The sequence below is a fragment of the Sinohyriopsis cumingii genome, chromosome 15 (assembly GCF_028554795.1).
Source record: "Sinohyriopsis cumingii isolate HCF-2022 chromosome 15, ASM2855479v2, whole genome shotgun sequence".
NCBI lineage: Eukaryota > Metazoa > Mollusca > Bivalvia > Unionida > Unionidae > Sinohyriopsis > Sinohyriopsis cumingii.
This window is the reverse complement of record NC_142975.1, coordinates 115,594,587-115,882,944: the sequence shown is the minus strand read 5'-3', so window position 1 is coordinate 115,882,944 and position 288,358 is coordinate 115,594,587. Positions and strand designations below refer to the sequence as shown.

At 36.5% G+C, this 288,358-nt stretch overlaps 1 protein-coding gene across 1 annotated transcript; it reads left to right on the top strand.

Moving 5' to 3' along the window:
• Positions 1-15,420: 15,420 nt before the first annotated feature.
• On the top strand, positions 15,421-17,113 carry LOC149782538 (zinc finger MYM-type protein 1-like). The gene is made up of 2 exons (XM_089935154.1): positions 15,421-16,216; positions 16,299-17,113. The coding sequence occupies exons 1-2, from the start codon at positions 15,421-15,423 to the stop codon at positions 17,111-17,113; spliced, it is 1,611 nt and encodes a 536-aa protein (XP_089791280.1).
• The last annotated feature ends 271,245 nt before the right edge of the window (positions 17,114-288,358 follow it).

The following is a 288,358-nucleotide window of genomic DNA, read 5'->3' as shown; positions in this document are numbered from 1 at the left end:
CCAACCTGGGATGATACGCTAACCACTGCATCAAAGCTTCTCCGCGTTAGAATGTGAAAATGTGCACTACTATTGGAAGATATTCTAAACTAATTTGGATGATACCACGGCCAAAGAAAGGCTCTGACTAGTTCATTTTTAACAAGTAGTTAACTTCAATCTTGCTTCAACAAAGGAAGTGATTTTGTAAGCGGTATTTTGTTCATATATCGGCTTATTGTCTTTTTGAGTCTCTTCTTCCTGGTTATATAAGTAAGCGTGGCAGAGACCGTTGGATTGGATCGAGTTAGGTCCAACACAGAGCCTTGTTTGAGTCCATTGATAACTGATAATGGTTCAGGTGACTCACCGTTGTCCACGAGCCAGCATGCCATCATGGCACTGCCGAACCATCACTATGAATTTCTCTAGGTAAAACAATATGCCATCAACTTCCAACTGCCCACACGACTGACCGTCGAAGGCTTCACGTACACACAGAAACCTAATCAGTTGTGGTAATCTTCGGACTCGAAGGACGACAACACACACGCACACACACGCACTAGCATATATATAATCAGCGAGGACATGTCCATAAATTTTAAATGAAATTGTATATGTTAATGTGATGTTGAAGAAAGAAGACACAGTCACTCCGATCCTATCAAAGCATCATTAATATCAACGCGTGGAACAAAATTGACAATTTACAGACTTAACTGCTATTCACGAATATGGCTCACTCATACGAATACAACTGCAATAGAGCGTTACACGAGGCTTAGGTAAAAGTTTCATTAATAAATTTAGGAACATATGCGGGGTTTGTTGTTGGTACAATCGACAATCTCTTTTATTGAAAGAATAAGTTTATGATGAATAACACTACCGAAGCGGTTAATATATTTAATTTAGTAGGTCTGATCTATTCAAACCGTTTCAACGGTCGTTACAAAGAAGGTATCTTATCACGATGGATAAGGTTAAATCAAGTGTACGTCAAAAATAATGTTATCCATTTACTTCATGGTCTTGAAGATGTCTCTTGGATAAGCTATCAAATCCAACACGAATAAAGAAAATCACAAAATAAAACGACCATTTATTGCCTTCAGTAGTTTAGGGGTTATAAACATGACGGATCACATGATCGAGTCTCAGAGAAACTAAGGTTTGTCTATTGATAGTTGGTAATGAGATAAACTACGGTTTGCCTGTTAATATTTGGTAATTGGCGATACCAGATGTTTTTCTTAATTGTTCACATTGGTTGAACACGCGAATTCTGTGGGTCAGACTAAATGTGCGGCAATCGGAGTGCCATTAACGAGGAGTGAGTACTAATAAAGAGAACTTTGAATGAATATAGCTATTCACTTTTCCTCGTCTGGTAGCCTACGCTGTAATATTTTAAAGTAGGTCTTTGAATGAATATACAGCTATTCACCTTTCCTCGTCTGGTAGACTACGCTGTAATATTTTAAAGTAGGTCTTTGCTAATTATTTTTCTGATAATTCAATCTCATCGTTAACTGGGACCTTTTTTAGATAAATGTTATTTTCTTATAACAATTTGTATACTATGGTTAACATTGCAAAATTTGGAGAAGAATGAATAATACAAACTATTATGAGCTACTCTTTGTACAGTAAGGATTATTTCGCCGTATATGGATGAGTTTCGTTGCTTATGCCATGTAGGTCTAACAAATTTAATTGAATGATTGAATTGTTATTGTTTACTAGAAAACAAGTGTAAATAAAATCGTTTTTCTTGTCTGCCTCTTGGATATTTCGACTTAGTTTCCTAGTAATTACATGTCATCATACCTACTGTGTTAAAGGAGAACGTTGATGACACGTGGAAAGCTTTTTGTTTCGGAGATTTGTTATGAAAACTTTTAACTAGATACATTCATATCATAAGATGCTCTCCAAAAGTCATCTACATTTTCGTCCAAACACAGGACGTACCTTTCAGCGTGTATTCTTTTCGAACACTCCTACACTGTTGTTTTCAATATTTAAATGGTATATAAAAGCATCCCTTTGGATGCAAAAGAAGTGGTGGGAAAAGTTGGATTAGGGAAACTAATAATAGCATAAATTAAATAAAAAATAAATGCTACTTCATCAGCACTTTGTACTTGAACGCACTAAACAACGTTGTCCAATTATTATTTTAGTATGTGTTTATGTTGGAAATTCTCTTATTTAAGCAAGCAGGCATTCATTTTCCGCACAACAAAATTTAAGACAAGATTTAACAATATCTATAATATCCAAACAGTCGCTGCTTAAGTTGGTTACAGCCTGAATAAGATCTAACAGTTTGTTGAAAAGATACAATTTATGTTCGTTAAACACGTGGCTGGGAAGTCGAAATGAAATTATGTGACAAAATAATGATCTCATGAGTGTTTAGTCATAAACCTAAATACAGGCTAAACAATATGAATTGATTTACTTTCGTCGGAGTAATCAAACAGGCATAGTGTCTTCTTGAATACTCAATCAGACCTCCTGGAGAGGAACATAGAAATTGATCTTTATTACAAACCTACAGACACTGACTAATATCAGCTCCAAACCAACTAGCACCGTAAGCACGTAATAAGAAATCTTTCATACGCTCGGATAAGATGCAAAAGCTCCATTTATATTCCCCTTTGAAAAGAGACTCAAAAGAGCTAGATGATCCTTAGAAAGAGATGATGCAAATACACTGACGTGTTTATGAATAAAACTAGATTCTTTCATGGAATCACCCTTTTGAAACATTAACTCCCTCAAAAATAAAACAGCAATAAGCGCATCACGTTCATGATTACGTTCCATTCCAATGCCTCAGACCTACAACAAATCATTCAATAGCATTGCCATCAAAATAAATCGTCTGACGGGCATATTTCAGGCAGTTCATGCGTACTGAGGACTTAATAATGCCACATATTTTTGAATACACAGTTGGAAAGAGTATCACACTGGCTAAATTGCTAACAGATGTCAACGACCAACTCGTTCCGGTGTTCGGTGACGGGATCTAGCTTTACTATAAGTCAGACATTAGGAGGTCAAACCAACAATGTGGTCAATCGTCTGACATACAGAATCTGTGCCACTCGACAAGTTGACGAAACAGCGTCTCCATTAGCCCAAGGTTCCGATAAATGAACCTAGTGACATCTTGGCGGATTGATCAAATATTTCAGTGATTCGTGATACATCATTTCCCTCGAATACACATGTAATCACTTCTCTCTGGTACGTAGTCATATTTTCAATGTTAAATTTACCAAGTATCCTTTTGAAGGCAATTGCCTCTACCGTTTTTGGCGAATGTACAATGCACCGCTGTTACATTCTAACGGTTAGTTGGCAGCACATACTAAGGGAGGTAACATATGAACTTCGATTGATGTCGCTAGGACAAAACACTGAAATATATGACAATCTGCCAAGGTGTAGATAGGTTAACATATGAGAACCTAACCAGGGGTGAAATGCGCACCTAAGGAACGAAATAGGCTACTGCAACTTAAAACATATGTGGATTGTGGCCTAAATGAAAATATGTAACCTTGCGAGGACAGTATTATAAAAATTCCATTTGGGTGTCACCCATATGAAGTTCTTGCCACAATAATTTCCTAAGTAAATATTCCAAAACCCTTTATATAAATTACTTTTATGATGTTTATTATTGTCATCATTATTATTATCACTGTATTATTATTCGTATTATTCTTCTTGTTCATCTTCTTCTTCTTCTTCTTCTTCTTCTTCTTCTTCTTATTATTATTATTATTAGTAGTAGTAGTAGTAGTAGTGGTAGTGGTAGTAGTAGTAGTAGTAGTGGTAGTGGTAGCAGTAGTTGTAGTTCCCCGCAACATCATTCTGATGACAAATTTTCTTTACTAATTCCTATATGCATAACTTCACCGGAATATACTAATATTTGGCACTTATTGCAGTGTCTGAAAACGTTTACCGCCCATTTGTCTTGTCAGTAGGTCATAGTTACATGATTCTCCGTACGGTTAACATGTAATTACACAAATCACTGAATCTTTGATTATTGATATAAAAGTTTGCTGATCTGGCAAAAAGGCATTTAGATTACCCATTTAAGACCATTTTCAACTGTTTCTTGTTTTCTTCATTATTTAACTACTGTTTGTAGATTCCATCTGTCGTTAAAAATGTAATAATGCAGGTTTTCCTTCGGATTCGGTATTCAGTGCTCGTTTTGATTCCCTCGGAAAGTTGGGGTTTTCTTGTATAATTAGACCAGTGCAATGGCACAGGTTAAAGAGTTATAATTAGTTCAAAACAAGAATCGACTCTATGTCGGGAGTAATGGCAAATATCGCGTAACTCTCATACACCAGCGGCCAAACACGTAGGCCACGATGAGCGCATCCCAAAAAACAGGATGGAACAGGGTCGAGGTTAATGATTTGAGATACAGGACAACTCACTCGCTAGTCAAACGGAATTTAACACTCAGCTATATATACATACCCACTTGATTTCAACTGAAAAATGCAAACCATACACATTTAATTATTAATTGACATATATATATATATATATATATATATATATATATATATATATATCTGTGTGTGTGTGTGTGTGTGTGTGTGTGTGTGTGTGAAATGTATCACAAATACAGAATAACGACTTGCTTTGCTATCTGCACCAAGACACTAAAAATGAAAATGTAACCATAGTGGATGCAGATTATATTCGTACTTGGCGATCGATTTGGACTTAGGAGTTCCGGAAATGTGACTTTCAAAGTTGGCAGATGTCTGTGTCAAATTTTCAGTCCCGCTATCCGTGGGTGTATTTATTTTCTCCCCTCCTCTAAAACATTGCGGCAGAGTAATCTTTTTCCCTTGGGAAAATTTTCCTATGTGAAATTTTCTTTCCACTGCTAGCTATTTTTCTCCACGGGTAAAAGAAAAAAAATAGCTTTTTTTTTTCTTTGGGGATGGGGATAAATATGAAATATAACGACAATTCTCCATTATTTGTTTAGTTGCAAACCTGTCTTGCATGGCATTTTTTCAACAAAACGAATTTTTCCTCCTGAAAAATGACCTAAGAGTAATTTGCATGCACCCTCTGTCCCCCACATCTCACTCCCAAGCTCCGCATCCTCCCTAAATACGCTTTCAATGTTCTGTGACTATATATGTCCTTCCAGGAACTTGCATCATCCATAAGCGGCCAAATTTGAGATTAAAAGTGTCCCAGATTTATTATAAATGGTTTCTTTAAGACTGAATGGGTTTAATACACTTCATATTTTGGGGTGAACCAGATTAAAGGTTTCAAAAGTGCAAGAAAATAAACATTAGACTCTGCATTGGAACATAAATTTATTATGTAAAAATAAATGATATTTTACTATTATTTAGTTATGCCAAAGGAGCAAATTATGTGAAGTGCAGGTTTGTTGGATTTTGTCCATCATTACAACATTGGATACGTGGATCATCACGGACAAATGTAAATGAGTTATCTTCAGTTGCCGTGGATTCTGTGACAACTGGGACATGTGTTTAAAGGGGAAAAAAAATGGTGCGGGATGGGGTGGGGTAAGGGGTGGGTGGGTAAACTGATGCTACAAGCCATTAGTACTGGCCGGTCACAAGAAAATGTCATCTCTGCAACCGTTCAACTGAATTTCAGATAAAACTATGAAACCGATTTGATTAGCACGTTTTCGGTGTGTCTGAATATTCATTTTCATTTAAAGTTTAGAAACAATTTAAAAGTTTTGCAAATTTTTATTTTTATTAAAAAAATTTGGTAAGTTTTCAGAACTCTCTAAAATGAACATTTTACCAAAGGAGATAGCTGAAAAGGTGAGTTGAATTATGGATATTATGTATAGAAAAATATGATAAGGAGTTTAGTTTTCTAGAATCCGGTGTGATTAGTTTTTTTATGTTGATACATTCATTATGAACACATCTATCATTTAATTCCATATATAGTCGTTCTTAATGTAGAAAAATTTTAATTTTAACCTGGCCTTTCCTTCTTTACGCACACATAAAATGTCTTGTGATATTTGTCTCAAAAGCATTTGTCCTTTCAGGCTTCACCTGGGTATAATTGCAGCTGATTTCAGCAAATAATGCTTGTATCCGGTGTTATTGGTCCAGTTTAGCGTGAGTGGCTCAGCGTATGATGCTCCAGCCTGAGTCTACGCAAATGTGTTGTTCCGGCGGGCTTTTCGGCAGACGGGAATATATATATATATATATATATATATATATATATATATATATATATATATATATATATATATATATATATATATATATATATATATATATATATATGTGTGTGTGTGTGTGTGTGTGTGTGTGTGTGTGTGTGTGTGTGTGTGTGAACATTCCTTGTGTTACGCCCTATTACAGTTCAATAGAACGACTTTAAATTCTCTGCATGAACAACATAGCCTTTTTACAGTGCAACAGGACGACTTTATATTCGCTGTATGAGCAACATAGCATCATAAATTCCAGGTCGTTTACGACATGGAATCATATCTTCATATATGTATATATGTTTTTGTGTTTGTGCGTGTGTGTGTATGCTATTTGAATACATACATACAGCAATATATATATATATATATATAATATGAGCTTTTTAACCTACACATTCCTAATACACGAATATGATTTTCACTAAAGAGAAAAAAAAGCATGGCGAATTTGCTAATTATCTTTATTAAAAGCAAATCCTGGATAAATTTCAAATATATATTTAAGGAAGTGAGAGTTGCATATTGAGTCTAATTCGTTTCATCTGGATCTGAGGAGTATGGGCCGAAAATGACTCTTATATGTACCTACTCCTTTGTTTCTTTTATCAGAAATTTATGGTATACGAAACTTTACATTAATTTGAATTTATGTTAATTCAAAAATGTCTTCGCATTCAATCCTAAGTGGAAGAAATCCAAACTATTTACGCGATATTTAGATGGATATTAATTGAATGATATGCTGGGAATGATGCAAAGTTCCTTTTGTAAATAGATTATCCGATAACATGTTGTTACGTTTGCTTTTTTGTCTAATATGTACTTAATTCCCTGTCATTTGATATGCACAATGAGTAGCAAACAGAATATATCATGATTAAAGAAAACAATCAATCATGCCCCTAATCTAATATAAACTCATTTATAAACGGCATGGTGTCTTTCTAGTTGGATAATAAAAACGACTCCCAATTGATAAGACTACGTATCTCACACAGACAATGTAAGTATAGTGTAAGCCAAGTACAGTTTTGTCTAATAAGTGACGTTTTATAGAAAAAAATGGACGTTTAATTGTCAAGACTCCATTTGACTTATACCACACTTGCATTGCTGGCGAGATAATGAGTACAGTATTGAACACAAACTAGTAGTCAATATTAATGTCATATCCTTTTTAATCAGTGGTCTCAAAAAGTAAAGCGCTTCTCTCAGATTTATTTTATTGCATTCTCTTTTATGTGTGTGGCTTTTTGTTGTCTGGTTTGTTTTTACGGCACGGGAACGCAAGTCGGCCATTTAGTGCTAAGACAGTTTAAAGCGACTTGCCGAAAAGCACACCGCAAGAGCCGATCTGAACGGATCCTATGATAGAGTTGGAATCCGCGCCGCTTTTGTTACATATCCAGGAAGCTATCCACAGACACTAAAACAACATTATTGTTAGTACACGTGCACTAACATTGCAAGGTATTCTAAATTTATTTTGGCGTCTCTCTTAGGCAAGGAAAGTGTATGTGCAATCCGTTCTAAAAACATTACTGATCTAATTACACTGGACAACAAATTTTTACAAAAGTCATGTTACTGAAATAAAATTAGTCAATTCTTATCAATTTTTATGTGCTGAACACGAATATGACAGTCAAATTGCAAAATTGGCTCTAGTTTTTTTGTAATCTGCAAGAAATTAATGTTTACATAACGAAATGCATTCCAATAGTAAAAGGTCAACTGTAATAGCCTACCTATAAAAAATCAAGTCATTGACTACATCTTAGATTTCTTCGCCTGTCTCTTGTACAGCTGTTCGGGAGCATCTCTGAGGAGTGTCCAGCAGTAGTCAGCCAGCATTGTAGTGGACCATTTTCCCTGGTATCTTTGTTCCATTGTTGCGATATCTTGATGAAAACGTTCGCCGTGTTCATCACTAACAATACCACAGTTGCTAGGAAAGAAATCCAAATGGGAATGAAGGAAGTGAATCTTTAGAGACATATTGCAGCCAAGTTTCTTATACTTCATCAACATGTCTTCTATTAGTTCCTTATAGTTTTCTGCCCTAACATTTCCGAGGAAGTTTGTAGAAACTAGGCGAAAAGCATTCCATGCTTGTTTCGCGTCACCTTCCAGCAAGTTGTTGAACCGGTCATCTTTGAAAAGCTCTCGAATCTGAGGACCCACAAAAACTCCCTCTTTAATCTTTGCTTCGCTGAGTCGAGGGAATTTTTCATGCAGGTATCGGAATGCTGGCAAAGTCCGGTCAATGGCTTTCACGAAGTTCTTCATCAAACCTAGTTTGATGTGAAGGGGTGGTAGCAAGATTTTCTGAGCCTCAACCAGAGCTGGGTGTTGGATATTCTTCTCTCCAATGGCTACATTCTGCCTGTGAGTCCATTCCTTCCTCATGTAGTGCATTTCCCTTGCTCGGCTATCCCACTCGCATAAGAAACACATGTATTTTGTATATCCTTGCTGCAGTCCCATTAAAAGGGCAACTACCTTCAAATCACCACAGAGGTGCCAGCTGTACTTGTTATACTCAATGGAATTCAGTAGCTGCCTTAAGTTATCGTATGTCTCTTTCATGTGGACAGCATACGCTACTGGAATAGGTGGAAGAATGTTTCCATTGTGCAAAAGCACAGCCTTGAGACTCAGTTTCGAAGAGTCCACAAATAGTCTCCATTCTTGTGGGTCATGAGTGATTTTTAAAGCATTCATGAGGCCCTCAATATCGGAACAGAATATCAGATTACTTTCCTTTCTGAAGAAAGGCTCCAATTGCTGGTGGCGCTTTCGATATGCAGTAATTGTGACATCTTCTAGAAGATTCCATTGTTGGAGTCTTGATCCTAGCAATTCTGCCTTGTTCTTTGATAAGTCCAAATCACGAATCAGGTCATTTAGTTCTTCCTGTGCTATTCTGTGTGGGGTTGATGATGCACCACAGTGAAAATCTGGATCACTGCATGCTGATGGACCAGGAGAAGAACAGGTCGACTCACCTTTGTCTTCGTCAGATGAATCAAGAGAATATTCTGCTGGAGGTTCTGGAATAGGAAGTCCCTCACCATGTGGAACTGATCTCAATGCAGACGGAATGTTTGGGTAGACTATTCTCGACTTCTTTCGCTTCGTTATTCCGCCGGAAAGAGGAGGAACCAAGCAGAAGTAACAGTCATTTAGGTGGTTGCTTGGCTCTCTCCACACCATTGGGACTGCAAACGGCATTGATGACCTTTTGCAATTCAACCACTGTGAAAGCTGTGTTGTACATGTAGCACAGCATATATGCGGAGCCCAAGGCTTGTCTTGGTCACCAACCTTGCATCCGAAGTAAAGATGATATGCCTTCTTCACTTGAAAATTGATACTTTTCTTCTGGTTGGCAAATGTCACTTCCCCACAAATATAGCAAAAATTGTCCGCGGTATTAACACACTCTCGAGGCATTACTGTTCTTTATTGTACGTAAATGGATAAAATAATAAGTTTTATGTAACAGTAGCTTGAACTGTCTCGCACAACGTCTAAAATATTTTAAATGCTGAACCTATCTGATTGGGCTTTATATAGTACACTGCTTACGTCAGCTTCAGCAGCCTCCTGGCATTAGTATAATAGGCCTACACATGTATAGTACACTGCTGACGTCAACTTACTTCAGCAGCCGCATGGCATTAGTATTGCATTGCATCAGAAAATGATGCAATCAACTGTGGATGATGTGAGCATGATGGTATTATGCAATGTTACATCATTATTCCGGATGTTGCTGCAGTCCTACTGGATAAATTTACACAGTGAAACATAGAAAATGAGGTATATGAATATCTTCAAAACGAGAGCCAATACAAATTTTTCACGGTTATATTCATGTTCGGCACACCAAAATACTACAGATTAGGGCCTTTTCAAGTCAGTAATGATTTCACTGTTGACCAGTGTTATATAATTAGAACTTAACAAAAACATTTTTTTTTTCTGGAAAAGATATTTTTTCTTTAGGCAGTATTTTGTCCTTACGTTGCCTTATATATAAAATATTACAGATATAATCAAAACTGATAAGTCAGTTATAGTTTTTTTTTTCAAGAAACAATTAAAACTGCGCCGTGAATGAAGAGACCCATCGCACCAACGCTCTGATCAACTCGAGATTGCAATCATCCCCCCAAAATATGGAATAAGGTTAAAGAAACGCCTATAGGTGTATGGGAACTTAACGAGATCAGCAAGTGGAAATTAACATTCAGCTAAGAACACAAATCCACAGGATTTCTATTTAGAAATGCAAGAAATAAACATGACACTTTAATTAAAAATTGACAACTATATGATAACTAGATAGGAAAGCGCCTATCCACTAATCTCGTATTTTACGTATGGATACATACACATATGAAAGCTCATCGTTCCGGTTCACTGCCATCTCACCTCTGTTTTGCGTGGGTTCGAGTCACAGGCTCGGCTAACGTGGGTATGTGAGAAAGCTTGGCAGTAGCTTCTCGTGGGTCGGTGGTTCTTCCCGGTGTTTCCCATGGTTCTTCCTCCATCAGTTATACTGGCCGCCATGCACAGCCTGTCATGTGCTGAAAAATGGCGTTAAACCCAACAACAACAAAAACAACAACATCGACCTGTAAACTTTTATTGTTTGTAGATGATAACTCCGGTTGGTGTTACCCTGAACAATCTGTCGAAAATATGCATCCAGAGCAAAATTCATTTTTTAAAAAAAGTCAAATGGAATTTTCATGGGTAAATGGAAAAGTTGCAGTGACCATCTCTGGTATATCATAGATTTACAGTCAGCATATAATAGACTTTATGTTAGGAAATTGTTTGGCAGACGATGATCACTCGAATACAAATCTCACAAAGCTTTAAAATACCCTATTCTCACGGATCGAAATCTCTAACATTTGATGCACTGCAGCTGTGATAGACTAGCCTAAAGGGTACACCACTTTCTTAATTATCCATTGTTTAGACTGAATTCAAATTTTGAACCTCTTGCAAGAGGTCTGCACTTTTAAAGATAGTGGTCTTCATATTACTAATATAGAGTGTAAAATAAGAGCATTCAGAATTCAGCATATTCAAACATTACTTAATGACTATTATTTAGCAAGCGGGAAATTATTCGCAAATTATTGGACCGATTTGCCCATATAATTTTTTAACTCAAGCTCTGGTTTAAACAAATAAATATACGCATACAATCAAATTATTTTACATCAAATTGTTTTATTAAGTCAACAAAAATGACCCAGGTATTTCACTTGGCAGAGTCAGCACCAATCCGTCAGACCTGAAAAAGTTCCCTTTAGAACCCAAAATTACAAAAGTATATGACATTGATCTTGGAAGTCTGTGGAAAAATTGTGCACATAAGATTTATTGAACCTCTTACACGAGATATAAGATTTAAGCTATAGACGATATTTTACCTATTATTTATAATATATTCCTTAAGAGAATTTCTAAAACTAAATCATGCACCTTTTGTAATGGTACCGAAACATTCGATCAACTATTAAATTAATACTTCTATTAAAACCCCTTGCGATAATATGGATTACGAAATTATCTAGAAGCTCTTTAGTGAGATTATCTGTTTTATTACATGGTCTTATCCCAAGAGAAGTTTATTTTTCAGAAACTGATTTACGAAAAACTCATGTCTTTTATTAAAAGCAGAATACAGCACAAATGTGCTATAGTTTAAACACATTCGCTCCTATTGTCACAAATAAATTGTTGCTTACAAAGTTTAGTTATTTGTCTTTCGATCCCGATTAAAATGCAGAATTAGAGATGACTTGTTCGCATTAACTGGGTTGATTTTATCGACAAATGATGTTTGGCTGTTATGTTTTGTTCTCTGCGCAATTTCAAATTACAAAATACTTTTAGCATGCAATAAATATTAATTCACTTCTATCAGCGTGCTTTCAATCTCAATGTAATCTATACCCTGTCTAACTTTAGTAGTGAACTGGAATCATTTGATTGCAGAAACTGTCAACATATACATTTTCTATTATTTATCGTCTCATGACTGGTTGAGCCTGGGTCACGCCATCTCCAGTGGGTAATCCACGCCTGTTAAATTAATTAAAACTCAGTCATCTTTATCCCGTTTTAAAACGAAATTAAAATGGTAAATCAGTCTTGTGGATGACATGGTCTCCCGTGTGTACTTATAACCATGTGTATAATACATAACAAAATCATTTTCTTGTACTAACTTTCGTGTTTGAAATATGTTACCCTTTATAACATATACATTTCTGTTTAAACAGTCAGTTTGGTTATCAGTATTTTCTCTAGTGATTATCTACTCCCTCGCACGAAAGTGTATTCTTATCTTGTGAATATATATTGTACAAGCGTGTATATGTGACAACGTAAAAACTGAACATAACTCAATGATGAAAGAACAAAAACAAAATATTAGGATTATATATATATATATATATATATATATATATATATATATATATATATATATATATATATATATATATATATATATATATATATATATATATATATATATATAATAAAGGGAACTGAATGATACAATCTGTTATACAAAACATGATCATAGTCTTTCTGAGGAATTAAAACTGAAGACTGCATTAAAGAGATAGAAATATAAATGAATGATAAAATATTTTGTATAAAACTTCCCGATAATCTTTCTGCTGAAATCAGAGCAAATTAAGTCACTGTATGCTTTTATTATTCAGAAACAACAATTCCATACAAAACGTATTTACCATTTTTCAAGTAATAGAACGCACACTCAAACGTTTTACATTCTAATGAAAAAACTTAAGACACAAGATAAATCACTACGTTAAGTATACCCTGGTAGCCCATTGATGTCAGCAGGTAATCCATTTATTGATAATATATCAAAATCTATTGATCATAGTTTGTAACCCTTGATGAAATCTTTTCCTTCATACGTCAAAGACGCTTCATATTTGTTTGGTGAATTATAATATCTACCAGAAATATCGGACATATTTTTTTGCTTGCGCCTGATATTAATTCTCTCTACACAAATATACCCTACACAATTCTCTCTACACAAATATAGCCCATCTTACGCTACTGAAGACTGCAAACATTACCTTAATAAAGATGAAAATATGAGTACACTCTTCCTCTTGGGTTTAGCTACAAAATGTCTGATAAATTTCTCTCAGGTACTTACGCTCTCCTAATTTCTTGTAACGCACATAACGTTTTGTTTTCACTCTTTTCCTTCTGTCCTTCGCAATTCAGATTTTTCATCTTCTCCTCTTCTTCTCGTTTTCGTTTTCCTGTTTTTGCTGTTCTTGAATAAAGACTTTTTATTCTTTTTGTCATTGCAAACTATTCTCCAATTTTTATTTCTGTCTCTTTCTGAAAGCATCACCTGAAGGTAATGATTGAGGGGATGAAGGTAATACTACCGTCGCTGGCAAACAGTCTTAAGGGCAGTACCGGATTTACCATTGTGATTAGGTGTGCTTAAGCACAGGGCCCCATTGGCCAGGGGGCTCCATCTTCCTGGTGAAAAATTCTACGACGAATTTTTCAAATGTTTTTCAAAAGTCAAAACGTCCAAATGTTTTTCCTAAAAATTATAAAAGTGAAATTGGTCTGTAGTGTTTGGGTGCAGTACCACCTGTGGCGGGGTTTCTGAGTGGTCTGATTAATTCCGGCTGAACCTGGCGTGATGTCTTTGTGATTTTGTATTGCTTCTTGTATATCAGATGTAGTGATTGGGTCTGTTAGTATTGTGTCTGTGTTGTGTGCTGAGGATAGTTGATTTATATGTTTGGTTATGCTGTTATGTTGTTCTTGTGTGAAGTATAGCCGGAGTAGATAGTTGTTTATAGAAATCTGCTAGTAAGTTGGCTTTTTGCTGCGAAGTATATGCGGTATTATTTATGAATCTATGATTGTTATGTTGTATAGGAGTGTTTGTGTGTGTCATTGTTTTTCACTGATTGATGATATTAAAGTGGTGCCAAAATTTTCTGGTGTATTTTTTGTAAGTTCGATCTAGTTTGTTGCATGTTTTTATCAAACCGTCTGTTTTTATTTTTGATATTATATTGTTAATTTCTTTTGTTAATTTATTACATATTGATTTTAAATTTGTATTTTTCAGTTCCCAGAATCGAATCCAAACAACTGATATTACTGCTCCAGCTCTTTAATCCTAACAATGAATAGACGATATGAAAGTGGTGCAAGTAAAAGAAAACGCCAAAAAGAGCAAAAAGATATAGTCAAACATTTAAAGCCAATCGCATCATTTGGCTTTGCATACCATTCAAACATTTAAAGCCAATCACATCATTTTGCTTTGCATACCCGGGACAAACAAGTTCAACAGCAGATACAGAAGATTCAGATGCGTTACTTGGCACCCAGGAACATTTTTTAGTAACTCCAAGTACCAGTGGCACCCAAAAACATTTTTTAGTAACTCCAAGTACCAGTGGCACTCAAGAACCTTCGTCAGTAACTCCAAGTATCAGTGGCACCAGGAACATTTGTCAGTAACTCCAAGTACAAGTAGATCCACAGACACGGAAGCTTCAGTTTCCCCCACCAAATGTACAGAAGCGAGTGTTGGTTCTTCTACTGATTTCATTGTCAAGAATGATATAGGTTTATGGACCACATTGAGCAATGAAGACATTTCATACTGGATTGAGAAAGGCCCTTTGGAATGTCAACACTGGGATAGACCTTTCACAACTTCGAAGCGAACCTACAAAACCCAAAGTTGTTCATGCTCAAGAAGTTTATTCTTCTCCACTAAAATAAATGGAGAAACCTACCCCCGGGAATGGCTAGTATATTCTCCAACAGAAGGAAAAGTCTACTGGTTTGTGTGCCAACGTTTCTCAAACTTCTCTAAGAATGTTTCTTCAACTACAGCTCTAGCTTCTTAAGGATTTGATAACTGGTCTCATCCTCAAATTATTAAGACCCATGAAAATTAAAAAAGTCATATGGACTCTATGTTGATCTTCTTAACAAGAAAACGTGATCAGACGCTTACAACAAAACATGATGAGCAAGTTAAAGCAGAACAATAATACTGGAGGCATGTACTTCAATGAGTGATGGCAGTAATTTGTTTGTTGGCAGAACGTGGATTGGCTTTTAGAGGAGATGATGAATCCTTCGGCTTACCAAACAAAGGAAACTTTCTCGGTTTTCTGGAATTGATTGCCAAATTTGATCCTTTCTTATGTACCCATATAAACCAGTATGGAAATAAAGGATCTGGCCATCCATCATACCTATCCAAAACCATATGTGAAGAAGTTATCCAGCTAATGGCTAAAAATGTTTTTGACGAAATAGTAAAAGAAATCAAAGAAGCAGGGTATTTTAGTGTATCGGTCGATTCAACACCTGATGTTTCCAATGTTGATCAACTCACTGTAATTGTTAGATATTTTTCTCCCCTTGATGGAATACCAGTTGAACGATTTTTGACATTTATTGAACTGAAGAATCACACAGGTGAAGGAATGGCTGAATTGATACTGAACTTCTTTGAAGAACTTGAAATTGATTTCAGTAAATGCAGGGGTCAGTCATATGACAATGCATCTAACATGGCTGGGAAGTATAATGGCGTTCAACAGAAAATTCTGGAAAAGAATAAGTTTGCAAAATGTATTCCCTGTGCTGGACATTCCTTAAATCTGGTTGGAAGAGCTGCAGTTGACTCTTGCCTGGATGCAGTGAATTTCCTTAACGTGGTCAATGAACTTTATTGCTTTTTCTCAGCCTCTACAAGACGGTGGGCAGTGCTGAAAAACTTCTTGCCACCACAGTCAAATGTTCTGCAACATTTATCTGACACAAGATGGGAGGTCCATGCCAGAGCTACGACAGCCATCAGTGAAAGTTATGCTCACATTCTTGAAGCACTCAGTCACATCCATGATGGAAGAATTTGAATTTGTGTTCATGCTTCATCTATGGACAGGTTTGCTTGAGCAGTTTCACAAAGTAAGTAATGCCCTTCAAAGTACACAGATTTCATTGACCACGTGTGTAAACCTATACAGTTCACTTCTGCAATTTGTTTCCAACACACGGGACAACTTTGATGAGATTGAGGAGCAAGCAAAAACTACTCTGCCTGATTTAGAGTACAGAACTCTCCAAAGAAGGCGTAGAGTACGAAAACGACAACAAAATGATGGCAGTGCAACTGAAGCCTTGTATGAAATTGAAATTCCTCCAAGAGATACGTTTAGGATACATTCATTTATCCCTGTAACTGATGCTCTTCACTCAAACTTAGAAAGAAGAGCTATTGTGTATAGGAGTGTTGCTGACAATTTCTCGTTTTTAATTGATCTGCAAGCAACGAGGGAACAAATTCTCCATTGTGTCAAGAGACTAGAACAAGAATATCCAAAGGATGTTGATCTCAGTCTTGCTGATGAACTCTTGACTTTCCACTTGTATGTCAAACAGGCTCATGCAAAAAAAGAAAGTTTCAGCCACCAAGACATGTACCAGATTATAAAACGGGAGAATATTCAGGCTGCTTTCCCAAATGTGGAAACAATTTTTAGATTCTTCCTGTGTTTGATGGTCACTAACTGTTCTGGAGAGAGATCATTTTCATGGCTGAAAAGGATCAAAAGTGACCTTCGTTCAACAATGTCACAAGAGCGGCTGTCTGGTCTGAGTATTCTCTGTATAGAGAATGATAAACTGCGACTTATTGATTTTGATGAAATCATTGATGAGTCAGGAAAGCTCGAAGGAAGATGTTCTGACATTAAATAGCCTACTGTAAAAATGTAAACAGGCCTTAACAGGGTAATACAGAAACATGGCAATTTGATAATTTGACTGTTTTGTGTAAACACTAAACTTCTTCATCAATCATCATTGTAAAAATAATGATTGATCAGGTAACACGTAATATTTTAACTACTCCTAAACTTCTTGAGTATGTATGCCTGACTACCTGTGTAGGCCTACCAGGCCTACCTCTTTCAGGGCCCAAGTAAGGGGCCTCATAACTTAACTAGCACAGGGCCTCATTTGTCCTAAATCCGGCACTGCTTAAGGGGAAAACCATCCAAAGCTAAAGTGAGGTCATCCTCTTCTGGAAGAAGGATACTGGATACAGATGCATTGACAGTCATAGCACTATCACTCCAAGTATACTAGGTATCCGCTGCAGGCGCACGCCTATGCCGTCTTCATTGTTTCAGCCATAGGTATGGTACTCAAACTGCCAGAACTATAAACCGTATGAACGTTGTTGCACCTATATATTGACAGTGACGTCACTTGTTAGCTCACTTGTGGATGGAAGAGAAACCACGCGCTCTGACTGAACGTGTAACCTACGTTTCGATTCGTGAAACATCTAAATCCGTTTCAATCCGCTCGTAGACTATGTCGTCAAGAGCTAGTTTTGTTTATGTATGTATTTGTATGTGTATATGTATGTTGTTAACAACTAAAATTTAAAACCCACTTTTACCACTTTTGTCTTCTGTGTGATAGCATGCTGTATTTATAGGTTACTGCATTTGTATGGGAAAATATTAACGAGTTTTTCGTATGGAATACTGCACGACCTTGAGAGTGAAGTATATCCATCCGACAAAACGAGTTCATATTTTCCCATACAAATGCAGTAACCTTTTTATTATATACTCATTTTCTTATTCTACCTAAGGCTTAATTATATTAACAAAATACACTACAAGAAGCAAAGTAACTGAATGTATGCCGTATTCCAAAATAAAAACACAAGCGCAGATTCATCATTACACAACAACAACATTATTACTGCGCACATAACTCCGCCCAGACAAATTTGAACTTACTAGACATAACTTTCGATACAAAATGGCGTGTCTAGTTAAAATTGAAATTTTGGGTCATACCGTGAATGACTGTGCATTGCAACAACTTTTCCATTTTATCTGGAATGAATAGAATTTGGTATTTCCATCGATTCTACGAAATTTTGTCATTATGGACTGGATTTATATGTGAAAATTCCACACGAAATACATCGGATTGAAGAAGCGAGAGAGAAGGGTATTGACATCTGCAAATGTGTTTCTGTTTCCGTCATTGAATGTTTGAAATAACAATGTGGGAAAAATATGAAGTCTTTCAATTGCAATTATCAAAAAGACGCTATGGAATGTAATGGTTATTTCATTTTGAGTGCAGTAAGGATGATGTAATTAATTGCACTTATATTCGAAATTACAGTACAATTTCGAAATGTGTAATCAAGATTGAGAATCTATGACATGTTATGGCTCATGTAATTCGGATTCACAGAACTAAGAAAGTACATTTTGAGGAAATTCAGGATGTAAAACTGTAAGCATATTTTTTTTGGCCATTCTTATTACCAGCTAAATTAGACAGTTTATGCCTTGTCACTTGTATGTTATTTGCAAGGACCCTTTCTGGCGTCTACTGTATAGCCAGCCTAAATCCGAAATATAGTATCAAAAAAGTGAACGCGGAATGTGCCAATGCAGATGGTGTATGGCAGTCCACGAAATATCTGCTTTTCTTCATTCAGAAACAAATTTAAGCAACCAAAACGTAAAGCGCATACTACGCGAGTGTACACGATTTGGTTACAAATCAAAAACGTGCTAGCGTCTGCGTCCATTCTTTGTTTACAATAGAAAGTATTTCCTTTATGAGTGCAATATGAAGTTGCACGCAAGTTCAGTATCATTCAATATTGAATGATTCTGACAATGAAAAGTTAACGGAGAAAAAAAGAGCAAATAATAAAAAGTGGTATATTTCGCTGGATAGAAGGGATGTGTTTTTGGATAGTAATCAAAACGCGATTGCTTGGTTGTGTGCGTGTGTGTATTTGGATAGTGGGATGTGTGTTTGGATAGTATCTATGGTGTTCTGGATTGTAACCAATACATGTGTGCTGGTTAGTGGGATGTGTGTTTGGATTGTAGATACAAGTTTTGACATTATCATTCCACTTTGTTACAATAAAATCTTTGATCCTTAAATACTTCTGACCGTGTGGACATTTTTGATCATATTAACACTTTTGACTTGCCATTTCCATGTAAGTTTATTACTATTTTTAACACAGGATTTGTCATTGACCCTCAAGTGGAATCTCCATGATATATTTATCATTTTACCCCGAAGTGACACATACACCTACTACTGGTGATATTTTAAGCAAAGTGCAAGAGCAACGGCACAAGAACGAATGCAACATGTACAGTAGCGTTCTAACTAATTTGTACGTGATGAGTTTTACTATATTAGATTCGGGCGGAAAGTTTACCAATAAGTGGATGTGTCTATTGGGGTTTATGGTTTTATATTTCATGAGGGCGCTTCTGGTTAGGAGTTTAGATTTGTTTATCGCCTCGACGATGTATTTCCTTCAATTTTCTCTCCTTTCAACGCGTACATTGAGTTTCCCTTTTATCTTTCTATAGGTAGCAAGATAGGAGCATATCCGTATGGAACAAACGCACAAGTTGCAAGGATGACTTTTTAAGCTCTAAGACTGAGCTGTATATATATATATATATATATATATATATATATATATATATATATATATATATATATATATATATATATATATATATATATATATATCTGTGTGTTAGTGGGTGTGGTGTGTTATGAATTTTTAAAGTAACTTTAATAATTGTTCAATCATATTGCTACGATGTCTGCAGTGTGGCATTTTAAAGTCTAGCACTGGGTCATCATGCCGCAGACATGTCGTATCATGTCTCACCAAGTCACATTATCCTGACACCAGGCCCATTAGTTCTAACGCTAATGCTGAGCGGTTAGCTAGGCAGCTGTTAGTACCATTTTTATGTCTTTTGTATGACTTGGCCGTGGTTCTAACCCGCGATCTCCCGCATTTAAGGCGGACGCATTAACCACTAGACCACCGGAGCGGTCGACTGAGATCTGTTTGGTAGCAAAGACTAGTAAGAATCGGTTGGTTTGCAATACAGGTCAGTTTCTATGTTCCATACAAGGAAGCCAATCTGAGTATCCCAAAAGACATCGGACCTGTTTGATGGCCTTGGCGTAAATTATTCATATGTTAGCAGTCATTCATGAATTAACACATTCCCCGCCTAAAATAATTTCTATTCAAGTTAACATTTACACACGATAAAAAGCGTGCAGAATGCTACCCAAGGTCGAGAAAACAGTCTCATTCATAAATACGGTGACATAAGTGGATGTTATTGTTAGTACAATCGACAGTGTCTTTCATTGAGAAATTCCATGTAAGAATAATTGCTTTATTGAAATAGCTAATATAATTCATTGAGCATGTTTTTTTCTATTCAAACACTTTCAGCGGGAAAGCTTGCATGATACCCCTATCGATAAGTGTAAATTAAGAACAATATTATCCGTAAATTTCATGGCCTTGAAAATATCTCATGAATTAATTTCCATACCAGAAAGCAAAGACAAACAAGGCAAAACATAAAATGCAACCAGGCATGCTTTCAACAGTATGGGGACTGTAAACATGTTCAATCATGTCAAAATAAACCATACTGCGGAAATATAGTAATTGTCGAAACCATACGTTTATCTTAATTATTCACAATGTTTGAAAATATGAGAACTCAGTGTGGGTCAAAGTAAATGTAATGTGAAAGCAGCATTGTGTACGAAAAAGAATACATATAAATCTAACAAAGAATAAATGTAGAAATGTTAATCTCTCATCGTCTTGCTAAAATCCCACACACTACATAGCGCTGAAAACTCAGCAAAGAAGAGGGAAATAAAATCCCACGCAATGTGTAGCACTGCAAACTCGACAAAGAAGAGGGAAGTAAAATACCGCTAATATTGTTTATCCTTCTAAGGAAATTTTGCGTTCGCATATTATTTTTTTTTATTATTTTTGATTTTTAGTTCTAAAACTTTACATTAAAATTATTACTTTGTTATTTAAAAAGAAAGACAAAATAAATTTTTTACTTGCCGAATCGAGGTAGTTTATAGTAAGTTTCTTAAGCATGCTATGCCATTTTAGTAAGAATTGTTATCGATTAAAAGAGAACATACTAATACGTAAGATACTTTCCGATTATTCGGCTTATTACGAAGCTTTTTAGTCAACATGTTCTTGTCTTAAAAAATTACAAAATATTCGTACACTGTGGCAAACACTTTTTGGAACGAACATACCTATATAGTTAGTTCCGTATAAGAAATGTTCGGGAGACAAAAATATAGAATTAGATGGATCAGGGAAACAAAATAACGATGACAATTTGCCTAATTGATAAGCAAATGCATTTTGGTACTTTGAATTACTGCAAACCGAATCTTGTAAAGGCCTGATTTCGAAAGAATATTTTATTGTGTGCATACTAGGAAAAGATGCAATAAATTGAATGATGTCGAGAGAGAGAGAGAGAGAGAGAGAGAGAGAGTCTTTGTAGCATAATAATATTGTTAGTGCAACTTTACTATTAAAAATTAATGTACATGTAGGGTTTTTAGAATATTTGCTAGTGGTGAAGAAGGATTCTGAGACGACCATACAAGATATTTTGCTAAGCCAAGGAGTAGCAAAATTATTGTTAGACCATATGCGTCGTTAAGGTGAGTACAGGCAGGCCTTATTGGTTATGGTAACATAGCAGCAGGTGGTGTCTATCCTCGACACACAAATTAGTGACGTGATGTGTCTATATAATACAGTCATAGATAACCCGAAGTGAAATCGGGAAGACAGCGTTGGGGAAGAGTCCTCGAGCGATGAAAGCGTTACCTTTGATTGTGAAGAGTCAAATGGCTATGCTGAAGAGGAGGTTGAGGACTACATAAAACCAACAGAAACCTTGGTGACCTTATTTCGAATGGCTGTCAACTTTTAACCAGAAACTACTGGACCCTAGACCTTCACACTGTACGCTGGGGATATTTCATTCCTCCTTCCAGAGCTACTATGTCCTCGGAGAACGTACTTAAGGAAAAATGTAAATGAGCTAGAGGACCAGTACTAAACGGGCAAACTCAGAACGAGCCGTCAACATGGTCACTAAGGATCTTATGCATGCGGAGCGCTCAGAATGACCCTATAGGCCTGGCAAGCTAAAGGAATATTAGGCTGCGAATTCGCCTAACCTTTACTTTCTGCATGTACGTCTATCACCGACCACACCCCATGCTGATGGAAGTTATGCGTGTCTTTTTGGTCGACTTCTGCTTTGGTTATTGCTTCCTAGGGATTAGTAGGCTCTCTCGTACCATTGATTTTATTCGCAATTGTGTTTAGAGTACATAGCACGGTGGCAGATAAATCAACTCCGCCTTGATTGCTGATGCAATGGTCAGAGCAGGATTTGTTCGTAGCATATTAGCGAGCCACCGGGTCTGCTATGGACGAAATTTTATTTTTACCATATCACAGTCCTTGGAGATCCTTCTTGTCTTGGCGATTTATTGTCTTATAAGTAGTGGTAACTCTACGAACGGCCTAGCCCGTGATTTCATTTATCGCAATGTTCACCTCGCCGATCATGGTGTTACCAACCTTGGCCACATGGAGAGCGATTTCCTCATCAAGATATCTTATCGCGGCCGTTTTGCGTAAACAATGAGATCGTGACATCGAGGTGTTATTTTAGAGCCATATAAATGTTATCGTCAGTACCATGTACGTCTACGTACATTTACAAATTTTGCGTCTTTATCGGCGGCGAACTGTTTTGCGTCGTTGTCTCGGCAGTCAGCGAATCTCTGTGCTGAAATTTCATGTAAAGAAGTGTCTGCCACGTTAACCTCTTCGGCATTCGGTCTATCAAATGGCCTGCCGCCATTGCGCAGCATTCCATCGGCTTGGAAGACGACGAGGTTACATTAGGCATGGACGCAATGAGGTCCACGTCGGAGACCTTTATGTTCTCGACGTTATCGGTGAATAAAACCACGTCATTCGGATGTCAGTACTGTTGACTACCGACAGCTCGGCCTTGCTGACATACTGGGCAGAGTCCGTGGACCTTGTAGTAGTAGCAATCTTCAGTCGCGTAGCACCTGCTTCCCCATGTCGGTGGCAGGGCCCTGCCTATCCTGTATTGAAGCAGATTCGTATGCTTCCCCAAATAAAGAGCGCGGCGCTCATGCATGACAGCAGTCACTTTTCCCACAAGCATTTTACCACCCTATGCAGTAGGAGCCGGAAGCCCTTCCTTGAGAGCGGCTGTAGTGATTGCTAGCGCTGCCACCACCTTCGAACAGTGCTGATGATGGTTCTAAATATGTCACTAGATCCATGACTATAATACACTTATTAGGTCGGTCGTCTAGAACCAACCACCCCATCTTGATGGAGACCGTTGGTGTCATTATGATTAATGTACTAACACCGCTACTTATCATACATTAGCCGAGTTAGGGGCAATTGCGGCTGTAGCCGGTAACCGGTTATGTCGGTAAGAGTCATATTCATACTGTTATTGTGGTCGCTTTGTTAGTATAATTAAACCGGAAAAAAAACTGGAGAAACTCGCAGCATATTATATTAGCGATGCCCCACGTGGCATAGACGTTGCGCAGACCGTTTGCGTCGGTCCTGCAGATAAAGACGAGCATATTGGTACTGGTGGGTCATAGGCGAGTACAATAGACTGTAGCGATCGAGACCCGTCGATCATCCATCTACTATAGCGTCAGGGATACTGGAAGTGAAGTCGGCGGCTAAAATGCTCCCAGTGACCGCCAGGGCCCTTATAGACACTGCCAGGGAGTGGCAGTGAAACAAATAACGTGTATCAGATCTACCTACCTTCGCAAGGTCGTCCGAAGAGTGTTAGCGTGTCGATCCCAATGAAATGTACCAGACCAACGTCTTGTTCCTGTCACATGACAAGGTTGAACGAAGCATGACTAGTAAAGGAGACTGCGGTTGTTTCTGCTACGCTGATCAGTCATGTACCACCTCTATATGTCCTCCTATGGGATGAGTGATCGACCGTCTCGTCGTAGGTTCGTGGGAAAAGAGCTACAGGATGATACTCAACTACCTCCCGATGGTCTTCTCACCGCCGAGAAGCTCGTTGAGGCTAATTGGAGGTCGCTATCTATACTCCATGTCCTTGAGCAGAGAGCGGAGACTCGGTCCAAGTGTGATATTTAAATCCCAAATCAATGTATAAAACGAGCATGGCCTGCTTTCTGCAGATATGATGCTTTCCCCACCCCCCATAGTAGGAACAATAAAAAGAAGTTTCCGTTAGTAAAGACGTTGATAGCGATGGCATGATTAAGAGCCAAAAACCTTGTGATGTCAAAGACCAACATCGGAAATTTACGATTATCAAATAGAGTGTTCCTTGACGTTGACTCTAATTGGTGGGACGGTTGGTGTGCGCATCCGCAAGGTAATGGCGGGAAAAATAGCCGATGGAAAAAATTCGAGTTCGTAGATTTTGACGTTCTCGACTGCTATCTTGGTGATTCACTTGGTCGTGAATATATGTCCCTTGCCTCGAAACGGCCGGAACAACGAACTGAGAGCTTTACTTACTCGCGTCTATCAAGCATCCAGCCCCAGCCCTTATTCTTAAACTTTTTCTGCCACTCCTCGATTTTATTTATTACATTGGCTACTGGGTTATCAAAGATATTGGCCAGCAGCGCTTCTTCTGAACGGCTGGATGATAATCAGGCCGGCATGGAGATAGCTCACCCTTCTGCTGTACACTTTTGTTAGCTAATCCTGAACGCTAAGGTTAAACTTGACTACCTCATTTCCTATGTCAGGATATTGATCAGCCGAGGGTGCTGTGACTGAGTAGTGTGGAGGGGTCTAGTGGTATTACAGCTTAATAGTCGACGACGAGTTTGTCATTTCCAGAACTACTTTCTTTTTATGAGAGTAAGCAAAGGGAATTGTCTAACAGGAACTGGGGAAGAGACCTTTGATTACTTGGCCGTCTTCCGTCTTTCCAATTGTCAGGAGTCGGATCGCGCCTCTTTATCTGTACGCATGAGCAGCTTAGTAAGTGTTAAAGCACTTTTGTCCGCAGGAGGTTGTTCGGCCTTAGGGCATCCAAGAGCATAACTGGGTTCCTTTGCGACCCGTGGTTAATGGTGGTATCCATCAAGACTCCTCGCGTCTCTAATGTGTGTTGGCAACAGTTACCCGCCTGTTGATATGCTACAATAACCACATATACCCACCCCTCAAAGACACCCAGGGTCTAATAAATATGTTGCTTCTTCGTTTCTTAGCCGAATTTCACGTATTGTGGTGTCAAGGTCCATACTCTATTACTTCTGCTGTAATGGAAAATAAAATTTCTCCTTTAGGATCAAATACGTCTAAAGATCTTTTGGTATTGCACGGTGGAAAGAGTACAAAACACCAAACAGTGCTGTGTACAATGGCTATCTCGTATTTGAAACAGCATTAAGGATCGATCATATCAACGTTGTATGCTCCCTTTACAACAGACGATTTGCTGAAAAGAGTCCAAAAATTATAATTAATAAATATATAGATAATTGTATAATTGGGGGGTGCGAAGCCTGGGCCTGACGTCCCGCTTGCCAAAGGAAAGTGAAGCGTCCCTCATAGCCTCTCCTTCCCAGGTGTAGTGATCGCCGCAGGACCACTGTCTCGCTCTGCGGGGCAGGAGGTTACTTGCATATGGCCTCTCCTACACTATTGTGTCCACAGCAGCACCTTCACGCGGTGCCCCCTGTTTTAACAGAGTCTGCTGTGTGGCGCGACCGAGTACCCGGCGGTATAACTGGGTGGGCAGACTGGGCTCATTAGCCTTGGCAGGCAACCAGTCTAAGAGAAGGGAAACTCTAACCCCAAACCCGGGCAGATGAAGCTCGTTAGCCTTGTCAGGCAGTTCATCTAGGAGAAGGAAACTCTGATTCAAAACCAACCAAGTCTCATCCATTGGATTATGGCTCCACTGCTTTGTGGATATCTTCGGGAGAAGGAAAGGCTACGGGAGTAAACCCAGACAGAAAATCAGGAGTGGAGCCCCTAAGGCGGCTGGGGGTCGACTACGACCTCCTTCCGGCAGCTCCTGCATCCAAACTGGTGCCAAATGTCATGCTCACCATTCCGTTGGACCCACCAGCAAGGACGAGAGGGGGATCCTGACGTCTGGGCAGCCCAGGATCTCCATACTCCACGCCCAGGCTTGCGCCCTGGAGAGGACACTCCAGTCTCGCTACTGAGTGAGGAAACAACACGGAAGCTGACAGTTTACGGGTTATAAGTCCCACCCGATTGGCGTAGGGAAGGGGCACCACGGGTCAGCTTAGACGGTGGGAGTGATCATCGTGTCCCACTGGCTAACTCTCGCCCGCCTCAAGCCGGGCAGCCCCCGGTCAATAAGGTGTTGACCCACCATCGTCTGCCTGCTCCAGTGGGTGTCTGGAGCTCAGTGTGTTGTTCAGCATGACAAGCAGACGGTAATTCCACACCAGACAAAAGAAGCAAGAAACCAATAAAGAAGACTCCAGCTCTTCGATTTGCAAGCTAGAATGTGCGCACCATGTGTACAGGCATCTCCGACGACCTCAGAGAAGTGGACGACACCAGAAAGACGGCCATCATCGATAGAGAACTCACCAGACTAAATATCAGCATAGCTGCCCTCCAGGAAACCAGGCTCGCCTCTAGTGGCTCCCTCATAGAGGAAAATTACACCTTCTTCTGGAAGGGTCGAGAACCTGAGGAGCCCCGTCAGCGCGGAGTGGGCTTTGCCATCAAAAACAATCTCCTGGCCTCGGTTGAACCTCCCACAGGGGGCACTGAGCGTCTCTTGTCCATCCGCCTCACCACTGCTTCAGGTCTTGTCAACATCATCAGTGTCTACGCCCCAACCCTCACGTCATCAGAAGACGTGAAGGATCAGTTCTATGGGCAGCTGGACGAACAGATCAAAGGATGCCCCAAAAATGAACCACTATTCCTCCTCGGCGACTTTAATGCCAGAGTAGGTGCGGACCACGAGTCATGGCCTACCTGCCTCGGATATCATGGCACTGGAAAGACCAACGAAAACGGCCAGAGACTGCTGGAGCTGTGTACCTACTATGGCCTGTGCATCACAAACACCTTCTTCAAGTGTAAGCCACAACACAAAGTGTCATGGAAACACCCCAGATCTCATCACTGGCACCAACTCGACTTGGTCATCACCAGGCGCTCTGCCCTTAACAGCGTCCTCTCCACCAGAACCTACCACAGTGCAGACTGTGACTCCGACCATGCCCTTGTGAGCAGCAGAGTGCGACTATAGCCACACACGCTACACCGCTCAAACCAAAAGGACGTTCTCGCATAAACACTGCGCAGATGTCAGTCCCTGCCAAGGTGGAGGAGTATGTGTCTGCCCTGAACAAGGCTCTCCAGGACCTGCCTGAGTACGACGCTACAGCCAAGTGGAACGCCATGAAGGGTGCCATCTACAGTACAGCTATGTCAACCTTTGGCAAGAAGGAACGACCCAGCCAGGACTGGTTCAATGCACACCTATCAAGGATGGAACCACAAATCGAGGAGAAACGAAAAGCCTTCATAGCTTACAAAAAATGCCCTAATGAACGGACGCTTGCTGCTCTCAGAAGTGCCCGAAGTAACACCCAACGCATTGTTAGACAGTGTGCGAACGAGTACTGGCAACAACTGTGTGAAGGGATCCAGCGCAGTGCCGAGTCCGGACACATCCAAGGTATGTACAGTGGCATCAAGAAGGCTCTAGGCCCTACAGTGAAAGGGGTCGCTCCCCTGAAATCCCTGACGGGAGAGAAGATCACAGACCGTGGGCAACAGATGGCCAGATGGGTGGAGCACTACTCAGAACTATACTCCCGAGAAACGTTAGTCACTGATGCAGCCGTCAGCAGCATAAAGAATCTGCCCACCATGGAAGAGCTCGACAAAGTGCCAACCTTAGAGGAGCTCAGCAAAGCAATCGACTGCCTTCCAAACGACAAAGCACCAGGTAGTGACAGCATCCCGCTCGAAGCTATCAAACGTGGAAAACCAGCATTGATTAAACCACTGCACGAGCTACTTTTCCGCTGCTGGGAGGAAGGAGTAGTCCCCCAAGACATGCGTGATGCCACAATTGTGACCCTTTACAAACACAAGGGCGACCGCAGTGACTGTAATAATTACAGAGGGATCTCGCTCTTGAGTATTGTTGGTAAAGTGTACGCCCGCATCATACTCAACAGGCTGCAGTTGCTGGCAGACTGTGTGTACCCGGAATCCCAGTGCGGCTTCAGAGCAGGCAGGTCGACGACAGACATGATCTTCTCCCTACATCAACTCCAAGAGAAGAGCAGAGAGCAAGGTCAACCACTCTACATGATGTTCATCGACCTCACCAAGGCCTTTGACTTGGTCAGCAGTAAGGGCCTTTTTGAACTTCTGAGTAAGATCGGTTGCCCCCCCTCCCCAAAAAAACCTCCTCAGCATGATAATCTCTTTCCATGCAGATATGAAGGGAACAGTCCTGTATGATGGATCCTCCTCAACCTCCTTCCCAATTAACAGTGGTGTGAAGCAGAGCTGCGTGCTGGCACCAACACTTTTTGGGATCTTCTTCTCCCTGCTCCTGTCCTACGCCTTCGACACGTCCACGGATGGCATATATCTACACACCAGGTCCGACGGGAGGCTGTTCAACCTGGGCACGACTGCGCTCAAAGACCAAAGTGAGAGCTGTGCTCATCAGGGAGATGATTTTTGCAGATGACGCAGCTCTTGTGGCCCACACCGAGGAAGCCCTCCAGAGACTGGGAGACCGTTTTGCTGTTGCCTGCACGCAGTTTGGTCTCACCATCAGCTTGGAAAAAACAAATGTCAGCGTGCAAGATACCACCATTGCCCCTTCAATCAAAATCAACAACTTTACCTACCTAGGGTCAACCATCAGCAACACTCTCTCGATTGATATGGAGCTGGACAGAAGGCTTGGAAAGGCAAACACCATCATGGCTCGATTAACGAAGAGGGTGTGGGAAAATAACGCGCTGACAGAGCACACCAAGGTCCGAGTCTACCAGGCCTGCGTTCTCAGCACCCTTCTATATGGAAGTGAGACCTGGAGTACCTACATGAGGCAAGAACGCCGGCTCAACTCCTTCCATATACGGTGCCTAAAACGCATCCTGAAAATCAGCTGGCAAGACCGTGTTCCACACAGCGAGATCCTGCAGCGTGCAAGTACCCCCAGCATGTACTCCCTGCAAATTAAACGCCGCCTTCGATGGCTGGGTCACGTCCGACGCATGGAGGATGGAAGGCTGCCAAAGGACATCTTATATGGACAACTGGCCACTGGCATGAGAAGAGTCAGACGCCCCTCACTCCGTTTCAAAGATGTGTGCAAGAGGGACATGAAGGCATGCAACATTTCACCCAAAGGCTGGGAAGAGCTGGCCGAGGACCGAGGCATCTGGAGACTGATGGTAAACAATGGCATATCAGTCGCTGATGCGAGGAGAGGCCAGTTGGCGGCAGAGAAACGTAAGAGAAAGAAGAACGCAGCAGCAACCACAGTAACGCAGACTTCCCAGTATGTCTGCACCAACTGCAGTAAGGACTGTCACTCACGTATAGGCCTGCACAGCCACAGCAGACGATGCCAACGGAGACAGACAACACCCCAAGGGCGCTATTCGCATGGTCTTTCGAGACCGACTCGCCAATGATGAATATTTTAATGATCTGCACTATTATTGAAGTATGTCGCTTACAGTATGAGGATTAAGAAGGCTTACAGTTACTTTAAAATATAAATATGAAAGTTAATGAAACAAAAGTGCTCAATGATGGAATACGTAAATTTTAATCTGTACCATGAATAGAGTTGAATACCAGTTAGATTCTGATTTTAGGAGAAATACTTTATGAAAATGAGCCCAATGTTAAAAAGAAATATTAAGGAACACTATATTAGAATAAAATCGCTAAACGAACTCATATTATCAGTTGAATTATTTATTTTCCCTACCTGCTTTTGCTGCTCGATATTATTTCAATACCATGACATCAGCTTTCTAGTGAAAGTTTGATGGTAATTTAATAAGTCAGTAGCGGAAGCACAACGATGCTGCAACAAAGCTCCACGAAAAAAGACAATATCTTAACGCCTTATAAGTATGCAAGGCTCAGGAATATTTTTCCAAGCACTGGTTTCTGGGACGAATGAGTTGCTATAGTTACCCGTCCATTTCCTCATTATACTCATCACAGTACACGGACGAAACTTTTGCTAATGAACCACGTGCACCTGACGTATACTTGACGCAAAAAGTGGTGAAAAATAGTGTGTTCTAATGCACAACCCTTTATATTAATAAATAATAAGACACAAGGTTTGAACTCATGAAACTGCATTTGCATACAAATTCATTGATTTCTCAGCGGCATTCACATTTACAGCGATACCTCTCAGTTTTATAGAAGTCATTTTAATGTGGATGACATTTTCTTTCATCGAGCTATGACACATAGTAATGAACAGCGAACAAGCAAAATGAAAAAGTCAAAATTTACCAGGTCGGATATCGTTATTTTACCGGTATTTTCACGACTATACAAATTGTTTTTAATAAAATGTGACATCAAAGCACACATGCATAGATGTTTATATAAGTATGAAATTACCTTTCACAAAAAATGCTGACTCGCATGTAAAAGAATTTCAAACGTCTCAATTTACACAAAACTTCGTACTAAATTACCAATCTCGGTCAAACCGCCATTTTTGAGAGCTACTCACGGACGACATTAATGGAAAAATTGCTGATTGGCCAAAAGAATTAGAACATTTTTAGGTCAATTAAATTTCGGTTAATCAATTGCTGTTTCGACATAATGTGCATTATAAATAGATTTCAAAAGCGTGCATTATGTGAAAGTTGGTTAGAACTGGATAAGATACTTAAAATATTTTTGATGCAAGTTGGCAACATTTTATCTTTCAAAATGTAACTGCACAGTTATACAAATATTTGCCTGCGTCACCCCGATGTATCGAACTTGCTTTAGTGTTGTAAATACCGGCGACTTGGGCAAATGTAGTATTGTCTAAGCAGAAGTAAAATCACAAAACAATTGACATTCTCTGTCCCTTAAATACTCAGAGGTCTGACTCATAAAAGTGTGTGATAACTCGTTGAAAGAAAGGCTTTCTAAACATCAGAATAATGCCTAGATTACTGAAACGTTTCACAGAAAATGCAAACACCATTATGAAATCGAGGGTTAGGTGCGAAACCGCAACAAACTATGTTCTTGAGTTGAACTCATTTTAGTATCAAACTAACATCAAGTGCCTCTTTAAAAAAAAGATCAAACAAAACCCCACGATATTCTACTCACTTTTGTGGATGGAAATTTGCCAATAATTTTTAAAGGTTTGTAACATCTGATTATATGATCCGTTGCGAGATGGGACTCTCTCTCTCTCTCTCTCTCTCACACACACACACACACACAAACACACACACACACACACACACAGACACACACAGACAGACACACACACAAAAACATCCCACCACCACCACCAACACCTCCACCACCACCAAACCATATGCAAATTACAACATTATTGCCATTCGAAATGGCAAAATTGTAACATTAACCATATCTCAAGCAGCAATTGGAAAGACCTTTTCCAAATTTCATCACAAATAATCAAACAATTAGATTGTATGATGCACAAAGAGAATACACACATGGATGTTTTGAGTGGTTTTGCAGATTTAGGTTAACTTTAGAATTCACCTCTAAGCTGTTACACAAAGGGTTCCCAAAAGTATATACAGAGGGTCCCCAAAGATCGCATAGAGCAAAATCGCTGCTCTGCAACAAAGGTACCCAAAGATCGCATAGAGCAAGAATGCTGCTCTTCGCAAGGGTTGCCAAGAGATCGCATAGAGCACCAATGCTGCTCTAGGCAAACAGATGCCAAGAGATCGCATAGAGCACCGAAGCTGCTCTTTACAAATGGTTGCCAAGAGATTGCATAGAGCACCAATGCTGCTGTAACACCTCATGAGATCCTACAGAGCACAAATGCTGCTCTACACATAGGGTCCTCAAGAGATCGCATATAGCACAAATGCTACTCTACACAAAGGGTCCTCAAGAAGAGATCGTACAGAGCACCAATGCTGCTTTTCACAAAGGGTCCTCAAGAGATCGCATACAGTACCAATGTTTAGAAACATTTTCATTCCTGAAATAAAATATAAATACATTTTATTCAAATAACATCCGGTATTGAAATGAAAGGACATTTTGTTTAATGAGAGATACAAATGCAGAACTTGGTATGTATCCATATCACATTAATAAGACTATATGCTGTGAAATGCGTTGTCATTTGAAAGGACAAGTGTTATGTTCCTTATTAATTTTTGGACACGTTATGCCATCGAATATTTCTTGGATTCTAATGTGATAAAAAAAACAACACAAACACCGAAAAATTCTGTGCAACTAGTTTCGCATTTAATTTATACTTCTTCATTCACGAAATGTTTTGAAAGCAACTTTATTTTAAAACAACAATTACGTCATTACGTAACGCCATAAATGATATGCATCATCATAACAATTACACTGGACAACAAATTTTTACAAAAGTCATGTTACTGAAATAAAATTAGTCAATTCTTATCAATTTTTATGTGCTGAACACGAATATGACAGTCAAATTGCAAAATTGGCTCTAGTTTTTTTGTAATCTGCAAGAAATTAATGTTTACATAACGAAATGCATTCCAATAGTAAAAGGTCAACTGTAATAGCCTACCTATAAAAAATCAAGTCATTGACTACATCTTAGATTTCTTCGCCTGTCTCTTGTACAGCTGTTTGGGAGCATCTCTGAGGAGTGTCCAGCAGTAGTCAGCCAGCATTGTAGTGGACCATTTTCCCTGGTATCTTTGTTCCATTGTTGCGATATCTTGACGAAAACGTTCGCCGTGTTCATCACTAACAATACCACAGTTGCTAGGAAAGAAATCCAAATGGGAATGAAGGAAGTGAATCTTTAGAGACATATTGCAGCCAAGTTTCTTATACTTCATCAACATGTCTTCTACTAGTTCCTTATAGTTTTCTGCCCTAACATTTCCGAGGAAGTTTGTAGAAACTAGGCGAAAAGCATTCCATGCTTGTTTCGCGTCACCTTCCAGCAAGTTGTTGAACCGGTCATCTTTGAAAAGCTCTCGAATCTGAGGACCCACAAAAACTCCCTCTTTAATCTTTGCTTCGCTGAGTCGAGGGAATTTTTCATGCAGGTATCGGAATGCTGGCAAAGTCCGGTCAATGGCTTTCACGAAGTTCTTCATCAAACCTAGTTTGATGTGAAGGGGTGGTAGCAAGATTTTCTGAGCCTCAACCAGAGCTGGGTGTTGGATATTCTTCTCTCCAATGGCTACATTCTGCCTGTGAGTCCATTCCTTCCTCATGTAGTGCATTTCCCTTGCTCGGCTATCCCACTCGCATAAGAAACACATGTATTTTGTATATCCTTGCTGCAGTCCCATTAAAAGGGCAACTACCTTCAAATCACCACAGAGGTGCCAGCTGTACTTGTTATACTCAATGGAATTCAGTAGCTGCCTTAAGTTATCGTATGTCTCTTTCATGTGGACAGCATACGCTACTGGAATAGGTGGAAGAATGTTTCCATTGTGCAAAAGCACAGCCTTGAGACTCAGTTTCGAAGAGTCCACAAATAGTCTCCATTCTTGTGGGTCATGAGTGATTTTTAAAGCATTCATGAGGCCCTCAATATCGGAACAGAATATCAGATTACTTTCCTTTCTGAAGAAAGGCTCCAATTGCTGGTGGCGCTTTCGATATGCAGTAATTGTGACATCTTCTTCTAGAAGATTCCATTGTTGGAGTCTTGATCCTAGCAATTCTGCCTTGTTCTTTGATAAGTCCAAATCACGAATCAGGTCATTTAGTTCTTCCTGTGTTATTCTGTGTGGGGTTGATGATGCACCACAGTGAAAATCTGGATCACTGCATGCTGATGGACCAGGAGAAGAACAGGTCGACTCACCTTTGTCTTCGTCAGATGAATCAAGAGAATATTCTGCTGGAGGTTCTGGAATAGGAAGTCCCTCACCATGTGGAACTGGTCTCAATGCAGACGGAATGTTTGGGTAGACTATTCTCGACTTCTTTCGCTTCGTTATTCCGCCGGAAAGAGGAGGAACCAAGCAGAAGTAACAGTCATTTAGGTGGTTGCTTGGCTCTCTCCACACCATTGGGACTGCAAACGGCATTGATGACCTTTTGCAATTCAACCACTGTGAAAGCTGTGTTGTACATGTAGCACAGCATATATGCGGAGCCCAAGGCTTGTCTTGGTCACCAACCTTGCATCCGAAGTAAAGATGATATGCCTTCTTCACTTGAGAATTGATACTTTTCTTCTGGTTGGCAAATGTCACTTCCCCACAAATATAGCAAAAATTGTCCGCGGTATTAACACACTTTCGAGGCATTACTGTTCTTTATTGTACGTAAATGGATAAAATAATAAGTTTTATGTAACAGTAGCTTGAACTGTCTCGCACAACGTCTAAAATATTTTAAATGCTGAACCTATCTGATTGGGCTTTATATAGTACACTGCTTACGTCAGCTTCAGCAGCCGCCTGGCATTAGTATAATAGGCCTACACATGTATAGTACACTGCTGACGTCAACTTACTTCAGCAGCCGCATGGCATTAGTATTGCATTGCATCAGAAAATGATGCAATCAACTGTGGATGATGTGAGCATGATGGTATTATGCAATGTTACATCATTATTCCGGATGTTGCTGCAGTCCTACTGGAGAAATTTACACAGTGAAACATAGAAAATGAGGTATATGAATATCTTCAAAACGAGAGCCAATACAAATTTTTCACGGTTATATTCGTGTTCGGCACACCAAAATACTACAGATTAGGGCCTTTTCAAGTCAGTAATGATTTCACTGTTGACCAGTGTTATATATGACAGGATCTAAAAAATACACGAGTCTCTAATGAAACTTGAATTAGTAAAATAATAAAATAAAATAGAGACAAACAGTCATACATATAATTATATTGTTATAAAGGATATATAATATATCAATTTAAATTATACAATTTTATATGGTGCATTAGCATTAAGTCTGTTAGGATACAGAGTATCTAACTTATGAATCCAATAAGTTTCTTTTATGAGCCTATTCATGTCACCTTTTCAGTTTCGAAAAATGATATACTTCTGAAGCAAAAAGAAAAACTGAACAATTTACGATTTCATTAAAAAGTTGAATTCTATTCCACAGCTATCTGATAACTCAATCCTTGTATCATTAGATGTAACATCACTATATACCAACATTCCGCATGCAGATGGTATTGAAGCGTGTAAATATTTTATTGATAACAATCCTAACAATAGCACACTATCTATTGAAGATATTTGTAAAATAATAAAACTTATCTTGGAAAACAATTATTTTCAATTTAATAATATGAATTACATACAAATAATGAGTACAGCAATGGGTAGTCCTATGGCTCCTTCATACGCTTCCCTTTTCATGGGTAAATTAGAAAAAGACTTTCTTCAAAACGAAAAGTTTAATCCATCTCTTTGGTTCAGATTTTTAGATGACATATTTGTGATCTGGAACCATTCAAATGAAGAACTGAAAAAATGTATTGATCTCCTAAATCATTTTCATCCAACGATTAAATTTACTTATACTGCATCAAGTACGCATGTTTCATTTTTAGATGTAAATGTAATAAAAAATATTGATAAGACTATCTCTACAAATATTCATATCAAGGAAACTAATATCCACCAATATGTAGAATATTCTTTATGTCATCCCATGTCATGTAAAAACGGTATACCATATAGCCAGGCCAAAAGATACCGACGCATTATTTCAGATGATTGTCAATTACAAAATTCTTTGAATAAATTACGAACTTATTTCCAAAATAGAAATTATCCTACATATATAATTGATTCTGCGCTGAACAAAGCCCGTAATCTTACTCAACATGAGGCTTTAAACACAGCAGAATGTAAAATAGAGAGAGATGTAATTCCTTTCACAATACAATATAATCCTTCATTACCTAATATAGGTCGAATAATTAATAAATATGATAGTCTTCTAAATGTATCCAATAAAACCAGCGTCAAATCACTTTTCAAAATTAAACCAATTCTCGCTTATAGAAGACAAAATAATTTGCAAGATTTTTTAATTAGAACTAAACAGACAGAAAATAAAAAAGTACACTTTTCGTCATCTAAATGTAACAGACACCAGTGCTCTCAATGTGCAAACATAAGAGAAAGTACTTCTTTCAGTAGTGCTAATACAAAAGAGGTATTTTCTCCACGTGATAACACTAACTGCATATCAACTGATGTGATTTATTTAATAACCTGTAAAAAATGCAGCATGTAATATGTTGGACAAACACTACAACAAGTTTCTAAGAGAATGAATAATCATCGCTTTCATATAAAAAATGATAGAGATCCTCAGTTTTCCTCTAATATTTCAACACACTTTAACACCAGTAATCACTCTCTACTCGATTTTTCTTTCATGCCAATAGATATTGTGCATGGTGACATAAAGAGACTCATAAAAGAAACTTATTGGATTCATAAGTTAGATACTCTGTATCCTAACAGACTTAATGCTAATGCACTCTATAAAATTGTATAATTTAAATTGATATATTGTATATCCTTTATAATAATATAATTATATATATGACTGTTTGTCTCTATTTTATTTTATTATTTTGGATTCAATGGTAATTACAGCATTTTAAATGCAAACATACAGTCGACTCTTTTAGTGATGGAGTTTATATGATTCAAATGAAAATATACCAAATTGTGTTATACACAACAAAAAAATAAAACGTTTTGAAACTCTTCTGTGATCATAGAAAGAGACTGGAATATCATGCAAAGTTACACACTGAATACTTCTACAATATTATACATTTGATATATAGTCCGGTTTGCTGTGTATGACTGTCAATATCAGATAGTATATTACGATATTGACCGTGGGTAAGGATACATACTGACCGCTCCATTCTGATATTAAACAGTGCTAGAATACCAAGAAGACGACGGTTCAAGTATATGGATTTTATTTTTCAGAATGCTCCAAAGAGTTTCTCAAATTGAAAAAGAAGCACACAACCATCATTTCTGGTGTCCCACTCCAGAAGAAAAACTCCAACTTAAGCACTGGTACCTATCCACAGTCCACAGCATATTTAGACTTCAGAACGAAGAAAGAAGAGAGTTGCACAAATTATGCTCACTTGTTTGTGGGGAAAATTTGCTTAGCGTCCGATGACACCCAATACTGAATATTTCGTGAAGCCAAGTCAACACTTTCAGATCACAGATGATTTCAAAACAACTCATCAAACATGTCGGAAACGTAAGTAAATATTTGATACTAATGAAATACCATCGTGAACATTACTCCTTATATTGATGACCAATGTCGGTTTAAAATTGTAATCGCCGTTTGAACCTTGATGGGACTGTGTCCTTCACCAATGTTTATATTTTCATCGATTGGCCTGGAAGTTATCACCCTTACATGAAAGACAAACGTTCAAGCGCGCTAACTAACGACTATCCTGAAGATATCAGTGGCAGAACTAAATATTACAGATACAGTTAAAAGTAAGACAGGACAATTTCATATCAAATGCAAAGTCAAAATATTTACACTGAACAAGCATTGCAGGAACGCAGAAGTGATCAATTACGTGTTGTAAAAAACAACTTAACGTCACGTGAGGATAAGGACTTGAAAAAACCCTCCGAACCCTGAATCAGATCGTGTATACAGATGCTGCTTTCCTGGAAAAGGAGAGGGTTATAAGGAAAACAGAACAAACTGAGCAGAAAGGTCCACCCAAAACAAAGGAATTGCACACAGTAACAATACAATGTACCCTAAAAAAAAAAAAAAAAAACCGAATCAAGACGGATGTGATGCTGTATATTGCGACAAGAGTTATGATTGTTCTCTGCAACTAGATCAATGTAGAACTGTCTCGTTACACTATCGAAAGCAATCCCGTCCGTGTGCCATTCTATGGACCTCATCAACAATGATAAGCCACGTTTTTCACCACAAGCTCAAGTGAAAACCGATCGTTTTAGAACCAACGATTCTGGTATTAGGGATGTTGCAGAGAATTATGGGTGAGAAAAAATACATGTTTCCGTGGCTTAACGTAGCTATTTTCAATTATACAATAAAGTGAACACGCTCAAAGCAAAATGTTCCAAGTATCTGGAAAGATCCATTTCAAGCGTTTTAGCTAGAACAGAATTGGTTGACTTGGGTCAAGGATACCAGGTACAGTGTTTCAGCTGTGGAGTTAATCTCTGCGAATTGGAACACGAAGATAAAGCTAACCATGAACATGCCAGCAGATGGTCTCCAAATTTTCACCACCTTCCCTTGGCGAGCCCAGATGACGGTAACTAACTACTTATGAGAGCCTTCGGAATCTACTTTTGAATCGAGAGAAGGCATTTATAGTTACTTTGTACAAATTCAAGTGAAACACAAAGAACATATGCATCGTCAGCGTTATAGACGATTTAATCATTGGTATGTGAACGCCATAAGAAAGTTGACTACCTTGAAAATGTATAAATGATCAGACATTGTTCAACTGTCAACACAGTATAAGATTTTCGATGCCACGGCTTCTACATATAGTGTTCCAGGGGTGCACCGAACCTAGTGGGAGAAGATGATAACATAAACGATTAAAGGTTTAAAGGATAATCAAGTAATTTATAAAATTAATTGTTTTAAGGAGATACTCTTTTACTACATGTAGACAGTGCGTTAGTGACTCAGTTTCTTGCATATGGTTTGCATGTGGACTCCCTTTGACACATGCATATCTATTTATTGAAAATACATTAACTTGTTTGGACACTTTAGTAGTGCACATTCAGAATCTACCTTTCAAGGAGAAAGCATTTACTTTGTGACGTTGCGTTTCATAGGTTGTTAACTCTTTTAGTAATCCTTAAACACATCATTTCTTTACAAAATATATTATGTCTTCTACGTTATTCCCAGAATTTATAAAACAGCTCTAGATTTAAGGCTACCTTCTCAGTTATTCATGTGATTGACGAATGATAACTTCGTCGAAGACGGGAGATAATTTATCTTGCTCAAAACTGACAGGATCGTGTCTTACTCATGTCTAACGTATCACGTCATCTTTCATGAAATGTTAAAAGAAGATTAAAGTTCACTTTAGATTGCACTAAAAGGACATAATATGTGATATAGAATTGTTTAGATTAATAAATATTTGTGTTAGTAAAGTAAAGAGTCTCGAACGACCAGCCTAAATGCCCTTATGTGGTGTTGTTCAAAAGCAATAGAGAAAAATCTCAAGTCTAACCATTGGCTAACCCCCCTCCCCCCGAGTTTTGCTAATATTGAAGCCACCAATCTGCTACAGGATCATATACTTTCTGATCGAGCAGCTAAAACCTATTACCCCGATTATTGGAGATTTCTTATTTCCTTAATGGTTTTAAGAAGAGGTTCCAGTGATTTCGTCGTCACCGTACAGGTGGGACACAGAATCTGAGCGACGACCATTGGCAGCATTTGAACCTCTCTCTATGGATTTCGTACGTAAAATCCTGATGAAGAGTGCACCAAAGTCATGTGAACTTGATCCAATTCCAACATCACTGCTGCTTCAGTGCTTAGATCCAGTATTGCCTTCACTAACTGCTGTTATTAATACCCCTTTCTCATCCGGGGAATTCCCATCATTTTTCAAAACTGCCATTGTAAAGCCGCTGCTGAAGAAACCAACACTAGACCATAACGATTTAAAGAACTACCGCCCAGTTTCTAATCTCCCATTCATATCAAAAATCTTAGAAAAGGTTGTTCTATCCCAGCTTGTATCTCATTTGAATTCAAACAGACCTTTTAGCAATGTACACTCTGCATATCGCCCTTGCCACAGTACTGAAACTACTCTTCCAAGAGTAGTTAATGACATTCTGCATTGGTTAGCGGAAAGATTACAGTCCTCACCCTCCTTGAGTTGTCTGCAGCATTTGACACAATAGACCATGATATATTATGTATTTGGCATTCATGATGCAGCCTTACTGTGGTTCAAGTCCTACTTGGTCAACAGGACACATTGCATCTACAAATGGAATACACTCCAGTGCAGTTGATCTATGTTGTGGTGTTTCACAGGGGTCTGTTCTTGGACCTGTTCTCTTCATCCTGTACACTCAGTCGCTCTCAAGTGTCATAGATCATCATCCAGTGTCTCACCAATTGTACGCTGATGACACCGAAATATACAAATCTAGCCACTCAACTGAAGTTGATGCTACCATCCAAGGTGTAGAGAGGTGCATTTCTGATGTGAAATCATGGATGACATGTAACAAGTTGCAGATGAATGATGATAAAACTGAGGCCATTCTGATCACAACACAAAGACTTTCTCATTCACATCCTTTATCTCAAACAATAAATATCAGCAACACCAACATTAAATTCACACAATCAGTACGAAACCTAGGTGTTACTCTGGACAGTATTCTCACCTTGCACCAACATGTCATGAACATATGCAAGGCTGCATATCTTGAGCTGAGACGCATCAGCTCAATTCGTAAATATCTTTCAGTTGATGCCACTAAAACACTTGTGTGTTCATTAGTACTTTCAAGACTGGACTACTGTAACTCAATTCTGTCTGGTTCATCTCAATATCTGCTCCAGAAACTTCAAAAAATTCAAAATACAGATGCTCGGATCATACTTAGAGTACCCCGATCAGAGTACACCTCCCCGCTGCTCTGTACCCTACACTGGCCATCCATTCGATCCAGAATCAAACATAAATTTGTTCTTTGTGCTACGTTTCACTGTCGGACTCTAGTCCAACATACCATCCGACCTCACCCATGTGTACATACCAGCAAGATACTTACGCTCCTCTTCTGACAATCGTATACTCATTATTCCAAGTATGAAAACAAAGTCATATGGACAGCGTTCTTTTGCTTACCAGGGCCCAGCAACGTGGACTGAATTTCCCACTGATCGTAGACACAAAGACACAGTGATCCTATTCAAGAGTGCTCTCAAAACTTACCGATTTCGACTGCAAGAACAAACTTAAAAACCTAATAATGTTTCCTACCTTAAATATTCTCAAAATGTTTTTTAATGTTTTCTAATTTCATGGTGTTTTTTTTTTTGTAATCATATCATTATGTTTTTTTACCTTATAGGTGTTGTCTAATGTTGTAAAGCGCTTAGAGCTTCTAAAGATTAGACGCTATACAAAGTCCTCATTATTATTATTATTATTATTATTATTATTATTATTATTATTATTATTATTATTATTATCATTATTATTATTATTATTATTATTATTATTATTATTATTATGCAGACAAAGGCACTGAATTTCTCCATCAACATTTTCAAGCATGATATTTTTATAGACGACATTGGTAAATGTGTTACTGTCCTGTTTGCTCAGCACATTTAGTAAGTCGTGTATAAACAAAGGTATTATTACAAGCCATTTTTTATTTCTGAACATAGCCGCAGGCTAGAGTTAATCTCGTACGCAAGGTTACCATGACTAATGAGAAGATCCGGCATCTTGAATCGGCACAGGCATTAGATCAAGCGACTTCCCACATATGTGTTACAAATTTGTCCAAAGACAAGTGGAACTCGCGAGGAATGGTGTGTGTTTTAAATCTGTGCCCATGTGGACAGTCAGCGAGAAGGACATTGTCCGCTAAGTTTGATTGTATCGGGTCAAACCGACAGTCAATCGGAATTGAGACGGTGGGTGATTAAAATTTCGATTCGAATTATGACTTCTAACAGCAAGCGAAAATTTAGTCTCGCCTAGGAAGCTTGCTGTGCAATATAGGGTTACTCCGAGAGAGCCACTCGTAATTTGGCGGTTAAACTTAGAGAGGAGATTCTAAGGAAAGATAAAGCTTCGTAAAGGTCAGTAAGTTATTTACTCGATTTTTGCGGAATATTATGGCATTGTAATTCTATGTATGCGTAGTATTTATATTTAATTACTAGGATCGTTAAGTAGGTATAATTACCTTTGTAATGTTTAATTTACCTGGGTATTTGAGAAATTAGTTTGAGTATTATGTAGAGAATTATGTAGATTTTTAACTTGTGGTCAGAATTAATTTGTCATTAGCTAATAGGTTACTTCGTAGTAAACTAGTGCACTTATTCATGTGATGCGTTAGAATTTACACATGCTTGAATCGTGAATCTCGAAATAGTTGAAGTGTGTAAGATTAGTTACTATGGATGTATGGATATATCAGAACATGGTAATTTGAATATTTGTGTACTTTTTGTGAGTTGTAATGTAAAGAAATGCGTCTGATCGTTGTGATATTGTTTAGTATAATGGGATTAGGAATATGTACTGAGGTGACGCAATTTATTGATGTATGTATGAGAGGTAATTGATAACGTGCTTTTATTACGATGTTGTTTTACCTGACAAGAACGTATGGGTGTTTCGATGTGAATAATGCGTGACCGAAGTAATTTAATAGCCGTTATCTGATGATAGGCTGAGTGTAGTGTGAGATGAGTGGGCTAAGGAATGTATTGTACCGTCCTTGTGTTTTCACAAGAAGCTTTTGGGTGACAGAACGTCCGGTTCAGTGAAGCCCGAGTTTCCAAGAGGGGAGATTGAAGTAACACTAGTAGAGCAGTCGGAGTCCACAAGTCTAGTTGGTATAGAGCAAAGGAGGAGGAGGAGGAAAAGGAGTCGAGGAGGAGAAAATGGAAAAGAGGAGTATAGAGAAGTCAGGGAGTAGAAGGAATTTGGAGAACGTCGGGAGGAAGAGACGAATTCGAGGAATAGGAGAGAAGAATACACAGATGAATAGAATACAAAGCTATCATACACTACAAATCAAATAATGAAATAGGCTATCGCAGTGTCGAGCGGAAGAAGAGTACTTGGGAAATTTTAATCATTTGACTATTGAATTTCCATTTTTTATATATACAGTCATTTAACCGTGGACATTGCTGACTGGCATCTCGGAGCTCTAATCTATCTTTCACTAATTTAACTTTCAACGAAAATCGAGCCTGGGTGGGACTTCTATAATAATTTAAATATAATATTGGAAGCACCCCACCCCACCCCTACCACAGTGACGGCATAACAACCCGTTACGCCACAGTTACGTATCAGCATACTCTCAAATACAAAGACGTGTTACCATGAATGCTGAAAGTCTATTTTCTATCGTACCATTACAGTATAAAACGTGCTACAGAAGATGCTACTCTGTGAAACGAACTGACAGTGTTTGATCGATTGTGAGAGGAACAACTGAGCGGAAGTTTTCTTTCACAATAACCACAACAATAAATATTCTGATTCCAATAGATTACTTCTCACCCAAGACGATATCACAAAATCAATAGCAAGAAATGTTGAAACCACTCAGTTCATTGATTATATGGATCATATTCGTTGATGTGATGGTAATATTGAATGTTTTAACTTCTATAACGATGTCTTTTATACCCATTAGAAGCTTTGCATACTTGTTATAAATCTGAAATCTCTAAAAGCTATGAAATAAATAAAAATTTAATTTACTGATCATTAGGGCTATCTACTTTTCATAGCTTAAAATAGGAACGTTGAGGGAGCCAAGCCTTTGTACATGACGAGTAGAGGGGACTGCTCGCCATCACCACAGATTTAATCAGTGAAGTGCAGCTGACCAAGTCCTCCACATGGACAATGCGAGAAGATATAGCAAGGCAAGTGGCTAAAATGATGACTTTATTTCATGACTTCTACTCCAAAAACGTATGAGTGAAAGGGGTTTTTCAATTTGGTTTCCCAAGCCCTTTTTTGATCACAACTGTATACAATTGCAGATTTTACCTTTTCGACCTATCATCAAAACCATAACTATATTTGCAGCATAAACCTTAAAAATAAAAGCAATTACTAAAATATTGAAGGATAACCAATACCCAGTATTAATTTAATAATTTGGACTCAGTATGTTCACTCTGTACACTAAATTCTAAATTTTAATCAAATAAGTTAATTGTAACTAGACACAATTATTTAGAATTAAAACACATGACTAAATCATACGTAGTCTAGCGGGGCACATTAGCGTCAATGGAAATCCCAGTCAAAAAGGTCATTGGCACGGTTAACGTCTAGACTGTTGCTGACCACCTGGGCACGTTTAGCGTCAAGGGAAATTGAACATGGGAAATATTAGGTCTGTAGAGCGTCAAGGGAAAGTTGGTGTATGTATATATTAGAGGCAATGGAGTGGCCATGAAAATAACAATAGGTTTCTTCTTCCTTTTTTCTTCAAGTTTCTTCTTTTCCACAACCATCTTTTCCTCAACCATCTATTTTGTATTGTTATTGCCGTTGTCTTCTTCTTTTTCCATAGTTTTGCCTCCTCATGTTTTTCCTTCTCCTCGTCCTCTTTCTTCCTATTCTCGATCTCCTGTTCCTTTTCTATTTTTTTTATTTCATTCCATTATTCTTATTCTATCATCTTCATCTCCTTCTCCTCTGTTTCTTCTTTATTCATTTCCTGTGACATATCCTTTAATTTTCTTACATTATTGATTTCCATCTTAACTCGATGGGGACTGTAAGAATAACGATCGTCATCCAGTTTAACTAATATTTTTTCCATCATTTCCAAATTATTCAGAACGTCTTGCAGCTTCTTCATTTTACCAAGGTGGTTACTTGCCGTCTTGGTTTATTCAACGTTGAATGGCGCGAATGACAATAGCTCGATTTAATGTGTCAAGCACGGCATGAAGGAAAACATTCCTTACACTCACTTCAAATGTTATCTACTATCCACACAGAAGGGGGAAATAAACACTATGATATATTATCTACACACTCCAAATATACTATCCACACACGGGAATGAGAAAAAATAAACACTATCCACACAAACGTACGCGAAAGCATACAAACACAATATCTACTATCCAGACAAACGCATAAAACACATACGCTACTATCCACACAGAAGTGAAGGGGAAAACAAACCCAAAATATACTATCCACATACATGCATGCTAACGTACACACACACACACACACACACACACACACACACCAGGAAAGGAGTGAGTATTTATAATCGCACTACTCTACACTCATACCAATTGACAACTTGAATAGTCTCTTTTCTAGAGATTTGGTTAGCCCTGAGAAGGTATGTTTTTTATTTTAGCTCCAACCACTTACTACAGACAAAAACACACATACTCTATGAAAAGCTGCTTAAAGGCACACTTCTATTTTTTGACATAAAACAAAGAAACGAAGTGCTTCAGACGACCACAAATACACAAATTTTTGGCAATTGAACTAGTATGTATGTTCTCTAGAGTATTGGGGTAGCCCTGAAAAGGGCTGTTGTTTTGAAGGGAGTTATTGCAGTCTTTTATGGTCTAAGATTGCGTCCCCGTCTAGCGTCAGGCATTCCCACAGGATAGGATGTGCTTCTTCCGAAAGAGAAGGACAACTCTTTCTTGTCACACGGCAGGCAACGAAACCTCTGCCTGGCTCCTGCTGTTGTTGCTGTTCACTCTGCTGCTTCGGAAGTCTGCAATTCTCCGTTCACTCTTCTTTCTCCTTGATTTCTTCTCTGAAGAGCTCTTCTATTAGGTCTTCTGTCATTTTTAACATTCTGACATTCTCTATCTCTTCAGGCTTGGGTATCAGGCTTTGCCTGACACGATATAAATTCACGTAAGGTTCGTTCAGCTTGGCTGGTCTTGAACACATCTTCATAGAAGGATGAGTCAACAACAATGGTTGGTCAGACTTACTTACTTACTTTAGATTAAAGTGGTTTTCGCACAGCCGTGCATGTACCACTGTTTTATGCAAGCACAACAGGCTGTTTAATTACTCCTGCGGAAAGGAATTCAAGCCACTTCCCCCAGACTTGTATGTGCTCAAGGAGCACTGTTTGATTGAAGCTGTCAGGCAGTGGGACTAAGATTAGTCCCTAACTGTCTGAATGTAGGGCTTTGAAGAGAGCGGGAATAGACCCAACACACACTCAATGTTTCAGTCCGCATCTATTGAATTGCTAAGGTGTGTATGAGTGGGAATGGACCCCTCACGCACTCATATTTATGAAGGGAGCACAATGGGCGTGCACTGCACGCTGATAGATTTTGCTGTCCGGCCGTAGGAACAGACGAGAGGGCGGGAAGGTCAGGTCCAATATCACTGGTCGGCGCTTTCTAGATTCCATGGTATTTTTATTCTAAATATACCGTCTCACACAATTTGGAAAACATTCTGTGCTGTTTTTGTTTGAGAGTTAAGACGAAGAGAGGTACCTAGGGTGAAAGCTTTATTGAGATGATTGCCGCCTTATGCATCTGGTCCTGAAGGTCGTTGGATTTTTAGACCACCTTTACTGTTGGATTAAATTTGGGGTCATATTATTTGGTATTATTTATTTTGATTGCAGCCTTATGCTGCCGGTCTTGGTAGTCCTTTGTGTTTAGACCACCTTATAAGCGATAATTTATGGCCTACTATTCTAGTGATGAAACTGGAGTGCCACTTTGTGTGGCGGGGCCTGATGGTCTTGGGTGTTGAACCACCTTATATGATCTAGATTTCCGGTCTTATTCGATGTTTCTAGGTGTTCGAGTACCCTTAATAGTTTTATAGCTGTCACCTTTAGTTAGAGTGTTACTGAGTCCTCATATGTATTGAGTTATTAGTACGCTTTCTGTTGGTGGTTGTTAGAGAAGAATGGGTTGTTCGGAGTAAAGAAATGAACAGATAAGGCTTAAAAAAGTAATGAAAATACAAAAGAATTTGATTTTTAAATTTTCTTTTTAAAACGTTTAGTGAGTTAGGAAGAGCAGCCTATTACACACACACACAGGTGGTTGGTCCGTGCTATAGGCGATAACCACGTCTGAGGGTCTTGCCTGTCCTCGCCTCCCACCAGTGGGTTTACACTCTTCTCCCGCCACAAGTCCTTCGGTGTTTTTTCCCTCTTCTAGTTGCACATATTTACATAAGGTATTAGGTCTTGTTTATCCCTTATTATTTGCTGGTCTATATTTATGTTTGGTTCATTTTCCTAGCTTATGGATGGAGCTATTAATATGGTGTTATTATATTTTCATGCTAAGTCTATTTTGTTAAAACAGATATCTTTGCCGAATGTTCGGGTCGCTAAGACGTGTCAAAGACATCTGATCTTACTGTTCCTTAGATTTGGTTTGCAAGCCTGTCTCCTAGTTGTAAATAATTGGATAGTATTTATGAAACGGGTGATACATCCGGACACCCCAGGGTGCTGCAGTGGGTGATAGGTGCAGGCAAAACTGAAGGAAAAAAAAAAGAAAGAGTGAACTGAAGAAGTCTATGAGATTTTTAAAGTGCTGTGTTGTGAATGTAATTGTAAAGTTTGTACCAGATCAAACCAGACAGCATTCACTCACATACGTACATCATGGGCAAGAAAGGAATTTGAAGTTTTAATTGATATTGGAAAAAATGAATACACTTTTCGAGAGAGGCGAGTGGCCATGAAAAGGACCGTTTGGAAGCAATAAGTTTTAAATGCCTTAAGCCTTTGCCACGGCCAAGGCCTACGTACTGTGAGTGAATATTGTAACGCGTATTGGGATTGGTGAAAAAATTCAATCCGTTTCGATCCGCTCTTTCATATCGGTAAAAGCGGTTGACTTCATTCCCTTCGCCTGTTCTCGTCACAAGATGTGGACTAACGTTGAATCATCTACCATCGTATTGTCCATGCTGTTCCGTACAGATACACCCATGTATGTCAGACCATCATGGACAATCATCCAGATCACCGATGCGAACGTTTGCGAGTGTGCGTATCTTTCTTTGTAGATGTCTCTGTCTATGTCTATCCAGTTATATGTCCCGCCAAGCGTTCTAGCTGTTTTGCCCACTGTTTGGTCCGATTGAAGTCTTCCCCTTGCAACATTGTTACCAATGTCCAGTACCGTGATGTCACCTCACCTGTTCCATTCCTATTATCCCTATACTACACCCCAACTTTCCTTGACGCTCTACAGACCCAATGTTCCCCATGTTCAATTTCCCTTGACGCTAAACGTGCCCAGCGGGTCTGTAAAAGTCTTGAGGCTAATCGTGCCCACAACCTTTCTGTTTCGGATTTCCATTGACGCTAATGTGCCCCACTATACTACTCACATAACTGGCCTAAAGAGAAAGCCCAATTTAGATAAATGGGCAAACTTTATCTATGAGCGTATAACTGGCGTTTCAATTCATGATTCAGTTGCGCTTGGTTCTGCTGGACATGCCATTTTCTAACTTGGTCTCAAATTAATTAAATAATAAGGCGCTTAGCCCACATTAATTAAGTCGAAGGGCTAAAACGAATATAATCCAAGCTCATCATAAGTCGTGTCATTCATTGCCGTTACGTCAACAAAGAATGATTAGCCAGCACGTCAGAGTAGGGAAGCCGAGCGATGTATTTGTGCTTTTGGACAGAGTGGAATACGCCTTAGACCCAGCAAAATAATTTTACCCCAATATCAGGCACTATAAATGTAAGATGGTGTCCTTTCGAATTGCAAACGGACTAATAAGACAGGCGATACAGGAAGATACACAAACAGTTAAAAGGACGTGGACGGAAGACAAACAGATCAAGCAAGTGAAAGAGATGCAAATGAGCTTTGAACGCTGAGAGAAGGAACAGCAAAGAATGCAAAAAGTGGACAAAGAAGAAGTAGAAAGGAGGCAGCAGCAACATCAACAGCAGCTGCAGCAGGAACAGACGCCCCTGATTTCAAAAGTAGACAATTGGGAATTTGAAGCAGATGTACCTCATATTAGTCTTTGTGCTTCTATAATTCATTGGGGTAGATGACAACAATATATCGAAATGTACAGCTTGGAAATCCTGGCTTGAAAGGTGTAGTAACTAAGGGGAGTATGCATACAACTAGCAGTTCTCAAATGATAAACCTGTCGGATCGCTCAGATATAAGGAAACAGAGATAGTACTTCACTGTTACCAAAACATCTGTCTTTCATGCTTGTTGTTTTTGTATGTAATATGTTAAACCTGAGCTGAGCTGACACTCTTTGGTAATTGTCTGATACCTAATACTTGGTCCATATAAAGGCTCACTTCCTAAAGCATTAAGTGGCTCTGGAACTGAAGCTTCCTAGCAACCAGTTCAGAAAAGTCCTTGGAATTTAGATTCCATGCAAAGCATGTCTTCTCTAATAAATTCTAATGATCAAGACATTCACGACACTTATTGTTCGTCATCTATCTCGTATATCTTTCAAAGCGCGAGGCAAATATTTTGATCGGCGACAAGAAGCCTGCCTCGAGCTTGTCCTTGGAATCGTAGCTATGTTTCATAAAATAATATCCTTTCTTTTCGATCTTTGCTATGGACACAGCCACATGCCTCAATGCCCAGTTGATGCATCCTGTCAGAAGTTTCAATAGCTCAGACATTTTCAAACTTGGTGCAACATCAAATTCTGACTCTGCTTCCTGGATGTATGGCATGTGCTTTTCAAGAGCAATCTCATGGGAAGTTCTGTCTATATTCGTCAATGCTTACCTACACCTCTCTAACCTTTTGTATTATCTGGCTAGACATTTATGGCATTTTGCCTCAAGAGCTACAGTATTGCCTGTATTTATTTTATGTATAAGAGATAAATATTTTGATGTTTTTTGGCACATTCCCGTACATATTCATCAATTTGGAAAATTGATCCTATCCTCGGATCATCAAGAGTGGGATTTCAGGATAAGCATTTAGCCTACTTTGTTTGAATTCTGCAACTGGGACTTTGATGAACAACTTTGTACATTTGGTAAATGAGCTCTCTGAATCGGTTGCAGTCCTATTTCCTGAATATTTCAGCTCATCAGATTTTAATTTCATAATTTTCTAGCTATGAACCAGATCTAATGCATGCACCATAAACCTCACAATTCTTTCAAATATTTGGCATATCCATTTATTAATCTTTATCCAGTCAAAATTGTTGCCTGGATCGCTAAGCATTTCCAGCATATGAATTGATGACGCTTTGACGTTAGTCCGTCCGATCGTCTGGCACAAACACTCCGTTCGAGGTTGGTGTTTAAGTCATCTTCTCATACGCTATTGCATTTAAAGTGCCAGCAGTAAGAATTAAGTCACTGTGACCCTTATCTTATGTGGCTTCTCATTACTTATGTGTTAAACTCAACTTCTCTACGTGCGGGTTTGCGTTTAGCTCAGTTTTTCTGACACTACTGGTTGCAGAGTCAATTACTTTGGGATAAGAGCGCATCAAGAGAAGAGCTACACTCTTCAGTCAAAACTATGTGACTTTGATTAATATTGTTATTGACAGTGATCTTTATAAATGTTTTCTTTAGCTTTATTTCTCAGTTAATATTTCCTGCAGTAAAATAACTTGATACATATATGCGTCATGATGACTCATACACCATTATTGTCAAGTGTAGGTCATTGTAACTTACATTTTACGCTCAAGTGTCGTGCATTAACCTTAGTATTTAGCATAATTTCTCAGACACCTTTGCTTGCACATTCATGCAACTTGTTGTGAAGTTGATTCATCTAAAGATCTATATTTTGACTCACATCTAAGTCAGTACGTACTATATTTCATGGTCCAGTGAGTTGTGTTAGTCTGTTTAGAATAGTTTCGTAGTCACGTTCATTGAAGAGTGATGTGACATCATGAAAAGTATTACACCATTCAGAGAAAACAACATATTCAGGGCCGGATCAGGTCAAGTGTTGGGGGCGGTTTCCAACATTTCTAAAGGGCCCTTATACCTCGAAAGGACACCAAAGTAAAAGTCTATATGTATGTTTACTCAAAGTGCGCATAGTACCCAATAAACGTGCGCAAAAAGAACACGGTGGTCAAATTTCAAGTTAAAAGTGACTATACGTATGTGAGTGTACGTTTTGTTTTAAGGGGAGAGGGCTGAAACTCCTGACCCCTCCCCCATCCAGCCTTGATATTGTTTATTGTTCGTAAGCTGTGCCATAATGCCCCCAACCCCGATCCGGCTCTGATGGTATTTATTACACTGGACAACAAATTTTTACAAAAGTCATGTTACTGAAATAAAATTAGTCTATTCTTATCAATTTTTATGTGCTGAACACGAATATGACAGTCAAATTGCAAAATTGGCTCTAGTTTTTTTGTAATCTGCAAGAAATTAATGTTTACATAACGAAATGCATTCCAATAGTAAAAGGTCAACTGTAATAGCCTACCTATAAAAAATCAAGTCATTGACTACATCTTAGATTTCTTCGCCTGTCTCTTGTACAGCTGTTCGGGAGCATCTCTGAGGAGTGTCCAGCAGTAGTCAGCCAGCATTGTAGTGGACCATTTTCCCTGGTATCTTTGTTCCATTGTTGCGATATCTTGATGAAAACGTTCGCCGTGTTCATCACTAACAATACCACAGTTGCTAGGAAAGAAATCCGAATGGGAATGAAGGAAGTGAATCTTTAGAGACATATTGCAGCCAAGTTTCTTATACTTCATCAACATGTCTTCTACTAGTTCCTTATAGTTTTCTGCCCTAACATTTCCGAGGAAGTTTGTAGAAACTAGGCGAAAAGCATTCCATGCTTGTTTCGCGTCACCTTCCAGCAAGTTGTTGAACCGATCATCTTTGAAAAGCTCTCGAATCTGAGGACCCACAAAAACTCCCTCTTTAATCTTTGCTTCGCTGAGTCGAGGGAATTTTTCATGCAGGTATCGGAATGCTGGCAAAGTCCGGTCAATGGCTTTCACGAAGTTCTTCATCAAACCTAGTTTGATGTGAAGGGGTGGTAGCAAGATTTTCTGAGCCTCAACCAGAGCTGGGTGTTGGATATTCTTCTCTCCAATGGCTACATTCTGCCTGTGAGTCCATTCCTTCCTCATGTAGTGCATTTCCCTTGCTCGGCTATCCCACTCGCATAAGAAACACATGTATTTTGTATATCCTTGCTGCAGTCCCATTAAAAGGGCAACTACCTTCAAATCACCACAGAGGTGCCAGCTGTACTTGTTATACTCAATGGAATTCAGTAGCTGCCTTAAGTTATCGTATGTCTCTTTCATGTGGACAGCATACGCTACTGGAATAGATGGAAGAATGTTTCCATTGTGCAAAAGCACAGCCTTGAGACTCAGTTTCGAAGAGTCCACAAATAGTCTCCATTCTTGTGGGTCATGAGTGATTTTTAAAGCATTCATGAGGCCCTCAATATCGGAACAGAATATCAGATTACTTTCTTTTCTGAAGAAAGGCTCCAATTGCTGGTGGCGCTTTCGATATGCAGTAATTGTGACATCTTCTTCTAGAAGATTCCATTGTTGGAGTCTTGATCCTAGCAATTCTGCCTTGTTCTTTGATAAGTCCAAATCACGAATCAGGTCATTTAGTTCTTCCTGTGTTATTCTGTGTGGGGTTGATGATGCACCACAGTGAAAATCTGGATCACTGCATGCTGATGGACCAGGAGAAGAACAGGTCGACTCACCTTTGTCTTCGTCAGATGAATCAAGAGAATATTCTGCTGGAGGTTCTGGAATAGGAAGTCCCTCACCATGTGGAACTGGTCTCAATGCAGACGGAATGTTTGGGTAGACTATTCTCGACTTCTTTCGCTTCGTTATTCCGCCGGAAAGAGGAGGAACCAAGCAGAAGTAACAGTCATTTAGGTGGTTGCTTGGCTCTCTCCACACCATTGGGACTGCAAACGGCATTGATGACCTTTTGCAATTAAAACCACTATGAAAGCTGTGTTGTACATGTAGCACAGCATATATGCGGAGCCCAAGGCTTGTCTTGGTCACCAACCTTGCATCCGAAGTAAAGATGATATGCCTTCTTCACTTGAGAATTGATACTTTTCTTCTGGTTGGCAAATGTCACTTCCCCACAAATATAGCAAAAATTGTCCGCGGTATTAACACACTTTCGAGGCATTACTGTTCTTTATTGTACGTAAATGGATAAAATAATAAGTTTTATGTAACAGTAGCTTGAACTGTCTCGCACAACGTCTAAAATATTTTAAATGCTGAACCTATCTGATTGGGCTTTATATAGTACACTGCTTACGTCAGCTTCAGCAGCCGCCTGGCATTAGTATAATAGGCCTACACATGTATAGTACACTGCTGACATCAACTTACTTCAGCAGCCGCATGGCATTAGTATTGCATTGCATCAGAAAATGATGCAATCAACTGTGGATGATGTGAGCATGATGGTATTATGCAATGTTACATCATTATTCCAGATGTTGCTGCAGTCCTACTGGAGAAATTTACACAGTGAAACATAGAAAATGAGGTATATGAATATCTTCAAAACGAGAGCCAATACAAATTTTTCATGGTTATATTCGTGTTCGGCACACCAAAATACTACAGATTAGGGCCTTTTCAAGTCAGTAATGATTTCACTGTTGACCAGTGTTATTCCTAGGTTGTGTCGGAATGATTATTTTAAACATGAGTTGAATTTGTAGTAACATATACAATTCAGACTGATTTAGGTAGAATTATTTAAATTATTTGCATGGCTTCGTACAATATAATTATTGTGGATACGTCAGATCCCACATTGTTTATCTTTACAACCATCTACAAACACGTAGCAGAGAACTACTGTTCTGGTAGCAGATATACGCCAACAAAACTTCCCGCCTTTGCCATATCGGTTTGGTTAGATCGAACGAGCCAGTATCTGGAAATAACTTACTGAATCCAGGTATCGTCATATCACTGATCTATTTTAATGCTAAATAGGGATACAACCCATTCAGTAAGAAGAGGTATTACAATGTTGCAATGCTCAATAGTCACAGTTTTTGCTCAGACGGTTCAATATCAAATACTGTTCTTTGTTCGTGATACTAATCAAACTGTCAAGATATATCATAACCAGAAATATTTTGGTGTTTTGGTAACCTTGATCCAAGCAAGATCAGATCCACGGAGGAGAGCTAGGGTGTGGAGTACGGCGGATAAGGCGCCCCTACCCCAGGGACATCATTTCAAATTTTTCAGTGGAAGGGGGCAAAACGTGATTCGGGACGGAGGGAAAAACTTGATGGGCTTGTTAATTTTCGTATAGAGGCTACAGCAATTTTACAGCACATGCAAATTTTTTTGGGGATCCCCCATGACGTTCCTGTCCTACCCCCCCCCCCCCATAGTACACAAACAAGAGCGAAACAGACGGAAAGTTTCGTAGAGTAAATTTTCGTTACAGTTTGACGGAAACACTTCAAAATTCATTGGCTCTTTGTGGGTTTCTATCACAGGGACCCCCACCAGAGTTGATCCATTGAGACACCATATTTGCTTGTTTCCCTCACACACTCCTTCCCCTCCCCTCCACTCGTCAGGTATATTTCATGATATATCTCGATCAGTCACTTGAAGTTTAACATGAATCCTTTTATTTACGTTACAACTGAAATTATCAACGAACCTGAACAATAATTAAAGGTGAACCAAATGTGTGGTCACTCCGCCAAAACACGCTCCAGTATGTATTTGTACTCAATTACCTCACTAACCTCTTAAAACGTCCGCCAGATTAACAAACAAAGGCTGTGTTTAAAAACTCATAACAAAAAACTGCCATTGTTGTAATACTTTTTATCGAGAGTAAACAAATTTATACAGATTATTGCAAGTCATCCACTCTCTTAAGAAATTCAATTCATTTCAGCATGAAGACAAATAAAAATTCAGTTCTCGAGTGAACTCAGCCATGAGCTTCATGATAGCCATGTGCACGTCTTTAATGTTAGGAAACAACAGAGGCATATTTTGGTCTGTCTGAGTAATTAATTTCTGGAGATATAAAATCTTCCTGTTCAGTTCGGTAGAATTGAAATCAAGCTTCGTCTTACGGGTGAGTCTCGCTTAATTGTCCAATTATTCTGGATTTGTTGAAATGCAGAGCTCTGGATAAGCCTTTGTTTTCTTACGGTGAGTCTTTTATCGGGTTAGCGGTCCTGCACACACACACACACACAAACACACACACACTCTCTCTCTCTGTTAGGAAGAAATTGATAGCACATGCATTGGCCTAAACTTGAATGAACGGTAGCCGCTCAATCGTTAATATATCACGATAGTATGCATTCCCAAAGGAGTTACCAACTGCAGATAGATTTGGGAATAAAAGGTTCTACAGCGTGACAAATTAGTCATGTAAACGATGGTCAAGTGATACGAGTGCATATCACATGACCTCTCTGTGTTGTATATACATACTCTCGCCTGCATCTCGGGTTAGATAAAAACTAACGCAAGTGACACGTTCTAGTATCGCCGTGAGGCAGTGAGAGAGACGATTTGAGATGGACTTTCAACCACTTAGAATTTACCAGCATTTACCAATAACATGCTCAAAGTGTGAACGATGATGCTGATCCAAATCGAGGGAAACGGTCATTTTGGAGAGTTGCAGATTTGGCAAACGCCTTTTTAATCATTTTTTTGTATACATACATACTGGCCCGTAAATGAATAGTGCAAAACCCTTACGACCGGGGCCGGCGCTACCATATAAGCAAACTAGGCAGCCGCCTAGGGTGCTGATTTCAGCGAGCGAGTTTTAAAAAAAATTATTGTTTATAAATTTTGAAATTGATATTTTCCGGGGGGGGGGGAGGGGCGCCAGATTCTAACCTTGCCTAGGGCGCCAGATAGTCTGGCCGGGTCTGGCGCCGGCCCTGCTTACGACAATCTTGTTTCACAAACCAGTTAAACACCCCAAAATCTAGATGACAAATCCGATTCATAAAAGGAAACACAACGCAAAACTCGCGAATACGTGATTGATGTAAGGAAACAAATTGCAAAACTATCTAACACGTGAGTCATATAAAGAGAAACGATGCAGTAGTAGACAAACGTGATAAAAAGTATGAAATTATCAGGCATATTTACGGGCAATAACTTAATAATTTATAGGCATGTTATTATGATAAAAAGTATGAAATTATCAGGCATATTTACGGGCAATAACTTAATAATTTATAGGCATGTTATTGAATGTGAAACAGAAAGTGTTATATATACAGCCGCAGTTATGTAGGCTACTGGTAACGAACTGCACGTACTAGATCTTAGTATTTCTAAGAAAAGAGTTACAGCTAATACAAGTAATATATCATGCTGTTTCTAAATATTGAGTTAAAACTGGGAGTGCAGGATATGTACTAAATAGGGAGTTATAACTGAGACTACAGTATATGCACGTACTAAATCTATGTCTAAATAGCGGGTCAAAACTGCGAGTTCAGTAGATGCACGTACTAGATCTTACAATTTCTAAATACCGAGTTCAAACTGACAGTACAATATATGCACGTACTAGATCAGGGGTCTTAAATTCAATTACCCTGAGGGCCGCATGAGGGCATTTTATAGGGCCCAAAGGCCGCACTGCCTTTTTTTATATCTCTTATGACACTTTGTGACACCAATCATTTTGCGGGCAACATGATATGATTTGGTGGACCACGTGTTTGAAACCCCAGTACTAGACCTTACTATTTCTAAGCAGGGAGTTAAAACTGAGAGTACAGTATATGCACGTACTAGAGCTTACTGTTTCTAAGCAGGGAGTTAAAAATCAGAGTACAATATTGATAGGTTACTGTATTTGTATGGGCAAATATTAACTAGTTTTTCGGATGGATATACTGCACGACATTGGGAGTGCAGTATATCCATCCGACAATTGCAGCAACCTTTTTATTATATATTCATTGTCTTATTCTACCTAAGGCTTAATTATATAAACAAAAATACACTACAAGAAACAAAGTAACTGAAATTATGTTGTATTCAAAACTAAATACACAAGTGCAGATTCTGTAGTACACAACAACAACATTATTAATGCGCACATGACTCCGCCCAGATAAATTTGAAAATAGTTGCGCGCTAGACATCACTTCTGTAAGAAAATGGCGTTTTAGTCTACTTAAAACTGAAATTTAGTCATATTGCGAAAGAATGCGCATTACATCAACTTTTCCATTTAATCTGGAATGAATAGATTTGTTTATTTTTGTCGATTCTGCTAAATTTCGTGATAATGACAGGAATTATCCGTGTAAATTTTACATGAAGTACATTTAATTTCAGCAGCGAGGGAGCTGCATGTTGACATCTGCAAGTGTGTTTCTGTTCTGTCATTGAATGTTTGTAATCATAATGTGGGGAAAAAATGAAGCCTGTAATTATCAAAAAGAAGCTAGGGAATTTAATGTTTATTTCATTTTGAGTGCAGTTAGGAGGATGTAATTGCACTTGGAATAACTCGAAATTACAGTACAATTTCAAAATGTTTAATCAAGCTTTAGAACCCATGACTTGGTTCATGTAATTCGGATTTGCAGAATTAAGAAAGGAAATTCAGGATGTACAACTGTAAGTATATTTTTCTCCATTCTTATTACCATCGAAAGAAGACATGTTTATTCCTTGTCACTTGCATATTTTTTGTAGGGACCCATCAATTGTATGACCTGTCTGGCGTCTATCGCCAGCCAAAATCCGAAACATTGAATCGAAAATGTTAACGCGGAATATTGCAAAGCAGCTGGTATGTGGCAGTCTAAGAAACATCTGCTTTAGTTCATTCAAAAACAAATTTAATCAACCAAACCGTAAAGTGTCTATTCTATGAGTGTTCATGATTTGCTTACAAAATAGTTCCTAATACACTATTTGGCACAGGTGCCGTGCACGTGTGTGCAATATGAAGGTGTGCAATATCGAAAACTATTTCACGATTCTGACAATGTAAAGTTAACGGAAACAAAAATGAGCATATAATAAATGCATGTACTAGATCATACTGTTTCTAAGCAGGTAGTTACGGCATATACACGTACTAGATCTTACTATTACTAAATAGGGAGTTAAAACTGATACAGTAGTATAGCATGTGCAAAATATTGTGGATTTTATGTGTACGCTAGTTACTCCTGTAAGCTTAACAACTGTGGGGGATGTTTACAAATGAGACGTTTTAAAAGGTCTTGTGGACCATTCTGAGTTCTTTATGAGCGTACCTAAACTCCACTATATTTCGTTATTCAATTTTACCTCCTAATGTTCACCTCCCCGGATAGCTACGCCAAGCATGTTTACCGCCTGACCTACTCCTTGTAATTAGTGTGTAACACACACAATACCTATTATGACTGGAAATGATAATAGGACTAAGGTCATTATGTTGATAACTAACGTTAGACAATTATCAGCATTAACATACAAATAAAAAGTAAACAGAATAACCGGGAACAAACATTTACAAATAAAACATGCAATGTATAACATGCACCAGGCATGATTTCACGTAACTTCATTGTTAGAGACAGTTTGTGTACTTAATTGGCGATATTGTCAAGAGACGACGAAAGTCGAGGCCTTTTTGTCAGCTCTTATGAGCCAATTGTACGATAAAGAAGAACAAGAATATGAAAGCAGAATTAGCACCCTGTATGCATACATTTTGTTTTCCTTCTTTGCTTAGATTGTTCATTGCAGAGAATAACTTTTCAGCAACCCTGGTTGACTGTTTTAGTTTTCAATCTAAGTTTAAAGGAAGAAATGCATTTGTTTAATTAAAATAAATCAGAAAATGGAAACACAAATAAATACTGTGAATAATGTTTGTTCTCTTTGTTTATCATCCAGTAGATCAAAACTGCTGACTATAATGTTTGCAGACACCACAGAGTGATAATAGTTTACACATGGGATATGCACACATTAATAAAGTGAGGCTGGAAATCTGAAAACATTCATACAATTTTTTCCCCAGTCATATTCTTCATCCATGATTGTTTCGTCAGCTATAAGATGAAGCATCCGCGTTTGTTTAAATTTTTTGGAATACTTGTCAACTTTTCTCCGTATTCACCCAAAGTAGGAAAAATATATATAACTTATATGGCACGTTCAGTGTGTTTTTAAGTGAATGCATGTCATGTAAATTAAAAGAAATAAAGGTCAACGAATGAAGAGGTGTGAAATAAATACATTTGTTCAATGAAGTCACACGAGGAATAGTTCTGTACGATTCTATCATTCCGAATGTTAGGGGTTCGAACAGCTTCATTTTTCGTGACAGAGTTAAACATTCAAACCATTAAGAACTTTTGTCGAACGACGAAGACGAATTAAAAATGAACGATTGTGTGAACGTTCTCTCTCTTTCTCTCTCATTATTACAGCGATTTTATTTAGCCACATTATTTTCTCTTGTTATCTCAACGGAAGGCTGAATACAAATATATTTTGTTCCTGAAGTTATGATAACATTGTAACTAAATACAAAAAATCAAGAACACTGATAGCTCATTTGGTTGCACGTAAGACTCGTAATTCAAAGGATGCGGGTACGATACCCACCATGGTCAGTCGCCTCTGTATTTCTGAGGGAAAGAAACGAAGGCCTCGTTTCCTCGACATGATATGACCAAAAATGTGTTTAAAGCCCCAATGCCACCGTTTATCGTAAATTTCACCATTCTTCCAATCTAACTGATGCTTGTAAGGAAGGAAATGATCTGTTAAAAAAGCTATCCGACATAAACCGTCCAGTGAAATAATAAAGCTATTAGGTTTAAACTACGTTCAAATATTTAGTTTAGAATAACGAGGTGCCTTCCTTTAATTCGGTCAACGAAGTCGCTCATAATTCCGTTCTTTTTCTGTAGTGATGTGATGCATTCGAAAAATTCCGTTAGTTACTAATCTAATAACAACAGTAACATTCGGACGTGGCGGATAACATTATTAGTGGGAATGAAGAAGAGAAGCAAGCCCGCTTTAAAAAAAAAAGCGGATCTGAGAGGAAAAAGGCGTGTATTAGATAAAAATAAGATCTGGAAAAAAGCGTGCATTAGATAAAAATAAGACCTGGCGAATATTTTTAATCAGCTGGTACGCTGGAATACTTTAAAGAGCGAAACTGGGCAGAAGATGACCCGACATAGTGTGGTATTGATTTCTTAGTTTACAAGGATAACATCATCAAATCTTGTGTTCCAGCTTTCGACTGAAATCGGTTGGCCCACGGATGTCGCCAATCAACATCTGGTTAATTCGTTTTTTAGTTCGAGAGAGAAATTGCATGGCTCTTAACGTGATGAACGTCGATATTATCAGGTTTTGATGGAACCCAACAATGTTAAGGCCAATATCTTTCAAGATTCAGTATTATTCAGATGATGTGGCATTTACGACATTTTGCACATAACGAGAATATTGGGGCTTTAAGGTACGCTTAAAACCAACCATATGTGTAACTAAATACAATCCTCGATTTGTAGACAGTTTTAGGCAACTAACGACGACGATTTCACACGATGTTGTATCAGGTAGCACGCATGTACGTGTGCTCATAAGATAAAACAAAATTATAATTAAATTTTGCAAGTTGCACAGCTGTTAAAACAAAGGTTTGTTTGATTTGGTTGTGTGTGGTCTAACATAAATTTTGAATTAAAGAGAGACTAAACGTGACGGTCAGTATAGTTGGTGGAGGGAGAACAAGAGAAGACCCAGGGAAGAACAAATGACCAACGGGAAGGTACTGGCAAGCTTTCTCACATGCCCACGTTGTTCGAGCCGAGCCTCTAACCCACGCGGACAGAAGGGAGATTTGTGCGATCCGAAAAGACAAGCGTCTGAGACCATTCGGCCCCCGGAGACCCTTGTTAAAATCAAAAAGATATGCACGCAATGAATTATGACTGCAGTTTATACACAGGTACATCAAATTTACATGTAAAGTTATAACACAGGTCGTAGACAATTTACCTTCATACATACAAGTCAATGTCAATAAGCAATTATTTGAAGACAAAACACTACCTAATAATTAAATATTTGTGGACATCAGGGGCTTCAGCAGAATTTGTTTCGGGAGGTGGGGGCGAACATGTAGTGGTCAACTTTTAAGTTTTATGGATGTAGGCCAAAATATGTTTAGACGCGAAATCCGTGAGTGGGACAAGTGCACCCCCCCACCCTTGCCCCTATGTGCGTGTGCCCATGGTGGAGGTCGTTAAACTTCGTGATTGAGACAGCAATAATAAACAGTCCTTTACATCAAGTCAGTTGCCGTACCACAAGCTGACCATGTCTGAAACTCTCTGCGAAATTAATTTGCATTAAAATGTCGCATAGAGAGAGAGAGAGAGAGAGAGAGAGAGAGAGAGAGAGAGAGAGAGAGAGAGATTTGTTTCTTAGCCTATTCTTATTCTTTTTTATTCGCTAACTAGAAATATTTCATTGTTTGAAATTAACACAAATGACCCGCATCAGAGAGCTATCTGGTTTCTCGGTCAAGGTGCAATTGCATGTTAAGTGTCCACACACCTTTTAGATGTTAAGAGTTTTTTCTTCAGTGCTTCATTTGTTATGCGCGAAATCTTCCATTTTGTTAAAAATCATAGGCGTTCACCTCTTCAGAAAATTATAGCCAAACGGCTCCCCAGTGGTGTAGGTATACAACACCTCTTTCCCACCCCTCACAGATAACTTCACCATGGAATTAGCACCCTTTTCATTTAAAAAACTGCTTTGAATTTCTTCAAAAGAATATGATAAGTAAACGGTGGCAATGATAGATCGGCTGGCTCGGACCTTCAGATTTCTATCATTTTCGTTACATTCTGCCAGTTTCTTTGAACAAAGTAGATAAAAACAAGAGCGGGAACACTGAAAGTCAGAGAAATCAACCTGTAGTGGCAGAGGCGATTCGCGAGACGCGCGAGCGCCACCTGAGGAGAAGTTTGAATTAAATCGTGAAATGCAATACCAGTCAACAAGAAATGGAAAAAGTCCTTTATTCTGGTTTTTAACATTTGTTTTACTTGTTGCAAAACATTTTTCTTGGTTGAAAACTTCAGGTGACACATTTTCTGAGCAAAGGATATAAATATTCTAAGAAAGTAGGAAAGAAATATGGCACAAACCGGACATGTTTAACTGCATGAATCCATGAATAGCTGGATGCGTGCAATATATACTTATTCGGGTACAGTGTTAATAAGCAGAGCTTTATTGGCGTTTATGTGCTTGTATGAGGCCAAATTTTATCTCCTCTGAGGAACCAGTTTGGTTTGGTTTGGTGGGTTTAACGCCATTTTTCAGCACATATCATAGTGGTTTAACGTATTGTTTGCCCAAAGAAGTTTTTCTATCAGTATTTTATTATTCAGCTAGAATTCATCAACTAGAGTGAAAAAACGAAGATATAACAAAAGAATTGAAAGGAAAATTATTGCCTTAAGAAAACACGACAAGTACAGAGCGAGCTCGGAACAACAAATACAAATCAGATACCATACAATGACCTGCTGGGAGGTGGATGTGTGGTGGGAGCTAAACGGTTGAAATATATAACAGTTTGTCGAGAAATACATTTGTGCAAAAAAGAAAAGAAAATCAGGAACTATACAAATTCGACCCAATAAACTAGATGGACGATAACTTTAAGTTGAATACATTTAAATAAACGACAGCAACCAATAATGTTTCACCGTACATGTTGCGCCATATTGCTGTAATACAGAGGCTTTGGTTCCGCTCGAAAGTTTTTGACTTTGCATGAGGTGCGAATTTTAAAGAACAATTATTTGTCAGGTCCCACTCATGATTATTTTGCTTATTAAAAATTAATATGTATATCTTTGGTATGGGTAAAATAAATTATAATTTCTTTTATTTTGTTTTTATGATTGATGGGTGTAATTTGGGTGATACCGTTTACAGCGTGGCCTAAATTCAAATGTGTATCTCTCCAAAGTCTGCTAGCTCCGCTTGGTCATTTTCTCTTCATGGAGTTTGGAACTATTTGGGAAGAAAAATAGCCTATAACATTTTTTCTGTCAAAAATATACTTTCTGAAGTTAATATTGTTTAATCTGGAAAAATTCATTTTCCCTATTTTAATAAATGCTAAAGTAAGTGTACTTTGAACTATTTTCAAAATCATTTCCCGAGAACAAGGTGGTTGCCATTTCGAACAGCTGCCTTCTTTAGGCAGTGCGTTATTTTCCTAGTACCACATATTAAGAATCTTTAGTCAAAATACATGACAGTGGCATGGAGGTAACCCAACCTTCTTTCCACTGTTATTGTTGCAAACACTGTCACTTTATACATGTCTCTCGTTCATACTTAGGGGCCCCGAGTGTCCGAGTGGTCTAAAGTGCTCTCCGTTATGGATCACTACAATCTCACCTCTGTCTGCGTGGGTTCGAATCTCGGATTCGGCTAATGTGGGTATGTGAGAAAGCTTGCCAGTAGCTTCTCGTGGGTCATTGGTTCTTTCTGGGGTTTTGCTGGGTTATTCCTCCACCATTAATACTGGCCGCCATGTATAGCCTATCGTGTGTTGAAAAATGGCGTTAAACCCTACAACAACAACAACTTTCATAATTACGTAAAGACTGTAGAGCGGAACCTTCACACGCTTAACTGCGTTCTTTCTAATATATTAGCGCGAAAGACATCTCGTATTGTTGCTGTTGTTGTTGTTTTGGGGTTTAACGCCGGGAAGAACCACCGACCCACGAGAAGCTACTTAAATTTGTTTCATTTAATATCATCAGATTAATGATATTAAATGAAACAAAGGCTTGCAAATCTGATAAATCAGATTTATGTCCAATGTTATATTTGTCCAAGGGGCCCCGAATGACCGAGTGGTCTAAAGCGCTCACCGTTCCGGATCACTGCCATCTCACCACTGCGTGGGTTCGAGTCCAAGGCTCGGCTAGCGTGGGTACGTGGGAAAGCTGCCAGTAGCTTCTCGTGGGTCAATGGTTCTTCCCTGGGTTTTCCAGGGTTCTTCCTCCACCAGTTATACTAGCCGCCTTGTATAGCCTATCTTGTGCTGAAAAATGGCGTTAAAACCCTAGAAAAACAGCAACAACAACAATTTGTCCAATAAGACAACTTGCAACTTTACTTGACATGTTTATAAAAATATGCCCATTTAGCCAAGAGTTTTCTTATTAAAGGCTCAGCGGAGTATAATCCATTATCGCTCGACAAATGAGTTTCGCTTGAAGTTGATTATAAGTGCGAAGAATAACGAACTACTTGAAAGGACACATCACACGAATGGAGAAAGCGTGATTATGTAAAAAAAGAAAAGGTATATATATATATATATATATATATATATATATATATATATATATATATATATATATAAACAGGGAAATTTCTGCTATTTGTAGCCCTTTCCGTGTCTTGTATTAAATACCGTGATTTATATTGTCAACGCTCTTGCGTAAAATAACATTTTTAAAGCTGCACATTCACACCCATGAATAGAAGATGTATGAAAGAGTTATTGAGAATGGATGGATGGATGGATCTAGGGATAGATGGGTGGATGGATGGATAGGCTTATACTTTAGTGAATCACGGTAGAAATTAAAGTGTTTTTATTATCGTAAAATTATAATTTCATAAATGACATATCGATGTTCAAGGGACAGACCGGGCCCTAGTATGTGTGGGGCCCAAGACAGCAAGCGATGAGCGCGGGACCCAAAGCAAAAACAGTGCATGGCTTGAAAGCGTGTGGCCAATGGAGGTTGCCTCGTTCGCCTTGCCCTATGGCCGGGCCTGTCAAGGGATGATGTGCATAGAAAATGACATCAACAACGTTTTCTTCAATTTTAGTACGGCTAATATTGAATTATTGATACAGAAAAAAAATGTTGCATGCATCTTAATAAAATTTTATTCATTTATATATTAACGACAAACATTTATCTGGAACAGTTATCTCCTTATCCATTACTGTCTCGAATATTCAGTGTCTTCACTGTCAATTTGCAAATTCTAGCATTTGATCCGCTGGTCTTTCAAAAACCCAAGCCAAGTGAAAGGTTGGTTGACGTTGCTTCGTACAGAATAGGAGCAACTAATCCTCTCTCTCTCTCTTCTTCTCTGTCTGTCTGTCTCAAATCATTTTCTTTATACAGACGCGGCATAAATAATAAATCATGTATATTTATGTACCTATTTATTTATCGTCTGCATGTTTGTCACATTTCTTAACCTGCTTGCCAACCTGCCACATAATCTGTATAGTAAATACTAACTGATGTGGGTTGATAGACAAGTTTTGAATGAAAATACGAGTTACGCTTCATGTCAACATCAATACCCAGTGGACCACTTCAATGTTCAATGCGCCTCATTAGGAATCACAGTTAACCTTTCACACCGAAGGCCATCTCTGATAAATACATGGTTATTTATAAGAAACAAGAAACAATTTTCTACCCCAGAGAAACTATGCTATCTTCAGTTAAGACATTTGGTGACAGAAGTGGGATATGACCAACACATTCTGTCTGAAAGCCGTGTGTCTGATGACACATTGAGTGAAGTGGTGATTATCTTTCTAGATATTGTCCCTTCAGTAACTATTAATAATCTTCCTAAATCCACCTTCTTACGGTAAACGCTGGTTACAAGAAAGTATAATTGAGAGACATTATTCGGAGATATCATGGTCCTATGCTTTACCATGGCTTGATCATTGGAGCAGCACAATCAGATCGGTTCTCACTGACTGAAGGTTGAAAAGTCCAAATGAAACTCGATAACTCAACCGTCTTTGTTAAGATCTCCCGGTGATAGTGATGACTAATGTATATTAGCTACAAACATATATTTCCTCATTAGTGAGGCACTGAATACAAACTGTGGTAGTTATTAGGTTTCAAAGCGGTTGTGTAATTTTTTACCATTGGATTAAATGATTACGTTTTGTTATTTTGTTGATGTGTAAATTTAACCTATTGAATCACAAAACAAGTAAAGCCAGAACGATGTTATGCTGACCTTGTGAACGATTAGGTAACAGTTTACACTTTGATAAATATAAAACCATGATAAATTAATCCTTATAATTTAAATTTTCATCCTTGTTGCAATCAAATGAGAGGATTTCATCTACAAAAGATTCGATTTAAGGCAGCTCGTAGTTTTCATTCATTAGTTAATCCGCTAAAGCAGAATGCATATCATAGAGTTGCCTGCTCATAGTTTACGGATCATAACAGTTATCTAAGGAACTTTTGTTCTTCGGTATGATTCTTTTATTTTAACCAGGTTATTGCTTTTTTTTTCTTCAAACTTAATATGCCTATGACATGTACTGTTTAGTATTCGTAGTTCCTGTTTTCTAACCATTTCGATTTTTCAGAACCATAACAGTGTAAATTGTTACACGTAATACGACACTGATATTTAATTAGAGCTGGTGGGACAAATGTCGACGAGAATGCAATAATTTATGAGTGTAGAATGGCTTATAAAGTCTGCTTGGGGCTTTGTTTGGCTAAAGAGGTGAGTGTTAGGAGTGCAGGAAAGACTGCGATTATGTCATTTTAAATTGTAATGGCGATTTTAATCAAATGGTTGCAAATTTTGATTGAAAATTACGTGGGGTGGAGGGAGAGGCTTGCTATTGTTATTATGAAAGTGTAAGGCATATGTAGAAGTAAAGCTTCATACAAAATGACCTGGAAGTTGGGAATCGAAAGTAGCCCCCAGAGTTTACTGGCGTGTACAAATTCTAGATCACTATCATATTACCATTTATATCGAACCACATTGCAAAAAATGCAGTAAATTTATGACAGTAGGATGTATTGTTTCTTAATATAATCCGCTGAGGTTCATTACTTAAGGCATTGCACTTGTGACTAAGAGATTCTGAGTTTATCACCTACATTGATTCAGCCGGAATCGACTATTTTGGATTATTTTGCTATGTCAGGTGTCTGATTGTCTCACTAAATAGCTCCCCCACCCCACCCCCAAAAAATTGCCATATGAAAGATGACCGATTCTCTCCCCCGCCTATTGTAGACTAAAAACCTGCTGCCCTTCCCCAAATGTAATACCATTATGAAGTTGATATTAGCTGGGTGCACGGAATTACAGGAATGTATTCCTTTCGTGTGTGTCAGAGATAATAATATGGCTTGAAGTTTTACATAATTTAAAATGAAGTCTATTTACAGGTATGTTGTGTACTCTGTTAATAGGACACCTGGAAATATATTAGCTCACGAGTCACTACACTACACAATCAGCATGATGTAATTTGTCTTGTGCTGTGCACGTATGTAGTGTAAGTTCATTGTGTGAGTGTAAGGCAATAGCAATAAATAACCTAACACCATATCTCCTTCCCTCCCTCCCTCTCTGTCTCTTTCTGAATTGCAGGCAGAACTTAGCCATTCTCACAAAGAAAAAAGAATTTAAAATTCTTCGGGGAGAGAGAGAGAGAGAGAAGGGATGTAGAGACTATGTTCACCCATTGCGACATAGAAATCTAGCTGTTTTGCTACCCTTACACCTATTAACTCAGTCTGTTTGTCTCGGTCCCTTCGTGTCATTCATGGTGTCCAAACCGCTGTTGTCTTCGGCCGTGTCTGACGGAGTTGTTATAAAATCAAACAACAACAACAACAACGAAGACATCATATAGATAACAAAACTAAATTCACTTATAAAGCAACTTAAGGTCTCCCAATAACACATCATACTAAACATTTTAAGAGAGATAGACACACGCACACGAAGTTGCGCTGTTTGGTATTATGCTAGAAACTACACACATCATGGCGAATTGTATCCTATCTGTAACTTAGGAAATTGTCAGGTCAGCGTCATTAAAAGTAGCTAAACGGATCTAATTAGTTGTAAATAATTCGTGTGAAACGAATTATGTCATTTTAGGTAAATTTAATGAAGCTGACCTGAAAATTTACAGAGCTACATATATGAATAAATTCGCAATGTTGCGTGGAACAAACTATAACAGAAAACACTGTTCCAGACATATGCAATACACATCACTGGCAACAAAAATCCAAACTCTCAAGAGAATCCGCAAAGCCGGCAACAACCAGAAATGTATTGTCAGACCTGCGTTTTCCAATTCTTTGTCAACCTTCCTCCCCCCACCCCCCACCCCAACTAGCCCCAGCTGAATCAGTGTAAGTATGGAAAATTACTGCACCTACCAATCACAGTGGTTTGTACATCAGTCGACACACTATTCCACAAGATTTTAATGTAGCATATCATTGTAACAGTAATAGCAACACTTGCCATATTTAGAGAACAGAAAATAAACATTTCCAACAATACCATCAATTAGAAATCTCCTCACAGTCATTACATACTTTGCTAAAGATGTGTACTTTATCGTACCATTGCCTATCATAAGACATTTTCAAAATTAGAACTGATGAATGCTGAAAGTGACTGATAAAACATATATTAATTATTGTTATTTTCATATGATATCAGTCTATTAAATGTGATAATAAAAAACTATTAGCAAATGATTTTATGTTTCTATTTTCTCATGCGTATAACGTGTGTACTTAGTGACGACAATTCACCCCATTGCTCTCATTAACATGTTCGTCTTACTCCGCAGTACATGTATTTGGAAAAAGCAAATGCACGTGGCTCAAGGCGCCCATGTGTAATACTTACAACTTTTTTCTCGATTTTTCTTTCTTTTCTAAGAGCCCCATATATAGCCCTATTCTGCTTAAATAATTATTCAAATTTTCATAAAAGAGTGCATAGGATTTGTGTACTTAGAATCGACTGGGCAGCCGATTGCCCCTCATTAACAGATTCGTATTAATGCGCGTTTACAAAAATAAAAGCACGTTGCTCGAGAAGCTCATGATTCAATACTTTCAAAACTAACAATTATAGCTTTTCTTGGGTTTTTGGGGTTACTGTTCTAAAAGCACCAGTTATAGTTAGATACTTATTCAGATTTTCATAAAAGATTACAAAACCTTATCACCTTTATACCGAGTGACATGCAATAAATAGTACATGATGAATACCGTCTTTCGAATCTGCTAACTACAACGCAAAACTGCAGGGTTATTTTAATTTAAATGGGGTAAAAATGGCTAGAAAAATGATCTATGCAAGTTTTTGTACAAAAGACAAGGAAATCACAGTCAAGGGATTACATTTTGTTTCTCCGAGCGAGGCAGAGTGGGGAGACACAAAATGTAACTCCTTGTGTGTGATTTTTTTTTGTCTTGATGCAAACACCAGCATATATTACCTTTTTCTTACCGCACGTTTTACAGTTCTGCTGCTGTCACCTGACAGATGTCATTTTATTTGAATTTTTTATGCATTGTTTCATTTTTCAATTAATTTTTACATAGTTTAATATGTAATTTACAGTGTACATAAAAATTGCATATTATTTCATTTGTTCATGGCGTTCTATTTTTAAATGTAGATTGATTTAAATATATAATAACTCATTGAAGTATCTTGTGATTTGAACAGGACCTACCTTTTTAAGTCACATCTTTTTTCTCAACAAACACTTCCTGTGTAATGTGAACTGTGTGTTGTGCATTTGGAATATGTTTTCTCATATTTAATTGATATTGATCAACCTATGTTGTAAGCCAATAGCAATGTTAGAGCTAGACATGTTTTATTAGTCTCCCTTTTCTTTGTGCTATTGAACCGAATAAAAGTATGTCATAAACCCACGAAATAAACTTGATATGTAACTTTGTTCATCAAACCCTGTGACAAATGGCGCCCTATGTGATATTTTGGAAAGACAGACTATTGTAGCAGGCCAGGTACATGTTATCGGGATTGGTTGAGTGCATTCTACCTTTCAACCCACAGACTATTGTAGCAAGCCCAATACATGTTATCGGGATTGGTGGAGTGCAGTCTACTTTTCAACCCACAGACTATTGTAGCAAGCCCAGTACATGTTATCGGGACTGGTGGAGTGCAGTCTACTTTTCAACCCACAGACTATTGTAGCAAGCCCAGTACATGTTATCGGAATTGGTGGAGTCCAGTCTACCTTTCAACCCAGCAGAGATGCCGTGTCTAGTGGTTTTGTCACCCAGTTTTGTTTCTTCTGATGATTAGAACCATCCTTCGAGCTATTCTTATCCGGCGTGTGTGTGTGTGTGTGTGTGTGTGTGTGTGTGTGTTTTCCATGGACTAACATATACGACTTTGGGATTCACCCTAGCAGAGAAGACTTTGGAAATCCCTTCGTTGTAACATACATGAGGAAATTATACCGGCAAGGAACAAGGAACTTTATTTAGTCAGGTTCATTTAGATACATTACAATAATACATTAAACAACTCAGGTAGGCGTTTATGAATAGTTATTTGACATAAATATCACCAGGTAATTTCTTACTTTAAAATTCATGTGTGCACAGGTTTTTCGACATGTTTGCTGAATTCCCAAAGCTGGATTCCTTCATTGTTGAAAGTAATAGCTTGTGGTGTGATGATTAAAAGTGAGTGTTCCTAATGTCTTTGTTATCTGAAATTAATTACGCTGCAAATACTTTCAGACCCCCCCCCCCCAGTATTGTAAAATTGTTTAGATCCTGGAGAATCTTTTAATGTTTCATTTAGTTGAATACCTACTGGTACCGTGGGTATGCACACGTTTAACAAAGAGTAGATTATATGTATTATCTGGGACGGAACTGTGTGTATAACTTTTTGTCTGACCAGTGATCTCATTGAGTGCTTATTATCTGGGACAGAACTGTGTGTATAACGTTTATGTCTGACCAGTGATCTCACTGAGTACTTATTATCTGGGACAAAACTGTGTGTATAACGTTTTTGTCTGACCAGTGATCTCATTGAGAGCTTATTATCTGGGACAGAACTGTGTGTATAACTTTTTGTCTGACCAGTGATCTCATTGAGTGCTTATTATCTGGGACAGAACCGTGTGTCTAACTTTCTGTCTGACCAGTGATCTCATTGCGTACTTATTATCTGGGACAGAACTGTGTGTATAACTTTTTGTCTGACCAGTGATCTCGTTGAGTGCTTATTATCTGGAACAGAATTATGTATAATGTTTTGTCTGATAGGTGATCTCGCTGAGTATTATCTGGGATAGAATTTTGTGTAGAACGTTTTGCCTGACCAGTGATCTCGTTGAGTGTTATCTGGGAGAGAATTATAGCGTATTGTCTGACCAGTGAGCTCACTGTATATTACCTGGAACAGAATTTAGTATAACATTTTGTTTGACCAGTGATTTAATTGGGTATTAAATGGGACATAATTGTGTATAACTTTTTGTCTGACCAGTGGTCTTGTTGAGTATTATCTGGGAAAGAATTGTGTATAACTTTTTGTCTGACCAGTGGTCTCGTAGAGTATTATCTGGGAAAGAATTGTGTATAACTTTTTGTCTGACCAGTGGTCTCGTTGAGTATTATCTGGGAAAGAATTGTGTATAACATTTTGTTTGACCAGTGGTCTCGTTGAGTATTATCTGGGAAAGAATTGCGTATAACTTTTTGTCTGACCAGTGGTCTCGTAGAGTATTATCTGGGAAAGAATTGTGTATAACTTTTTGTCTGACCAGTGGTTTCGTAGAGTATTATCTGGGAAAGAATTGTGTATAACTTTTTGTCTGACCAGTGCTCTCGTTGAGTATTATCTGGGAAAGAATTGTGTATAACTTTTTGTCTGACCAGTGGTTTCGTAGAGTATTATCTGGGAAAGAATTGTGTATAACTTTTTGTCTGACCAGTGGTCTCGTAGAGTATTATCTGGGAAAGAATTGTGTATAACTTTTTGTCTGACCAGTGCTCTCGTTGAGTATTATCTGGGAAAGAATTGTGTATAACTTTTTGTCTGACCAGCGCTCTCGTTAAGTATTATCTGGAAAAGAATTGTGTATAACTTTTTGTCTGACCAGTGATCTCGCTGAGTATTATCTGGGACAAAGTTTTGTATAACGTTTTGTCTGACCAGTGGTCTCGTTGAATAATATCTAGGAAAGAATCGTGTATAACGTTTTGTCTGACCAGTGATCTCGTACAGTATTATCTGGACAAAGTTTTGTATAACGTTTTGTCTGAACAGTTATCTAGCGTATTAAGGCTATTCACTTTTCGTCGTCCTGTTTACCTCACATATAAATTGTAACATGCGAGTTCGATGTTTAGAGTTATCATTTATCTTTATGCCGTTTTTTTTGTTGAGATTTTTTTCTCTCTAGTTGTCTAGAGTGCCTTTCGTTTGATATTACGTGCCTCTTTGTTAGTTTTTGAAAAGAAAAATGTGCATTGCGTTTTGCTTATTTCATAAATGTGCAATTGATTTTCATTTGTTTCACTGACCAAAGTCGGTTTACATCCGAATTTATTAAAATTAAGCGTTACGATTACATTTTATTTCTCCCCAACAAATGTTACCAAATGTCAGTGGGAAGATATTAGAGGCCAGACCCTGGCTAGATGATCGGGTCTTTCAGGCATTAGACGAGTGCTCTACTGCGACATAATAAATATGGAGTGACCGTAGCTCACGAAACCTTAACCTTACGTATCATACATTGTGACATTTACTAACACAGCCTTATGAGTTCCAGAGAGTAATCGAAGTAATTCTAAAAAAGATATACATACATACAAATACAAAGGAGAGAAGGCCCGCCATACAGATGATATCAATCTTCTTCTGAATTCTGTATTATTTTGGAGAATTCAACCTGGATTTATGAAATAACCGAAATATTTATTTCCACTAACACAAGAATTTCTGGAAATACGCACGGTGGCGTTCAAACATAAACGATGTGTAATTGATATATAATATGGTTGATACATCAGGTATTATGACACACATGGCTGATACATAAGGTATTATGACACACATGGTTGACACATAAGACTGTATGACACACATGGATGATACATAATGTATTATGACACACATGGCTGCTACATAAGGAATTATGACACACATGGCTGATACATAAGGCATTATGACACACGTGGCTGATACATAAGGTATTGTGACACACATGGCTGATACATAAGGTATTATGACACACATGGCTGATACATAAGGTATTATGGACACACATGGCAGATACATAGGGTATTGTGACACACATGGCTGATGTATAAGGTATTATGACGCACATAGCTGATACATAATGTTTTATGGACACACATGGATGATACATAAGCTTTTATGATCCACATGGCTGATACATATACTTTTATGATACACACGGCTGATGCAGAAGCATAGTATGGACGGCTGAGACATATACTGTTATGGCACAAATGGCTGCATTCAGAGGGTTTGTATATCAACAACGTTCTAATAAAATAAAACATGTAAGTCATTGTGTGGATGTGTTTCTTTTCCTTTTTTGTGCATGAGAATGAAAGTAAACTACATGTCTTATTTGATGTCCGGCCAATAGTCCCAATTTGGAGCCATGACATAAGTTGTATGAAGTTTCATGGTAAGAATTTGATACAACCCCTCCCACGATTCATACTTTTTAAACAAGAACCAGGTGCATTAATCCATTGAAACCTTATCATTGATTGTTTTGTTATTAAACACATACAAAGAGATATGTTCAATGATTTTGAAATATTGATTCTTCAAAAAAATTAAAGAAAACATTAAATGCAAAATAGAACCAAATGTGCCACATTCCATGCATGCGTGTGAAACATTGTCGATAACATAGCTATTAATTGTTCTACAATCCCGTCATCAGTCATTCTTCAGATTACCATTCATATTCATACATTACGAACATATTTCTCATACCTGAGCTCAAAGTTCCAATCAAACTAGGTTTCCAGAGGGTAGGAATGCCATTGTAGTCCATTACAGACATCAATACATGACATTACTTGTTCCACATATTTACATTTAACATACGACCACAAGCTGCCGGGGACAATGGTCTGATTCCGGATCAATCAAGACATATGTTCTTATTATATCCAGCAAAGATACCTAGTGAATGTCGTAGATTTTAGATCATGGAATTGGTTATTCAATTTTAGTTTTTAAATTTTGTCGGTTTTACAAAAATAATAAATTTACATTCCATTATTCCAGGTTGCAGGCCATATGTTTTACATCGTATATGATTTGCATGTTTTGACACAATGAGACAACATGTCACATCGATATAAATGTGTAGCTTTTCTTTTGAAATCCAACGATTATCTGCAGTCAATAATCTGTCTAGAAAATAAGAATTAGGTTAGACACTGTCAGTACATCAATCATACGTTTCTAATTTCTCTTCCTTGTATATTTTGTAATTGTCAGCGGTACTGTCAATTCAAGTAGTTCAGCGTGTTTCTTACCATTCATTCATACAGAAATTGCCACCGTAGTTGTTGTATAAATGTTACCTATCATTACTTATCGTAAAGTAATGATATTTTCAATTCCCAAACAGTGCAATCGACAAGCTATGAGGGGCAGTGTTATTGTCTCACAAACATAAACATATATATTGCCACCCACCATAAATATGATTTGCCACCCCACCATATAAAGCGCTTGCCACCTATCATACAAAGTGCTTCCCACCCATTATACAAAGTGCTTAACCACCCATCATACAAAGTGTTTAACCACACATCATACAATGTGCTTAACCACACATCCTACAATGTGCTTGCCACCCTTCACACAAAGAGCTTTGCCACCCACCATACTAAGTGCTTTGCTACCCACATACAAAGTGATTTGCCTCCAAACATGCAAAGTGCTTGCCACTAACCATACAAAGTGCTTGCCACCCACCATAAAAAGTGATTTGCCACCCACCATACAAAGTGATTTGCCACCCACTTACAAAGTGGATTGCCACCCACCATACAAAGTGCTTTGCCACCCATCATAAAAAGTGATTTGCCATCCATCATACAACGTGCCTGCCATGCACCATACAAAGTGCTTGCCACCCACCATACAATGCGCTTGCCACCCATCATACAAAATGCCTGACACCCACCGTAAAAAGTGATTTTCCACCCACCATACAATGTGTTTGCCACCCACCCTACAAAGTGCTAGCCACCCACCATACAAAGTGATTTGCCACCCACCATACAAAGTACTTGCCACATTCCATACAAAGTTATTTGCCTCTTACCATACAAAGTGATTTGCCACTAACCATACAAAGTGAATTGCCACGCACCATACAAAGTGATTTGCCACTAACTTACAAAGTGCTTACCACACACCATACAAAGTGTTTGCCCCCCACCATACAAAGTGATTTGCCACCTGTCATGCAAAGTGATTTGCTATCCACCATACAAAGTGCTTGCCACCCACCATACAAAGTACTTGCCACCCACCATAAAAAGTGATTTGCCACCCATCATAAAAAGTGATTTGCCATCCACCATACAAAGTGCTTGCCATGCACCATACAAAGTGCTTTGCCACCCATCAGACAAAGTGCTTGCCACCCATCATACAACGCGCTTGCCACCCGTTATACAAAATGCCTGACACTCACCGTAAAAGTGATTTTCCACCCACCATACAATGTGTTTGCCACCCACCCTACAAAGTGCTAGCCACCCACCATACAAACTGATTTGCCTTCCAACATGCAAAGTGCTTGCCACCCACCATACAAAGTGATCTGCCTCTCACCATACAAAGTGATTTGCTTGTAACCATACAAAGTGATATGCCACCCACCATACAAAGTGATTTGCCACTAACTTACAAAGTGCTTGCACCCAACATACAAAGTAATTTGCAATCCACCATACAAAGTGCTTGCCAACCACCATACAAAGTAATTTGCCATCCACCATACAAAGTGCTTGCCGACCACCATACAAAGTGCTTTGCCACCCATCATACAACGTGCTTGCCACTCATCATGCAAAGTGTTTCTCACCCATCATACAAAGTGCTTGCCACCCACCATACAAAGCACTTACCACCCATCATACAAAATGCCTGACATCCACCATACAAAGTGATTTGCCATCCACCATACAAAGTGTTTGCCACCCACCACACAAAGTGCTTGCCACCCACCATACAAAGTGATTTGCCACCCGCCATACAAAGTGATATGCCACCCACTATACAAAGTGCTTACCACCCACCGTACAAAGTGATTTGCAACCCACCATACAAAGTGATTTGCAACCCACCATGCAAAGTGATTTGCCACCCAACATACAAAATACTTGCCACCTATCTTACAAAGTGCTTGCCACCCACCATACAGAGCGCTTGGCACCCTCCATATAAAGTGCTTGCCACCCATCATACACATTGCTAAGAGAAGAACTAAAGACTTGGTCAGTAATAATTAGTAGCTTAGTGCATCTGACGTAGCCATTAATGTGATAAAAGTGCCGTTAAAACCAACAAAACCAATGTCAAACATTATACAGCTTTTAAAAAATACGCATCCACTGTGTGATGTAATTGTAACATATTGTCCTAATTCTATACTGACTAAACACAAACCTATGTTATCCTACATTGAATTAATTCCATTCAGAGCAATATAAAAGGTCAGTTAAATAAATTGGTATGATATTGGAATCAGGGAATATAAACCTCAGGAGGATCTTTACGAGCAGGAAATATTTTTTTTTCTTCGCCGCATTGATAATTCCATAAAAATTCCAAATGGACAAAGATTTTTAAATTTTTTTTTAATACAAACATCCGTGCAAATGAAAACAAAAATATCTTATCACATCTGCATTCTATGAAACAATCTAAACATCAACATAAAATGTTCAAAACCACTAAACATCACAAAAGCATTAACAGAAGAGCGAGTTCTGAACCGCAAGAAAATAGACTTTTTGATAAAAATGCGCTTGAAATTTGTTCTTAGTACAAGCCGTACAAAAATAAATAAAAACTATAAGAAAACTTAGCAAAACCGGTAGTTTGTCTACACATGTAGACTAATAATGAATTAGTTTGTATATACACGTAGATTCATAATGAATTAACCGGTAGTTTGTCTATACACGTATATTCATAATGAATTAACCGGTGGTTGTCAATACACGTAGACTCATAATGAATTAACATGTAGTTTGTCTATATATGTAGACTCATAATGACTTAACCGATAGTTTGTCTACACATGTAGACTCATAATGAATTAATCGGTAGTTTGTCTATACACGCAGATTCATAATGAATTAACCGGAAGTTTGTCTATGCACGTAGACACACAATGAATTAACCGGTAGTTTGTCTACACGTGTAGACTCATGATGACTTAAGATTTCAATTTGTGTTATCTGGAGTTTACGTAAGAGAAGTGCTTAAGGACGATATATTTCTATACAGGGCCGGCGCTACCATATAGGCAAACTAGGCAGCCGCCTAGGGCGCTGATTTCAGTGGGCGCGTTTTAAAAAAAAATATTGTTTATAAATTTTGAAATTGATATTTTCCGGAGGGGGGTGGGGTGGGCGCCAGAATCTAACCTTGCCTAGGGCGCCAGATAGTCTGGCCGGGTCTGGCGCCGGCCCTGTTTCTATATGATTTGTAAAATTACTTTTGTTGGGGTTTCTTTAGATTCTTTAATGAAAAAAGGAGGTAGTCAGATGGACCTAAGTTTCCGATCACCAACTTCCCCATCAGTGCTAATGCATATTTATGAGTACCATCAAAATATATAAAAGTTAGTCAGTATGGAGCTTAGATAATTAATTATTTATTGTAGATATCAATGTAAACGTTTGAAAAAAAAATCAAGCAAATTTGTGCATTAGGTGACCCAGTGCACATCACATGTACTTCATGACTGAACTTAGTGCAAACGTTTTGGACAATGAAAATAGAGTTTCGACATAACAATGCAGGTTGCCGATAAAAGCTACCCCAATTAAGAATCTCCCACCGAGTGACATGTTAGAAAAGAACATTTCTTCCCATCGATGATTTGGATGATTCAACAGTTAAAGAAGAAAAACATGTTATATCACACGATGAAATTTTTACAAATTTGTATAGATCAAACAAAATGTATTACTGGATATGTGATGGTATTGCTGCTTTTTATCTGATTTAATATACACAAATAACATATTGGATCAAATATTAGAACCTGTTATACTTGTTACAATACTTCGAAAAAACGATCATTACTGGCTATTTCATCAAATACAAACTGGAAACTTCCATACCAGGAATGCTATATTACGTTAATAAATGGAAAGTGAGCACCCTCCAGCAACTTAACTAACACGGCCAAACAATAAAAACTGCTCTTGTAATCTGTGAAAACATGCATGTGAAGATGTTCACAATGGGTTTGACAACTAACATTATTGTAGAAAAAGTCTTAAAGCTGATTATCTTAGTTACATTAAAGCAGGTTACAATTACCTACTTTGTATCTAACGGTATCTTGTTAGCTAAAACGATAAAGGAATTAAGAAACGGATCCTGATGGATCTAAATTTTAATGATAATAAAGAAAACCAAAGACAACTGATACATTTAGTTCGATAAATCAAATCTATTACAACTCTATTTCTAGAAAAACGTCATTGTTAAGTCTAAGCTGCATGTTGCTGACATATTGACAGGAGAGAAAATACGAATTGAACATATGTTGTATCGTATTCGGCCCACATACAGTGAGTTTTCAGGTTGCAAAATATATGAGTCAGATAAAAAAGATGATTTGGATAATTAAAAGGAGAATACAATGTAACGTACGCAATGTGAAACAGAAATGCATATTAACTGTTTCGGTTGGATATTTTGCTCGGCGGCAGGTTTATGAGTTGCAGGACAAGTAACATGACTTATTATAACTCTGGCTGTCAGCGGATTCACCAAGCTGTATTGCATTTTGATTGTTATGGAGGAAGTTTATGGAATAATTATCAGATTATTAATATTTGCAAAATCGTTTGGTGACTCTTTATGAAACTTCTGCTAGAAAGTGACCATTATAAGCTTTTTCTAAATAGTTGATATAGTTGCCTTCATTGTTGCTAATAAGGTTCAATATTATATTCTATACTGACCTAAAGGATAAAAATGAGTATTTATCGCCTAACATGATCAAAGGTTAAATAGATTGATATGGCAACATTCGAATCAAGTAAACAAATAAACAAACTGAATGTCTGGATTATTTTTCTTTGTCATCTAGCAAGTGATGCATTTGTAATTATTACTTGCAAAATAAGTGAGACAATGAATATTTGAAATCTAATATCATCCTCGTATCATGGGTACAGCTTTTGCTGCACAACACTTAGAACGACTTCAGCAAGTTGAAAATATTTTGAATTCAATAAGATCCAATGGTAAGAAAACATAAATGATCGACATAAATCTGGTCACTCCAAATGTTAAAGAACCACACTAAAATACACGCAAGCCAATGATAATGTTGGACATGCATTGCGACCTTATAAGATGAAATTCTTCTGCTGAAACGGTTATGGAGATAACTGCTGGTACTGCAACAGATGCCCATACAAATTAGATTATCATCAATATTGGAATTGTAGGAAATATTTGCTCAGAAGTAATACGACAGACAATAGAACATAGAAAAACTGTAATTATGGTCGTTGAAGAAAATATGTAACATATTTTACCATAGAACAATTTAGAACAAGGCTGAAGAGTGAAACAACATACGTATTCGTTAGTGAGATAAGAAATTTGGATTGTTTCTGACTCACGATGACATTAGGGAGTTATAGCAACAATACGTTAAAAGATAACACTAGTACAGAAAAGAGTAATATCAAGTATTACGAATTGGGGAAGAATATCCAGTCGAACAAATGCAATTTGATTTCGCTTTTAGAATCAGTCATTGCAAGTAGGATGTGGTATCATAGGACTAACACAATCAACAGAAATGAGATTCAACATATAAGTGATTTAATGTTTAACATAAAAACACACAATTCATACAGAAAAATAGTAAAGATGCAATTTGGGTTTTGAAAGATGATATAGCGTTACATGTAGACATATATCACACACTGATCTGCCTGAATGTGCGATGACCAAAATTCATATATTGACGCTGAAAATAGAGATAATAAATGCTTCTGTTACATTGTAGAATCTAATTAAGCTGATACAGATATAATTTGTACAGACACATCAAGCATAGCCTTGACAGGAATGGGCAATAGTTTCATAGATGTACTATTGACGATATAAATGAATCCGAAAATGAATGCAGCATATCCGTGAATGTATTCAAAATTGTAAGTAAACGTATAATATCTGCTAGAGTTAATTAAAGGAAATATAAACTTATGTGGATATGCTAATTGTGTTTGATGAGTTGGAAAAATGACGTTGTTGAATAAAGGATTTGTTAAGATTTATATAATCTCAGACGAATAGAAAATAACTGCTTTTGCAATGAGTGCCTAAATCGTTTCAGCACAGACTATCATTGCATGAACACGAAATGTTAGCCAAGCAGACAAATGACTCAATAGATGTAAAACCTAAAGAAGGTTTTGTTGTGGAATTTATGGGCGGAAAGCATGATACAGCTATTATGTGGATTCTGTGAACATAATATTTTCCCAACACTGCTCGGATAAATTGCAATTAAAGCTACGAGACAAATATCATCTGCCTTTACATGTAAATTAGGTTTTGCTGATATCTGCATTATATATTAACTTATAATATAGTTTTGTTTAAATCATTTGAGTTGATGACATTAATATTTCAATTCTTTCAATTCAGTGACTCGCTTGTGTTGTAGTAAAATTACATGTACATTAAAATTCATTCATAAATAAAGGCCGATAGCAAGGTCAGTCAACAACTAATTTGGTCAAGTTCGCCATTCATTAATTTGAATGGAGGTCACTAAAGCATCACATGATTCTGTGAGTTGATTTGTTCTGTCGATATATCATGCACGCTTTAGTTGCTGACTGGTTCAATAATTTGACATTAGAACATGACCGTTAATTATTTCACAGTTTAAGGATATAAATGCTGAATAATCTTTATAGTGATTACGATTTTGTTGATTTTGGTGTGAGCATAGAGATTATATAATTTATAGTGATTACGATTTTGTTGATTTTGGTGTGAGCATAGAGATTATATAAGACAATTTAAGCACCACATTATGATTATTCAGTTCTTATGCCAGTTTTTCTGGACTTGCAGAGTGGGAAATATTATTTTAAATCCGACTATGCTTCGATGATATGTGAAATTATTCACGGACGTGAAGATTTAAATGCTTCAGTTGTATAATGTGAAACGTTCAAGGACTTACGTGATATTGTACTTTCACGGGATTACCTTGAAGTAACATTTACTGGATTTAGAACTGTGACTCTTCAGTGGTGATTGCACGTTCGCAGATAATCACAGTTTAATCTTTAGTCAGAATACCTATGGATAGTTTTTGGATTGGTGTGAATTGATAGCATAATTTAGTATAACATTCTATTAATACATATACTTAAGTTATATCTAATTCTTTAACTTGTTTTATTTTATATTTTAGGAAAGTAATTTTTTGAGGAAAACTTAAATTATTGTTGGGTTTTATTTATTTTAAGCCCCTAGGAGTAACGAAGGCAGTACAGAGTATAAGCCAGTAGTTTAAAAGAGTACAAATTGCATTGAAAAGTTGTACGAGCACTTGCATATACAATGTATCAACACTACTATTTCACAGTGTAGTACAAGAATACAATTTACTACCACTGTAGAATAAACTGGTAAAAAAGCAGATCCATTGACTGTTAAAAGACGAATATATGTAATTGCTACACATGTATTTATATATCAAACTTATACTCGCTTAAAACAGATTTGAATAAAGAACGTGTTCAAAGATGTCAAAATGAATGTATTTCAAACGAATCAAAATATGAGATGTCAAAAATCGATTTCTTTATCCAAACTCCAAGCTTGAAAGAAATCAGCCTGCTGAGATCATGTCATAAGGAAATATAGAGTCTCAGGTTGCAAGTCTATAAGCCATGGCCACCTTCCAACATTCAGACGCTGTAGTTCTCTCTCTCTCTCTCTCTCTCTCTCTCTCTCTCTCTCTCTCTATATATATATATATATATATATATATATATATATATATATATATATATATATATATATATAATAACTAGTTTTGATGTTTATATGATTACCACTACCTTTGTGCAGGTTCTAGTCACTTTATATTATATTTATCTATGTTTCAGAAATGTATCTTACTTTAGCACAGGATTCTGTTGTCTTATCTATTTTCATTAGATCTATAATATCGTTTCTTTTCATTAGCTCTGTAATACCGTCTCTTTGCATTAGCTATATAATATCATCTCTTTTCATTGGATCTATAATATCGTCTCTTTTCATTAGATCTATAATATCGTCTATTTTCATTAGCTTTGGAATATCGTCTCCTTTCATTAGCTTTGTAATATCGTCTCCTTTCATTAGCTCTATAATATCGTCTATTTTCATTAGATTTATAATATCTTCTCTTTTCATTAGCTCTTTAAAATGTCCTGTAGGCATTGTGTAGATCAATAATCTCTCATTACATGTCTTAGATATATCAACTTGCTGCTGGTTACTGATGTTTTATTGTCTTCAGATGTCTTCGGTGTTTCTTTTTCTTTCAGGTTTTCGAATGATTTCGATATCATAAATGTTTTGATACCTCTTGTTCAACTGTACAATTCGTTACCAATTTGTCTTACTCGTCAAAAACCCACCGTCTGTAATCTCAAGATGTAATTCATCCATTTATTTCAATGGAAGCCCTTTAAACATCAAAGATCATCTGTTTATCCCGAATCTTTATCTAGCATCTGAAACTGATCAAATGTACATTTTGTGTATCTTACTCTATGTTAATGTGGGCTTATACCAAGGCAATAATGTAATCTAAAGTTGTTAGGCCTTCCTAAATCAATCCATCTATTATGGTGATCAGTATATAAATCATTTACGAATAAAGTACCGAGTTCTAGGTGTGTGCTTTTTGTTAGACAAAAACGGATTTTATTGCTTCTGTAAACGGTTGCGACAATCTCTCCTTTATACCCTGGAGAACAAGAAAGTTCGGGTAATAATTCCACACGGTGATCATGGTCTTTTCTGTCGTTGGATTGAAATATTTTCCCGGATTATTTTCTTTGTTATTTTTGCACAGTAGCAAAACTTTTAACCTTATCGATATCAAAATAAATATAGCATTTCTTATAGTCGTATTAACTTATACACAGAATAAACAAATTCCTTTTTCGTACCTATTGTTAAGACATTTTGAATCACTGACTCTGAAGTAATTGTATAATACCGCACACAAATACTTTCCAGTTCGTAATCCTGGTTGTAACCTTCTATAAGTTCCAAAGCGTGTTGTCCATGTAATGAAAATTCTCAAATCCCCATAAAGGAAAAAGTAGCATCAGGATGTGTAGAGAGCAAAAACAACTAGGCGAGGAACTTTGATATCTTAATCTTTCATTAAAGTTGTCAAGTGGTCGGGCTGTGACCCTGCTAATTCAACAGTTTGCTTCTGCAACTCTTTGCTTGAATTTATAGTGTCTGATTCTCTCGTCAATTGTGCCTTTGGGAATAAATAACTGAAACAGATAATTACCATCTGTTAATGCTGGACCATTAAACATTGCAGCTGAAACGACAAGTACTGCTGTCCATATTATGTGAGAACGCTTCCAGATCTGATTATTGCTTCCGCATTTGTCCAGGTTTTATTGATATTAGCTCAAAATTTAGGGACATTTTTCAAGACAAATAATATCTGAATTAAGGAATATTTTCCTTTATATAAAAAAACCCCCAACAATTTTGACAGCATATTGCTCTGAATTATCTAATACAAATAACACGTATTCAGCAAATGATCATGATGGACTTTCAAATCTGTAAGTATCTACCATAAGTATCTACTAACTTCCTACGTGTAATTTCATTAAAAAAAATACTCAACAACCCTTCAACTACTCATAATCAGAATAAATGCTGTCAGATTAAAGATTTCGTTGTTTAAACTAATATTTCTAATACTGCACAATTTATATTTTATTGACAAAAAAGCGCAACATACATCAGGTCAATAGGTTGACTTTCGTATTTAAACCACTTTTAGTTATGGAAAGTTTTTGTATTTTATTGTAACAATTTGTTTGCACCGAATGCGAGACTCTTTATTCCGTCTATGTGTTTAAATATTAAACTCTGAAGGTATATGTTTTCCTAGACAACCTTTGTTATGAATGATACGCACCCTTTCTCAAACATTATATACTTGTCTTTTTTAGGGTTGGTGAAGTACAGTCGCTCGATTTTCTTTGTTTAAATCAATGCTCGTCTGTAAGTCGTTGTCACGATGCTTATCAGGCGTCGTTCATTTTTTATATTTTGTAAGTCTTTGCCATGATGCTTATCAGGCGTCATTCACATTGTATTTTTATTGTCCTCTTTCTTTTTTATATTCTCGATTAAATCATTTCTCTTCTGCAACTGGGTCAGATTATTCACGTTATCAGGTATCGTGTTGCTAATTTGAATTTGTATTTAATTCATAAGGGTCTATATTTCTTGATTCTTGGTATGAGTTGTACTAGAGGCTACATAGTGCACTGGTTTTTCAGTAATTCTTTATTTCCTCCCTTCACTATCTGATAATCATCCATATAAGTTGAGTAAAATTGTACACTACAAGGATCCTGATCTGCCATATCATAATGCGCCAGTAAATCAGGGCCTACAATGTTTGTTTTACTGATTACTCCTAACAAAATTCATAGACCCAGATCAGCCATCGCATTGGACTCGTCTTATAAGAGAGTGTATACGGTTTATCAAGGTTTATCCTCTAATATAGTTAAATTGTTGTCATCAATATATGTTGCAAGTACTTTGAATTTGTTGAATTTCTCTTTCTTTTTTCGTTTACATGGCGTCTTGTATTGCATTATATAATGTACTGAGTTTCTATGTCCATGTTATATAAATAAATCACTACCAGTCTGTTTACGTGCAGATATTCTTTGTCTGCGTGTTACCTCCATGTTTTTTTTTTTTTTTGTTTTTTTTTGTGTGTGTGTGTGTGTGTGTGTGTGTTGGATTTGGATTTTTAACGTAACTTTAACAATTTTTTAGTCATATCGCTACGATGTCTGCAGTGTGACAGTGTATAGTAATGTTAAGCACTGGGGCATCATGCTGCAGATATGTAGCATGATGTCCCACCCTGTGACACTATCCTGACACCAGACCGACCAGTCCTATCACTAACCTCTCAATGCTGAGCGCCAAGTGAGGCAGCTGTTAGTACCATTTTTTAAAGTCTTTGGTATGACTCGGCCGGTGTTCAAACCCGCTACCTTCCATATCCGAGGCGGACGTTTAAACCACTAGGGCGCCGGAACCTCGATGTTTTAATCTCATACAAACTGTAAGACACGAGATTTTTGCTTATTTTGAAGACCATTACTTTATTTTACAAACTCTCTATTAGCTTTCAGGACCTGCAAACTTAGTAAAATGGTTGTTACTCAATGTGTATAATTCATATTTTGTTTGATTGAAATAGTGATACATATTTTCTTCTGCTGAAAACAAGCTAAACTCGCATAATCAATATGATACATTTCTGTTTTATTTGCTTTAGTTCTTTAAGCCGTGTTTTTCAGGATATTACTTTACTGTGTGTTCTATACTGTTATTCTTTTCATTCGAGTTTGAATATGTTAGTAATTTTCTCTGGCGTACTCTTCGTGTATCTTTCTTTTTAAATATAAGCAAAAACCCATGAACTTGACCGTCCTGCCGTACAAATATGCATGTTATAATCGTCAGTGGTTTCAGATACGTAAATGATATTACTTGAACCATTTGATTTTCAAACATGAAGCTTGACATTTACTAACTGGTGTATGATTTGAAGGCGCAGCAATCAGTATAGATTAACACAATAACGGAAGCTGATGGGAGGGAATGAATATACATCTTGTTATGAAAACATTCTGGCATAACCTTAACATAACGTATCTGATCCTTTAGAATAAAAAGTTATGAGACTCCAACTATTTCCTAATTGCACTCATGTTCAAAGTCATAAAAGTCAGATTCTGCGAGAGTTTTATGGCAAGTTTTCTATTTTTAAACGTAAGTGTTTTACTTTAGATGTGCATGGTGAATGGAATTTATAAACATCAAATGTAAAAGTATTATTCATGCAACAAACATAATTTGAAAAGGAAGCGGTGAACGCGTCTGTGATTGCGGGGTATGTAACAATTTAGGTCAAGCCCGAAGTATACAAGACAATAAAATCTGTCAGGCAATTCAGTCGGACTTATGTAGACTTAAATTGTGCGGATCCTAGTTCATTTTTAATAAGGTTGCAGAAATATCTTTGTTTAAAAAGTTACATTTAGGAATATATCTTAATGTTTTAAAGTTGTATTTACCTGGTAATTTAAACGCCATACAATTAGAAGAAAAACTAATCAACTACTCTGATATGCTCTATGTCTTTTCCGTGTTTTTCTATAAACAAAATACGTGGAAATACTAGAACATTTTCTAACGACTGAATTAAAACGCCATACACATATACATCTGTAAATTTGTTTAGCTGGAATGGAGCTCAGCTGTGTGATTGAGATGGAAGTATCAATACATTAATTCATGTGAATCGTTGTATATGCGCATGTCTAAAAATAAAATCGTATTTGCTGTATTAATATGAAAACCAGCTGTAAAATAACTTGAAAACACACAGTGCAATTCGACTAGGATAATCGAACGTCTACAACTTAAAATAAATCTACCAAATGTTAAAGCATCTATGTTCGAGATATTACTAGCTGAAAACATATTTCTCTCAGGACTGGTTAAATAATCAGGTAAAGAGAAAATATTTCCTAGCTTCACGTTATATTATTTAAGAAGAACATAGAGCCAGTACGAAATCTACTTAGTATTGTAGCAGACATTTTTCTATCCAATCTGTGGCATATCTTTCAACTACAATCTTAATATATTATCAGCTACTTAAAGTGTTCACCTGCCAACCTTATTCAAGTGTTAGGTGAAACTTTCTGTGAAAATTACGGGTTTGCAGCGTTGATACAAGTAACCGGCTGACAAGTGTGTTATTCACACAACTTAACAATACCAGTACGAAGGTTATAAATCGCTCCACGTGAAATTTGCGTACTGCAAAACATTCCCTGTATGGGACCACTTTTCAAATTAACCAATTATTTTGATGTCAGAATGCATTGTAACATGTTTTGAGTTGCAATTGGCTGAAAATAATCACGCGAGAATCATGATATCGTAAACTACAAACTAAGGCAATCCAATAAATTTATAAAATTTTGGTATATTTTTTCTGCCGTAAGGACCAGATGGGGGTGTCTGAACCCCCACCGCTAACAAAAAAGTACATACACGAACGTACAGTCACTTATCACTTGCAATTTGACCATCGTGTTATTCTTGCACACGCTGAGTAAAAAGAAACATAGACTTTTGCTATTTACACTTTCGAGGAAAGTCAGGGCCATTTTGAAATATTGGACACCCCCCTCAAAAACACTTGACCAAATCCGGCCCAGTCCGTCAAGACCAAGGCTTAGACAAAGATTGTTGGATCATATTGTACGTTATTTTTATGTTTAGATGCCTGTTTGTGATGACTTAATATCAATAACTATCCATATCAATTTATATTGGAGACAAAAGGCACATGTCCAAAGATGTTTTAGAAACCTTTTTGTGAGAAAGTGATAGACATATATTATCACCTATGAAGATACAAAGTTATTTATATGGCGAGCATAATGAACAATAATGGGATTTTTGTTTACGTTTGTATATAAAATTGTGTTATGTATATCTGTATTATGTGCTTAACTTTTATCCATGATTGTAGGTTGTAGTTTAAGCTAATGGTAATTTGCAAGCAAATGTTTAGATAGCTAACTTTTGTCAATGGCATTGGGTTGTACTTTAAGATAATATGAAAACATGTCATCATGGCTTTTTGACCTTGACCTTCTGGACGGTTCACTTATGACCCGCATCATGGTCATATTATTGTGTCTAAGTTGTTTTTATATACAAGGTTCTCATCAACAAAAATATTTAGTTAACAACCCAGAGAACACTTCCATATGGTCGCCCACACGGGCAACAACACAGAGAACACTTCCATATGGTCGTCCACACGGGCAATAACACAGAGAACACTTCCGTATGGTCGTCCACACGGGCAACAACACAGAGAACACTTCCATATGGTCGTCCACACGGGCAACAACAGAGGGAACACTTCCGTATGGTCGTCCACACGGGCAACAACACAGAGGTCACTTCCGTATAGTCGTCAAAACTGGCAATAGATGAATCGTCAAAATATAAATGTGGTGGAGTTTGATTCTGTTACCAAATTTGCGATTATTCATGGGTTTCTAGAAATAATGTGTGTGTGTGTGTGTGTGTGTGTGTGTGTGTGTGTGTGTGTGTTATACTACGATGTATGCAGTGTGGCAGTTAATAATGATGTCTAGCACTAGAGCATCATGCCTTGGACATGTAGCATGATGTCCAACCCATTCATATTATCCTGACCCTAGGCCGACCAGTCATAACACAAACCTCTTAATGCCACATTTATCTATACCACAACAACTACTATTATAATACGCCTGTTACATGTACTTCGTCTGCGTATACTTCGTCTGCTCCATGTACACACACAGATATATTGAAAAATACACGATGGCCGCTATCGCTTAACCTGCTTGAAGCAGCTGTTCTGTTTTTTAGTGCCGTTTTCATGATATTCGTGCTTGTTGCCTGTTTTCATCTTCGTTATTGTGTTCATTATGTATTGGCTGTTAAATTTGTATGTGTTTTTTTCATCTCCTTGTTTTGGAAACGAGAACAATTAGACTTTTTCTCATCTGTCTTGCTCCACTGTTTTTAAACAAACCGCCATCACGTGATACTCGCCAGTCAACCCGTTTATGCTACGATGGACCCTCATTAATTGCTTTAAATGATCACTCCCTGGCTCTCCACACCGCATTGTGCTCTAGACTAAACGAACTGGAACTACATTCATCATTACCTAAATGTAAACAGAAGCGAGAAAAAAAAACGTTGTTTCAGAGCTGGCCGGCGTAGAACAGGAAGAAGAATCCCAGTTATCTCACTTATTTCGGTACAACCATTTTTAAAAAATTAGAAAGTTAATTTAGATAACCTAATTCAAATCCCTATTAATTCGTCAACCTTTGTCTCAACTATCCAAGAAATACCTCTGCACATTGCATTATTCAATGCCCAGTCAGTAAAACCACCGGAAAAGAGCACAGAAATAGTTAATTTTATCAACGTCCAGAATGTTGACATATTTTTCCAAACAGAAACATGGCTAAAAACATCAGGCGATGAGACCAAGTGTGCAGATTTCACACCCACTGGTTACTCCATCAAGTCGTTCCTTCGTAATTCTCGCGGAGGTGGAATTGATGTCATCACAAAGAACTCCATGATAAAACATCGTAACTACTCCACAACATTCAATTTCGACCACACATCGTTTGAACTAGTCCAAACCACACTCACACTGGAGCAAAGGTCTATACCGCCCTCCTCCTGGCAGAAAAAACAAGCTGGCTGACTCTCTCTTTTTGGAGCAGTTTCTGAATCTCCTGGACTATGGAAATTCGATAGGTGGCAACCTGATAATTCTTGGAGATTTCAAGTTTCACTTTGACTGTCCCGGAAACTCAAATACATCAAAACTCATAGATTCCATTAATGTTTTCAACCTCAAACAGTCAGTTAACCAACCCACCCATAAACATGGTCACATTTTAGACTGGATTCTTCATAGACCTGATGATAACATTCTACGGTCCTCCCTGGTATCCTATGACCTTGCATCAGATCACCTCTGCATTATATGCCATCTTGACGTAACAGTCCCTAACCCTCCACCTTTATCTGCTACTAAGAGAAACCTCCGTATGATAAATAGAACCAAACTAATGCACGGCATCCAAGCTAACCTAACAACTTGCTTACCTCCTACAGCAGAACAACTCGATAACTGTATGCGTTCATTGCTTGACAAACATGCCGCAGCTGCCAAGTGCAGAGCAACAATTCAAAAGTGTTCTCCATGGTATAGCAGTGTTAGGGACCAGCTTCGCACTGCTAAAAGAGACCGCCGTAAAGCTGAGAGGCTCTGGCTTTCCACCAGACTCATAATTCGTTAAGCAAATCTATGAAGTCGTTAAGAAGAATGTCACAAATATAGTCCATGCAGCGAAATCAGCCCACTACACTATTAAAATCATGGAAAGCTAGAGCTGCAAAGAGCTCTTCGAGATTACTAACAAGCTAACGTCAAGGAACAAATCAACACCACTTCCAACTACCTTCTCTCCAGTCGACCTTCCGGATATGTTTGCAAATTTCTTCCGTGACAAAGTACAAACCATTAGAGATAAGCTTGACACCACAATTTCAATTGACTCGTCGTCACCATACAGTTGGGATACAGAATTTGAGCGGCAACCATTAGCAGCATTTGAACCAGTCTCTATGGTTTTCGTACATACAATCCTGATGAAGAGTGCACCAAAGTCATGTGAACTTGATCCAATTCCAACATCACTGCTGCTTGAGTGCTTAGATCCAGTATTGCCTTCACTAACTGATGTTATTAATACCTCTCTCTCATTCGTGGAATTTCCATCATTTTTCAAAACTGCCATTGTAAAGCCTCTGCTGAAGAAACCAACACTAGACCATAACGATTTAAAAACTACCGCCCAGTTTCTAATCTCCCATTTATATAAAAATTCTTAGATAAGGTTTTTCTATCCCAGCTTGTATCTCATCTAAATTCAAACAGTCTTTTTAGCAATGTATAATCTGCATATCGCCCTTGCCACAGTACTGAAACTACTCTTCTAAAAGTAGTTAATGACATTCTCTGTGCGTTGGATAGCGGAAAGATTACAGTCCTCACCCTCCTTGATTTGTCTGCAGCATTTGACACAATAGAACATGATATATTACTATAGCGCCTCCAGCATGTATTTGGCATTCATGATACAGCCTTACTGTGGTTCAAGTCCTACTTGGTCAACAGGACACAAATTGTATCTGCAAATGGAATACACTCCAGCCCAGTTGATCTATGTTGTGGTGTTCCACAGGGGTCTGTTCTTGGACCAGTTATCTTCTTTCGGTACACACAGTCGCTCTGAAGTGTCATAGATCATCATCCAGTGTCTCACCAATTGTACGCTGATGACACCCAAATTTACAAATCTAGCCACCCAACTGAAGTTGATGCTACCATCCAAGGTGTAGAGAGGTGCATTTCTGATGTGAAATCATGGATGACATGTAACAAGCTGCAGATGAATGATGATAAAACTGAGGCCATTCTAATCACAACACAAAGACTTTCTCATTCACATCCTTTACCTCAAACAATAAATATCAGCAAAGCCAGCATTAAATTCACACAATCAGTACGAAACCTAGGTGTTACTCTGGACAGTACTCTCACATTGCACCAACATGTCATGAACATATGCAAGGCTGCATATCTTGAGCTGAGACGCATCAGCTCAATTCGCAAATATCTTTCAGTTGATGCCACTAAACCACTTGTGTGTTCATTAGTACTTTCAAGACTGGACTTTTATAACTCAATTCTGTCTGGTTCGTTTCAATATCTACTCCAGAAACTTCAAAAAATTCAAAACACAGCTGCTTGGATCATACTTAGAGTACCTCGATTAGAGCACACCTCCCCGCTGCTCTGCACCCTACACTGGCTATCCATTCGATCCAGAATCAAACACAAAATTTGTTCTCTGTGCTGCGTTTCACTGTCGGACTCTAGTCCAACATACTTATCCGACCTCACCCATGTGTATACACCAGCAAGATACTTACGCTCCTCTTCTGACAATCGTATACGCATTATTCCCATTATGAAAACAAAGTCATATTTACAGCGTTCTTTTGCATACCAGGGCCCAGCAACGTGGAATGAATTGCCCGCTGAACTTAGACAAAAAGACACAGTGATCACATTCAAGAGGGCTCTCAAAACACACTTATTTCGACTGCAAGAACAAACTTAAAGACATAATAATGTTTCCTACCTGAAATATTCTCAGTATGATTTTTTTATTGTTTTTGTAATAATATTATTATATTTTTTTATCTTATAGGTATTGTCTAATGTTGTAAAGCGCTTATAGCTTCTAAAGATTAGGCGCTATACAAAGTCCTCATTACTATTATGTATGTATGTATGTATGTGTGTGTATATATATATATATATATATATATATATATATATATATATATATATATATATATATATATATATATATATATATATATATATATTGCGAGCATCAGTATCATCACTTCTACTTCTAGGTGTTACTATAGGACACACGGTACTAATTATACGGAAGAACTGTGAACCAGTCTAGAAATGGGTGAAGAAATGATAGAGTATTTACAGGTTTGGTGGTCCATAATTGGTTAATAATGAAAATTAAAATTTTAGGAAAAATATCTTTTGAGAGCTTGTCCTATATGTAATGTAAAAAAAATATTGACAAATTTCTACTGATGCAATTTTAGCATTTTTACAGGCTTGACTCAGGAGTACTCAATACTGAAAGTAGCACCTGATTCATTTGGTGCAGAATCAATAACACGTGTTTCATGCACATGTATGTAAACAAATTGCCGCGGGTCATATGGTGTTCTCCACACATAAGCTTGCACCAAGGTTAGATGTGCACGAAAAATTATAGGTGTCATTATCAGCACCCATAAATTTTAAGTTATTGAATTTTGAATATGACAGTGTTTCCATATGTTTACCATTGGAGTGGAATTAGTACCGTGAGTCCTATACTACCTACGTCAATCAACTGTTATTGAATTATATCTTAGTCCCTATTAAAATAATTCACCTATTTAATCTTATTTATTCCGGAGAATTTTTAACCAGTGAATAATGTAATTTGTACTTAATTAAAAGCCGCATTAAAGCCAAAAGAGAAAATTGTTATGTATATTTAATTTATATTTGCTAAGTTTTTTCTTCATGATTATATGCTATGTCCAAAATCAACTTCATTGTGTACCTGATCAGTAACTTTTATTTTGTAAACAAATAATAAACAGTAAATAATTTTCTTTTGAGTGTGGATTAAATATTAGAATCATTATCAATGGAAGCAAACATGTTCATTTAGTCTGTGTCTAGGATACTGGAATTCCCCTATGGATTAACCTGGTGTAACTGATGTTTGTCATGTTATATATAATAAATTTAGGAACATATTTTATCAATCTGACAAGTCAAAATATTCTTGAAATGAACTTTTGACATTCATCCTGGTTCTATATTTTTGTCTTAATTTTCTAATATAATGTTGTTACCGGAGAAATAACGCATTCTTGCATTTAACATTTAAGGCAGAGACAGCGTTATTGTTGCGTTCAGTAGTTCGTTGGGTGGAATTTTTTATTTATTTATTCAATGTAAATATATCATATATAATATTCTTGGACTTGAACATTACTGTGTAATAATATTGATTTTAGACAAGAACTGTTAGCACATCGTGACATTACAGGACACTGGTCCATTAATATATTTGAACTACCGGCACTTCAACACGTTCAGTATTGGAATTTAATTGGAATACCACTGGAATTCAGTTGGAACTTTATGTATTTGGACTTGTGATAAGACTGTGAGGACTATTTTGGATTTATTTCACAATGCCGTAAGTTCTTTTAAACTTATCACTTTGTATTCTATGGAAATAAATAGTTTGTTGAATTTTACAAAACTTGTATGATTTCTCTGTTTTCGTTACCTAAAGATCACATATTTGTAGCAGCGCGGCAAACTGGTATGATTCGGTCTGTTCCATGAAAGGTCACTTGAACTAGAATGTCGTTTCGTTCAGATGCAATCATTCCCCATGTTGATTTGTTTTTGTTAAATATCACGTGTTCTAAATAGCGCCTAACATGGACTTCGTGCATCTGAACATTAATTTACCGGCTTTAAGGAGAAAATGTAGAACAGATGAAGGAAATGTATAAGAAACCAAATCAAGTATCGTAATGCCCTGAACAGTATTAATGTGAAAATCCAGTGTGAACACTATTTTATACTAAGCATCTTAGTTATTGTAAATTATGTTTTATTAACTCATGGGGTACCACTAGAGTGTGAATAAGACGTGTTTGACAGAGTTCCTCGAATTTCATGGAACCATAGTAATTTTTCTAAGCTCTTTTACCATAGCGAGAGTAGTGATCAGTTTTGATTGACAATGATTATGAAAGCGGACATTTCCTGGCCATTTTCTAAAAGAAACATGTTTGATGTGTCCATTAAAGACCGAGATGATCGTCATAAAGCATGTACTCAATAGGACCTTTTGTGTGGTCATTTGTAAGGAATTTAAGAAATGCCTGGCCCTGGATTATCAGATTTTAAAATTCACCAAACTGATCTTTATATCATCCAACAAATTAACATACAAACTAGCTCATGATACGTCTTTTGATTCCGAGGTGTGTATGCCAATGTCATGACAACTAATATGGATTTTTAAAAAATATTTCCAGCATTTTCCCATGGAGCTCAAACGTTTCGTATTTAACTTTATTGTACAGAAGTTATATGTTTTCTCCATATCAACTTTTGAGGCAAAAGAAACACCAATTTGAAATATTAGGGTGAATCTTACTTCAAAGCAAGAAATCATCTGGATAGTTTGGGCAAACATTGTAATATTTTATAAAAGTTAAATATTCCACAATTGATAACAACAACTGATTTGTATTTTGCATAAATGCATTATAACAAGCTCGAACATATAAACATCTTTCATTGTTATGTGTATATCAAGAGCTCCTTTGTATTTGCGCCTTAGTTTTTAACTAATGACATGACACGACCCTCGACTCAGACTGCTGCCTTTTTAAATTTGTACTTTGAAGAAAAGCAAACGTCATCAAATGTCACTAACATTACAGTTATGAGTAATAATAAAGTGAAAATATTGAAAACTTGATTTCTTTTTATTTTGTAGAACAAATCAAGAGAGAAAGCCTAATATACTGAACACAGGAAAGCAGATTGCTGTATTATATGAGACAATGTGACATAATTATTTGTTGCTTTGTTTGTTAACATGTGATGGACGTTCCTTATTTAATTGTAATGAGCACGTACTAATGTAAGTAGGTCTAGCTTGTGTTTAGCTCGACCCCATCATTGTCAATTAAGGTTCCTTAACTAGACTAATATTAGGTATATGACAAATTTAACCATGTAATAATCGCCATTTCATGGACAAAAGATTGTTTACGATGTATATAAATACAAGCACACACACGCACAAACGACTTAAGATCAGATCTTATCTGAAATATTCTAATCCAGCTCAAAGATAAGAGATTACAATGATGTAATGCTCATCTATTTTTCAGGCAATTTACAGTCAGACGGCGACGTTGGCAACACTGTATCGATGTAGTTTAGAATAAGTTAAATGTGTTGCATGAATGTCCTTATGTTTGCTACATTCTGGAATTGTTCTCTGAATCGAACATTAACGTTTAAGCTATATGTTTGTTTTTTTTCTGGACTGTTTCGCAGCTAAAAGTAGTTTGGCTTGAGAACCAGTCCATATGGAAGAAAAAGCAGCAGATGTAGTAGATATCCTTCTGATTCTGATGCATGTTGAATGTCCGGAAGTAGTATCGTATGTTCATTTCCGGAAGTATCATCCGTTGTTCATTTATCACTAGAAATATTCCGTTACATATTGATCTTAATTTTAAATATTCACCACTGTAAAAGACAAAAAGAACAATGATTATCGTGCACCTTCGTTATAGTTTTCAACTTCATTGACTTTCTATCTTACAAAATATTATTTGCATTATATCTTATTGTAATCAACCTTTGAAAAAGGTTTGCCCTAAATGATTTAATGAAATAATGATATATTCTTCAAAATCTTTCATTGATTTTCTATCTAACTTCGATGTAACACAATAATTTCTCCATCTTCTGTTTTGCAGACTTTATGAGGTAAAATCCAATAATAACGTTTTGTTTGACACTGACATCGTCATCTTGTTCAAACTGAGATTTTTGCATATCTCTCCTATTGCAATATGTTTGCATATCTCTCATATTGCCAGATTTGGAAAAAGGAACTTCGCAAAGAAAACAAAAGCAACAACAAAATAAAACAGACACCGAGGATGACGTTGTAAATTCCTGCTATCATCTGAAGATAGGCTTGATTTTAGGTCTGAGGATACTTTTAGGATTTCCTCAAATGTAAACGTTTTCTCAACTGAATTTTTAGTGTTCTAAAGGATCCCTGGTGCATAATTATAAAACCATAGGGCTATGTTTCATCTTGTCTTTCATATCCACTTCTTATTGACATCCAGCTATTTTCAGATCTATCATAAGAGAGATAATACAGAATCTAAACCTTACGGCAAATTCTAGGCAATTTAGTGACAACGATATTACAACTAACTTTGAAACAAATGGCAAAACAAACAAAACAACAAAAACAATACTGCATATATCATCATAAAAGATGAGTCATTCCTGACTAGCAGACAAGCAAATTGCTAGATTAATTGTCCTTATGTCTTTTGTCTCGAATATTTAACTCGTACACAGTGTTAAGGAAAATAATTTTCAAGTTCTATTCTTTGATCAATTTACCTGTTTTTCTAAAATTCCAATTAGATTTGCAAAATTTCCTTGAGTGTTTCTATGTTTTTATTTAATGACAGGATGAAATGTGATAGTGAGAACTCATTAATATGCACGTTTCTTTATAGATTTTCTTCGTCGCTTTCCTCAAAGTCGGCAGTGTTGCGCACAATTAAGGCGTAGTTACCTTAAGCTATATTACTGTGGTTCCTTTCTCTACTTTCATTTCCATAATGTACTCTTATATCATTGGTGGTTATCCAAAACACTACTTTGGATATGTTTTTCTTGTATAGCTTTAGGAAAATCATTATTACAATGGCTTCTACCAGATTTAGGTTGTTAGCGGCAGTTAAATCAACAGCCAGATGTTTTGAATCATGTAATATGTAATTGCTTAAATATCCATCGGCGTATTCTGATATAAACTGAGTACAGCTTTAACAATGTTCTGTGTGGGAGGAGTACAGTCATAAATACTAAACAACTATGAACAAAATAGATTTGTTTTCCAAGAGAAGGCTTTCTATTTGTCTCACATTTTAAGATCATTTTCATACAAAACGTATAATAGTATACAAAACTTAAACTGACATGGAAATCCGTTTCCTATGTAGAGCTTACGAAGGATTACGTATTAAGAAACGCATGCAACATTTATTAAGGGTCTACTATGATTTGAATTTTATCGTCGATAAAATTTATTTAGCGCGAAATGGAAAATATTGTGTTAGAAAAATTACAATAAAAGCTGCATTTTCTCATCGTTTCATTTGATTACTGGTTGTTTATTTTATTAAATTAAAGGTAAAATTATCATTTTGCATGCTATTCTACTACATTATTATTCATTACACCTTCTTGCTAACGAGAATACTAGTTTTTCTTATGTCTGTAGGAAGAACATCACATATCGGTCTTGTATTTCAACAATTTAATTAAACCTTCATAAGAAATAAAAAGGTTAGGATATCAATGACTGTAGTGACATTTGGACTCTTACACCATGTACAAAAAATTTATACGCATATTGCAATAGTAAATCTATGTGCTGAAGAGAGTTGTACAATGGCTTAAGTTCAATTGCTTGAATGTTAACTTAATGTAGCTACCCAAAACATGGACATACCATCAACACTAGCTTATAAATCAGATCCTGGTGCAAACTACATAGACCCGGACCTGCAGTCGCATAATGCGCTGGCAAATTTTAATCAAAGCAGTTAGTTTGGAGCAATCAGTAGACCAGTCAATATGGACTCTTTATCTCTGAGCATTTTAGACAGGAGACCAACGTCTGTGTTGTTTGCAGTTGGATACGTCTTATAACAGGGTGTAAATGGCATGCTAAGCCTTTTTTTTTTTTTTTTTTTTGCACACCTCAACACTATGAATCATTTCACTATTATACTATGATAAAGTATCTTCTTATCTTCCAAATCTATGGAAGACATATAAAGATGACATTCAACAGCTTTTATAATATGTGCCATGGTACAATTTATCAGCTGTCTATGACATGCGTCACGATGACGGGATAGTAGATAAATCATAGTCCTACCGCTGCGGCATTTTAAATCTATTAATGTCTTCATCAAGTCGTTTCTTTTCTCAAGGTGGAGAAATCAATAAATTAATTTGGAATGAATGTTAATTAGATTGTATTGATCGGTAATTAAATCTTCTTTTCTTGAGAATAAAATGAGCTGATATGAATTAGTATGCAGATTGTCTACACAACCATTTCTAACAATGTAGTTCAGTGATTCATCTTCACACACACACACATTATATATATATATATATATATATATATATATATATATATATATATATATATATATATATATATATATATATATATATATATATATACTTTTACTTATATCAACAACAATATTAATGTCTATATTTTACTGGTATTACAACAAACCTAGGTTTTGATACACTTTAATTTACATCACCAATTCTTGATTTATTAGATTTTAATGACTACCTGTTAGATAATAGGAATGAGTGTTGGGAAGATATTTCTCAAACCGATTTGTTAGCCAGTTATTAGGTACACGCGTCATTCATACCGAATCGGACCCAATGGATTTTATGGGCGCATGGATTAGTTTAGAAAAATCGCTTATGTAAAAGTTCCTAATATGAGGAATTCTCTGGACATTCTAATGTATAAATTATTCACAATTTCCGATAGGGATAATTGTGTGTATTCGCTGCTTGGGTCCCTTTACTTGGTATATGGTATGAACTATCGATCTACGACTTCAAACTGGGTACTGATAGATTATACAAATATGAAGTAAGAAATATACACACAAGTACGATATCAGAGTCTCGTCAATGTGCGGTATCCTTACTGTTGTACCTAAAATTATTTTAGTGGTGGAAGCAGAAGGTGCATGAGTGTTTTCGTCATTTTTGGCTTGCTCTTTGCACCGGAAATAATACATGTATCTGAGGTATAACGAGAAGCTGTCATTTAGATTTAGTGTTGTCTGAAATGAATACTATTCTGCGTGGCTATCATCTTGTATTTTAGGTTGAGTTCGCTCGAGAAGATCCATATATTAGAAATATGCCCTTATTTGGACAGGATGTTTGCAGTCTTGAAAGCTCAGTCAGTGTAGTGCTATGTTTCTTTGAACCTTAAGCAGTCTATGGTCGTTATTTTATGTGTATTATTTTACTTTTAGACCGTGAGTGAGATTGATGGGACTGACGGGTCCGGTTTATGTCCTCTTGTTTTCTGTAGACATATTTTCTTTATTATTCTGAAATCATGCTAAGGGATCGTGATTTGGGTTCATGATGGATTCTTCGCATAATAGTAATTCATAGCTAAATTACTACGTACATCAAAGTGTTTTGAAGCCAAAATTAAAGCCAAGCATTCCTTCTTGATAGTGGAATAATTTATCTGGTGCTTATTTAATTTTTAGAGCATAGCACATTGGATGATACACACCATTTTTATCTACCTGAAATAATACGTCATCAACCCTTATATCACATGCTTTAACAGACATTTTAAATGATTGGATGAAATCTGTAGCTGAAAGTACTGTTGCACTTTTAAGTAGTAGCTTTAAATTATCGAACTTATTACTGTTCTGTAGCCAGTGCACATACTGAAAGAATTATCTGGTTTCATTACAATAATACACTGAGGATTGTAGTTGATTTTGCTTGGTTCAATAAAACCATTCTCCAACAAATCTTCAGTTTCCTTTTTCAAACTTTCCTGCTTGAGAGGATTCATCATGTAAGGACACTGTTTTACAGGCTTAGAATCTACGATTTTAACATCATGTACTATTTTGTTTGTTGGAGTTGGAACACCTGGGAACAAGTGCTTATATTCAGCTCATTCTTTTCTTGGGACTATTGCCGAATTCTGAAGACTGGTTGAATCAAAGTCACTTCAGTCCGGTTGTACATAATCATTTAAATTGGCACCGTAAGGGACACTAACAACCAATTATACCGAATGATTTTCAGGGCTATCTTGATCAACACACTCCATTAACATATTTATATAGCAGAGTCGTTTTTGTTTCCGTATTACAGGAGTGTCGATGATATAATTTAAGTCACTTATTTCTTTCTAACTGTTTACGGACCATACAGTATGGCATGGGTGCGTGAGCCAGAACTTTATGACCAAACATAATGGTTCTTTCGTTTTTATTTTGACATACCTTATTTTGTTTTGATTAAGTTTACTGAAAACTATTTCTTGCCACCTGAAACGTTTTTGATGGTTTGTATTTGAGACAAAAGCAAGTAAATTAATATTTGATTGATCTCTGTAAAGAACCAGTATGGCATGGGTGCGTGAGCCAGAACTTTATGACCAAACATAATAGTTCTTTCGTTTTTATTTTGACATACCTTATTTTGTTTTGATTAAGTTTACTGAAAACTATTTCTTGCCACCTGAAACGTTTTTGATGGTTTGTATTTGAGACAAAAGCAAGTAAATTAATATTTGATTGATCTCTGTAAAGAAGTTTCTCTTCCAGCTACTTCAATGGTCCTCGAACAGTGTGTCCAAAAACAAGTTCAAATGGGTTAAATCCTATGGATTATTGAATCGACTCCTTAATAGCAAACAAGAGTTAATTAACGTCTTCAACCCAATCTTTTCTGGTATCAAAGAAATATGACTGTATCATATTCTTTAAAGTCTGAAGAAATCTTTCCAAAGACCCCTGGCTTTCAGGGTGACGTGCAGAGGACATAAATTTGTAGATGCCTAATTCGTACATAAAATTGCCAGACTATCCCTGAAATTAGCGTTTTGATCAAATTGGTCGGATTGGAAAAGGTCAAATAGTGTAAGGAACTTTGATAATAGTTTTAGTCCTAATATTCCGTAATGAAATTACCTCTGACACCTTATCGATGTAACCTTTATGGTCATCAAATATTGGTTGCCTGACTTGCTCTTAGGTAAGGGACCTACATAGTGTACCATTATTCTACTAAACGGTTCTCCGTTTGTTTTCTTTCTTCGAAATATGAAAAATATTGATCTGCGTCTTTTTCTTTAAAAGGAAGTACCAGTGTAATAATCTTGGTAACATCAAAAGCTGAACTTTCGTGAGGTGAATACTGTTTGCTTCCAATTATTTCAATGTGAAGTGTATTTTCATCATTCATTGTTCTTTTTGTGTTTGTAATTTCATTTGCCTCTTTCTTTCTTTCTTTTGTACTGGTATCTGCATTTGCCATGCTTCCCTTTCTATTTTGCTTTCTTCCTTATGCATTTGCAATTTCATCTCTCTTTCTTCATTTTGTATTTGCAATTTCATCTCTCTTTCTTCATTTTGTATTTGCAATTTCATCTCTCTTTCTTCATTTTGTATTTGCAATTTCATCTCTCTTTCTTCATTTTGTATTTGCCTTTGTCGATCTCTGTCTTTTTCCTGCATATTCATTTCTATTTCTTTTTCTTATTTTTACATCTGAAGATTTCTTAATATTTCCGTCTGGTTTTTCAACATATTTCTTTTCCCTCAAATACTTAACCAAACTATGTATAGTTTCCTGTGTTAACATTGACGATTACATGTCCGGAAGAGAATAGCGGTCGGCAAGCTCCAGCAACTCATCTGTCCGGATTTGAAACAAAACTCTCCACCATAGACGAAATTGTGAAAACTTGTTGTTTTATATGTGAATATCAGGGTCAACGAAATATCGAAACTGAAATGAATTTAAATTTCAAAAAACTATTTGAATTTCTCCGAAATATTTTTAAAATTCTTATCCTGGACGAGCCCCAAATTGCTGCTACGATTCTAAAGTCAAAATCTAAGAAACAAAAATAAACAAAACCAGCAAGTTTTGTAAAACGTAACAAACAATTTAATTATCAATGTTATATAATCGAACTTTAGGATGAACTTAGAGTATTGTGAATTGAATCTGAAATAATCCTGATAAAGTTCTATCAAGGTCCAAAATAAATTAAAAGTTCCGTATAAACTTCAGATCCACGAATATACTGGTCGCCATTAGTCTTGATGTGTCAAAATGGCGTTGTTCAGAAATCCTTGGAATAATTCACAATAGTCCCAGAAAAACGTTATAGTCAAATAAGCACGTTCTTTTTCCGCTGAATAATCGTAACTAATTATTCCTTTCAAACTATCTAAACACAACATTAAACACATCTGCAGACTCATTTCAACATATGACGTAAGAATAGAAAGAATTATTCCAAAATTAGGAATGAATATGAGTGTTTATTTCTCTCGTTATATAGTCTTTCAAGAGTCTATAACGACTATATGTTGCAATATACCCCATGTGACAGGTCTTACTACTTAGTCCAATATTTCAGAATATTTATTCATGTGACCTAACCCATCCAATGGAAAATACGTTAATTCTGACCAATCTGTCCCATGGGAACAAGCACGAAACTGGCAAACATAATTACCAATAAGATTAGTATTTGCAACTATCGTACATAAACATCTATTTTTAGATCCTAAGCAATTTTTCTTTCTTAGCATCTTTATATAGTCCGTATGCATGTATACCAAATCCAACTTTAGATAATCACGACAATATACAGTCATCAATAAAAATTACAATAATGATAGAGATACATAACAGTGTAGAGTCATCAACCATCGTTTTGGACATGGTGTTTAACCTGGACTGTCCAATGCATGTGAATGCATCGTGGGCTATTACCAGGATCACATACACAGCGATATAGAAAAGAAGAATAAATGTGGAACCGCAAGGGTGCTTGAAGCGGGTCTTATTTTAACTCGTGTTAACTGACTTTGGTTAGCAAACCCCAACCTAAGGGCAACCCATGTATCACTAAAAGAAAGATACTAATACTATTTACCAATGATTTTAGTGTTCTCTTTTGTGTATCATGCGTTGTATGTCTTAGGATTTTCTCTCTAAAACATGAAAATAAATCCATTTTTCATGTAATAGCATGTGCAAAAGTACATGACAGTGTGTCTACAAACACTTCCTACACTTGTGTGTGATAGTATGTTTGTGTGTAAATATAGAGTGTGCGTATAAATACTCCTACCATTTTCGTTGGATAGTAGAGGCGTGTATTTGGATTATAATTAATGGATAGTAATCAAAAGGAGTATAACGGATAGCATATATGGAGTGTTTGAGTAGTAATTTTAAAGTGAATGTTGGATTGTAATACAAACGGGTGACATTGTGTGGGTGTATGTTTGAATAGTAAATGTGGTGTGTTGAACACTAGATGTGTGTGGGTTGGAATGTAAATACAAAACTATGACATTACCAGTCTCCTCTGTGTTCATAAAAAATCGACCATTGTTCCATTAAGAATTGTAAACATTGCATTTATCACGATAATCCCACTTTTAACATATGGACAAATTTAACATATTTTTCCATGGTTATCCCCTAAGGGGCTCATAATGTAAACATTATATATATATATATATATATATATATATATATATATATATATATATATATATATATATATATATATATATATATATATATATATATATTATATTTGTCAAATTTATTTCACAATATATGCATCTAATTAGAGAGAGAGGCAGACAGACAGATAGATAGATAGACAGAGAGGCGGTGGAAGAGTTCACAATTCTCATGGGATCTGGCTTGTCTTTCTTTACATTCGCCACATTATTTTGCCAACTGATAATGACACCTTTTCCACACACATTAACATGGAATAGAGGTTATTCAACCATGGTTCGTAAACAATTTATGACACTTAATTCATTGCTACGCCATTGGACATTAGTCTGGTTACGTAAAAATGGCATAGCACGTCGCTATTGACGTGTTTAGGTTTGTTTAGTGATTCCGTCAGTGAACTTTCTTAAGTTTTATTACTGGCAGGTTTTGCAAGTACGAGTCTTTGTTCAAAGTGAGACTTTGATCTTATTATGTCCAGAAGATCTGAAATTACGTATATAAACTTTGCCCACCGTCCGTCATTTTGCCGCTCCTTAATAAGAGAGGATGGAGAAATTCATGTAATATGTGGAAATGCGAGCTCTAATGATATCTTTCAATCGTATGGTGGAATACTAGTCATTCATTTTACTTGACTCGCTGCTGCTGGTGTAGAAAGATTTTCAAATCATAAAGGCTGGTGTAGAAAGACTTTCAAATCATAAATGCTGGAGATTAATTTTGGTATTTAACAGATAGAAAGTTTAACGATACATATAGATTACTACACCATGAAACGTCCGTAATAAATATAATCAATCATAATTAATCCATTCTTTTGACTTCACAGTATTGTGTTAGCTATGATATTTGTAATGATTGTATTGGCCCAGATAAACAGGATGTAGACGAACGTGGTTGAATATAACGAATGAGAAGTTTATTTATAATGTAAGTTAATGAATATTATATAACCTTACGTTCGTCTCACACAAACTGTTTAAACAAAAGGACTGAAAGACTTGATCTGTGGTCTAAGGTTGACATTGCCCGGGGTGGGAGTGGGAGACAAGCGCCCCAATCCTCCAAAATGCCCCATACGGTCTGCGTCTCTTACTGCCTCTGTCAACTAAAATCCAGCTCCTGGCCTTCGCGAGTGGCTTAGATTTGAAGCCCGGCAGACCATGTTTTCTACTAACAGGAGAAAGGGTGAAGGCGGCCCACTGGCGCCTTAAAACCAGTTGCTTCGGGTAGATGGGACTCGTAAACCTTGTATGGTAGCTCATCTAGGAGAAGGAAAACTCCGATTCCAAACCTCTGCTGCCTTGTGGCTATACCCACTCATGGGAAAGGCTAAGGGAGTAAATCCCGACAGAAAATCCGGAGATGGAGTCCCTAAGGCGGTATGACATTGACTTCAACGTCATTCCGGCAACTCCTGCGACGCCGTTGGTGCCAAGCTGTATCGGCATTCGTCGTTCCCTTGGGCACACCAGCTGCGTGGAGAGGGGGGATCTGCTGCATGGGCAACAGCTGATTCTCCATACCACCCTGCCCAGGCTTCATAGCTCCACTGGAGAGGACAATCTAGCGTCGTCGTACGGCGTCGGCACAACACGAGAAGTAGCAGTTTACCGGTTCTAAGTCAAAGCTCGATTGGCGTAGAGCTTGGCGCCAGGGGTTACTTCTGACGGTGGGAGAGATCACCAGGTCTCACTGGACAGCTACCGCCCGCTTCAAGCTGGGCAGCCCCCAGTCAGTAAGGTGCTGCCCGCCATGGCCTGCCTGCTTCACTGGGTGCGTGGAGCTTAGAGAACCATCTCGACAAGTGGGCCACAAAACTCTGCACCAGGAAAGACTAAAAGAAGAAATAAAAAGACTCCAACTCTTCGTTTTGCAACCTGGAACATCAGGACTATGTGTCCTGGATTGACCACTGACCTACAGCAGATCGACGATGCACGGAAGACTGTCGTCATTGACAGAGTACTCTCCCGACTGAACATCGACATTGCCTGCCTCCAGGAGACCCGACTGGCTGACAGCGGAACCATCAGGGACGCCAATTACACATTCTTTTGGCAGGGGAAGCCCTTGGATGAACCTAGGCAGCATGGTGTAGGCTTTGCCGTCAAGAACACGACTAATCGCCTTCATTGAACCTCCATCATCAGGTACTGAGAGAATCCTTGCCCTCCGGCTGTCAACATCCTTAGGCCCGGTCAACATCTTCAGTGTGTACGCCCCAACCCTCTGCTCCACCTACGAGGAGCAAGACAAGTTTTATGAGGCTCTGGATCAGGCAATATCCAGTATCCCCAATAATGAAAGCCTTTATTTACTAGGAGACTTCAATGCTAGAGTGGGAGCTGACCATGAGGCCTGGTCCACCTGTCTCGGCTTTTACGGAAGGGGCAAGATCAACGAGAATGGTCAGCGACTGCTGGAGATGTGCTGCTCCCACAGCCTATGTGTGACCAACACGTTCTTCAAATGCAAGGAGATCCACCAGGTGTCGTGGAGACACCAACGTTCACGCCACTGGCACCAGCTAGACCTCGTCATCACCAGGCGTGCAGAACTGGCCAGTGTCCTCCTTACCCGCAGCTACCACAGTGCCGATTGTGACACGACCATTCCCTCGTGGCCAGCAAGGTGCGAATATTACCCAAGAAGCTGCACCACGCCAAGAAGAAGGGTCACCCACGCATCAACACCTGCTGTGCAAGCAACCCAGAGAAAACACAGCAGTTCATCAGCAAACTGAAGGAAGCCCTCACCAAAGTGACACCTGATGACACCATTGACTCCAAGTGGTCCCATATCCGTGACTCTGTGTACAATTCAGCCATCACAGCTTACGGGAAGAGGGAGCGAAAGAATGTCGACTGGTATGAGGCAAACTGGGAGGAGATGGAGCCCGTGACTGAGGCAAAGAGGAAAGCCCTCCTGGCATACAAGGCTGCACCTAGCCCCAGAACACTACAAGCCCTCAGGATTGCAAGGAATAACGCCCAGAAGACCACCCGCCGCTGTGCCAACACCTACTGGCTGAACCTTTGCAACAGTATACAGACAGCTGCTGACACCGGGGATACAAGAGGAATGTATGAGGGTATCAAAAAGGCGACAGGCCCCGCAGCTACAAGACCGCCCCCCTCAAGTCCAAGACGGGCGAAGTCATCACAGACCAGGGGAAAAAACTGCAGCGATGGGTTGAGCACTATCTCGAGCTATATGCAACCCAAAACAATGTCACTGGAACTGCCCTGGACGCCATTCCAGACCTGCCTGTCATGGAGGAGCTAGACACACAGCCCACCCTGGAAGAGCTCGGAAAAGCCATCGATTGCCTTGCCTGTGGGAAGGCTCCTGGAAACGACGGCATTCAGCCTGAAGTCCTCAAGAGCGGAAAACCAGCACTGCTCCAGCCCCTACACACACTCCTCTGCCTTTGCTGGGAACAGGGATACATCCCACAGGACATGAGTGACGCCAACATCGTCACTGTGTACAAAAACAAAGGAGACCGTAGCGACTGCAACAACTATCGGGGCATCTCCCTCCTCAGCATCGTCGGAAAGGCTTTCGCCCGTGTTGCCTTGGCGCGCTTGCAGATCCTAGCCTCCCGCGTCTACCCAGAGTCCCAGTGTGGATTTCGAGTAGGCAGGTCAACTGTAGACATGATCTTCTCACTACGTCAGCTGCAGGAGAAGTGTCGCGAGCAGCAGATGTCCCTCTACATTGCCTCATAGACCTGACGAAGGCGTTTGACATGGTTAGTCGGAGTGGACTCTTCAGACTCCTGCAGAAGATCGGCTGCCCCCCACGTCTGCTTGCTGTCATTATGTCGTTCCACGAGAACATGCACAGCACAGTGTTCTTCAATGGCGCAACATCTGAAGCATTCCCAGTCATTAGCGGAGTCAAACAAGGCTGTGTCCTTGCACCGACGCTCTTTGCCATCTTCTTCTCCATGCTTCTCCAGTACTCATTCAAGGACTGCAGCGAGGGAGTGTACATCCATACCAGGGCTGACGGCAAGCTGTTCAACATCGCCCGTCTCCGTGCTAAGACTAAAGTCACAGAGGTACTCATCCGTGAATTGCTCTTTGCCGACGATGCAGCCTTGACATCACACACGGAAGATGGACCTCAGCAGCTGGTATGCCGCCTCTCCCATGCATGTAAGGAATTTGGACTGACCATCAGTTTGAAGAAAACGAATGTCATGGCACAGGACACAGACTCCCCTCCCTCTGTCTCCATCGATGGGTACAATTTGGAAGTTGTCGAGAACTTCACATACCTCGGGTCTAACATCTCCAGCTCACTCTCCATTGATTCTGAGGTGGGCGGCAGGATTGCCAAGGCAGCAGCAGTGATGGCCAGACTTAACCAGAGCGTCTGGAACAACCCCAACCTCACAGAGAAGACCAAACTGCGTGTCTACCAAGCCTGCGTGCTCAGCTCACTTCTCTACAGCAGCGAAACATGGACCACCTATGCAAGACACGAGAGGAAACTCAACAGCTTCCACCTGAGATGTCTGCGGCGCATTCTGCACATCAAGTGGCAGGACAAAGTACCCAACACAGAGGTTCTAGAACGCGCCAACATGAACAGCATGTTCTCCATACTCAGCGAGAGGCGCCTTCGCTGGCTCGGCCATGTCAAGACAATGGACCCAGGTCGCATTCCCAAGGACCTGTTATATGGGGATTTAGCAGAAGGTGCACGACCAACTGGACGACCACATCTGCGCTACAAAGATGTTTGCAAGAAGGATATGAAGACAGCAAACATCAATGTCAACGACTGGGAGAGCTGTGCAAACAACCGTTCCAGCTGGCGTCTAGCTGTCAGGCAGGGAGTTCAAAACGCAGAGGAAAAGAGAAGAATAAAACAAGCTGAAAAGAGAGCTAAAAAGAAGGATAAGCAAAAGCGTACTTTGGAGCTACGCCATCATCTCCCGTAGATGGACGGATGCCAAGATTATATAACCTTACGTTCGTCTCACACAAACTGTTTAAACAAAAGGACTGAAAGACTTGATCTGCACATGGGCAAAAAGACAACGATGCACCCAATTCTATAAAGCTGTCTTAAAAACCAGTTACACACCTCAGCTGGTGTGTATATAAATTTTCACGCAATTTCCGTTAACTGGTATTATACACAAAATACCGGAATGTACTCAGTATTATGCTGGCACTAATCATCAATAGATACGAGTACACGTGTAAGTAGTTTCTCAAAAGTTATGATAAATGCACAAAATTAGCGTCAGTGAATATCATAAATATATAGTTTATCAACAGATATGATACATACACATAAATGCGTCAATTGATATCATAAATATATAGTTTGTAACATATATGATCGTTGTAATACGGTTGACCAACATATATGATACAAATGTATAGTTCGTCACAAAGTATCATGTTGCATTAGATTGTCTAAATATATAAAGATACTGAATTATAGATGAAACGATGAATAAAGTTCATCAGCAAATATAACGGTGCTAATATATTATATTCGCATGAAGATCACGAATAATCCCAATCCGATACATCTGATGAATATGTCAGGAATGATTAAATGTATCTCACTCCACCCAGCCTGCTGAGGGATTTCTCGGGAACCTCGCTGTTGCGCAGACCTGTTGGTCCAGAACCCTTGGCCCACAGGATGGATCTATCTGTCTCGTCCGTCCCTCATCGTCATCGCAGTTACGATTAACACCGATACCCTGTTAAACGAACCCACACATGTCAACAACAAATCAGACAAATAGAAACAGAACAATTGAACCGTGTAATACATGAGTCACCTTATCAAGGTTTGTAGAAGTAAAAACACGGTGATAGACACTACGCATGAGTACACATGATAAAAATTAAACTCATCTTCCATAAGAGCTATTGTATGAGATAATGAATAACACAGCCATGTTAGATCGATCTGTATGATACAAAAAAACAAAAACAAAACATAAGTGCACTGGACTATAAATTGTCTTCGTTTGCTTCATACAAAATATATATGAATTCAACTTGTCCGTTCAGTTTCAAATATGTCTAACATGAAACACACGATATTCTCTCCGATAGCATACCATCTTGTGGCATATGTATGACTCTCTCAAAAAGTGTCAAGGTGTCACACAGATTTGTTACATATTGAGGATAGCAAAGAGAATACCTATATGTACCTCTGCTGCAGAAGATTGCTACTATAAAATGGATGGCTCCCTGACAAGGTCATGTGCATTGTAACAACATTATGAAGCAAGAGAAAAAGTAAGCGCCTCGCCCTACACCCTTCCCCACCTTGACGATAATTTCCATGTGCTGCAGCAACTGAGGATCGCAACTTGGCAAGACAAAACCATACACCATGGGTAACGCTGTATGCGGTTAGAAAACTTAAACTATATTTATGTTCATATATAATGCGTTAGTATTTTTTTGTACATACGATTTCGTGACATCCAATTCGGTCAACCATGTACGCGCACCACTGGACTGCACGTGCGTCCACTGATGTTAGTATTACAATGGATATGTGTAATATATATGAATGTAGATTTACATAGAAAAACATGAACTATTTTGTTCGTGAAGTGGAATGTTAAAATATAAGAAATAAAGAGTAACAGTTAAGTTTTGAGGGCAACTTCAGCTATAAATAACATTCAAAAGAGGGTGTTGCAATACAAACATATGTAGAGTCAACATTTTTTTTTTCAAAACAGAAGGACGCTTGTATAGCGGAATTAAATTGTTAGGTTGTAAAGTGGTGAATATTACGTCAAGACTTTAGAAAAAACAGCAGGAAATGGTCAATACTATAGTTTTTCAAGCAATAAAATTCGTGGTCTTCTGCAAAAATAACATTTATTTTCGTATTGCATACAACAACAACAACAACAACAAACATTTTAATAATATTTCTTTTACCTAACATATTGGAATGTTAACTCTTTCGCATCAAAATCGTATTAAAGCATAAGTGTGTTCTTTACATGTAAAACCTCATCTTTAGCTACATTCACTGGGAGATAGATTTGGGTCACTGATGCATGTATTGTGAAAGATATTAGACAGTACATAAAAGCAATACTTCCATTGGAAGATGTCCCCGTTTTCACGAATCAATCCCATTCGCCTAAATTTGAAGCACAATATAAAATTGGCAATAACAAACTCAATAATGTAGGGTTAACTTGATATTAAATAGTCCAAGAATTTGGTACCGTAGGAGACAACTCTCATGTGTGTACACATTGTGTTGTGACCACATACGAATGCTGGTGTTGCACATGCGACGTAAGCATGAATGCCAGAGATGACCGTCTGTGTATAAGCGAGTACGTTCTTATCCAACCCACAGCTGTTAGGAAAAGAAAGATTCAAATGGATAGAGAATATTTTGGAAACGATTTTTGATTAATCTTTTTATATTTTTAGCTTAAATTCGTGTTATATTTCAGAAGTGTACTTTTAGTACTATAAGGCAGCGGTTAAAGAGTACAAATGGATGAAGCTAGAGAAACAGCACCATGCTGTGGATTCCTCAGAAATAATGTACTTGCCCCTTCATGGCTTTTTCAATATCTTTCACAACACACCTGTTTGTTCTGGTTTCTTCATTACATTGTATACAGGGTGGCCGAGCGGTCCTAGGTGCTCGCTTTTACACATCACTGCCATCTCTCCTATGTCCGCGTGGGTTCGAGTCTCGGGCTCAGCTAATGTGGGTCTGTCATAAGACTAGCTACTACCTTCCCGTGGTCGATAGTTCTTTTCTGGGGTTTTCAGGATTCGTCCTACTCAGTTATTTTGACCGCCATGTATAACCAGCCTATCATGTGCTGCCAAATGGCGTTAAACCCTCACCAACACCAACCTGTTTCATTCTGTTTCATTGGAAGGATGATGATTCTTGCTCACCCCATTAGGGTAGGTATATATATATATATATATATATATATATATATATATATATATATATATATATATATATATATTAACCTACATTAAGAAATGATGGTGCTAACACTGCTATTGTTACTTAATTACATGGACGAAAGGGGTACTTGAGAATTGAAAACATGTTGGAATCTTCAAGGGTACTTTAGCTATTTTACCCCAATACCGATGAATTCAATATGTGACTAAGGTGAGCAAACACGATTCAAAATGGCATCCTTGAAAGTAATGGGGGTGGGGATTTTGCACGTACGATGCAGCTACAATGACACATGTTACCTAGGTGATTCATAATCAAAGGCGCACTACAATTATTGACGAAAGACACCACCATGATGATTTATAGACACGCCAGCGGTAGGTACTGGAACTTAATTGTTGTAACCCTATTCTACTTTTCGAATGTCTGTTTGCTAAAATTAGGACAAAATTAAATCTATGCAAAAACAGAAATGCCAAAAAGCATTTGATGAAATACAGATCAGGTCCAATGAGTTTCGAGCTGTCCTGCTTGTAAAGTCATGAAACCCAATGTTTAGAGTCTATTAGAGCTGTCCTGCTTGTAAAGTCATGAAACCCACTGTTTAGAGTCTATTAGAGCTGTCCTGCTTGTAAAGTCATGAAACCCACTGTTTAGAGTCTATTAGAGCTGTCCTGCTTGTAAAGTCATGAAACCTACTGTTTAGAGTCTGTTAGAGCTGTCCTGCTTGTAAAGTCATGAAACCCACTGTTTAGAGTCTATTAGAGCTGTCCTGCTTGTAAAGTCATGAAACCCACTGTTTAGAGTCTATTAGAGCTGTCCTGCTTGTAAAGTCATGAAACCAACTGTTTAGAGTCTGTTAGAGCTGTCCTGCTTGTAAAGTCATGAAACCCACTGTTTAGAGTCTATTAGAGCTGTCCTGCTTGTAAAGTCATGAAACCTACTGTTTGGAGTCTATTTTTGATTCTCTTTGTTGGTGCCTTCGTTAGACGATATTAACCACCAGAAAGTTTAATTGAAGATTTGAGAAGCTGATACATTTATTATTCATCATGTTTGATAGTTTACATGCCAGCTAAATTGTAGAAAATGTAATAAATTATTAAGCACGTTATTATTTATTTCGGCATATAATACTGAAAATTGTAACTTGGAGTTAATCTAAACAGTGGCAATGGTATGTGAACCAAGGTCACGTAGAACCTGCATTATAACATGCCCTTGTGACAATGGGGATAACTACGATCATAGGTGGGTGTTTTCCTTGATTTTTGTTGTTGTGGGGTTTAACACCATTTTTCAGCACACGATAGGCTATACATGGCGGCCAGTATTAATGACGGAGGAAGAGCCCGGGAAAACCCACGAGAAGCTACTGGCAAGCTTTCTCACATACCAACATTGGCCGAATCCCAGACTCGAACCCACGCAAACAGAGGTGAGATGGCAGTGATCCGTAACGAAGAGCCCGTTGGACCACTCGGCCACTCGGGGCCCCTGTTTTCCTTGAAATAAATGTGTTCGCTGTCCGGAATATGCGTAATAATTTCTAGTTTCGACAAAGATAAAAACATAACATATATATATACTATGTCTGATCTGATTCACATCAACATGCTATTAAAACTGATGTTTTGTAATGTATTGTTCCAAATACGCGTCCTGAAATAACCTCCACATTCAAATTACTAACCCATCAAACTAGCAGGAAAGTTCTACTTGATTGAAAAAGCTGTTGATCTCTCACATCTAGTTGAACTATCTTGACACAAGATATCCATATTATTGCTACACGTTTCCGATTGGGTATCATTTATGAGTATTGATGTTGCATTGTTAAGCGGAAAACTTATTTTTTAATTAGGTCGTGGGCTACGAAAATCATCAATTACGTCTACAACGCCAAACATATCTTTTCAACCGTCCAGATGACTACTTTCCTTCCGTTACAAGTGTGCTCGAATAAATCGTATTTCGTTCATTTATTATGCATGAATTCATGTCAGATCTTCCAACTCTTAGAATAGAACCTAAACAGGAGAGAATAATGTCTATAAATAACTAGGATATCGACATCCATACTATATGAGTGGCATATACATCATAATAATGTAAACTTCCGTTATTTAATATGGCATATAGAATAGTTTATATCATTTTTGTCTTATTTTTCTGTAGTTTTAAAACACCTTTGACATAGAGCATATGACAACTATTTTGAGCCATCTATCAACAATGAATGGCTGTTCTTGCGATACATTTAACGAACATTAAGGACTCGATGACGGGCTTTTTTAAGCATAATGCCACTGGTTTGACATGATCATAATTTGTAACGCAGTTGTAAGGCTTATAGAGCGCAAAGTTTTCAAATTATTTTGTAAGTAACTCAGTCATGGATCTTTCATGAAGTTGTAATCAATATTGGACTCACGGATATTGCATGCAGTTATAGTAAATATATATCAGTCATGGATCTTTCATGCAGTTGTAGTTAATATAGAACTCAGTCACGGATCTGTCATGCAGTTGTAGTCAATAAATAACTCAGTCACCGATCTTTTATGCAGTTGTAATCAATATGGGACTCAGTCACGAATCTTTCATGCATTTATAGTCAATACAGAACTCAGTCACCGATCTTTCATGCAGTTTTAGTCAATAAATAACTCAGTCACCGATCTTTTATGCAGTTGTAATCAATATTGGACTCACGGATCTTGCATGCAGTTACAGTAAATATAGAACTCAGTCATTGATCTTTCACGCAGTTGTAGTCAATATTTAAAATGTGCGAAGCAAAAGTAGTGAGTACATGAGTATTTGTTTTGTTGTCAATAACTGAATGAAATAGATAAATTCTTATAAACATATTAAGTGTAACAAAACCTACGGCATATATGTTTCATTTTCTCTTCAGCTTTGAAGGGGACTGTATCTCTGAACACGCCCGTGCTACCTGCGTGATTACTCACAAGATAATGAATGCTGGTTTATAGTGAAACCGCAACATGTGTATCTGCCCCGAGTTTTAATTAAAAACTTCAGATATAAATGTAAACAACAATATGTATATTGCAAGAACAGGTTTGAAATCTGAGAAAAATATGTTCCTTGATGTACAGGCTGGGCTTAATAAATATGATATCTCTCCCTCTTGTCTGTATATCTGCCATTTTCTTCTCTCTATCATCTTTTTATTCCACCAAACCTGTCAGGTGATGCCAAGGTTGAAGAACCTTGGGATCCGCGCTTTGCAAGTACATACATTATAGTGACACTGAGTCCAAACACAATACATAAACCTAATGTGCAAAATTAATTTTTGATTTCTAGTATCGACATTTTCCATTATGTTTATTACTTATGACATAAATGGATTATATCGTCTGGAGAGAGAGAGAGAGAGAGAGAGAGAAAGAGAGAGAGAGAGAGAGCATTGCTTGCACTCATTATGTCCATTCTTAATTTTCTTTATTGTTTGTTGCATTTATTTCACACATTGGAATATAATTGTAAGTATTAAAAAGTCTAGTTTCTTTGCCATATTTCTAACCATTTAGCAATTTTTCGGTGTTTGTATTTTTATTTATTTCAACATCACCATTCAATAAAGCTAGATTTATATAAGGAGTGTTTTGGAAGATCAAGCAAAAGAATTGTACGGTTCTGTATTAAACAATGGCTAATTTAACAAATAGCGTTGAATATTTTCATTAAAGACATGGGAGAGTTAACTAAGTTAATTTATTTTGAAACGATGGTTTTCAGGAGGCTATTTTCACGATGATATTTAGTTTGTAAATTATTAAAGTGACGTTTGCTGATAGCATCATTGTGCAGGGGTTTACAACCAGTTTGGTATAGAGATACGCTCGAAAATAATAAATGGGTATCTCCGTAATGAATCAAGCAGCATCCCTTTGAATGTTTACCCAATCTTTCATAGTTTTGCAGTGAGCAATTAGATTTCACAAGCATATTCTGAAATTGTACGCACGAATAGTGTATACAGCTTAATTATTATTATTCTCTTTAAAGAGTTTGCTGTCGCAAACAACACAGATACATCGTTTCATTATACGTATCTCATTTTGCATCAGGAGATAATGTCAGTCCTTGAAGTCCATGGTTATTATCAAACAAATATTAATAGGGAAGTTCCGAAAGGAAAAATCGGTTTGCCTATTTATATTTAATAAAAATGTCGGTTGGCATACAGATGTGACGATGTCGAAGCCATGTATAGCATCAAGAGCTTTTCCAAAGTCAACAATTAAAACTATCCGGGAGAGTTCTTTTTTCTTTATTCAAATAAATTGTCATAAATTAATCCTAATATTTTCACCAATAAATCTAGCATACATTAAGTCTCAGTGACCTTTGTGTATAATATCATTTGGAACTTTCTTCCGTCTATTGATATAAAGAGATGCTATTGTATACATAACACTCAACAGAGAAATAGGCCTCACATTTTTTCGCCAAAACATTTTTAATTCCGTCTAGGTATGTGGACGATAACACTTAGTTTTTGTGTTGCAGAAAACGAACCAGTCCTATATCCATTATTTATTAGTCGTATATTACTCTATTCCACATATTTACAAAGCGACTGTACCAAACTCAACCATTAAGCAATCCAGTCTAAGTGCCGTGGAATTGTTTATTCTTCCGACCACCTTAAAGATATTTTTCATAATATATTCCCACCTCTACATTTTAATTTATAATTTAATTTGTCTGGATGTTTTCCAATTATATTTCAACTGTACTATCTGTAATTCTGGGATTTCACTATAACGATTTTATTAAAATGCGTTTTCTTGTCTAAAATATATTTTATATTCGTAATTTCATTACTATTTCCATCTATTATCTTATTGATTGCTTTATTTATATCATTTCTTTTTTTCTTTCTTCAAAAGACATATTTAGCGATTTTTATGCACTCACTTCATGTAACTCTACCTTTTTAATTTCTATCTGGATTATTGTGTTATTCTTGTTCTTGATAAGTTTTCGTTTATTTCATTATCTACTAATTAATTTACATTTAAATCCGAGTTTACCTCCTATTTTTATTTGCTTCGTGCCGAATTGTGTTTATTCTTATTATGAGAGCAACATTTCTTGAAATGAACATTATCAATATTAAATTCAAATTCTACCAATGAAATCTTGGTGTGCTCTTGTTGTCTGTATATAAAAATCACATCTTTTCATACGTTTTCCTTACTAGCATGACATATTCTTTGTATTTTATAAGAGAATAATTACATTTCTATTACGGGGGCCCCGAGTGGCCGAGTGGTCTAAAGCGCTGTCCGTCACGGATCACTGCCATCTCACCTCTGTCTACGTGGGTTCGAGTCTCGGGCTCGGTCAATGTGGATATGTGAGAAAGCTTGCCGGTAGCTTCTCGTGGGTCGGTGGTTCTTTCCGGGGATTTCCCTGGTTCTTCCTCCACCATTAATACTGGCCGCCATGTATAGCCTATCTTGTGCTGAAAAATGGCGTTAAACCCCATAACAACAACAACAACAACAACATTTCTATTACCTCTAAATCTTTCATGGTCATGTAATTAACTTTTGTAACAGTTCCAGAACGTCACTTCTGTAACATGACACAATGAATGTGTCCCAAATGGCACAGTGGATGTGTCGCAAACGGCGCTGTGGATTTGTCCTAAATGGCTCAGTGACTGTGTTAGAAATGGCCCAAATGGACTTGTTCCAAATGTCCCACTGGATGCGTCCCAATGGCACAATGGATTTGTCACAAATGGCACAATGGATATGTCGCAAGTGGCGCAATGGATGTGTCCCAAATAGCGCAGTGGATTTGTCCAAAATGTCATAGTGGATGCGACCTATATGGCACAATGGATTTGTACCAATTGGCACAACGCATTTGTATCAGATGGCACATGGATGTGTCCCAAATTGTGTAGTGGATGTACAAAAATAGTTTAATCTTGCTTTGTCCTTAAGGATTACTTTCTACTTAGTGCATATAACATTTCACTGTCATGACCTATTCTCCAAAAATATCAATCAAATTCTTTCCTTTTATAAAATTTGAAACATTTTCCTTCCATTACCGTTGCTAGCACTCCTATATTTATTTTTATGTAGACAGCTAATTAATACTAAGTTCCATCACTAACAATTATTATCTGAAAATGTTTAAAATTATCAATTTTATGTTTCTACATTCTGTCAAAATCCAGATTATCACTGTTTGGATCATACAGTGTGAGTAATGGAAATCTAGTTTCTTTTCTTTGCATGGGAATCTGAAATTAAAAATCAAATGCACGAAGAAGAAAAAAATTGTACACGAATTCGACGCAAATAGAAACATGTGCCTCATTTCATCGTTCGACTTTCTTATGTAACAATGTTTATTAATCCAAATGTCTGCAAACAAAAATCTGTTTTCTAATAAACGGAAACAAGCTATTTAATTCCAAGTAATTTTGACAATATATAAAGATTATAACAGCCATCTTCGCATACACTTTTTAATAAAGACACGGTGATGTCAATAGAAGTATGTGTAGAACGTTGTAGAAAAATATGCGTAAAACAGGGTTGAATTGGGGTCCTGTGCTCTCCGTCCCCACCCCACCCACCCCCAAATGAGCGCGAAACACTGAAACGTTTCCTCGATTAAGTTTTCTGTATAGTTAGATGGTTCAAATATGCCCTGAAAACGCCTAGGATCTTCGTCCTGTCGGTATCCACTAGGGGTCCCATCCCACAAACTTCACTGTCTTCTTGATTAGGCCTCCAGTTGGAATCGGTTCTCAATTAATACTTCCAGTTCAGTACCCACGAACGTAGTTCTATTCTAGTTTTAGAACATTTTTTCCTCTCTCATTTTGGTGGTGATAGAAGAGTTTTATTTATGCATTTTTGGTAGGGATTTAAAGGTAACTGTTTATTCTTGATAATATGAGCTCAGGGTGTTGTTGTCTGTGTGTATTTCGGCGACAGTGCACAGTGAGTAATAAGACCTTGGTGATGATCCGGAAGTGAAATCTGTGTTCTGTTTACATGCTGCTATGTTGACAGTCCAGCATCTAATAGAAGAGCAGGTCAACCTTTGACGAGAACTTCACCGTGAAGTCATCTTCGAAGATATTTTAGATTAACATATGATTTGTATTGATTGCCACACAGTGGAAAGGTCAGTACTGAGAAACAAATGTAGAGAACATATAGCAAACTTAATTGTGTCCTATGTCCAGTTAGAACAAAATTTCTAAATCCGTCCCATTACAATCCAAGGGAGATAACAAGGAAGACTTGGTTGATACTCGTGTCTCACTGGACAATTTATCTGGGGAATTTTCATCCGACAATGACCTATTGCAGAAAAATGAGAATAATTTTACACTGAAGATACAAATAAAAACAAACTATTGATTTTTGTTGAAAGTATGCATATGAGATTTAGTCTGCGGCAATCAGTTTGTTCCTCATACAATTGGTGGCTTTTATACTGAACCAACACTGACACCAACACCACATTTTACATTCATTTTTGACAGCAAAGAGCTATTTTGGATATTTTCCTGTGACAAGGCAGCTAAAAGAATCAGTATGTGCCTTTATGCATGAATAAAGTTCATTAGTACTATAACAAATTAGCATACTTTTCATCACCCCTCAACCATCTAGATTTTTAGATATTTAACTCTGTAGCAGACACACATAAATACGTAAGCCAAGTCGGCTGTTCATTTGCAGCCTAAGTTACGCATTTGATCTCCAGTGTTCGTCTCACTGTGACATGCAGTCACCAACTAAGCCAACACATTTTCAAGCCTAACTCAAAGTAAATCTAAACTACATTACAGATTTAGCTTCTGTGTGAATTTATAAATGCTAGGATTATCATTATTAGGTTCATGCCTTCTACCTTAAAAATTAGGGAGATGTCAAAATACGAAACTATCCAGTGAGACCTCATGTTACCGAGTACAAGATTACTACAAGGAAGAATATTTATGTGCTGTAACTATTAGGAGGGCAACATGCATGGGCACACACCCATGGGGTGCAAGCCGAAAATATAATATTATTTGCCTACATATTCTATCATTAATTGAAAAATATTTTCATTAAAATATTTATAAGTAGTTTAAATAAATGCGAGACGTCACATGCAAAGTGTTGTCCTTAACTTGTCCATAATACAAGTTAAACAAACTAAATATGCGCTAACTGTAAAAGCTGAAAGCAACTCCAGAAAGTGTCAGAAATAATCTTTACAGAGTTATTTCCCTTTGATCGTACTCTTTATGAAGGGATCAAACTGTTGCCGTTTCCTTTTGAGGAATAAACATTCTGTTTGACAAGAAAATTACTAGAATAGTTTTTGAATTGTGTCAATTTCTATTACATTTATAATAATGACATTTATATCAAGTCCACCACATGCAAGATCACAAATATAAAACCGCTTTTGAATAAAATAGCGAATACACTTAAAGATAACTCCATACGATATACATTGTAGGTAATTTTTGTTGTTTTGGCCTTTTTCCGTTGGATATGGAGGTTCAGCTGAATTCATCTTTCACCACTTTACCTTACTGATTTGACTTCAACCGTCAATCCCTAAGGTACTGCTAGTACTTTACACCATGTCTGTGACTTCTCGTCCTGACCCTTCTCGTTTCAAGAATTTAGCTCAATCATCTTATGCATATTGTTTTATCATTCAGCTTGGAACTTTGTTTAAGTTTATATACAGTCTTTAATAATCTCCACAGTTCTTTTTTAATCGGTTGTAGTACGTCAGTAACACTGATTTTTTTTTCTAGTGTCAATCAAATTAGGTGGACAATAAAGCACACGCTCTGACATCAAAGGAGTGAAATCCCACTGATGGAATTTTGTCCAGAATGGATCTGGATTTTATAAGCATTTAAGAAATGCGTTTCATAGACTGGACATCTAATTCATTTGAAGATCCTGTACAAATAAATATTTGAATGTTTTTCAGTTTTGATGTCAATATATTCTCTGCCACGTTTCACTACAGGGAACGGTTTGTTTTCTACATCCAAATTGTGATGCACCTGTTTTATTTGTATTAATATATTGTGCCTGTCCTGTCTATTTTCTTTCTTGCCTGCTTATGTTTCGAGGTCTCTGATGCATTCAGAATTACTGTTAAAATGTGATTCCATCTATTCATCCTTCTCTGTGAATACCTTATATCAACCTGTTATCTTCCTAATGTTAAAACTTCATATCAACCTGCTATCATCTTAATGTTACAACCTCATATCAACCTGCTATCACCCTAATGTTAGTACCTCATATCAACCTGCTATCATCCTAATGTTAATACCTTATATCAACCTGCTATCATCCTAATGTTTAAACCTCATATCAACCTGCTATTATCCTAATGTTAAAACCTCATATCAACCTGCTATCATCCTTCTATTAAAACCTCATTACAACCTATCAAACTTCGCTGTTAAAACCACCACATCAGCCTGCTACCTCCTTTTCTATATCTCCTAAGTTCTCTGTAAAAACCTCATGACAATCTATTATCACCCTTCTCTGTTAAAACCTCTTAATAATCAGATATCACACTTCTCTGTCAAAACCTACATCAACCTGATGTCACACTTTTAATGTTAAAACTCATCGACCTGCTATCACACTTCTCTGTTCAAATCTCACATCAGCCTGATGTCACACTTTTAATGTTAAAACTCATCGACCTGCTATCACACTTCTCTGTTCAAATCTCACATCAGCCTGATGTCACACTTTTAATGTTAAAACTCATCGACCTGCTATCACACTTCTCTGTTCAAATCTCACATCAGCCTGATGTCACACTTTTAATGTTAAAACTCATCGACCTGCTATCACACTTCTCTGTTCAAATCTCACATCAGCCTGATGTCACACTTTTAATGCTAAAACTCATCGACCTGCTATCACACTTCTCTGTTCAAATCTCATATCAGCCTGATGTCACACTTTTAATGTTAAAACTCATCGACCTGCTATCACACTTCTCTGTTCAAATCTCACATCAGCCTGATGTCACACTTTTAATGTTAAAACTCATCGACCTGCTATCACACTTCTCTGTTCAAATCTCACATCAGTCACACTTTTAATGTTAAAACTCATCGACCTGCTATCACACTTCTCTGTTCAAATCTCACATCAGCCTGCTACCTCCATTTTTACACCCCCTCTGAATTCCACACAGGGTTTGCATATTTTATTTCCTACTTTTCTCAAGATTTTTGAGAATAACTTTTGTATTCTTCTATGATATGTACGACTCAGCTTTTGTAACTTCAGTGATTTTAATTTTTTAGCATCAGAATTTGTTTGACTTAAACTATTTCTGAGTTCATAACTTGCTTTATCTGGAGAAGATTTTGTGCTTTCTCTAATTGCATATTGATGTACTGTCAAATTACAGGTAGATGACTACATTGTAGTATTTATCACATCAGTTGGACGATGGTTGTGGGTTCCTTTACAGCACAAAACGCAAAAACTACTATGAATGGAATGACACTAACTTATTTTCTCATTCTACTGTCAGTAAATACTCATATTGTAAGCACTTCCATCACTGGACCTATATCAGTGTAGCATTCTCAACTGTTTATGACTCATCGTAACTTTCAAGGTCAGCCTAACTTATGACTGATCGTAGCTTTCATGGTCAGCCTCGTTTTGAGTTTTGTTTGCGTCATTCTACATTGAAATTTGACGAAAATATATGTTAACAAAAATAGTTATAGATCTGCTGGCTCAAGCATCAAAATCTGTATAATTTCCTTTGTTATTTGTAAATTTCGTGGAAAGAAATAGAGGAGTTTATGTAAGAAAGCTGCATGAGTCAGATTGTAATTGCATTGGGCATTGTGATGGCAGTGGGTATTCGAAATATTTGAAACTGCCACTTGGGGTGCCGTGTAGCCTTTGTAAAACAGTTTGCAGGTTTTGTTAATAAATAAAAAAAAATATATTTACTGCTATAATAGAAAAATCTTTCACTATATTGAACTTTGCAAATCAAGATTTCATATATTTTCTATGAAAACTAAATTCACACGTCTTTTTCTAAACCCCCTCACACACCTTCTGAAGATTGGTCCACACTAGATAGATAGGTTCATTGTGCCCGTAGTTTCATCGTAGCTCTAACAATTTTCAGTCATATCGCTTTGATGTCTGCAGTGTGGCAGTTTGTGATTATGTCTAGCACTGGGGCATCATGCCGCAGACATGTAGCATGATGCCCCATCCAGTCACATTATCCTGACACCAGACCGATCAGTCCTAACACTAACTTCTTAATTTTGAGCGCCAAGCGAAGCAACTGTAGTACCATTTTTAAATGTCTTTGGTATAACTTACCTTTGGATTCGAACCAGCGACCTCCCACATCCGAGACGAACGTTCTGACCACTTAGACCACTGGAGAGGTCCTTTCTATGTGTAACGCGTGCCAAGCAAGATGTCGTTAGTTCGAAGCAAGTGGCATCCAAAATTGTTGAAATACTCCTTTTGGTATTTTATCGTCAAAATGTCTTTTAAACTCGCCCATCCCTTTTCTTATATATAAAAGAATTGGACTTTTTTATTTATGTCTTGAAACTTTCTTGTTTCACTCACGTCCTTGAACGGGCAATAGCTAGTACAATATATCGCTCACGTCCTTGAACGGGCAATATCTAATACAATATATCACTCACGTCCTTGAACGGGCAATTGCTAGTACAATATATCACTCACGTCCTTGAACGGACAATAGCTAGTAAAATATATCACTCATGTCCTTGAACGGGCAATAGCTAGTACAATATATCACTCACGTCCTTGAACGGGCAATATCTAGTACAATATATTCTCGCGAAGACTTACGTACATTGTAAAATGCGAGAATGGTCAAATGTGATTGTTAGCAGTGGCATGTACCATAAATGTCCCAGTGAAAGTAAACAAATACGCTAGATGATAAATGCATACAACTTCCTGAGAGTCTATGTGAATGTACAAATTGTAATATACATTTATTTATAATATGCATTTGATGTATGAATCCATTATAAATTTAGTATTGTTTACGTTTAGTCTAACACAGTCGTTCCGAAAGCGTGCCTTACCACTGCCTGCGGGGGGGGGGGGGGGGGGGGGCGGGGGCCGGGGGAAGGGGCACTAATGTTGAATAATACTTTTTACAGGGTAGGGTAGGGAGCGCTAACGATAACCAAAGAGGAGGTGTCCCGAAAAAGTTTGGAAACCACTGATCAAAAAGACGTTAACGAAATTCAATAATCCAGGCATAACAAATTGTATTTGCATAACAGTCAATTTAATCAACGATAGCACATTTTAATTTCATAAATATGGTATCTGTATTTTTTATTATTCTTTAGGGGTTTTTGTTTGGCCTTCGAACTAAGGTGGGGTTTGTTTGATTCACGTCTGATGTTATAGCTTTTTAAAAAAGGAGCTGGAAATATATAGGAAACTCGCTCGGTGTAAAAGCATTCACCACATGTTATTGGGAGAATTTGTCATATAGACCCTTAGAAACACAGAAGCAATTATCATTATTTTAATCCTTCTCAATTTTCTGAAAATTCGTATTCGATGTAAGAATCAGGCATAATTAAGTGTCATCGGTAACTATATGGTTTCAAACCATCAGAATATTGAGACTAAACTCTGTACAAATGCAATTTCGGACATTTTCATTGAAGATAATTATTTTGTTTCTAAGCTGATAGAAAAGTGATCGAAACAAAGTATTTCCAGAACGATTATCGTTGCCTTCTGAAGAAGTTCACGTCTTATTAGGACGTAAACCTATGCCATAGATCAGATAATAACTTTTGCACATTTTGTCATTTTGGCAGAAAAAACTAAGTCTTTAAACTACGCAACATATACGTCATGTGTGATAAATTAATATAAATTTCCCATAATTCACATTTGTCTGCATAACTATATTAGTATTATTCATCTATGGCGGCTATATAGTGAACTCATTCAGCAGTATCTGTCTGAGACATACATTTGAAGAAACTTTGCAAACATCGATGAGAGAAAATATGGTATTTGCAATGTTCCTCGAACACATCGTTATTCTACTAATATGACCCCACGTAATATTCAGTTGCGTAAAACCTCGCAAGAAGTCATGTGTCATCTTCTCACTAGTAATGTAATTCAATACAAGGTGTCACTTTATATTAATTTACTCCCGTATATCGTAGGTGTTAAGCGTGTTATAGGACCCCGGAAAAAAATGTTAAAATGTGCAAAATTGTTACATGCGGTAGCAAGTTACGTTTAAGCTCAATGACCAGATTTAAACTTCTTTTGCCACTTGAGAAGTTACCACTGTATGATATTTCGTATCATGTTGTGATGGCGGCCAAGCCTTTTCAACGACAGTTTTACAATTTGTTTGTATTCAACTCTTTTCTGTATCAATTTATTTTTGTTGAATAACTTTTGTTAGCTTATAAAAACATAAAAATGGGTAAAATTGATTAATATATCTGTTGTGCATCGGCAAAACCTTTATGCACAAAAGGGGAAATTTACCGGTCATGTTAATATTTTATAGCGTTCCTATAGAAGGAATATATCTTTAAATGGCATCTAAATGACAGTATGTCAACTTTTGAAGCGTAAGTATAGAGTGCATCCAACTATTGACCAATGCTGACCTGTCAGGAAGAATAACGGAATCTAGGTCATATTATACCTATTCGTATCAACATTTTCAAGCAGAAATTGTTTATATATATACGATATTTAATCAGTAAATTTAACACTTTGCCATCTTTCGTCGACACCAATATGAAGATTTATAAAAATGTTGGTGCTATTTTCTTTAAAACTAGGGTACTCTGTTATTTGTCGTACGAATACATGATAGTTATAATCGCAGCAATTATTACATATGGACTTAACTCTAATTAAAAATATTATTGTCATGGGAAAAGAGTTGATTCATTTTAATTTTTGCTATTTTTGTAAGCTGAAATATTCATTAAATCCCAACCCTGAATAAAGAAAACCAAACTTTGTTGTTGTTGTAGGGTTTAACGCCATTTTTCAGCACAAGATAGGCTATACATGGCGGCCAGTATAAATGGTGGAGGAAGAACCCGGGAAACCCCCGGAAAGAACCACCGACACACGAGAAGCTACTGGCAAGCTTTCTCACATAACCACATTAGCCGAATCCGAGACTCGAACTCACGCAGACAGAGGTGAGATGGCAGTGATCCATAACGGTGAGCGCTTTAGACCACTCGGCCAGTCGGAGCCCCAAAACCAAACTTTAGAATAATCTCTGAAATGTGTAAATATTGATACCACCCCAAGTTTGCTTTTCATTCAATTACTGACACTATAATGAAAATGTGGGATTTCTTTTTGGAATAATACTTTGAATTAATATTTTTGTGTGTGGCTCAGTGACAATTTTTAGTTTTGTAGATAGTTAAATTCATACTAATGTCACAAAATGATCGTATTTTGTTTGGGACTTTATACTCGTTAATTCTGCATCCACGAAAATCTGCATCCAAGAGTCGCTGTTTTAAGCAGTTGTTTTGGCACTGAATATATTTTTCTGGACACAAGACTGTCCATCACTTGAATGTTCATTCAGCGTATCAGTGATCACTTGAAACCACGCAACCGGGTTCACATTAACTTACGCATTGCGCAGTTCAAGTTACGTACTAGTTAATTTAAATTGTTTGCATAACTTTAAACAAAATAATAATTATGTACAATTCAGATAGCACGATGATATCGTTTTTAAGATCTAGAAACGCGTAACAGAGAACTACCCTCCTGGTAACATACCTGGAAGGAGATATATGCAAACAAGACTTAACGCCAGTCGGTGTATTAACGTGACCTGCTTAGACGGCGAACTGATTCACTTATAAAAGAAGGGAATTTTTCAATGGGTCAAGGACTATTAGAGGACAATATCTTTGCGTGACAGCCTGAGCTTAATTATTTCTGACTGATTGTGCAAGAAGGCATCGTGTATTTTGTTATCGTAACCGCATAAAACACAGTTACATATATCATTCGCTCTAAACCAACTTGTCAGCAGACAAACTTCAGCCCAGTGTTGATACAATACGTTTGTGCACTCATGTGTCGTATTAACCTTGGCAAACGTCCAGCAGGTTTTAAACAGACGTGTTTCATTCGAAATACACTATAACACCGGTGTTACCCTTCAAACATACTATCAGCTGCAATTATTAGGATGCAATAGCCTGGTGTATCTGAAACGGTCCAAGAGATTTGTGCGATTCATTAGGCGTAGTGTATCCATCGTTCTTTTAGATTGGAGTGTGGTGGGGGTGGGGACGGAATAAGCAACAATATCATGTATTCTTGTGAGCTAGGTTGTGAACATTGTCCTCATTGTAGATAACCACAAACGCATTTATGAGTCTTAGTAGAGTCGTAGTTAATGTTTGGAACCAGGAACATGTGTATCTGTCTATACAAGCCAGGCTTGGACAGTAAAACTGAAAACGAGCCTTCGCTTGGACAGCAATTTGAACATTATGTGGGTAATAAATTGAGTGTATTTACATGAAACAAGTGAAATATATAGTTCATAGAGTGAGTGAAAATACTTGAGTTTTTTTCCAATCACGAGTTAAAATATATTATTATTCACTCAGAGCAAGCACTTTGATGCTCAAACGTATTGGCTAGCAATATTTATAATATATTGAATTAGCAAATTTATTACGATATCTCAGCAGTAATGTCAGCAGTCACCAAAACTTAGAACTTCTACTACCAAAATGTACGCTGGACTTCGCTTAGACACTTGATGCATACTGTTACAAAACTCTTGGTTTATTTTTAGATTTATCATCAGTATCATGTGAAGCTGAGTATCAATAAAGGAATTTTTTTGTATTACTAAGTACAGTACTCATTAATTTAATAAGTATATGTTATACAATATACATCGACTAAGACTGAACAATACAATGATATTTGCTAATATTCCATTTGTATAAACGTATAAAAATAATAAAATTCACGTATTAAATCTGAATTCATTTAAAGAGACCATGAATAGATCATTCCACATATTTTAATTTCATTTTCTATAAAATTAGGGTTCATTTATTAGTCAAATAAAGAAATGATGTTTATACAGTACCCATAAACTTTTCTCATCATTATAATGTACCAAATTTTAAATGTAGTTTAGAAAATCATAAGAAAAGACTTGGTCCTTGAAACCCATTCATGTTTATAAATGCAGGAAGTGATTATTCTTATTTTCATTATGGTATATTTCATGATGCAGTATTGCATCATAAAAATGTTGCATCATTATTTTTGTTGGAAATGTTTAAGATAAAGATGATGTAATACAGATGCAATAATATTTTTTCAAATATCATAATAAATCTGAAAATAATAACGCATGAGGTCTGATACACTTGTTCTGGTAAATACATTTTGTAGTGCCCATAACCAATTTTTTTTTTGCTAATGAACTGAAAAGTTTACATTTTTCAAAAGGTTTCATGTAATTCCAACCTTTACCCTAACACTTATATGTAAACATAATTTAAAAAATATCTCTATCTTAAAAGTAAAAAATAAATGGTTACGGACACCATGTAATTCAATGAGATGAGAGCTGACATAGTCATAAGTTTTGCATGGTAAAAATGTTGGTTTCCTTAATATATATAATAAAAATAAGTATCCAAGGATGCCAATTAAATGTAGTATTCACTTTTTGCCACAGATCGGCGAATATAATAAAAAGGATATATTAACATTTAATAAAATGAAAAGAAAGTTCACCTCTCATTCTTCATTCCATATTTCCTTTGAATTGTCTCTTCTTGGTAGTAAATGTTTATAAGAAATTTCCTGTCAGGTACAAGAAAATTTGAAGATCTGTTTGTATCATTACATACACTAATACACTGTTTAAAAAATGAGAATTTGCAGGTGAGACTGTATGGCGATTTTCGTAGTATAGTTGGAGTCCGACAAATCGGTTTAATGTCTTACCTATGAAACTTACCTATAGTTAAAGTACATATTTTCACATGTTTTAAATAAAAATCTTGAAACCAGTTTGTAAATATATGACTGCAAGAGGGATATAACATCCAACAATTACAAAAGAGCCAAATGTTGTGTTTTAGCCGTTATCTAATTCTAGGAGGCGTGATGAGTTGCATAGCGATATATTAATCCCATTATCGAGAGTCTCTTGGGGTCAGATCACTGTTAATTTTCCTATATATTCCATACATATACATACAAACTGAATTCAAGGCAACGTTCCAAAAACAGTGATTCCAAGTGATGACATGTCCATTATAAACCATTACACGCACACGGACATAGACGCGACAACACTAGCTACTCAGACGCTACTCGGGTCAAGGATCTGTTTCCAGGTCAGTATAAACATAGTGGGTAACCATATCACACACAGTACATGTGCACTTTCGCCAAACTGGTTTCACAACCGCAACGAAACGCATATCTAAAACAACATTTACTTTCTCGCAGTTATTCCTTGGTTCGTGTTATGAATATTTCAGAATGAAAGGTAGGGCCAAAGTAGACCTCCAAATTTAGTGATGAACCGCTTAGCTAGGTACCGACCTGGAACTATATTATGTAATCTCACTCCTGCTCATCCTCATTTCATCATTATTTTACTCTCGTGATCCAGTTTAGTTACAGGCAGGGGCTTTTCAATAAAGAAAGATCCCTTTTAAAATTAAACTGCAATTTTGAAAAGTCTTTAACCTTGTAATAATTAAAACTGTTCACTAATTTCATTATTAATACTTGATCTTACATAACATTGCTAATAGATTTATCAAACACGTGATCTTAAATAGCATAGCATTGCCAATGGATGTATCAAACATGTGATCATATATAGCACTACCAATGGATTTATTAAATAAGTGATCGTATATAGCATTACCGATGGATTTATCATGGGTCCCAAACATTTTCGGGCCGCCGCCCCCTTGAATATCCTCAGCGCCCCCCCCCCCCCCTTACCCCGTAACAAGCATTATTCATCATGACACCCCGTTGATAATCAGACCGCCCACTTTTGGGAACCAATGCTGTAGATACTCACTTGAACCAATTGACATCCACTGTCCATACTGACATAAATTCTACAGCGTTTATCAGCTGTAGCAGCAGAGGAGGGGAACAGACCACTTAAGGGAAGGGTCACCCTTTGTTATACTAAAAAAATAGTGACCCTTCATAGAGGTCAAATACCATGTCTACGGTTGTTTGTCCCCAACATAACCGTAGACGAGCCTCCTCTGCTGCTCAATCTTCGGAATCCTGGGAATCTTCGGAATCCTGGGAATTTGTTTTATGTTTCAAGTAATATTCAAGTTCTGATGGTGGTTTTTCTATTTTGGGATTTATGTTTTTTCTTTTTCTGTAATATATCATCAAACTTCTGTATCGATCTCCACCGCAATTTTTGCAAATCTGATATAATCCTCTAACGCCGTTGTTACATCCAACACATCTTCGTGGACCGGCATGAGGGTTTTTCTTTACAAGATAATTATGTTTTTTGCAATATTCTCCACGACATTTTTTATCACATTTGTTAGTGGTTCCTTGACGCAGCCACGCACAATTGTTCATTATATTAATGATATCAGTTTAATTTTATCATCACCCCCTCTGCTGCTATAATAATTAAATCATTATGTTATAATAAAATGGTACATCCGGAATCTCATACTGCAAGAATAGCTCGAGAACGATTAGAAGCAATTAAAAAATTTCTTCCTGTTAGAGATTCATTTAGAAAAAATCTACAAGCGCAGCAGCAAGCACAAGTTGAGTACGAAGAGGACACTAAAAAACTGTTTAAGCCCGTCACTGCAGCTACTGAACAAGTTGCAACAGTCATCAAAGAAGATCTTCTTCCGGTATCAAAACAAACTGCGGCGCAGACTGAAAAAATAGCAAGAAGAACTAAACAGACAAAAAAGATTTTACGAGACCTTCCACCTGGCATAGCCAGGGATATAGCTGCAGCTCAACCTCCACCTGTCGGTGAAGAAATACTTGAAGGTATTGGAAAACTTCGTACTGAAGTCGCCGACGTGCAAGAAGAACATGCATCTAAATCCAAACCAGTAGGAGAAACCTTAGAATTGATTGCAAGATTTAACGAAGGAATTGTTAAAGATATTAGAAATACTGAAAGAGAAAAATTACCTGAAATGATATTATTTGGTATATTTAATAAATCTAGTATTTTAAAACCACGTCATGAAAAAGTAAATGATGATAATTTCATTAAATGGATATATCGCGTATATTACAACAAAAAACAAGCTAGAGGTCCAGAATACGAAAGTCTTCATAAAGAAGTAAAAAGACTTTATAAAGAGAGAATAAAACAACTAGGACAAGAACAACCCTCCCAGCGGAAACTTCCTCCACATTTACGTAAAATTTCCGCGCCGGAAATGACATTTACACCGACAGATTCACCGCATGGATTTCGAAGAAGTGACTCCCCGGTCTTCACTGAAGTACTTTCTCCGGTAATGCAACCACCAGTATTTAAAACACCTCAAGATGAACCTAAAACAGGATCTGGTTTATGTCCTGATAATATCCTCAATGACGTGTCACGGTTAGAGGTTCTCATAGGAGGAAAACGAGCCGGAAATAATTCACCAGAAATAACCAATGAAGCATCTGATATTTGCCGGCGACTATTTCAAGGTGGTATCATGGATATCGGCGTTTACCGAGAACTTATTGATGAGCTCGTTGATGATTAGTCACCGCGATTAGATAGATGGTAAATAAAATAAGATGATCGTACACAATAATCATCGTAAACCCGTATCGGTCAGAGCGGTAAACTCACGATTACCAATCTATAGGGTTATTTACGGAGATGGACTTGGTGATGTCATTCGGGGATTATTCACAAGGATAGCTCCAAAAGCAGCACCTATTGTAAAACAATTAGGTATGAAGGCTATCGATATTGTTCGTGAAAAAGCTCCTGGAGCAATTGTCAATGTTGCTGGTAAGACGTTCTCGGCGATCAAAGATAGACTAGCACGATTATTGCGACGAAAACGACAACCACCGGTGAAATTGGCAAGTACTGATATTATGCCCGCAGACGTAAGTAAAATAATAAATCAAGCTGCAAATCAAAAACTAGCAGCGTTAGCAGATCAGGGACTCGGTGAATCGGGAAATAATGTCTCAAGTTTGATATCAGGAAGTGGAACTTCCCGAGGTGGAATTTTCCGAACGCGGTAATCAACGTGTTAGACGAAATAATTATAATAAAATGTTCAAGCGCGTATCCGACACAGCATTTGACATGGAAGCACCTGTCCTTAAGGATGAATCGGTACGTGATTATCAGTTTTATTCTTATGAAGCACGAGTACCAGATCAACGTGGAAGAATTGAACTACAAGTTCATGACACAAGTAGATACTTTTTACCCGCTGATGCCTTTCTTGAGGTAGAAGGTACAATTGTAAGAACAAACGATGCTAATTACGCAGATGCGATAAAAGTTGGTTTTGTCAACAACGGGATCATGGCACTGTTCGATAGCGCCACTTACATGATTGATGGAAAAAATATTGAATCGATTGAGAAAGATGTAGACGTTGCTACAACAATAATAGGGTTGGCAAGATATTCTGATGATTATACAAGATCAGCAGGTCCTACAATGATGTTTGTGAAAGATAATACCGGTCACCCTGAAAACGATCCGTATAATATAAGACGACCAAGAAATAATGCCAATACCGGTGATGCTGATGTGGCGCCAGTGGTTCATGGTTCTAATGAAAATTTCAACTTGGGATTTGCAGCGCGTAAAAGTATGTTGCTAGGAGCCGATAGAAGATTTTCATGTACAATTCCACTATCGCATATTTTTGGATTTTGTAGGAATGTTAAAAGGGTTATTTTTGGAGCTAGACACACGGTTGCTTTTGTAAGAAAAATTAATGATGACGACGCTCTGTGGAGACCTGCTGGTGATGCTGGTAAAGTAGTATTATCGAAACTTTCACTGTGGATGCCTGTAATGACTCCAACTATCGCAGAAGAACGAAAATTGATTTCTTTCATGGACACAGGTGGTAAATCCTTGTTGTCATGGTTGATAACAAGCACAGATAGTATGCAAACTAACGTTAACGGTCAGTTTACATGGCATATAGCATCACAACAAGGTGTTTCGGCACCACGGCATATTTTTATTGCGTTTCAGAACCATGATCGATTAGGTAATCAAGAACGTACTCATATGATATTTGACAAACTAGGTATTACGGATATTTCCTTACGGATAAACGGGCAACAAGAACCAACGGAGAGCATACAACTAAATTATGAACAGAATCGTATAGGACGTGCATATCATCGTTTAATGTCATTCATGGGACGTGATCAAAATGTTGATACTGGGTTGCAAATATCACAATATGATTTCAGAACTTTATATCCGATTTATTATTTCTCACTGGAGCATCTTGATCTGTCAAAACAATCTGTCGTTGATATACATCTCAAAGCAACATTAAATACCGGTGGTGGTGTTGATTACAGAGCAATCGCGGTTATACTTAGCGATAAAGCCATGTTACTTGAAGGTGGTAGTGGTCGAATGAGAGTCGTTGATGCACCAGTGGAAAATCTTTAATCACCATTTGAAAAATGGCAAGTATTATCATAAAATGCCATATCAACACGTTAGTGTCAGTCTGGCTCACGGTCAGATTAAAAACCTTCAATCAAATTCAGCAAAAAACTGCGGGATGAAAATATCACTAAAGCGAGATCAGATCACGGGTGGTCAAAATAAGCTATCATTATCAGAACGCCAGCTTAAACATTTCAACGACGCTAAACAATCAAAAACAGGTGTCAAACTCAATCTCTCTGCGGGTGCGGTTAAAGACTCAATTAAAACAGGCGGTATATTTCCACTCCTTGCGGCCATTCCGGCATTAATAGCTGCTGCCGCGCCAGCCGTAGCAAAAGCAGCCGCGTTAGGTGCTGTTGGAACAGCTGCTGGAATGGCTCTAAAGAAAGCAACAGGGCAAGGATACAAAAAAAAGGGACGCGGCTTAAGATTGCCAGGATCTCGTTGGGGGAGAGGTCTAAGGCTTCCACGTTAGACGTTCCAGCATCAAATTTTGATTTACTTGATGCCGCTAAACGATTAAAAATATCTGCCTTTAGAGGTGTTTTCATGCGAGATCAATTACCAAAACAACCAAACAAACTCGAAACAGGTATTATTAATCTCGACGAACGTTCCGGACCTGGTACTCATTGGGTATCATACGCGGTTGATCCACGTGGAATCGTTTATTTTGATTCATACGGGTTAGCTCCGCCTGTTGAATTTATCAAGTATGTTGCACCACTTCACGCAACAACCAAAGTTTGGTATTCAACGCTACCCACACAAACAATGACAGATCCGCCAATATGCGGCCGTGAAGTAATTAATGTACTCGATGCTATATCAAAATCATCCAGGCCGCCACATAAAGTCGTGCATGATTATACAAGCAACCGATTCGTTTTAAACAACAGGTCTTATTATAATGGTTGATATTTACGGAAGATCTTCCTCACGCGTTAAGAAAAAGCCCGGCGACGTTGATCTATCGAAGTACGCGACTAAGGATGACCTCGCTGATATTATGAACCTGGCTGGAGTTGACCCAGATGAGGTTGTTATTTTTCAGGATCGACATGGTAAACTAAAAAGCAGCAATATCAAATGGAATGATATAGTTCGACGAGTATTTGGTGCAGTTGCGGATAATATACCCGTGTTTACCGACAGCGGCAAAATCAGGGATTCAAGTATTTCGTTTACAACCATTAGAGATGAAATTGGAAGAAGCGTTGCTAATCGCGTGAAAAACAGCGGTGACACAATGACGGGTGAACTTAACATGAACGGAAACAAAATAATAGTTTTAAGAGATCCAACATCCGACGAAGATGCTGCAACAAAAAGGTATGTTGACACCGTAGATGGTAAATTATCCACGCTGCGGGCCGAATATGATGTTCACGTAGGCACTTTTGGAAGATTTCGAAGAAACCATCAAAAAACCACAGAAGAATTCTTCGGAACTCCGCTTATTGTCAACATAAAACTCGTTGATATCAAAACCAACATTGACACGATCAAACAAACACAGCAGGACATCAAAACCAACATCGACACGATCAAACAAACACAGCAAGACATCGTAGCGGGAATTCCTGAAATCGTTAACAAAACAAGTCTGATTAAAATCTCAGCCGGAATAACTTCCGGGCATATTACCAACATCGTATGCACGGTATCATCGGGATTCGCAACATGGTCGCAGCAAAATAATACTATCAAATATACCGCAACAGTCACTGGCGTGTACAGGCTGTCTGTGTTTAGTGCTGCAAAATTTGAAATATTTACAACGTTTCCATGGCGTCATTCCACCGACAGGTTTTCCGGGGTTGTATCTGTTATACTAAATAGCGGAACCGAAGAAATATTTATTCTGGAAGCAGCTGATAAGAAATTAACCGCAACATCCTTCTGGTGGTGTTTGGAATTTGTAGCTGGAACACCTCAATTGGTTACGGCATAAAATATAATGAGTGCTATCGACGTTCAAGGATTTAGGTACAATCAAGCGCGTGAATGGCAGGCAGCGTTGAAAGATCGAGTCGAACAATATACAGTAAAAATAAAAAAGTATCAACGACGATTAGTTATCATCGACGTTGTTGTTTATTCGGTATCCGCTGTTGTTGCCGGAGGTGGAATAATATTATCCGCGGTAACAATGATGGCACCAGTAGCTGTGACTATTTGTGTTTGTGCAACTACGACAATTGCAGGTGTGCTTAATATCGTTGCAAAAAAAATATGTACTTGCACGAACGAAAAATTATCCGATTACAAGATAAAATTACACATAGCAACTGTCGCATACACGAGGTTATCCTCGTTGTTATCAGCGAGTCTCAATGATGGAATTATATCCGATTTTGAGTTTTCAATGATGATCAGCGTATACAATTGCGCCGGTATTAAAGGTACGAGTATCAATAATGACGGAATTACTGCAGCAGATCGTGAGAAACACAACCCCGCACAAAACCACGATGATCTCGCTAAGTTCGATTAATCCTGAATTTAACATCAATTTTCCAACAGCAATTCGCGCGAATGAAATTGCACTAGCACAATTACGAGTATATTACAGCTGGCCAAACATCAGATCAAAATCATTTAATGGTACGCCAGCAAATAATTCGCTCGTATTTGCTGATAAAAACAAACCTGATGGAACACCTGACTGGGTTGTTGTTGGAATACCAACTGGTAGTTATGAGGTCGAACAAATCAATGATGAATTTGCTCGTAGAATAAAATCAATAACAGGAAAAGAATCAAAAATATCAATTAATGTTCATGAGCCGACGCTGTCCTCGACGATTGAGATACATTCTCCTGATTATGCCGTTGATATTTATCAGTCCACGATAAGATCCGTGCTAGGCTGGCCTGAAATATCACCACCGACAACACAGATACCACCAGAACCGAAAAAGTCTGATTATGTCACGGATAGGCAATCATATCATGAAATTAATCCATCATACCGGGAACAACTACGTATTTTAAAAAATAAATCACTGTTTAGAAGATTTATATTTGTCGGTGATGTTACTGAGGCGTGGACTTTTGAAAATCCCGGGGACACAATTACTTATGGTTTTTATCGGAGAGATATTGTTGGATATTTTCAGGAAATCAATCAAGAATGTAAAAAACAACTAGATCAACTAAATCAATATTTTAACGAACATATTTTTGACATATCAGCGTCATCACGTGAAAAAATCATCTCGCGTGTGGAAATATTAAATCAGCTTATATCAGATATGGAATATTTTAATGACCGAATAGTTCAAGCTATGGTTAGTTTAAATTTTGTTGAAAGATCTGAGGCAAAAGAATGGTTAGATAAATATAAATTAACAGAAGCCGATGTACCAAATTTTAAATTTCCCGGGTATAGTGTAACCGAATTAAGAAAATCTGTTAATGATGTCATTGATGAGTTCTTTCCTAAAATACTTGATGCATGGAGAAAAATAACCCCACCAGCAACTGTTCTTAGATATGATAATGATCCACTCAGCGGCGGTAGGCACATATCTCCGGGAATCGTTAATATAACATCGACGATCGCGGTTAATCTAGTTTGTGACGTAATTGATGGCAGTTATCAAATAGATCTTGGAAAATCAAATCAAGCTCAACAGGGATACATCCTATACACGTTCACACCACAAGTCCCCCCTGGCGATTTGATCGTGCAAGTACCAACCAATCCTGTCTATCTACGCACACATAATCAGTATTTGTCACGAATAAATTTCAAACTCACGGACCACCTTAATCGCTTAATTGACCTACGTGGAGAAGAGCTTGTAATAAATCTGTATGTAAAGTCGTAGAAAGATCCAACGTGAGGGTTTTCATACACTTGAAAACGCGCGTTTTCACAAAACATAGAACAATTTAGCCACGGAAACGAGGATTTCTTATTAACACAATGAACTCCGGCGCACTAGTCGAATAAATATATAATTCATCTTTTTTAAAATGTTTTATTTTTTTCTGAAAATTTGATCATTTTCACATAAATAAAATTCTTCGATTCTAAATCTTCGATTCTAAATCTTCGATTCTAAGTACCAACTCACCCATAAAGTTATAAATAAATAATAATTTGTAAAATTAATAAATTTGTACAATTTTATGTTTTTGATGGGGTAAATGGTAGTCAAAATTAAGAAATTTGTACAATTTTGTGAATTTGATGGGGTAAATGGTAGTCAAAATTAAGAAATTTGTACAATTTTGTTAAATTTCAGTAAAAAAAAAACAAATAAAATAAATAAATAAAATAATAAATCTAAGTACCAACTAACCCATCAAAGATCTCAGTCATCTTCAAAATTACTACTTTGGACGGGGTTACTCTCTAACATAATTTTTCTTAATAGTCTTATGCGAGCACTAATCGTTTTCTTTGCCTCATACTCGTGGGATAATAACGATTTAATTCTTTCTACGGCGGCAGAGAGAGGAGCGAACTCCTTCACATGATCATCTTCTACGGTAGCTAGCGACTGAAACATTGCCGATTGAATCCGTTTCATGAGACTGTATTCAGATGATAGTGTGTGTGTCCCCATGGTTTTACGTTCTTGTAAAATCTCAAAGTCAGAAACTATTTTTTCAGGATTTAGTTCATCAGATATATTAATTCCATCTTTTTTCAATTTTTTAATAGCAACAATTACATCATTGATATTTTCATGGTTCATTATATAATATATAAATCTTTAAAATAAAAAAAAATATCCCTAGAACACCTATCGAGTGTTTAGCGAGTTCGTCGGGATGTTTCAAGGACAGTACAAACATATAATGAAAGACAGTACAGCCAAGAACTCATAGATTGCCATCGCATTCTATCAAGTTCACCAGGCACATGAAATATTCCTTCTACGAGAGCTTCTAACCCGTCAAACAACGGTCTAGAGGCCCAAGAAAGGGGACGGCACAAACATATATTATGAATGAACCTCTATTCGAGTCTTTTAGCAGGTTCAGTAAATATGTAATGAATGAATGAATGTAATGAGATGTAATGAATGAATGAATGTAATGAGATGTAATGAATGAATGAATGTAATGAGATGTAATGAATGAATGAATGTAATGAGATGTAGTGAATGAATGAATGTAATGAGATGTAATGAATGAATGGCCATTTTTCTCCGCTCAACAGAACCACCTACCCCAATAATCAACCCGTGGGTGGTACAAAACATGTATCAACCACCGGTGATACGTGGTTTGGATGGTTTTAAGAGCGGAGAGAGGCTGGCGGTGCCCCAATTAATTATAAAAATCGCTAATATGCGTAACCACCGACCAATTGTTAGTCATGGGATTCGATCCTGGACCGCGAGCGTCACAGTCCAATTCGATACGGATTGAGCTATCAAATCTTATTACAAACATATGTTTCGGAAGTTAATATATAGCTACAGCAATTCAAGAAATACGTTTTCACCAAACAAGTTAGATTTATAAAAGCTGGACCACGCCATCTAACTGTTAGATGTTTTCATTCTTCCTGTTAATGTTTTTCATTCTTACTGTTAATGTTATTCATTCTTACTGTTAGATGTTTTTCATTCTTCCTGTTAATGTTTTCATTCTTCCTGTTAATGTTTTCATTCTTACTGTTAGATGTTTTTCATTCTTCCTGTTAATGTTTTCATTCTTACTGTTAATGTTTTCATTCTTCCTATGACTATACGAGATTTTCAATCCTCTCCATAGAAATATATATTACGGGATTTCCCACTCGTAAATCTGTATCGTGGTCAAGGGAGTATTTAGTTGTTAATAAAAAAAAAGTAACCACACATACGCACACAAATACATACGCACACATATACGTATACAAATATATTTTGCTCTGAACAAGGAAAATGCAATTGATTTTTAATTCCAAACACTATATGCATGTACTTCTGTAATTGAGTAAATACATGCAGGATCCCTGTACTGTTAACCCGCCACGATCGATACATACTAGACGCTGGATTCTACATTCAGTAAGCATGCATATAAATGTTGGTTTTCTGTAATGTATATGCTGTGTTGTTCTAAATGTTTCACCAAGAACAGAAAAATACACGAACTGCAGTTAGAAACCGAAATAATTATGACCATAAAATTACCTCCCTTTCATGAGTCAAAAATAAGTAGTGTATGGGGGAAAATCTGTGACATAAATTAATTCAATGTGGTGATGATAATTATTGATATCGGAAGATAATTTTTTGCTTATATTTTTTCGAGAAAGCTGTTTTATGTATATTTTCTGCTACTTTTTGTACTGATTGCGGGTGAATATCAAAATATTTTGCAGCTGAATGCATTGAACGAAATATAATTTCTTCGCCAGTTTCTGTGTTTGTGGAAATTACCGCCCTCTTTCCGATTGTCTTACATCTTCCTGTATTACCACGCGCAGAGTTCTCGCTGTATGTGACAACACAAAGGTTGGATAAGGAGTTGTTCTGAGGATCCCCGTCAAGATGATCAATAACAAAACCGTCATTGATCAATCCGTTATGACACTCATAGGTAAATCTATGACACAGATAATGTTTCTTTCCTCCCTTGCACGTGAACGCTAGATAACCAGAATTAATGACATGACCAACTTGTTTTTTTAACCTGCAGTGTCTGATGATACCATTAATATTTGATTCGTAGTTTGTCACGACAGGATGTGGGATAAATATATTTTGCTCCATGTATGATAATATTATTTGTTTAAATTATTATTTGTCTGAAAACTTAGTTAGATAATCCTCCACGGATTTTATAGCATTTTCACTACTATTATTTTTTTTGTCATAATATCTTTTAAGCTCTCTGAACCGTTTTCCCCCGCACTTTCCACATAATTTTGTTTTTCCTCGCACTCCAGTACCACATCGCAGACATGGTATTGGTCCTAAGCTTCCACGGTTAACGCACTGCATGTGTTGTCCGCAGAACTCCCTTTTACAGGATTTATTACAACGAGTCAATGAACCCACCATGAGCCATCTGCATTGAGACATTGTATACATAATATTTTAATTTAAATACTTGTCTGAAATATAGTATGAATGAATTCGATAGATTATCCCGAATAAAGCCTTGGAGCGTGGATAAATTCAACCTCGACAGAATATCTCCAGACTTACCAGTACGAGATCTGGTTGATCCGAAAAATAAAAGTTTGATCTCGAAAATTCACGACGCCAAGAAAGAATTTCACACAGATGGTGCATCTCATGTCTGGTCAACGTTCAAGATTATACGCAACGGCGCCATTAACGCTATGATGAACGACAAACGAGCAGCAATTATCATTAACTACCTCTTTGATATTCATCAAAGTAATCGCAAGTATCTTTTCAAAATAAAATTCGTCGTGTTGACAGAAACAAATGATTGGATTATCCGTGACAAATATGATCCTGTCCATGGTAATAAAAAAACTGTCGTACTAAGTAAAGATTCCAAACCAGGTCTATTGACAGGTATTGACAAACCGTATTATGAACGAGCATATCCTGTGACCGCGGTTATTTATGGAATCTATGCGATAAATGAAAAACCTAGCGTTGATAAACTAGCACCAATGAAATTTTCAAAAATAAATTGTGTAGCTGAACGAGTAACAGAACATTTTACCGTTTTGACTCGTGGAAACGGCTTAACGGATAAGAGACGTAAAATAATAAACACGTGGGGAGAAATGGTTAAAGATACTGGTGCGTCTATGAAAGATGTCGCTGAGTTAGGAAAAAGATTAAAATTTCCAATAACCGTAGCGACGATAACTGGAGAAATTTTGTATGAATCAAAATATAGATCAAAAGGAGCTTCGATCGAAATTATTGATCATAACTCACACGCGTGGACCAACGCAGTAACAATATTTCCACGAGATCGAACTGTTAAATGTTATCCTACAGGTAATTCTGATGGAGGCATGTTTGATTTTATTAACGAAATAAGTAAAAACGATCCTGTGTCAGTATGGTTATTTCATTCTTGCGTGGAAGAAAATAATCAATTTGATCAGTTTGTACGACCAAATGGTGTTATTTATCGAACAAATCATCTTCACGAGAAAATGAAAAATCTTGCGCTGCAATACACTGATGACACTGACGAATTATTGACCAACTGCTTTACTGTTCCGTCCGTTGCGGCTCATTTTGCTAGAAAGAAAAATTCGTGGAAACCAACTCGGTTTGATTTTCTCAATGACATAGTATCCAGTTGTGTCGAATATGGACACGGCGGACTATGGAATACTAAATACGATCATAGAGATGTTATTTCAGTTGATATGGTTGCGTGTTATCCGGGAAGTTTTCTTGGATACGGAGATTGTTCTGTGTATTTTGAGCGATTCGGTCATCCCACGCACGAAATGACGCGAGTATCGATAAATGGACCATTACCGGATTTTGATCTGACTGGATTTGCTCGTATCGAGTCATTCGAAATGTCTAAAGGACTCCATGCAATTTGTTATGTTTGGTTTGGAAAACATTTTTCGGAAAAAATGTGGACACCAATAGTACTATTACGGTATATGCTTGATTGCACGATGTTAATATCGCTGACGATCAGCGAAGCAATTATATCATATCGAAAACAAACCAAAGTTTGGTTACCACATTCGGATGAAACCGATTCGAAGGATCTTGGTAGAAAAATAATTGGCAAATTTACCCAAGGAGCAGCATATGATCACAGACAACATTGTACAAGATTGATCATGGACGACGCTGAGTTAGATTTTATAATCGCTGATACAACGAACAAGAACACGTTTGTAAGTCGAGAAACAGCTTTCTTGTCGAGTGGAAATAAACTAGGTACCATCGTGAACTACATGGACGGTGAGTCACCTCAGTATACTCATTTAAGATCATCGATGCTCGCGTATGTTTCAATAAATCTATTATCGATGATAAATAAGGTTTCTATGCATGCCGTCAGAGTTGCTACCGATTCATTTTATATAAGTAAAAAACATTCAATGCTGTTAGAAGGATTAAACATAGGCACTTATGCATCGTGGGGTTCGTGGAGAATAAAAAATGAATATATGCTCGATTATTCCGAATCCGCTGATGTTGCGGTTAAAGATATTTACTGTAAAAAATATCAAACGTTGACAACTTCGTTGTTACCATCGATATACGATCCAATAACTAGACACAAAACGGTTTATCTAAACGGACCTGGCGGCAGTGGTAAAACCACTCGAGCTATCGAACTATTTCAGAACTCGGATATGATCGTGCTAACACCCACACATAGACTCGCGCGAGAGATGAAACAACGCGGTGTTAATTCCTGTACTTATCACAGCTTTTTTCGATGGAAGGGTGATACATGGACATCTTTAAGGATGGGTGAGAAATACATTCCAAGGATTATAATATGGGATGAAATATGCACTGTACCGCAAGAAACATTAAAAACATTTCTTGATTGGTTGTTAACAAGAAATACTGCTGTGATAATGTGCGGCGATCACGGTCAACCACCACCTGTAGCTGGACCATCTCCACATGATTGGCTAAAGAACTTTGTCGACCACTACGAAGAAATAACTGATGATCATAGAGCACTTGATGCAGCATTAAAGGAATTTAAAAAATTAATCAGACTGCAACCGAATAAAATTCAATGTGAAATAATGCGCGAGATAATTTCAGAAACACCCATGAAAGACTTTATGCAAACGTGGCGACCAAACGATTTGATAGTTGCAAGTAGAAAGATAGTTCGTGATACACTTCAGCGGGAGTTGTTTCAGTTGCAACGAGAAAAGTTTCCAACGTTGTCAGTTCCACTATGTTATCGACCAGCAGATACGCGACGGCAAAATATCGACGTTGATATACCAGGAGAGTCAAAGAGGAAACAGAATCTTGTATTGAATGATATTGTTGCCGTCGACGTTGATGTTGTTGAAGATGCTCTACGTGCTGATAAATCCCCGTGGACGCTCGGATACGCGATGACGATTCATTCATTTCAGGGATTAACTATTACTGATACAGTTGTTTGGATCGTTGATGATCACATCGAATGGTCGAACTTGGTTTATCTCGCAGTGTCTCGAGTTAGAAAAATATCTGAATTGAGACGAATCGTCATGGACTCGTCAGTGATCAATGATGATGTTGACGGTGATATAATAAGAAAAAAATTATCCGGTTATAAACAGTGTGATAAAAAAAGTAAACGCAATTTTGATCTTGATGTTGATTTTATTAATGCGCTAAAACAACAACAGAATAATCATTGTGCAAGTTGTAATTGTATAATGTTATGGCGGTATCTGAAAAATGATCCAAGACAATTTACCGTAGATAGAAAAAATAACAATCTTGGTCATACACGAGAAAATATCATGTTGACCTGTCTTGAATGTAATCGACGTAGAGGCGCCAGTGCTAGTTAAGTGATCGCGGTGGTAATTGTGTATCCGTAGGGATCACTTGTAATTGTTCACGCACAAATCCGCGTTGAGGAGCAGCCGAATCTAGTCTGTAGATTGCGGGTCTACCTGGCGATCTTGTCACGGTGGATATCTTATGCGTGGTAACACTCCAAATAGGATCAGTCGCTCTCGCTTTACCGCCTTCAAGTTCGCCGGGCTCATATAAATATCTAGCTGTAACATCACCCAATATTTTTTGTTTTTCAATATCTTTTCGTATTGGTATATTTGTTTTGGTAATTGCATTAATTGGTTTCATGTTGGTTGTTCGTGTAATCTCATTATTTAATGCAGCTATCACGCTCGGTAATCTTGCCACCCATTCACGAGATCTTTTATCCTGAATCAATTCCTTCGCGTATTGATATCCAAATAACCGCTCAGCGAGTGTTCGATTAAATCGCTCAACAATTTCCTGATCACGATGAATTGCAGTATGCCCTCGTCGTATTTTGGTATTATGTTGTTTCATCAACGATGATACTGGACCAAGAAATTCCTTGCCAGGATCAACCTGTAGCAGCTGTGGCCATCGCAGACCACCTTGTGGTCCACCACCTCGTTGATAAATTCGTTTAAATGCGTCGGCTACTTCAGCGGCTGTTTTAGTCGTTAACGGTTCTGCTTCTTTATATCTACTTGCAACGTCAATGACAGTTAACGCGTATTTGTACGTTTTTCTACGTACAATATCATATGGTAAAAATAAAATATCAGCTTGATGAACTTCATTAGGAACACTGACACTGAAATACGCGTACTGAATTTGTTTAGGACGTGGTAGATAAATTTGCCATATTGCCTGCCTGGACAACCACGCGCTAGCGGCAGAATGTTTAACCGCTGCTGCATCAGCGAGTTTACTAATTGCTGATTTACCCTTCCAGTATCCAATTGGTGAATAATAAATCGATTCCATTATATATTACCAGCCCCTAGCGCTAATTTACTTTTCATCGCGGATCTTACTAACCAATTAGCTAATGATTCTCTGATATTTTTATTTTTTATGGAATTTAATGAATGAATTAATTTCACATCTGCGATATGCCTATCTTGTAGATTTTTACTCTTATAAGCTACATCATGAACATGACAAGCTCGATCAATGGCGTTTACTGGTTCCTCGCCTGGTTTTGGTTGATCCTGATTATCAAGCCTGATATCGAGTCGAGTACCAGGACCGCAATAATTATATCCTGGTAGATGTTTTTCTCCGCTGTATTTGGCCCATGGAGCACCTGGAAACTTTGACATCAAATTAGCAATATCACCACCGCGCCTATTAGGTAAAAACGAAAATTTCTTTCTACCGCATACAGAACATTTTCCACCATACGCTATTTTTTTATTTTTTGTTATAACCGTAGCTAAATCAGTGGTTGGAGTTTTAACTTTACAGCGTAAACAATATAAATTCATGTTATAACATATATGGATATAATTGATTTCTCAGCAACTCGGCAGCGAGAGCCAGTTAAACACCATCCTGCACTACCGAATTCCATCAGAATGATTATCATGGGACCATCTGGATCGGGTAAGACGCAATTATTACTTAATCTGATAATGAGATGGTTGAAATGGGATAAATTATATTTGGTAGCACCATCCGCTGATGATCAACGATGTTATGATGTACTTAAAGATTTTAACGAAAACGTGCAATTACTGGACGAAAATAATGATGTTATAGAGTTTATAACAGATATTGATGAAGCACCGTCCGTTGATGTTTTAAACGGATTTATTAATAATTTAGTTGTGTATGATGATGTGATGCTAGATAAACAGTCAAATCCAGCTAGGATTTTTTCCCGAGGTAGACACAAAAATACAGACGTGATCTATGTTACTCAACGATATACACAAATTCCGAAGGTGATCAGAGACAACTGCAACATTTTAGTTGTGTTTAATGGCGTAGACACACACACGTTGCGAAATATTCATCAAACCTGGTGCAGCGGTGACATGAATATAATTAAATTCAGAAACTTCTTTTCACGAGCGCAAACTACTCCGCACGGGTTTATAACAATAAATTTGCACGATCCTAGAACAAGATATCGTACTGGACTTGATAAAATATTTGGATAACAAGGTGATGATAAAATTAAACTGATATCATTAATATAATGAACAATTGTGCGTGGCTGCGTCAAGGAACCACTAACAAATGTGATAAAAAATGTCGTGGAGAATATTGCAAAAAACATAATTATCTTGTAAAGAAAAACCCTCATGCCGGTCCACGAAGATGTGTTGGATGTAACAACGGCGTTAGAGGATTATATCAGATTTGCAAAAATTGCGGTGGAGATCGATACAGAAGTTTGATGATATATTACAGAAAAAGAAAAAACATAAATCCCAAAATAGAAAAACCACCATCAGAACTTGAATATTACTTGAAACATAAAACAAATTCCCAGGATTCCGAAGATTCCCAGGATTCCGAAGATTGAGCAGCAGAGGAGGCTCGTCTACGGTTATGTTGGGGACAAACAACCGTAGACATGGTATTTGACCTCTATGAAGGGTCACTATTTTTTTAGTATAACAAAGGGTGACCCTTCCCTTAAGTGGTCTGTTCCCCTCCTCTGCTGCTGCTGTCCCGCAAACTGATTTGTATCAGCAGATAATAATCATACAAAAGGCAAAAAGGTGATCCATACTTGGAGAAAGTCGATTTTATACACCTCAAAATATCTTACTATAAACAGTTAGATTTCTCAATCTGATTAAAATCAGATCTCCACTGTTATACATGAAGATTTGACAGCGACTGCATAAGGTTCATGTTCTGATGACGTATGCTATTACCAGAATCGATAATTGTATCAACGAATTAGATCAAGTCTTATATCTTTGCGTTTGGAGACTGAGCAGTGTGAATGAAGAGCACGAATGTGTACTGAATGTTTTGATTCAATCCAGATTTTTGAAAGCTGCATTTCCATTGGCTATTTCAAAGATAACCAGATTATGACCCTTAAGCGGTTGTCGTCAGATCTTCACGTTCAGCGGAGATCTGATGTTAATCAGACTGTTAGATTTCTCTTCCTTTCAGTGAACCTTTTGTGCTATTAACGGAATATGGGTTACGTTTATGACAAGTGATATATTTCTTGAAGTGTATGGTGCTAATAATGTATTCAATACAAATGCCTTTATTGTTTCGTTTCCTCTGGCTCCTTTGTGCAAAGGAAAGATATGCATTTAAATATAGGGACTGGATGATGTAATACCAGTAAGATGAAAACAACACCTCTGTGTTCCCAGATCCATGCAGACTAAGTATATAAATGACACATTTACGTTTGAAATCCACAGTTTTGAGACAAAACAAACCAGTGTGATTTCCCAAATGGCAGGAATCCATTTCATTTGTGAAGAATGGAAGTTGTTTGATATTTTGACGATATACGTAATCAATAAAGATTTTCTTACAAGCCTTTAGAATGAAAGGTGTTGAAGAAGATGAATTCAGCTCTAACTGGAAAATATTTGGAAAAATGAAATAACAATCGATTACTTCTGAACTATTTAATTCTTTCTACCTTTGTTTTCCGTGCGCTCTTCTCATGAATTTATTAGGTCTGCATCAAATAAGCGCATGGCATTTTATTTTGCCATAGTATTTATTAGAAATGCTACAATCTCACGATCGCATAAGATAGCGAGTGTCCCGTTCTCAATGTGCATGCGATGATCAAATCAGACCGAATATAACGTTCTTTAATTTCTTTTTTCTTTTTTGCTCAACGCTGTCAGTTAAGCCGTTTTTCTAAAACTTTTACATAATAAATTAAAAATTTCAAAAACTGTTCATACCCAACGAGTTGCGCCATGTATAAAATTTGAAACAGCTTCAAGCGCATATCCGCAATGGCTACACAACAAATCTGCAACATTTGGTGGTATCTACTATAAACTATGCTTGTATTATCAAATTTTAATATAATTTGTACTGGATTAAGGCCTTCCAGGGCCATAGACACTGAAATAATTATGGTGCCCCCACCTGTACAAAATTGTGAAACTGTAAAAAAAATTTAAAAGCTAAACAGCTGGGAAAATACCAGTATTGCCATCGTTCCAAATCAAAATACTTGTACTCGTGCTTACTCGATAATCCGGCACTGACTTGAAGCAGCTTTTATATAAGCAACTATATATTAATATTATTTACCTGGTCATGATGCTTGTACAAAGGGTTGACATTTTCTTAGAAGAATCTTATTGCCATGCACTCATCTTTTACTGCCAAGATATACTCTGTGAATTGTCTTATCACAGTTGTGTTAATTTCCATCTGAAGCGAAGTACTGGATTTTCCAAGTAAAATAAAAACGATATTACACTGGAGAGAATTACTATAAATAATTTCACTACCGTGTCCATAACAAGATAACAGAAGTTATTTTTACTTTACTTTGAACGGGAAGAAAATTATGTAACTTTACGTTTTCTGCTTAAATGATCACAAACCACGTCAGAAAATAAATTGTAAACTGCGGACATTGCGCCAGATTCAGTAAGAAATCTTTTTACTTCAGTCTTCTGTACATTGCACAGTACATCCAGCTAGTCGGTACGTTCTAGCATCAAATAAAAACAAAATTTGCATCTAACCGAGTGAATAATGGGTATATATATAGTGTTTCTAATGTTCTGTAAAAGTTAGTAAGTAAAAGAAAATAAGCCTTTGCTGCACTTTGAACACACAAGTTCATTCCGTAAAACTGATAAAATTACACTACAGATCATACTTAAGATATTTTGTTGGTGATTTCATAAATTAAGGTGATGAATATATGTAGGAGTATATGACAAGATCTATATGAGTTTGAGTCAGACATTAATTTTGATTTACTTTCTCTGATTTATAACACACAAAACATGTCTATAGCTAATGCACCCATTCCTAGCCATTTATTCAAATGATTCAGTCATGTGCCTGATGGGGAATGGATGCTGTAGGAATGATGAATAGCTGCTCATAATTAAATCTTTTGTTATCATACTGTAAATGATATTTGTTGAAATGTCTTGCTTTAATCCCCGATGTAGAGGGCATTGTGTTGTAGAGATTACCAACCAGCGATATCATTCAAAAGATATGCATACAGATTGAAAGCTGCCCACATTTACGAATATTTTATGATCCATGGAGCGTAAGTCTTTGACGTCAGCAACCATCGTTTCATTGGTGCTAATTATTGCTTTTCCGTAGAGTATACGCCCATCCTACAACTGAGCTGAGTAAAACAACATGTGTGTGTGTGTGTGTGTGTGTGTGTGTGTGCGCGCGTGTGTGTGGTACTAACAGCTGCCTCGCTTGGCGTTCATCATTAAGAGGTTAGTGTTAGCACTGGTCGGCCTGGTGTCATTATGATGTGCCAGTGCTAAATATCACTATAAACTGCCACACTGCAGACATCTTAGCAATATGACTGAAAAATTGTTAAAGCTACGTTAAAAATATAAATCACACACACACACACACACACACAAAGATATCAAATATTAAAATCTGATAACTTATTACACTATCCATATATTTTGAAAAACCATAGGACAACCGGACTGTTCTTAAGTGAAAATTGTTTTATTTGAAATCCTCTGAGAATCAATATAAATTATATTACAAAAAGATTCATTTCAGGACAACCTGGCAATTTCTAGAGATTTCATCATTAATTGATTTATTTTCGTTATGTGCCTATTTACATACACGAAAGCACGGTACGGTTAGATAGCTGCTCGTGGCGAGGCAGTCAATATCATTCTTATATCTGATGACAGGAGTTATATTTTGTTGAAAGCACGAAGCAAAGAATTATGTTTCATTACAGATGAATCGACTTTAAATGACTCACGTTCTTTTAATGACTAATAGAAATTAGTGAACTTTGCTTGATGCATCGAACATCCGTCAACTGGGCTTGCAACCTGTGACCAGGCGGGACTCTAAGAATCGTGGGGTGTTGTTCCCATTGTTATTGTTGTTGTTCTTGACATTGCAACTCCGTCTCGATGAGGCTCTGCTTAAATTTGACTATCTTTGTAGGCCATGTTGTCTGTGTAGGCCATGTTGACTCTCTTTAAAAGCCATGTTGACTCTCTTTGTAGGCCATGTTGACTTGTAGGCCATGTTGACTCTCTTTAAAGGCCATTTTGACCCTGTAGGCCATGTTGACTCTCTTTAAAAGCCATGTTGACTCTCTTTAAAGGCCATGTTGACTCTCTTTGTAGGCCATTTGGATGACCAACGCTTCCGACGACTAGACAACTAATTTGTAGACTCTATAAGAAGAATGTCTTATTGTTACTGTACGTGATGCAAATTGTGAGTGTAGTTAAGCTGAACTATACTGTAAATCAAGGAGATTTGACCAATATATAAGGTGGATAACAGATAAAAATGTCAAAATGTTGCACATACACTTTATAAAATGTGTGGCTAGCATAAGATATTCCCCTTTTTTGTTGCCTGTTTAAACTCAGATTTTGAAATCATAAAAGCACTCATTGATTTCTATACGAGGGGTAATATATATATATATATATATATATATATATATATATATATATATATATATATATATATATATATATATATATATACATATCTCCAATGGGTAAAATATACGTATTGTCTCCAAACGGGACAATATACCAGTTTGTTTATGAATATGTAAAGGAGTTTCTTCATTGTACTCATAGATTTGGAATATATCCTACGCAGGCATTGTAAAGATTGATCGCTGTTGAAAATTTGTAACCTTCCACACGTTGTTTCTAGTAAAACCTAGCACAAAACTGAAAATATTGTGTGATGTAAATCAATCACGCGTTTCTCTGTTTAAGCGCCATTCTTCAGATTATTTTTATCAGAAGTTTTTTCTTGATTTGCTCGATTAATTGTCAGTGGTGCATTGTATTTGGACTTTATTAATTTATTGTTCTAAAGAATTAATTTTCCTTTTGAATTCTAGCGAAAGACGTGTAATTTCTGAGAGTATTTCAAAATGGAATATCCTTTATGCAGAACTAAACATATCTTATATAATTTGGCTCGAACAAACGTATAAACTGTCTGGATAAAAGAAACAAAAACTTGGCTCTACATTATTAGACTACTATTTTAAAAGAATATCTGTTTAATTTTTTTTAAAAAAATGTATTTCACCCATCAAACAAAGTTTTATTCAACATGAGTATATTTTGTATTTAATTGCAAATATACATCAGACGAATGCTTAAGTTTATATCATACCATAAGGTTGACAACGTACCCTTTTCTCATAAATGAATCTCGTTTAACAGCTTGAGAGGACCTTTTTATATAGGTCACTGGATATTTCTGCGACTTTTCTATGTAACTCGAAAAATAATGGACGCGTGATAATTAATGCCATGAGGAGAAAGATCGGAATACTTTTTTAAATATTTCATTGTTTGTTCCACTTGCATCAGAGTTACCTAGGGATAAAATTGTATAAAATCAAACAATTGTGTCCCCTTTTTCTTAGCATATAACCTACTCATTCCATTTTGTAACATATTGTCGCATCCACGGAAATTGTATAAATTTTCAAGATTTTGCACACGTTTTGTTTCGTGAGTATACACTACAACATGCCCCTCCCTCGAATGGTTTGCTTATAAGATAATTACAAAGATGCCAACATCCACAAGGCATTGTAAACTGTGTAATTATAGGTTTATGAAAAGTTAGAGCTCTTCGGTCTCGCTCAAAGTGTGATTGAATCTATAGTGTATATAATATCACCAAGCTACAAACTTTAACTCAGATAAAGTCTGAACAACATCAGAAATTGGTTATTTCAAGTTTGATCCTGTTTGACTGAACCGGTTGCACTGCAGTGCCGTATTCATATATGGCCATATCTTGAGACCCCAGTGGCTATTGTTAAAGACTGACTGGTATCCCTAAACAGAATGGTGGCAGCAAGGAGAGACTGCTGACAATGGGAAAAGTCTTGTGAACGGGTGTATAATGGCCTAGCAAGTCAGAGTACAATTCCAATGAAGGCGAAAACTACAATTTCGCTATGGATAGATACGTTGTGACATCGTGCGAGGGTGGCAAGGGTGAGGGTGAAGTTTGACCCAACGGCCAGACCACGGATACAAAAAGCTTGAAGCAAATGACAACGAAGCAGAATACGGACCCATAAAGAGTCTACAGAACATGTACAAATGATAGGGGGCTGAAAATTCGCCGTACCAAGATGGGTCGTCCTCCGTTCCTGAATCTAGTATAACGCACAGGGCAATCCGGTGAGACGGAGGAAGAGATGGAACAGGATATACACCATAGCGTCCAGCACCCCCAAGAGCTATAGGATGAAAACGAGTTTAGCAACGAGGTGGAGAATGTACATGCTTTGGTGGGTTTGAGTGGGAGGCAGGAGTTTGACACCCAGGGAAAGCTGAAGCGAATAAAGACAAAGAGGGACTAAGTGACATCATAAATAACCTTCGTAAAAGGCTGAAGGCACAAAGAACAGCAGATAATATTAGAAAGAACTGAAAGGAACGTATGCAGAAGAGATCACATTTCAATGACAATCCATTTGGCTAAGTCAAAAAGTTGCTGGGAGACAAACGGTCAGGATGATTTGAATGTCCCAAGGAGAAAGTTAAAAAACACTTGAGAAAATACAATGATTTAGATAGAGAAAAAAACCTTCCTGAACGAAACAGTGCCACTTTCAAGGTTTACAAATACTATCGAATTCTAACTGGATTAGTTTGGAAGCTAACAAAGGTCATATGGATTAGAGACAAGTTAACATAGAGTTAGCTGCTTGCAGAGGGCTGCTTTATTCAGAAGGTAGAGAATTTTCCAGGAAACAAGCAATTCAGAAAAATGTCCTTTCTAACCATGGAAGGGTAGATATGCTTCGACGTCCCTGCCCGGCATCTGGCTAAATATATGCTGGAGAAGAAATACATATATAGTTCAGGTCCGAAAGGTGAAGTTCCAGGTGTACTTGGTAATTTGAGCACACAAGTGTCGTAACTATGATCATCCAGGATGCCACGAAAAACAAAGCTGATCTGACGGTAGCATTCTACACAAGTCTGTAAAACTGATTCTGAGAAGTATATTGTTTCAGGGAAGTTCAGGAACATGCTTCAGCGCAACCCTGATAACTTCAAACTGCGCTTAACAATGTCAGACTACACTACAGCAAGGCAGATATTATAACTTGGCATCGTAACTTTGTGTACCATTTCAGTATACCATATTCAGCTTAAATAAGTCTACTTGTGAAGTGAGCAGAGAAGATGAGCCGAGGATCAAACATATCATCTGGAATTCGGCAACCCTCTACAAGGGCCTTCATGGATGATATGACAATTACATCCAAGTCAGTACCAGAAGGCAGGCGGTGTTATAAGATTTTGGAGAGCTGATTAACTGGGCTAGCACGAAGTTCAAGTTATCGCTGTCAGGACTTCTAATGCTGAAGAAAGGAAAGCTGCAAGCAAAATAGAGATAGGTTCAAAATAGGAGAGGAAGTGACATCATAGATGAGTGAGCAGTCAGTTAAGAGCCTTGATGAGTGGTATAATGACAAGATGAATGACAATGAGAGTGTGGCAGACATGAAGCAGCAAGCCAAAGACTGAATGACAAAAATAGACAAGAGTGAGATACATAAGAAGTACTAGGCCTGATGTTACAAGCATGGCATTCTACCAAGAATACTTTGGCCACTTATAGTGTGTCCAGTCCCATTTATGGCTGTATAAGCTGTTGAGAGAATTTCAGAACATATTTGCGAAGATGAATGAAACCAACAAGGAGCCTTTTGAGTTTAGGCTTGTACAGGACTGACAGCAAGCTTCAGTTACCACTATCATCAGTAAAATAGGAGTTCCAGGTGACCAAACCCATGCAGGCGATGATGTTGAACGACAGTGGAGATGCGAAGATAAGAGGAGAAGCAGCAGTGGAGGTACGGACAGACCAAACGTGGGTGCCAGCAAAGTCAGTTAAAGAGGCAGAATCCAGACTTTGACACATTAATATGGTAGACACAGTAGCAGCAGGATTGCTGGAACTGGGGCGTCTGAAAAGAAACGTACGTGGCAAGCAGGAAGCACCAAAGAAAAGCTTTAAATAGTCAAAAAATAAGTACGTCTTGCAGAAGAGGAAGACAGAAGAGTTAAAGCTTTCGTGTATTTGCTTGATGGGAAGCTGCGAAGTCCAAGAAACTGTTTTGGAGTGAAAGCTGAGCTGGACAATTTATGCCCAGAATATCAGCTCCTCATACTCTCGGTGTATGATGTTCTGACTATACAAACAAATCTCGAGACATGCGAACTAAATGTTGACAAAGTGCTTGCTAAGACTGGTGCCAGTATGAATATAGCCAGGAGAAAGAAACATCAAGAGAAAAGTGGTTCTAACTTGATCAGCTTTATGAGACGCTGTGATATACAAAGGCAACAGATTAAACAAGTATCATCTTGACAAGAGCACAGGATTGGGAAATGCAGGTAAATGTAAAAGGACGGCAGATTTTACAAGGACATCTCTACCACCAACTTCAGACCTGACATCATATCAAGCAGGTGATTTTGCTGAAACTGACTGCCATGGGAAGCTAGAACGAGGAGGCCCATGAGAGAAAACTGGACAAGTATCAGCCAATCATCCTTTGATGCCAACAGAACGGACGAAAGGCTTAGAATCTACCGGTGGAGATAGGATGTCATGCCTTTGCAGCACATACATTTTGGCGTGGTTTGAGAGTCATTGGTAACAAAGGAACTATCCGCAGGAATTCGGTCACCAAAGCTGAAAAGCATCCCTCGCGTTGGAACTGGCGGTAGAGAGAGGAGAGCTGGAAAAGCTAATCGCAATCCAGAACTGTATTATTAGCAATATATATATATATATATATATATATATATATATATATATATATATATATATATATATATATATATATATATATATATATATATATATATATATATATATTACTAATAATCAGATACTCAAAAAGTCGAGATCCTCCAATTAAGACAATTAGGATTGCAATACTGAGAAATATCTGCCACAAAAAATTATATTGAATTTATGAAATATTTGCTAACTTTAAAAATATCTACTTCTGACGTCGGTGTATGTGGGAAATTTGGAAGCATCCCACTTAAATGTTAAGGGTATTTAAGTAAGTTGAGCATTGTATGTATATGCCTATTGGTTTAGAATTAACAATTCTTTAAATATCATACTGACATTTATCTTTGAAAGTGACGCGATTGGTTGACACTCATAAAGATACTTACAAAATATTTGGATTTGATGAAGTTGTGATGGTTCCCGATTCTACAAACTGTTCCAAGCATGTTCTAATGTTTTTAACAAAGCGTTACAGATGATCATAACTGAAGACTGATCTACAAAATTCTGACAAACTGTCTTTATGAGGCACTCCAAATAAGAGAAAGGTCATTACTTGCCGTTAAATTTATTATAAAAATTGTGCATATCTCCTTTCAAGCTTTTCTCCATCGCCTTTTTGAGTTTCTGTTGAAGGTTTTAACACAGTTCTTGATAACCGCTCAATATATGCAGTTTGTATTCTTTGAGCATGTGTTTGCATATAAGAATAAACCACTGAATTGACTTAAACTGAATATATTTCTAACTAGAGCTATAATTTCTGCAAATGACAATCGACAAACAGAAAGGTCAGAAAGTGCAGCTCATGCAAACTTTTCTATGTTCCTCTTGACAAGTTTCTTTTAACCAATCAATATATTTTCATTGCCGTTAATTAATGGTACAATAAACGTTCGAACAATGTTTTACATTGGTAGGGTGAAATTACAGAATTCCACCATAAAGTCCGAACAATGTTTTATATCGGTGGGGTGAAATTACAGAATTCCATTATAAGTCCTTCTGTAAATGTTGTCAATCAATTGGTTGCTGACATTACGTAGTGGTGGACAACATAACACAAACAAGAGATGAAATGACATGCATTAATAAGTGCACATTCTAATAGTACAAATAAAGGTGTCAAATAATTCCAATAAGAGTTATGGAGGTAATATTGAATGCCACTATTTTACAGAACCTACATGTTATTTTACAGAACCTACATGTATCCTGGTTGTAGTAGTTCAAATATGCAAAGCTGTAATATCAAATACATGAGGTCCAATAATCGAAACCCTTTTTATTTTCCCGCAAATCTGGCGAGAATAATATGCCCTCCGTGTATGCGCATTTTTCCTTTCCAACGAGAACCCGAATGCGTGTGACATCATATGATTGAGTCCACTTCGCACGGCCTTCAATGATATTTTAAGTAATGCGTTTGCCAAACTTATCTAACAATAATCTTGTCTTGGTATAATATCTGATACCAATCATGAATACTGCCACAATTACAAATATAATTTCACACGCATGTACCGTATCAGATGTCGACTTATGGGAAATTACATCACTTAAGTTTCATTTAGCTTTTCATATGTTAGCAACCGTATGCATGAATCAGATTTCATATTAATTCTTAGTCAAATATCCATAAATATTGATGTGACTGTCTACATGTTTATTATTTTCCCATTCCATAATAAACTCATAAGAAGTATTTCTTTGCAGAGGCAGCTTTGGTTATATTGATTTGACAGTGATGGTCGTTGACTCTTTAATGTATATTATCTGAACTACTAATTTATTATGGTTAAAACCTCGCCCACACCCACCCCCTTTGTGATTTGGCAGTAGTTTAAATGGATCTGCACACACCGACAAATCCAAATACGGAAAGCAAGGGCAATATTAAAACTCTAAGGAAAAATATTTCTTTCTGACATCCCAGTTAGAGTGGTGATGACAAAATTGAAACAACAGCGAGAAAGGGAAGAAAAAAGTCAAATTGTATGTTTGCTCCAATGCAAACGTTGCGTGACAATATCTGATAGTATGAACACCTTATTAAAACCAAACAAGCATGGTGCCAGCTAAACAAGCGCACGATGATGCTGATAAAGATCATATTTATTATTATTATTATTATTATTAGTATTAGTATTAGTATTATTATTATTCAATAGCAACAATCATAATATAATGTAACTATCGGTGTCATCATAATAACCGTTAAGAAGAATCATTGTTTAACTGCACCTATTATTATTATTATCATTATTATTATCATCTCCTTCCTGCACAAAAATTAATTATTTTATAGACAGTCATATTGGTGTCACCTCCTCTGATGGTGTCACCCAGTGCGGTCCGACCCCCACTCCACCCACCCCCTAGTGAAGCCATTGCACTGACGTACATGAAGTGTTCTCATGCCATTTCGTGCAGTCAGTCCCATCTCTGACGACACTGTCATGTGACCATTTGCCTCATTCATGGTGGGCGAGTTCATTGATCTGGTAGAGAATAACATAGGTTTTGCACATTTTACGGTGGAACGGATGCAAGTAGGCATGTATATACATATTCAAGTTAGCTATAATCTAGAACACAAAAATAAAAATCACTGAATAACTTTAATTGTTGGTGTACCTTATTGTCGGCTTGGAAAACAAGCCGGAACACGATCTAAGTCGCTATATATATTATTCTTTAGGGAATTTCTAGTGCTTAGATCATATGAGAAATTTTTTGTCCGACTTATGCCGAATGTAAAGATTTATCAGTGCGTGGTGGCCCCAAACGCGCCCCCCCCCCCCCCCCCCCCCGAAATCAGCAAACCATCATCCACGGAAACAAACTATATTAAAATTTGATTGTAACTGGAATGATATAAGTGGAATTCATTGTTTAGAAATATGATATAGACAGACATTGACTTAAAGATGTACCATACATACATAAGCATCATCTATTTTTCACAAAGTGATACTAAAGGTAAATGATCGCGTGAAACAGTAGGGGTAAATTCTCTTTGCATATAGAGGCTGTCCGTTTCGTCCCAAAAACCGTCTGCATCCTAAGACCGATTTCGAATGCATGAACATTCACCATCAACAGTAACAAAATATAGATGACATTCTCGGTCCTAACAAGTATATTGTTTCTATCTTGCCAATCTTTGCTATGATGCACTCTTAACTATTACTGTATATATAATAGAAGTTGATCACTTTATAGGACCTATTTAAATCTAAAATGTTTTCATCGATCTTTTTAAGTTAAAATCATGTTAAAATTCATCAAAACCTAGTAAACGCTCGCTTAAAAGAATTCAAAATACTAATATAACACCACTGTTTTTGCTTAAAGCTAATATATTATTTATTATGATTTAATTTCTCTTAAGTTCACTAGATTAGATCATTGTAAAGGTACCATATGCCTTTAATCCGATAAAAAGGTTTTGACAAATAACCCATTCATTGGCATTACAATGATGTGATTTACTTTTCTAAATGTGCAACTTCTGGAAGATGCATTAAATGATGAGAAAGCAGTTTAATAAATAAATATCTAGATTTAATCATTTTAGTTTGAATGATTTTTCCACAAAAACTGAATATGATAATCCAAAAAGAATGCAAATGACTGCATAAATTGCACGAGGCATTCATCTATTTTGTACAGAGCCTTGGAAACCCATAAAAAAGAGAGGTCATCTTAAAAATGGTGTATTATACTGACAAGGTTACTAATAAATAGAGTAGTCTTGATATTTTATATAATACCGTATAGTTGTATCAGGTAGTACGTATGCTGAATATTGTTCCGATTTCCTTGACTTTACTGATTAGTTATTTCTGAAGTAGTGACATGTTTCACGTACGTATTCCTTTACTATGCTGTTAGGTATTTTGTATATTTTAAATTTAGTAGTGTTTTTTTCTTCAGGCCAAAACTATGACAAACAAATACGAACAATACTAATTATCGCCAAATTCGTGATGACAATAGCTTTAAGTAACAAGAAGTAATTTAAGAACAGTGACTATTTGTACCGATTCTCTAGAGCTATCGAGCTACCAGGGTTAAACTGTATATATGCACATACTGTGTTCACAGCCTCAGTAACAGACACGAAAAGGTCGTCTGAAAGGTAATGTCGTATAGTGACTAGGCTTCAATTAAATAAAACCGTCTGGACATTTATGTAATACAGAAAAAAGAAAATAGCAGTATCACCAGGCAGCGAGAAAGAACGCGAAGGTAGATCAGAAAGTTAGATAACAAACAATTTAATGAAAAAGTTACTGAACTGTTTACAACAGGCGTGTCATACCTGCGACGTGGATTTATGCGGTTAAATTTACATCATGAGGGATTGCTTTAAACTCGCCTGCTCCCTGGCGGAAGTTGTACGTGACTGGCTTAAAATAACTTCAGTGGTCCTTTTTATAGCAGTTTCCTTTCGACTTAATGCACTTTTCCCATCTTGCGACATATGTACTGAATACGTGTTGCAACCCATCTTGCGACATATGTACTGAATACGTGTTGCAGCCCATCGTGCGACATATGTACTGAATACGTGTTGCAGCCCATCTTGCGACATATGTACTGAATACGTGTTGCATCCCATCGTGCGACATGATTCGAAACCATTCCTTTGTTCTTCACTTCTCTCTTAATGATTTCCCTTATCACGAATGTTTCAATTTTGGAATAAGCTAGAAGTCGCTAAGTCCGGGCTGTATAGTGATTGATTTAGGACTTGTAAGGTCTGCATTGCAAACTTGCATGCGTGTGCTAGGCGTTAAGCCACGTGTCATTAAGTCTGGACAATTGTTTAGCAAGTAAACTGGACATCCAACGGGCAATCCAACGGGCAATTTTTCCTGTGCATTCTTACTTACCGGTCATAATTTCGTCTGTGCTCCGGTATGAAATATACTAATCGTCTGCTATTTATTGAAAAGTAGCATATCTCTCTGTCTTCCGATATACTTTCACAAAATATACAATTCCAATGGAACATGATGCTTTACCTTTTCGTACATCATCATTAACAGTCTCCCTACCATCACCAAAACGTTTCAGTGGTCTTCAGATTTTAGATGTAGGAAGTGCTTTAGTTACGTCCATAAAGAGAATCCAAGTCATATTTTATCCATGTAAAAGACTCCTAATTCTGCATAAACGTTATAGGACTAATGGTACTAATTGTACGGAAAAATGGGAACCAGTCTGGAAATGGGTGAAGATAAAACAGAGTGTATATGGGTTTGGCTGGCCAGGATTGGTTGATAATGAAAGAACCTTTTGAGAGTTTGCCTAGTTGTAACTGAAAAAACAGAGATATTGTTTTATTGATGGAATTTCAGACATTTAACAGACTTAAGTCTGGAACACTCATTACTGAAATTAGCACTTGACTGTTTAGTGCGGAATTGAAAACACGTTTCAAACACACACAGATCCAGAAAATGCTGCGGCCCATTTGGTTTTCTGTGCATAGAAACTGTCATCCAGGATGTATCTATATTGACAAATATAGGTTTGATCATGAGCACTCAGAAATGTACCGTTTTTGATATTATGGTGTTTGCATAGGTTTAACATGGGAACTGAATTAGTACCGTGAGTCCAATAACTACTCCATAACGAACTCATCTGCCATTTTGCATCAGCGTCAACTTATACGAAATAGAAAAAGATGCCGTCAATAAATCTCTATCAACTTAAAGATGACGTCATACGCTAAATTGTGACCCTTTCAATTATAAATGGGATAATTTTTATGATGTTGGGTTATTTTGTTTGAAAGAAAGATATTACGTTTGTTCTTAAACGTTTCGATCAACTCTTGTAGCATTTCTGGTGAATCGGATATATGAAGTGGCTTGAGTTGATATGTAATTATAGAAACCCTTCTGCAATATTAAATACGATTTATAACAATGAAAAGTAAGCTTCTAAAGTAGCGTGTTATTACATCACCATCGTGATGTTTTCTTTATTAAAATCATTAAAAATATTTAAATTATAAATGCTATTATTTTATAATCAACAAATACAGACCATATAATCGGGTCTCGTGGATATGTGTGTGTGTGTGTGTGTGTGTGTGTGTGTGTTCAATTTTCATTCCATTCATTAGATTCAAATGTGACTGACCGATGGAACCTTATCAGTCTTTTCCTTTAAACTCATCCCCTGCAAAAACGATTTAAATAATCTACTGGTACCCAAATGGAAAATGTTTAGAATGGCCTTGAATATGACCAAAAAGCAAGCACCTATTCAACAGAGTACGACTTATCTATTACCGTTTGGTTCTCATTGCCAGAACAGCTGGCTGTCAGTATGTTATCCTCTAGATACGTACGTGATCACATCATAAGTATGGAATTAGATCTGTACATGCAAATTTCACTCAGATAAAACTGGAGGAGGATATGTTTCTAATTACAAATGAATTTTGAATGCACTCATGGCATAAGCGGCTTAAAAATGCTTTATCATCAAACTGACAAACTTGATTAGGATAATGTACACTTGGGGACCTCCATCCTAGCTTTGACGACTTTCAAGATTGTCAATAGATTCGATGAAAGGCAGGAAATCGTGTTTATTTGAAACGAACAATATGCCAAATAAGTGGCGTCCGCCTCGGATTCGGGAGGTCGTGGGTTCGATCCCCGGCCGAGTCATACCAGAGACTTAAAAAATGGTACTAACAGCTGCCTCGCTTGGCGTTCAGCATTAAGAGGTTAGTGTTAGGACTGGTCGGCCTGGTGTCAGTATAATGTGACTGGGTGGGACATCATGTTACATGTCTGCGGCATGATGCCCCAGTGCTAGACATCACTATAAACTGCCACAATGCAGACATCGTAGCGATATGACTGAAAAATGTTAAAGCTACGTTAAAAATAAAAATCACATCACATCACAACACCAAATAAGTGTGAAGCGATATAGAGATTCCTCACGACATCTAATGATGATCAGCGAAGCAAAATATGTATAATGGAAATATTCTGAAATTCGAGCCGATCTAATTTCCTTGGGCACTTGAGCTAAATTTGTCTTCTTAACTAAGTGATTTCAAGTGCAGATACTTGAGCCAAACCAACAGATCTTTGACTTTGGCCACACTTAATATATAGTCTTAACATATGTGCATTTGATTATGTTATTCGATGTCTGTATATGTGACTTCTGACACGCTCAAATGTTCATACCTGTATATAGTATCAAGTTCATATACGTATCTGTGAATCACTAGAGTTACACATATAATTTCATTTTAAATATGTGTGAGTAAGAGTGCGAGGATACTCGAGTGTGTGAAAGTGACATATATATTAAAATAGTTATAACGTAACCTTTTACAAAAATTGATTACCACGTGGTTGATGGGTCATTCATGACCAAATGTGTTATCCTAGTTCAATAAAGATTATTATTATTATTATTATTATTATTTACAACGAATTGTAATGGCGTAGGCGTTGGATGTAGATTAAAATTTCATAACCTCAAGCAACTGTCTGTAGTGAAGAAAAGAATTTTAGCATAATAAATATATAGTTCGCTAAGTTTGTATCCTGAAGAATATTTGAAATACAATAGTTGAAGGGACAGCTGGATAGTGAAATTAATATAAGAGGCGGTATCACCAATGAATGTTTCCCTCTTTCATATTGCTTGGTCAGCCTTATGCTAAGAGGGTCGAAATTTTTTAATTGCTTTTGGTGCATTTACGATTTACTAAAATTCTTTCGACACTGAATTTTGCAAGATATGTTTGGAGAAAAAAAAATGGGTGAGTTTAAAATTTACAATGGTTTTTGCACATATCATTTCGGCCAAGATCGTGAAAGGTTCAGAAAGTTTATGATCCTCCACAAAATATTTCCATGGAATTTCCAACCCAAAAATTATAAAACGTTACAGACCAGAAATATTTAAAAGTCTTGGAAGAAGGGTTCTTTTCCAAATGTTCGACAAATTAGCGAACGCATCTGTTTTTAATAGAATGACTGTGCATATTTAACACATACCATATGTCACTGAGGTAACTATATCTTCTTTACGCAGCAGGTGCCTAACTGTGTAACTAGAGTATATCTGTTACAAGCTATTTTTAAACTTTGACCTTTCATCGTTTCAAGTGTGGAAAGCGGACACCATTAATAAAGAGAGAATGCATTAAAGTCACTACAAGTGGCGATATGGTTAGCTTTTCTCGTCAAAACATAACACTTCCGGTACCAAGCTCATTAATACGTCTTTTGCAAAACTACAAGCTGTACATTAGAGAATAAGTAGACATTAATCGAATAAAATGATTCATTTTGATTTTAGTCAGAACATTGAAAATACGTATGCAATTGTCAGGATGTTTAATAGCAGAGTTTATTAATTGAACTAATTGTTATTTTCCTTTTCTGTGTATGATTAACACCGTGATTCCACGTGGCTATTAATGATGTTGCTGATAGGTGTTCACAAACGTTAAAAATACAAACGAAGCTGCATAATTTGATAAATATGTTTGAAAAATATAAATATTGCATTTTATAGTACGGGCTGTTTACCACTACTACTGCCGATGCTACTACTACTACTACTACTTTTAAAAATTATAATAATAATAATAATAATAATAATAATAATTGTCACGTTTTCCTGCCCGCGATTACGTAAGTCAGGAACAAAGGAATGGGTTAGCGCCACATGTATGTAGACCTTGCGTCTATCGTAGCTATTCGTGTGTGTACAAGAGCCCACTTCGTTAGGTGTCAAAACTAACATGTAGACGTTGGTAGCATGGTTCTAAGAACAAAGCACCCTCGATGCTGTTGTAAATCTCCCTGCTTTGACAGATGGCCTGAGGCTCGTCCGTTAAGCTAGACCGACTGGGGTAGAATTGATATCCAATCGGAACTGAGGAAGGGTGGGGCCATCAATTCGAACCAGAATTTAACAGTCATTTGGGCTGGGAACGAATTAGTCATTGTGAAGCATCGTGCTGAGAAGCTGAAGCAATAACTCCGAGGAAGCCACTCGTGAATTGGCGGGAAAACACCTTGGTACGTTCAAGGACAGAAAGCTTCATAAAGGTCAGTGAGTTATTTGCTCGATTGTTGCAGAATCTTACGGCATTGTAATTGTAATTATGTGCAGTATGTATATTTACTTACTAGAATTGTTAGTAAGTAGAATTACCTTTGTATTGTTTAATTTACATGCGTACTTGAGAAATGAGCCATGATTATGTAGCTCGTAGTCAGAATTAATATTGTAATTCGCTATCTGGTTACTTCGGGGTAAACTAGTGTATTTATTTATGTGATATTCTAGATTTTGCAATTGCTGAATTAAATTATAACTTTGGAAATGGTTGCAGTGTGTAAATTTAAATAATATGGATATTTGAATATTTGTGTACACTTTTGGGAGTGTAATGTACAGAAATGCGTCTGATTTTTGTGATATTGTTCAGAATAATGAGATTAAGAATATATTGATGTGACGCAATTTAGTGATGTCTGTATAATAAGTAGGATACAGCTATTTATTGCAACGTTGTTTTCTATAAGAACGTGTGTGGTTCTCGATGTGCACGAATGCGTGACCGAAGATGTAGATAGCCTCTGTCTGATGACTGATTGTTGATTCAGTTTGAGCGAGATAGCTAACGAAACATGCTAACGTCCTTGTGTTTTTCGCAGGAAGCTTTTGGGGACAGAACTACCGGGTAGTCAAGTCCCGAGTCTCAGAGAGACAGGATAGAACAAGGCAGTAGGCACAGAACAAGCCTAGTTGCTAGACAAAGAGAGAGAGAGAAGGGGGAGGAGAAAAGGAGACAAAAGGGGAAGAGGATAGGAAGAATCGCAGTACGGAGAACGCCGGAAGGAGGAAAGGAATTAGCAGAGAAGAACACAAATGAGTAGAAACCAAGCCATGGGGGAAAGCCATCTCACACTATAATCACGTGATGAAATAGGTTGCTACATGGTCGAAAGATTGGTTGAGAAATTTATATCGTTTAAATTGTATTAAATTGTTATTCTTTTGAATTTCACCTTTGTGTTTTTAATAATTTAGTTGTCGGTATTGCTGACTGGGGGCTCGGAGCTGTATCTCTTTCTATCACTAATTTCACTTCCTACAAAAACGAGCCAAGGTGGGAATTCCATAGTAATTCAAATAAATATTGGGAGCACCCCACCCCAACTCATTACAGAACGTTCGTAGAAAGCCACAATAATAATAATAATAATAATAATAATGAATAATGAATAATGAAGAAGAATGTCACAAATATAGTCCAATCAGCGAAATCAGCCCACTACACTACTAAGATCATGGAAAGTTTCAGCTACAAAGAGCTCTTCGAGATTACTAACAAGCTAATGTCAAGGAACAAATCAACATCACTTCCAACTACCTTCTCTCCAGTCGACCTTCCGGACATGTTTGCAAATTTCTTTCGTGACAATGTACAAACCATTAGAGATAAGCTTGACACCACAGTTTCAATTAACTCGTCGTCACCATACAGATGGGATACAGAATTTGAACGGCAACCATTAGCAGCATTTGAACCTGTCTCTATGGATTTCGTACGTACAATCCTGATGAAGAGTGCACCAAAGTCATGTGAAATTGATCCAATTCCAACATAACTGGTGCTTGAGTGCTTAGATACAGCATTGCCTTCACTGACTGATGTTATTAATACATCTCTCTCATCCGGGGAATTCCCATCATTTTTAAAAACTGCCATTGTAAAGCTGAAGAAACCAACACTAGACCATAACGATTTAAAAAAAAAACTGCCGCCCAGTTTCTAATCTCCCATTCATATAAAAAATCTTAGAAAAGGTTGTTCTATCCCACCTTGTATCTCATCTAAATTCAAACAATGTACAATCTGCATATCGCCCCTGCCACAGTACTGAAACTACTCCTCTAAAAGTAGTTAATGATATTCTCTCTGCGTTGGATAGCGGAAAGATTACAGTCCTCACCCTCCTTGATTTGTCTGCAGCATTTGACACAATAGAACATGATATATTACTTCACCAACTCCAGCATGTATTTGGCATTCATGATACAGCCTTACTGTTGTTCAAGTCCTACTTGGTCAACAGGACACAAATTGTATCTGCAAATGGAATACACTCCAGCACTGTTGATCTATGTTGTGGTGTTCCACAGGGGTCTGTTCTTGGACATGTTCTTTTCATTCTGTACACTCAGTCGCTCTCAAGTGTCCTAGATCATCATCCATTGTCTCGCCAATTGTACACTGATGACACCCAAATATACAAATCTAGCCACCCAACTGAAGTTGATGCTACCATCCAAGGTGTAGAGAGGTGCATTTCTGATGTGAAATCATGGATGACATGTAACAAGCTGCAGACGAATGATGATGAAACTGAGGCCATTCTGATCTCATTCACATCCTTTACCTCAAACAATAAATATCAGCAACACCAACATTAAACTCACACAATCAGTACGAAACCTAGGTGTTACTCTGGACAGTACTCTCACATTGCACCAACATGTCATGAACATATGCAAGGCTGCATATCTTGACCTGAAACGCATCAGCTTAATTCGCAAATATCTCTCAGTTGATGCCACTAAAACACTTGTGTGTTCATTAGTACTTTCAAGACTGGACTATTGTAACTCAATTCTGTCTGGCTCATCTCAGTATCTACTCCAGAAATTTCTAAAAGCTCAAAACACAGCTGCTCGGATCATACTTAGAGTACCACGATCAGAGCACACCTCCCCGCTGCTCTGTACCCTACACTGGCTATCCATTCGATGGAGAATCAAACACAAAATTTTTTCTCTGTGCAACGTTTCACTGTCTGAGTCTAGTAGTCCAACATACCTATCCGACCTCACCCATGTGTACACACCAGCAAGATACTTACGCTTCTCTTCTGACAATCGTATACTCATTATTCCCACTATGAAAACAAGGTCATATAGACAGCGTTCTTTTGCATACCAGGGCCCAGCAACGTGGAATGAATTGCCCACTGAACTTAGACACAAAGACACAGTGATCCCATTCAAGAAGGCTCTCAAAACTCACTTATTTCGACTGCAAGAACAAACTTAAAGACCTAATAATGTTTCCTACCTGAAATATTCTCAGCATGTTTTTTATTTTTTAATGTTTTTCTAATTTCATGGTGTTTGTTTTTGTAATAATATTATTATATGTTTTTTATCTTATAGGTGTTGTCTAATGTAAAGCGCTTAGAGCTTCTAAAGATTAGGCGCTGTACAAAGTCCTCATAATAGTAATAATAATAATAATAATAATAATAATAATAATAATAATAATAATAATAAGATGAGGATGATGAGGATGAAGATGGTGGAGATGGTAGAGATGAGGAAGAAATAGTGGAGGAAGAAAGACATACATTTCATGTATAATCATTTATTCCGTCAGATTTCAGACAGCATATAATCTGTGATGTGCGAGGCATATCAATTTCCATTCGAAAATGATAATATTTTGACATGGGTTCCTATCAAGCGGGGATGGTTGGTAGAACAAATGTATGCTCTCTCTGAACAGCGTAGCAATGCCTTGGTCAGTCTCTCTGAGCCATAAATTCTAGCCTTTCAACTTTTAACATTGACATGGGATAGAAAAGAAAAAAGGTCGAAGTGATCTTCACAAGGACTATTCTGGCTTAGAGGTAATACCATTTTAATGCTCAATGCATTCAGCTTTAAATTTCAATGCAATTCAAAATTCGACGCTTTGCATAGGCCCCTCTTTAAGAATACAATCTAGGATTTTACTCCCCGAATTTTGAAGTTGCATTTCAAATTATTGTTTACATGTCCTGAAGTGACCCCTTCACCTCAGAATCAACTAGTCTACTCAGACAATCTGCTTCTGCATTGACGCTTCCCTTAATGTAACGCAATTGAACTTGATATAGCTGGATAAATAATGACCATCTCATTAAGCGTTCATTTGTCAATTTAGCTTGGGCCAAATAAGCAAGTGGTTGGTGATCAGTTTCCAGAATAAACTTTCGCCCATACAGACAGCGCTGCAATTTCGAGATCTCAAAGATAATCGCTAGGCAATCTCTTTCGGTAACAGAATAATTACGCTCTGATTGCAACAACTTCCTGTTACCATAAGAAATCGGGAATAAGTTCCCATCATACTCCTGCGGTAAAACTGCACCAAAACCCTGTCAGAACCGTCTGTACGTAAGAAAAAAGTCCTTTGGCACGTCCGGTAGTCTCACTACGGTATCTGACTTCAACCTATCCTTCAACGTCTGAAATGGTCTCTCACAAGCATCTGTCCAAATAACCTTCGGACTAGCAATAGCGTTGAATTTTACGACATACTTACGATAATAACCTGCAAGTCCTAAAAAAGATCGCGCTTCTGTCTTTGCAGTTGGATGTGCGGCATTCCGAAGTTGGTCGACTTTAGCACTGTCTGGGGTTAATGTATCTTCACTGAGTGTGTCCTAGTTAAGTCAGTCTCCGAAATGTGACATTTTGATGGTCGGGCAGCGAACCCTGTCTGTCTAAGTCGTTCCAAAACTCTTCTCAATAAGAATACGTGTTCTTCCGAAGTATGTGTCGCTAATAACAAATCGTTTATGAAATTTGAAACTCCGCTCCCTCTTAAAGGTTCTAGCAGTTTCCTCATCATTGGGCGAAAAAGCTGGGTGCATACTGAACCCAGAACAACATAACGATCTATTGGTATGTCCCATCTGGCGTTGCAAAGGCAAGTTTTGGACGGTCTTTGCTACTAACTGGAATTTGCCAATATCAAGTCTATTTTAGAAAAATAGTTGGCGTTGGTTACTCCGGTAAATATGGATTAAGGGTCCTGTAACATTTGGACCTGAGATTCTATGATCCTGCTTAATTTCCGAAAGTCGACACAAAAGCGGTAATCACCATCTTTCTTCTGGACCAAAACAACCGGTGAATTATATGCAGATTCGGCTGGTTCAGTGACCCCTAAGTCAAGCATAGTTCTAATTTCGTCCCGTACAGTTTCTAACGTCGCATGAGGTAGTGGATAGGGTTTCAGTTTCACAGGTGTTTCATACAGCAACTCTTCCAAATCCGTCATGCCTGGTCTTTCTGTGAAGACACTTGAGTAGTCATGGAATATCACCTCCTCCTCTTCACGGTGTTCTGACGTTAACATTACGTCAGGGACAACGTCGACGTAGGTTTCTTCCCTTGTCAAAGGACAACCAGGAAGTACTTCCGCCATTCTTCCGTTGTCGTCGGGTTCTTCAGTCAGAACTGTAGCAACCACGAACTTATTGGGTGTCTCCCTTTCACGATAGCGTTTAAGAAGGTTAACGTGGTATAAATTCTCCTTATCTCCTTCCGGATCACTGCCATCTCACCTCTGTCTGCGTGGGTTCGAGTCTCAGGCTTGGCTAGCGTGGGTATGTTGGAAAGCCTGCCAGTAGCTTCTCGTGGGTCGGTGGTTCTTCCCTGGGTTTTCTAGGGTTTAACCTCCACCAGTTATACGGGCCGACATGTAATGCCTATCTTTTGCTGAAAAATGGTGTTAAATCCTAGAACAACAACAACAACTACCTGGACACGGTAGTTCTGTCCACCCTTCTTTTCCGTTACAATGAACGGTCCCCTCCAGGATACTTGGAGTTTATTGTGCTCAACGGTAACAACAACATCACCTTCTCACCCACTTAAAACTTCCGTTCCTTCGCCTTCTTGTAGTATTTGGCTTGACGTCCCTGTGGGTCACAGAGATTCTTTTGACCAAGTTACAAACTTCTACCAGCTTGTTACGGAGATCAACAACATGCTGAAACGTTCGTTATTCGTACTTCCTCGCATGCCTTTTCATCCGTCCACAACTGTTTCAATACAGCTATGGGTCCTCTCACTGTCCTCCCATAAACTAGTTAGAAAGGTGAAAATCATAGACTAGCTTGGGGTATTTTTCGGTACGCGAAAGTATCACGGGAAGGTATCGATCCCAGTCCTTGGGTAGACATTCGCACAACTTCTTCAGAGATTGCTTCAATGTCCCATTGAAACACTTTACTAGACCACTGCGGGCGATAAGGGGTAGTAGTCAGGTGTGTAATGGTAAGTAACCGGTTTACTTCTTTCATCACCTGGCTAACAAACTGCGTCCCTTGGCCAGTTAATATCTCTTCAGGTACACCATCTCTGGACCAAACTCCTAACAAAGCCTTAGCCACCGTAACTGAATCAATGTTTTTCAATGCAACGGCCTCCGTGTATCGGGTAGCGTAATCAACAATCGTTAACACATAACGATTACCACTTTCTCACGCAGACTTTATCGGACCTATCAAGTCTATCGCCACCCTCGAGAAAGGTTCATCAATCAGAGGGGTGGTTCCTAGTGTCACTTGGCGATGTGAGGTCTTAGGTGCCACCCGCTGCAACTTGTCATTCGACAGACAAAAACTCCTTACATCCCAATACACACCTGACCAGTAGAATTACCTCACTAACCTATCTTTCGTCTTTGCCACGCCCATATTACTACCAAGTAGACTTTCATGTGCTATCCTAAGCACTTCTTCTCTCTTTGATCGAGGTACAATCACTTGCTTGAACCTTTCGGTTCCTTTCAGGGCTTATCTATACAAGATATACCGTTTCAGCACGAACTCTAGTTCACCGTTTGGCAAGCTCCTTTGCATACCCTCGTATCCTGTTAAGGGTAGAATCTTCCTCTTGAGGTCTCCTTAACTCACCAGGCAGCAAATTGTCTATGGGCGTAGTCGAGGGGTTCAGCGGCTTCGACCCTGATCTTCGCTTATATTCCTCGTCTCTATGAACCCCATGTGTATAGGTTACACGTCATAGGATTAGGCTGTGACCTAAAATTACGTCGTGCGACAATCCTGACAAGCACGCAGATGGAATTCGTCCTTTCACATACGGCGAATCAAGGTCAATATAGAGAACCGGAAGAAAATCTTTAGTCCTATTAGCAAATTGAACTTCACTGTCTTACCTGTATACTCAGCAGATGTGACAAATTTACATCCTGTGTCATACAGCACGGTAGCATTCTCTCTGTTTACCGTAGCTGTTGCTGTATTACACCATGCTACTGGTTTACACCTTCTACCAGTGCCTGATGTCAATGCATTTATCGTGGGACGATATGTCCTGCAGTCTTTGAGAATATGGCCAGGTTTGTTACAGCCATAGCATAGCTCTTCAGCTTTTTTTACCAGGGGTACCCTTATCTACCTCTTGGGTTTATCAGCCCCTAGCTTCCCAGCATGTTGACCCTCCGCCTCTGAGGTACCAAACCGTAGCTTTTCTAAAGTCAATGACGCTGGGTCGATCCCTGCCACCCCAGGTGATTGGACGAGAGTGTGCACTCATATCGCTCAGCCATTACACAGGCAGCATAGATTATGTGAAGTACGGGGCATATCAATTTCCATTTGAAAATTATAGTTTGACATGGGTTTCTTTCAAGCGGTGATGGTTGGTAGCTCAAATGTTTAATTTCTCAGGACAGCGTGGCGATGCTTTGGTCAATCTCACTGATCTAGCCTTTCAAGTTTTAACACTGACATAGGGGGAAAAGAAGAAACATCGAAGTGACCCTTCTCAAAGACTTTTCTGAATTAAATATGATAAAATGTTAATGCTCATTGCATTCAACTTTAAGGTTCAATACAATTTCAAAATTCGACACTTCACAACTATGTTCGGAACGAAAGTCACACAATGTGGGGTCACCGCATGAATCTTGATGCTTATTGTTTGTTCGATATTACTTTAATTTGCTGAATCACAATTACTGTACCTTTGCTCCTCCATAAGTTCTGATAAAATAAACATAAAGTATTGAACGGATACAGCACATACTCTGCAGTGACGTCGCACACATCAATAAACAGTGCCTTAGTAAATGTGGCTACGGCTGCCGTTACTTTTTGACTAGATCATTTCAAATGAACGTTAGCGTTAAGCGTAAGAAATTCGATTGGAATAAACTGTAGGAGGAGGTGGATTTTTAACCTACACTTAAAAGTTCATACAAGTAAAAACAGTTCTACATGCTTAAGATTGTATGTATGTATGTATGTATGTATGTATGTATGTATGTATGTATGTATGCATGTATGTATGTATCAATGTGTGTGTGTGTATGTATGTATGTATCAATGTGTGTGTGTGTATGTATGTATGTATGTATGTATCAGTGTGTGTGTGTGTGTGTATGTATGCATGCATTCGTATATGTATGATCAGCACCCATAGTTCATACCTATTGTACGACAAGGCTTTTGAATCATTACCATTAAACAATTTTTTTTTTACCGCGCGTGGGTTGAAGAATGTGGAATAAACAGTATGTTCTGAGACTGAGAAATTTACTATGTTATAGTGATGGAAACTAAGAGGAATGTTTCTTCTTCTTCAGATTTTACCGCATGATATCGGAATGCTTGCAAGCCTTGTTTGTTTTTTTTTCGTGCACTCTTGCAAGCCACGTGTTTCGTGCTTTTCCCATGAGCCGATTGAATCGTCAATAAAGTTTTGAATGTTTTTTTTCTTCAATGGTATTGTGAAACTGGTAAAATCTAACGCTTTGTGAAGATGGAGTGTGTTCCATCCTTAATATTTATTCAAAGATCAAAGGAATCCCCGCTGAAAGTTGTTGAAAGATTCATTTTCTTAAGTGTTACACAATTACATAAAAATATATTGGATTCTACATTTTGTCGTTCAAAACAATACAGGTTCATAAATAGGGATAGAGGAAGTTTGGTAAAAACTCAATGAGAGGCGCGTAGGTCTGTATACAACTTCATACACCTGGCAGAGCATATCTGAAACAGATAGGTGACAAATCTGCAACATTGTATAGGCGTCTCCTGTAATCTATGTTATTGTTTTAGCATCATCAGTGTTTATGTTCCAGAAATGCATACAGCGTTGAGTTGTGTATTGCTTGACATTAAATACAAAAGGAATTACCGATTGTTTCTGAATATCCGTCGTCACATTCAAAGATGACACAATTCATGCAAAAATAATTTGAAGTAAAGAATGAAAGATAGGAATGGCACAATTGAAGACCCCTCGGAATGATGAATCTAGAAATTGCATTATAGCCAGGCACTTGAGGGTCCTTAATCAATTGCCACGTGTCATATGAGGAGGAAATTACACAAATGCAAACTATATATATATATATATATATATATATATATATATATATATATATATATATATATATATATATATATATATGGGTATTCAAAACGCAATGTTAAGTGTAGAAATCCAGCAATTAACACACCACTTGCACTTGTGTTCAATAGGTTTAATCTCTCTTTAACTTTACTCTTAAATCCAGGGAAGAAGTTATAAGTTCACAATTCTTACCATTGTAATACATTTCATTATAAGTTTCCAATCGTATGTTGATAATCAGAATTCAAACAATGATGCGTGTATATTTACAGATGCATGATATCCAACTTAGTAAACTTTATGCAAGCAAGAAAATTTTCATCCTTACTTTGATGGACTGTGCTATGCATACAGTCTTTATACAGCTTTAAAGTATTTTACTTAATATTATTTCTCTGTTCATGATTCTTGTACGATGACTACATTTGCTCTGCGAAAAATGTTAATAAATAACACCGATTTAAAGTTGCATCTTTTTCTGTCAACTATATAAATTTATCTTAACATAGCAACAACAAAAAGTCGCACTCAGGTAAAAGTTATCCGAAACGAGAAACCAATGACATTAATGTATTTTTTTATATTAATTAGTGTCGTTTATATGCTTCATTCTTTTCTATTCGAGGTGCATTGAATGGATCCTATATGAAAAAATATTTCATTCCATGGCTTTTAAGAAGCATATCAGTGTTACTTATCTTTCCCTGTCTTAAATTTGAACACATCAATAGAAACAATTTTCACGAATATTCACTATGTAAAACATTATAGACCCATAATTTTTCAAAGCTATTTGAGGTCAAGCTATGTTATAATAAAACTGATGTATTCGTCAAGCCATGTTATAATAAAACTGATGTATTCGTCAAGCCATGTTATAATCAAACTGATGTATTCGTAGATTTAGTGAGTGCAAAATGCCGTAATTATAGATTACTGCATTTTTATGGGAAAATATGAACGAGTTTTTTGAATGGAAATACTGCTCGACCTTGGGAGTGAAGTATATGCATCCGACAAAACGAGTTCATATTTTCCCATACAAATGCAGTAACCTTTTTATTACATGCTAATTTTTAAAATTCTACCTAGTGCTTAATTATATTAACAAAATACACTACACGAAACAAAGTAACTGAATGTATGCTGCATACGAAACTAAATACACAAGCGCATATTCATCATTACACAACAACAACATTATTACTGCGCACATAACTCCACCCAGATAAATTTGAACTTAGTCGCTCGCTTAACATAACTTTCGAAAGAAAATGGCGTGTTTAGTTAAAATTGAAATTCGGAGTCATATTGTGAATGAATGCGCATTGCAACAACTTTTCCATTTGATCTGGAACGAATAGATTTTGGTATATTTTTTTTTGATGCTACGAAATTTCGTGATTATTGACTGGATTTATATGTGACAATTCCACATGAAATACATGGGATTGAAGAAGCGAGGGCGAAGCGTGTTGACATCTGCAAATGTGTTTCTGTGTATGTCATTGAATGTTTGAGATGATAATGTGGGAAAAATATGAAGTCTTTCAATTGCAATTATCAAAAATACGCCATGGAATTTAATGCTTATTTCATTTTGAGTGCAGTAAGGAGGATGTAATTGCATTTATCATCGAAGTTACAGTACAATTTCGAAATGTGTAATCAAGATTGAGAACCTAAATCGGATTTGCAGAACTAAGAAAGTACATTTTGAGGAAATTCAGGATGTAAAACTGTAAGTATATTTTTGTGCCATTCTTATCACCAGCTAAAGAAGACAGTATATGACTTGTCGCTTGTGTGTTATTTGTAAGGACCCTTTCTTGCGTCTGTTGTATACTGTAGCTAGCCTAAATCCGAAACATTGTATCAACGCAGAATGTGCCAAAGCAGCTGGTATGTGGCAGTCCACGAAATATCTGTTTTAGTTCATTCAGAAACAAATTTAAACAACCACAACGTAAAGCGCCTCTTACGCGAGTGTACATGATTTGTTTACAAATCAAAAGTGCTGGCGTCTGCGTCCATTGTTTGTTTACAATATAAAGTAGTTCCATTATGCACGTGAATGCTATATGTGTATTGGCGCGCAAGTTCATATCGGGTAATATTGCATGATTCGACAATGTAAAGTTAACAGGAAAACAAATGAGCATATAATGACTAGAGATTTTACATATGTAAATAGTTGCTATAGTTGTTATATATTCCTCGAACATTGCTGTTTTATTGCATTGTTTTACAATCTTGTAGATGCCTCTAAGATCATCTTGCATTAAAGGTAAAAAAAAAACAACACAAGAAAGTAGTCGCACAAGGGGATATATAAAGCGAGAGAAAAGGGTCAGAGATGGATGCAAATGAATATGGTTTCTATCTTTAAATAACTGGGTTTCCTTACTATGAAAGCATTTGCCATGAGAGAGAGAGAGAGAGAGAGAGAGAGAGAGAGAGAGAGAAAGAAAGGAAAAGAGGATGACGGATCGAAGGAAATGAATATAGTTTATATTTTTGTTTTTGAAATCTATGTTCCTTATTTTCAAATAGTTTGCTGTGTCTGTGTGTGTCTGTGTCTGTGTGAGAGAGAGAGAGAGAGAGAGAGAGAGAGAGAGAGAGAGAAAGAAAGAGACAGAAAGAGAGAGAAAGAAAGAAAGAAAGGAAAAGAGTATGACGGATCAAAGCAAATGAATATAGTTTATATTTTTGTTTTTGAAATCAATGTTCTTTATTTTGAAACAGTTTGCTGTGTCTGTGTGTGTGTTTGTATGTGTGTCTGTGTGTGTGAGAGAGAGAGAGAAAGAGAGAGAAAGAGAGAAAGACTAGATATGGATTAGAACAACATATCGTTTATATCAATGTTGCGTTGTGTATATTTTTGCAATATTCAGCAACAACAAAAACAAACCTGTTGATGCTCCCTTGCATGCATGAAACTGATGACTTACAGAAATGTAATAAAGATTTCCCTCAAAATATTTGATTCGTGAATGTGTAGATTAAGACAACAAATATACTAAAGAGTAAATGCGCAAGGTCATAATAAGTTTATGTCCGTCTGTAATTTGGATTTCATTTTCCTTATTTTCATAAAAAAGAACATATATGCATATAATTACTGCTATTGCACACCATTCCTATCCCATTATTCCAATTATCACTCCTGGAACAGTAATTAATGCTGTGCACGTGAGGAATTGCGATCGATATTTAAATCGTATGTTATTATGATGGAAATGTTATTTATTGAAATGTCACGCTTTAACTCCCAATATTCAAAATTATTGTGCTGCATTGATCACCAGCTTTCAATATCACCGCTGATCAAAAACAACCCAAATGTACTAGTAGTTTGCAAGGCATCAGTCATAAGTCTTTGAAGTCAGCAACCATCCTTTCAATCGTTCCGATTGCTGCTTTTTAGTGATAATATGTCCATCCTACTGAATTACTACGTGAAAGGACTGTACACATTTATATTCCAGCTGCATTATTGAACAGTGACATGATGAAAGTCAGTTGTTTTGTAAAGAAAAGCAGTAAATCCCTAGAATCTTTACGGTTTCTACCCGTTTTCATTTTCCAAAAGCGTTCTTATGGGTAAGGTGGCAGAATGAGAAGAAAAAATATCATTAGCACCATTGGACACTTGTAGATATATACCTTACCATTAAATAGAACAATACCTGCTTGCGAACATGAGATATTAAAAATAATTAAACACAAATTAAATTCTAGAATTTATATGTTCTTGAATCAAGATTATTTTGGAAACAAACATGCTTTGCCCCAAGGAAAATGGATAGGGGGACCCTCTCAACAGCTTGTAATCAACTGTCAGTGCTCGAACGTATCAAATTTGCTGTAGAAAAAGACGCGTCAGTTACCTTGGAAACAAATATATTATTGCACTTCAAACGTATGTTGACAAGGAGAAGACATGCAGCTGAAAACGGAATAACACTGTCAATCACAATAGTTGGCCGAAAATGATCTCTTTATTTCAAAAAACTTTATTGAACAAAACTAGCTTCCTTTATCACAGCTTATTTAAGAAAAAAGATGCAGAAGTACCAAACAGCTACTGAAAACCCTATTCTTTGGTCTTGAACTATATTGTTTAAAAATAATTATATTTGTCCTCTAGAGTCGTTATAAACTTGCACCAGTCTAAAATTAAGTTGCTTATCCATTTGGTATTGCACATATTTATTTGATAATAGCTGATTTAAGTACGCATTGTTTGTTACCATTGTTCATTATGGATGAACTCAATTCAAATAATTATCGTAGCCTGGCGGGTAAAGGGGCAAGAATCCTTAATGGATAGTTACACCAGCTCTGTTAGATTGACGTTTATACCAACAATTTTTTGTTCTTCTGTTTCTGTTCTGGCTTGCTTTAAAGGGGTATAGTTTGACTGTTGTTGTCTTCTTTCTGTCACTGCAAGTGTAGTTGGAAAGGCTGGCATTTACGTGATATGTGCAACATAGAAAAATACTGGTTCTTTTTTATCAAAATGTTCATGTTGTCATAACAAAATTAATAAACTTGAAAAGTGTCGTAAGTAGCCAGTACGTAACGACACGTATTTACCCAGTGTCAAAATGATACGTAATTACCCAGTATCGAAATGATACGTAATTACCCAGTATCTGAATTATATTTTTATAAATAAGTCGTCTCATTGTGAGCTAGAATCCATTGCTATTTGTTGTTGGTCAGCGCTTTAGACCTCCAGAAAACTGATGTTTGCATCCTCTAATCTAACAAATGTCTACCTGTGTGCGCCCGCATATATATATATATATATATATATATATATATATATATATATATATATATATATATATATATATATATATATATATATATACATATATATATATAACTAAAGAAATACTCCTTCAATTGAAAAATTTGAAACAGCACGTAACAAAAATGTATAGTGTTTTGATAGCTTTGCCAATTTGTACCTTCATGTATGCACAGTAAAATATGAACCTCAAAAATTTAGCTTCTAAAATAATTGCAAACACGCCAACATAAAAAATACAATGCATACTGTAAAAATTAATTTTATGACAAATTAGAGCCATGGGGCCCCACTCTCCCCCGTCACAAATGGCTGTGTGCAAGTGATTCTCAGCCTGTCGCTAATATTTCTCGGAGTAAAATCTTTACCTGGCATAGCGGTGAACTATATCAATTGGTACATATCCAGTTTTCATCATGAATATCTAATTATTAACAATAATAATAGCCACACACTCAGCAGGTTGAAATCTTTTAACATTAGGATACACAGAGTGCAATATTTGTAAATGTCCGACAAAGAAGGAATACATACTTAATTTAAAATGACATGTCTGTAGGAGACAATCGATCCCCCCATCAATGCACGGTCAGATAAGGCCGATCATAGCTTTTGTTTTGTTCCTCGTGACGCCTTACATTTCCCGTTCTAGAATAATCTCCATACCAATACTTCTATCAAAAGATAATACAACGAAGGCTTTAAATTTCGTTTAACGTTGGCATAGAGAAGCTACATAATTCCTAGGTATATCCTTCTGCAAATTTTGCCAATGAATTGTGGCTGTCATGGAATGGTTTCTCCATTTTTCTATATTAGTGCTAAGTTACGAATCACAGACAAGATGAAAGGTAACATGACATAATCACTACACTTAATAGTAATAAAAGACAAGTATTAATTTATTTAAGTAAAAAATTATACTGATCGTCGATATTTAATTGACTCCATTGTTATATTGTCATTAAGTGACTGTTGATGTATCTTATTGAATTTTGACGTAGTAAGCTGGGAAGAACACGACGTGTAGTTATATGAATCATACTAAGTTAGGAACTTTGAGTTATTACACATTTTTGAAGTGTACTATAGCAAAAGTCTGGATTTGGATGATATGACAATATTTCCGGACTTATCCCGGGGGTCAAGTGGCAAAGCGGAGGTGCGATGAATGTTGAACCACGCGTTTTCAATCTCATACTCAGTTAATGAGTGATACAATTAACATTTTAAGATTTGTCGTACGTTGCGACCAACATAGAGTACTTTTTCTTAGGTCCGAACGAAATATGTTTTTTTATCGTTCCAATACCAAGTCTTTATTGTTATGTATATTTGATTTAATTATATATGATTTAATATATATTTATTTTAATTTAATTGTTTGTCAGTTTTTTCTCTTCATTACATGATATTGTAATTTAAATTTATTCACTAGAGATGATACTTTTTCAGAAAATAGTTTGACCTTGACTGTTTGTTTATAAACACCATGTGTTGATCTAAATCCTGACCTTCTTTACTAACTTGTAATCAAGTTTTATTTTATTTTAAAATGATTGGTTGTTTTCGAGGTCATAATGGGACGTTGTCTTTAAGATGTAAACAATTATTTTCATTTTTTATTTCTTAGAGTAAAATGATTGGTTTTCGTCAGGGTCACATTGGGCAAACGTGATCTGTACAAGTACTTGCTTCTATAACCTTCGAGAAGATGATCATGTGACCCCTTGTTTACGTTAAGAATACGATATAACCCGTATTTTGGAGAATTAATCTCAGCAGAAGCTGGACTGTTAAACTGTTAGTTGTATGTTGTGCTGTTTGGAGTTTTTTCAAAATATTTGGTTTGGAGTTATTTCAAATTACTTGGATTCAAAAGGTATAATTCTGTTATTTTTCTGGAAAATACGTGTGCTCGTGTAATATTGCAGAACAAGAGCAGTTTTTTTATAAACATTTATTCGGCTATCAGAAACTGGAGTGATATTTCTTGTTTCTGCAAGGAACTGTAGACTTCAACACTATAGATTGCAGTATACGTGATCGTCTTCAATCTTGGATTCTTCGTCGGGATTCGAACTGGAAATCAGCAGAACATTTTGTTATCAGGAGTACTAAAATTTTATTCTCGGATTATTTTTGTATTATTTTTGGATTTGATTCTATAAAACCACAAGTTCATACTTTTAAATTCTTACAGAATTTTTCCAGGGAAATAAGTTATTATATTTTTTTCAAAGCTTGTTGTTTTCACTCTTTCTTGTGTTACTGTTTATTCGAGCCTAAACAAGTGACATAAGATTATTGTAATGAATTTTACAATATTATTGTATGATCAACGAGTTCGTCACTTTACGGGGCATATTTTATGCCAATAACCTTTTTCGTATTCATTTCTAACATATTTACTTTGAAGAAGTCAAAACTCTCTTAAACTACATTCTTCACAAATCTCCATTTAAGAACATTACTTTTGCATAAATATAATATAGAATACGTGCATTGATCTTAATTACAGTCAATGAAATTGATTTCAAGTTTGTCATAAGTCCTTAATCTGACATTGCGATTTAAAACAACACATATTATTTGCACTACATGATTGTCTTAAACTGTCAAATGTGGGTTCAATAAACAAATATCTAGATTTGAGTCAAGTCCAATAAATGTTTCCACGAAATCCGAAATATTAAAACCGAAAGGGTGCAATTGATTCTATGAGGTTTAAAAAACGATATACAGTGTATGAGTACAACTAATTTGTCAAAAAGAGAATCGTATGAAAACTTGAGGTCGCCTGCAAACACGTATCGTATATTGAAGAAGCTGTGCTGTATAAATAAACGCAGTGGAACAAAACGGATGTTGTATCGTTTGTAACCACTTACATTAACATGTGTTTCAATTGCCTACACTTATTATTGAGCTATTTAGTAAAGTTGTAGCAAAGGTCATTTAATCATTCTCAATGTGTGCTCTTAAGCATTTTTGTCTATTTTAAATTTAGTAATTGTTTTTGTCATATACAAAATCTGATCTATGACATCAAATAATACTCATATTTACCAGTTGTTTATGGCACTATATCATACAAATTGACGTTCAAACAGCCGTGTCTGGGCAATAACTTTTATAATCAATAACATACAATGACATTGAGATGGTGATATGGTGAATATAAGATATGAGCTGCATTTGACTGGCTTTCTCACAATATAAACCTTTCCGTAATATGAAAACAGATGTTATCGCGATGATAATGTTAAGATTAAACCACTGTATTTATCTGACATTATCATCTACGTATGCTGCTTTGTATTCAATTTATGTCGGAAAGTCCACGGTTTAAAATACAGACGTCAGTAGTTTCATAATCAATAAGTACAACCTCTAGATTTCGTCACGGAAATAGCGTGATTTAGATGTAAATTAGTTACATGCGGGTATTCAGTATATGCAGGTATTCAGTATATGCGGGTATTCAATATATGCGGGTATTCAGTAGTAAATTCCGTCAGTAGAGCCTCATTTATTTCATGAGAAGGATTGTTATCAGTCTCTTCACCTAATACAATCCTTTGCGAAACGGTTTATATAACGTACTTTAATCCAAGGAGATAATGTTTGGAATCGCCTGGAAGATGACCAAGGGCAAACGCCTCCTCAATAAACTAATTTATAATCATTTGCTTTTCACTGCCATAACAGCTAAGTGGTACGTTATCCTCTTGGGGGATATAGTTCTAATTATGAATGAATCCCAGTATACTCCTGCCATAATCAGCTTTTGAGTACTTTAACTTGGAAATTACAAACTTGATTAGGATAATGTACACTTGAGGACGGCCATCGTTTACTATACGGGATGCTAGCTTTAAGGATCTTAAAGGATTTATTTTGATGACAATGCACAAAATCTGGCTTCTTTGAAACAGAAACTTTGATAGCAAATGTACATGAATATATAAAATAATATATGTAGGTATAATGATTTGAAATATTGCAAATATTGTCACTGATTGTCCAGAAACTTACACTGAAGCAATGAATCATTGGACAATCTGTGGCTGTTGAAAGTACAATGTTTAAAGACTGAAAATTAAACAACGTTTATAAATGAAAATGTGAAGTAACTGATTCAGATATTTCTTCAGATAATTTAATAAAGTTAAGTGTCATTTACAAGAAGATCTTCCAAAATTGAGTTGAAATGTGCAATTGTACAGAGGGCTAAAATTCTAAAACAGAAAAATCCGAATGCATGGATTCAAAATGTTTACTACTATAGAACAATACATGATTTCGTATTCAGGGTTATATGTGACATAAACAGAGCATGTCGTCAGAAGAGACATAGTAACGGAATTTAGGTCAAGAAGGTTCTCGTTGGATTCGAGTGATATATAATCTATGTTGGGTTTGGACCGAGACAAGGAAATCCCAGTCAAGGGTTTATATTATCTGTCTCCCCACGAGGCTTGTATTCATGTACAATGGAGATGCTTAACACAATTAGAATAAAGCATGTTTTATATAACACTTTTCTGGCTGTTACTAAGTAGTTGTTAAGAGAGTTGGGAGGCTATGAAGTGTATAGATCTATAGTCTATGTGCATGGATCAGTGTTTCCGATATACTTCATTTCACACAGCATTGAGAATTTTATCCTGTCTGTAGCACAGTCATTTTCAGGTCAGCGTCATTAAATGTAGCCAGCAGTATATAATTTGTTTCACACGAAGTATTTAAAACTACTAGGTAGTTTTAGCTACATTTAATGACGCTGATTTAAAGATGTACTGAGCTCGAAATGTTTTTGTATTGTATGTTCTCAAAGATGGATTTAACTTAAGTTACTATGTTTGTGTTATATATTTATTCCTGTTGTTGTTCTTGTTGTTGTTGTTGTTGTTGTTTGATTTTAGCACAACTACATCAGGGACAGCAGAAGACAACAAGGGTTTCTTTATTTTTTAAAAGTAGTTCTGAGCGCGTGGACACCTTGACAGAGACGACTGGTCTGAGATGACAAGACTGAGATAAGAAAGATATGGTTAGCAAAACAAGTAGATTTCTCTGTCGCATGGGTGAGAAAAGCATTGGGTAAACGGGGAAAAGTGAGTATACTGTAGTTCAAATATAGCATATTTAAAACAGTCATTAAAAAAGCTGTTTACTATACTTCTAAGTCAAGTTAGGCCAAAGTAAAGGAAATGCAGATATTGAAACTTGATGTTCAGTACAATTGATGTGCAAACTTATTATTGTTGAAGAGACTAGCCTCTAATGAAATATTACTGTCAAAATGTGGTGACAAATATTGAAGTCTTTTGTTCTAACTTTGATATAATGAATAAGCTTGTTTACTTTTATCAGCAGTTGGCACATTTACCTCCAAAGAGTGACTGGGCTACAAATACATCGAGTTTCACCCATCAAATTAAGCTTCGTGTGTTCATTTGTGAGGGGTAATCGCGTAGATTGGATCGTAATTGCTGACATACAAGTCACTGAAGTAACACAAAATTTCATCCAAATCACCAAAAACAGGATGCTTAAACTGTTTGATTTATTCACTGAGCAAGAAAGGATGCAAGCGCTGATATTGTATTTGAATACGAAACTATTCAAAATGGTCTGATACATATATATGCTAAATTTGGAAGCAAATGACGGGCAATGCGGTAACTATTTCGCCCGAATCTCACCGTAGCATGGACGTATATGAATAAGGAGAATTATTTCCAGATTCGTAAATGAAATGGTGTGTCGCAAAAGAGATACCCCACATCTCCTTTAACAATATAATGATGTGTGCCTTGTTCACTGTGTATTATCAGATAGGTATGGACAGTTGCATTAAATATAGGCTACACGCCAAACAGTATTTTCAAGGTAAATTAGTCATTTAACGATGTATGTAATTTTGCTCAGCTTTCATACTTTAAGGAGTTTTACTAATAATGTATTATATCTGCTTGCAAAGTGTAGCACTCACAAAATATGTAAATTCCTCAAATATCAAATAACAACTATCCTGGAATAATCTTAGATATACCGGCAATAGTGTAAAAGGAAACCCAGTAAACTCTATCTTCGAAGGATCTGCCTAGTCAACACGTCTTGAAAAGATGATTGGTCAGAGATATATGAATTTTCTTGTAAAGAATGTACACTTGGAAGACCTTTAGTCCATGCTATTTCAGTCGTTGGAATACAGACTTCAGATATTGGTGGTGGTCCTTGAATGTCCTGGAGAAAGTTTTTCGTCACTTGGGAATATTAAAAACCATTAAGGTCCAGCTCACCCGTACATTTCTACATCAGGTACAGAGAAGTGGGTAGAGGGCATTGCATATACCAAAGCATATCCTTTTGTATTCATAAAATCTCAGGGATGCTACCTGTTCGTTTAGTCCGATTTCGAAAAACACCTTGATATTGAAAGGGACGAAGAAGAGACTCACTGAACCTTGGTAGTACCAAAAATACTTTGACAGTTCTTGATTTTATCTTTCTGTTGTCTATCCAAAATTGGTGACTTACTGTCTTCTTTCTCACTTAGCCAACATTAGATAAAAACGAACTTTCCGATTTCCCTTACTGGCTTCGATCTCGGATTATACTTTTAAATGATGTCGTACTTTTTCAAACATGGCAGGAAGTACGTTCCTTTATGGGTTTTTTAATGCTGTATCGATAGGTTGATTTGGTACATGTATTCGGTGTATGGTCCAAATCATTGTGTCTTATCGAAACATTCAATGTCCACTTTTCCAAGACAGGATTGAATTTTTGTTGTTGTCCAGGTGACAATTCAATAGTACTGAGATGGCTTTCATAGAGATTATGTGTCTCTTGTAGGCAATATAACAATGATATTAACTCTTATAGACTTTTATGGGAACGCCTCTTGGAGGTAAAATTATAATTTTTATAATTATATAGGCACTCACTGGCTTCACATGGGAATGGTATTATAGGGTCATGAGTGATCAGGGGTCAAACTGGAATTGTAATATTACAACGGGGAAATGGAAAAGGTCGACAGTTAAAAGAGACATGTAAGTATGTAATTTTAAAAGTATAATTTATATACCCCATCGTCCCAAAATGGGGAGGGGTAATTATATACACATACAAATTATCTATAATTAATGTCGATTGTTGCTTATTGCCATCTTAATAGAACAAAGAAATTGATGTAGTCTCATAACAACATGTCATGCCGTATTATACTTTATAACACAAAAGATATTTATCAAAAGTCTGAGAAATTCGAGAAATGTGAATTTCTTTTCGATCAGATTAACAAAGTTTTTAATTTTCGAATTTGGATTCAAATTAAGCGCATATCCATATATTAATCCAATAAAGAGAATATTAAACAAAACACGATGTTAAACAATACGGTTTTTGTAATCTGTCATTTGGTTTCATTAATAAGTGTTTGTACCGTCTTTGACCCCTGCAAGTGCTCATATACCTTTTACAAGGCATTCGTATTTTAATTATGTATTTATTATGATATTGGGCTTGAAATTCATTGTCCATTTTAAAGTTTGAAGATCATTGGACTTAACAGACAAATCGTCCACCAGTTCGTCATACAAGTGGAAATAAGAGTTATTTAAATGACACAATGTTTATTGTTAAGAGTAATGTACAAACTAATATATTATTTATAACCCAGGTAGAGTGATGAAGCCGAACGATGTTCTTGTAATAGGTATTGTTTTTGTTATCTTTCTATGGATGGCAATCGGGTATCGGCTTTATTAATAGTCATAAGATCGATGTCTTTAATTACTTAAGGTAGAATTAACCGACTTAGGGACGTACAGTGCCAAGTCATAAGTGAGTAGCCATCTCAGTGAGAAAGGTCGACGTCATTTAGCACAATATGATGACCACTAAATGGATAAGAGTTATTTGTGAATTGTACATTTTTAGAGAGTGCTAAAATTATTTTACTTCCCTGGTGATAATGAATTTTGTTGTCGTTCATCCATTGAGTTCGGACGTGACCAAACCATATCACTTTTTGGTCTGGTTTAATATAGTACGTGAGTGGCTGATCAGCCAATTTGTGCCCAGAATTTTCTGTTACACGCTGGGCAGGTGATACCGCTTGGTTTTGCTTAATGGGTATAGGCTGTGCTGCAGTTCTCAGATTTGATCTGCTCGCTTCTCTAAAGACGCTGCAGTTCCCCTCAACTCAACTTTTCTAGCTTCAGTATATATTACCATGTGGAGCGATCGTTTGCAAGAGCTTTTCTGGACCAATGATCATTGTTGAAATGTTTCAAAGATGATTTGAGAGAATCTTTGAAGCCTTTCTTCTGCCCACATTGAAATTACTTTCTCCTCTTAAATTTCTTTGGCAATCGCTTTTCTAGCAACCTGATAATGTGTCATGCCAGCCTCATCTGCGATGTCATCAGCAAAGTGTGGATGCTTGGAGTGCCTTTCCGTATGAGAACCTCAATGTCACAATTCCGTGCAATCTTTTTCTTAGTTTAACAGGCAGTCCATGTTAAAATGGCACAACTTCTTCGCATGGCGTCTCTACGCTGTCCAGGCTTCGCATGTATACAACAGGGTCAGCAACACAATGACTTTATAGACGTTCAAATTTATTTAAAACTGATTCCTCTGCACTCTAACACATTTGCGTGTAGTCTGCCAAGATCACACTTGCTTAGCAATTCTCTGGTTATTTTCACCATCGATGTGGATTACATGTGACAGTGTACTGTCCAGATATGGAAGCGTGTCCACTGCCACGATGGTTTGGTCATATACTCTTAAAATAGGTTCTGCACAAGACTTTCGGGTTGCAAGGTAATGCATCACACATGTCTTCCTTTTACTGGTTATGAGACCGAAATTATTACATGCTGAAGAGAAATGGTCTATACTGTGTTATATATCTGACTCAGTTTAGGCGTTTAGGGAACATTCATCAGCATATTTGATATCACTAACAGTCACTTCCTGTAATTTCGTCTTAACTTGTAATCACCGCGGATTAAAGAACATGCAATCAGCTCGGTATCTGATGTTAATCCTAGTGTCATAGTCGCAGAGGGTATTATGCATAGCAACAGACATAAGACTGAAGAGGTTGGAGCCAACATAATGCCTTGCTGTACTTCATTGGTAACTGGGATGGTTCAGATAACTCACCGTCGTCCGCGACACGAGTGAGCATGCCATCATGGAATTGCAGAACCATTACGATTAATTTCTATAGGCAACCAAACTGCCATGATCCTTCAGAAACCCTCCCGACTGACTGTGTCAAAAAAATTTGTCAGGTCGAAAAGAGCCGTGTGTAGATGTCTGAGTTCTGTTCCTGACACTTCTGGAGTTGAAGAGCTGCCAAAAGAATGTTTGTGGTTCCTCGCTCTTTCATGTAGCCACTCTTACTCTCAGGTAGGGTCCCATTTTCAATATGATGCTCAAGGTCATTCAGCAGAATTTGAGCAAGGATGTACTGGGGGATACTTGGCAGAGTTTACATTGTACGATCCTCAGTAAAATTACACTGATTGCTATTTGTAAACTTCCTTCAGGCTGAAACAAAGCATCTGACAATAACTGACAGACGGTTTGATTTCAGACGATAATTCGGTGAGTCAAAAAGACTTTTAGTGGATTGAAAATATGTCTGTCATGTTTTAGTCGTTCATTACGTGCAACGGTGCTGGAGATCTAATACGATGAATTGAAAAATGTTATCTTACAAGAGTATAAAAATTGTTCAATGAAACGTTCCAGGAAGAAAACTGTCTTGTGGCTACTCATCGGAGGACAAGGCAATGGAAAATGATAAACAATAAATCTTTATCCTGACCGTCATAGACCGTGTTCTTGGCGTTATATTTTTGATGTCAAAATAGCCTCTATAGGGCAAGTCCTAACCATCATTCTTATATAGGCAAAGAAATAATTACCTTAGAGTCGCTTTATCAGAGGTCCGTCTACAGAAGAAAAAAAAAGTGGAGGTAAAATAATATACTCGCTTATAAGTCGAGTCCAACTACTCACTGCTTTGACTCAGAGCTGCTGTCTCATAATGCGCCGGCACATATGGGTCTGTGTAGTTTCTTAGATGTAATCAGTAGAACAAACATATATACCCTGATAAGTAGGCACATTATTATACAGTAGATCATGTCGCTGGTGTTTGTAGATTGACTTGACTTATTAGTGAGTACAGACAGTAAGAAGATTCCTTCAATATTGCAATAATTGATCTAATTTGTATCTCGCATCATTCGATGGTGTCGATGGTGCTCAAGCGAAATTAGTGTTGTCGTAATCAGTACCAACAACGTTTGAAGTCGATCTGTAGGAAAAACAGTAAAACGAAACGTCTTACGGCCTTAAAGGTTTGGTACAACACAGCACGACACAAACAAAATAAAAAATACACACAACAACCGCATTCATATCATATATTGTCGTCATTCTGGCAGGCAAGGATAACTACAAGTGATCCTGCCAAAAAACATCACGGCGATAATCGTTATTAGACAAGCTATTGAAAGAGGTGAATTAGATGAGGAAAGCCATATTTTGATGTTGTGGGAGGATTCTGGTGCTCAGAACTCATATTTCAAATGTGATATAGTCTCTGCTACTAGTATAAAACCAATCTGCATCTGTAGTAAAAATCATTTAGTTTTTTTTTTTTTTCAAGCGGATAATAAAGCGGAAGAGAACACGGGTTTTGATCCCTGACGCAGCGGGACGGATGTGGGGTCAACAGAAGTACAAAATAGATTACAACAAAGCTGGATGAAAGACTGTCCTTTTGGTGTTAAACTAGCGAAACCTGCCGTCATCCTTATAAACCTATATGAATTACAAATCTTTAAATGTTAACGGAGATAAACTATTTTAGATAAGGGTGTTTGGACATGCATGTATTTGCCCGAACACTAGATGTTTATAGGTGTTTGTTCTTTATATAGTTCTGCTTTATATGGCAGTTCCTGCCATAAACATTCATTAGATTAATCGAATAATCCAAATGCGAGATACGTACTGAGAGATGAAATTGCTACAAAGGTCAAACATTATATTGAAAATGGCTATTCAAGGGAAAAGTATACATTAGAGAAAAGCAAAAGAGTAACAAAATTAACTTTAAATGGAAAGTTCTTTCCGGGATATTTTCAAAAGTCCATATCATGATATTTGTAAGATACAAATGTGATATTATGTGTGGTATTTAAGTAGGTCTACATATGCTATTAACTTGTTTAAAAGTATGAAGTATGAATCAAAAGTGGAATTTAAAAGAGTGGTACTAGTAAGTATATAATGTTGTAACTTGATGACTCGTTATCAATGGAATGATAAAAAACAATTCTATCAAGCATGTTAGCATATCAAGGTTATCACTGAAGACATTATAGATGCCATCAGGTTTTCACCCTGTATTGACAAAACTGAAAGGTTGCACGATTTTACACTAGTGGATTTTACACTAGTCAAATATGATCTCTCTATTGATAATACTGAATGCTTGCATGATTTTAAACTGTATGTATGTATGTATGTATGTATGTAGGTAGGTAGGTAGGTAGGTAGGTAAGTATGTATGTATGTATGTATGTATGTATGTAGGCATGTATGTATGTAGGTAGGTAGGTAGATAGGTATGTATGTATGTATGTATGCATGCATGCATATATGTATTTATGTATGTATACATGTATTTATCCACCTTACTAGATAGCATTAAATATTATCCATTATATTATTCTGCCATATACCGTATATTTTAATTATAAGTCAGGTCAAACTGCAAACAACAAATATCCCATTCTGCAGCAGTTTATTCTACAAATTACTCGTAACAAACTACATAGACCCTGGTCCTCCTGCGTTTTATTAGACGTCAGATCTGGATCTGTGTAGTTTGCAGTTGGATGATTCTTATAAGCGAGAACCTACGGTGTCATCTACCACAATACATCATCACTGCTCTGGTGGCCTACTGGTTAGAGCGTCCGCCTCGGATGCGGGAGTTCGTGGGTTCGATCCCCGGCTGAGTCATACCAAAGACTTACAAAAATGGTACTAACAGCTGCCTCACTTGGCGCTCAGCATTAGGAGGTTAGTGTTTGGAATGGTCGGCCTGGTGTCAGGATAGTGTGACTGGGTGGGACATCATGCTACATGTCTGCGACATGATGCCCCAGTGATAGACATCACTATAAACTGCCACACTGCAGACATCGTAGCAGTATGACTGAAAATAGTGTTAAAGCTACGTTAAAGTATCCAAATCACACACACACACACACACACACACACACACGCACGCACACACCACAATACATGACTGTCTGATATCTACACATCTGATTCAACAATGACAGAAACCATCAATTTTACCCAATATTATAACGTTTGTTCATTATAGATAAAGACACATTCACTACAAGTTTCAAAATAGGACATTGAATATTAGGAAATCAAACTAAAGTTGATACCACTGAGAATAACCTGATGAAATTTATTTGTTTTGGCATTTAACACAAAGTGTCTGATACTATTTCTCCCTGAAGACTTGACTAATCTATTATATATACGAATACAAATTTAAAGGATAATTGGGCAAAAGGCCGTGCTATTTGCTTCCATTGAAAAATCGTCTTTTTTTTTCTCCATCCAGACAAACAACAATGCAGCCAGCACACGGTGAAATTAGTGACAAAGAAAGAAGTGGAGATGGTTGTTGACAGGGGACTAGTAACCGGATATCCGGATTTAACATGATTCTAAATTAGCGTTTATGAACATCGATAAAATAAAGCTGTATTCATAATGCATATGCGCTTAACGTTGTTACTGGAGAAATATCTCTTATGATGATGTATCAATCATAAAGGATTAAATATGTCACTGGTTACAATACAAATGTACTACTGAAGATATAAAATGTCATCACGCAAAACCGTTTGACATTTCCGGTATAATAACAGTTTATTGAAGGGCTGCGATTTTTTAAAACATCAGCCTCATAAGAATGATTATGATATTGATAGCATATGCCAATTATTTCTGATAATGGCCATATAGAAAATAAAGCCATATTTCATACTTCCCCATGACTTCTGATTGGCTTGTGTACAGATTTCCGGTAGTAAATTCTATCTATTACTGTCTGAAGCTATGAAGCCATGGATACATCATGTTTTATTTTCCGCAATTTTTCCGCAAAATATTCTAAACAATAGGCATAAAAGTCTAGTGTTTGGGGATTTGACAGTCGCAATGGTAGTTTTACTATCGCAATGTCGCAAATATCCGTCTTAAATATGGTAAATAATAAAAGTCGTAAATTTTGGTTCAATGTTAGTGTGTTTAGTTTAATCATATGTCACCTTAGAAGAAAGCGCCCAATAAATTCTGTTAAAAACATTTTTCTACAAATTAGGCACAACGTAAATACCTTTGAGAAAAGGCATAGTTTAAGTTCTATTTGATTATTTATTTCCTTCCACGAGTGAAATTTTGAACATCAAAAATCAATCTGACACGAAGTTAAGTAACTTCATATTTGAAGTATTAGCCTCGATTTTTATAGTAATACGCTTCTCTAGAAGAGGCACAGTAGCTCAGTGGTATGCGTGCTAGACACCTACCAAGAGGTACCAGGTTCGTTTTCCCAGGCTGGGTCAGCTATCGTTTTGTATGTTCGGCAAGAGGCAATACTTTCATCGTCCAACAAAAGCTAACGCCAGTGTCAACAAACACCGTAAAGATGGCTTAGACCAAATCTAACGTCTTAAACCGGCCTTAGGCAAAGCAAACCAGAAATAGTGTGGCCTATGAGATGAAAATATACATATTAAGTAAACAAAAGAGACGAACAAATACATATTAGGTAAGGCTATGAAATGAACAAATACATATTGATTAAGCCCAGGATATAAAAATATACATATTAAGTAAGCCTAGGAAATTAAAATATACATATTACGTAAACCTAGGAAATGAAAATATACATATTACATAAGCCTAGGAAATGAAATATACATATTAAGTAAGCCTAGGAAAAAAAATTATTCATATTAAGTAAACCTTGGAAATGATAATATACATATTAAGTATGTTCAGGAAACGAAAACATACATATTAGGTAAGCCTAGGAAACAAAGATATACATATTAGAAAAAGCCTAGAAAACGAAAATAAACATATTCAGTAATCCTTGGATATGAAAATATACATATTAGATATTCTCAGCATGTTTTTTAATGTTTTTGAAATCATATCATTATATGTTTTTTTATCTTATAGGAGTTGTCTAATGTTGTAAAGCGCTTCGAGCTTCTAAAGATCAGGCGCTATACAAAGTCCTCATTATTATTATTATTATTATTATTATTATTAAGTAAGCCTAGGAAATAAAAAATACATATTAAGTAAGCCTAGGAAATGAAAATATACATATAAAGTAAGCCAAGGAAACAAAGACATACATATTAAATAAGCCTAGGAAATGAAAATAGACATATTCAGTAAGCCCAGGAAACGAAAATGTACATATTAAGTAAGCCAAGGAAGTGAAATATAGATATTACGTAATCCATGGATATGAAAATATACATATTAAGTAAGCATAGGAAATGAAAATATACATATTAAGTAAAACTAGGAAATGAAAGAAAACATATTCAGTAAACCTAGGAAACGAACATATACATATTAAGTAACCCCAGGAAACGAACATATACATATTAGGTAAGCCTAATAAATGAAAATATACATATACAGTCAGTTAACCAACCCACCTATAAACATGGTCACATTTTAGACTGGATTCTTCATAGACCTGATTATAACATTCTACGGTCCTCCCTGGTATTCCATGACCTTGCATCAGATCATCTCTGCATTATATGCCATCTTGACGTATCAGTCCCTAACCCTCCACCTTTATCTGCTACTAAGAGAAACCTCCGTATAATAAATAGAACCAAACTAATGCACGACATCCAAGCTAACCTAACAACTTGCTTACCTCCTACAGCAGAACAACTCGATAACTGCATGTGTTCACTGCTTGACAAACATGCCCCAGCTACCAAGTGCAGAGTATCAATTCAAAAGTGTTATCCATGGTATAGCAGTGTTAGGGACCAGCTTCGCACTGCTAAAAGAGAGAGCCGTAAAGCTGAGAGGCTTTAGCTTTCCACCAGACTCACTATTCATAAGTAAATCTATGAAGTCGCTAAGAAGAATGTCACAAATATAGCGAAATCAGCCCACTACACTACTAAGATCATGGAAAGTTCCAGCTGAAAAGAGTTCTTCGAGATAACTAACAAGCTAATGTCGAGGATCACATCTCAACCACTTCCAACTACTTTCTTTCCAGTCGACCATCCGGACATGTTTGCAAATTCCTTCCGTGACAAAGTACAAACCATTAGAGATAAGCTTGACACAACAATTTCAATTGACTCGTCGTTACCATACAGATGGGATACAAAATTTGAGCGGCAACCATTAGCAGCATTTGAACCTGTCTCTATGGATTTCGTACGTACAATCCTGATGAAGAGTGCACCAAAGTCATGTGAACTTGATTTAATTCCAACATTACTGCTGCTTGAGTGCTTATATCTAGTATTGCCTTCACTAACTGATGTCATTAATACCTCTGTCTCATCCGGGGAATTCCCATCATTTTTCAAAACTGCCATTGCAAAGCCTTTGCTGAAGAAACCAACACTAGACCATAACGATTTAAAGAACTACCGCCTAGTTTCTAATCTCCTATTCATATAAAAAATCTTAGAAAAGTTTGTTCTATCCAGCGTGTATCTCATCTAAATTCAAACAGTCTTTTAAGCAATGTACAATCTGCATATCGCCCCTGCCACAGTACTGAAACTACTCTTCTAGAAGTAGTTAATGACAATTCTCTCTGCGTTGGATAGCGGAAAGATTACAGTCCTCACCCTCCTTGATTTGTCTGCAGCATTTGACACAATAGACCATGATATATTACTTCACCATCTGCAGCATGTATTTGGCATTCATGATACAGCCTTACTGTGGTTCAAGTCCTACTTGGTCAACAGGACACAAATTGTATCTGCAAATGGAATACACTCCAGCACTGTTGATCTATGTTGTGGTGTTCCACAGGGGTCTGTTCTTGGGCCTGTTCTCTTCATCCTGTACACTCAGTCGCTCTCAAGTATCATAGATCAGCATCCAGTGTCTCACCAATTGTACGCTGATGACACCCAAATATACAAATCTAGCCACCCAACTGAAGTTGATGCTACCATCCAAGGTGTAGAGAGGTGCATTTCTGATGTGAAATCATGGATGACATGTAACAAGCTGCAGATGAATGATGATAAAACTGAGGCCATTCTGATCACAACACAAAGACTTTCTCATTCACATCCTTTACCTCAAACAATAAATATCAGCAACGCCAACATTAAATTCACACAATCAGTACGAAATCTAGGTGTTACTCTGGACAGTACTCTCACATTGCACCAACATGTCATGAACATATGCAAGGCTGCATATCTTGACCTGAGACGCATCAGCTTAATTCGCAAATATCTTTCAGTTGATGAAATTAAAACACTTGTGTGTTCATTAGTACTTTCTAGACTGGAATATTGTAACTCATTTATGTCTGGTTCATCTCAATATCTGCTCCAGAAACTTCTAAAAGTTCAAAACACAGCTGCTCGGATCATACTTAGAGTACCACGATCAGAGCACACCTCCCCGCTGCTCTGTGCCCTACACTGGCTATCCATTTGATCCAGAATCAAACACAAAATGTGTTCTCTGTGCTACGTTTCACTGTCGAACTCTAGTCCAACATACCTATCCGACCTCAGCCATGTATAAACACCAGCAAGATACTTACGCTCCTCTTCTGACAATCGTATACTCCGTATTCCCACTATGAAAACAAAGTCATATGGACAGCGTTCTTTTGCATACCAGGGCCCAGCAACGTGGAATGAATTGCCCACTCAACTTAGACACAAAGTTACAGTGATCACATTCAAGAATGCTCTCAAAACTCACTTATTTCGACTGCAAGAACAAACTTAAAGACCTAATAATGTTTCCTACTTTAAATTTTCTCAGCATGTATTTTAATGTTTTCTAATTTCATGGTGTTTGTTTTTGTAATCATATCATAATATGTTTTTTATATTATAGGTGTTGTCTAATGTTGTAAAGCGCTTAGAGCTTCTAAAGATGAGGCTCTACACAAAGTCCTCATTATTATTATTATTATTATTATTATTATTATTATATTAAGCAAGCCTAGGGAACAAACATATACATATTCAGTAAGCATAAGAAATGAAAATATACGTATCAAGTAAATGTAAATATTAAGTAATTAGGAAATGAAACTATACATATTAAATAAGCCTAGGAAACGAAAATACACATATTAAGTAATCATTGGACATGAAAATATGTATAATAGGTAAGTCTAGGAAATGAAAATATATAATATTAAGTAGCCCTACAAAATGGAAATAGACATATTAAGTAAAACTTATATATGAAACTATGCATATTAAGTAAGCCTAGGAAACGACGATATACATCTTAAGCAAGCTTTGGATATGAACATATACATATTAATTAAGCCGAGTAAACGAAAATATACGTATTAAGTTTGCCCAGTCAGTGAAAAATATACATATAAAGTAAGCCTAGGAAATGAAAATAAACATATCAAATAAGTATAGGATATGAAATTATACATATTATGAAAGCCTTGGATATGAAAATGTACATATTAAGTAAACCTAGGATATGAAAATATACATATTAAGAAATCCTAGAATATGACATTATACATATTAAGTAAGCCTAGGATATGAAATTATACATATTAAGGAAGCCTAGAATATGAATTTATACATATCAAGTAAGCCTTGGATAGGAAAATATACATATCAAATAAGTATAGGATATGAAATTATATATATTATGAAAGCCTTGGATATGAAAATGTACATATTAAGTAAGCCTAGGATATGAAATTATACATATTAAATAAGCCTAGGAAATAAAAATATACATATTAAGAAAGCCTAGAATATGAAATTATACATATTAAGAAAGCTTGGGAAGCGACAATATACATATTAAGAAAGCCTTTAATATGAAAATATACATATAAAGTAAGCCTGGGAAATGAAAATATACACATTAAGTAAGCCTGGGAAATGAAAATACACATGTTAAGTAAGCCTTGGATATGAAAATACACATAATAAGTAAGCATAGGAAAATGACAATATACCTATTAAGAAAGCTTTGGATATGAATACATACATATAAAGTAAGCCTTGGGCATGAAAATATACATATTAAGTAAGCATTGGAAAAGAAAATATACATATTAAGTAAGCCTATGAAATGAAAATGCACATATTAAGTAAGCCTTGGGCATGAAAATATACATATTATGTAGCCCTAAAAAATGAACATATACACATTAAGTAAGCCTTGGTTGGGAAAATATACATATTAAGTAAGCCTAGAAAATGAAAATATACATATTAAGTAAACCTTGGACATGAACATATACATATTAAGTAAGCCTAGGAAATAAAAACATATATATTAAATAAGCCTAGGAAACGAATTTATACATATTAGGTAAGCCTAGGAAATGAAAATATACATACGAAGTAGCCCTCAAAAATGAATATTTACATATTAAGAAAAAATTGGATATGAAAATATACATATTAAGTAAGCCTAGGAAACGAAAATATAGATATTAGGTATGCCGATGAAATGAAAATATACATATTAAGTTGCCCTAGACATTGAAAATATACATATTAAGTAAGCCTTGGATATGAAATATACATATCAAGTAAGCCTAGAAAACGAAATAATACATATTAAGTTGTTGTCGTTGTTATAGGGTTTACGCCATTTTTCAGCACACGATAGGCTAAACATGGCAACCAGTATTAATGGTGGAGGAAGAACCCGGGAAAATCAAAGAAAGAACCGCCGACCCACGAGAAGCTACTGGCAAGCTTTCTCACATATCCACATTGGCCAAGCCCGAGACTCGAACCTACCCAGACAGAGGTGAGATGGCAGTGATCCGTGCCGGAGAGCGCTTTAGACCACTCGGCCACTCGGGGCCCCACATATTAAGTAAGCTTTGGACATGAACATATACATATTAGGTAAGCCTAGGAAATGAAACTATACATATTAATAAAGTAAGCATAGGAAACGAAAATAGAGATATTAGGTAGGGCTAGGAAATGAAAATATACATATTAAGTAAGCCTAGGAAATGAAAATATACATACTAATAGCCCTAAAAATGAAAATATAAATATTAAGTAATCCTAGAAAATGAAAATATACAAATTAATTAAGCCTTGGAGATGAAAATATACATATTAAGTAAGCCTAGGAAACGAAAATATACATAATAAGTAAGCCTTGGATATGAACATATACATATAGGTTAAGCCTAGGAAACGAAAATATAGATAATAAGTAAGCCCAGAAAACGAACTTATACATATTAGGTAAGGCTAGGAAATGAAACTATACATATTAATTAAGCCTAGGATAAGAAAATATACATATTATGAAAGCCTATGATACGAAAATATACATATTAAGTAAGCCTGGGAAACGAATTTATACATATTAGGTAAGCCTAGGAAATGAAAACATACATATTAATTAAGCCTAGGAAAAGAAAATATACATATTATGAAAGCCTAGGTTATGAAAAAATACATATTAAGTAAGCCTAGGATATGAAAATATACATATTAAGTAAGCCTAGGAAATAAAAATATACATATTAGGTAAGCCTAGGAAATAAAAATATACATATTAAGTAAGTATAGGAAATGAATATACTTATTAAGTAAGCATAGGATATGAAAATATACATATCAAGTAAGCCTAGGATATGAAACTACACATATTAAGTAATCACAGGAAATGAAAATATACATATTAAATAAATCTAGGAAATGAAAATACACATATTACGTAAGCATAGGAAAGGAAAATATACATATTAAATAAGCCTAGGAATTGAAAATATACATATCAAGTAAGCCTAGGAAATGAAAATATACATGTTAAGTAAGCCTAGGATATGAAACTACACATATTAAATAAGCATAGGAAACGAAAATATACATATTAAATAAGCCTAGGAAATGAAAATACACATATTACGTAAGCATAGGATATGAAAATATACATATCAGGTAAGCATAGGAAACGAAAATATTCATATTATGTAAGCCTATGATATGAAAGTACACATATTAAGTAAGCCTAGGATATGAAAATATATATATCAAGAAAGTCTAGGAAATGAAAATATACGTATTAAGTAAGCATAGGATATGAAAATATACATATTAAGTTAGCCTGGGAAATCAAAATATGCATATTAAGTAAGCCTAGGAAATGAAGATATACATATCAAATTAGCATGGGAAATTAAAAAATACATTTTAAGTACGCCTAGGAAATGTAGATATACATATTAAGTAAGCCTAGGAAATGAAAATATACATATTAAGTTAGCCTAGGAAATGAAAATATACATATTAAGTAAGACTAGGAAATAAAAATATGCATTTTAAGTAAGCCTAGGAAATGAAAATATACATATTAAGTAAGCCTTGGACATATAAATATACATATTAAGTAAGCCTAGAAAATGAAAATGTACATATTAAGTAAGCCTATGAAAATGTACATATTAAGTAAGTCTAGGAAAATGTACATATTAAGTAAGCCTAGGAAAATATACATAATAGGTAAGCCTAGAAAATGAAAATGTACATATTAAGTAAGCGTATGAAAATGTACATATTAAGTAAGCGTATGAAAATGTACATATTAAGTAAGCGTATGAAAATGTACATATTAAGTAAGCCTAGGAAAATATACATAATAAGTAAGCCTAGAAAATGAAAATGTTCATATTAAGTAAGCCTTGAACATGAAAATATACAGATTAAGTAAGCAATGAAGCCTGGAGCTGAATATATATATATATATATATATATATATATATATATATATATATATATATATATATATATATATATATATATATATATATATATATGTGTGTGTGTGTGTGTGTGTGTTAGGTTAGCCCAGGAATAAGCGATCAAAGAATCAACTATGTATTGCCATGACTTTTTACTGTAGCCCTTTGCTCGTCAGCTTCAAAATGCAGATGTACCCTTGCATTTAGATACTCATTAGGCAGGTTTAGCCAAATTGCAGATTATTATTTCCAGTTGTCCATTGTATTTTCATTGAGGTACTGTGGTTCATGTCCGAAGTATAACAATATAATGGTTTATAAATCAAAGTTCTCTAACACACGAATCGTATTTAATATTTTAAAAAAAAAGTCATACAATTTTTGGTTTATATTAATGTAGTGCACTTGATGACACTATTAAGTTCGTACTCTATGACGTAGAAACATCACCTATCTGACTGTTGTAAAAATTTATGCAATCGTGTTATCAATCGAGGAAGCTAATATCGTTTTGTTCTGCAATGATATTTAGAAAATTTGCCATAAACTCGATATGTTTACATTATTAATGGAATTTTTAGCAGATTGGATTACACGGGAGAGGCTAACTATGTTGCCCCAAAACATGCGGAAAAATCCCTCTAGGGTGCGAAGTATATACATATATTTTTTTTGCATTTGCAAGTCGTTCCAAAATAGCATATCAAATAATTCACACGTATCTTACAGCAATTGAGATTTAGAGGTTTCAATCGATCGCTGAATGCACCTCCCATTTAAAATTGATTTTGCTTTCCGATTTGTTATGTGTCTGTATTATTTGTTTATACATAATTTCTCATAATTTTCAATAACCGCCATAATGACGAAGTCCTGTGTAAAATTCGTAAATCATATTACGGATCCTTTTCATCACTGACGCAGGAAAAGGAAGGTACAACGTGACACAAATGAGAAAACACATAAATCTAAATTTGGAGAACTACGTATCTCATTTAATCCTACCTAGTTTTTATTCTATCAGAATACAAGTTTTATATTTCGATCAGTTATAATTCTGTTTCACGTCGCTATTTAATTAAGCGTAGGTGACCTACTTTTGCCTGTGCAAGTCCCACTTTTTCTCCAGTTATCAATAAATCACAATGTTGTATGAGGCAATATTTGCACATCTTGATCCCCTGGAAAGTCGCTTTCAAGGGTTATTTCAACTAGTATGACATGCATTGCACCCACTTCTCAATGAATGATTATCCTCGATAAAAGAGGGCTTCAAAGGTAAAGTTTTGTTAATTGGCCCCTGGCAAATTTCTTAATTTAAGGATATGGTGTGACTTTTCAGCTTTATTGTTTGCTAATTAAAAAAATTGGATATATTTGTGAACTAGGTGTTTCGGGCTTGTGTTGTTCTTGAAATTGATGTCAGGCATGTACACCTGCCGTAGTTACTCTGCAGTATGTTGATAGTGAAATACCAGGAGTCGGCTAAGAAGAGCTAGACTCCCATAGCAGTAAACACATGGGTTTTGGACAAGTACAATATATAAAAAATGGCTTGGATGACAACTATTTTCAATTGCATTAGCCTGTTTAGTACACACTATTGTGCAGAAATGTCATCTAGGAAAAGGGCTTGTGTTTGCACTGTGGGCATTACATGGTTTCCGAAATGACCGTCAGATATGAAAATTTATATAAAAATTTGAGATTGGGGTGCATAAACTGATTTTGCTATGAACTGCAATTGACTTCTATTGTCAAGTGGATAATAGTCTTTTGCTTTGTTTTAATATAGGTATCCCAAAAAATGAACCTTTTTGACCTCACTTGTGATTTGATTTTTTTATATAATTTTTTATACCAGTTCGCTGATTGCGGCCTTAAATTTGTCCATAAAATCTGGCCCCCGTCCCCTTAAGAAAAACATAACTTTTATTGGTGCAGTCAGCCACATCTATTATGATTTTATTTTTCTTTGTGTATATTTAAATAATATTTATGCATTAGCTTCATTATATTTCCTTCCTTTTTCAATATATCACTCATTGTTTTATGTAGTGCTCTTTGTATCAATGTATTTATTTATTATGTCACTTTGTAAGTTTATCAGGGTCCCACACATCAGTGTTCAACATTTTAGCATGGTCTAATGTTAATTAATTAAACTTTGATCTCTCCAGATTAGCTTTAATGTTGTTGTGATTACACCCCTAACACCCACCCAAATAACATTGATGCTGCTATTATTATCTCCAGAATGATAATGAAAGATTAGGAACCACTTGTTTTATAACAGTCCAAAAGTACTTCTAAAGCACACTTTTTACTTAAATGTGTGATTTCTTTAAGTTTGCTAGAAGAGTTAATAGAAACTTTTCACTTTTGCCACTGACAACTAACGTAGCATTTCTGTCATTTACTTCTAAAATTTATAACTTCCAAATCTCGTCTTCACATCCATGAAACATTGTAAAGGAATTTTGATTCTGTCATGATGCTATGGTGGTAAACAAAGACCAAAAGCAATGTAGGTTGCGAACAATTTGAAATCGTTCGAGAAATGCAGTCAGTCGTAACTCACAATGTAAATAATGCAGTGCTTTTTGCTACAAAGTAGTACACCATTTTCAGCCAAATTCTTAAGGTGGCAGGGTACTGTTTCTTAATCTGGCCCCGGCAAATTTCTTAACTTAAGGCTATGGTGTGACTTTTTCAGCTATGGCGGCAGGGGCCAGATATTACGTACAAATTTAATGCCGCAATCAGCGACTTAGTATAAAAAATCATAAAGTATCAAATACACAAGTGAGGTAAAAAAAGGTCCATATTTTTAGATACCTATATTAAAACAAAGCATAAGAACATTATTCACTTGACCAGAGAAGTCAATGGCAGTTCATAGCAGAAGAAGTTTATGCACCCCAACCCCGTTTTTATACATGCATTTTTTTACCTCCAACTGCCATTTTTGACAGCATGTAGTGCTCACAGTGCAAACGCAAGCCCTTTCCCTGGATGAAAATTCTAAAAAAAAACATTATCTACTAAATAGCTTGATGCAATTCAGAATATTGTCATCCAAGCTGTTTTTGAGATATTCTACCTGCCTTGAACCCACGTTTCTACTGCTATGGGAGGCTAGCTCTTCTTCCTAGCCGACTATTGGTATTTCACTATCAACATACTGCAGAGCAACTATAGAAGTGTACATGCCTGACATCAATTTCAAGAACAAAATAAGCCCGAAATACCTAGTTCACAAATATATCCATATCTATAAATAGTAAATAATAATAGCTGAAAAGGTCACACCATAGCCTTAAATTAAGAAATTTGCCTGGGACAAATTTACGAAACTGGACCCTGTCACCTATTATATTTGTTTACTCATTTAAGATATGGATAACTCTTTGAAATAGGTGGTTCGGGCTTGTGTTGTTCTTGAAATTGATGTCAGGCATGTACACCTTTCATAGTTGGTCTGCAGTATGTTGATAGTGAATACCAATAGTCGGCTAGGAAGAACAGCTAGCCTCCCATAGCAGTAAACACATGGGTTTGGGGAAAGTAGAATATCTCAAAAACAGGTTGGATGACAACTACATGTATTTTAAATTGCATCAGTCTGTTTAGTACACACTATTGTGCAGAACTGTCATCTTGGAAAAGGGCTTGTGTTTGCGCTGTGAGCATCACATGATGTCCTAAAATGTTCTTCGGATAGGAAAATTGCAGGTAAACATTGGGGTTGGGGAGCTTAAGCTTCTTTTGCTGTGAACTGCCATTAATTTATATGGACAAGTGGATAATAATCTTTAGCTTTGTTTGAATATATATAAAGAAAACGGGAACATTCTCTCACATAAACACTGCTTTGGAAAACATAAGTTCGGATTGAAAACAAGCTTCAAAAAAATTGGTGCCAAATATTTACGAAGATGCATTTTCCATAATTAAATGCACATATTCCACGATTAAGAAAGACTAAACTATTCAAAGGAATGGCCAGAATTCTAGGATCCACTAGTCGTATTATATTTTTGACACGCATTGATGTTAAAGCCGCCAAATGTCTTCACAAAGAGTAAACAGCACATTGTAAATTAACATTATTATACATACATACATACATACATACATACATACATTCATACATACAAACATACATATATATAAACAGAGAGAGAGAGAGAGATTAAACCATCAGATGTATTTCCAAGTAATATTGTCATCAAATTCTTTACTATTTATAGGAAAAATAAACAAAATGTAGGTTTTTTGAGGGTTTTTTATATACAAGAAAAGCACTTATAGGTTTTCCACATGACATGCTTTGGATATGAACTAAAACTTGTCAATGAAAATGTAATTCAAATGAATTTATTTTATTTTCGATATAATAAAAACAAAACAGTTTATTGAATGCCCCAATCCACGGACATAAATACATTTTGCAAATGAGAAGAAAATGAGTTAAATGAACGGACAAGTTATAATAATATTCAATGGTTTGGAGAGCCATCTCCATGTCTTACTTCATTGTCTCCCCATGAAAACACAATAATGCAATTGCCAGGAGAGAGAGAGAGAGAGAGAGAGAGAGAGTTTGAATCCAGTCCTCTAAACATCCACCCTAAATTCGAAGTGTGTATCGGAGACGCGCAACAATTTGGATGCTCTGTTTGGGGACCTCTCACTTGAAGGTGTTTTGAGACTGGCACTAGTTTTATTAGAAAATGAGCGTAAAATGTCTTGCTTACGAAAGCATCACGGTGTCAGTTTATGTCTAGGAAAACGAACCTGGTCCTTGTGCGTAGAACTCCAGCGTACTAACCACTAAGCTACCAGGCCTCTTTAAAAAAGGAACAGTAAGAGTGAGAAGTCTCAGTTGATCCGTCAACACTTTCGGAATTTTTGGATCATCAGGAAGCATGTTTCTTGGCTAACCTCCATCGGAATTGCAATAACAATTATCGAAAATTCCTTCATTCAAAATGATACGTTATATTAACATATAAATAAATAAATAAATAAATAAATAAATAAATAAACAAGCGAAGTAGATAAAGAAAACTATTTGATGAAGCATATGATATTCGTAATGGATTTTCATTGTCCTATACAGTGATACAAGATGGGAAATGACGTTTTTCATGTAAGGGTTAACAGTCTTGTATTTGAATATTTGAGAACGTAAACTGGATATTTAAGCGGTGACGCTTTAGTGTAGCAAATAAAATGGATATGTGACAGGAAAACCAACAGTAGATCCACCTATCTTCAAATACAAAACGTTTGTCACTATTCTAACACACAATGAACATTTTGCAGAAATAGGGCCAGAAATGAAATACTGCGTGACAAAAAGCTCCACAGAAAGCTATAACGTATGAAATCGTCAAAATCCTTGACAGTAATTTTTTAGTATTTACTACTGGAAATTTTACGCTCAACCAAATACTACTATTATTACAATTACAGGTCTGTTAAATTAAACAACGAATGTATGACGTAAGTAGTTAAGTGGGATACTATACGTACAATGGGAATTAGCATTACGGAGACCCCGGGGACAATATACGTACAATGGAAATTTAACATGGCGAAAAATCGTGGGTCAATATACGTACAAGGGGAATTTAACATGGGGAATAGATCGTGGGACTGTCTAGGGACAATGGGAAATTTAACATTACGGAAACCCCTGGGGGATATAGCCTCAAGGGAATTTAACATATGGAAATTGAACATGGTGGGTCTGTATAGCGTCAAGGGGAATTGAACATGGTGGGATTGTCTAGGGACAATGATGGTAGAGGGTCAAACACAACAGAGACAGAAACATACATACACTAGTACAAGCGTGAGATTTATATATAAAGCATTACCAAGACCTGAAATCTTTCTGGGGTGTTCAAAAATTTGCATAATTGTAATGATGCTATAAATAGCTATAATCAAGGAAATGCTCAACGACAAAATGGATGTGACTAAAAGTAACGTTAAAATGACGAAATTGTCCCAGAATTTAAAGGAAAATAAACATATTCCCGAAAATTAAGTTACAATGGTTTAGACTAAAATGGATAAAATTAGTAACTACTTACAATATCAACTTCTGTGACGATCGTGGATAAATACCTATGTATCTATAATCAGCTGAAATTCCTATGAAATCCCACTATCTATTTATAGCTCCAACTTGTGGGTTTTTCCTTTGGAAAATCCCACTATCTTTTTATAGCCTCAGCTTGAGTGACGTTCCTGTTTATGAATTCTAGTATATATGTATAGCTACAAAATGTGGAAATCCCCAAGTCGATATTTATAGTCTCAAAATTTTCAGCGTCAGTGACGTTACTGTACTGAACACTAGGGGATAAATGGCAACAGTGTTGCAAGTGGCTGACCTGAATACGCGCTACTGTAGGTAGGTAGGTAGAGTGTATCTGATAGAGATAAAGTGAGTTTTATAGGGACAAACAGAGACCAATACACACACACACACACACACAACATACGCGCGCAGACTCACACACACACACACACACACACACACACACAGAGGGAAGAGGAAAAAACAAACCCCAAAATATACTATCCACACTCGGGAGGAAGAAAAAAAAACAACCAAATATACGATCTACACAACGTACGCGAACAAACACACACACACACACACACACAACATACGCGCGCAGACTCTCTCTCACACACACACACACACACACACACACACACACACAGAGGGAAGAGGAAAAAACAAACCCCAAATATACTATCCACACTCGGGAGGAAAAAAAAAAACAACCAAATATACGATCTACACAACGTACGCGAACAAACACACACACACACACACACACACACACACACACACAGAGGGAAGAGGAAAAAACAAACCCCAAATATACTATCAACACAGACGGGAGATAATACAAACCCCAAATAAACTATCCACACAAACGTACGCGAACGCATACAAACCCCAAATATACTATCAACACAGAAGGGAGATAATACAAACCCCAAATAAACTATCCACACAAACGTACGCGAACGCATACAAACCCAAAATATACTATCCACACAACGTCGCTAACGCATACAAACTCCAAATATGCTATCCACACTCGGGAGGAAGAAGAAAAAACAACCAAATATACGATCTACACAACGTACGCGAACACACACACACACACACACACACACACACACACACACACACAGAGGGAAGAGGAAAAAACAAACCCCAAATATACTATCAACACAGAAGGGAGATAATACAAACCCCAAATAAACTATCCATACAAACGTACGCGAACGCATACAAACCCCAAATACACTATCAACACAGAAGGGAGATAATACAAACCCCAAATAAACTATCCACACAAACGTACGCGATCGCATACAAACCCCAAATACACTATCAACACAGAAGGGAGATAATACAAACCCCAAATAAACTATCCACACAAACGTACGCGAACGCATACAAACCCCAAATATACTATCCACACAACGTCGCTAACGCATACAAACCGCAAATATACTATCCACACTCGGGAGGAAGAAGAAGAAAAACAACCAAATATGCGATCTACACAACGTACGCGAACACACACACACACACACACACACACACACACACACACACACACACCACAGAGGGAAGAAGAAGAAAACCATTATACACTATCCACATGCAGTGAAGAAATAACCCTTTATATATATACTATTAACAGAGAGTGAAGAAAATAACCCATTATATTCCATCAACACAGAGTGAAGAAGAAAAAGTTTTTTGAAAGCACCTAAGCCCTCACCTGCAATGACCAACTCTGCCAAACACCTACACCCCACCCACCCCCACTCCCAACACTACAAAACCCATTTAACCCGTTATTTTATGGCATCAGTGTGTGATTTAGGAAACATCAAGACACAAAATGATGGACGAATAGACTGACTATTGTTTACGGACTTGCATGCCTAAAGAGCGTGCGTGAAGGAAAACATCCTTCCATTTCAATTCTAACTAAAACATGATCCAGAGGGATAGAGAGAGGTGAAAGAGCACAATTTCATAAAGTGTGAGTAAAAACAAAACACGCCATCCTTATTATACAATGTCAAGACCAAGAGACACTTACGTTTTCTTTCTGGTCTATTCTCTTTTAGAAGGTAGTATGAAATTTCACATCAGGGCCAACGCATCGGCTCACATTGTCAATTTTTCCATTTCCATGTTTTTACTGGCACAAGTTCTTCATCATCTTCAATTTCTTCTTCTGAATCCCTCTTCTCTGTTTCGTCTTGTTTTTGTTTCTTCTCTTTTCTCGTAGGGCACTCTGAATTTCAGTGTCCTTTCTCCTGACAACGATATTAGGTATCTTGACTTTTGTCTCTCTTTCTTAGACGAAGCAGGTATTCTGGAGACAAATACCCATTTACCTTTGCAGATATAGCAAACTTCATTAGCACTTACACACTTTCGTATGACTCTCATCAAATCAACGACCAAAAGAGTAAGTTTTGTTGCCACTTTCGCCTGTGAATTATGCTTTCGTATGACTTTTAGCAAATATTTGACCAGCAGGTCGATCTGTGCTGACTCTTCCATCTTCTTGATCGTTTGAGAGTGGGATGAATACTCTGACGCTAAGACACTCTCCTTATATACATGGACCTACTGCGTATGAAACCTAGTTAAATGTAATTTTGCAATAAGATGAAACGATTTCATTGAGGAAGTAAAAAGCAATGATGTACCGTATCGCCTCACACAAAACCTGAAGTTTTAGTTCAAATCCGTGTCAGCGATTTCGAAGACGACATAACTGAGCTTTAATCAATGCTCTCCAATTATGCCACAAAACCACGAGTCCTGATTCACGCCAAAAGAAATTTCGTTCGGTCCATAAAAAAATAGTATCACATCTGAGAAACGCAAAAACGAACTTCCAGAAAACTGAGAACGACGGCTTACACCTACAACGTAAATGTGTGAGTTCAAGTAGTGCGTAAAACTTAGTCAAATTAGATTTTTATAGTCAAGTCGAAACGATCTCTTTTCGAACAAGAAAGCAGACACCAAGCGACAATGGCGATCCGTGTCACACAACACTTTTCAAAATGTATATTATCGGAGGTTTGTTCTAGCGATCTGCACGGTTAAATTAAATGTTGATCTATTTTGCAATAAGACGGACACAATTTCCATGGGATCGCCCATGGTACGATTGTTCGTGCATTAGTTTAATTTTTAAAAATATTTTTTTATATAAATCGCCTATAGGATAGACCCAGTAAAGCATGGCCATTCTCGTCACTGTCTGAATAGCTACTTAAGTCAATTCGAAGTGAACGCGGTAAGAAAATAAGTATAGCCAATGAAATGGCTTACAACGGGTGATGCATTGTTTTGTTCTAGGGCTGTGTAGCATAATAATCCCTATGTTCTTGCGTTGTTACCATTACAGTGCAGACAGACTGAAATGTGAACTTACAAGCCCTCTTTGTGTGTGTTGTACCATTTCCTCTTACCACATCAAAATACTGAGCGTCACAGTATTGGTTCGCGTTTTCAAGCTGACCATTTTTTTATATCTCACTTAAACATTTCGACATAAACACTCACATCGGTAGAGTCAGAACAGACGTGTTACAGTATTGAGGGGCATGTTATCTTTTCTTTTTCAAACTAATAAATTTGGGGTTTGTATGAAGTAAAGAACCGAAAGTACAGTGAAACTCAAGGATGATGACCCAATCTGTCTGTCTATTGATGCGTGTATTTACTTAAGAAGAAATATGACCTCTAAAACACAAAGAGATACGGCAAGCATGATTAGATTAAACACAACGATGTTTTCCTTCACGCCCGTGTAATTTAGAGTTTCAATCGTCTTTGAAGACAAACTTGGTCTCCTTTTGTAGGGCTTGAAATAATAAAAAAACTGAAAAATCTGAAGCACTTTGCTATAGATAATTTCATCAACAGACCAAACAACATAAATACCGTTACAACAATAGAAAGCCTTAAATCTTCTATCAAAAAGAAATGCATGAAAAAAATTAAAGATTAACGATAACTAACCAATGAAACCGAATTTAACAAAGGCAATGACATGTGAAGAAATGCCTCTCACTTTGGAAAGGTAGGCGAATGTACTCTGTCATGCACCGTCAACTTGAAAAAAAATTATAAACAGAGAGAAACCTGAATTCAAAATTCAGTTGTTTCTTTTTCTTCAAAATTATTTCGTTTCTTTTTTTTTTTTTTTTTTTTTTTGGAACAAATCTAAGCACTAATATAGAGTGGAAAAGGGAAAATGCACATACAAGCTTTGATATTTCTGAAAAAAGGAGGGGATATTCCTAACGTTCATAACCACCTATATATGCTTGGACTTGTCTGTGACTTATCCACAAAACAAGATATACATATTTCTGGTCAAGCTGCAAGTGTGTGCGTGTTTTTGAAAATGGTAAAAATTGGATATACAATTTTCTCGTGACACTTATAAAGTGAAGAGTCTGTGCAAGTGTCAAAAGCCAAAGTCATATAAGTTTTGTATTTTGTACGGCTTGTAAAGATTTCTACTTTAGAAAATGTGAAGTATCACAAGTTATTATCACAAACAGAAGTGGAACATAGGGGCTTGCAAGAAAGAAAATAACCCAGACAGTTGGTGTCATCAAGAGTGCTAGAGACGGTACCCGAACTTGCTTGCCTGCTTACTTGAATTAAAGTGATTTTCGCTCTAATGGAGCATGTATCACTGGTTTAATAACGCACCGCGTGATTTTTAATTACTCCTGGGGAAGGAAAGAGAGCCTCATCCCCCAGGCTTTTATGTACTCACAGACTATTTTTAAATTTAGCCACTCAGGTGTAGGACTAACTAGTCCTTAACAACCTGACTGAAAGACTTTAAACATGAGTGGGAATTGTCTCACCACACACTCATTTTTCTGTCCGAGCGTGGTAAAGGAGGAAAAAGGTGCTCAGCAAGACAGCCATGGATGTTAAGTACTCACCAAAACGCTAGCCCGTACTTATTTCAAATCAAGTCCCGTTTTTGCTAATGGACAATAAAAGGTACCAATAATGTGTTAACCACCTGTGCAATTAGTTCAAATCTAACGAGTCTGTTAAATTTCCTACTTCCTAACATATCTGTCTAATATTAGTACTTAGTGTACATAAAAATAGCCATACTGATCTTATTTTAAATTATTATGTCTAAGCGACATATACCAGTTTGGTCACTGTTAGGTTTAAAAAATTAAGTTTGTTGTGGTGTTCCAATGGGTCAAGTTTGTTTCGAGAATAGTTTAGTCAAGGAGGGATACCAAGCCAAATATGGTTCCCTATTTAATAAAAAGCAATCTTTTGGAGCCCTAAAAAAAAGTCTGTTTTTTCTGTTAGAAGGTAACACGTCTCTCTTTTGCTTTCACGTTCTTTCCCGTACTCCTAGTCTCATGATTCTTGATATCAGGAAATGCGTAGCCATGATGGGCGGTAATGTAAGCAGCGGTTTCTACCAGTTGACTGAGGGGGTACCCAGTGTAGGTTTGTCTGTAGAATTGGGGAAGAACTCTGACCCCTAATCCCCATTGAGAAGGTCTTGGTTTAAAGGTGTCTAGAGATTTGTAGGCAACGTATTGTATGGCTGTAATAAACTGCCCTGCTATGTTGACGTCATACAATGCTTGATCTAGACCCATTTCGGTGTACTTGTTTTCTTTTGTTGGTGATAATATGGATAATGTAAGTTCGGGTACAACAAAATTTAAAGAATTAGGTCCAGAACTCGGTGTGGAGGGAAGAAATATACGCAACAGCAGCGGGAGCAAGAAATGCAGACCTAGCCAGTTAGCACTCCACCCACCTCGAGAACACAAATAACAGCTAGTCAACAGCCGACTATACCTAACAAACAACCCGTCCCGGAAAGAGTGGTGGCAAAACAAAGGTCCAATTATGTTACACAAACGGTATGGCAAACTCAAATGTAATTATCGGAGGCACTACGTTCTTTTCTCACTCCGATACTACAGGCAATCTCAGCTGAAAGAACAACCACAACAACAATAACAGCGACAGACACCATAGCAGCGGATTTGAAACTATCTACCTCAACTGAAGAATTAGTATCAGAACCAGAAGAGGAAATTGAGGCGGTTGAGGAGGAGGGGACGCTGGCCCTCGTTGAGAAGTACACCGAAATGGGTCTAGATCAAGCATTGTATGACGTCAACATAGCAGGGCAGTTTATTACAGCCATACAATACGTTGCCTACAAATCTCTAGACACCTTTAAACCAAGACCTTCTCAATGGGGATTAGGGGTCAGAGTTCTTCCCCAATTCTACAGACAAACCTACACTGGGTACCCCCTCAGTCAACTGGTAGAAACCGCTGCTTACATTACCGCCCATCATGGCTACGCATTTCCTGATATCAAGAATCATGAGACTAGGAGTACGGGAAAGAACGTGAAAGCAAAAGAGAGACGTGTTACCTTCTAACAGAAAAAACAGACTTTTTTTTAGGGCTCCAAAAGATTGCTTTTTATTAAATAGGGAACCATATTTGGCTTGGTATCCCTCCTTGACTAAACTATTCTCGAAACAAACTTGACCCATTGGAACACCACAACAAACTTAATTTTTTAAACCTAACAGTGACCAAACTGGTATATGTCGCTTAGACATAATAATTTAAAATAAGATCAGTATGGCTATTTTTATGTACACTAAGTACTAATATTAGACAGATATGTTAGGAAGTAGGAAATTTAACAGACTCGTTAGATTTGAACTAATTGCACAGGTGGTTAACACATTATTGGTACCTTTTATTGTCCATTAGCAAAAACGGGACTTGATTTGAAATAAGTACGGGCTAGCGTTTTGGTGAGTACTTAACATCCATGGCTGTCTTGCTGAGCACCTTTTTCCTCCTTTACCACGCTCGGACAGAAAAATGAGTGTGTGGTGAGACAATTCCCACTCATGTTTAAAGTCTTTCAGTCAGGTTGTTAAGGACTAGTTAGTCCTACACCTGAGTGGCTAAATTTAAAAATAGTCTGTGAGTACATAAAAGCCTGGGGGATGAGGCTCTCTTTCCTTCCCCAGGAGTAATTAAAAATCACGCGGTGCATTATTAAACCAGTGATACATGCTCCATTAGAGCGAAAATCACTTTAATTCAAGTAAGCAGGCAAGCAAGTTCGGGTACCGTCTCTAGCACTCTTGATGACACCAACTGTCTGGGTTATTTTCTTTCTTGCAAGCCCCTATGTTCCACTTCTGTTTGTGATAATAACTTGTGATACTTCACATTTTCTAAAGTAGAAATCTTTACAAGCCGTACAAAATACAAAACTTATATGACTTTGGCTTTTGACACTTGCACAGACTCTTCACTTTATAAGTGTCACGAGAAAATTGTATATCCAATTTTTACCATTTTCAAAAACACGCACACACTTGCAGCTTGACCAGAAATATGTATATCTTGTTTTGTGGATAAGTCACAGACAAGTCCAAGCATATATAGGTGGTTATGAACGTTAGGAATATCCCCTCCTTTTTTCAGAAATATCAAAGCTTGTATGTGCATTTTCCCTTTTCCACTCTATATTAGTGCTTAGATTTGTTCCAAAAAAAAAAAAAAAAAAAAAAAGAAACGAAATAATTTTGAAGAAAAAGAAACAACTGAATTTTGAATTCAGGTTTCTCTCTGTTTATAGTTTTTTTCAAGTTGACGGTGCATGACAGAGTACATTCGCCTACCTTTCCAAAGTGAGAGGCATTTCTTCACATGTCATTGCCTTTGTTAAATTCGGTTTCATTGGTTAGTTATCGTTAATCTTTAATTTTTTTCATGCATTTCTTTTTGATAGAAGATTTAAGGCTTTCTATTGTTGTAACGGTATTTATGTTGTTTGGTCTGTTGATGAAATTATCTATAGCAAAGTGCTTCAGATTTTTCAGTTTTTTTATTATTTCAAGCCCTACAAAAGGAGACCAAGTTTGTCTTCAAAGACGATTGAAACTCTAAATTACACGGGCGTGAAGGAAAACATCGTTGTGTTTAATCTAATCATGCTTGCCGTATCTCTTTGTGTTTTAGAGGTCATATTTCTTCTTAAGTAAATATACGCATCAATAGACAGACAGATTGGGTCATCATCCTTGAGTTTCACTGTACTTTCGGTTCTTTACTTCATACAAACCCCAAATTTATTAGTTTGAAAAAGAAAAGATAACATGCCCCTCAATACTGTAACACGTCTGTTCTGACTCTACCGATGTGAGTGTTTATGTCGAAATGTTTAAGTGAGATATAAAAAAATGGTCAGCTTGAAAACGCGAACCAATACTGTGACGCTCAGTATTTTGATGTGGTAAGAGGAAATGGTACAACACACACAAAGAGGGCTTGTAAGTTCACATTTCAGTCTGTCTGCACTGTAATGGTAACAACGCAAGAACATAGGGATTATTATGCTACACAGCCCTAGAACAAAACAATGCATCACCCGTTGTAAGCCATTTCATTGGCTATACTTATTTTCTTACCGCGTTCACTTCGAATTGACTTAAGTAGCTATTCAGACAGTGACGAGAATGGCCATGCTTTACTGGGTCTATCCTATAGGCGATTTATATAAAAAAATATTTTTAAAAATTAAACTAATGCACGAACAATCGTACCATGGGCGATCCCATGGAAATTGTGTCCGTCTTATTGCAAAATACATCAACATTTAATTTAACCGTGCAGATCGCTAGAACAAACCTCCGATAATATACATTTTGAAAAGTGTTGTGTGACACGGATCGCCATTGTCGCTTGGTGTCTGCTTTCTTGTTCGAAAAGAGATCGTTTCGTCTTGACTATAAAAATCTAATTTGACTAAGTTTTACGCACTACTTGAACTCACACATTTACGTTGTAGGTGTAAGCCGTCGTTCTCAGTTTTCTGGAAGTTCGTTTTTGCGTTTCTCAGATGTGATACTATTTTTTTATGGACCGAACGAAATTTCTTTTGGCGTGAATCAGGACTCGTGGTTTTGTGGCATAATTGGAGAGCATTGATTAAAGCTCAGTTATGTCGTCTTCGAAATCGCTGACACGGATTTGAACTAAAACTTCAGGTTTTGTGTGAGGCGATACGGTACATCATTGCTTTTTACTTCCTCAATGAAATCGTTTCATCTTATTGCAAAATTACATTTAACTAGGTTTCATACGCAGTAGGTCCATGTATATAAGGAGAGTGTCTTAGCGTCAGAGTATTCATCCCACTCTCAAACGATCAAGAAGATGGAAGAGTCAGCACAGATCGACCTGCTGGTCAAATATTTGCTAAAAGTCATACGAAAGCATAATTCACAGGCGAAAGTGGCAACAAAACTTACTCTTTTGGTCGTTGATTTGATGAGAGTCATACGAAAGTGTGTAAGTGCTAATGAAGTTTGCTATATCTGCAAAGGTAAATGGGTATTTGTCTCCAGAATACCTGCTTCGTCTAAGAAAGAGAGACAAAAGTCAAGATACCTAATATCGTTGTCAGGAGAAAGGACACTGGAATTCAGAGTGCCCTACGAGAAAAGAGAAGAAACAAAAACAAGACGAAACAGAGAAGAGGGATTCAGAAGAAGAAATTGAAGATGATGAAGAACTTGTGCCAGTAAAAACATGGAAATGGAAAAATTGACAATGTGAGCCGATGCGTTGGCCCTGATGTGAAATTTCATACTACCTTCTAAAAGAGAATAGACCAGAAAGAAAACGTAAGTGTCTCTTGGTCTTGACATTGTATAATAAGGATGGCGTGTTTTGTTTTTACTCACACTTTATGAAATTGTGCTCTTTCACCTCTCTCTATCCCTCTGGATCATGTTTTAGTTAGAATTGAAATGGAAGGATGTTTTCCTTCACGCACGCTCTTTAGGCATGCAAGTCCGTAAACAATAGTCAGTCTATTCGTCCATCATTTTGTGTCTTGATGTTTCCTAAATCACACACTGATGCCATAAAATAACGGGTTAAATGGGTTTTGTAGTGTTGGGAGTGGGGGTGGGTGGGGTGTAGGTGTTTGGCAGAGTTGGTCATTGCAGGTGAGGGCTTAGGTGCTTTCAAAAAACTTTTTCTTCTTCACTCTGTGTTGATGGAATATAATGGGTTATTTTCTTCACTCTCTGTTAATAGTATATATATAAAGGGTTATTTCTTCACTGCATGTGGATAGTGTATAATGGTTTTCTTCTTCTTCCCTCTGTGGTGTGTGTGTGTGTGTGTGTGTGTTCGCGTACGTTGTGTAGATCGCATATTTGGTTGTTTTTCTTCTTCTTCCTCCCGAGTGTGGATAGTATATTTGCGGTTTGTATGCGTTAGCGACGTTGTGTGGATAGTATATTTGGGGTTTGTATGCGTTCGCGTACGTTTGTGTGGATAGTTTATTTGGGGTTTGTATTATCTCCCTTCTGTGTTGATAGTGTATTTGGGGTTTGTATGCGATCGCGTACGTTTGTGTGGATAGTTTATTTGGGGTTTGTATTATCTCCCTTCTGTGTTGATAGTGTATTTGGGGTTTGTATGCGTTCGCGTACGTTTGTATGGATAGTTTATTTGGGGTTTGTATTATCTCCCTTCTGTGTTGATAGTATATTTGGGGTTTGTTTTTTCCTCTTCCCTCTGTGTGTGTGTGTGTGTGTGTGTGTGTGTCTGTGTGTGTTCGTGTACGTTGTGTAGATCGTATATTTGGTTGTTTTTTTCTTCTTCCTCCCGAGTGTGGATAGCATATTTGGAGTTTGTATGCGTTAGCGACGTTGTGTGGATAGTATATTTTGGGTTTGTATGCGTTCGCGTACGTTTGTGTGGATAGTTTATTTGGGGTTTGTATTATCTCCTTCTGTGTTGATAGTATATTTGGGGTTTGTATGCGATCGCGTACGTTTGTGTGGATAGTTTATTTGGGGTTTGTATTATCTCCCTTCTGTGTTGATAGTATATTTGGGGTTTGTTTTTTCCTCTTCCCTCTGTGTGTGTGTGCGTGTGTGTGTGTGTGTGTGTGTGTTCGCGTACGTTGTGTAGATCGTATATTTGGTTGTTTTTTTTCTTCCTCCAGAGTGTGGATAGTATATTTGGGGTTTGTTTTTTCCTCTTCCCTCTGTGTGTGTGTGTGTGTGAGTCTGCGCGCGTATGTTGTGTGTGTGTGTGTGTGTGTGTGTGTGTGTTTGTTCGCGTACGTTGTGTAGATCGTATTTTTGGTTGTTTTTTTTTTCCTCCCGAGTGTGGATAGTATATTTGGGGTTTGTTTTTTCCTCTTCCCTCTGTGTGTGTGTGTGTGTGTGTGTGTGTGTGTGTGTGAGTCTGCGCGCGTATGTTGTGTGTGTGTGTGTGTTTGTTCGCGTACGTTGTGTAGATCGTATATTTGTGTTTTTTTTTTCTTCCTCCCGAGTGTGGATAGTATATTTTGGGGTTTGTTTTTTCCTCTTCCCTGTGTGTGTGTGTGTGTGTGTGTGTGTGTGTGTGTGTGTGAGTCTGCGCGCGTATGTTGTGTGTGTGTGTGTGTGTGTGTGTGTGTGTGTGTGTATTGGTCTCTGTTTGTCCCTATAAAACTCACTTTATCCCTATCAGATACACTCTACCTACCTACCTACAGTAGCGCGTATTCAGGTCAGCCACTTGCAACACTGTTGCCATTTATCCCCTAGTGTTCAGTACAGTGACGTCACTGACGCTGGAAATTTTGAGACTATAAATATCGACTTGGGGATTTCCACATTTTGTAGCTATACATATATACTAGAATTCATAAACAGGAACGTCACTCAAGCTGAGGCTATAAAAAGATAGTGGGATTTTCCAAAGGAAAAACCCACAAGTTGGAGCTATAAATAGATAGTGGGATTTCATAGGAATTTCAGCTGATTATAGATACATAGGTATTTATCCACGATCGTCACAGAAGTTGATATTGTAAGTAGTTACTAATTTTATCCATTTTAGTCTAAACCATTGTAACTTAATTTTCGGGAATATGTTTATTTTCCTTTAAATTCTGGGACAATTTCGTCATTTTAACGTTACTTTTAGTCACATCCATTTTGTCGTTGAGCATTTCCTTGATTATAGCTATTTATAGCATCATTACAATTATGCAAATTTTTGAACACCCCAGAAAGATTTCAGGTCTTGGTAATGCTTTATATATAAATCTCACGCTTGTACTAGTGTATGTATGTTTCTGTCTCTGTTGTGTTTGACCCTCTACCATAATTGTCCCTAGACAATCCCACCATGTTCAATTCCCCTTGACGCTATACAGACCCACCATGTTCAATTTCCATATGTTAAATTCCCTTGAGGCTATATCCCCCAGGGGTTTCCGTAATGTTAAATTTCCCATTGTCCCTAGACAGTCCCACGATCTATTCCCCATGTTAAATTCCCCTTGTACGTATATTGACCCACGATTTTTCGCCATGTTAAATTTCCATTGCACGTATATTGTCCCAGGGGTCTCCGTAATGCTAATTCCCATTGTACGTATAGTATCCCACTTAACTACTGACGTATGTCTCCTTGTAATACTTAGTTAATGTTGCACTATGCGAAATGATCATTTTCTTCATTTCTTGATAAAAATACGACAGGACCATTTCACCCTTAGTAGTACAGTACTATCCAAATGCCACTCACCACCTTGAGATCAATAACTTGAAGAGTAGTTTAAACGTAGTGAACGCATTACTGTTCTGTCAATACAAATCATGCACGAAAGCCAGGAATGACATTCTTAAAAAATTGTAGATGAATAGGAATAGAATATCATTTTCAAATGATAACAAGAAGCACAAAGTGCGATGATTTTTTTATAGATTTCCTGTATATGCAAAATTCCCAAATTATGGAAGATTCTATCAAACATCATTTAGCACACTTAGCACACCATACTAGGGATACGCAGGAGGATTATTGAAGATGCTATCAAACATCATTTAGCACACCACACATGGGATACGCAGGAGGATTATTGAAGATGCTATCAAACATCATTTAGCACACCATACATGGGATACGCAGGAGGATTATTGAAGATGCTATCAAGCATCATTTAGCACACCATACTAGGGATACGCAGGAGGATTATTGAAGATGCTATCAAACATCATTTAGCACACCATACATGGGATACGCAGGAGGATTATTGAAGATGCTATCAAACATCATTTAACACACTATACATAGGATACGCAAGAGGATTATTGAAGATGCTATAAAACATCATTTAGCACACTATACATGGGATACGCAAGAGGACTATTGAAGATGCAATCAAACATCATTTAGCAAACCATACATTGGATACGCAGGAGCATTATTGAAGATGCTACAAACATCATTTAGCACACCATACTAGGGATACGCAGGAGGATTATTGAAGATGCTATCAAACATCATTTAGCACACCATACTAGGGATACGCAGGCGGATTATTGAAGATGCTATCAAACATCATTTAGCACACCATACTTGGGATACGCAGGAGGATTATTGAAGATGCTATCAAGCATCATTTAGCACATCATACACAGGATACGCAGGAGGATTATTGAAGATGCTATCAAACATCATTTAGCACACCATACTAAGGATACGCAGGAAGATTATTGAAGATGTTATCAAACATCATTTAGCACACCATACATGGGATACGCAGGAGGATTATTGAAGATGCTATCAAACATCATTTAGCACACCATACTAAGGATAAGCGGGAGTATTATTGAAGATGCTATCAAACATCATTTAGCACTCCATACTAGAGATACGCAGGAGGATTTTTGGAGATGCTATCAAACATCATTTAGCATACCATACTAGGGATACGCATGAGGATTATTGAAAATGCTATTAAACATCATTTAGCACACCATGCTTGGGATATGCAGGAGGATTATGGAAGATGCTATTAAACATCATTTAGCACAGCATACTAGGGATACGCAGGAGGATTATGGAAGATGCTATTGAACATCATTTAGCACAGCATACTAGGGATACGCAGGAGGATTATTGAAGATGCTATCAAACATCATTTAGCACACAATACTAGGGATATGCAGGAGGATTATAGAAGATGCTATTAAACATCATTTAGCACACCATACTTGGGATATGCAGGAGGATTATAGAAGATGCTATTAAACATCATTTAGTACACCATACTAGGGCTACGCAGGAGGATTATTGAAGATGCTATTAAACATCATTTAGCACAGCATACTAGGGATACGCAGGAGGATTACTGAAGATGCTATCAAACATCATTTAGCACACCATACTAGGGATACGCAGGAGGATTCAGTAATAAACTGGTAATAAAACAAACATTCAATTTGTTTCACAAAGATCTTTAATTTTTTACTAACATTTTAATGAACATTTTGTTCTTTGTTCACCAAAATAATGTATATTTCCCCCAAAAGTAAAATAAATATTTTAGAAAGTGGAGCATTTTACATTTTGTGTAGTTTCTTGTATATATTGGCTATATTTTATGTTTGCACTTGCAGATTTAATATGCGAAATCCTATCATTTATACTGTAAAACAAATAGTTGACATGTGCAAGAACTTTAAAAAAACTGAGCCTCAATCATGAAAAAAATAACTTTATGTAAAAATCCTTTCTCTACCTGCAATATGCTAGGTTAATTTGTGTCCGCTTTGCTGAAAAACAGAAAGAAAATTCTGTAACATCACAAAAGTCTATTGAACTGAGTGGAACATTGTATACTTGTGTTTGCGTAACTAAATGGAACACCTAAGGAGAATGCGTACTATATACATACGTCCGTTTTCTCTTTCATTTGCGTTTATTTATTTATTGTCACTAGATTATTTTATTAGTGGAAATGTCACAATGCACTGTGACTTTGATATGGTGTTCCCCACCCCAATGGGCAACCTGTTACAGAGAAGTTAAAAGCTGACGAATTCATCTCAACAAACTGGTTAGAGCTCAATTATCAAGGTTGCGTGAAAATGATCCAATCTTAGGTTATAAATGAAAATACTTCTAAATAAACATCCCATAAACAATCTAATTTGTAAAATAAAGTTAGGTTTAATGTACTAAATAGATCAGATAATGCATCAAAACATAAAACGTCGATTTAAGAAGGAATTATAGATGAGCATCCTAAGAAAAAGTAAATCTGGCCTTTAAACATTTTGCAATTGATGTTGCAAGGACGTTTCACGTCTGTTGATACTATTTTATAACACAGTTTTGTATTACATTCAACTCTCAAAAGTTAGGAAGTTCACTTTAGTTATGTGACAAAGCCTGGGAAGTTCACTAAGTCCTCTGACAAAGCTCATGAAGTTCACTTTAGCACTACAACAAAGCTTGGGAAGTTCACTTTAGCTCTAGAACAAAGCTTAAAGCTCTATTGTACTATTCATTCAATCTTTACGATGGAAGGATGGAAACTATTTGTTAAAAAAGGCTATCTGACGTAAACCGTTCTTAGATACAGTGGAGATGTTAGGTTTAAACGACGTTCAAATATTCAGTTTAGAGTTAAGAGGTGCCACTCTAATTCAGTCAACAAAGTCGCTCGTCGTAATTTCGTTTTTTTCGTGAGTACTCAAAAAGTAATACAGTCGACAAATTCCGTTAGTGACTAATCTAATAATATCATTCACACCTGTCGCACAAATCGATTCGAGAGGGAATGAAGAGCGGCAGGCCCTCATTTTGTTTTAAAAGCGGATCTGAGAAGAAAAGGTATTAGGTATTAGGCAAAAATAAGACTCATGCTTTCAACTAAGATCGGCTAACCCACGGATAAATAACCACTGATAAAGCCTATATTGAGATTTAATGAATTCAAAATTTGGAGTGAAAAGACTGAAGTGTTGTACCAAAAAGACTGAAGTGTTGTACCAAAAAGATTGAAGTGTTGTACCAATAAATTTGAAGTGTTGTGCCAAACGATTGATGCTATGTGAAATATATTGCATGTCACTGAAGATATAACACAAGATGTTAACTTAGTTCCTGATGAATTGCATTGATTTGAAAAACTGTCATGAAGAAAATGTATGCTGGGTCTTAATATGATGCCAGGCAACGTTTTATTGCAGTCAAATTAAATATTTACATGTCATTAAATCTGTTGTACCAAATAGAGTCTCCACAACCTGAAGCTAAAACATAACCAGCCATAGCAAGAATAATATTTTAGTTCACCAGTTACCACAATAGTTACATTCCTGACAGGTTGTGAAGTCGTAAACATTTTGATGTCATAAAAAGCCAAACGAAGAGCTATATGAAAGACTTTTATCACACAGCAATAGATAAAAATATCATTCTGTCAATCACTGTTTTAGACAAATTTTTAATTGTTCTATTTCAAGATGGGACCACCCTACAGGCTATTTTTTTGTAAAGAGTTGATGACGTTGATTGTGTCTGTATGGTGTGCTGAGTTAACCAGGGGTTATCAAATTATGTCAGGTTTGTTTCTTTCCTTGGTAATTATTTATGTTCCCGTTCAGTTTTCAATTTATTACACTACTTCCATTAGCTCGAATGTTATACGTAGATAATGGAATCAAATTTTCACAAAGTGATCTGGTACAAATTGTTTCAATTTTGATACTGCACACGTTGTGTGACTTTTTTTTTTATTCATCCTAAGCTGAGGTGGTGTAGTGAAGTAACAAGAATTGCTACAGTTTAGACATTGCAAAAGTGTCTGATTGTTGAAGCGGTGTGGTTATATTGTACGGATCGCTTCAATGTAAATATGGTAGGAATTGTTTAAATTTAGATCCTGCGAAAGTGAATGGTATTTTTCCCGTTTGACCACTGCTTAAATGGTGTAGTTAGAAGGCAGGATATCTCTTAATTTGGGTACTGCAAACTTTTTCCTTTTGTTCACTGATGAAGTGAATGGCAGAAATAGTTTCAATTGAAATATATAATAATAAGCACAATTTAGACACTGTAAAAGTGTTTGATATTTACAATACTTTCCTACTTTTGAGGCAGTGTATTTTTTATGGCAGGAATAATTTAATTTCTTTTTAATGAGATAGTGTTTATTATAAAATAATAATATTGTACTTATTAATATATATTTCAATATCCTGCTTATTAGTATATATTTTAATATCCTGCTTACTATTATATGTTTCAATATTGTGCTTTTTATTACATGTTTCAATACTGTGATTATTATTATATATTTTAATATTCTGCCTATTATTACATAATTCAATATCCGGCTTAGTATTATATTTCATTATTGTGCTTATTATTATATATTTCACTATCCTGCTTATTTTTACATAATTTGATATCCTGCTTATTATGATATGTTTCAATATTGTGCTTATTATTATATATTCCAATATCCTGCTTATTATTACATAATTCAATATCCTGCTTATTATTAAATAATTCAATATCCTGCTTATAATTTATGTTTCAATATTGTGCTTATTATTATATATTTCAATATCCTACTTATTATTAAGATTCAATATCCTGTTTATTATTAAATGTTTCAATATTGTGCGTATTTTTAAATAGTTCAATGTTGTACTTTTTATGATGTATTTCAATATTGTGCTTATTATTAAACATTTTAATATTGTGCTTATTATTATTATACATTTCAATATTGTGCTTAGTATTATACATTTCAATATTGTGCTTATTATTATATATTTCATAATCAGATATTTAAATGCATCAGCTGGAGAAAATTTATATCGCCACAGTAACCATACCACTTTTGTCACCATAATGGCTATGATAATAATAATAATAATAATAATAATAATGAGGACTTTGTATAGCGATTAATCTTTAGAAGCTCTAAGCGCTTTACAACTTTAGACAACACCTATAACATAAAAACATATAATGATATTATTACAAAAAACAAACACCATGAAATTAAAAAATCCCCCCCCCAAAAAAAAACAAATGCTGAAAATATTTAAGGTAGGAAACATTATTAGGTCTTTAAGTTTGTTCTTGCAATCGAAATAAGTGAGTTTTTTAAGAGCACTATTAAATGGGATCACTGTGTCTTTGAGTCTAAGTTCAGGGGGCAATTCATTCCACGCTGCTGTGCCCTGGTGTGCAAAAGAACGTTGTCCCTATGACTTCGTTTTCGTAGTGGGAATAATGAGCAAACGAATGTTAGAAGAGGAGCGTAAGTATCTTGCTGGTGTATACACATGGGTGAGGTCGGATATGGATGTTGGACTGGAGTCCGTCAGTGACACGTAGCACAGCGAACAAATGTTGTGTTTGATTCTGGATCGAATGCATAGCCAGTATAGGGTATAGAGCAGCGGGGAGGTGTGCTCTGATCGTGTTTAGAACTACATATATATTTGGGTTGGGGGGTATGTGCCCTTGTGTATATTATTAAAACTTGTATTTCTGTATTGAGGTCTGAAGAGGCCTGTTTCATGTTTCGTCTCCCTTCCACTCTTCTCTCTGATGTCTCCGTATGTCCTTTCCCTCCATCATAAGGATCGGGTCTAGATCCGCTTGTATACGTTTATGTAATCAATGAGTACGTGGTGTAAAAAAAGTACCTAAATAAAACTCTAGACAACAAAATATAAGTGTAACAAATACATAATAGAAAGAAAATCTTCAGTTTTTAATAGATAGAACGATATACAAAATTCATTCTTCACTCGTGAACTATGTGTTTTAATTAATTAAAACCCGTATATATATCCTTAATAGATTTCCCTCTTTAATCGTATTACTTTTAAGCCCTTTGCACTTGTGATATTGAAATCTTACCAAATCACACCATAGTTTTCCGTTGGTGGTATTTTCAAAAGGTAAAATGATTTTGTCTTTGCTTATCATCTTAACTGATTCACTGATATCGAAATTCTTAATATACAATTAACTGCTCTGAATACGGTATACCCAGCAGCATTTTGGTGTTCCCTTAAATATCAACTGTTCCATTTTACAACATTCAAAATTCGTGTCTGTCTTACGACGCTATTTGACGAGTCTGACGACGTACATGATGAATGGGTATGTAGATAAGTGATGCGTGGCTTATATGCGTCAGTGTCTTAGCAGTTCTCTCTCTCTCTCTCTCTCTCACACACACACACACACACACACACACACACACGCACACACATCAATATACCTAACTACCTATATAACTATCTATTTGTGTATATTAAACACCATTACTATGAAAGCATTTATCACACCTGAATTCGAAAGGCTTTTAATACAAGAAATCTTAAATGTTGCAACTGATAAAATTCTTGTCTTGCTTTCCATTAATCATATTATTTATTATAGTAGGAAATATAAGAGGAGACGGAAAACTAAAATGAAATCTAGCCAAGATGCTATGATGAATTTTTTAGGAATACAGGGTTAATAACAGTGGAAAATTAAGACCCAAGAAAACTAAAGATATGTAAGTCGAACCTGATTAGTCATAGTATTAATGTTTTGTCTTAGTACAAGAGTTCCAAAGCCGGTGAGCTGATACTGAGTCTGTGAATCAATAACAATGTTTGCAACAGCAACAACAACAACAACAAAATAATAATAATAAATTTAAGCCAATGTTATGGCAATGTTAATATTAATCACCATACGAAGGTTTATTTCAAAATGATAAAGTTAACGAGTATAATTTAATGATATTTAGTGATCATAATGTGTGACATACACACAGTGGTATTGAAATCAAGTGAAATAAGTATTGACTAAAGTTCTCAGAAATTACATGGAAGTTTGCCTTTTCCGGCAACATCTTTCCGGGAAAGGGTGCTAATATATGGTATTGAGGATAGACATTGTCATACACAATGCATTGCATTACAGGAAATCAGTCAAACTAGCTAACATTAATCCTTGGTACATTAATTGGTTTTGGTGACGGTGGATTTATAATGCATTTCGTAATGATTTAATAGACGTTTCAGCTGAAAGGTCCTGAACGAAAACGTAAATTATCATAAATCTGCAAACATTTACGCTAAATCGAAATTTCTTTTGCTGGACTGTATATCGACAGGAATTTTTTAAATGAAATCGTGCAAGTTAATGCGTTTATATTTAGGTTTCTACACATAGCTGGAGGTCCAAAGCACCGTTCCAAAAGTATCAAAATAAAACAGGAACTATGACTTAAGTCCCAATTATTCGTACGATGCATGTGCTGTTTCTAAATCAGACGCAGAAGTTCCCATCTGCAGCAGTTAAATAATACCTGGTGCAATGAATGCCACTTTCATCAGACCAGAAACATGTCATCATGTAACATTCCTTCGTGCTAAACAGAAAAGTTAGTAGTAAAGGTATGCATGTAATAGAGACTACTGGCACTTAAGCACAATAGTGAATCAAGGGTGATAATTAATCGTAAAGTTATAAAGATTTAAAATTTAAGAATTGTATGAAAACTTTAGGAAGATAAACCCTTCAAAATAAATATATTAATGAAGTACTGCAAGATTATTTCTAATACAAAATGGCGTGCAAAAATCTTGTATGTAGGCTTGTACCATCAACTACAGCCAACGATGATCTACTATAAACAAAGCTGGCATATCGCAAGCACAATATCACATCAGTTTATGGCATGGGTTCGAGTCTCGGATTCGGCCAATGTGGGTATGTGAGAAAGCTTCTCGCTGGTCGGTGGTTCTTTCCGGGGTTTTTGCTGGGTCTAGCCTATCGTGTGCTGAAAAATGGCGTTAAACCATACAACAACAACAACAACAACAACTTTCTGGCAAACTGAGACTCGTCTGACAGATAATAAACTATATTGGCTTGTTGGAAACATATCAGTGAATTGACATTCTACGTGTTAAAGGATACGTTTACTGCATATTCTTGAGGATTTGGAAGAGTGGTCTTACGGTACGTGTTTAGGCTCGAATAAACAGTAACTCAAGAAAGAATGAAAACAACAAGCTTTGAAAAACATAATAATTTATTCTCTGGAAAAATTCTGTAAAAATGAAACACATATGAACTTACGGTTTTAAGAATCAGATCCAAAAATAATCCAAGAATAATCCACTAATAAATTTTTTGAAGTCCTAATAACAAAATGTTTTCATGATTTCAAGTTTGAATCCCGACGAAGAATCCAAGATGGAAGACGATGACGTATGCTGTAATTTGTATTGTTGAAGTCTACAGTTCCTTGTAGAAACAAGAATTATCAGTCAGGTTTTGGAAATCCAAATAAAGTTTTATAAGAGTTGTCTTTTGCTCAGGAATTTCATATGATCACATGTATTTTTCAGGAACAAAAAAGAATTAATCCTTTTAAATCCGAGTAATATGAAATAACCCCAAACAGCACAACATACACCTTCCAGTGTAAAGAAAAAGCCCAGCTACTTCTGAGAATATGTTTCCAAAACAAAGGTTATATCGTATTCTAAAACGCAAAGGGGGTTCACGTGATCATGTTCCAGAACCTCGTCGAAATTATGTACTTGTCTAAGATTACGTACACCCAGTATAGCCTTGACGAAAACCAATCATTTTACTCCTAGAACTTTTTTGTTTACAACTTAAATCAATAGTCACATCATGACATCGAAAACAACCAATCATTTTGAAATAAAAATAGAACTTATTTACGTGGTTGCTACTAATTTTGAATCAATGTCAGGATCTAGATCAACAACTGGTGTTTACGAAACGAGCAGTCAAGGTTAGACTATTTTTGAAAAAGGTATCATCTCTAGTGAATAAATTTAAATTACAATGGCATGCAATAAAAAATTAAAATAAATTAAAACTGACTAACACACAATTAAATTGAAATAAATATATATTAAATCGGATATAATTAAATCAAATATACATAACACTTCCCCAATTAAAAGGAAAGATTTATACGATAAAGCTTTCTTTTTACCACAGACTAATTATACATGAAATTAAAAAGAACTTATATAATTACACGCAGTGTACATGAAATAATACATTGTTATACACGGAAAAGTTCGGCTGCTATTCAATTATCTTTTCCCTTGATGTGCCTGATGTCAAGATTATATTCCTGTAACAACAAATTCCAGTTTGTAGTCTTTTGATTTTTATTTTTCATCTTGCCGATGAAAGTAAGGGGATTATGGTCACTAAATACAATAATCGATGAAGGAGCTAACCTAAGATAAACTTCAAAATGTTGTAGTGCAAATAGCAAAGCCAAACATTCCTTCTCGATTGTTGAATAATTTCTTTGGTGCTTATTTAATTACTTCGAAAAATAGCACACTGGACGATCAATACCATTTTCATCTTCTTGAGAAAAAAACCCTGCTCCAACCCCAACATCACTTGCATCAACATACAGTTTAAATGATTGGCTGAAATTTGGAGCAGTAAGAACTGGCGCGCTTTTAAGTATGGCTTTCAACTTGCAAAAGCCTCCTGACATATTTCAGTCCAAAGGAACTTGTTTTTTCTACTCAATAATTTTGTCAAGGGTTCAGCAATTATAGAAAAATTGGAACAACATTCTCGATAGTATCCAGCCATACCCAAAAATTGCATCAGTTGCTTTTTATTAACCGGCGCGAACAATTCAGAGATAGCATTGACCTTAGCATTTATAGGTTAAACTTGTCCATGTCCCACGATGTGTCATAGAAAAGTTACACTAGCATGGCAAAACTCACTTTTAGATAAATTAATTGTCAAACATGCATTTGTGAGTCTAACAAAGAATTTCCGAATTGTTGCTAAATGTTCTTTCCAGGAGTCTTGTAGATGATGACATCATCGATGTAATCATCACAATTGTCTAGACCAGAGGTAATCATATTCACGGGAAGTTGTAATGTACTTCGCGACCCTTTCACCCCAAACGGCATTACTTTATATTGGTAAAGTCCATCTGGAGTCACGAATGCCGAAAATTCCTTTGCTATTTCCGTTTGTGGAGTTATCCAAAATCCTTTCAGAAGGTCAAAATTGGTGACATAATTAGCATTCCCAATCTTATCAATACAGTCATCGATTGTTGGTAATGGGAACGAATTTGTTTTTGTCACACTATTCACCTTCCTATAATCAGTACACATACTGAAAGTTTTATCTGGTTTTGGAACAAGTATGCATGGTGACCTCACCTTTACTCTTTTCTATAAAACCATTTTCCAACAAATACTGAATTTCTTTTTTCAACTATTCCTGTTTGAAAGGGTTCATCTTGAATGAGTGTTATTTGACACGTTTAGAATTTACAACTTCAACGTCATTGAAAATTGTGTTGTTGCTGGTAGGAACATCTGGAAATAAGTGCTCATATTCAAAATAATAACTGTCTAAGTTCCTTTCTTTCATGCTGTTGCAAATGTGAATGTTTCTGATCCAGATCTTTCATAATTTATGAATCCCGAAGATTTGTCACTCCAATACCAATAGAATACAATGATATTCCTTCACTTAAATCTTCACTGAGTGGGACAGGTACAACTAAAATTAACTGCATGATTAACCTGGCTATCTCTTTAACTAAACTCGTTTAGCATGTTTATGTTACAGAGTTGATTTTGTTTACGCCTCCCAGGAGTATTTATGATGTAATTTAAATTAATTATTTTCCTGTCACTGTGTAGGGACCATAACACTTGGCCTGAAAAAGAAGATATTGTATTATGGGCAAGAGAGCCAGAACTCTATCCCCAGGCTGAAACCTCTTTTCCTTAGAGTTTTTAGCATATCTTGACTTCATTTTGGATTGAGTAGAGTGCAGATTTGCAATGGCGACCTCACAAGCCTTTGACAACTTGTATTTAACATTAGAAACATAATCAAGAAGATTAATTTCTGAATCTTCATTAGAAAGTAGTTTCTCTTTCAATAACTTCAATCGTCCACGCACAGTGTGTCCAAAAACCAGTTCAAAGGGACTGAAATATAAAGATTCTTCAACTGATTTCCTAACAGCAATCAATAGTAAATGAATGCCTTCATCCCGATCTTTACCCGTATCAAAAGAATATCATCGAATCATATTATCCACACTGTGATGGAATCGTTCTAATGCCCTTTGGCCTTCGGTGTGATCGGCAGAAGATTTGAATTAGTGGATGCATAATTCGTAAATAACTTGCTGGAAAAATTCCAGACATGAAATTTAAGCCTTGATCAGTCTGTACCTTCTTGGGAAGGCCAAATTGAGTAAAATACTTTATCAAAGCATTTACTGTTGTTTCAGATTTTATATTCCTCAAGGGAATTACCTCTGGAAACCTTGTTGTCGCACACATACTGGTCAACAGGTATTGGTTAACTGACTTAGTCTTTAGTAAGAGACCAACACAATCTACCATAATTCTACTAAATGGTTCGTCAAAGTCAGGAATAGGTTGTAGATGAGTCTTCTTAATTTTCTGATTTGGTTTTCCTACCATTTGACAGGTATGACAAGATCTACAGTATTTACTAATATCACTTTTGATTTTTGGCCAATAGAAGTGAGTTAAGATCTTGTGATAAGTTTTATTGATCCCTAAATGACCAGAGAATGGAGTTTCATGGGACAAAGTATGTCATGTCTGTAATATTTTGGAACTACAATTGGATAGTTCACTGACTATTCTTCATCAGCAGGTACCTCTGGAGGTCTCCATTTTCTCATAAGAATTCCTTGTTTTAATGAAATTACAGACAGAAACTTCAGTACTGTCAGTTTCACTAGTGACCCTTTGAAACAAACAGAAGACCTCATGATTTCTTTTCCTGTCTGACGACATGTGATTGTCGTTTATCACCCTGATTAAAATAAAGAGAATGCGTAGCTAAAAGAGGATCACTGCGATTAATACCTTCTGATTGATCTAAACAAGGAGTGGAGGTGACCTCATCAAAAGCCTGATCAATACATTTGTCAGCTAAAGTAATATTTTCCTTTCAACATCATTCTCGAGAGCTTTCTTTGCCATAACTCTGGTAACTGCACAAGCTGGGAATAAATCAGGGAATTCTTCTTCAACTGAATTGACTTTCTGATCCAAGCAAGGCTTGTCAGTTACATTTGGATTAGTCACAACCTTGTCTCCAGCTAGGTCGTTGCGTGGTAATAAATTAATGACCTCAACGTGTATAACAGAGACTGTTCCGACTGTCACGGGTCCTGAGACTAAGTCTGGTGACAAATTTACACAATGGAGAGGAACAGTAACAAAGCGGCACTCTACTCCCTGAATAAGAACACTCTCATAGAAATAGACTTATCAGAAAAAGGCAAAGTACCAGACAATAAAAGACTCTGAGAAGCTCATGTGTCCCTTAAAATTTTAATAGGGATGGGATTGGCCGAATCACCTAAGAGTGATATAGAACCATTCGATATGAAAGGTTCATAATTCTCCATAATACAATCAGACTGGGGTTAATTAGACTCAACACATGTATTGCTTTCAATAAATGACCGTGACCTCTTAGAAATAAGAACGTTTTGAATAGGTCTGTCCTGATTCTGATGCCTGTTTTTCAATTTGTAGTAATCATAAATAACGTGTCCTTTTTCTTGCAAAAGGTACACGTAGAAAGAGGCATAGATCATGAATCAAGCTTCTCTGAAGTTTGATTTTTAGAAGTTGTGCCAGTTTGAGTTTAAGAAGGGCTTGTATTAGGCTGAAATACTTTTCTGCCAGAAGACTGTTGAGTAGAAGTCTTATGTAGAAAAGGAACTTTATGAGTTAAAGAATACTCATCAGCAGCTCGAGTAGCATTTTCCAAGGTTTCAATCTGATGCTCGTCAAGATAATACTTAATACCACTATGGACACAGTTTTTGAAATCTTCAAGTAATATAAGTTGTTTGAGACTTTCATAATCTCGTTCAACTTTCTTGGCTAAGCACCATCAATCAAATAACTGCTCTTTTTTCTAGCAAATTCGACATGAGTTTGTCCAGATTCTATTCCATAGTTTCTAAAATTTTGCCGATAAGATTCAGGGACTAACTCATAACCCCTTAGGAAGCATTCTTTAACCACATCATAGTTACCACTTTAGTGAACTGACAGTGAATTGTAAATACCGCTAGCCTTACCAGTAAGTGCACATTGTAATAACTGAGTCCAATGCTCCCTTGGCCATTTCAAATTTTCAGCATTTGTTTCAAAACGAGTAAAATATTTATTTACTTCTTTTCCTCTGAAATGGGGTACTAATCTAATATTCTTTGCATGGTCAAAACTTAAATTTGAATTTGAAGTATGGATGTGCTTTTCACTTGCCAGTTCCATTTCTTTCATATTACACTGGAATTCTCTTTCTTTCTCTCTTTCTTCCATATCTATTTGCATTTGTTTTTCTTGTAAATGCATGTTTTTCTTGTAATTGCATATGTCTCTCTTTCTAATTTTCTTCTTCTTATAAATGCATTTGTTTTCTTTCTCTCTTTCCTGTCTCTCTCTCCTCTCTTTCTTAAATTGTAATTTTATTTGTTCTTTTTGCAATAACTTTTGTTCTTTTTCTCTTTCCAATTTCATTTGTTCTTTTTCTTTTCCCTATTGTAACTGTAATTTGTTTATCTCTTTCTTCTTTCTGAAGTTCCCGCTTCCTCAACTCCAATTCCATTTTGTATTTTAACTCTAATTCCTTCATTTATATGTCAGAGTCTGATACAGACTTACTGATCGAAACCAAAGCACTTTTATCCAAAACATTATTTTCTACCAAGTACTGAACCAAAGTTTTTCTTATTTCCTGTTTCGTATTTTCATGCAAGTTGAATCAATTCATCTGTTTTGAAAAAATCTAATTGTTACTGGGTAGGATTTGAAAGAAAGATTTCTACTTTTGGATAAATTTTAGAAAAAGCTTGCCGATGTCACAAAAAATTTAAAAAACCAGGTGAATTCAAATTTTAAAAAAAGTTTTCTGAAGTATTCTAGCCAAAATTCAAAATTATATCGGATGAGCCCCCAATTCTTATGTTACGTGTTTATGGTCGAATAAACAGTAACACAAGAAAGAGTAAAAACAAGAAGCACGAAAAATATAATAATTTATTTCCCTGGAAGAATTTAGTAAATATAAAATTATATGAGCTTACGGTTTTCAGAATCAAATCCAAAGATAATCCAAGAATAATCCACTAATAAACTTTTTGAAGTCCTAATAACAAAATGTTCTAATGATTTCAAGTTCGAGTCCCAAGGATGAATCTGAGATGGAAGACGATGACGTATGCTGTGATCTGTAGTGTTGAAGTCTACAGTTCCCTGTAGAAACAAGAATTAACAATCAGGTTTTGGAAATACAAATAAAGTTTTAGAAGAGCTGTATTTGCTCAGGAATTTCATATGAGCCCACGTATTTTCCAGGAATTTTTTTAAAATCATTTTGAATCCAGGTAATTTGGAATAACTCCAAACGGCACAACATACACCTTTCAGTGTAGAGAAAAAGCTCAGTACTACTGAGAATATCTCTCCAGAACAAAGGTTATATGGTATTCTAAAATGCAAAAATGGGGGTCACGTGATCATGTTCCAGAACCTCGTCGAAATTATGTACTTGTTAAGGATGACGTACACCCTGTGTGGCCCTCACACAAATCAATCATTTTATGTATTAAATTAAACAACATTTAAAAACATTATGTCTTAAATCAGTAGTCCCATCATGACCTCGACAACAACCAATCATTTTAAAATAAAATTAGAACTTATTTACGTGGTTTTTACGAATTTGGAATCAAGGTCATGATCTAGATCAACACTTGGTGTTTACAAAACGAACAGTCAAGGTCAAACTATTTTCTGAAAAAGGGATTATCTCTGGGAATAAATTTACATTATAACAGCATGTAATGAAAAATATAAAAAATTAAAACTGACAAACAAACAATTAAAGTGAATTAAATATGCATTAAATCAGGTATAATTAAATCAAATATACATAACAGTGGAAATTAAGTTTCTAAAAATAGAATAAAATTGTTGCCAGTTGAATCATTTCATATATATATATATATATATATATATATATATATATATATATATATATATATATATATATATATATATATATATATATATATATATATATGTATATATATGTATATATATATATATATATATATATATATATATATATATATATATATATATATATATATATATATATATATATATATATATATATATATATATATATATATATATATATATATATATGTATATGTTTGCAGCAACCAGCCGATCACTATTTGTTATTCATATCTGACAACCATTGCTTGCACAAATGCAAGTACTTTCTGTATCTAGGAAACACAATTGACTATGCAAGCGCTATGCTGCTCAATTATTTTTCGTTTCCGATTTTATTGCAACACCTCTCAGTTATGGCTATAAAATTTGGGGCAACTTTATTCACAAGCGCAACGACGCACAATGCCATGCACAAATGATTATATAATTCGCCTAAAACGTAACAAATGTTGTTAGCATTCTGCCTAATACCAGTGACTGTGAAGTATTTCAATTATCACGTGACTCATATGCTGGATGACTAGGCGAGATGAAGGTAATGTTATTGGTAGTAGAATGTTGGCCATACTTAACATACTGCCTCTAACACTTTCATGCATATTTTTACCGAGATATAAATTTAGATGTATATCGCGTTGATTGTTTGACGCACATGGTTTCCATCCGTTGACCCCATGCATTACATATGGTTGACTCATCGTGACCTTCTATTAGTGTGGTCCAGAATTTTGAATCTAAACCTAAAAATAATCTGTTGCACCGCAGGATTCCTGTGCATCATTACTGATAATTGTTACACGATTTTGCGAAATTACCATGTGTAGCACCCAACTGATAGCTACGAAGACCCAAACTGGGTGTCGTATAACGCACCCGAAGAGCTGGGTGAATGCAATTTGTTAGGATTAATTGATAAATCAAACCATTAGCATATACCTATTCCTACTGTCACCTTGTGATTGAAATTTCAAACGACACATTGCAGTCGGTCAGGTGGACCACAAGCAAAGAATGATGTTGTCGATATTAGTGTCGCTTTTTTGTGTGTAGATATTTCTACGAACTGAATTTTACTGCTCCGACACCTTTCTTAAATATGACCATCCATGTTGTCGAAGTCTAAAAAGTAATGTTTGATTTTTCTAGCATAAATTTTTTTTATTTTTTTATTTTTAATTTTTAAATACAGTTTCTAGTATTCCAAACAAGAAAATCATTACAAGGTCGCAGTGGATGTGTCATAATATAAACTCTTTCCCATATCATATATATCCAATGGTAATTAACGGCTGAAACAAATCCGTGCATCAAATGTGCTCATTTCCATGGACAAAGTAAACGTAAAATAAACATAGTCCACAAAATTGCATCTCAGGGCCTGTGCAATCACTGTATCATATCGCTTGTAAGGCAACTAACAATGATGATCAAGACAGTCAAAACGGTAAGGTACTTACCGGAGATAGGTATTACCAGAAATTCCACGTTTTACAAAACTACAGAGAGGCCGTTTGCTTGAAACAACTGAATAACGGATCTATTTCATCGAATGGGTAAGCCACGAGTGAAAATACTATATTTTCACCAACGAGATGAAATATAGCCTTTATTAAAGAAAACAGGTTACCTACCATGGAAATGAAATTTCATTGAAGCGGACAGAATTTGACTTACACGGCTACTGTCTATTGAAAATCTGATTTAAAAAGAAATTGTCTTTTAATTAAAATTTTCAGTCACGAAGGAATTGTTGTCATGCGAATAGTCACATGTAATCAGACTTTTCTTTTCAATGATAGATTGGATCGCTCCATTCGATTATGGGTAGAAGACACATATCGACATTGGATACTGTTAAATGACATTTGTCAATTATTCTAAGTTTTTATTATTGAAAAGTATGATATATTTACTGTTACCGGGGATGAGGTTTTCCAAATACGTATTTCTACAACTGTTTTCAAGCATTTAAATAACTTGCTCTCTCTCTCTCTCTCTCTCTACGCCAAATACACAAAGCAAACCTTTCCTACAGTTTATATCTCTGTGTGACCCATCTAAACCTTCTAGATAAGCCTTGACTCGTGAACAAAATTAATTACACGAATATGTCAATGTTCAAATGCATTGCCGTTTACAATTCTATCGATCTTAATTTAGATAATTTGATCCCCAATTGGCAGCCATCATTTTGTCTCCAAGAGGTAGTCTTCACACACATCATCTCATCTATCACTAATGTCGACCAGACGGGCTCATTTTCTTTTTCTTTTTGCATAACTACAATAAAAAACACACAATAGCAAACTAAAGTACGTGTTTGCTAGATAATCAGATATCCAAAAAGTCAACTTTGCACTGGCATTTAGCTCTCCGATGTCCCAGTACCATCGGAAAGTCACTATCAAAGAAATTAAATTATACCTTATTTCATGCAGTCTCGTCATGCAAATTGCTCTCATTAATCATATTTATGCCATATGTAGCAGAAGCGATAAGCGGTAATCTTTATATTCACAATCTTCAACTTCATCTCTAAAAATAGTCATGTTCATTTTTAGTAGATACAGAGGTTACACGAGTAGGGCATTTCAGAGATATTTCTTTATGGGGTCATGCTGTTATTCCAAACGCACATTATACAAAATCTCTTTTTTACTCGAATGACAGTACTTCATAAAATAGGCCAGATGCTTTCATCTGCACGTGGCAAGAAGCGAATGATGGAGTAAGGAGCAGCGGTCGCTACGTGGTTGGCATACCAGACTTGCAACCATATTGGTGCGGTTCAAATCCTACCATCGGATCAGTCTGGTCGAATAGCGTGCTGTGCCCTTGGGTAACAAACTTTACTCCAGTTATATCCGCATTTAGTGACCACGTGTGTCAATGTGCTGTAAAACTCTAAACCAAACCGTTTTTAAAAACAATGTATTTTACTTTTGGGGGTGGGGGCGTGGGGGACGTGTGATAGTGGTAATGAAATAATTACAATTTTCTTTGGAAAGGATTGTGCCATATTTAAGTATATGGAATGTAATAGCATTTTACTTTAATTTTAACATATTCAAAGACTCTCGTCTTTGGAACCTCAGCGTCACAAATATAATTTTCTTCATCCTTTTGGCTCAAGACAACCATCAGTTTTGTTTCATATGTTCTTTATCTATGATCAACGAGCCTAAAACTCTTGAACTGAAACATTCTTACAACTGCACTGTTTCTTAAAAATTACAATAGATCAAAGTAGTGAAAATCTCGTTAGCTTTATTCTATAGTCCGGATAAAATTCCATTTACACGAGTCCGTTGTTTGGATGGGATTTTTCATTATTAAATATTGTCTTTTATGTGGGAAGAGGGTATCCTAACACGAAGATGGGAATTGGGAGAGGGGTACTGATTCAAGGAAGTCTTTTAATTATTACTCTTTGACATAACGTATATTTTACTATCTAAACTCGGTTTAGCTTTAATCGGAATAAAAACCTGGTATTATGTGTCACCAATATCCGTTTATTTATATTATGGTAAGATATGGTAAGATACAGGACAACAAAATATCCTTGTATTACGAAAAGTACAAGTTTGATATTAATATTCATAAAGACCGGCTTTGTTTTAATAAACTTGCAATCATATATGAAATGCAGGTCTTACACTTTGTGACGTTGCGGAAATATAAAAGCAAGACACAAGCAGGAATACGGTATGTTTAACGAGGGCTCTTCAGAGGTTGAGAGGAGACCGTGCCACTTCGAGAGATTGAGGCCCCTGGTTATAGTGAAATTTGAAAATAAATGCCAAAACAAGTCTCTATAAATGATTACTTAAAGGTTTAAAAGAGAACGAAGCACTCAACGAGAACATTGAAGAGATCTAAAAATAACTGGCAAAACCTGATGCCATTTAGGGGTTGTGGACCGGGCTATATTGCCGCCCCCCCCCCCACCCGTACCCACCCCCATTGGACCTGTGTTTAACATATCTCTTTACTTAAGTTGATTCTTTTCATTAAAGCAATTTTCAGTTTCACACTTTTTGTTAACTGTTCATGAAGAATGTGTTATATATAACACAGCAGACTTGCATTTAGAGTCGTATTTCAATGTTTTCGGCAAATTTACCAAAACTTGTTTTTTTTTTCGTCTCCATTTTAATTATTAGTTTCTCATGAAATGATATTTGCCGTAATTAACTAATTACAGCGTAAACGTTATCTTAGGTGTATGACTGCGTAATATTCCCGTCATGGCATGATGAACACAGATCTTTCGAACATTGTTAATGTTTATTAACATATTTTCCTTTTACGTATTAACTCCTCTTTTGCTATGAATGAATATAAATCTCTTTGAAGGCGTTGTCGAAGCGAAAAAAGCAATGCAAATTATATATATTGTAAGCAAATGATGTAAATAAATATGAATTATATGATTTGGTTATCACATGTATTTATTTATTTATGATGCAATAGTCAATCAATCTGGGCAACACACAGGGAGATAGACAAGTATTTTAGAGACGTTACATCTGGCGATACAGTGTATGTGTGTTTTCCATCGGCCATGTCGGGGATGATAGATTTGTATCAACAATGATCAAAAATATTACTGAATTAATGATATGACAGACCCACAAATACCACATGTCCTGACAGACCCATACATATCACATGTCCTAACAGACCCACAAATACCACATGTCCTGACAGACCCATACATATCGCATGCTGTCATACTCATCCATATCGAAACTTGAATGCCAACCCCATTTCATGTTGTTCAGTAATTTATGTATTCCCTTTTGCTAAAATAAAAACATGGACAAGAGGATATAAAGATTGATAATGTCCTTTCTTTCTCTGTCCTTGATAAAGCCACGGTAATCTCTTTATGAATCACTTTCAAGCCATTTTAATGCCAAGCCACAAGGCTAACGCTATATGCTGCGTGCAAATAATACCAAAGAACCTGTGGAATTTAGATTATTCGATCGATTTAATTCATCTTTTTTTTGTATCTCTTCATTTTGATGAGAAGAGATGCAAAAACAATTACATAGCAAGCGGTTTTCAGTTACAACAGCTCGGAATCAGGAAAACGTGACTTTGCCTCAACCAACTTTGGTTTCTGCAGTAAATCAAATATACTTTTATTATTTGGTCAATCCCAAGCTATATGCGACTGGTGCTTAGTTGTCAATAATTTTGATGCAGATTCGACGAAATAAATATTTATCTGTTCCCAAACCATTTTTTCGGCAGCCATTCATATTTATAAGCTCATTGTATTCTTATGAAACATGCTGATATAAGATGATGACAGACTTAAAATAATATGGGCGATATATATATATATATATATATATATATATATATATATATATATATATATATATATATATATATATATATATATATATATATATATATATATATATATATATATAACATACAGGAATAGATGTGTGAGAGTTCATGCAACTTTCGTCACTTGAAACTTGAAATGAAGTATCGAAGAATTTCTTTTAAATCACTTGAAGGTAATAATAATATTAAAGGAATTATATTTATTTTAATAATGATGGGACTACCTGGTAGGTGTATATTTACTTTATGACGGAACTACCTGGTAGGTATATACTTACTTTATGACGGGACTACATGGTAGGTGTATATTTTGCTAATATAACATACTTTATGACGGAACTACCTGGTAGGTGTATACTTACTTTATGACAGGACTACCTGGTAAGTGTATACTTACTTTATGACGGGACTACCTGGTAGGTGTATATTTTGGACTAGGCAGGAGTTGAAATAAAATATGTATCTCTGGTACACGATTACAAAAAGCAATTTAAAGCATTGTATCTTTTAAAAATTGTTCAGCAGTGTTATAGTTTAAAATCATTCAAATATTGTTTTTGGATCATTTATTTCGAATCAATCAATTTCACAAGTCGATCATTGTATCAGATGTAAAGTATTTGACTTCCATACCGCTTGTCTCATTATACAACTCGACGTAATTACCCGGGAAAATGCAGTGCCTGCAATAATGTCAACGTATTACTCAATCACTCTTGCATTTGAAAGGAGGATGAGAAAGAGATTCACGTGTTCATACTATTAGGGATAATAACAGAATAGCTCTGTTAACACATTCAGAATTGTTATAGTTTGAATCAGGGCCGCAGACAGTATGTTTTGGCCCTAGAATTTTATTTCGTATGACTTACAAAATTGTGACGGCGGTGGGCCTCCGGAATGTTTTGTCCTACCCTCTCCACTGCACTGGTTTGGATTTTGAAATAACGTACCACCTCAGAAAGTTGAAGGAATGCACTATTCCGAGAATCCTAAAAGACGCGTAATCTTGATAAAATAATCTTTAAAGATTAAGAATTATTTTAATTTTTTTTTTTGTTTCTTGATTTCATCCGCACTTTAAACACATTATTGGTTATATCATACAGTATTGTGAATTAAATCCCAAATAATCATACATGTTCTATCACAAGTTAATGAATGTTATGAATGAATTCCAAGAGTCCTGAATGTCCTGTGGCACAATTATGTAATTCAGAATGTGTTTTTTTATATAAATAATCCCAAATTAGCAATCATCCAGACAATGGGCACCTTAGTAATTCCAATGAATAATTTAAATAATTCCGCAATATTTATGTAAGAACACAACAGTAAATAACTCTATAGACCTATATCGAGATAGGGATGAATATTTTTTTACATCTACCTTCTAGAAAAACCTAAGACACAATGAGATGAACACTATGTTGGTGAAAAGCCCTCTTGTAAAATATTCTAAGGTCTTGTTACGTATTTAGGCTCGAATAAACAGTAACACAAGAAAGAGTGAAAACAACAAGCTTTGAAACATTTTAATTATTTTTTATTTCCTGGAAAAATACTGTAAAAATAAAGAGAAAAAAAAGAAATTACGGCTATACAAATCAACTCCAAAAAAATAAAAGAATCCAAGAATAGCCCACGAATACAATTTTAGAAGTCCTAATAATGAAATGTTCTAATGAATTCAAGTTCGAGTCCCGATGAAGAATCTAAGACGGAATGCGATGACGTATGCTGTATCATGTTTTGTGTTGAAGTCTACACAAGAAATAATCCGGCGTTTGAATTAATGAAATCCGAATAAAAGTTTTAAGAAATGACTTTGTTCAATAATTCCGTATGAGCACTCAAAATATTTTCAGATAAACGAATTAATCTTTCAAAATCCAAATAATTCGAATAAACATTACAATGTAATTCCCAAAATGACACAACGAACGAAAAACCTTTACGTCCCAGTGTTTAGAAGTCCATCTAAGATCTCTCTAAGCATCACTATTAAAACTAACTAATGCGCAATTTCGGAAATGCGTAATTGCGAAATAGAAGATCACATAATCAAGTTTACATAAAAAATTACGTAGCCCCAGTATAACCTTGATAAAAACCAATCAATTTACTCCGAGAAAAAAAGTTGTTTACTTTACTAAAAGCTATTTACAAGTCGAGAGTCACGTAACCAATACAGCTTCGATCTTAGCATTATTATCGACACAATTTTTTTTTATTTAAAAAAACTTTGTTCACGTGACTGTTACTAATTTTGAATTAAGGTCGGGAACCAGGTTAGCCTCATGTGTTTACAGAAATGAACAGTCAAGGTCAAACTATGTTCTGGAAAAAGTATCGAGTTCCTTAGGAAACAGAACTGCATTATTTTGACATATAATGAAACTTAAAAAAATAAGATTTTAAAACTTACAAACGGTCAAATCAGATATAATGTAAATTCAATATACATAACAGGTCTATAGACCATGTCAACATATTTACAGATTGCCATTATTTTAAAGTACAAACTACAAACATGAACAAAAGTTATCTAAGTTTCTTTTCTAGAAATGACCGTTAGCTTAATAGCTTAAACTACAATCTTCAGTCAAGAACAAAAGTCAATTACACACTATATATATATATATATATATATATATATATATATATATATATATATATATATATATATATATATATATATATATATATATATATATATATATATATATATATATATATATATATATATATATATATATATATATATATAAATAACATATGTATTTACACATAACAACATAAATTTTGATGAATATTACAGAAAGAATTCCAGAGGATCTTTGAAACGTTCCTGCCAAAAACAACGTGCATTATCACATACCAACATATAAAGAAGGAAGAAAGAAAAGAAGGATATGTTTATGAAAAGAAAATCAGAGAAAAAGAGAAAGGGTAAGTCAGACAAATACATACAGAACGTTAATCTATTTTGTAGTTACACATACAAATGACAGAGGGTATTTCAAAACGTCACCTGAAGTCTATATATAGGCAGAGGCAGAGTCCCGTTGATTTCATATTAAGAATGGTAAAGATCAGGCTGCTACAGCTGTAGTTGTAAGTTTTGTTTTCATGACATTAATTGTGTTTTCCGCAGTTAATGTTTCACAAACTTATTGTGTGCACCGCATGTAAACAGTTAATTCGCTCTTAGGTTTAGGTGCAGTTGCCAAAATTAAAGATCATTGTAACTGGGATTGATATGTTAAATTCTTCTCTATAAGCGAAGCCCCTTAACGCCATTGTCATCATCTTCATATATTTCCTGTGCTTTGTTAGAGATAGAGCCTCTTTCATTGGGGGTTGGGGGTTGTAAAATATCAAAGAGTAAAAACATCTGCAACAGTTACGTTCGGTCGGTCTGGGTCATGGTGAGCTGCCAATCCGATCGCTGGTCTCAGGCGAAACCGGTTCACATGGAAATTGAAAATACAATTATGACCTTCGAAGATAGTTTAAATAAAAAGAAGTTTGTTATGTTACATAGAGCTACTGTGGTTGCAGGTTGTCCTGTATCCGGTGAAGTTCCAATCCTGTAAGTAAATCTGTTTGACAGATATATAAGATCGAATGCGATTTCAGATGACTCATACCATAAAATTAAGGAAAATAAAACCATATCGAACTGACTACGTTAACTTTATTTATTGTTCATTTCCACTGACGATAATGTGTTTATACAATAGGATCATTCATTCCGAAGCTTAAAATAAGGATTTCTTTTAATGAATGGCTGTCTATTCATATAATCAATACGAGCATTGAATTCTGATTTGGCCAAAGAAAGAATGTTTTTTTTTTCTCCAACTGAACAAAAGGTGACACTGACTCCCACGGGATTTGGATACAATTAGGGACCTTTTTCTCAATCCGATCTTCTAATGAATCGTACGCTTTTAAAATGGCCTTTAATGGCCTAATTGTATGCAGTCCATAAAATGAGACATACCTTTATCTGACACTCAGTGCTGCTGATAATATGCGGTACATTTGTGTAACTGACCGCGAATTAAATTACATCCAGAGTAAATGAATTCGAGCATCTTGGTTGCATTTTTTTGAATGTCGTAATTCTACTAATGAAAGAGCAAACATGGAGATATAATAAGAATGGATATGGGGACATAACAATATGTGGAACACATACACACACATTTATTCATTCATTTTCTTTCCATTGGTTAAAGCTACCTTTACACACATGAAAAGCGTCGTTTTGACTGTATAATTTTTCTGTTCAAACGATGCACCGAATTTGTCCGCATTACAAGAGTGTAAGCATCGCCCGTCTTTAGACAGGTACTGGTAGGGTTGGGTATCATTGTTTGTGTACCGCGGTATTTTTGAACATACACCTCGATACGTAGCGCGGTATAGGCGACCAACAATATAATTGTCTGGCGCTATTGCCTGGAATTTCCTTATTTTAATTGCCGGTTCTCAAATAGCTGGAAAATTATCTTGTTCTGGCTTATATCGAAATAAGAGCTCCATAAGCATTATATTTTTGGAATATATAATATCTTGGCTTGACAGGAAGTCGCAGCCTCCACCACCCGGAATATTAAACTGCCACTACCTTTTTGTGGATGAATTTGCCATGTGTATGTTATAAATCTTATATATAAACACACAAATTTGTCACTCTGCGTGTCCCGGCTGCCAAACAAGAGATCGCGAATTCCAAAGCCAATATTTTGTTTTACCTTTTTATATTTTAATGTTCAAAGTTTAATTTTAAACTATGTCATCCCAACTTTTCTATATTTTTATTTATCTTTATTCCAGTCGTAGGACGGGCAATTATCCTCGTTGTTATAGAAGTTGTCACCTAAAACGTTAACTAATGAGTGATGATTACTCTTACAATGTGGCTGGGACCCTGTGGGCTGACATTAGATAGTTAATTTATAAACATAGAACGTCTTGACACTGGAGGATAAAATTTACTTGCTACACTATTATATTAATACGCAGGGAAACTTTGAGTGGTATGCCAACACCAAGGCAAATTATTTATCAGAGAGGGTCAGTAAATATAAAACACATGAACTCAGCAAACGAGAAAAGATTAAGTGGACTAGATAAATTACGGAAACTTCAGACAAAAAAACCCTGCTCTCCTGAAAATTTAGGATGATTCTCTATCTTACAAATGAATACGTGTGCATAATATTAACATATGCTTGTAAATAACAAAACAACAAACGTTTTTCGTTTTTAATCCATATTTGTTTCCAAAAGTTAGATTTGACCCGAATATCTTCCACAACATTCCATTCGGCCGCCATGATGGCATACGTGACACAAATGTCAAATATGTGATTAAAGTTCCATAAATATAACTGTAATATTCGAAATTAATTTGTGACAAAGACAACTAATTTGCAAACAATAAAGGATACTATCTGGAATTATATTAAATGAAAACATGCTCTAATATCGTAAGTACGTAACATAATTACTTGGGATTTTCCGTAAATACATTATTTACTGACAGAAACCGACGGTACAGTGAACATGAATTGTGATATGTACCACTGAGAAAGAAAGAAAAAAACCGGTATACTGGTAATACCACGCACCTCTACTTATCAATACTACTTCAAGCGGCTCTTCGGGTACGGTTGGATGAAAGATCTATGCGGTGAGCGTTTTTTTCCATTGAGACTCAATTAAAGTTGCACGTTTGAGGTGGTCGAGACCAAACTCCAAAGAGTTCGTACAAATCTACACCACAGGACTACTACTTAGACCCAAGTAATGTGGCTCTAACGCTAACGATGTATGATGGCTTAGACCCAAGTATCATGGCTCTAACTCTAACGATGTATGATGGCTTAGACCCAATTATCATGGCTCTAACTCTAACAGTGTATGATGGATTAGACCCAAGTATCATGGCATTAACAGTGTATGATGGATTATACCCAAGTAGCATGGCTCTAACTCTAACGGTGTATGATGGATTAGACCCAATTATCATGGCTATAACTCTAACAGTGTATGATGGATTAGCCCCAATTATCATGGCTCTAACTCTAACAGTGTATGATGGCTTAGACCCAATTATCATGGCTATAACTCTAACGGTGTATGATGGATTAGCCCCAATTATCATGGCTCTAACTCTAACAGTGTATGATGGATTAGACCCAAGTATCATGGCTCTAACAGTGTATGATGGATTAGCCCCAATTATCATGGCTCTAACTCTACCAGTGTATGATGGATTAGACCCAATTATCATGGCTATAACTCTAACAGTGTATGATGGATTAGCCCCAATTATCATGGCTCTAACTCTAACAGTGTATGATGGCTTAGACCCAATTATCATGGCTATAACTCTAACGGTGTATGATGGATTAGCCCCAATTATCATGGCTCTAACTCTAACAGTGTATGATGGATTAGACCCAATTATCATGGCTATAACTCTAACAGTGTATGATGGATTAGACCCAAGTATCATGGCATTAACAGTGTATGATGGATTAGACCCAATTATCATGGCTCTAACTCTAACAGTGTATGATGGATTAGACCCAATTATCATGGCTATAACTCTAACGGTGTATGATGGATTAGACCCAATTATCATGGCTATAACTCTAACGGTGTATGATGGATTAGACCCAATTATCATGGCTCTAACTCTAACAGTGTATGATGGCTTAGACCGAATTATCATGGCTCTAACTCTAACAGTGTATGATGGCTTAGACCCAATTATCATGGCTATAACTCTAACGGTGTATGATGGCTTAGACCCAATTATCATGGCTATAACTCTAACAGTGTATGATGGCTTAGACCGAATTATCATGGCTCTAACTCTAACAGTGTATGATGGATTAGACCCAATTATCATGGCTCTAACTCTAACAGTGTATGATGGCTTAGACCCAATTATCATGGCTATAACTCTAACGGTGTATGATGGCGTAGACCCAATTATCATGGCTATAACTCTAACAGTGTATGATGGATTAGCCCCAATTATCATGGCTCTAACTCTAACAGTGTATGATGGCTTAGACCCAATTATCATGGCTCTAACTCTAACAGTGTATGATGGATTAGACCCAATTATCATGGCTCTAACTCTAACGGTGTATGATGGATTAGCCCCAATTATCATGGCTCTAACTCTGACAGTGTATGATGGATTAGACCCAAGTATCATGGCTATAACTCTAACGGCGTATGATAAGTTCAAGGCCATTACATATCTACGGACGGTCTAAAGAGTAATTGCCAAACACTTCTTTGCTTCATTGAAAGAGCGGTGATAACAATGTAGGTTCGGTGCCAATAAATAAACACCCTTGCCAAAACAGCGATAAGATCTATTAGCATGCACTTGAAATTTCGATTAGAAAGCTCCACGTTAATTAAGGACAACTCTGTATTCAATGCAGTTACGTACGTCTACAGCATAATCATCATACGGTCGAGCAGTGTAACGGATGAAAACAGAAATTTGACGAAACGTACATATTTATTCAAGGACGTTTTTGCGTTAGATCAAACAAAGGACAGGGTAATCAAATTTAGAATAATATGTAAATAATATTTAATATAAACATTAGTTATTCCAGTGCCGCATTAAACCCTCTGCAGGCCGTTATTCTTTTGACAGTCGAAATCTTAGCCCCCCCCCCCCCCAAGCAAATTGTAATCTAATACGCTTTATCAATATTATTTTGACCCTTCGTCGCCGGCTCCTAGGTCGGTGCTTACTCTGCTTATTTGGCTGTCCGGCACTGTGTTTTTCTGCCACTTAAATTTCCATATTTTGTTTATATACACCAAATCCATGTTACAGTGTCTTGATTTGATATGATGACTTGCATAAGATATGGATAATTATATTTTCCATTCTTAAACATCTTATGTTACGTGTAACAGTAACAATAACACAAGAAAGAGTGAAAACAACAAGCTTTGAAAAAATATAATAATTTATTATCCTAGAAAACTTATGTAAATATGAAAAAATATGAATTTACGTTTTATAGAATCAAATCCAAAAATATCCAAAAATAATCCACGAACAAAATTTTAGCAGTTCTAATAACAAAATGTTCTACTGATTTCAAGATCAAATCCCGACGAAGAATCCAAGATGGAAGACGATGACGTATGCGGTAACCTGTAGTGTTGAAGTCCACAGCTCCTTGTAGAAACATGAAGTATCATCCCGGTTTTGGAAATCTGAATAAATTTTTTAAAAAACTGTCCTTGTTGAACAATTTCGCATGAGCACGCGTATTTTCCAGGAAAAAAGAATTAATCCTTTTGAATCCTAGTAATCTGAAATAACTCCAAACAGCCAAACATACAACTTCCAGTCTAACAGTCCAACTAACACTGAGAACATCTCTCAAAAAACAAAGGTTATATCGTATTCTAAAACGTAAGAGTGGGTCACGCGATCATGTTCCAGAACCTCGTAGAATATATGTAATAGTTAAAGATCACGTACACCCAGTGTGGCCCTGACGAAAACCAATTATTTTACTCTAAGAAATAAACAATACAAAACATTATTTACATATTAAACACGTAGTCTCACCTTGAACTTGACAACAATCGATCATTTTAAAATAAAACTAAAACTTGTTTACGTGGTTGCTGTCAATTTTGAATCAATGTCAGGATATAGATCAACACCTCGATGTTTACTAAAACAGTCAAGGTCAAACTATGTTCTGGTAAAAGTATCGTCTCTAGTGAACTAATTTACATTACAAGAGCATGTAATGAAAAATATATAAAAATAGAACTGACAAACAATTAAATTGAGATAAATGTATATTAAATCACATAAAATAAAATCAAACATCAATATATTTTCAAAATTAATGTCCGAATGTAAATAGTTGATAAAGAGTTATTGTTGAATCCAAAAGAATGCTTTCAAGGGTCTGCCAGGAAGAATGTTGTGAGATATATATGTAGACACTGTCTATATTGGCCGGACTAGGGTCTACACAGTTGTCAGAATACAGACTGTAACTCTTACCCATTATTATATCAACCCGGTGTGCGCAAGGCTTTTTCTGATTGGTCGAACGTAAATATATGCCGTAGTAAACTCAACGTTAACGTGTCGGAAATGCTGGTGTTATAGTGATGTCGTGAGTCTCGTGAAGTGGTGCAACGGAGAATATCATAATTTGCTCCTTTCTGCTATTTTCAGAAATATGTAAGAAAGGGATAACAGTCGTGTGCATTATATACTTTTTTGTCATTTCACAGTTTCCAAATAGAGGTACTTACCTTAGTACTGTATATACTCACTTATATGGTCCAAATGTAAACGACATAGACCCTGATCTGTCGTCGCATAAAGCGCCGCATATCAGGGTCAATTTTGTTTGTTCCACTGATTACTCCTAACCAGCTGAATAAACCCAAACCTACCGGCGCATAATGCATCTATACAGTTTGCGCTTTCATCGTACTTTTACGCTATTTTATACGGTTTATCACTTTCCTGCTATAATGGTCTTGACAAAGGTGAGCAGCTTGTTTGTCTCTATTAAAGTTCACATCCTGCATACGTTTATCATTTTCCTGCTGTTAACTCTCTCTTTTTTAACTAACAATTCGTCAGTACAAACATCTTGCAAACATCATATTAATTTCAAGTCTACATAATTCGTATTATTAAATGAATGAATTCGAACAATTATCTCAAGATTCTTATAAATAAAAGAATGTATGAAATTTGTATAATGCAGGAGTCAAATACAATTCAAGACAAATTTAATCAAGCAGTTATCTTCAGATATCTAGCAAGAAAAAAGTGTAGGAAAAAACATTTCAAACAATTAGAAAGAGAAATAGTATAAAACTAAGGTACGGTACCCTGGTTTCTTTCCCCTTTTCCAGAATCGTCTCTTTACCCTTGGACAGAATCGTCTCTCAAGACTGCTAATTATACGTCCCTTGGACAATCGTTACCAAGGAGTATACCCTGCTCCCGGAGTCAAGACCTTCACTTTACGTAAAACTTAGAATCTCTAATAATGCTGAATATAACATTTCTAAAACTCAAAAATTAGCCTGACCAAACACACAAGGCCTTCACTTATCTAATCAGGATCTAGGTTTATTTATACGCCAAAATTAATACACGCCCATCCAGGGTTTAGATAATTTCACTTATTGCGCTTCTGTTAATAAACCGATTGGAACAATATTTTTCGGGCAAGTACAAGCTCTGTTTCTGCAACATTTCAACACCTGGCACTTCCTGTACTTAGTTCACAAAATTCACCTCGCCCTGATCAATTTTCCTGACTGATATCAATCTTAAACCTCATTCTAGCCCAGATAGTAGCCTTAGCATGGTACCTATTCACATTCATCAACTTTATTGGCTATGTGTCACGCTGACCCTACAACATTCACGCAATTATGTGTTGCCATACCATATCCAAAATTCACACTGTTACAATACACAATAGTGCGTGGATCTACTGAGGTTTTATCTCGTATGTATGCTAAAAATGGGTGGCTACTACGTAGGTTTTATCTACTCTTTATGGTACAATGGTGGCTTTTACTAAAGGTTTCTTTCTCTTCTGTGTGCTACAATGGGTGGAATCCTCCTGAGGTGATACCTCTGTTTGTTACAGTTGGCGGGTTCTACTGAAATTGTATTTCTTCAGTATACTACAGTGGGTGGCTCATGGTGGAGTCTTATTTCTGTAGCAACCAAAGGTAGTTCTTACTTATCTTTTATTTCTTTAGACTCTAAATTGTTCGACTCTTACTAAGGTTTATCCCCCTCTGTATGTTACAATAGGTGGCTTTTACTGAAGTTGTATCTTCTTTGTATGCTACATATGTGTCTCCGAACATATTTATTTAATTATTAATTAGTCATAAAAGTTTATATGATGTTTCCTGGTGACCACGACACGTCTAGTAGTAATTTTGAATATGTAAGTTCAGGGGGTTCACATCTGATCTTTCTTAAAACAATAAACATGAATTATAGGAGGACTGCACATGACTCTCAAGCAAAGCGTGACCACTTCTTCCGCCGGTGCCAGCACAAAGCGGCTTCTCTCCCCTCCACTCAATATTTTTGGAGCAACCCTCAAAGTTACCTTGCAATCGTAGCTGGCGTAAACGGTTAAGTCTCATCTCGCCGCCGATCACAATCAGTTCAGGACGATATCTTGCAAACCTCACGCTTTATGCCATTTTATCATTTACTGCCCGAAAGTTTGTGCGCTATCTGCAGGTCGCTTCTTCCCGCCTCCTAGAACAGCCTATGTATACGATTGACTGCTATCCACCTCAACTTTACTAATACTTAATGTGATGGTGTAAATTATGAAACTTTTGATTTTAACTGAATAAGTATACATTCAGATTACAGTCCCGACTCGAACAAAGTTCAAATATATAAACACACACACACACACATCTAGACACATACAAAGAATTTCAGTTATCTCCCTAATGCCCTTTCCGGCTCAACAATTTAAAAATTCGACCGTTAATTTAAATAATCTAATTCAAATCCCTATTAAATCCTAATTATTTGAGTGAACTATCCAAGAGATACCTCTGCGTGTTGCATTATTCAATACTCAAACAGTAAGACCACCGGAAAAGTTCAAAGAACTAGTTCATTTTATCAAAAATCAGAATATCGACGTCTTTTTCCTGACAGAAAACTGGCTAAAAACATCAGGCGATGAGCCCAAGTGCATTGATCTAACATCCACCGGTTACTCCATCAAGTCGTTACCCAGCCACTCTCGCGGTTGTGGAATTGCTGTCATCACAAAGAACTCCATGATCAAACGTCTTAGCCACAAAACAACTTTCAATTTCTACCACACATAGTTTGAACTAGTCCAAACCACACTTTCATTGGAACAAAGGTCAGTCCATTCGTTTTGCATATACTGCCCACCTCCTAGTAGAAAAAACAGCTGACAGAATCTATCTATTTGGAGCAGTTTCCCAATCTCCTGGTGGCAACCTGATTATTCTTGGAGATTTCAACTTTCACTTTGACAGTCCCAGAAACACAAATACATCAAAATTCCTAGATTCCATTAAATTTTCAACCTCAAACAGTCAGTTAACCAACCCCCCATAAACATTGTCACATTTTAGACTGGATTCTTCATAGACCTGATGATAATATTCTACGTTCCTCCCTGGTATCCCACGAACTTGCCTCAGATTACCTCTGCATTATATGCCATCTTGACGTATCAGTCTCAAACCCTCCACGTTTATCTGCTACTAAGAGAAACATCCGTATAATAAATAGAACCAAACTAATGCACGACATCCAAGCTAACCTAACAACTTGCTTACCTCCTACAGCAGAACAATTCGATAACTGCATGTGTTCACTGCTTGACAAACATGCCCCAGCTACCAAGTGCAGAGTATCAATTCAAAAGTGTTATCCATGGTATAGCAGTGTTAGGGACCAGCTTCGCACTGCTAAAAAAGACCGCCGTAAAGCTGAGAGGGTTTGGCTTTCCACCAGACTCACTATTCGTTAAGCAAATCTATGAAGTCGCTAAGAAGAATGTCACAAACATAGTCCATGCAGCGAAATCATCCCACTACACTACTAAGATCATGGAAAGTTCAAGTTGAAAAGAGCTGTTCGAGATTACTAACAAGCTAAAGTCAAGGAACAAATGTACACTACTTCCAACTACCTTCTCTTTAGTCGACCTTCTGAGCCTGTTTGCAAATTTCTTCCGTGACGAAGTACAATCCATTTGAGATAAGCTTGACAACACAATTTCAACTGACTCGTCGTCACCATACAGTTGGGATACAGAATTTCAGCGGCAACCATTAGCAGAATTTGAACCTGTCTCTATTGATTTAGTACGTACAACCGTGATGAAGAGTGTACCAAAGTCATGTGAACTTCATCCAATTCAAAAATTACTGCTGCTTGAGAGCTTAAATCCAGTATTGCCTTCACTAACTGATGATATTACTACCTCTCTCTCATCCGGGGAATTCCCATCATTTTTCAAAACTGCCATGTAATGCCTCTGCTGAAGAAACCAACACTAGACCATAACGATTTAAAGAAGTACTGCCCAGTTTCCAATCTCCCATTCATACAAAAATGTCATAGAAAATGTTGTTCTATCCCAGCTTATTTCTCATCTGAATTCAAAACAGTCTTTTTAGCCATGTACAATCTGCATATCGCCCTTGCCACAGTATTGAAACTCCTCTTCTAAAAGTAGTTAATGACATTCTCGCTGCTTTGGAAAGTGGACCGATTACAGTCCACACCCTCTTTGATACGTCTGCAGCATTTGACACAATAGACCATTATATATTACTTCACCGTCTCCAACATGTATTTGGCATTCATGATACAACCTTACTGTGGTTCAAGTCGTACTTGGTCAACAGGACACAAATTGTCTCTGCAAATGGAATACACTCCAGCCCAGTTAATCTATGTTGCGGTGTTCCACAGGGGTCTGTTCGTGGACCTATTCTCTTCATTCTCTACACTCAGCCGCTCGCAATTGTCACATATCATCAACCAGTGTCTCACCAATTGTACGCTGACGCCACCCAATTATACGAATCTAACCACCCAACTGAAGTAGTGTTACCATCCAAGGTGTAGAGAGGTGCATTTCTGATGTGATATCATGGATGACATGTGACAAGCAGCAGGTGAATGATGATAAGACTGATGCCATTCTGATCACGGCACAAAGACTTTCTCAGTCACATCCTTTACCTCAAACAATAAATATCAGTAACACCAACATTAGATTCACACAGTCAGTACGAAACCTAGGTGTCACTCTGGACAGTACTCTCACGTTGCACCAACATGTCATGAACATATGCAAGGTTGCATATCTTGAGTTGAGACTAATCAGCTGCATTCGCAGATATCTTTCAGTTGATGCCACTAAAACACTTGTGTGTTCATTAGTACTTTCAAGACTGGACTATTGTAACTCAATTCTGTCCGGTTCATCGCAATATCTTTTTCAGAAACTTCAGAACGCAGCTGCTCGGATCATACTTAGAGTGCCACATCAGAGCACACCTCCCCGCTGCCATGTACCCTACACTGGCTATCCATTCGATCCAGAATCAAACCCAAAATGTATTCTCTGTGCTACGTTTCACTGACGGACTCCAGTCCAACATACCTATCCGACCTCACCCATGTGTACACACACACCAGCAAGATTCTTACGCTCCTCTTCTGACAATCGTATACTCATTATTCCCACTACGAAAACGAAGTCATATGGACAACGTTCTTCTGCATACCAGGACCCAGCAACGTACAATGAATTGCCCACTGAACTTAGACACAAAGACACAGTGATCCCTTTCAAGAGTGCTCTTAAAATTCACTTATTTCGACTGCAAGAACAAACTTAATTTCATGGTGTTTTTTTGTTGTAATAATATCATTATATATGTATTTTTTTCCTTGTCTAATGTGGTAAAGCGCTTAGAACTTCTAAAGATTATGCGCTATACAAAGTAATCATTATTATTAATTATCAGTATAACAATTTGATATGGATTCTTGTATTTGTATCCCGTCAAGTTTTGTAGTGAAGGGACGTCTGATATTGGATGATACACACTATCTGAGATCGTGCGGTACAAGCAAACATATCAAGGTACTGTACTGATGCCTTTGCCGTAAGCAGTATAGTGGGATACTATAACTTCGATGGGACGTCAATGTTAAAAGTGGGTGTTTGTACTATAGGGTCCATGGGAATTCAATATGGATGGGATGCTCTAGGGTAAATGGGAATTTAATTAGGGCATGTATAGCGACAATGGATTAGAACTGTCTAGGGTCGATATCCATTTGAGAGTGGTGACGTCACGGTACTGGAGATTGGCAACAATGTTGCAAGGGGCTGACCACAGTCAAATCAAACAGTCGGGAAAAACCTAGAACGATTGGTGGGACGAGACTGGCGTGACATAGACATATATAATGCATACAACATACATGCATAGATTGATGAAAAATTAAACACATATATGGCAAAAAGAATAAATATCTTTCCGAGGCATATGAGCGGCCTTGAAAAAGGCATTTGGGTTTCTTTATCTCTGCCTTCTATTCTCTTCTTTTCTTCACCAACTTATTATTTTTTCTCCTACGATCGTCTTCTTTTGTTTCGTCTCTTGTTTCTCCTTCTCTTCTTTCTCCTCCTCCTCCTTTTTGTCTCTTTTTGTTTCATTTTCTTCCTCCTTTCAATTATTTCATTCCAAGCACTCATCCTCATTCTGTCTTCTTCATCCTCCTTTACTTTTTTCAACAACTCTCTTAAGTTTTGCTTCGTCTTCTTTACACTGTTTGTTTCTATCTTAGCCCTGTGGATAGTATATACAACATACTCCAATTCCATCATAAAATCCTCCACTATTCCAAGGTCATCTATTAACTCTTGCAATATCTTCATGATGTCTAACTCACTTGAAGCCATCTTGGTTTATTCCGTGTAGAATGGCCGGAATGGAATGGAAATTAAATTATAGAGGTTTTCCCATATCAGTTCATATACGTCTGTTTTATTCATGCACAGCAGGCTATTTAATTAATCCTGGAGGAAGAAATTAAAGCCACCCCCCTCTGGCATATATGTGCTCAAAGAGCACTTTTTAATTAAAGCCGTCAGGTCGTGGCACTAATTAAAGTCCCTAACGACATGAATGAAGGCTTACATCAGTGGGAACGAACCCAACACGCACTCGTGTCCTAGAAATTTGTTCAGTCTGTTCTATTAAGTTAGGTGTCTACCAAAGCAGTTTATGACGCCTGTTGCGATTGGTCGCTACTATGACGTCACATCGGGACACCGGGTTCAGACGGGTGGATATTATGGCACATCACTGTCATGGAACAACGGTCTGATAGAGGCAAGAGAGGAAAGGTACCCTGCAGCAGGCGCAAATGCAGAGCCCCTGAAACGCCATCCCGCACTTAACTAAATCTAGTCCAGTTATCTTAATGGACAATAAAAATACCAATAATGTGTAAGCTACCTGTGCAATTAATCGAATCAAATAAGTCAATTAATTTTTAAAAATGATTCACTCATAACTCATAAAGTTGGAATTTAGTGTACAAAGTATACATACAATTTCCTAATAAATACCAATCAGCTAAGTCACAATTACGCATACATAGTTTCTACCACGCATAGTAAAAGCCAAGGAATAAAAGATTTTGATGGCGGTAGCAAAAGGATCAAATTAGTATATTAAAATAGAGATGTTATAAAATCGGGTTTCTAGCCAAAATGAAAACCGTATACATTCAAGCAATAATGCAGTAATTCTTGTTTCTTCTGTATCTGCTTTGCGAACGCATCCTCCAGAAAATGGCGGGCTGCTCCGGTATACGTCGGCTACTCATATCTGTTTCTCTGGTGGCAACTCAACACTGACTCGGGACAGCCTCGCGTCTGGAGCCTTTCCATTAAACTCATATGGTGCAACGTCATTCATCAGGCAGCCTTGGCTGTTTTTCACTGGTTAACTGCCACTCGGTTTCTGGTGGGGTCTCAAAGTGGCTACATCCCTTTATTTTTGGCTACCTCATGTTTCTGGCCTTCCTCCATTTATCCGTAATTTACGGCTGTCCGGTGAATTATTAATATCAGCAGCTTATTTGCATGAAGGGTTGCTCGACTGTAGCAGGAAGGATACAACGTTGTTGCCACGTTTTTGTAGTGGTCGTGTGTGTAGCACGCTTTGCCTGATTTTCCCGCCGGCACCGTTTCATGAGCTCCTAGTACTCCGGTCCTGCCTTCTTCGTGTCTACCGCCTGAATGATGGAATGAAGGAATGATCATGAATGAATATTGGGATATATGATCGCGCGAATGACAAACACTTGACTTTATACTTGTCAAACACGGATGTGAAGGAAAACATCCCTTACACTCATTTTACATATTATCTACTATCCACACATACGTACGCGAGCACATACGAACCCTCAGATATAATATCCACACACGGGAAGGAGAAAAACAATCACAAATACACTATCCACACACGGGAAGGAGAAAGAATAATTTCAAATATACTATCTACACACGGGAAGGAGAAAGAATAATTACAAACATACTATCCACACACGGGAAGAAGAATAAACAATCACAAAATTGCTATCCACACACGGGAAGAAGAAAAATCAATCACAAATCTACTATCCACACACGGGAAGGAGAACAAAGCAACACAAAAAAAAACAGCTATACTATTTACACACACGTAAGCGAACGCATACAAACACCAAATTCTTGTATCCACAAAACGTACGCAAACGCATACAAACCCCAATCCACGCACGGTATGGAGAAGAAATCAAGCCCAAATACACTGTCTACACAAACGTACGCTAACGCATACAAACACACACTTTATTATATGCTCATTTTTTTCTTCTTTAACTTTACATTATCAGAATCGTTCAATAATTTACGATATTGCACACCTTCATATTGCACCCATGCTCAGGACACGTGTGCCCAATAGTGTATTAGGGACTACTTTGTAAACAAATCATGTACATTCGCATAATAGGCGAAATACGTTTTGGTTGATTAAATTTGTTTCTGAATGAACTAAAGCAGATGTTTCGTGGACTGTAACATACCAACTGTTTTGCTACATTCCAAGAGAGTGTGAAAAAGCACACATTCATACAGTGTCAATAAAAACAAAATACACCATCCCTATTATAAAATGTCAAGACCAAGAGACACTTCGTTTCTTTCTGGTCTATTCTCTTTTAGAAGTTAGTATGAAATTTCACATCAGGACCAATACGTCGACTCAAATTTTCAATTTTTCCATTTCCATCTCTTCACTGGCACAAGTTCTTCCTCATCATCAATTCTTCTTCTTCTTAACCAAACTCCGCTTTCTCCTCTTGTTTCTGTTTCTTCTCTTTTCTCTTAGGGCACTCTGAAACCCAGCGTGCTTTCTCCTGACAACGATAACAGGTATCTTGACCTTTGTCTCTCTTTCTTGGACGAAGCAGGTATTCTGGAGACAAATACCCATTTACCTTGCAGAAATAGCAAACTTCATCAGCACTTATACACTTGCGTATGACTCTCATAAAATCAACGACCAGAAGGGTAAGATTTGTTGCCACTTTTGCCTGAATTATGCTTTCGTATGACTCATAGCAAATCTTTGACCAGAGGTCGATCTATGCTGACTCTTCCATCTTCTTGCTCGTTTCAAAGTGGAATGAATACACTGACTCTAAGACACTCTCCATATTTACGGGACCTGCTGCGTATGAAACCTAGTCAAAAGAAATTTTGAAATAAGATGAAACTATTTCATTAAGCAAGTAAGAGGCAACGAAGTGCCGTGTCATCACATAATAGCTGAAATCCGTGCCGGCGATTTCGAAGTCGACATAAGTGAGCTTGATTCAACGCATTCCATTTATGCCACAAAATCAAGAGTCCTGATTCACGCCAAAAGATATTCGTTCGGTCCATACAAAACATTACCACATCTGAGAAACGCAAAAACGAACTTCCAGAAAACTGAGAACGACGGCTTAACCTAAAAACGTGAAATGTAGAGAATTCAAGTAGTGTTTAAAACTTACTCAAATTAAATTTTTATAATAAGACGAATTGATCTATTTTCGAAGGAGAAAAGAGACACCAAGCGACAATGGCGATCCGTGTCACACAACACCATTCAAAATGTGTTGGTAGAGGGATGTGTTAGCGATCTGCACGGCTAAATTAAATGGTTTACGTCAACGGTTTCTGTTTCTTTGTAATTAAATATTGGTACAAACGATATGCATGTAAGCGACAGATCTCTCTCTCTCTCTCTCTCACACACACACACACACACCTTGTTACATTTTTTTCTGAAGGCATGTTTCAGTTTTAGAATTCAGAGTTAGGCGTATGTTTTGTGGGTCTCGCTGCTAGGCGATTTACAAAAACATATTTAAAAAAATTAAATGTTTCTAAAATCACACACTGACGCCATATAATCACGGGTTAAATGAGTTTCGGAGTGTCTGTGGATATGGGTGTGGGTGTTTGGTAGAGTTGGTCATTGTTGGTGAGGGCTTAGTTGCTTTCCCAAAACTTTTTCTTCATCACTCTATGTCGATAGTATATAATGGGTTATTTTCTTCATTCTGTGTTGACAGTATATATACTGAATTATTTCTGCACTCTGTGCGGATAGTATATAATGGTTTTCTTCTTCCATCTGTGTGGTTAGTGTTTTATAGTTTTTCTTCTTCTCTCTGTGCGGATAGTATATATTGTGTTATTTTTTCTTCTTCTCTCTGTGTCAATATTAGATATGGGGTTTGTGTTTTTACTTCTGTTTGGGTAGTAGATAAGGGACTTGTTTTTTTTTCTTCTTCTTCCATGTGTAGATATTATATTTGGGGTTTGTTTTTCTCTCCCTTATATGCTGATATTATATCTGAGGTTTTTTTTTCTCCTTTCCGTGTGTGGATTGTAGATTTGGAGTTGTTTTTCCTCTTCACCTATGTAGATAGTATATTTGGGGTATGTTTTCCCTTTTGTGTTGATATTAGATTTGGGTTTTTGTTTCTCCTTCCCGTGTGTGAATAGTAGATTTTGGGGTTTGTGTGCGTTTGCGTACGTTTGTGTGGATAGTAGATAGTGTGTTTGTATGCGCTCAAGTACGTTTGTGTGGTTAGTAGATATTGTGTTTGTATGCATTCGGGTACGTTTGTATGGATAGTATTCATAGGTTACTGCATTTGTATGGGAAAATATGAACGAGTTGTTTGGATGGAATACTGCACGACCTCATTACCTAACAACAACATTATTACTTCGCACATAACTCCGTCCAGATAAATTTGAACTTAGTCGCGCGCTCGACATAACTTTCGAAAGAAAATGGCGTGTCTAGTTAAAATTGAAATTTGGAGTCATATTGTGAATGAATCCGCATTACAACAACTTTTCCATTTGATCTGTAATGAATAGATTTTGGTATTTTTTTTTCGATTCTACGAAATTTCGTGATAATGGACTGGATTTATATGTGGCAATTCCACATTAAATACATGGAATTGAAGAAGCGATGGAGAAGCGTGTTGACATCTGCAAATGTATTTCTGTTTCTATCATTGAATGTTTAAAATCATAATGTGGGAAAATAATGAAGTCTTTAAATTGCAATTATCAAAAAGACGCTATGGAATTTAATACTTATTTCATTTTGAGTGCAGTAAGGAGGATGTAATTGTACTTATCAGCGAAATTACAGTAGCATTTCGAAATATGTAATCATGATTGAGAACCTATGACATGGCTCATGTAATTCAGATTTGCAGAACTAAGAAAGTACATTTTGAGGAAATTCGGGATTTAAAGAACTGTAACTATATTTTTTTGCCATTCTTATCACCAGCTAAAGAAGACAGTATATGACTTGCCACTTGTATGTTATTTGTAAGGACCCTTTCTTACGTCTGTTCTATACTGTAGCTAGCCTAAATCGGAAACATTGTATCAACAAATTTAACGCGACATGTGCCAAAGCAGCTGGTATGTGGCAGTCCACGAAACATCTGTTTTAGTTCATTGAGAAACAAAATTAAACAACCACAAAGTAAAGCGCCTCTTACGCGAGTGTCCATGATTTATTTACAAATCAAAAGTGCTGGGGTCTGCGTCCATTGTTTCTTTACAATAGAAAGTAGTTCCTTTATGCACGTGAATGCTATATGTGTATTGGCGCGCGAGTTCAGTATCGAGTAATACTGAACCATTCTGACAATGTAAAGTTAACGGAGAAAAAAATGAGCATATAATAAATGTGTTTAATGTTCATTAATGTATGTATGTATGTATGTATGTATGTATGTATGTATGTATGCATGTATGTATGATGTATGTATGTATGTATGTATGTATGCATGCATGCATGCATGTATGTTGCATGTATTATATATGTCTATGTTTCGCCAGTGCCGCCCCGCCAATCGTTATAGTTTTTTCCTGCTGTTTTATCCGATTGAGGTCAGCCCCTTGCAACATTGTTGCCAATCTCAAGTACCGTGACGTCACCCATCTCTAATTCATACTGATCCTAGACAGTCGCAATCCACTGTCGCTATACTTTCCCTATGTTAGATTCCCATTGACCCTTGAGTATCCCACCCATGTTAAATTCCCACAAACCCTATAGTACAAGCACTCACTTTTAGCACTGAAGTCCCTTAGACCATATAGCATCACACTATCCTACTGCCATATACTGTAAAAATGATTCCATAATGAAAACACGTTTTTATGTTCTTTTGTCCATTTGGCTCTCTTTCCATCGCACAACTCGCCTACTCGCATTCTAACTTGCCGTCTTACAATAAGCGATACGCGAACTTTGATGGCTTTTCGCTTGATAGCAAGTAATCTAAATCTTTCCGTTCTGTCTCGTGTGTGTGTGCATATATATATATATATATATATATATATATATATATATATATATATATATATATATATATATATATATGCGACATTGATTTAAAGTACCGTCATTTTTTATTTCTTTGGGGTTTTTTAAAATATCTTTGTCTAGTTTTATTATATCAAAGTTATATCTTTTGCAAGAAACAACGAAAAGAAACAAAGAAAAGAAAACTAATAGTGCACCAGTGTGCACAATTATGTCTGGTTTATAAAGGACACTACTGCACTGATTACAGTCACGTAGCGGCATAAATAAAATAATCATAAATTTAAACTGTGTGACAGGCTTTAGAAACCACTGACCAAATACAGACAATGATGCTAAAAATAGTGTAAAAGAGTGACTCACATTCATCATTTACATTAGATCCAAAAATAGGTAGGGCCATGACATGCAAAATAATGTTTCCTGAAATAAAAAGAGATAACTTTAGCTTTCGTTCCATCTCATACTTCACTCAAATCAACTCTATATCACGTTGTATTCCTACTATTCGATAACGATAGTATGCACACGTATATGTTTGTTCCCCAGTCAGCAAATAGAATGAACTACTTCTAATAAAAACATAAAAAGAAAGATGATTTAGGTCATCACAAAAAATGATGCATAAGGGTTAAAACTGCTTTGTGCCATAATCTTTTTTTAATGGATAATACGACGGTGTTTTTTCTTATTACATCAGCATTGTCAGTATATAACACAGTGAATGGAATTAAGCTCTGAAATCTGTTGGACGTGACCACACCTTGACCTTTCAACATGTATCTCTACCACCAATAATATCTACAACAATATGTTAGGTATCGTCTATATCTTCATTTGTCTAAGTGGTTAGAGCGCCCACATCTGATGCGGGAGGTCGTGGGTTCGAACACTGGCCGAATCAAAACAGAATTATCAAAATCGACATAGGAGATGCCATACTAGGCGCTCAACATTAAGACTTTAGTGTTAGAACTGGACGTCCTGATATCAGGCTAATGTGACTGGCTGGGGCATGATGCTGAAGGTCAGCGGCATGATGCTTCAGTGAGTACTAGACAGCACTATGAACTGCCACACTGCAGACATCGTAGCGATATGACTGGAACATTGTTAAAGCTACGTTAAAAATCTCTCTCTCTCTCTCTCTCTCTCTCTCTCTCTCTCTCTCACCCACACACACACACGCACGGCACGAAAACAATTTTGGCTTTAAAGTTTCGACTAAATTTAGGTATAAAATAGGCACATAAATCAAATATACAGACAAAAAGTCAAATGTTTAAAATGCAAAGTTAATTTCAGTATCATCCACAAACATTTAAACATCATGACCTTCACAGCTGGATGATCATCACGAGACACGTCTCAAATGAAAACGTTAACATTTTTGGCCACTTATTGGCATCTTACAACATGCTGATTGGCTAATTGAGCTTATTCTGAATCCCCGAGCCAGCCCGGAAGGGAGTGGGTGGGTAGGTAGAGCGAAAGGGAGAACAATAAGTAATAACCAGCAGGGTTACTGATTCATAAAGAATTCAAATCTATTCTGAAAGGAAAATATCACTTTGAAAACGAAAGAGTCGCTGATGTTTTATTTAGCAACCCTGTTTTAAAAACAAACAACAATGGATATGAGAATAATGGAAGAGAAACGTCATTTTACGATTAAAAAAAATTAATTAACGTAAATAAATGATGGCGGATATAATGTGATATTTTATGTAGTAGCAAAACAAAGGTAAAATACCTCTGAATAATTTACTCGAGTTAAAGCTTCATGATTCATCAGAAAATGTAACGTGAAACTAATTTGAATATATGCATAGTTGATGTTTCGTAAAATGCACTTTCCAGATTTGATTTCAACATTCATTGTTCAGACAGAGAAGGACGATATTTGACAAGCCTTATCACTATTGTGGGAAAGTTCATATATATATATATATATATATATATATATATATATATATATATATATATATATATATGGACACGCACGCACGCACACACACACACATAATTGGATTACTGCAAAAATTCAAAAAGAATTCTAAACGTTTCGAGTTAAAATATATATCACTCTTCTCTGAAACTTGTAGATATAATAGATGAATGAATATGATAATTTCTCAGTTCGAAAAAGTGATGTTCCCAAGAATCGGACCTTCAATCAATTTAAGAATCTTGCGAGAGAGAGAGAGAGAGAGACAGACAGACAGACAGACAGACAGACAGACAGACGCACAATGACAGCAATCACGATTTGAGTAAGTTATTGAAATCGTCAGAAGCGGTTATATATTTACATACATGATGCAAAATTCTATTTTTTTCATTCGCATCGCCCTTTCCCCAAGGCACTAAATGTAAGCTAATAGTTACATACGACACTGAAAGTAAATTTCACATCAACTCAGTTCGTTGTCTACTGTACATGGGACAGAACATTAAAAGTTCATGGTGGTTTCTATCCAACCGCATAAACAAAAAGAAGTGTCAGCAAGTTGAACACGGTAAAGATCAGCTTTTAATCTACTTACATTGTGTCGTTATCTAGTACGGATAATATCCAGTGTTCGATTAATAAAACTTGGCATTTTGCTAGAACGATATTTGGACACAAACACTCTTTCAAAGCACCGTAAGACATACTACATTGAGTGTCCTGTTCGAGATTGTTCCACAAAGATAATGTTGAGGGTATAAAAGATGATTTGGTAGAATTTAGCATGAAACTGCAAATTACCATTATACTTGAACGTCAAAGGTTATAATTTGTCTGCTGGGACACATGGGGAGGGAGTAATTCAAAGATATAGTCGGGAATTCGGCTAATTTTAACGTTGTACAGTGTTAGTACTTTTTGTCTTTTTCTTATAGACTGCGGAGTTTTACAGCCTGTTTTACAATAGAGAGATTGCCTCCGAGTGTATGTTGGAAGTCCAGTAACTATTCTTGCCGCTTCGAGTTGTAGTTTTTCCAATTTCTTCCTGAATACCAGCCTGTACTGTGTGTTGCCTTGGTCCATCAAATCGGAAGATCATAAACCATTTACCTGTTATCCCAGAGTATGCTGTGAAATGAAATGTTGTATATTAATTACCTGCAAAATTGTTCATTGCTGAATTATACAAAGAGTTTATTTAATTCTTTTCAAATTAAAATTGTGCTTATTTATGCATGATTTTAAGAAGATTAGCAGCCAAACTGTACATGAAAATGAACATTTGAACGCAAAAAGATGGTGCTAAACAATGAATTGTAAACACTAATGATTTTCGAAAATTGACTTTTTTCACCCTTCTAGGTATAGTTCTTAACATTATAGTTTGCTTGAAACGTTCAGAGAAAGATACGTTTGAGCAGTGGCGCATCAGTACTCTTTCTCAAATTAGTAAGAATTTACATGATGCAGATTGTAAAATACATCCAGGTGATTCAAATCTAGATCTGCCTCTGCTTCGTTGATTGTCGGTTATATTAGATCACATTCTGTTGACGTTTTGATTCACCAGTCCAATTTACACCTTTCAGATTTCAAAAAGTGAAACTCGTCATTTGGAATATCTCTTCACTCAGAATAACATTCACTAACTCGAAATGTAACACGTTTTATATCGTGGGCTACTAAAAATATGTGAACCGGCAATTGAAGAGGTTACCAGAACATTCTCTTTTTGATCGGTGTGTGTCAGATCTCCGCTATGTGACAATTTGAATCAGACCGTAACATGCATGTATTTTTAAGATATTCTTTGTTTTCTATATACATGAGATGATTTAACAAAAGTTGAAATGTAAATTAAACTCTGGTATTTGATCGATAAAAAAGTTTGCATTTTAATACATGTACGTTTAAGAGCACGATATAACCTGAATATAGGCGTAAATTGTCTTACTCATAATCCAAAATGTTGCAGATTCAATACCCGCACAGGGCAAAAAAAGTGTGTGTGTGTGTATGTGTGTGTGTGTGTGTGAGTGTGCGTGTGTGTGTTTGTGTGTGTGTATTTTTAAAGTAGTCGTAAATTTGTTTTAGTCATATCGCTACGATGTCCAGAGTGGTCGTTTATGGTAATGTCTAGCACTGGGGTATCATGTTTCAGACATATATCATGATGTCCCACCCAGACAAATTATCCTGTTCTAACACTAGCCTCTTAATGCTGAGTGTCTAACAAGGCAGCTGATAGTACCTTTTTATAAGTCTTTGGTATGACTCGGCCGGGGTTCGAACCCGCGACCTTTCGCATCCGAGGCTGACGCTCTAACGAGGAGGCCACCTGAGCGGTCAGAAGTTAGGTAGTCACGGTGTGTGTTGGGAAAAAGACACGTAGCTGCCATATCAATATTTTTGATATCTGAAACAACGTCGGAAATCTATTCCCGCTTCGTACTTACGTGCCACCCGGTGGAAAGAAAATTCTTTTTCGACGTAGCTGCAATAAACCTCATTAACTAATAGGAAAGAAACTATAGACGGACCATCAAATTGACAATTAGAGTCGAAATACTCGTATCAGCGCCCCCCCCCCCCCATGTCAATTGTGTTGAAATGTAGAACCTTACACGTATGATGGTCGGGAATTAAGATGGAGCTCCTGTATTATTTTGCGTGAAGTTGATACCGTGGCACTATTTTCCCTTGAAATGGGATAATCTCCATAGATCATATTACATATCTAATCGGCCAAATTATTATGAAACGAAACGTAATCCGCGGTATCGATAAATCAGACATGGGATTTGCTATTTAATTAGTTTCTCGTTGTTTACTTAAAATTAGAAAAAAAGACCAATGCAAACAACTAAAACACACTTTCCATTTCCAGGCAATAAAATATTCCCCTTGAATCACACCTTCAATCAGGTAAACATGGGTAATTCTTGTCCAACCCGTCCTGGAGAAAGTCATCATTAACGATGGCTACCTTTCAGGGTGCATGTCCGTCTGCACTCCCGTCTACAGATAAGATTAACATCACATCTAGCTAGGTTTTGATTGGGATCAATGTTAATTTTGTTCTTCACTTTTCAGTTAAATTAAAAGCATACAGACAGAAAGAGTGCATCTGTTTGCTAGGTTACATTACGTTGTTGAAGATTCCCTTGTATGTAGGAACACAAAAATTAAATGGATTTGTTTGCTTGGTAGTAGTAGCATTGTCTTTCTTTACTCGAACCAGGACATGAATATTTATGTAAACATCTGATTTATTAGGGTCAGCTTCCTTCCTAGATCACGTATCTAGAAATGATTGGATGGGACAAATGATTTCCTTGATAGGTTACGAATTGGATGCTTCACTGGAAAGGGAGTCTCTTGTTTGCTGATGAGATCTGATTTTTGGGAAGGAACTATGCAAACACATTTTACATTATTCCACTTGATTTCCATTGCTTTGAATAAAAGAAATAACTGTACAACTGTATTAAATAAATGAATATTGATTTTGAATATAAAATTATATTTACGATGCTGGGAGAGTAGCAATATATTTTCTGAACTCGACGATGATCATGGTGGACAGTTTAATACATTTGTTTGGGGAATATTTAAATTGTAAATTAATCTAATGTTTTACATTCAGATCAATAGGATAATATTGCTCTGAAAACTTAAGTTATGTGCCATATAAATTGGTCGTTCAGTTATTCCACATATGAATGAAAATACATATTCACACAAAAATAGCAGATATTAGATCTACGGTAATAATAAGTGGGCCTTGAATGATATTATATTGAATGATATTATATTGAATGATATTATATTGAGTGATATTATATTGAATGATATTATATTGAATGATATTATATTGAATTATATTTTATTGATGATATTACATTGAATGATATTATATTGACAGATATTATATTGAATGATATTATATTAAATGATATTATATTGAATGATATTATATTGAATTATATTATATTGATGATATTACATTGAATGATATTATATTGACAGATATTATATTGAATGATATTATATTAAATGATATTATATTGAATGATATTATATTGAATGATATTATATTTAAAGATATTATATTGAATGATATTATTTTGAATGATATTATATTGAATGATATTATATTGAATGATATTATATTAAATGATATTATATTAAAATTCCGAAACTTTATCCCTTTTAAAAACTAATTTGAGAAAGAAAATACGTCAGGTTTACACTCCGATTATACGCCGCACGGTTTCAAGTAAAAGAAGCTGTAAGCTGTCTGAATACTATATATATATATATATATATATATATATATATATATATATATATATATATATATATGGATGGAGAAAAACCTAATTACGTAACAACTCAGTTCGTTGTCTACTGTACATGGGACAGAACATTAAAAGTTGATAGTGGTTTCTATCCAACCGCATGAACATTAAGAAGTGTCAGCAAGTTGAACACGGTAAAGATCAGCTTTTAATCTGCTTACATTGTGTCGTTATCTAGTACGGATAATATCCAGTGTTCGATTAATAAAACTTGGCATTTTGCTAGAACGATATTTGGACACAAACACTCTTTCAAAGCACCGTAAGACATACTACACTGAGTGTCCTGTTCGAGATTGTTCCACAAAGATAATGTTGAGGGTATAAAAGATGATTTGGTAGAATTTAGCATGAAACTGCGAATGACCATTATACTTGAACGTCAAAGGTTATAATTTGTTTGCTGGGACACATGGGGAGGGAGTAATTCAAAGATATAGTCGGGAATTCGGCTAATTTTAACGTTGTACAGTGTTAGTACTTTTTGTCTTTTTCTTATAGACTGCGGAGTTTTACAGCCTGTTTTACAATAGAGAGATTGCCTCCGAGTGTATGTTGGAAGTCCAGTAACTATTCTTGCCGCTTCGAGTTGTAGTTTTTCCAATTTCTTCCTGAATACCAGCCTGTACTGCGTGTTGCCTTGGTCCATCAAATCGGAAGATCATAAATCATTTACCTGTTATCCCAGATTATGCTGTGAAATGAAATGTTGTATATTAATTACCTGCAAAATTGTTCATTGCTGAATTATACAAAGGGTTTATTTAATTCCTTTCAAATTAAAATTGTGCTTATTTATGCATGATTTTAAGAAGATTAGCAGCCAAACTGTACATGAAAATGAACATTTGAACGCAAAAAGATGGTGCTAAACAATGAATTGTAAACACTAATGATTTTCGAAAATTGACTTTTTTCACCCTTCTAGGTATAGTTTTTAACATTATAGTTTGCTTGAAACGTTCAGAGAAAGATACGTTTGAGCAGTGGCGCATCAGTACTCTTTCTCAAATTAGTAAGAATTTACATGATGCAGATTGTAAAATACATCCAGGTGATTCAAATCTAGATCTGCCTCTGCTTCGTTGATTGTCGGTTATATTAGATCACATTCTGTTGACGTTTTGATTCACCAGTCCAATTTACACCTTTTAGATTTCAAAAAGTGAAACTCGTCATTTGGAATATCTCTTCACTCAGAATAACATTCACTAACTCGAAATGTAACACGTTTTATATCATGGGCTACTAAAAATATGTGAACCGGCAATTAAAGAGGCTACCAGAACATTCTCTTTTTGATCGGTGTGTCAGATCTCCGCTATGTGACAATTTGAATCAGACCGTAACATGCATGTATTTTTAAGATATTCTTTGTTTTCTATATAAATGAGATGATTTAACAAAAGTTGAAATGAAATTAAACTCTGGTATTTGATCGAAAAAAGTTTGTATTTTAATACATGTACGTTTAAGAGCACGATATAACCTGAATATAGGCGTAAACTGTCTTACTCATAATCCAAAAAGTTGCAGATTCAATACCCGCACAGGGCAAAAAAAGTGTGTGTGTGTGTGTGTGTGTGTGTGTATGTGTGTGTGTGTGTGTTTGTGTGTGTGTATTTTTAAAGTAGTCGTAAATTTGTTTTAGTCATATCGCTACGATGTCCAGAGTGGTCGTTTATGGTAATGTCTAGCACTGGGGTATCATGTTGCAGACATATATCATGATGTCCCACCCAGACAAATTATCCTGTTCTAACACTAGCCTCTTAATGCTGAGTGTCTAGCGAGGCAGCTGATAGTACCTTTTTATAAGTCTTTGGTATGACTCGGCCGGGGTTCGAACCCGCGACCTTTCGCATCCGAGACTGACGCTCTAACGAGGAGGCCACCTGAGCGGTCAGAAGTTAGGTAGTCAGGGTGTGTGTTGGAAAAAAGACACGTAGCTGCCATATCAATATTTTTGATATCTGAAACAACGTCGGAAATCTATTCCCGCTTCGTACTTACGTGCCACCCGGTGGAAAGAAAATTCTTTTTCGACGTAGCTGCAATAAACCTCATTAACTAATAGGAAAGAAACTATAGACGGACCATCAAATTGACAATTAGAGTCGAAATACTCGTATCAGCGCCCCCCCCCCCCCCCATGTCAATTGTGTTGAAATGTAGAACCTTACACGTATGATAGTTGGGAATTAGGATGGAGTTCCTGTATTATTTTGCGTGAAGTTGATACCGTGGCGCTATTTTCCTCTGAAATGGGATAATCTCCATAGATCATATTACATATCTAATCGGCCAAATTATTATGAAACGAAACGTAATCCGCGGTATCGATAAATCAGACATGGGATTTGCTATTTAATTAGTTTCTCGTTGTTTACTTAAAATTAGAAAAAAAGACCAATGCAAACAACTAAAACACACTTTCCATTTCCAGGCAATAAAATATTCCCCTTGAATCAAACCTTCAATCAGGTAAACATGGATAATTCTTGTCCAACCCGTCCTGGAGAAAGTCATCATTAACGATGGCTACCTTTCAGGGTGCATGTCCGTCTGCACTCCCGTCTACAGATAAGATTAACATCACATCTAGCTAGGTTTTAATTGGGATCAATGTTAATTTTGTTCTTCACCTTTCAGCTAAATTAAAAGCATACAGACAGAAAGAGTGGGTCTTTTTGCTAAGTTACATTACGTTGTTGAAGATTCCCTTGTATGTAGGAACACAAAAATTAAAAGGATTTGTTTGCTTGGTAGTAGTAGCATTATGTCTTTCTTTATTCGAACCAGGACATGAATATTTATGTAAACATCTGATTTATTAGGGTCAGCTTCCTTCCTAGATCACGTATCTAGGAATGATTGGATGGGACAAATGATTTCCTTGATAGGTTACGAATTGGATTCTTCACCGGAAAGGGAGTCTCTTGTTTGCTGATGAGATCTGATTTTTGGGAAGGAACTATGCAAACACATTTTACATTATTCCACTTGATTTGCATTGCTTTGAATAAAACAAATAACTGTACAACTGTAATAAATAAATGAATATTGATTTTGAATATAAAATTATATTTACGATGCTGGGAGAGTAGCAATATATTTTCTGAACTCGACGACGATCATGGTGGACAGTTTAATACATTTGTTTGGGGAATATTTAAATTGTAAATTAATCTAATGTTTTACATTCAGATCAATAGGATAAGATTGTTCTCAAAACTTAAGTTCTGTGCCATAGAAATTGGTTGTTCAATTATTCCACATATTAATGAAAATACATATTCACACAAAAATAGCAGATATTAGATCTACGGTAATAATAAGTGGGCCTTGAATGATATTATATTGAATGATATTATATTGAATGATATTATATTGAATGATAGTATATTAAATGATATTATATTAAATGATATTATAATGTTAGAATTCTTTGAGAAAGAAAATACGTCAGGTTTACACTCGGATTATACGCCGCACGGCTTCAAGTTAAATAAGCTATCTGAATGATATCTCTCTCTCTCTCTCTCTCTCTCTCTCTCTCTCTCTCTCTATATATATATATATATATATATATATATATATATATATATATATATATATTGATAGATGGAGAAAAACCTAATTACGTAATTATCTATCTATCTCTGTCTCTCTCTACCTCTACCTCTCTCTACCTCTCTCTCTCTCTACCTCTCGCTACCCCCCTCTCTCTCTCTCTATCTATCTTTATATATATATATATATATATATATATATATATATGTATATATATATATATATATATATATATATATATATATATATATATATATATATATATATATATATATATATATATATATACATGCAGATATACTGATTTAACTGCAGCAAACGTCACCAACTCATCAACTAATTGGAAAGGTAATCACATTAACGACCAGGAAATCGACACTTCTTGTCCAATCAATTGGACCTGTCCCCCACCCATTTTTCCTTCTTCATTTTTTAATTATAATTCATGGAACATATACTTCGACTGATAAGAAAGGGTGTAATAAGTTCACCTAAATATACGTATGTCTTTATTAAAGCACGTTTTTCACAACTCAATTAAAATTTAGACAACATTTAAATAAAAGTTCAATGAAACCGCGCTTTGTGTTCCTAAAGTAGTTATTTAATCAAAGACGCGTTAAAACATTTGTTATCATGATTAATGATTTGACCTCACTTATGTCATATGAAGAGAGATCGGGTTATATTCTCTGCAATACATTGTTGAGGACTAGTTTCTTAGAAAAGTCATCAATAGTTATGCGTATGGATCCTTTGCTTCGCAAAACAACCGCCAAACATGTTTCACAAAGTATGTGATTCATGGGTAGAACCATATACCTGGGATAGAAAGGATTTCCGATGGATTTCCTTGCCTTGATTTGAATCTGATACAGTAGCGTCATTTTGACTGAAACGTGACAAACTTCCTGAATTCAATCCATAGTTTTGTAACTTGAATACATAGTTTACACTGAAGCTATACGTACAACGGTGTACGATGTGGCAATAAATCATTTAAAACCGAACTCTTACAGGACGTAGAGTTTAGATTGTCATTGTTTACTTAAATTGAGAAGAAAGGCATGTAAAAAGTATTAAAACACACCATGGACTCCCAGCCAGTAAAAATTGTTTTCGACCACACCTTCAATTATGTAAACATGGATAATTTTTGTCAATTCCAACATAGCGATCACACTGTCGTCCGTATGCATGCTCACACGTCCATCCGTCCGTACTTCTTACAACCATGATTAAGGACAATGTTAAAATTTCCTTTACTAATGAAAATAAAAGCCTGTATAGACAAGAAGAGGGTCTAGTATTTGTGGGTTATAATACGTTGGTGAAAAGTTCGTGTTCACTTACAAATAAATATTGAAAGGGTTTGCTCGATTGATTTTTGTGACCCATTTTGTGTCCTTACTAGAAGAAGGATATTATTATTTTTGTAAACATCTGGCATATGAATATGTTTAAGTTTGATTGGATGCGACAAATAATTTTACAGATATATTTAGATTTGACGTTGCACGGAAATGGTGTATCTGATCTATTGATCGAGCTTGTCATGTTCATGATGTAGCTTATAAAAGTAAAAATCTACAAGACAGGCATATTGCAGATGTGAAATTAATTCATGCATTAAATTCTATAAAAAATAAAAATATTAGAGAATCATTAGCTAATTGGTTAGTAAGATCTGCGATGAAAGGTAAATTAGCGTTTGGGTCTGGTAATATATAATGGAATTAATTTATTATTCACCAAGAGGATAATGGAAAGGTAAAGCAGCAATTGGTAAACTTGCTGATGCAGCAGCGGTTAAACATTCTACTGCTAAAGCGTGGTTATCCAAACAAGCAATATGGCAAATTTATCTACCACCACCGAAACGAATTCAGTACGCGTTATTGGTCCAGTATCATCGTTGATGAAACAACATAATACCAAAATATGACGAGGTCATGCTGCAATTCACCGTGATCAGGCAATTGTTGAGCGATTTAATCGAACACTTGCTGAGCGGTTATTAGGATATTAATACGCTAAGGAATTTATTCCAGATAAAAGATCTCGTGAATAGGCTGCAAGATTACCAAGCGTGATAGCTGCATTAAATAATGAGATTACACGAACAACCAACATGAAACCCATTAATGCAATCACAAAAAAATATACCAACACAACGAAAAGGTACTGAAAAACAAAAAATATTGGGTGATGTTACAGTTAAATATTTATATGAACCGGGTGAACTTGAAGGTGGTAAAGCGAGAGCGACTGATCCTATTTGGAGTGTTACCACACACAAAATATCTACCGTGACAAGATCCTCAGGTAGACCTGCAATCTATAGATTAGATTCGGCTGCTCCTCAACGTGGATTTACGCGTGAACAACTACAAATAATTCCCGAGGATACACAACTACCACCGCGATCACTTAACTAGCACTGGTGCCAGCACCCCGACGTCTATTACACTCAAGACAGGTCAACATCACATTTTCTCGTGTATGACCGCGACTATTATCTTTTCTGTCTACGGTAAATTGTCTTGAATCATTACTCGAATACCTCCACAGCATTATATAATTGCAACTTGCGCAATTATTATTCTGCTCCTGTTTTAACTCAATAATAAATTCAACATCAAGATCAAAGTCGCGTTTATTTTTTTTTATCAGATTGTTTGTATCCGATTCATTTTTTCTTATTATATCATCATCAATGACGTTAAATTTATTAACGATTTCAGGAATTATAATTCTACGTAATTGAGATATTTTTCTGACCCTTGATACCGCTAAATAGACTAAATTTGACCACTCGATACGATCGTCTACAATCCAGACTCGTGTGTCAGAAATAGTTAATCCCTGAGACGAGTGGATCGTCATGGCGTATCCCAACACCCATGGAGATTTGTCAGCGCGTAATGCATCTTCGACCACACTGATATCAACAGCGACAATATCATTTAATACGAGATTTTGATTCTCAATCTGTCCTGGAATGTCAACATTAATATTCTGTTTTCGTGTATCTGATGGTCTATAACATAACGGAACAGGCAATTCTGAATATTTTTCTTTATGCAGCTGAAATAACTGCTGTTGTAAATCGTCTCTGATTATTTTTCTGCTTGCTACTATCAAATCGGTGGGTCTCCATAAATTTAAAAAATCACTCATTGAGGTCTCTGAGATTACTCCGCGTATTATTTCACACTGAATTTTGTTTGATTGTAATCTGATTAATTTTTAAATTCCTTTAAATTTGCATCTATTTCTTCGTAATAATCGACGAATTTTTTTAACCAATCATGTGGAGATGGTCCAACAAAAGGCGGCGGTTGACCATGATCGCCACACATTATTATAGCGGTATTTTTCGTCAACAACCAATCAAAAAACATTTTTAATGTATCTAATGACACCGTACATATCTCGTCCCAAATAATTATTTTAGGTATATATTTTTCTCCCATTCGTTCAGGAGTCCATGTATGCCCGCGCCACCGAAAGAAACTATGATACGTGCGCGATTGTACTTGCCGTTGTTTCATCTCCCGTGCAAGTCTATGTGTGGGTGTCAGCACGATCATATCTGAATTTCTAAAAACATTAATTGCTCGAGTCGTTTTGCCGCATCCACCAGGTCCAATGAGATATACTGTCTTATATCTAGTTATTGAATCACTCAACGATGGCGCTTTCGACATTTCTGATATTTTATTACCCTTACGATAAAAATCTCTCATTGGAACATCTGCTGATTCTGTATAATTGTGTAATATTTCCTTTTTTATTCTCCATGAACTCCATCGTTCATCATTACTTGTAAATTTCATAACAGACTCTAAATATTTACTCGAAATATAAAACGAATCTGTTGTTACTCTGACTGCGGTCTCAGGAAATCTATTAATCATCGATAATAAATTTATAGAAACATAAGCCAACATGGAAGATCTTAGATGAGTATACTGTCGGGAGATATCATTTATGTCACTAACGATTGTACCCAATTTTGTTCCGTCGGATAAATAAACACTTTCTCGATTTACAAATATATTTTTCGCTGTTGTATCAGCGATTATAAAATCGTATTCGGCATCATCTAGAATTAATCGTGCGTGATGTCTTTTATGATCATATGCACCACCTTGAGTAAATTTACCTATAATTTTTCCACCGAGATCTTTTGCGGTTTTCAGGTTAATCTCGAGAATTTTAGGAGCCTCTTTGATAATATCATCTTCGGAAACGCCAGGACATTTTTCCTTAAAGTCGCTAATAACTTCATCAATACTGATAGAATCTGACATGGGCAACCAAACTTCAGTCTGCGTGTGATATGATATAATCGCCTCACTGACAACCAACGATGTCAGTACCGCACAATCTAGCATATATCGTAATAAAACTATAGGTACCCAACGTTTTTCACAAAAATGTCTGCCAAACCAAACATAATAAATCTTGTGAAGATTTTCGTTAAGCTCGAATGATTCAACACAAGCGAATCGAGTCAGATCAAAATCAGGTAATGGTCCATTAATTGTCACTCGCGTCATCTCGTTTGTAGGGTGACCGAATCTTTTAAAGTACGCAGAACAATCTCCGTATCCTAGAAAACTTCCCGGATAACATGCAACCATATCAACCAAAATGACATCATTGTAATTATATTTGGTATTCCATAATCCGCCGTGTCCGTATTCGACGCAACTTGCGCGTACATCTTCAATTAAATCAAATCGTGTTGGTTTCCATGAATTTCTTTCTCTAGCGAAATGAGGCGCAACAGATGGAACGGTAAAGCAATTAGTTAGTAATTTGTCAGTATATTCCGCGTGCTTGCACTCTAAAAACTTCTCCGCAAGATTTTTCATCTCGTCATGGAGAAATTCTGTTCGATATATTTCACCGTTTGGTCTAACAAATTGATCAAATCCACCTTCCTCATTACTTTTAAATAATCATACCGATACAGGATCGTTTTTACTTATTTCTTTGATAAAAACAAACATACTCATATGGGGGGGGGGGGTAAAATCTAATAGTTCGATCACGTGGAAATATTGTTACTGCGCTGGTCCATGCGTGCGCGTTATGATCAATAATATTTATTGAAGCTCCTTACGATTTATATTTTGATTCGTACAGTATTTCTCCCGTTATTGTCGCTACGGTCATTGGAAAGTTTAATATTTTTCCTAACTCAGCAACATCTTTTATTGTAGCACAGGTATCCTTAACTGAATCAGCCCACGAGTTTATTTTTTCACGTCTTAAATCAGTTAATCCGTTTCCACGCATCGCGTTTGTAAAGTGTTCTATTACTCGTTCGGCTACACAATTTAACCTTGAAAATTTCATGGGTGTCAGTTTATCAACGTTGGGTTTATTATTTATCTCATAGATTCCATAAATAACCGCTGTTACAGGATACGCTCGCTCATAATACGGTTTGTCAATACCCGTCAACAGACCCGGTCTGGAATTTTTACTTAATATGGCGATTTTATTATTACCAAGGACAGGATCATATTTGTCACGGATAATCCAACTACCTATTTCTGTTAATACAATGAATTTTACTCTAAAGAAATATTTTTGATTACCCTCGTATTCAGCGATGTAGTTAATGATAGTTGCCGCTCGCTTGTCATTCATTGTAGCGTCCTTGACAGTATTGCGTATAATCTTGAACGTTGACCATGTATGAGATGCACCATCCGTGTAAAATTCTTTCTTGGCGTCGTGAATTTTATTGATCAAACTTTTATTTTTCGGATCAACCAGATCTCGTACTGGTAAATCAGAAGATAATCTGTCGAGGTTGAATTTATATTTAGAAGGCCTAGTTTGGGATAATCTCTCAAACTCGTTCATATAATTAAAACAAATATTTAAATAAAGAATATTATATATACAATGTCTCAATGCAGATGGCTCATGATCGGCTCAGTAAATCGATGCAACAAATCCTGTAGAGGTGAATTTTGTTGGATGCACTTACAAGGCATACGGCGGGGGAGTCTAGGACCAATACCGTGTCTGCGATGTGGTATTGGAGTGCGAGGAAAAACAGGATTATGTGGAAAGTTCGGTGGAAAACGGTTCAGAGAACTTAAAAGATATTATGACAAAAAAAAAATAATAATAGTGAAAACGCTATAAAATCCGTGGAGGATTATATATCAAGATTTCAGACAAACAATGATTGAAACAAATAATATTATTGTATATATGGAGCAAAATATATCTGTCCCACATCCTGTCATCAAGAATTACGAATCAGATCGTAATGGTGTCATCAGACACTGTAGGTTGAAGAGACCAGTTGGTGTTGTTAATAATACTGGTTATCTAAGGTTCAACGCTGGAGGAAAGAAACATTATTTCTGTCATCGTTTCATCTACGAATGTTTCTTTGGAGTGATCAATGACGGTCTTGTTATTGATCATATTGACGGGATCCTCAAGATAATATTTTATCCAACCTTCGAGTTGTCACACAAAGCGAGAACTCTGCATGTGGTAATACTGAAAGATGTAAGACAGTTTCTAGAAGGCGGTAAATTCTACAAACACAGAAACTGGCGAAGTAATTATATTTCGTTCGATATGTTCTGCTGCGAAATACTTTGATATTCACTCATATTCAGTGCAAAAAGTAGCAGAAAATATATATAAAACCGCTTTCTCAAAAAAATATAAGCAGAATATCACTTTTCAGTATTGTTAACTATCATCACCACCTCGAATTATATTTTTTTTTTGGTTAGAAATTATCATTATTATACTACTTATTCTTTTACTCATGAAAGGGAGGTAATTTTATGATTCTTGGTATATGGTCATAATTATCTACGGTTTCTAACTTACAAAAATATGCAGTTCGTGTATTTTTCTGTTCTATTCGTGAAACATTTAGAACAACACAACACATAGACAGCACATAAAATACATCTAAACTACAGAAAACCGACATGTATATTCCAGCTTACTGAGTGGAGAATCCAGCGTCTAGTCTGTATCAATCGCAGCGGGTTAATTTTAGTTCTACAGTACAGTACAGGGATCCTGCATGTATTTACTCGATTACAGAAATAAGTGTATATAGTGTTTGGAATTAAAAATCAGTTGCATTTTCCTTGTTCAGTGCAGAAATATACATGATATATATTTTTATACGTATCCGTGATTATGTATTTATGTGCGTATGTGTGGTTATTTTTTTATCGAGTAATATTAACAACTAAATACTCCCTTGACCATGTTCATGGATGCAGATTTACGAGTGGGAAATATCGTAATATATATTTCTCCATTGAACAGTTATAGAGAGGATGGAAAATCTCGTAAGAATCATAGGAAGGATGAAAAAATCTAGCAGTTATGTTATGGGAAGGATGGAAAAATCTAGCAGTTAGATGATCTGGACCGGATGTTCTATCATAGATGGCGTGGTATAGTAAATAGGAAATTCCTTAATCCAGCTTTATAAATCTAACTTGTTTGGTGAAAACGTATTTCTTGAATTCAGAATTGTATTTTGAGTAAATATATTCGAAATTAGTTCCTTTTCAATGATTATTAGCTATATATTAACTTCCGAAGCATATGTTTGTAACAAGCTTCGATAGCTCAATCGGTATCGTATTGGACTGTGACGCTCGCGGTCCAGGATCGAATCCCCATGGCTGACAACTGGTCGATGGTTGCGTATAATTGCAATTTTTATAATAATTGGGGGCACCGCAAAACCCCCCGCTCAGCAAAACTGATCCACATATCAACCGGTGGTTGATACATATTTTCGTATCACCCACGGGCTTGATTATTGTGGGTGGGGTTTTTCTGAGCGTATATGTTTGTGCCGTCCTTCATTCATTCATTTCATCTCATTCATTCATTGTATATATTTCATTTCATACTTAATGAATTTGCAAAAAACTCGAATAGAATTTCATTTCATAATATATGTTGTGCCGTCCCATGCATAATCTGAGCTCGCTAAGACACTCGAATAGGGGCTCGTCATCCATAATCATCCATAATCTGAGCTCGCTAAGGCACTCAAATAGGGGCTCTTCATTCATTGTATATGTTGTGCCATCCTTGAAACATCCCGACGAACTCGCTAACCACTCGATAGGGGTTCCATAGGGATCATTTTTTTTATTTTAAAGATTTATATATTATATAATGAACCATGAAACTATCAAAGACATTATTTCTGCTATTAAAAAACTAGAAGAAAACGGAATTAATATATCTGATGAACTAAATCCTGAAAAAATAATATCTGATTTTGAAATGTTAGAAGAACTTAAAAATGAAAATAAGTATGTTCTATCATCTCAATATAAGTTCATAAAGCGTATTCAGGCAGCTATGTTTCAGTCACTGGCTATGGTGAGCGATGATCAAGTAAATGAATTTATTCCTCTTTCTGTCGCAGTAGAAAAGGTCAGATCGGGATTATCCAACGAGTACGAAACGAAAAAAAACAATCAGTACCTGCATAAGATACTTAAGAAAAATTATGCAGCGGGTAACGACCAAAGCAACCCTGAGTAGTAATATAATTTCCCTCATCATGTATATCACATCAGAATTAATTTACATAAAAAATAAAATATTTCAGAATAATAATAAAATATTTCAAAATAATAATAAAATATTTCAGAATAATAATAAAATATTTTTTTTGTAGTATTTTTGAGAAAACTTTAATTTGCATAATTTTAAGGACCAATTACCCCATCAGAATTAGCAAACTGATTGGTTTGTATAATTTTCAGTATCAATTACCCCATCAGAATTAGCAAACTGACTGATTTGCATAATTTTCAGTACCAATTACCCCATCAGAATTAACAAACTGATTGATTTGTATAATTTTCAGTACCAACCACCCCATCAGACTGATTGATTTCCGAATAATAATAAATTATTTCAGATTATACAAAATTGATTAATTTGTGTAATTTATTCCATCAGTGATTATATTTATTTATTTAAAAATATTTTTTAAGTCGATCGACTTTAATACAGGAGTGTGTATAATTTAGAATCTGATCTCTGCTACAAATGATCTCAATAATATGTTTTTGACGGAGTTCATCTAACTGTTCTTGTGTTAATAAGAAATCCTCGCTTCCGTATTCATCAATAACTAAATTAACGCTAAATTGCTCTGTGTTTTGTGGAAACACTATTCTGATGGCGTTTTCAAGTGCTTCTTTGTCATGTATAACAACCATCACGTGCCGGTACATTATATAATATTTACTGGATTAATTAAGATTTCACATACAGATTCATCACAAGCTCTTCTCCACGTATGTCAATTTAGCGATTAAGATGATCTGTGAGCTTAAAATTTATTCGTGTTAACATATTATTGTGACATCGCAGATACACAGGATTAGTTGGTTCTTGCACGATTAAACTTCCAGGGGATATTTTGTGGTGTAAATGTATATAAAATATATCCTTGTTGAGCCTGATTTGATTTTCCGAGATCTTTTTGATAGCTGGCATCGACTACGTCACAAACCAGATTGACCACTATCGTGCTGGTTATATTAGCAATTCCCGGCGATACGTGCCTGCGCCGCCATGTGGATCATTATTATGTCTAAGAACGGTTGGATGTGGTGCTAGTTTTCTCCATGCATCGAGTATTTTAGGAAAATATTCATCAATGACATCATTGACAGATTTTCTTAATCTATCCGGATTATAATCAGGGAACTTAAACGTTACAATGTCAGCTTCAGATATTTTGTATTTGGTTGCTAAAAACCTTCTATTATAACCCGATGATTCAAAAACCAGGTTTATGATCCTATTATGAAAATATTCAATGGTATCAGCTATATGATTTAAAATTTCTACTCGTTTAATAATTTCTTCACGCTTAGATGTCAAATCAGACAAATATTCCCGAAAACTATCACGTAAATTTTCTAGTTGTTCTTCGTGATCTGAATTTATGATATGAATGACATTATCAATATTTATATCGTAAAATGAATTACCACCATCAACGTTGTGTAAGAGCCAGTAGTACTCACCAGTTCGCTCGACATGAAATTGATCCCGTTTATCCCATACCCGTTTTTCTATGTTCCACCAGAAACTTGTATAATTCATTTTAATATTATGATGAAAACTTTTCGATGATGTAAAATCATCCCGAGTTGGTTCTGGTGGTCCTTCATACACCGGGGGAACATCAGGCCAACCTAGTACGGATCTTATCGTGGACTGATACATATCAAATGCGTAATCAGGAGAATGTATCTCAACCGTCGAGGACAGCGTCGGTTCATGAACGTTAATCGATATTTTTGCTTCTTTTCCTGTTATTGATTTTATTCTACGTTGAAATTCCTCATTGATTTGTTTGATCTCATAACTACCAGTGGGTATTCCAACATCTATCCAGTCAGGAGTACCATCTGGTTTGTTCTTGTTAGCAAATACAAGCAAATTATTTGCTGGTGTACCATTAAATGATTTTGATCTGATATTTGGCCAGCTGTAATATACCCGTAATTGCGCTAGTGCAATTTCTTTTACTGGAATTGCAGTAGGAAAATTAATACTAAATTCAGGATTAGTTGAACTTACCGAGATCATCGTTATCTTTGACGGAGTTGTGTTAGTCACGATCTGCTGGAGTAATTCTGTCATTATTAGTATTTATGTCTTTAATACCGATACCTTCGTCGTATATTTTAGTCATCATTGAAAACTCGAAATCAGATATAATTCCATCACTGAGACTCGCTGATAACAACGAGGACAATTTCGAGTATGCTACCGTCGTTGTGTGCAATCTTATCATGTAATAGGATAATTTTTCATTCATGCAAGTACATATTTTTTTGGCGATGATATTAAGCACACCTGCAATAGTTGTTGCTGCTGAAATACAAATAGTTACGGCTACTGGTGCCATCATTGTCACCGCTGATAATATAACACCTGCTCCAGCAACAACAGCGGATACTGAATAAACAAGCACATCAACGATAACTAATCGTCGTCGATATTTTTTTACTTTTACTGTATATTGTTCGACTTGATCTTTTAGCGCCGCCTGCCATTCACGCGCCTGATTGCATCTGTATTGTGCACCGTCCATATATTTTTATGCAGTAACCAATTGAGGTGTTTCAGCTACAAATTCCAAACACCACCAGTAAGATGTTGCGGTTAATTTCTTATCATCTGCTTCCAGAATAAATATTTCTTCTGTTCCGCTATTTAATATAACAGATACAACCCCGGAAAACCTGTCCGTTGAATGATACCATGGAAACATTGTAAATATTTCAAATTTTGCAGCACTGAACACAGACAGCCTGTACACGCCAGTGACTGTTGCGGTATATTTGATAGTTTTATTTTGCTGCGACCATGTTGCAAATCCCGATGATACTGTGTATACGATGTTTGTGATATGCCCAGGAGTTATTCCGGCTGGAATTTTAATCAAATTGGTTTTATTAACGATCTCAGGAATCCCCGCTACGATGTCTTCAATTGTTTTTTTAGTTGTGTCCATGTTCGTCTTGATATCAGAAAGTTTTATGTCAACGGAGTGCGAAGTGCCGAAGAATTCTTCTGCGGTTCTTTGATGGTTTCTGCGAAATCTTGCAAAAGCGCCCACGTGAACGTCATACTCGGCCCGCAGCGTGGATAATTTACCATCTACGGTGTCGACGTACTTTTTTGTTCCTGCATCTTCGTCGGATGTTGGATCTCTTAAAACTACTATTTTGTTCCCGTTCATGCTAAGTTCACTTGTCATTGTGTCGCCGGTGTTTCTTACACGATTAGCAACACTTTTTGCAATTTCATCTCTGATGGTTGTAAACGATATACTTGAATCTTTGGTTCTACCACCGTCAGTAAACACAGGAATATTATCTGTAACTGCACCGAGTACTCGTCGAACTATATCATTCCATCTGACATTGCTCGTTTTTAGTTTACCATATCGATCTTGAAAAATAACAACCTCATCTGGATCAACTCCAGCCAGGTTCATAATATCAGCAAGTTCATCTTTAGTCGCATACTTCGACAGATCAACGTCGGATTTTATTTTCTTACTGGTAGAAGATCTGTTTAAAACGCCTTACGCGCAACGAATCGGTTGCTTGTATAATTATGCACGACTTTATGTGGTGGCTTGGATGATTTTGATATAGCGTTAAGTACATTAATTACCTCACGGCCACGTATTGGCGGATCTGTCATTGTTTGTGTGGGTGTGACATACTTGATAAATTCAACAGGTGGAGCTAACCCGTACGAATCAAAATAAACGATTCCACGTGGATCAACCGCGTATGACACCCAATGAGTACCGGGTCCTGAATTTGAGTCGAGATTAATAATACCTGTTTCGAGTTTGTTTGGTTGTTTTGGTAATTGATCTCGCATAAAAACACCTCTAAAGGCTTTTATTTTCAATTTTTAGCAACATCAAGTAAATCAAAATTTTATGCTGGAACATCTAACGTGGAAGCCTTAGACCTTTTCCCCAGCGAGATCCCGATAATCTTATGCCGCGTCCCTTTTTTTGTACCCAATTCCAGTTGCTTTCTTTAGAGCCATTACAGCAGCTGTTCCAACAGCACCTAACGCGGCTGCTTTTGCTACGGCTGGAGTGGCAGCAGCTATTAACGCTGGAATAGCCGCAAGAAGTGGAAATATACCATCTGTTTTTACCATGTCCTTGATGGCACTTGGAGAAAGATGTAATTGAACTCCAGTTTTTGATTCTAGGGCTTTATTGAAATGTTTAATCTGATTATTTGTCAACGATAATTTGTTTGGACCACCACCCATCTGATCTCGTTTTAGTGATATTTTAGTTCCGCATTTGCTGGTGGTTTTTGATTGAAGTTTTTTGACCTGACCAGGAGTCAGAGTAACATTAACATGACCATACGACATTTTTATATAAATAATATTTTTCTGAATAATTAAAGATTTTCCACTGGTGCATCAACGACTCTCGTTCGACCACTACCACCTTCAAGTAACATGGCTTTATCGTTGAGTATGACCGAGATTGCTCTATAATTAACACCACCTGTATTTAATTTTGCTTTAAGATGTATATCAACGACAGATTGCTTGGATAAATCAAGATGTTCCAATGAAAAATAATAAATCGGATACAGTTTGTAAAAATCATATTGTGATATTTGCAACCCAGTATCAACATTTTGATCACGTCCCATGAATGACATTAAACGATGATATACACGCGATAAGTGATTTCGTTCATAATCTAGTTGTATATTCTCTGTTGGTTCTTGTTGTCCGTTTATTCGTAAAGAAATATCTGTTATACCTAGTTTGTCAAATATCATATGATTACGTTCTTGATTACCTAATCGATTGATGGCCTGAAACGCAATAAAAATATGTCGCGGTGCAGAAACACCCTGTTGCGATGCTATATGCCATGTAAACTGACCGTTAACGTTAGTTTGCATACTATCTGTGCTTGTTGTTAACCATGACAACAAGGATTTACCACCAGTGTCCATGAAAGAAATTAATTTCTGTTCTTCTGCGATCGTTGGAGTCATCACCAGCATTCACAGTGAAAGTTTCGATAATATTACTTTACCAGCATCACCAGCAGGTCTCCACAGAGCATCGTTATCATCACCTTTTCGCACAAGAACAACCGTGTGTCTAGCTCCAAAAATGACCTTTCGAACATTTCTACAAATTCCAAAAATATGCGATAGTGGAATTGCACATGAGAATTTTCTATTGTCAGGATACAACATATTTTTGCGTACTGTAAATCCTAAGTTGAAATTTTCAGTAAGATTCATTACCACCGGATCCATATCAGCATCTTGAGCAGCATTACTAGTTTTCCTTGGTGTTCCTATTATATATTGATCGCTTTCAGGGGTATTAGAATTATCTTTCACAAACATCATTGTAGGACCTGCTGATCTTGTATAATCATCAGAATATCTTGCTAATCCTATTATTGTTGTAGCAACGTCGACATCTTTCTGAATTGATTCAATATTTTTTCCATCGATCATATAAGTGGCGCTATCAATCAGTGCCATGATCCCGTTGTTGACAAAACCAACTTTTACTGCATTTCCGTAATTAGTGTTATCCGTTTTTACAATTGTACCTTCTACCTCAATAAACGCCTCAGCGGGTAAAAAGTATCTACTGGTGTCATGAACTTGTAGTTCAATTCTTCCACGTTGATCTGGTACTCGTGCTTCATAAGAGTAAAACTGATAATCACGTACCGATTCATCTTTAAGGACATGTGGCTCCATATCAAATGCTTCATCGGATACGCGCTTGAACATTTTATTAGAATTATTTTCGTTTAACATGTTGATTATCGCGTTCGGGAAGTTCCACTTCCTGATATCAAACTTGAAATATTATTCCTTGGTTCACCAAATCCTTGATCTGCTATCCAATTTGATGTTATATTTCTTTCTACCTCTTCAGATAATTCCGCTAGTTTTTTATTTGCAGCCTGATTTATTATTTTACTTACGTCTGCGGGCATAATTTCAGTACTTGGTAATTTTACCGGTTGTTGTTTTCGTCGCAATAATCGTGCTAGTCTATCTTTGATCGCCGAGAACGCCTTACCAGCAACATTGACAATTGCTCCAGGAGCTTTATCACTAACAATATCAATAGCTTTCATCGATAATTGTTTTGCAACAGGTGCTACTTTTGGAGCCATCCTTGTGAATAATCCCTGAATAGCATCACCAAGTCCATCTCCGTAAGTAGCTTTATAGATTGGTAATCGTGAGTTCACCGCTCTGACCTGTACGGGTTTACGATGATTATTATGTATGATCATCTTTTTTAATTTACCATTTATTTAACAACTAGTCATCAACAAGTTCATCGATAAGTTCTCGGTAAACTCCGATATCCATGATACCACCTTGAAATAATCGCCGACAAATATCAGCTGCTTCATTAATTATTTCTGGTGAATTAGTTCCAGCTCGTTTTCCTCCTATGAGAACTTCTAACCGTGACACATCATTAATGATATTATCAGGACATAAACTAGATCCTGTTTTAGGTTCATCTTGAGGTGTTTTAAATACTGGTGGTTGCATCACCGGATAAAGTACCTCAGTGGTGACCGGGGATATGTTAGGTGAGTCACTTCTTTGAAATCCATGTGGTGAATCTACCGGTGAATATGTCATTGCTGGCGCAGAAATATTTTTACGTTGTAAAGGTGGAGGAAGTTGATACTGGGAGAGTTGTTCTTGTTGTTTCAGTCTCTCTCTATAAAGTCTTTTTATTTCTTCTTTAATAATTTTATATTCTGGACCTCTAGCTTTGTTTTTTGTTGTAATATACGCGATATATATATTTAATAAGATTATCATCATTTACTTTTTCATGACGGGGTTTTAAAATACTAGATTTATTAAATATACTATTTAATATTTTTTCAGGTAATTGTTCTTTTTTAGTATTTCTAATTTCTTCAACAACCCCTTTCCTAAATTTTGCAATCAATTCTACGTTTTTTTCTACTAGTTCGGGTTCAGGTGCATGTTCTTTTTGCACGTCGGCGACTTCAGTACGAAGTTTTCCAATACTTTCAAGTATTTCCTCACCAACAGGTGGAGGTGGAGCCGCAGCTATATCAATTGGAAGATCTCGTAAAATCTTCTTTGTCTGTTTAGTTCTTCTTGCTATTTTTTCGGTTTGTTCTGCTGTTTGTTTTGATACCGGAAGAAGATGTTCTTTGATGACAGTTGTAACTTGTTCAGTAGCTGCAGTGACGGGTTTAAACAGTTTTTTAGTTTCTTCTTCGTACTCAACTTGTGCTTCTTGCTGCGCTTGTAGATTTTTTCTAAATGAGTCTCGCACGGGAAGAAATTTTTTAATTGCTTCTAGTATCTCTCGTGCTATTCTTGCAGTATGAGATTCTGGATGTACCATTATTTTTAATATAACAATTTTTTAATTAATAGCAGCAGAGAGGGCTCGTCTACAATTCTGTTTGGGACAAACAATAACCGTAGACGTGGTATTGACCTCTATGAAAGGTCACTATCTTTTTTGTCTAAAAACAAGGGTGACCATTCCCTAAAGTGGTCTGATCGCCCTCTCCGCTGCTGCTACATCTGTGACGTCAGTAACTAACATCTATCAATCTCCGATACATTGATCTACCCATTTGCTTTAAAGTTTATTATGGAACTGTTGAAACAAATCAGGATTTACAACAATGTTAAAGAATGCAAGGAATGTGACCTTAACGATGAGTTCAGATTAAAGAAATACACAAAGATGTAGTTTAAACATGAAGCTGTTGGATCTGTATAACCGAATTCTAAGAAACGGAAGCTGTTGGATCTGTATAACCGAATTCTAAGAAACGGAAGCTGTTGGATCTGTATAACCGAATTCTAAGAAACGGAAACTTTTCTCTACATGAAGATACATAAAACGATTCATCTAGCAAGCTCAGAATGACATCAAGATACATGTGTAAGATGTGTGAAATCAAACTATATATAAATTAAATCTTCACTTCCTAACTTTCCAATAAGTATCGAAACGTCGATCTTCTTTCAACCGACGGGAATTGACAATACACCATTACACGTATGGACAAATATTGGCAACATCCAATACATCTGTGAAATTTTTAATTGTGGAAAAGAAATCGAGAAAATGTCTCTTTTAATAGTGCTAACAAGCAAAACTTTGGTAAATATATAGTTTTCTGGACATTTTTCGTTTAATAAAATCAGTCATAAGCAATTCCTATTTTCTAAAGAGGATTTATGCTTGACTGATTCTGGTGCTTTACAGCACACTGGATATGTTGTGAAGTGGTAAGCAAACCAACGAGTGATGTTTAAATAGACGACACGATTTCCGATCTTAGTTCATTTGGCGACGGGAGTTGAACGGACATTGATCTGGGCGAATTCAACATTTTAACCATTAAGCCACACTGTCTCCTGATCACAGAGGAATCAGAGAAAGTTTTGTTTTTGACTAACATACATGGCACGATCAATATATTTGTCTCCATTTGCATATATCCTCAAATACAGCTCTCTGTCTGTTTTTCTTTTTAGAGTTGATAAAGGGTTTTGCACTTGAAATTCAATTGAATTGTAAATAATTATTGAACATATGAGAGAGTGGGCAGGCAAAAACGTGTGCTATACCTAGAATCATCATAAATTGACTTTTGCTGTTGTACCTTAAATCACCATTCAAAGGTTCCTAATTATTACGTTTAACTAAACAAAATACAATTCACTGACGTAAATATATTTCTAGCACACCGACATGTTACCGTAGTCCACAAGCTGGTATAGATCTTTCCCTTAATATCCAGGACTGTAGCTCACTCTTTAGTCACTTATCAGCGTCAGTAGTGAAAACTATATTTCTCGTTCTGTAAACGAAAAATACGTTAAAGTTGATTCACAAAATGTACAGTATGTTTTTTTCTCATGTACGTTCCTAATTCTTTGAATGAAAGATATTATTTTAGCTTCATGTATTAGCAACTTTATTTTCATTGCTTAAAGACCGCTCCGGTGACC

Bases quoted from the DNA above. Each gene is read 5' to 3' on its own strand.
- LOC149782538 (XM_089935154.1), top strand. From the start codon at position 15,421: ATGGCAGTAATTTGTTTGTTGGCAGAACGTGGATTGGCTTTTAGAGGA. The intron at 16,217-16,298 runs GTTATGCTCACA...ATCTATGGACAG, and splicing joins TACGACAGCCATCAGTGAAA to GTTTGCTTGAGCAGTTTCAC.